We start from the raw sequence: 288,358 nt of genomic DNA on the forward strand, positions 1-288,358 counted from the left end.
GACTTCTTTAGCAAACAAAAATGCTATTATTCAAAATATGCTCTATGTGTGTTTTGTGTTCTGTTTAATTAACTATATAAAAAACGCTACGGAGAAGTCAATTAAAAAATTGTGAATAAAATATTTAAATAAATTCATCCTTTTGGGGGGCACGGGCCTCCTCCCCCCTTAAATCCACTACTGAGTAGAACAGTAGTGAGCTAAATTAATTGTGTCATAAATTATTTGTGGGCAACAGTTTGAACTTATTCATGCAAAGCAGTATCATTTATATTACTAATGTATGTAGTTTTCTTTCTTTCTTTCTTTTTTTTTTTTTACCAACACTTTCTTGTTTCTCATGACGATTTTACATTAAAAAATGCCTTTCATTTAAACCTGATTTTTAAGGATACTACTAGTTCTTAAAAATTAAACGAACTGATAATAAAATGTAACCAGTTTTAATTCAATATTAAAAAAAATAATAATAATTAAAATATTTGATATCAGTAGGAATTCAAATAAAAGAGTGCAGATTACATCTGTGACGAACTGTTATAAATAGTAATAATGAATTTGTAAATTAACAGATACTGGGATAAATCATATATATATATATATATATATATATATATATATATATATATATATATATATATATATATATATATATATATATATATATATATATATATATATATATATATATATATATATATATATATATATATATTAAAAAAGTTTTCACATCAAAATAAAAAAAAATTTTGAAAAAAAAAAAAAATAGAACCGACTTCAAAATTGCTCTAAAAAGTGAAAAATAATTTTATTCTTTAAACACCATCGATAATACTTTTAAACATAATTTTTGAAGTTGGCGCAAAAACGATCGATAAAATCATTCACAGCCATAACTCAACTACAAGTAGAAATTTAACCAGGTCCAGTTTCTTCACTACCACATGCATTACGCATTGATGACAGCATATTTGAGTAACGATATAAATGTTTCGTTCCTAACTTTGGATGATTTTTTGATGAAAATATGAACAAAGCATGGTTACAATGGATTTTACTTTTTGCGCCAACTTCAAAAATTATGTTTAAAAGTATTATCGATGGTGTTTAAAGAATAAAATTATTTTTCACTTTTTAGAGCAATTTTGAAGTCGGTTCTATTTTTTTTTTTTTTTTTTTCAAAATTTTTTTATTTCATTCTTTTTAGTGTAAATGTAGATATTTCAGTAAAAGTAAGAAGTTACCTAGTAAAAAGTTCGGCTCTATATCACTTTATTGCTTTAGAAAAGCCTTTATTCAAAATTATCATTACAATTACTATTAATGTTACTGTTATATGGCACCAAACTTTTATAACAATGAGTTTCATATTGTTGCGTAGATGAAGATAGCGAAGACAATGTGAAAGCCAAATGAAGCGAATACTCGTTAGTCTCAACTCGAGATCTTTATTTAGAACCACGAATGAACGTTACATCTCCTTATATACAACTTGAGAAAGTGCTGGAACTTTCCAGACTTGAAAAGATACAGAAATTAATACAACATTCGAGAAAATACGGGAAACAGTAGGAACGAAATTTTAGTAAAATACACTTTGTCCTAGTCGGGATTTGAACCCGGGTCACTCGTGTGGAAGGCGATAATTCTAGCACTGAGCCACCGTTATCCGCGGATGAAAAGTGCGAACTTCGCTACAATATCATTTAATAGGGAAATTGCATAAAAATTACTGTTTTTTGCCCATAACTTTTTTTCTAAAGAACAAATATGGTCAAACAAAGTAATGGGACCTAAGTTGAGCCATCCCCTATCCATTAAAAAAAGAATCATCAAAATCGGTTCACTAGGTGAGACGCTATGAGTGGACAAACAAAAAAAAAAAAAACATACATACGGTATGAACTGATAACCGCCTCCTTTTTGAAGTCGGTTAAAAAATTAAACGAAAACAAATTTTTTCCGGGCAAAAAAAAAAAAAAAAAAATCTTCACGTAATTATATAACTTGGCTTGAGTTACATGTTACTGTAATCTCAAAGAAGCTTAATTCTTTTAATGAATATTTTCATACTTTTAATATCTTAATTTTTACGCGCAAAATAGATAAATAATTAACTTGGCAACACACTGAAACTCATGGCTATGACACAATTAAAAGCAAAACGATGTGTTCTTAAAATAATTTTGCTACAGTTATTGAGACATTTTGAAACTAACTAAACAATAGAAAATTTACATTAAAAATAAATAAAATAACTAGTATATTTAAATTTTGGCGGTTTTGTTATATTAAACTCAGAAAAATCAGTTTTGAAAACAGGGCAAATATTTTACTACTGCTAGCAATTTCTTAGGTGCCGTTACATAGTTGAGCTTTACAATATTTGAAGGAACTATTTATGATGATTTTAGTGAATGTCCTTATTATCTCATGAAAATTAACAAACCATCAGACAGTTTCATGAAAAGTAAAAAATATTACAATTTTAACAAGAGTTTCATAAAGTATCTGAAATAGCGCAGCAGTATTGATGAAAACATTTAAAATACATAAATAATCTTTCAATCTACTTCGATATAGTAATTTTGAACTGTTACAACATCTTGATGCACTACACCAAGGCATCTTCACATTAAAGATAGCGTTTGATGAAAAATACGAATAGCAAAGAGAAAATATTTAGTATTCCGCACAGTGAAATCACACAGGCAACGACACAAAATGGCGGACTAAACCCACGTGACTTCCCGCCTCCAATCGCAGTCGAAAGCGGCGCGCAGTGCATGGATCAAAGTGTGTCGTCACTTAAGAGACGGATCCAGGGCTTTAGCGAAAATCAGTACCAGTACGGAGTACCCATAGGGAATGTTTCCGCCCTCCCCACCTTGAGCTCGTCTTTCGGGAGCGACATCGCTATTCGGTTCATATTCTTATTAGTTTTGCATGTCGTTCTTATGTTGCGCGATCACAGAAAGAAGATAATAATAGTGAGTCAGTTTGGCATTTAAATATGAATAATATGGAATTGGTTGATCAAAATAAACTTAAGAAATTTAACGTGAGAGAAACGAAAAGAACGAGAGGACGCATTCTTAAGAAATTGCAATCATGAAAAAGAAAATGTGGAGGGAGGGGGCATGGGCGTGCACAGAAATTTTGGGACCTGTCACAATTGACTACGCCACCCCTCCATATTGTTTACCCCTACGTCTGTACATATATTTCGCCCCTCATTTTTATAATTTCGTGCCCACTTCAAATGACTTCGACTTTTAATTAGAAACTTAAATAGATAGATTATTTTTGGTAAGCCTTCAGCTCTATATCAGAATTCCTGCTTTTTATAATAATGAGAAAAAGCTTTTTACAGTGGCTCCCAAAAGTGTTCATACACCTTGAAATTTTGTAGTAAAACCAAAATAACGCAAAACTGAATTCGAATATGAAGTCCATTTTTTTTTTCACACCATTCCTATGCCATTCTTAATAAAACCCAGTAGTTTTTTTTCCAAAATATTGCCAAATTTTATTTTTGAAATTTGTCAAAAAACGATGACACAGAAAAAAAATACGCCACAAAAGTCATCGTAGACTGAAATATTTTCAAATAAATTCATGATTAAAAGTATCATATGTGGTTTTCTTATTATTTTTGCATGGCAATGACACTAAAGTGATTTGCCTTTAATTTTTTGTTTATTTATTCCCTAATATTCTGCTTATTATTTTAAAATGGCGGGTATGCGTAGAAAACAACAAACACGACTCGAAATTTGATTTTTTTCCCCTCACAGTAGCCATAAATTTGTTTGAAATGTCTCTAAATTAGTTAATTTATACAATTCTACATTGAAGTGCTTGATAAAATGCTTTAAAGATAAGAATCGGATCAAAAACAAGGTAAGAAAAGGTCAACTGGCAAAGTTAACAAAGCGTGATCGGAAGGTTTACAGTTAAAAAAGTTATGAAAAATACACATTTGAGCGCTGAAAAAGATTTCGCAGAATTAAATGAAACATTTTACGTTTAATTTTCACCTAAAATTGTTCGCCAAGTTCTCTGATTAGCGGGATTAAATGGGACCTCTTCCCGCAGAAATTTTCTTGTTCGTACGAAAAACAGTAAACTTACGCTTTCCGTCGTAAAATCAATGATAAATAAGCTTAAAACGTTGTAGAACAACGTCTTACTTATAGATGAAAATAAATTCAATATTTTGAGTTAAAATGGTGTATAATTGTCAATAGAAGAAAAAATGAGGAATTTAATCTTAAGAACTTAGCTGGATCAGTTAATCAGGACGGTGAAGGTGTCCGGGTGTGAGGGTGCATATCAGCATCAGGACTTGGAAATTTGGAATTTTTTGATGAAATAATGAATCATGCTGTTCACTTAAATATTTCAAAAACAATTTTAAACTATTAGCCCAAAATTTGGCAATCGGAAACAACTTTGTTTTTTATCAAGATAACGATAAGAAGTACACGTTTGCGTTTGGTGCCTCAAAAATTGTCCTTAAACTTAGAAATATCTCCTCAATCGCCAGATTTAAACTTAATGGAACATATTTCGAGATATCTGGTGGCTAGATTTCGAAAATACACCATTGAAACGAAAAGCGAACTAAAAACATTTAGTTTCGAAGTGCGGCTGAACACTTATTCAGAAATTGCATAAAAAAAGAAAGAAAAAACAATGAAATCTATTCCCAGACGTTTAAAAGCTGTTGTTGATAATGCATGATATTCTACTAATTAATAATTTTGTAAAAAGTTAGATTATTTACTAATTTTTTGACATTTTTTCAAAGTGTACGAAGACTTTTGTGAGATAAAATTTCCGGCACTTTTTGGTTTTTGATTTTTAAAAAATTAAGTTTTAGTGTTTTATTAAAAATTTTCGTGTAGTTTTTTTAAAAATAGATCATAGACCTTATAATTAAATACCTATTCCGAAATATTAATTCTAACCAATGCATAGGGGGCTATTTCATTGAAAGTCGTAGGTGTACGAACACTTTTGGGAGCCACTATATTCAGTACATCAGGGCTACAAGCTACAAGACGACTTTTTCAGAACAAAAGAGTAAGCTTATAATAAGCTTAATTCAATAAAAAAAGTTAAACATTGAAATAATTTTACATGAATGTTCATGGAATGGTTTACAACAATTAAAGTTAGCATTTTTTTTCAGTATTAAATGGGTTTTCACGTGAAGAAGACAGTGATGCAATTTGAAATTATATAAAATAAAACTCCGCTAAAACAAAGAAGTTCTGTCACCGCAAAATACAAAATGGCTCATTGCTCTAAGTTTGGCTGAGAGGTATTATCCGTGAGTATTACTGAGACCATTACTTGAGAATTTTTCGTGATTTTAAGCTTCAAGTTATCCTAGTAATAAAACATACCAGTTACCCATGTGACGTTCTTTCCCTGATATGTGCTGTGTCTGCAAGTCTTTTTTTTTTTTTTTCAAATTTTGTGCTTCGCCAGTAGTGTTTAATCTATTATATTTTTTTTATTACAAATTGCTCAATTTGTTTCAACTATTACTAGGTTTGTGTGTTTTTTCATGTATCTATTTTTTATTAGAATAAAAATTAATAAAATGCTAGATATGAGATGACAGAGTTTGAAAGGGTAAATTCGACAAGTAAAACCAATTTTTTATGCAGGGACTCTCCGAATTTAAATTTTTGGGAAAGGGAAAATTCTGAATTTGCCGAATGGAATTTCTAATTTTGCCGATTGATAAAATACAGCTATGCACCAATACGTACATCTAATGAAAAGGGACATTCGGACATTTTAAAATTGTAATTTTGCAATTATGTGTCGAAATTTTCCAAATCCTCGGACAAAATTTGCTGAAAAATTATTTTTTCTGGAGGTCACAGTGACCTTTCCGTGACCTCTCATCGGGGCGCCCTTGGTTTAATAATTCTTTTTTGCATTATTTTATTATAGTATGCATCTGGAAAACATTTAATAATGCGCTTAATATCAAAACTCTTGTTATTAAAAATTTTTTTACTTTAAAAATTGCTCTTCTTTCCAGGTTATTTGCATTTAATAAAAAACTAGAAAATCGCCCGTCAAGAAATGACGGGTAAAAACTGTTTCTACATTTAAACAAAGCCATTGCCTGTTTCTCATATGTTTTGATAGTTGAAATTTTGACCTTAAGTCCAGTGGATGAACCCTAAACTCCAGTAGATGGAGTTCATAGTCGACGGTTTTTTCGTATCTTCTTTCCCCTGAAATGACAGTTTTACCAGTAAAACAGTTAAGGGGCCGGATCGAGTTCAGCCTTGTCATGATAAAGTTTTTCCCTGCATGTTAAACATTAGCAAAACACATTATCAAATTATCATACCATGGTACGAGTTTCATTGTTGAAGCAGGCGGGTTATTCGATCATCGGCTATTATTTATATGAGGATTACATATCAATTCATTTAATCGTCGCATTGATTACATTGAAAGCCAAGTTTAGAGAAAGTTTATAATAAGCACCTCCTAAAGAGAGGGGGGGGGGGCATTCCGATGATAACCTTTCAGTGAGATGTTGCCCCGTAACGGCGCGTGGAGGTCACATGCGGATCAACCCAAGGTCACAGGCGCAGCAGTCGGTGGGGGGATGGCGAAGTGAGTTGGGAGGCGCAGCGGGGGAGGCGGAGTGAGTTGGGAGGCGGAGTTACCTCCGCACCTCCGCCTCCAGTCGCAGAATTCTCATTTTTCATCTACTACTATCTTATGTACTTTAACATCAAAATGTAAAATGTTCTGCCATGATTGCTATTCAATTGGATTTGGGCCAAAATGCAAAGGTCTAAAAGTCCCATTTTTGACTACGAAAATGATATTTGATGACGGTAAGAAAAAAAATAAAAGTGGTTTTAAACATCATTCATATGCCCCTTTTTGGGATATGAGTTTCAAAAAAATTGAAAATGGTCGAGCGCACTCATCCGTTGAATCTGTATGGAATGACCCATCGTTTTTTGCAGACAATAACTGTACATTGTAATCAGTTGACTTTCACTTGCATGAAAAAAAAATATATGGTAAAATAAAGCATATGGTGCCTTAAATCAGCTAACATTTAAAACTCAAGTAAAACATTTTGACGTTGATAACATACTTAAAGATATCCCCCCAATTGATTACATCGCTACTTTCATTAAATGAATATGAATTTTTTTCTTGATCAATCAGAACCAATTTTAATGAAAAATGTCAATATTGACGAAAAGATAATTCCTATTATATTTGTACACAATATAATAAAAGTGGCACTTTATATAGATATTTAATTTAATACAATCTAAAGAAAGTACCTCAATGAATTCATAAAATTATGAGTATATTTAATACTGAAAATTTCAGCAAGATTATCTTCAGTTCAAAAGGTTTTTCATAATAAAAGTTGAAAAATACAAAAGTGAAAAGTTTTAAGAAACAAATTTCTTCTTCAACTGCATGCTGGTTTACTGGTATTTATCGCTTCTTCCCAATTTTGACCATCGAAGTTCATCTCTTCTACTCCTTCTATAGTCTTAGAGTCAATGCAGAACAACATTACACCTAAATATAAAAAAAATAGTTTTTAGGAATAAAACCTTAAGTTTTTAAACTGTTGAAATGAAGAAATTAGCGATAAAATAGTCTTAGGGAAGAATCTATGTTAATTCAGGCACGAGGTGTTTTATCTTGATAGTCTCGGGTATTAAACATGTACATTACATTCAGAACAAACATGAATTATCAAGAACCAAAAAAATGTCAAAAATGCAAATGTATAAAAAAGTTCCATGTTCAGTCGTTTTTTACGTCGTTAACTTCTTTTAATTTTGAGGGAAAAAATGTATTTGAAATGTATTACTTGTATGATATATATATATATATATATATATATATATATATATATATATATATATATATATATATATATATATATATATATAGATATATATATATAAAAACATTCGCGCTCGACAGCTGAATGAAAGGATAAAGGATGTTCTTCGTTCATTTTATATGCATATCCTTCTGAAATTTTGTGAAATGATTTTATAAACACAGTATTTCTACTAAAAAAAAAAAAATGAAATGGCTACAACTTCCAAGAATGAAATATTCTCAATCAATTGTAAGCAATTAATTCTTAGCTTAAACAAGGCGTGGGAGGAGGATGCTGGCACCTCTAATGGCTAATGAATGTCTCCTCTTACAATAACCGAATGCGTACTCTTCAAGGGAAGAGGGCGATCGCCCGTCCCTTTCCCTTGAGGTACTCTGTATCAGCAATATTTCGGAATTGAAGTCCCAAAAAACGCAATTGTTGGCCACCTCTTATGACGTTAGGTAAAGAATGGAGTTAAGAACTCTCTGCCGAAATTTTTTCGTTATTGAAATTTAAAAAAATTTATTTTAGGCAATCTTTGAAGGGGGTGAGAGGTTCTAAGACCTTTCCTCGGACATTTTTCAAAATTAAAATCGTAAAGACCCGATAGTAGACCATCTCAAGTAATATTAGGTAAACGAATGGGCTAAAGGGACTTTTCTAAGGTACTTTTCGAAACTGAAGTTTCAAAAGCGCAATTATAGATGACCTTGATCATGTTAGGGAAAAATCGGGTTCGAAACATTCTTCTCGGATTTTTTTCGAAGCTCAAGTTCCAAAAATGCAGTTTCAAATTACCTTTGGTAACGTAAAAGTTAGATAATAAGTTCTAGATCTCCTTCCTCCCCACTCCTTGGCTACATCTCCACATTCTGTTCGTTTTTAACAAAAAATGCCGTGGGAACCCCCCACCAATGCGTAGAGTAAAGTAACCATATTTCGTCCCCTTAAGTTTCGCAGGTCTGACACTTGGTGTCGCCTCCGGTAATATTTTTTTTCTGTTGCGGTCGAAAACACAATTTAATTGTAAAGTTTAATGAGTCTAGTTTGCTACGTTGCTGTTTGGAAACACTTATTCTGATTTTTGAAGACTTGAGTTGTCGCAATACTATTTGTAAATGCTCTTCTTGATATTTAGTTGTATTTGACATCTTTGTTTAAGGTAAGATGTACACTGAATTAATGATCTGAGTGTTTTCCTGTGTAAGGTTCATTTCACGTAGAGCAGGAAGGGGAAGCCGCCATATTGTCGAATGTGATGTTCCTATTTTGGTCCCTTACCTCGATCGGAGTAAAAGACGTTGATGCACTGTAGCCTAAGCCTAAGTGACAAAACAGTTTTCGTGAAGATAAGCATGGGAACACTATAGGTACGTTGCCCTCAATGCACCTCGCTGAAAATACAAACTGTTCTCCGAGGCGAGGAACAAAAAAAAAAAAAAAAAAAATGTGACTCTTGTTAGGAGCCTTGAAAAATCAGTCTTACATCTGTTAATTGAATATTTTGTAAGACAAAAATGCACAATTTGTGAGGTATATCTTAAATACAATTCTTAATCCGTATTTATTATTATTGCTTGGTTTTGAACCCAGTATTACATCGTTTAGAAGGTGGGGGACGAAAATAGGACAACAACATAGGCGGATTTAGGCCGAAAATTTTGGGGGTGCAACAATAAAAAGGATCTGAGGGGGGAGGGTATTCTCGGAACAACAAAGCAGTGGCGAAATCAGAAAATATTTTAGGGCGGGACGCACTTTTGTGTCTAAAAAACGCGATGTAAACCATACTTAGTAACATTAATGGATCGGCAATTCTTAATATTTCAAACTGCAGAAAAAATCTTAAACGAAAGTCGATGTCGTTAGAAGCAAAGGGTGAATAAAGCTTCTGGTTTGGAATGGGATTCACACCCCAGAAAAAATTTGCAATAGTAGTTTTGAAAACGCAGTTTTACAGTTTTTGGTGTTATTTTAGGGGAAAGAAAGGTACACGGGGGCTCCAAGGCTATCTTTAGAAATTTAAGGGGGTCGAAAGCCCTTGTTCGAATATTTTCCAAAATTAAATTCTTAAACATATGAGTGTAAGACCATATTTGGTAACGTTAGAGATGCTGCAGTTTTTCAAAACTGAATCTCCAAAAACGCAATTTTAAACGATTTTCGATGTTTTTAGCGATTAGAGGATTTTGGAAATTTGGTGAAAGTGAAGCCGAAAAAAACGAAATTTGAGATACTCTGTAATAACTTTGGCTGGAGAGAGGGCTTCGGAGAAGAAAAATTTTGGGGACTAATAGAAAAATGAAAACAAAAAGGGGGAAAGCGGATATGAAAGAAAGAGGATTGTGCAAGGAGGGGGGGGGGGGAGGCACACAATGCGCCGCCGAAAATCTGAAGCTGTTGAAAAATTTAATCGTCAATATTTCTTTTTGAAAAAAAACTAAGTTTTTTTTTTTTTTTTCAACAATATTTATTTTTTTCTTCTTAAAATAATTGCGTTTTCCCAAAATGAGATCTTTTCTTCCCTTTAATAATAAAGAACTTTTTTTAAAAAAACATCAGCTCGGCATTTTGTGGGGAGAGTCACCAGTATTGTGCCCCCTCCCCCCTGAATGCACCACTGCAGCAAGAAGTCCGGGAGTCCTCCTTCAAAAACTTTTGAAAATTTACTTTAAAAATGTTGGTTTTTAGTTGATTTCGGAGTAGATTTTATTGATAAAGTTTGTTGCAACAGTCATGTTCCTTTTTTTTTTTTTAGACTTGATTAGCCATAGTTGGTTCAAAATAAAAGAAATTGTATTAATATATACGAATAAATACCGAATTACAGAACATACAATTATACTATACAATAACACAGCACTGAACAATAAATTGTTGAGAAATATTTTTATTTGCATGACATTTTTTTCTTATCAAATGTATAAAATTACTTCAATTCTTAATATGAGCACAGCTATATTTTTCTCGCACTATCGATGTGTGGTGATACACAGGATTTGTTTTAAGTAAATTTACTAGTATAGCAGCTATGAAATTTTTTTTTTACCTCTGCGTTTCTGGGTGATACATACTAATTTTTTTTTTTTTTTTCAAAACGCAACCAAAAATTTTGGGAGTGCGGCGCACCCCCTGGCACCCCCGTAAATCCGCCTATGGACAACAATTTTCAATTCTGGTAAAAGTACATTTTTTAAAAACTTTTTCTAACGGAAAACAAATTGTGTTTCACATATTTAAACTCAAATACCATGTGTGAGCTTAGTTGGTGATGTTTTATAAGTTTTTTTTTTTTTTTTTTAGTATATTTGATAGTAACATATGCTGCTTAAAGGTCAAAAATCTTAGGGGGGATGAAATATGGCGCCATTACGTAAAATCAGATACGTAGTATGAAGTAAGTAAAAGAAATAAATTGCCCCCTCCTTTTCTGGTTCCGCCTTTGGTACCTTTCCACATAAATACTTTTCTTTTGCTTTGGTAGTAGGAGAAAAGCAAGAGAATTCTCCCTCTTAGTGCAGAAGAAAACTACGTAAGATAAGCATAACATATCGTCGCCTTAGAGCAAGAGTAAGACATCTAATCCCTGGAATAATAGTAAGATATCCTACTGTTGCTTTCACCCAATTGAGAGAGCGCACTCATCTCGTGGAGACCAAAATTAAATGCGACGCCCAACTCTACGGACGTCAGAGCCGTTAGATATCTGGCTTCTCGTCCCGTCGAAGGGTCCCGTACAATGCGGCTTGCTGTCATGGCAACGCCGCACAGTGGTTCAAAACGAGAAAAAAAGCGAAAAAAAATTCAATAACTTTGAATATTCTCAAAAAAATGCTTTGGAAAATTGTTAAAACTGTTGCATGGTAATATTTATCTTCATGCGTGCTGATCGTATTCACTGCAAAACCCCGATTTTACGTCCCTCGAATCTACGTTTTCCCCACATTTTACGTTTTTTATCATCAGGTCCCAGTTTTTCCATACACTAATAATATTAATTTAACCCGGATGGAATGTTTGTTATTTATGAATTTCCCGCATTTTACGTTTTCCCTTGGCAGTTGAAAAAAGAGAAATTTTTTTTTTTTAAATTAAGAAAAGTGTTTCCCTCTGTGCATTTATAAACATAATCCACTCTGTTGAATGTTAATCCATGAAAACAGAAACGCTTCTGCTCCATCCGTAGCTGACCTTATGGACTTTTCGGCCGCCAATGAAGATGAACAAGAAGAAGAGGAAACACAACTCGTCTCTTCTTTCAATACTGCATTTAAGAGCTTAATTAATAGTGAAAAACTATTTTCTTTATCATTAAAGACCAGGAAAAAACTTTGCAAAGTGTTTCAATCCTGGAAGATGCTGTACTTACTTTGGATTGAATGACTCGTTATTACTGACTATTTTCAACCTAAACGTCCGAATTCGTTACTTAATGTGTTAGAATGATCTAAACTGGTGTGTACAATAATGTTCTTTTCGTAAAATATCGCATTTTTTACATTTTATAAGCGTCATCGTAGCAACCTTTATTACTATTTTTGTTTTCTTATCTGATTTTTGCTTTTTGTACATTTCCCGTATTTTACGTTTTCCCATATTTATGTTTTTGGATTTGAATTGACGTTTTCCCATATTTTATGTATTTTATGTTTGATTCAGGCCTCTGAGAAACGTGAAATCGGTGTTTCTTCGTAGTTCAAATTCATTTCTGTTTTTAGTAAAAAATATAAATTAAATCAGTCGTATGCCACACGCAAGGTTTATTTATTGCAATTGATACCCTTGAACAATATTTTCTGGCAATATTGACAAACTGAGAACAGCTTTATACTAGAATGATTTCGAAAAGGAAATCAGAAATTTCAAACGTTTAATGATTTTCTAATTTAATTGTTTTATGAACAGAATGGTTAGTAAACTTTTTACATAGAATTCTGCATGAGTTTTAAAAATTTCTTTCTCATGTGTATCTTCTTTAAAGCCAAACGGGTCCGAAAATTGTTATTTTCAGGTTACTACTGCATTGCATGTAGAATGATGCTTCGCATTAAGCCATAACAACGTAAATCTGTTTAAAAAAATCTTCTATATTTATTGATGAATGTTTCAAAAGCCCCAACTTTCGGAAACAGTAAACAAAGTTTTTAGGCTCTCTTGCAAAGTAGTGAAACTGTGACATACGTTAGTTTGGAGCATGTCAAATTTGATGACCAATTTCTTTAATGAAAACGCAATTAACCCCCGTCATACTGTTACGAGTTATTTTCTAACTTACTATATTGGTATTCGTAAATAGCGAAGATCAAACAAAAACATCTGACACGACTGCAGTCGCAGGTGGTCGCAGCTAAAATGTTGTTGTTTATTTACAGGAATGATTAAACTATTGATATATGTAAGTTTTAGCCCACCGGAAGCCGCCGATAAAAGTATATTCCACAATACTTTTTATTATATTTTTCAGAAAATAATGTTTTTTTATTTCAGGTAGTTTTCAATTTTGATGAATTTTTAAGTTTTAACTACAATGTAATATGCATCCTATAAGTGTAAAAAACCAATCAGAAATGACTTTTATTAAATTTTAGTCCTTCTTATTGAACGAATGAATTAAAACTGAAGTATAAGGCGTACGTCCGAAAAAAGTAAAAACATAATTGTTCAACAATCTCGGCTTATTTTTGTAAAAACGATTTTTTTTTCCAAAAAACTCTTATAAAATAAGTTACTACAACTCAAGGGCTAAGTAATTACGGCATGAAATATTTTTTATCTTAAAACTAAAAAATGGCTATTTTTTCCGCCCGTGAACCACTGTGCGCCGGCCGAAAACTGGTTTTAGGGAGAAAAGCATACGTCGGTGACGGATGTGCGGACGCAGTGTGAATGTTGCAATACAGAAGTCACATGAAATCTGGAAAATTGTTCCATGCTTGACATAAGCTGAAACCTCAAAACTCTGCCTGTTTTTCGTCAGAATAGATATAATTATTCTTCAATTAAGACTGACTCTGAGGTCTATAACTACTCCCTTGAAATACTAATAGTTACGATAATTTTATAGCGATTTTAACCCATTGACATATATACATGGATTATCAGGGAATCGTCATTCATTTTATACCTCACTATTGATCCTGATGTCATTTTATGTCAAGGAATTAATCTAAAAATAATCTCATATAGAATTGTTCAAAAAATTTTTTTTCGGAAGGATATCTGCTCAAAGTTTACGAGGATTAAAAGTCTAAAATTTCTCAAACTGTTTAGTTTAAGGCACGATAAAACAAAAATTATGAATTTACTTAATGCTTATGTTACTCGTAGTAAAATCAAAATTAGAAAATATAAAGTATGTAAGGAAAAATATATAAATATTTCAATCAAATAATTGATTTCTTACTTATTCCATTTGGATTCGATCGAGGCTTATAAAAACTTTGCACTCCACATGTTTTACAGAAGTAGTGTTTAGCCGCTCCTGTATTAAAAGTGTACAGAGTCAAATTATCCCTTCCACTTAAAATTTTAAATCTTTCATCAGGAACGACAAAGGCTTTGATTTGTTTCTTGACGCAAATGCTGCAGCTGTAAAATAGAAATATTAAATGATAGTAATTTCATGCAAGGGAGGACAGGTCCGCCGGCCCATTGGGCTGTGGGCCAATGCGCCCTCTCGCCTATGCGTCCTCAAGCCTAAACACTTTTTAAAATTTAGTTTTATTTTTTTTAAAATTATTTTAAAATTTCATTTTTGTGCATATTTTCTTATTTATTTTTTAAATTTAAATTAATCTTATATTTTTTTACTTTTTGGCGCAACTTCTTTATTTATTTATTTTTGCGCTCACAAACCTGTGCGACTTCACTTCGCTTTTTTTCCCCTCTCTTTAAACGCGTAAACGTGTGTACGTACCATTGTTTTTTTTTTTTTTCACCTCCTCCTCCCCCTTTAAAAAAAAAATTCTGCATTTTTTTTTTTTTTTTTTGCGCCCTTTGGAGGCCAAGGTTGGCGCACTCTCGCGGGACCCAGTCTGCCTCTGATTTTGTGCAATTTAAGACGAAAATTTAAGAGAACGAAATGATTGAAAACGATATTCTTTAATTTCTACTTCTTGAGACCAGGCGTCAGTACTCCGAGGAAAAGCGAAGACAAGGAAAGAAGTTTTTTAAGAGAAGTTTAAAGGGTCATTCATTTACCCTAGGGTCAGCTTAAGCTTCGCCACCCCCCTCCGAACTAAAAACTCCTTGTTGCTAAAATTTGTCTGATGGTGAAATATACAATCCTCTTCCCTAGATACATCCTATACATTTTGGATATATTGTACACTCTGTACAAATTTCATAATAGAAATCGCCATTTTAAACTCTCCACAGGCTAAATTGGTAAATTTCTATTCCATATCGGCATTTATTTTAGGCAATTGCTATAGAGATTGATTGGAAAAATAAAATTAACGTGAAATCTACATTTGGCTGAGAAGTAATCCATCAAATTTTATGGGACACATATTTTAAACAAGAAAACTTACACGCTAGACGTAACCAAAAATACACTGATAGAATTTGAACGCAGTGAAAACTTGGATTAAGACTGAGTATCTTAAAACTCTAGATTTCAATGGAATGGAAAATGAGCAAAGTGAGCACTCAAAACGTTTGCTGAAAAAAGAATTTACAAAATGCTACTGACTCGAAATACATAGAAGGGAAATGTGGGACAAAGTGAAATAGTTATGATAACTTATTTTTTTCAAACCGAACAAATAGGAGATATGTTCTGAAAATTGCGGTACATAAGGAAAGAACAATGTCTTTTACAATAAAACTTGCATTGAAACGTCTCTCTCTCTTTTTTTTTCTAACGGTAAGTTTTTACCTCCAAAAAAAAAAGGTGGAAAATTTTTGCTTTGTTTTTCATGGGGCAAAGTGAAAAAGGAAGTATTTTTCTAGTGAAATATTTTCTATTTGATGATTAAAGATATTTCTGTTCAAACAAATGAGTACGCAAAACAATTAATGAATAAATTAAAAGAATAAACGAACACATAAAAAAAAAACAAGTAAGTTAATACTATATGACAAAATATAAATGAATATAAATAAAATAGTGAATGAATGAATATATAAGGAAATTAGTAAATGAAGGAATGTAAATGGACTAATTAATAAATTTATACGTTAGTGATTTGATAAAAGACTGAATAAGTAAGTGAAATGAACTATTTCACTTTGCCCCGCATGCACTAGACTAACTGTGCAAAGCATTTAAAATACAAATAAGTTTAATTTAAAAAAAAAAAGTACTGCACCGAATATTAGTGGGTCTTAATTAATATTCGAAATGTTACTAAGAAAAACTTTATCATTTAGTAATACCAAATACATAATTTTTGACTCACAACAAATATTACAATATGAGTATCAATTTTTGAAAAGTGCTTTATCATACACTAATGTAACTACTACATAGTTAAAATATTGCTAGATAGGTTTCACTAAAAGCAGAAAAAATGTTTCACCATTTCGCTTTACCCCACATTCCCCTACCTGTAATATTATACTGCATAATATTGAAAGGTTTTTTTTTGACTTGAAGTAAGTAAATGCATTACTTGCAAACATAGATTTTTAACTTGGAAGCAGCTTGAGCTTCAAAGCGAACTGTTCCACAGTGGCAACCACCTGTGTGAATTACATATTGATCTTGGTTATCCTTTTCCATTTTGTCGCTCTGTAAAAGAGTAATGAAAAACATTGAAATTGATTTAAGAATATATATATATATATATATATATATATATATATATATATATATATATATATATATATATATATATATATATATATGGGCGTGCACAGAAATTTTGGGGCCCGTCGCAAATTTCTTTCCCGGGCTGCCCTCCATATTGTCGGGCTCGGGCCAACAGGTGTCCCTTCTCCCCCCTGTGCACACCACTGTGTGTGTATACATATACATTTATATATATATATATATATATATATATATATATATATATATATATATATATATATATATATATATATATATATATATATATATATATATGTAATATGAAAAATCCTTTGCTAGGCCTTTTCCATATTAAGTTCTGTTCACTTATATGTCAGAGCGTATGAGTCACAGACATTATTTATTACACACTTAAATGCTTCTCATACCATATATGGTAATGTTCTAGGCTCAGATGTGTTTTCCCTTAAAGTACCTACCAGACACTTTTTTTCCCTCCAGACTTAAGTCAGCCTCTGTCTGCGGTGCAAACATAGGCGGATTTAGGCTGTACATTCTGGGGGTGCAAAAAATATAGCAGTGGCGTAGCTAGGGAGGGGCGGAGATGGTGGTCTGCCGGGCGGCGATTTAGCACTTTTGGTGTGAAAAAAAAATCAAATAAGGGAATCATACTTTAAATCTAATTCTGGAGGCAAAGAAAAACACACTTTAAAATGTAAGGATTTGGTATGACTGAACGGTCATTTCAGTGTTCAAAGTTGAAATATTTCCGTAGTGAGCCCTTGAACCTTCCTCATTCAGTTAATGTCCTTAAATTGTAATTCAACACTTAAATTTTATTTTAAAAACTTAAATTTCGGAAAATATTCAAATACGTAATATCAAATATATTTCTGAAATATAACATCTGTTTCTGTATATAAATATCAAATATATTTCTGTAAAAGTTGTTTCTTTGCCAGTGCTGAATTAATGCAGGGAAAACAAATTATTGGAACTTTGTTACGGAATAAAAGCTGACTCTCAATCGTCCTCAAAGGCTAAAACTAACTTCAGGTTTGATAAAAATTTGGTAGAGAACCCCATTCGGCCAAAAGTTGCTTTTAACTGCAATTTTTCCTGTAAATTCAGAATATTTCTTCGAGATAGGCGCCCTGACCAGCCCCCTTTACTTTTGTAGGAAGAATACGGATTAAATTAGTTTCCCTTTGCTACTTTAAAGGAAGTTTTCTATTTTGAACGATGATTTTCAATGCTTTAATGTATTAGATATGTCTCAATGAAAATGTGGCAAATAAAGGGACACATGCGACAGAAACTGTAGCTACGCAATTCCCATACAGGGGATGGGGGAGGGGGATACAGCACTGCAAATGGCAACTAAAGCTGTTGTTTTGACGGCGAAGGCGACTATTTTGATAACAAAGGCGAATATTTTGCAATCAGTTGTAAAATACAGGGACTACTTTAGTAAGTGTAACCAAAATTTGTAAAAAAGCTAGTTTTTTTTTTCCTCCCAGGTGAAAAACTTTGTAAAAAAAAATTAAAAATCGCCTTTAAGTTTACCCTCTAGTTACCACGGGAAAAAAGGAAATGTTTTACCGCGTTTAATTTTTGAAAACAATCGTTTTAAAAAGTGGGAAAATGAAATGTAATAAAACATTCACGACCAGAAAAAATGTGAAATTTATATTTTTGTAGAAAAAAAGTTTCGTAAAGTTTCGTCGCAATCGTAAAAGATCGCAATTTTCGTAACAGTATCGCTTTTGTGAGTGCGATTTTCATAAAGGATTAGTTTTTGCAATCGCAATTTCTGGTTCTTAACTACTTTTTTTTTACTGTTTTTTCATTCCTAATTTCTTTTATTCGTACTATACATTCATTTTTTTTTTTAAATTTTTAACGAGAGGCTAATTTGTTTTCGATCGGAAATATGAATATGGCGCTTCGAGCTCTTTTTATACAGTCAGCCTTTTACTGTTGTCTTTAATTAACAATCAAATAGTGAAAAAAATATACTAGAATGTGTCAGTGCTGGTTTCTCTACGTTTATTCAGGGTTGGGCTAATATTTGGAAAATGTTTTTTTAAGTTTTCCTTTTTAAAAGTTGTTCAGGAGAAAATTTACCCAACGTAGGTCTGCCTTACTTCATTATCATTAAAATGATATGAAAGCAATTTTTTTTAAAATGGGAGACTATTTTAGAAATTATTTTCTGTATCTGGTAACTATTTTGGAGACTATTATTCATATTAAAGGCAACAAAAGCAACTAATTTTAGTAGTGGAACTCACTGATAGCACTGCCCTGCCCCCTTCAGAAAATTTTGAAATTTTACAGTGGAAATGTTAATTTGTACTTGATTTCAGAGTGATTTTATTGTACTGTTTACCGGAATGATGTGTAAGGACTTTATATCGTTTTTGGGGAAATATATCACAATAGCCATATTTTTCGACTTTATTAGCCATGGTTGTTTCAAAGAAAAAGAAAATTGTAAAGTTATACCAATACATACTCAATTACAGAGTATAAAGTTATTACATAATACAGCTCTGAAAAATAATTAAAGGAATGTTTTTATTTGATTTATGTAATTATTTATCATCTTTCTTTTTTAAATGGAAAAATACTTCTTTTTAATTCATGCAGCACAATTTCTCTCGGTCTACCGGTGTGTGGTGACTGGGTCACACAATAAGCAGCCTATTATTGCATTTTTTAGTTTGCTTTCAAGTAAATTAACTTGCATTTAGCTGTAGAAAAATATAAGTTGTTTTACAAAATTCCTGAGGAGAAATATATATTTTCTCCTGATAAAATATATTTCATTTAAATTTTCTTTGAAAATCCAACCAAAATTGTTGGGGGTGCGGTGCACCCCCTGGCACCCCCGTAAATCCGCCTATGGGTGCAAAGCCCAATAATATTTCGTTATTGCAATCTGCTCCTCCTATATAGATCACGTGAGATCACATGATCGAGGGATAATTATCTGTAATCTTTTAATGATATTCCCTATATAAAAATCGTGGCACAACTAAATAGAGCGGAGGCTGGTGTATACCCCCCTCGCTCCCCCGTGGGAATTTTCGACACATACATTTTTGTGTTTGTATTGACATATACGTTAAGGTTTTAGGTTTTTGCCACTTGAAAATTACAGCATATTCCTGAAAAAACACAAAAAAGTCATGAAAACTACTAAAAATGATTTAAAAAAAAAAAACTGTTCGAAAACGGTTCGATTTTAAAAAGGGGTGAGAGTTTGATCAAGAAAAAGAACCACAGCAGTATTTCTGTTTAGTCCGATATTATTTTTTTTTCTAGATCCGATAAGGAAAGGGAGTAAAAAAAAACATAAACACAAACCAACACGAACAATAAACGAATCCAACGAAAAACGAAACAAAGCTAAATAAATATCCCCTCACATTCGTTATCGTGACGTCACAGTCAAAGGATCACGTGACTTTCTGACGTCATATGAATTTATCCAATAGACATGCCAAATGTACTGGCGGAATAATTCGCAACTCCAACGAACTATAGGGGGCACTGCAGTCACTGTTTAATGGCGGAATTAAAAACTAAAACAAACGCATGTGGTAACGAAGAAAATGCTAAAAGTGTTGTGATTTTTGTTGTTATGTATGATTTTTTCGCTTTATTCATTTGAAAAGATTTTTCAAAGTCTTTTGGTTATTCTGACCCATATAGAAAGAGATTAGAAACCAAAAAGTATTACGAAAGTAAACAATTAATGCAGAACACACAGTAAGTTGTTCTGAAGCAGCCATTTTCACGATGTTGAATTCGGAATTCATAAATTTTTGGTTCGCTTCGAACGGCATTTTCATTTTGTACCGTTTTTTCTATACATTAGTACATATTCAGTTCAGTTTCGTGACATTTCCGGCATTTGTTGACATTTTTGTCACATAGTGCACATACGTGGCAGACTGTCAAGAGTAACGTTTAACACTAGATAATTTATTTCTATGACTATATGATTGGATATCCAAAGAAATCATGCATTTAATTCATTCGTCATGGAAATGATTTACCTGATATGTGAAATCTTGTCAAGATACATTATTCTTTCACACAATTTTAAAGCCATAACCCTATAAACAGATTTTTGGCGAACTTTTATTTTTTATTGTTCAAATTCTTAACGTTCTTTCTGGATTTTTCAATCTGTTCTGCGATAAATATTTTCAAGAAAATTTATTTGCATACTGTCTATTTCAGTAGGATACTGTAGTAACAAAGGTTATTTAAATCATTTATGCGGAATTCGCAACTCCAACGAACTATAGGGGGCACTGCAGTCACTGTCTAATGGCGGACTTAAAAACCAAAACAAACGTACATGGTAACGAAGAAAATGCTAAAAGTGTTGTGATTTTTGTTCGTACGTATGATTTTTTCGCTTTATTCTTTTTAAATTAATTTTCAAAGTCTTGTGGACATTCTGGCCCACGTAGAAAGAAATGAGAATTCAAGAAGCATTACTAAACGTCAAAGATTAATGCAAACTACGTAGTTCGTAGTTCTAAGCAGCTATTTCCACGATGTTGAATTCGATATTTATCAATTCTTGATATAACTAAATAATAATTGTGGCCTGACAAGAATAACAATTAATGCTAGAAAATTCAATATGACATTACAAATTGTTATCGAAAGATGATGATACTTTTTTGCCTTGCTTGGCTAGCGCTTATTGTTTTCCATTTGTAGCCGAGTTATTTCTCTCGAATTCCCGAATCGGTTAATTTAAAAATTTTCTGTTTCGATTCTTCTAATTTCGGAGTTACGATTTAATTGTGTCATGTTATGCAAATCATCAACAAAATTCTCACGGATATATGGTGGTAGTTTTCTTTTCAGTTGATTGACCATTATTTCTTTTCACTTATCGAATTCTGTAATCTTACTACCATTTTATTCCACTCATGATAAAAATTAAAAATGGTTTAACTAAAAACGCGAAATCTCGCCAAGGCTACTTTCCTCGCACTATACTAAGACTATAACCCTAAACAAATTTGGCGAAACCTTTCAGCTGAGAATAAAAGGAATAAAGTAAATTCTTTCTCGGTGAAACATTTTTCATTTTGTTCTACGATAATATATTCAAGAAAATATTTTGCATACTGTCCATTCCAACTAAATGCTGCTGTAAAATATGGTAAGTTTCATTAATTTAAGATTAAAAAAAAACCCATATTCTTACAAATTCATACAAAACAATAAAATTTTTTACCTTGTATAACGTTATCCAAGTTTGTTAATCCAGAATTTTCGCTTTCACCAATTATTAAGGAAATAATGAAAACTAACATTATTTTGAGAAGCTCGAGAATACTACGAAGGGATGAATTAATTTCTGTAGCTGAAAGCAAACTAAGACACATCGATTGCGTTAATAAATACTCAGAACAAACTGCCTGTGTTTACGTCAACAGACACACGTGGAACGCAACGTGGCAATGTTTTAGTTTCATTTGCAGTTTTGTAAATCACCGCAAGGTAGCGTATTCGAGCGCTGGAGTTCCGAATTAGGTTAAGGAAAAGTGTCCAGTCAATGTTGTTAAGTTCGTTTTTTTTTCTTCATCGAATTGAAAAACTGATATTTATTCAAATTCACTCAGAACAAAATAAAATAAAATGTGTACTCACAGTTTATATATGGTGGTAGTTTTCTTTTCAGTTGATTGACCATTATTTCTTTTTACTTATCGAATTCTGTAATCTTACTATCATTTTATTCCACTCATGATAAAAATTAAAAATGGTTTAACTAAAAATGCGAAATCTCGCGAAGGCTACTTTGCTCGCACAATTCCAAAACTATAACCCTAAACAAATTTGGCGAAACCTTTCAGCTGAGAATAAAAGGAATAAAGTAAATTCTTTCTCGGTTAAACATTTTTCATTTTGTTCTACGATAATAAATTCAAGAAAATATTTTGCATACTGTCCATTCCAACTAAATGCTGCTGTAAAATATGATTAGTTAAATTAATTTAAGATTAAAAAAAACTCATATTCTTACAAGTTCATACAAAACAATAAAAAATTTTACCTGGTATAACGTTATCCAATTTTGTTAATCCAGAGTTTTCTTGTTTACGCTTCCACCATTTAATACTTTTTTGAAAGAAATAAGGAAAACTAACATTATTTTGAGAAGCTCGAGAATACTACTAAGGGACGAATTAATTTCTGTTGTTGAAGGCGTTCTTAGACATGTTGAATGCGTTACTCAGAACAAACTGACCGCGTTTACGTCAACAGATACACGTAGAGCGCAACGTGGCAATGTTTTAGTTGCATTCGCAGTTTTATAAATCACCGCAAGGTAGCGTATTCGAGCGCTGGAGTTCCGAATAGGATTTAGCCGAAATTTCTGAGCATATGCACGATGGTGCATTACAAGACATGAACGTGCTAAGTATGTAGAGTTAGCACTTGAAAATGCAGGTATGCCTCAGTCATCAGATTACTCTCACCATGACATGCAATCAAATGAAATGAAACGAAGTGACAAAAGTATTTCGAAAATACTTGACGCTTTTGAACAATACGTTAATCCATTTGAAGTTGAAAACCACGATAAGCTGTTCTGTTTATCATCTGGAAGACCTGTCCCCGATTCGGTAGAAGAAAATTTGCTCAACGTTGATAATCTAGGGAAAGCTTCCAACAAAAGTTTTATACATGACAGATTTATTGTAAAGAATAAAAAATTTCATGTACCACTTAAGAGACAAAAGCATCAAACTTTCAAAAGTATTCAAGAAACGATCACTGTTACTACTGCACAAAACAGATTAGTAGAGATAAGAGCAGAAAGGAATATTTTTGCTCGAGTTTTACTTTTGCCACAAGAACGTGAAATTAACCTGGATAAGCTGATGTCATACCCATTAGGTCCAGTACCGTGGGCATTAGCCACTGCTGATGGATGTCCAAGAAAAACTGAAAAGTCCAAACTACTCCACGCTTTGGAGGTCAAGGGTATAGTCGACGAATCTCCTAAGATTGAAGAATGTATATATGTGATAGACACCATGGCTTACTTTCAGGCCCTCACTAATATTCCAGAAACCTTTGGTGAAATTGCAGAGACTGTCTTGAGCCGCTTCTCCAAGTGCAGCAGGATAGATTTTGTAACAGATACTTACCAAGATGTTTCTATTAAAAACATTGAAAGACAAAGAAGGGGTTGTGAAGATACTTTTTTAATAAGAGGACCCAAAACTAAGATTCCACGGGATTGGAAAAAATTCCTTGCTAATGGCAAAAATAAAGAGCAACTGATCAACCTACTTCATAGTGAATGGGTTCAGGACAAACATGCCCACATATTACATGGGAGAAATCTTTATTTATCACATGGTGATAAGTGCACTTGGTTTACTAGCGAAGATGGGTTTACCATCAAATATAGTACACAAGAAGACTTATGCTCTTCACAAGAGGAAGCGGATACCAAAATAATACTACACTGCATCCAAGCTTCACAGTCTTGTCAAGACAACTCACCCATCAGAGTTAGATCCCCGGATACAGATGTTTTTATGCTGTTGGTAAGATATGCCAGCAACATTGAAAACATAGTTTTCTTTGATACAGGAACAGGTAACAAACGAAGGGTTATTAATGTCACCGCCATTTCTCATAACTTAGGTGCAGAAATGAGCCACGCTATGTTGAATGTGCATGCCCTGTCCGGTTGCGACACCACTAGTTCCTCTGTTCGTCACGGAAAGTTGTCTGTGAAATCGAAATTGGAAAAGTTTTCGAAGTTTGTACCTATTCTTACATCAGTAGGAGCATCACCGACAATTACAGACACGTTACTGACAGGGTTGGAGGAATTTGTTTGTTGTTTGTACAGCAGTAAGGAATATACAAATATAAACAAACTGCGGTTTGATTTATTCGCACAAAAGTTTTCTCCGAGAACTGCATTTCCTCTGTCCAACAATCAAGGTGTGGATTTAAGTCTACTGCCTCCATGCAAAACTTCATTAGAAAACCACATAAAACGTGTCAACTACCAATGTTACATATGGAATAACGCACATGTAGCTAAACCCTCCATCCCAACTCCAGTGGGACATGGATGGAAGTTGAAGAATGGTGAACTGAAGTTTGACTGGATTAAAGGAGATCCGTTGCCACCCGAACTGCTTGACGTTCCAGAGGGCTTTGAACCAAACGAATTTGAAGATGAAGATGAAGCAGAAGTACTAAACTTAGACGACATAATATATGAGGATGAAGAAAATACCAGTTAATTACAAATCATACTATAATGTTATAATTATGCTGCTAGTAGATCTAGGTATGTTTTTTTTTTTTTTTTTTTCATTTAAGAGTCATTTATGAGTCATTCTGAATAAATGTACAAAAATATTGTAATTATTGCATCTTTTTATAGTTTAAAATAATTAAATGAACAAAAAATTAAACTTTTTTGACTTTCGTTATTTTTCCCTTCAATTTTCTTTATTTTCCGGAATATGCTGTAATTTAAAAAGGGCAAACAACTGAATTCTTAATCTGGTAGGTAATACCAACAAAAAAAAAAGTATAAGTCATAAATTCCCACCGGGGGGGGGGGGGAATGGTTTCATATTGGTGGCTCATGGTCTAAAACAAGTTGGTTAGTTAAGAGAAGTTCCTGCTGGTATGTTCTATGTAAAAATAAAGATATTCTGAATGTAGCTTTGTCCTCTTCCTACGTGGTAGATTATCACGGTACAACACTGCAACTTGCGAAAATCAAGATTTGTGATAAGAACCGAGCGGCGGTTCTTACATATATATATATATATATATATATATATATATATATATATATATATATATATATATATATATATATATATATATATATATATATACAGGTAGTTATCAGAATAATGGAAACACCTGTGAATAAAAGTGACATTTTTGAATGTGCTTCGTACGTAATATAAAGAATAAAACCAGATATCTGTTTTTTTTTTTTTAAATATAAATAGCAATGTACATATTCTGGTACTATATGGTGGATTAACTGAAGTTCTGGAGGTCTTGAATTTTTTTCAAGCGCGTGAAATATCGTACCTCTCAAATTTTAAAAGAGGCCAAATTTGGAGCACGTCTAGCTGAAGCAAGTGTAACTGAAACATCTCAACTTTTTGGTGTTTCTGGAGGTACAGTATCTAAAGTCATGACAGTATACACGCAACGCGATTAGACAAGCTCGGCAAAGCAAAATAGTGGACTCAAAGAGGAGCTTAGTAAAAGGAACCGACGGTAATGAAGAGGATTGTAATGCCTAAAAAGCGAACACACACACACAATATCAGCAAAAATGACCAGAGAACTCAATCATCATCTGGATTCACCAGTGTGAGTGATTAGAGACATAAGGCACCTTTATCAACAGAACATTTATGGCAGAGTAGCGATTCCAAACACACTTGTCACAGAGTGTTTCCATTATTTTGATAACTACCTGTATATATGACATGACACCTCAAAGTCCCCCGCACCTACCATCTTATACCTGTGCAATGGGAACTCTAGCAACTCCTTAACAACTCTGGTTGTCTACTTCCTCCTTCCTTACTGCAAACTTTTAGACTGCTAAAATGCGAAATATTATGAGTAAAAAAAATCTTCACTGCAAACTGGTACGCAGATACTATGAACTGTATGAAGAGACTAACTGAATGAGACTGAGACTAGCAGAATAAAGAGACTTTATTTCTCTCTCTCTCTCCCCCTCAAAAAAAAAAAAAAAAAGAAAAAAGAAAGAACGCACACCTGCTAATAAACCTGAATAAGTCGTTGGTAAGACTACAGACAATAACTGTGCTGTGTAACTGTGATTGGACACAATTGTTTTTTGTTTGTTAAAATTCTGTAGTAAGTTCTTGTTTCTGGTACTGCCCGTATACCTCAATCTCATCAAAAACAACCCTATTGTAAAAATTTCCCCGCCAAGAAAACCTTTAACTTTTCCGCACAAAAAAAGAAAACCTGCATCCTAAACCCAAAAACCCTCAACCATAAAAAGTTATGATATCTAGTTTGCCCGCCAAGTATCTGCCAAACTATCATCCTCCCTCTTCTCCTTTTTCATCACAGCTACTTCCATTAGAACCTCCTCCCACCTTCAACTCCTCAGAAATATGGATAGATCTTTTAAATTGTTTATCTTGTTTGGCGGGAAGCTTTTTGCTCACCAAACAACCACTTCACTTTGAAATGCAGGGAATATGCAGGCCAAGGAAGAAGCTGTACCTGCTGCGAATCAAGGTGGGTAGAAAGAACTGTGCGCATGCGCAAGTATCAACGAAGGTCCAATTGTGTACTAATTACCTTGACGGCGACAGCATGAAATCAATATCATCTTGACGGCGTCAAGATGTATGCAATGTTGTTATTGTAAGGTAATATCAATATTGATATTTTAAGATGAATGCAATGTTGCATACGTGTTGTTATTGTAATAATGCTTTTTAATCTTTATGCAAGCTTTATGCAGTATGAAACACGTCAATATTGACGCCGTCAGTATAATATCAAGAGCTGTCAAGGTTGATGCAAGAAATTTTGCTAGTAGGTTATATATATATATATAAACAATATTTTTAATTTCCCTAATTGCACAGGAAGATTCACCAATAATTGGTAATTTAATGGAAGTTTCTAGAAGTTCTACTTAATTTCGCAGGAAAAATAATTATAAAGATTCCCCCTTACAACTACTCTCCGTTTCCTTCCAGTCAACCAATTTCTAACCCAAAGTAAAAATTTCCCTCCTATTCCTATATCTGCTAGTTTGTTGAGAAGAGCAACATGCGGTGTCTTATCGAAAGCTTTTTGTAAATCAATATAAACAACATCTACACACCTTTTGGTATCTAAAGCCATAGTAACCTTGTCATAGAAATGCAATAAATTAGTAGCACACAATTTACTTTTCGTAAAATATACTTCAAACTAGTAAACATACTATTAGTCTCTAAGAAAATTAAAATCTTGATTTGATCAAAGTTTCAAAAATGTTACAAACTACTGAAGTCACACTTACCGATCTGATTCCCTGCATTAAATTTAGACCCTTTCTTGAAGAGCGGCGTTATGTTAGCAAGCTTCCAGTCCTCTGGCATTGTCCCTGAGTTGGAAGAAGCATTGAAAATATTTAAAATAGCATCCACTAATTCCTCAGCACATGCAGCTAAAATTTTTAGATAAATATTGTCAAGTCCCGGAGCATTAGTTGCTTTAATATTTTTCAAATGACACGTCCTCCCTGGAAAACACAAAATCTTCAAGCTGTATAATAGCTTGTGTCCTTCTTGCTGCTTATGTCGACTGTTGAGATACGGGTATCGTTAAAAACACTGGGAAAAAAAGTTATTTAGAACGTTAAAGTACCTTTCGTTTTGAGTTAAATTTCCATGCTCGGCGACCAGTGGCCCAATTTGACTATTTCGAGCTTTCTCAAAATTTGCATCAGCGAAAACCTCTTAGGATTCCTGTCAATGTGATCTGCTAGTCTTTGCTCCAATTCCTTTTTCTGAATCCGTACCGAATACTTAAAATTACGCCTTGCCTACAGCACTCCGATGACCAGCTTCTTTAAACAGATGAAAGGCGGCTTGCTTATAATTTAGAGCTTCTTTAATCTCCCCGGAGAACTACATGGGCCAAATTTTAGCATTAAAACCTTTTACCCTCAAATCCCCAACCGTTTTTGCTAGTTTTTCCTTAAATTCCATCCACTGCAGATCTATATCGCTATTTTCAATACCTGACGAAAATACCTCATTCAAGTTCTGCCTAAATGCAACAAAATCAGTATTTCTGAAACTGAGCACAAACCTGAAATTTTCATCTCTGCACATATTAAATTTAATCCAGAACCTAATATTGTTGTGACCGCACTATATCCAATATCATACCCTACACACAATCCCTGAGCATAATTTCCTACGTCTCAGAAAACTAGATCCAAAATTGCATTGAGTTTCCTGAGTTACAACTTGATCTAAAAAACAGTCACCACACAAATACTTTCAAAAATTTCTCTTCCCTACGATTACTGGGGCAAAAATTAGTCCAATCAATGCCAGGTGATGATCCCCCATTATGATGACGGATCCCTTACTGGACAGATCACTAATAATACGATACATCTCTTCATCTTATCCCTAGTGTAAATTAGGTGACCTATAAATGTTTCCCAACCGCAGTGTTTGGCTCACCAACTCCAGCCAAACTATATCAGTATCATTAGGTTATCGTTTGTGACCAATTTATTGCAAATGAAAGTTTCTCTAAAGTGTAATAAAACTCCACCATCGTTTTTACGCGCTGTATCTTGTACGAGGCGTGTTTTTAAAGTAAGTTCCGTTTTTATATAAAAAAGGAACGAGTACAGATAGAGCTAAGTAATTTAGTGCACAAAAATCTACCATCCTTACGCTATTTTTCGACATTGCTCCCGTGATTTTCCAAGCATTTGTCATAGCGTGGTACAGGTTTTTGTATACCCATTCGTACAAAGTTACCGCCCGTTTAGTCAACCATGAGGACTCTTACAGGGCTTTGGCTGGGGCGTTTTCGAACATCCTCTGGTCTGCCCTCACCTCGCTCGCAGCATCTTTCATTTGTTTCGGCATCTAAAGTCTTTCCAAGGTGGTCTGTGGCACAACAGCAATAATGAGCTCAGAGAACATGTTATCCCATGGCTGACTACACAGGCGGCAATTCTCTATGAATAGGTATACAAAAACCTGTACCACGCTATGACAAATGTTTGGAAAATCACGGAAGCAATGTCAAAAAATAGCGTAAGGATGGTAGATTTTTGTGCAATAAATTTCTTTGCTCTATCTGTACTCGTTCTTTTTTTATGTCAAAACGGAACTTACTTTAAAAATACGCCTCGTATAAACAAATTATACCCAGCAATACATAATAAATCTGCATCCAGGGCCGTCGAGAGGGGGGGGGCAAGCCTATGCATTGCACAGGGGCCCGTGAAAGATTGAGGGGCCCGCGAAGCGGGCCTAAGATAAAGATAAATCCCCCCCCCCCTTTAAAAAAACTATTTAGTTTGAAGGAAGTTTTTCTCCTAGAGTTAAGATTAATAGTTAAGATTTACTTTTCAATCGTTGTGAATTCAGTGAAAGTGATCAGGCTCGATCATTTATAAAATCAAGTATTAAAATGTCACTGATTGGAAAGTACAAATGAACTGCTTTGAATAATTTTAATTGTTCTAGAGGCCTTGAAAATAATTTAAAAAGTTTCTGATACTGCTTGAAAAGTGCTTCAATTTTATTTCCCATCAGTTGTATAAAATATGATTTGTCCAAATGGTTAGGCTGTTATTTCCACCATTTCTTTTAAAGCATATTTTAATCTTGATCGTTTTTCAGTTAATTCAGTGTTCCGTTTGTTGGTGAGTTGATAAGAGATGATAGAAAACTAATTATACCGATAGTCGATGTGAGCAAGTGACAATGCGTCATCGTTTCTCCCTCGTCGCTCTTCCTCTCTGTCGATTAATATCAACGATATGTCGAACCACGAGCAGTTTGTGTTTTGTATTGTCTTAGTTTGCAAAAGAGTAACGTTTAAGAAATTTTTTGTTTTCCTTTTTTCTTTCCTCATGTTTTTGTAGTTCCTATTATAGGCCTCAAAATGCAGAAATTTTTAGTGTTTTTTTCAAAAAATTTGCCGGGGGGAGAAACCCCCGGACCCCCTAAAGTTGGAGATATTCCACCCTCAACCCAAAGGAGATCCCTGCATCACTCTCCTGATATCCCTCCTCCTCTAAAAAGGTAAAAAATCGCAAATAAATTTTAAATATGTGAAAACGGTGCCTAAAAATAGGAGGTTAAAAATTTAGTAAAAAGTTAGGGGCCCTGAAGAAAGTTGCATAGGGGCCCATAAATCCTGTTGGCGGCCCTGTCTGCATCATATTCGGTAGCTCATGTCTCGGTAATTCCAATGCATTACATCCAACTTCTCATCTATAATTATGTTTTTCAATTCTTCCATCTTGTTCCTAATACTGCGAGCATTGGTATACCCCAACTAATTTTATGTAATACCCAGAAAATTCTTAAATCACAATTGTTAAAATTAGTACTCTAATTTGACACCCTATTTTTATTTCTAGTAATACTCAAATAATTATCACCCTTTCGATACCTGATCCTTGAATCATGCCCCCCCCCCTTCAAACTTAGTTTTTTGACTCTGAAGCCCCTAAAACCAAACATCTAACCATTTTAACACCTGTAGAGCTCAGATGCAGGCCATTCCTAGCAATTCATAACACTATAAAATATATGAAAGTAACAGCAGGTAATATTCTTCTTGATTTTTGTTCTAATTTCTTAAAAATTCTGGAGTCAAAGGTTAAATGTCAAGCAAATTGGGGGAAGGGGGCACGTGCCCCCCTCCGATGCTACGCTTATGCTTTTTATAACCTTTAAAACATCTACCTGAATATAATTTCTCTACATGAAAGTCAATAGGAAAGTTAAAGCTATAGTTAGCGGGGGAAAAATATCAAAGGTATTACTTACGGTAGAGTTACGTTTTGCAGAAAAATCCTCAAATTCTTATTCAAAACGCATTTTAGCATGAGTCAAACAATTGTTTTAGAGTAGCAAATAGATGCATGTGAATTTCATGAAAACTTCCTTGAGAATCCACCTGTCGAAAACAAACAAAAAGAGAATCCAATAATGTAATCTCAGAAGATAACCCAACGTGTATTAAAGAAACACAACTCCCAGCTATTGAAATAAGCAGACGTGTTCGACAAAAAAAAAAAAAAAAAAAAATCACAACTTTTTTTCTTTGAAAGAAAATTGTGATTTACGGGAAAGCGATCTTACAATTTTTAACTTTGACTTTTTTTATTGAGAAAAATGATCCTCTGAGTAATGAGAATTCATTCTAAATTTTTCAAAAACCCTTTGAAATTCCGGTATATTATTTGCGGCGCAAATTCTTATATGCATTCTCGTGGCAGCATTTTTAGTAATTATGTTAAATTTAATTTCAATAATATTCTGCAACATAACCACACGTGCAATATTAAATACAATAAAAATCTCTTAACTATAAAACGAAAATAAATTGATTGCATTTATATACAGTCGAGTCGTTATTACTCGAGGGATGCGTTCCAAGACCCCTCATGTAAGTCGAAATTTCGCGTTGTGCAAAAATGTATGTGTAAAAACTTTTATAAACATATCCATACAATTAAAGACACTTGTAAACACCACCTCAAACTGTTGAAAAAAAATCTTAACTATACATCACTGTTTCTCACATAAAAAACTGAATTTTTATTTATATTTCAAAATAAATTACTTTTAAATTTAAAAAAAAAAAACCGCCTTCAAAAAATACCCAGGAACCAAAAAGCAAAAAATAACTGATTACACTTACATTCTATTTCCTACCGATACATAGAAGTGAAATTTATTTTACAATTCCAGTACAAAAATCAACTAAACTAAACACCGAATTATAAAATAAACACTGATTTAAATTACTATACGATGAATTATTTTAAATACCTAACTAATTATATACGATCTCTTAATATTTAATAACCTTTTGAAGTCGGGGCCTCCTATAAACAACTACATAACGTAACTGACAACCCACCGAATCCTGAATTAAACACTAATTTAACAATACGCGAAATTAGTCTTTAAAACCAAACCTACTCAGTTAAAAAAGCGCAGATGGTAATGATTTATGCTGCGTGATCAAACCGTTATTCTTATATAATTTTAAATGCGCAATACAGTTGCTTCACCAGTTCTTTCATATCGTTTCCATTCTTCCTGGTTTCTTTAATTCACAATACAGGAGCAGCTTCCATTTTCATAATTTTTGTATTTTGCTTAGAAACTACTCGGTGAACTTTTACGGATTTCCTTTTCTTGCTTTTTAATTGTAGATACGGAAAATTCACTCATACCTAATTGTCGTGCTACCTTTGACGCATTTTATAATTGTTCAAGCGCATAATCTTTAGCTTTTGTTAAATTGTCAGAATCTTTCTCTTTTTCATTCTATCTTCAAACTTTAAATGAAACAGCGCTCTTATATATATAGGTGTCATTATATTTCATCAACTTCCCCATATAGAATGAAAAAAATAAATGCAAAATGAGGAGTAGTAATTTGTATAAGCAATGTTTAGATTAGTATGGTGTGGAACTTCCATTCTCAGTGATGCCAAAGGGATGAATGCTCATTCCCGAAAAATTTTTTTTTTCAGTATCCAATAACTAAGCCGATACTTACACACCGCAATTCCCTTCGGAAAATTTTCGTGTTGCGGGCGGAGAATTCGCGTTAGATCTAAAATTCTTTACCGGGGAAAAAATCGCGTTATAGCCATTTCGCGTTAGTCGGATCGCGTTGTAGCGGGAGACGACTGTACTCTTTTGATTTTAAACACCTTTTCACAAGTACTTCTATCACAAGTCTTAAAGAAGTTCTTATGTGCTACTAGTCGACCCGTGCGGAACTCCGCACTATGCTTCGAATCGCTTCATAAGTCATTTCGCTCTTTAAGAAATACAAAGAAAGAACATTATGAAGAAGGACCGAAATAATCAAACGGAAAAAAGTAAACGCACAAGATAAGGCATTTAATTTGAAGACAGCAATAACAAAACCTCGATAAATACAACGTTGTGATAATTTGATCATCGCTCACCTTTTGGTTGTACGTATTTTCAATGCAAACATAAATATCCTTAAAAGTGTGGCTGAGTGACTCGTGAAAAAGCAGTAATTGTGTATGTGAAAAAACAGGTTGTGGCACATAAAGTAATGCACATGTGAGCATCTGACGGAAAAAAAAAGACATTAAAGAGATATTTATTGGCACGGATTCGAACAGGCGTCATTCTGACTAAAAGCACCACACTCCAACAAACCTAGCAATTGCGCCTTCCTTTTCGAATGCTATTCATTGAAGGAATGCGTAATAAAAAACAGCAAAAAATCTTTTAGCCGAAAAAAAGTAAGATCATGCGTCTATGTTTTATCATTAGTCAGCATGATACGACTTAAAATTGTTCGTAAAACATGGAATTTGAATAAAGAATGAGGAAGATCTCATGTAGCGATTGAAACAAACATTCTAGAGAAGTAATAAATTCGATTGAAAATAAGTGTTTTTATTTTTGAATATTGAACATTTTCCCCTAGCAGGCAGCTTTAACCGTTATAGCTTAAATGCCCGCACATGTTTTTCTTTTAATCGAACACTTAAAATTCAAAACCAAAACCATTCGAACAGAGTCCGTTTTTTAAGTGCATTTTTTCGAACATAGACTTTTTTTTTTTTTTTCAGCCGAAAGCAGAGGAGTAGAAAATGATTTCTTACTAATGAAGTTGATAGTAATTTTAATGTTTTATATCGTATTCGAATAAATAATTAAAGGTTTACTGGATGAAACTCGTAGTTTCAATTTGGCGTAGTATTTTTTCATTTGTACAAAAGGTCTAACACTGCTATTAGAAAAAATCTACATTTCAGCATACAATGAAAATGTTTTTCTGCACAAAAAAGATTCCCTTGAGGTAAATCTAATACTTTTTTATGCTTACATTATGCTTAGTGGTCTGGACGGAGTCAAAGCTTTAAAAAAAGGAAGAACATCCTTCGATTAACAGTCAACTTATCTGAATGATAACTGTAGCCTGCATAAAGGAGTCGAAACACCACCAAGTAGCATTCCCACTGCATTTATTTTATTACGTGTGTTATTTTTTGTATATTATTGGTACATGTAATGCGTAATATTAATGTAAATTTGTTATTATGTCGGACAGCCCGAGCTTGCTCAAAGTTCAGATAGTTTATAGCCGAACGCTCTACCGAAAAAAACTTATAAATTTAACCAAACAACTAAGTCCAGTGCCTTTAAACTTTTAAACTACACACACACACAGGTTAATTCAATTTTTTTTTCTCGCCGAAAGCGACACAAAAAAATGTAAAATTGTATTAGAACTTTGTTTAAAAAAAATGCATAAGAACTATAGGCTGCATCAAGGTTTTGCGACAGGAAGGAGTGTTTCGGAAAACTTGATTTTTAGACCGTAAGTCTATTTTTCGTCATTTGCCGGCCTGATAAGTTTTTAAATGAGGGGTTAATTTCTTCAAGAGATAAGAAAGATCTCGCATACTGACAGAAAAATAATCCACAGAAATAACATATAAGATAAGATAATGAAGAGAAATGATTTTATTTTTGAAAATTTTTACAATTTGTTATCGCAGGCTGCTTGAACCGTTATGGCTTAGATGGCAGCACGTGTTCATTATTTAACAGCCCGGTTAAAATACAAAATAATTTGAACGAAGTTCTTTTTTAAGCGTAGTTTTTCGAATATAGTAAAAATGTGATAAGCTATTTATTTTTTGGCAAAAAGAAGAAATAATACATATTTTACCTTTCAAATTGAGGTAGTAATAATATTAATTATTTGTACAAAGAGTCAAAAATTCATTAGAAGAATCTATATTTCAATATACGATTTATTATTATTATTTTTTTTGAACAAAAAGCAATTCCATTGTAATCTGAAATGTTAAACCTGATACTTATATTTTTGCATACATTATGCTTTAATATTCTGACCGGAGCCAAAGCTTCAAAAAAAAAAAAAAAAAGCCTTTTAGTGTAGAATCAATTTAACTCCATCAAGTTCTCGTAACAGCAAGGAGCGTTTCCGTCTCATTTATTCTATTCCCTCATATATGTTATTCATCGTTATAAAGTGTTCATCTAATGCTCGATATTTCTCTAATTTTTTGATGCAGATTGTCCGGACATGGGCCCGATCACTCATTCTCCTGGTTACCAGTCGAATGCTCTACCGATCAAGCTATTCAGCTCGGTCAGTCATAGTGCGAATTTAAGTTATAAATTTAAATGAATACCTCGTTCTGGTTCTTTAAAACAGGGTTTTTTGACAGAAAAAACAATTTTTAGACCGTGGGTCTATTTTTTGTCAGTAGCCTTCACGATAAGCTCTAAAATAAGGTGTAAATGAAAGAAATCGATCAAGAATTGAGGAAGATCTCGCGTAGAAACAAAAAACAGGCTACAGAAATAATATATAAGGATTTTTACGACTTGAACACGATTCTTGAAGTTGATGAAGCTTTTTGGTCAGATCTAATTTATTTTTTTCCTTTTCAACGACATTTACTACGGAAAACACTGCTTCATACAAATTAACGGAATTCCACAGCGCTCCACTCTTGCTCTTGGATAATTTTACAATTTTCCACAAGTTTTTCTTCAAACTTTTAATAAAGATTCATACAAGCTTACCCCTACCCCCAGGGCGAGGTTGCACCCCCTTCCCAGCTGCAATAGAACACCCCAAAAACCAAACCCTCCTACTAGAGACCAAAATCCTCTGAAACTAACCCCCTAAAAATTTCAATAGCGCAATCTGCGTCACGCGTCGCACCTGTATAGCTAGCTGTTTTATATGCAACTAAATGTATGATACGTATATATCTTTTAAATCACACCACCCTCGCTACAGCAAAAGAATTAATTTCAAATATACATTTCGAAAAATGCTAATGTCCCCCCTAAGAAAATTGAATTGAATTTAAATAAAATGAATCCCTCCCTCCAAAATAAAAGAACTTAATCAAAATACTTTTTACAATTATAGAACAAAACTAAACTCCTCCCTCCACGAAAAAAAAAAAAAAAAGAACTTAATTGAGATACCCAATACAGTAAGAAAAAATATCCTTTCCACTCCGCCCTCCCAGAAGAAAAAAAATAAATTAATTTAAATAGCATTACCATAAAAACAAAACTTAAGACCCGCTAATCCAGCGAGGAAAGGAATTTAATTAAGTGCGCAATGTAATTTGAAAAACGTAAATGTCTCCACCCCTTTCAAGAAATCAGAATTTAATTAAAATACATATACTTAATTACAAAAAAAAAAAAAAAAACACACACACCCGTCCCCTCCCCCCCCCGAATGAAAAAAAAAAAAAAAAAAAAAAAAAAAACGCAATACTATAAGAATTATAACATACTCCAACTTCTCCCTGCGCAGAAAAACAATTTAATTAAAATGCGTAGAATAATTCGAAAAATGTAAAAATCCCAGTCCCCCGAATAAATCAGATTTTTTTTACAGGGTGTTTCAGAACTCTTGTGCAAAACTTTAAGGTGTAATAGTACATATCACAGGACAAACAATATAATAGTAAAAATAAGGGTCCCAAACGTCTTCCGAAGGAGATAGGCGCCATTAAAGTTTAGCGTCCAAAATTTCAAATGATCATAAAAAACGGAAAAACTTGTCGATTCGTTTGCGGTTTTCACTAAAATTATTTTTTTTTATCAGTAGTAGGATAGCTGGTGTCAAAGGGCACTTCAAACGAAACTGTTGAGTTGTAAGGACGCTATTGTGACTAGGACGACTTTTTAGAAGTATACGAACAATTGTTGAACTTTTTAAAGGAACGTACAGTAGGTATCAGAGAAGTAGGTTGGTTGGTATTTGCGTCACCTCTGTTGGAGCCAGGCATGTAACTAGGATTTTGTTAAGGGGGGGGGGGGGGGTCCAAGGTTGCACGAACTTTAAAAATGGAAGCATGCTAAATCAGAAGCATTTACTGTTAGTTGTATAAATTAACACTATTTCAATCAAAACTACAATTAATAAGTATGATAATTAGCTTAATTAATTAATGGTGTAATATAAGTATGATAATTAAAGCTTTACAACATATTTGCTTTCAAAAAAAAAAAAAACGCTCATATTTATTTTAACTACATTATCAACTGTCTAACTCAATAAATGCTCCATAAATCCCCACTCCTGACTGTTTCGAATTGGATTTTGGACTGCATTTAATGCTTCTACGGACGAAAATATCGCTAGGGTTCAATAAAGAGAAGCTCGAAATGTTTCTTAATTCATTTAAATTTTTAGAATTCATTCAGCGATAAGAAATGGAATGATACTTCTAATCTTCATCTTTTTTTTCAGTATTTTCATATAAAAGCTTAGGAAAACATTATTAAAGCTGTTCAAACAACTAAAACACATAGAAAGTGTCATTGCTCGTTAATAAGTTTTATTGTGATGTATTGCTAAAATAGATATCTAAGGATCAGTTATGGTATTTACGATGAATTAAGATAAACAATAAAATTTCTTTGTCAAAATTTTGAAGAAAATTTGAATGATAATTTGTTTATAAATACTATTTTTTAGGCCATCAAAGATACTAAACATTTTTCTTGGACATTTTCTATTTAAGGAGTTTCGCATGCAGTGTCATTTAAGAGTGATAAGAGGAAGTATTACTTTTAGAACTTAGGAAAATGAATGAATGCACTGAAGAACACATTGTATATACATAGTATTTTTTATGTATAGTCTTTACCCCTCTTCAGGAAAACAAATAAACTAAATCAAATCCGTAGTTCTGTTCATTAAGCTGATTCAAAACAACTTCTGTGCAAAATGTTCCATTCTAAATTTAAAATTTCAATGAAAACAACAACTGGGGAAAACTAGGGGAAATGAACGATAGTAACAGTAATGAATCAACTCAACAAAATTTGACACTCTAAACCTAGTTATTTTACTAACAATATGGAAATATAAAAATTTTAAATTTCTACATTTGGCGGTAGTCATCCGATTTCGATCCTTTAGGAGGTAATCTTTGCCCTATTTGTGATAATACGGCAGCACCAAAATTAGATATAGTGTAAAAAGCTAATCATCTTTCGGTGACAAATGTAGAAGGTTTATAGGTAGTTTGAAGACTCAATTAGCAAACATTGCTCTAAGTCATCAGATGTTATAATCTGAAGGTTTAAAAAAAGACAAATCTCTTGTAAAAACTCTAAGAAAAGTTGTAAATTAAAAATCTAGATACGATTTAAATTGATATTTTGAAATTATATAACAACTAGAAAATCGCCCGTCAAGATATGATGAATGAAAATTGATTCCACATTTGAACGAAGAAATTGCCTGTTTGGTGACATTTTGATAGTTGACATTTTAAACCCTAACTCCAGTGGATTAACCCTAAATTTCAGTAGATAACGTTCATTGTTGACCATTTTTTCGTTTCTTTAGTGCCCTGAAATGATACAGTCTCACCAGTAAAACAGTTAAGTTACTGGATCCAGTTCAGCCTTGTTACAATAAAGTCTTTCCCTGCATTTTAAACATTACCAAAACATGTTATCAAATTATCATGGCGTGAAGCGAGTTTCATAGTTAATGAGGTCAAGAGCATTACTCGATCATTGGCTATTATATATATGAGGATAAGAACAACAACTATTATTCTTGCATTCGGAGTCAACTGTGCTTTTTAACCATGAATGTACAGATACTTATTAAATAATTCTTGAATTCAAAAAAAGTCAGTAAATAGCTATTAAAAAATTTGCTAAATGAAGCATATGCACGAATATTATATAGTATTTTATTCGAAAAATGGAACTAGATGATAGAAGAAAATATATATTTTCAGTTAAACTAATTAATAACTTTTCCTTTTCACCTAGTGAACACAATTCAGTTAATATTTTAAAATAATGATTTAAAATAATTTCATTGTGAAATATATATGTATAAATAAACTTATACATCTTTACACATGTGTTAATCATTCCAAACTTAAAACTAAAAAAAACCAAACACATCCATTTTTTTTAAAATTCAATTTCTTTGTTTTTTTAAACTTTGATGTCACTGAAATGAATTTTGTTACATTAGTATTAACCTTTATTTATTCATCTTTTTTTTTACGACCTCCAGATAAATATTTTTTTTCCTTTTTTATAAATCATATATAAAAACGCAAGAAATAAAACATTCGCAAAAATTCTAGTTCTTTTTGGTACATCTTTGCTCAGAAAGAGTGAAAGAAAAAAAAAACTCTGTTATCTTATGATGAAAATGAATTAATATTCAGAACAAATTTCCAGACATTAGTTTCATGGTTGTAGAAAGGCAATCTACAACCATGTTGTAGAAAGGCATTTACAACTTTTCATGGAGTTTTTACAAGAGATTCGTCTTCTTTTAAACCTTTAGATTATAACATCTGATGACTTAGAGAAAAATGTTTGCTAATTGAGGCTTCAAACTACCTATAAATCTTTTATATTTGTCACCGAAAGATGATAAGCTTTTTACAGTATATCTAATTTTGGTGCTGCCGTATTATCACAAATAGGACAGAGATTACCTCCTAAAGGATCGAAATCGAATGACTACTGCCAAGTGTAGAAATTTAAAATTTTTATATTTCCATATTGTTAGTAAAATAACTAAGTTTAGAGTATTAGATGAATGCTAAAAGTTGCGAGCGCTCCGGGAAACAATGATATAAATAATTCATCATTGTTACGAATGAAAATTATAAGTGAAATAAATTGAATTGATTGGTTAAAAAATAAAATGATATTCGATGCTATTTTTGTCTGAACAAAATTTTAAATAAATGAGAAAACAATGCATAAAATTGCTCCTACTGTTAAAAAAAGAAAAAAAAAACATTAAAAAAAAAACTGCAATACAACTTACCCAGTGGGGGTTGGCTAATTTTTTCTTGTGTGTTTGTGGTTTTGCTCCTGATTTTCCCCTTTAACTTTGGAGGAAAACATTCGTGCAACCGACCCATACGAATGGCAGCGATAGAGAAAGTGAATGTGTGACCGTGACCTCTGCACTATCCACGACTCTAGGAGCCTTAGGCACCTTCTAAAAAGACGGCGCTATATTACAAGGGCGACTGATCCCACAAGTGTCGCTTTCCTCTTTGTATGACCTTCCTGCAAAAGCATTCGTACAAATTTCCTGTCTCCGACATTTTCATCATTGATGACTCTCATCAACCTTTCATTGACAATAAATGTTTGTCTACGAGCTGCCGGTGATTTCTTTGCGAGGAGGGGTACTTTCGGATAGCTGCTGGCGATTTTCTTGCGGGGCAGAGGACTTAGGATGATGTCTCCTTTGGGCAGGTCTGTGATGAGTACTACGGGTTGAAGACTTCTGTCACCCCCCCCCCCCACCACTCCCAGAGGTTCTGTTGTTCTGAACTAAACTGAGCGTGAGAAAGTTGTCGATTAATGAAAATATTTAGGACAAAAGAATTTATGTATTTATTTAATTATTTTGGAAAATGGACCTTATTCACGGTTTGGCAACGGTCCCCTGCGAGTATTTTGACCAACCAAAGAGGCTAAAATCCATGAAAGCACAATAATAAAGAGAGTATTTCGTATTAAATGAATGATTCATAATTGTTTTACAACGTTTCTTAGTTAAAAGCTTTAAAAAACCTCTCATTTTTAAATAGAAAAAAAGAGTTTATAAGCCGCATAAATGCTAGTGTTATTATACGTTGTTGCACCGGATTGTCGTCTGCTACAGCTCCCACAATGCACTGCAGTGCCGGTTTTTACTCGCAGTGATGTCACATGAATACTGTCCATTCTGTTTATGTAAGTGCGGGAGGACAGCGACCTATCGGGAAGGGGGGGGGTCCGCCCCCCCCCCCCCCTTGGCTATGTTCCTGTTGGAGCGATATGGTTAGTAGCTTAATGTAGGCGAAAAGAAGTGAATCACTCCATTGCGGTCAGTTAAGTCATTCTAGAAACAGATATGAATGCGAAGATTGCAAATCATAAGCCCGGTCACAACCATATCCACAAGGTCATTAACATTAGTTCCATGCTGCTTAACACCTTACTAGAAACTAATGGTATCAAGAAAAACAATCCGGAGTAGACTAGAAGACGCTAGTATCTTGAATCTGCGGTCCATTGCGATGGATTGGATTTTTTCTACACTTGATTAGCTGGGTTGTGAGATTAGGCTTCTTATCTTCAATGATGAATCCCGATTCAGTCCCAGTGGTCATAAGTAACCTATTTCACTCCATACCACGTCGTGTTTTGTCTTGCATAGCTGCTAGAGGAGGCTACACTACTTCCGGTTTTGTAACCTTTATTGTTTCACAACTTCTTAATAAAACAATCTTTTGTTGTGAATTTGTAATCTTTTTCATATTTTCAGTCTACATGCATTTTAAGTTTCAGGAAGATCGCTCGTTTCCTTCTGGGTGAATGTATTTTTTTTGTGACAGAGTGTATTTCAACTTCTGAACACGTTTCAGTTAGTGCTAACTTAATCACTCTTAATGATTCTGATTTTGAGCTGAAAATTTAAGCTTAAGTCCAAGCATAATGAGATCCAAAAATAGCGGCAAAAATAGTTGTTCGTTGCTCCAAAGTCTAAAGCGCCCTCTATCGGCATTTTTTAAGCTACATCCTCAAAATTTATTTTCAAGAGAATACTGATAAAAAGATTGATTTTAGTGAAAATTGCAAACGAATCGACCAATTTTTTTCGTTTTTTATGTTCATTTGAAATTTTGGAGGCTAAACTTTAATGGCGCTTATCTTCTCCGGAAGACGTTTGGGACCCTTATTTTTACCATTATATTGTTTGTCCTGATATGTAATATCACTCCTTAAAGTTTTGCCCACGAGTTCAGAAACACCCTGTATAGGAGAGACCGTGGATAGTTGATCCCCTTTTTTGTTACAGCTTATATATATATATATATATATATATATATATATATATATATATATATATATATATATATATATATATATAAATATATATATATTTCTTTTTGATTCAATGGAACTAAAAGACCTCACGTAACATATTTAGAATAGCGTTTGGCTCGTCAAAATACTATGACATTTTTAAAATTCATAAATTAAAATTTTAAAGGAAAATCAAAAGTTGATAAAAGGATTAGGAGAGGGGACGGAGTTTCCTTATAAGTGTTTCAAATACAAGACAAACGTTTAGTATTGCGACATTGGAAATAAATTTTTAACATTTATTTAAACGTTAACATTTACTCTTAATGAAGAGCAAAAGTAGTGTTTTACCGTCATGAACTGTAAAAATACACTACTGGCTGCACGAAATGCAACACCAGTTAGGATGAAATAAAATTTTACACATGTAATGGTAACATCGATATTAGAAAGCGATTACAAAATGAAAGCAAAATGGTTATATATTACTGGAAAAATCCCAAATGAATAGAGGTTTAGGTACCGTGTTGAGACTCCTCTAGCATAAATGGACGAGGCGATTCAGTCGAGCATTTTGCATAGCAGTCTCCTACGAAGTCGTACGTCTCGTCATCTCGTACCACAGTTACTGTTAACGCGCCACTAATTCGATGAAACTAAAAGGTTGTCCAATTTATCGGCTCAAGTGATCTCAGATATACTCGATTGGTGACTAATCAGGCCATCATGCAAGCCTTAGAAAGCGATAATGTGGAAGATTAAGTTCCCTGACAACCCTAAACGTGTGTGATCGAGCATTGTCCTGTTAAAAATGGCCCCTGGGACTCCACCATGAGTGTCAACACATGTGACTGCAGCATGACCCTAAGGTACTACTTTGCTCTCATGGTGCTGTGGATCAATATTAGGGTTGACTATGTTTCGTGTATGATAGCTGCCCAGAACATAGCCCCAACTGTAAGCAGGCGCGGATCTAGAGGGGGGCCATGGGGGCCATGGCCCCTCCCAAAGCCATGTGATTGTAGGATTTTTTTTTTTAAGGAGAAAAAAACGAAAATATTATGAAAAAATAACAAAATTTAACACATGTTTTTTACATTAAAAGAAATTTCGGCCTTAATTGGGAGAGAAATGATATCTCTCTCCTCGAAAAAGAACTACTGTTCCTAAATTTTTCTCCTTCGTTTGCATCATATCTTGATTCCAACTTTAGACACTTGGACGTTCTCTAAATGCTGTTGTCCTCAGAGTTACCTCTTGCTCTCGAGACCAAAGAGAGCCTAAATTTGCGTATTTATGGCTTTAATTTCGAAATGTTTCGTTGGGAGAGCTCACGAATCCTCATCGCTTTATTAATACGTGTAAAAATAGTTTAAAATTAGATTTTTAGAGTCTCTAAGGTAAAATATTTCTAGGAAGGGTGGATTCCAAACACGCACACTCAATCTCCCTTTAGAATCATTCATTTTAATAAAGTTTCTCGAGAGTTTGTTCAAAAATTTTGGATGGCCCCTCCCGAAATGATCGGCTAGATCCGCCACTGACTGTAAGTGCGTTGTGTTGCTGAAATATGTGCTTACAGTCAAGTCTCGACTTATCGAGGGATGCGTTCCAAGATCCCTTGCGTAAGCCGAAATTTATGTAAACATACCTAGTTTGGCACTTGTAGACACCTTTCAAACTGTTTTAAACCATTTCTTAACCATATAGTACCATATTTCTTACAAAAAGAAGTGAACTTTCAGAAATGATCAACAACTGTGAAGGACTTCGTTATTAGGCAAAATTCGCACGAAAAAGCATTGGAAAACGTTAAAGCTCTGCTATTGACGTTTTTACATTACTTCACTGCACTTCTTATGATTTATTTATCGAGACCTTTTTAGGGATCATTTATGAAGACGAAAGGAAGATCATTATGGTATTAGATTTGATTTCGTTTCAACTAAAAAAAAAGGTAGAAACTTTGGTTTTTGTTTCGCTTTACTAATCTTGTAGGCTTGTACATTTTGCTAATGGTTTGGTTGATTTTTAGTTTATCAGAAAAGTATAGTTCTTATGGAAATTTCCAATATAAATGCATTAATTTGGCTTCAAGTTGCTTTTTCTGTTCTTTATTTAAGCATTCACTATTAAAACTACAGGTTGTGTTTGGCACCTTTCAGGAGTGAAACGCTTGTTCACCAGCGGCACCCGATAGAGAGCCGAAATTGCACCCTTAGCAAGGGTGAAAAACTGGCTCCCTTCACCCAACGTGCACCGTAGGTGAAAGATGGTACCCTAGGTGAGAAAAATGGCACCTTTATTGCTTCCTATAAAGATCCCTCCCCTCCCTGTGTTGTGTGCGCTTTTGAATACAATTGTGTTTTGTTTATTTTGATTTATATATACGAAGGCATTTGATCACATTTCAATTTTCGAACATAGTTTAGAAGTGTTCATGACTTTAATTTGTCTGTTCCTGCAATAACTTTCTTATATTCACACTTGAATTGCTCAGTAATTAATATGTTGTTGACAACTTTTATTGCATGATCCGTACTGAAAATAAACAGGGAAGGTATTTATCAATCATTTGCCAGAACAACCAGATATATTAGATAACATTAGATTAGAATCATGGGGAAATAAAAGCGTTTCATAAACGTTTAACATTTTAATCAAGCGTAACATATCAATACTTATAAGATTCAATATTCGAGTATCCTTATGCGTACAAGATAAATACTAATTTAAAAGCCCTTCTTTCCAATGTCAAGTTTTCCGTCAGATTAAAAATAAAAATGAGGAGATAACTACATTTGCTTCATGCAATAACGCCTAAGAAAGATACGTTAACCAAAACACGATGTGAAACTCATGAGTTTCACACTGAGTGAGAGAGATTTCTTTTCAGAGAACCCAAGAGAATGTCGATGTAAGATTCGTGGTTATAGAATGGTATGATAAATAAAGCATATTTTTCAAATACATAATTTTCCTGCTTTTTTTTTTTCAAGTAAAACCTGAAGGAAAATCGTCGAATTGGTTTCCGTCCTGCCCTCCATCTAGGAAATTTCATCAAGACGGAAATCCTTCCTGAGACGGAAGGTCTTGCACCCATGATGCAGTGAAATGTAAATTAGTTAGATAAAACGTAATATTTAAATGGTTATAATTAAATTAAAGCACAAATGAATTCCAGAGTTGAAAAAAGACAAATTTTTAGTGCCAATTGCTTAAAGTTTAAAGCGTGTTTATAGTTTTTTTTTTTTACTATGGAACATTTTCATGAAAAAAATAAGGTGAAGTTTCGCGATGGTAACTTCTCTATTTCTGAAATACATTTACACTACAAAGAATGAAATAAAAAAATTGAAAAAAAAAAAAAAAAAAAAAAATAGAATTGACTTCAAAATAGCTCTAAAAAGGGAAAAATAATTTTATTCTTCAAACACCATTGATAATACTTTTAAACATAATTTTTGAAGTTGTCCCAAAAAGGATAGATAAAATCATTCACAGCCATAACTCAACTACAACTATAAATTTAACCAGGCTCAGTTTCTTCACTACCACATACATTATACATTGATGACAGCATATTTGAGTAACAATACCAATGTTTCGTTCCTAACTTTGGATGAATTACTGAAAAAAATATGAACGAAGCATGGTTACACTGTATTTTACTTTTTGTGTTTTAGTTACAACTTCAAAAATTATGTTTAAAAGTATTATTGATGGTGTTTGAAGAATAAAATTATGTTTCACTTTTTAGAGCAATTTTGAAAACAGTTCTATTTTTTTTTCAAATTCTTTTTTATATACTCGTAGTTATTGAAAATTTTGATTTTTAAATTGAATTTCTAACGTTGTATGCATCTTAGGTTTACAATAAAATAGAAAATGAGAAATTCTCATAGAAAGGAATTAATATTTCAATCTCTATTTAGAGATTTTCCTCCCCTTCCCCTGGAGAAAGAGGGGAAGATGATTGAAAAAATACAGTAAAATTTAAAAAAATCCATTGTCAGAGTTTCAAAATCCAGGAGTCGGAGTCAACCATTTTCCTTCCAACTCCGCAGCCCTGGATCTTGATTATAGGAAGAGATTTCAAAGTTAACAATGAATAGCTACAAAAATACTGAAATATCCAGTTAATTTATATTTTTCCTCCTTTGGTGGAATTTCAATAGAAAAGCGGCAAACAGCGAAAAATCGGGACATTCAGACAGAGCGGGGCTGTTCCGCTAAAATACGTCACTTTAAGTATTGTACTGTTCTTAATTAGGCCTCACCTCTACTGATATTAAACAACGACTCCTTAAGTCATCTCAGAAAATAAATGCAGCACAGAACATTTTTTAAAAATCACGAATGATTAATTCAAAAATTGGTAGCATTAAATAAAGTTTTTTGATGACAAAATGTGACATGACAAGTTTAATTAAAAAATAAATCCAGGGTATTCAGGCCAGATGATTTTTAATTATAATAAGTGAGTGATACACTAACGAGCATTAATTTAAAATGAGAATATTAAAGTATAGCGCAGATTAGAATCAGGGGCGGACTGGGTCCCTCGAGAGGGCGCCAACTATGGGGGGGGGGGGGGGAAGGTGCAAGAAAAAAGGAAGGGGAAATTAAAAGATATGGGAAATTCAGCAACTAAAAGGTGTCAGGCTTGAAGCCACAATGGCGCATGGGGTGGGGGGGGGGGGCATTGCCCGCCCGTGGGCCAGTCCGCCCCTGATTAGAATATGTATATATTTTAATTAATAGTGATTTAGTAATTAGTATTGAATGCTGAGTATGTTTTATATAGCAATATAAAAGCCAGAATAAACTTGAGACGATAGTCAAGAATACTTTAATCACTTGAATTATTCTTGACTATCCTCTTAATTTGTTCTGGCTTTTATATTCCTATTTTTCGACAAAAAAAGGTCTTAAAAGTTTATCAACTAAAATTTGTCAACTAAAAAAAATTCATGGCAATAGCAAATTATCTGATTTAAAGAATTTATGCATTTTAGTGAAAGATTCAACTAAATTATTTATTACACCAACTGCATAGGAATGTCAACATTGCTTTTATTAACTCTACGGAAATTATATTTATAAGATAAATTTAATTCAATGAAATTTTCAATTTTAATTTGAACAATTTGGTACCAGAAATGTATTAAAATCATAAAGAAGCAAAATTATCCACATGAGTATTCATCTAATGTACAGTATACAATTTAACAACTGTTTGCACAGAACTTCTAAATAAAGATGCGTCAAAAACTTCCAATGGTATTTGTTGAATTAGAAAGGCAAGATGTAGTTTTTCACTCTAATAATGAATAATAACAAATATGAGTATTACATATTGCTGACTTCGTTTAAAGCAAAATTATTGCATTAATTGCATAGAAGTATCAACACTGCCTGTATACATATATATATTAAAGAGATATATTTATTTCAATGAAAATATACATCACATAATCTGCATTACTTTTCAATAAATAACGATTTTGTACTTGCATGAGGCGTTTAAAAAAATCATACATAACAAACGTAATTTTTGATATAAATCTAGTTTGTACTTTCATGAGGTACTTAAATATATTATAGGGTAGTTTGACCAGTAAATGAATAGTTCATTTTTTTTATACAGGGCTACAAGATTTTTGTTAGATGACTTGGCATTGATAACTTCCTTTGGTTAACTTCTAAAAAAAAAAAAAAAAAAGACTAGAAAGTTTTGGTTAGTCCACCACTGGTTAGACATGTGCATTAACTGGACTGCTGTATATCTTTTCATTTAAATCCCCCCAAAACCATATAAGTCCTCTCAGTATTTATTTTATTTTAATGATCACATATATCAAAAAAAAAAAAAAAAAAAAAATTAAAAAATATCACATACCGAATACTACAATTTTTGAAATGATGTTATAAATTTCAAAAAAAAAAAAAAAAAAGTGCTAAAATGTTCATTTATTGGTCAGACAACCTTACAACAAATACTGTGAAACAAAATCGATAGGGCATTTCCTTTATTTTTAATTATTCAACAAAAATATATGATTTAATAGGGTGAGAAGGAAAAATACATCCAATTCTGTTCAGATCAAATGACATTATTAGGATACAAGTATGTTTCTTTTTTTCTTTTCAAATTCAACTCTGTTCCTATTTTTTGATTCAGTTTGTCTATATCAAATTCAGCTCAAATTCAAGGAAACATTTATTGTTTTGATATGTATAGAATAAATGTAAAGTATTAATTCCACAAATTTTTTTTATAGACAAGCATCATGAAGTAGCAAAAAAAACCCATCGATTTTTTAAAATATCGAACATACTTATTTCACCCTAGTGTAGTCTAAAAGTGTTTTTATGAGGTAGTGAATTCACAGCCTGCATTAATTAATTTATGATTAACACTTTTGACCTGTTTAAGCAAATTCAAATAATAATAACAACAATAATAGGGTAAAAGCACCATAAGTCGGCTTCTTAAGAGTTCAATTGATGATTTTCGTAAAGATATAAATTTCAGCAATTAGTACAACTAAATTATACACTTCCCTGATTGTATTCCTTTTTAATTGTTTTAGAAATACCATTTTGATTCAAAACATCAAGGTATATTTAATACGAGTAAATTCTTTCTGTAAAAAAAAACATTTTTTAACTGAATGCGTAAAGATCCTTTAAAAAACCTGTAATTTTTTATTGCAACTTAAAATATTTCACCAAATAAATGATGTTGCTATCTTATGCAGTCGGACAATTAGGGGTGTGCTGCTTCAAGTGAAGCAGCACACCCAACCAAATCAAAACCAACTGTATTGTAATTTGGCATGAAGTCCGACTTCCACAGTAAACACATTCCATAAGGATACGTTTATAGGGTAGTCAACCATTCACAGCATAACAACATATTCACACAAAGAAAGGAGAAGGATGGGAGAGAGAAAGTACTTCCATGCCCGAGTAAAGATTCAAACCCAAGACCTTCCCATCCGCTGTCAGATTTTTCTGACAACTAGATCAGACTAGTCACTAAATCACAGATAGATCAAAAGTCACTAAATCACATTAACAGCGGCTTTAAAATGTAAAATAATCTGGCAACTGCATTGTTTAAGGCCAAACTTTGCAAGCAACCATGAGACCGTACCCAACTGATTAGAGAGTGAAGCAAACTTGGATAAATTAGTGATCTAATCTTTAAACAAAAACATAAAAACAATAATCCCACTCTCTTGCCTTCCCATGCAGAAAAAGAACATAATTTAAGAACACATATCTCGAGCCAAAGAGAAAATTCCTCTCTCCCCTAGAAAAAATGAGTTGATGTGTGCATCACATGACTTCCTTTTATGCTAATTTAATGATAATAGTGCCTTGAACTTGGAGTAAGCAAAGAAACACTTTCAATATTTTCACCTCAAGTTTGTTGCGAACCCGAAGCAAAAAGAAACCCATTTTATATAGATTAATTTCCCCAATATTGGCAATTTTAATGTGATTCAACAGTTAACTCTCTAAATATCGCCAATAGTGGCCAAGTTGGAAACAGATTTAAAAAAAAAAAAAAAACCCTCCAATTTTGTCGCCCAAAAGTTTGACGATATATTGCCAAGTGTTTGCCGAATCATAACACCACCTGAGTTTGCATTGAAATTAACAATGATTTCCCCCCAAAAAGGTGTAAAAGAACCCTTTTGGAACATCTAAATGCAACCAAAAAGGGAGGGACACAACTAGACCCCACTAGGGAGTCTACATACCAATTTTCTAGGACACATATTCCCAAACTTCAGACCTCCGTTGGCCCCCTTCGAAAAAATTACGAACTTCTCAGACCCCCCCCCCCTTTGGCGCAAAAAAAAAAAAAAAAATTGACACAGTTAAATCTATTTTTTTTAAGTATATTTTTAAGCTTTTTTTCCTTTAAATTTATTTAATCATTGTTCAGAGTTCTTGTCTGGTTTTCATTCCTTACATAATTACTTTGAGTTATAGAAGTAAAATTCTATTTGAAATTCAATTAGGAATAAAAATGTTATCACTAAGTTTCTACAGCAGGTTTACTAATAAAAATCAACTTTTGAAGCTGGTGAACAAAATACTGCTGGCCTAGGTTATGTGTTAATTTTTCATATGAGTTGTATTTTTATGGCATATTAGAATTTAATTATTAACTATGGTTTGGGTAAACCTACCCTGGCAGCATTGTAATGCTGTGTTCAGGATCTGCGTAGCCTTCACAATGCCGCTAACCCAAAGTTTCCCTCAATTATAGGGAGCCACTACCCTCTTTTCGTTATCGGTCACTAGTCCTCAGAAACTACAAGCAGTTTCATTCATCGCAACCAATGCATTATTAATGCTTTAAATGCAATTATAATACTAAAAAAGTATGCTTACCGTTAATATAGAAAAATTCATCCACTAATTCCACTTGCACCAGTGCTACAACATTGATCCCCACTCCTGTTTATCAATTCATCACATACTAACTACATCAACAGAGTCCAGCAGGTGTGGGTTCAATATAGTAAGAAGTATGCTAATAATATCAATATATTCTGAGCACTAAATATTTTAGGCCTTGACCATTTGGTCAGAATGAAAGGATTATTGCCCAAAATTTGGTGACTATAAAAATCTCAAACGTTTACTTTCAAATCAAATGATTTCCTGAATAAGCGCAAGCATATTATGCAACACATTTATAAAACAGTGGTACGCCATAATTATTAAAATCGACTGCAAACTATAGCATTTGATCTATTTCAGCCTTTGCTTGAAATTTTGAATGTTGATGAGTATATTTTAAAAATTTTGGAACAAAATCTGAAGTGTAATTTTTCCAGCTGTAAAAATGTGCCTCAATGTTTGCATTTTACTCAATATAGTTTTGTAGCAATATGAACTTCATCATGTACACAAAATTAATTAATGTGTAGTGCGTTTACTTCGTCGAGTTAGGAGGGAGGGGGGGAGGGAGCTGCTATGTCCTGCATGTACTTAGGCAAGAACTTTTTTATTCCTCATAAATGTGCTTTCTTTTAGATGAATTAAAATATATTGTTACTCGTCTTTCAACCTCAATTATATTTAATGTTTTAGCTGGATAGCACCACACAGATCCCCTGGCATGGACTTCCTAGCCCCCGGGGATCCGTGGACCAGTTTGGGAAACTATGTTCTAGGACATACCATTCTTGAGTTATGCAAGATACATAAGCACATACATACCTACATACGGACGTCATGAGAAAACTCATTGTAATTAACTCGGGGATCATCAAAATGGATATTTTTGGTGTTTATACGTTCTAAGGCATATATCCACGTATGGTCGGGTTGAAAAAAAACTCAATATTCTTTTGGGGGGGGGGGGGGGGGGGGCGAGCAAAATGGAAATTAAGGCAGGTTTTTGAGTGAAATTTCTTTTGCGAATACAATACTTCCTTTACCGTGTAATAGGAAGTAAAAATAGAAAAAGAAAATAATCATATCTTCCATTGAATTGAAATGCGTAATTAGAAAAAAGGGAAATACATTCAGATTTAACCTTTTCGAACATGGCTTGCTGAATCAACTTTCTGTACTTTTTGCTTAATTTAAAAAAATGTGAATCGAGTTTGGTCTTGAATGTTGGCTAAATTACAAGCGCTTACATCAACTGTTTCAATAAATGGAGAGGATTGGAACAAACTTTTTCTTGTGCAGAAAGCAAAGCCCTTCCTAACAACATATAGTGTAAAGGGGGATCCTCCCTCAATTAGATGAAATCAAATGATTTCCAGAAATCTCAGCTCAAAAATCAATTAGAAAAAATAATAAATTCGAAATTTAGAAAAAGGGCTTCCAGGAGCAGTCCCCCCTGTTATGTTAAAATTTCGCACTAAGTTTCAAGGCTGTAGATGCTATGGGTTCTCCTGGCCATTAAGCACAAACAAACAAATCAACACAGAAAGAAGCATCGTCTCCTTTTTCTATATAGATGCAATCTCAAATTAAAAAAGGCATATTACATATTAAAAACTTTTAAGACACATGACAACAGGGCATATTTAGCTAGTTCCTCTAAATATCTTAAAATTTAATTTACTTGCAAGCTAAAGTAAATTGAAAATAGAAATTATTGCATAAAATGCAACCAAAAATCAATTTGAAAGTAGCAATTGAAAAGGTCACGTTTCACAATATTTACCTTTTAATGTTGGATCCACACATCCTAGAAATAACACTATAACAAAACTGAATCCTTTTTTCAATAGAAATTTAGTAAGATATAATATGTTATTTATTTTACTTCCATTTGCTGTCTTATACATTTTAAAACTATAAACATAACTGTTTTTCAGTTTATTCTCGTTCAATTTAAAGATCCAGTTCAGACATTTTCTCTTTAAATCAAGTTGTCCAATCAAAATATAAAGATGTGATTTTATGACATTGTAAACTAAATAACTTTATGGCAAGTCTACTTTTATTGTGAAAATAGGAAAATGAAAGGATGATTATTGTTTAATTTTGATAATGATCTGCATTTGTGGTTTGTAGTTATTCTAGCAAGAGATTTTGAAGGAGTGAGAAAACTGGAAATCATTTTGGTAATTTCACTACAATAAAGTGTTCTTTCATTATAAATATGCAAGGTATAGATTAACAACAAGAAAAATAAATCTTAATTTTCAAAAGAAATTACTTGATCACCATAACGGGAAAAATGTAAAGAATAATTTAAAAAGCTATATGTCATAAACCAAGGGAAATATTTTTTAAAAAAAGTGTATCGTCAGACTTTTTCCAAAATATGCAACTATAACTAAGAGAAAAACAAATGCAACAATAGAATGATCAATCATTATGGGACTTAAGGTAAAATGCAAAATGAACATAAACAGTAAAATAGATTTCTGCATTACACCTGGTTTTCACAAGAGTACTACTCAATATTCAAACGACTTTTAACATACATGGAATTTTTTTTTCTGTAATAAACATAACATTAAAAAAAAACTTTCTAATTGTAAATAAATTCATTGCTTTTGATGACATCACATTGGATATAAGATTATGGTTAAATTTATAGAACACAAATTTTATTTAAACCAGTTCAATTTTTGTATTGTTTGATGAACTTCATGGTTTGTTAAAATAAGAACACAATAAAAATAATTTGATAACTTATCTTTAAATGCTAACTTTTACTTGAATACTACAAAATTTGAATCAATACATTGAAAATGCATTATGGGAATATTACTTTAAAATTTGAGAGCACAGGTTAGAGTATTTTCATGATTGATCATTGCAATTTTTTACCGTCAACTAATAATCAATTAAAATTGATAAAATCGGTGAAATCTATTTCTAAATTTTCTGTTCTTTGAAGTATTTTTTCTTTCATTTCAAGAATCTATTAAGCAAATACAGAATTGGATATAATTTATTCCTTCTACACAGATTTAACAATAAATTAAAAAAAGAAAAAAATATCACAAAACTCCTTAGAGCAGGAATTAGTAAATGGAGGGAGCAAGTCCAGTCACTGGCTTAGCAAAAGCTGACCCAAAGACCCCAAGTCACATGATTAAAACAACAACGAATGGTTGGCGCCTTTTGCATGAAAAAGGCAAAAGAAACTTGATTTCCTCCAATGCTTTGCTTTAAAATCTATCACGTGACTTGGGGTCTTGGCTTCACGAATGAAAGTCTTCACTCCCTTCATTTTATCTCTTCTCAATGCAAAATTCAGCTACACATTTGCAACCAAACTAAACTGAAATCAAATTGATATTTTAAATAATCTTTTGCAACAATATCTAAAGAAAAACAATCTATGAAATATCAAACAAAGTCTTTTTATATCACAAAAAACGTTTTGAATGATTTAAAGTTCAAGTTATTTATTACATAAATATTTAAGACATCTTAAATTAGACCTCATTTTTTGTAATTATTTTCAGGGGATCATAAAATCTAGAATAAAAATTGATTTCATAATGTCATTTCTTCATTTAGTGCTTAAATAACTTAACTTGATGAATTTGCATTTCTAGTTTCGATTCCATCATTTTCAAACTGATCAACAGAGCTTTCAGGTGATAAACCATGTGAAGGATCCGAAAACAAACTGAAAGACCATGTGCTTGATTCAGTTGAGCCTGTGTAATTTTCCTTTATATCATTTGACTGAGGTATCCAAAGAGGATTTGGGGTATGAAATGGGTTGAAATCTCCAATAGCAGTTATCTAAAATGAATACATTAATATATATATCAAATACACATATGGCATGTTATGCATATATACAATTATTATACATATACACAAAGTGTCTACCCTAATTGATGTCAAAAAGCTCATTTCTAAATCGTTATAGATAAGCATATAGTTCCAATTGGAACAAAAAATCTTTAAATTACGTAACAAATCAAAACTTATGAAATTTGTGTCGAAAAATCAAATTTTGTAAAAATTATTTTATTAATTTTTAAATTGATTTTTTGCTAATTTCTTGATTTTTATTTGTACTTACATTACATAACATGTATCAAATATATAAAAGGTGCATTTGTGGCAGAATGCAGAAGAACACAGTTCAGTAACTGCTTTGCTTGAAAAATAAAACTTCTTTATCCAAAAGAATAATTTCATTTAAATTTTACCTTAACTTTTGTTTAACTCTTAAAATGCTTCACTTGTGAAATTAACAATATTATTGCATACAATTTTTAAACCAGTCAAGAAATTGTGATAAAATAAATTATAAGATTAGTGATAAAATTAAATAGTAAGAAGTTTAGATAATAATTTATTCAACAACTAACAACTATGAACTAGTTCTAATGGAAAACATGCAATTTCGATATTAAATCAGTTTTGGGACAAAAAAAAAAAAAAAAAAAGTTATTAACTTCACTGCTACAATTAATGCATTAAATTTTGCAAGGATAAAAGTGGCTAAAATTGTTACACTAGAGAGAGAGAGAGAGAGAGAGAGAGAGAGAATGAAAAATTCATTCATAAATTCATAAAAAACAATGATTCTCCCTTTTCACTCAGAAATGAAAAAAGAAAAGGATAAGGGGGAGAAAAGCAAAAACACAGCGCTTATTTGTTTTTATGACATAGAGAATCAATGAAATGAGAAAGAGAAGTCACGGCTGTTTCACTACTGTGGAATACCTTTATAACGCCAACCAATGTGACGCAATTCTATATAAACCACACAACTTTTCAGAAGTAAACAATAGATTTTGAAGTTAAAAAAAATCCCTCTGTTTTGCTTTGCAAACATAAAAATTGTTAGGCAAATTAAATTTTGAAACAGTTTTCTATCATGATTCAAAGCTTTTAAATGAAAATTATTATTCACAGTAGAGAGAAAACACCAGATGTCTCTTGAAAATGCAGCTGTTATGCAAACCATGAAGCTACCAGAAGTGCAAGACTTTCTTTTGATTGTACACTATATTTATTTGTGAATGACTAATTCTATGATTAGTGCCTTTGCTACTCATTGCAGATAAAACCCCTTCTGAAGTTCCAATATATAGATATATTCTGAACATTATTTTCGAAATTTGTGAAATGACCAAAAAGTGCCAAAACTTGTATAACGGAAAAGCTCTGGTCCCAAGGTCTGCATTATAACGGTCTTCTACTGTATTTGAATCCATTCACAATCATTTTTCTGCCATTGAAACTGTACAGTGGTACCCAGGGCTGGCTCTAGTAGTTTTGCTGCCCCATGCCTTGTTGGCAAGTGCCACCCCTAGTCTAAATAATATATGTATGTATTATATATATATATATATATATATATATATATATATATATATTTTAAATCATTGATCATACTATCACGTATTGCAACAATTTGAGCTGCAAAGGAGAAAAGCTAAGAAACAAATTTGAGTTTTTCATTTTTTTCTTCCTTTTTGGCCTCCTTACATTTAGCCATCATGAAATTTGCTACTTCTAAAATCTGCCGTTCTAGGCGCAGGCCCAACTCTTGGGGTAGGTCCCCCTACCCCAAGAGTTGGGCCTGATGGTACCATTAGGCATAGAAAATTTTTTGAAGAAAGAGCCATTTTGGGGGGGGAAAAAAAACTAATCAATCAACAACTAGTGGCCCTGTACGGTGTTTCTCCTCTCTTGAACCCCCTGTAAATATGGCTTTGAGCCGGTTGTTGTTGACTTAAGGCTGAGTGGTAGAAGAAAAATTTTCTATAAATATTGTTGGTTCCATGACAGTGATCATATTTAGTGCATTGAAATGTGCTGCAAATTGGCTTAAAACTAAATGCTCTGAAAGGGGGGTTCTCCATCCCAGGTTGTACCTCTTGTTAGGACTTGACTATTTCTCACAGTGGAGCATTTTTGTGGGGACTAGCACCCATGGTGAACTTTAAGGATGGCACCCATTCCCCTGCATCATTTTATAGAAATTTGATCAATAACATTATGAAACACAAATAGTGTTTCTTCTTGAACTAAAAACAAGGTATACTTTTCAGTTCTATTAAAAACAATGCTTATTTTATTTTTCAAAAGGTTTAGTAGTTTTGAATTTTTTTCACAAAAACACTAGAAAAATGTGTACAGTAGACAACTGACACTATTTTCACTCTTATTAAAAGAAAAAAAAAACTTTGATAGAAAACGTAATATAAAAATAAAAACACTTCAAAGATTTTTATTATAATTAGAAAATTAAAACAAATGTAAAAAAATAACTTTATTTGGGGTCCTATTCCAGGAGGAGCACTGCCGGAGACACAAAATAATGGGAGGTGTGCATATGGGAGCTTTCAGGCTCCTTATTTTTTAAAAAAAAAAAAAAAAACTTTGATAGAAAACATAATATAAAAATAAAAACATTTCATAGATTTTATTATATTTAGAAAATTAAAACAAATATAAAAAAATAACTTTACTTGGGGTAAGGTATTCCAGGAAGAGCACTGTCGCAGAGATAAAAAAAAAACTGATGGTGTGCATATGGAAGTTTGCAGGATCCTTATTTTTTTCAAATGCATACCTGCCAAATCTACTTGTTTTTTGCGATAGCTTTATCCACTTATTTAGGTTTTCTTCCAATTTCCCATTCACCATTCATGTTTGATTTTTTTTTGCTTTTTAAAATGATTTGGCTAAAACTATTTTTAAAAACTGCAAGAAACTCTTCAAAGATCGAGCACAACAAAAATAATAAACTGAGCAAAATCATGCAAAATCAGAGATTTTTTTCATTATTTTTTAATTTACCAAAAAACTTCAGCGATCATTGCAGTAATCGTTAAGATTTTTCACCGTTTTCAGATTAAAATATAATTTTGAAATTTTTTCATTCAATAAGAAGTTAAATTGCCTGTTTTCATATAGTAAATGCAGTGAAAAATGCAATCTTTGTTGTAAATGATTTTTTTTTCTATTTTAGATATTGAGGTTTGTTGAAAGGATAGAAGATAAAATTTGTGTTTCTTTGCATTAAAACTTTGATTTATAAATGTTTAATCATAACCTAATTGTAAGTAAAACATTCACACAAAAATAGGGGAGGGGGGAGACTCTCCCCCTGAAAATTTTTGGAATTGAAGTGTTAAACATGTAATTTTGTTTATGGTAGTGTTAGATCTTTAGGATTGTGTTCAAATCAGTTGTGATAGTCAAGCTGTCTTAAAGGTCCCAAATAAAGTTGTAATGACATCATACATTGTTTGGAAATGCTATGATATGCTTTGCGATTTTGCAAATGTGAATGAGGTCACTCTCTGTTGGGAACCAGGGCACTCTGGCATTGGAATTGATTAAGGAGCTGATGACCTTGCCAGGAAAGGTTCTGGTACCTTTTTGTTGGTCCTGAACCAGCAATTGGGATTTCAAAAAATCTTATCATGGCTGCAGTTTTTTGATTTTTTTAATCAAAAACAATATTGGGACTGGCATAACTTAGATGGGCAACCTCAGGCTATAATAAAGAGCTTAAATGAGGTGTCCTAGTATTACCGCAAAGGAGCTCTTAAGACTTAGTAGAAATAGTATTAGGAAGGCTATGAACCTTCTCACCAGTCACTACATCTTAAAGCAGCCCCTTGTTATAATGGGTGTCAGTAATGATACAGCTAGCAAAGGTTGCCTTTTCCATTAGAAAACTGTTACTCACATCCTGTATCATTGTGAAGTGTTTTCTGCCTATAGGTTTGATCACCTTGGTTGTCATTTCCATGAATATCATAGAATTCCCAAACAATGTGGGATGTTATTACATCTTTATTCAAGGCCTTTAAGGCAGCTTGACTAACAGAGCAGATGCGGATACACACACCAGTATCTAACATTACTAAAGATTGCATAAAACTGCATCCTTCCAACTTCAATTTCAAAAATGTTCCGTGGGAGAAAATCCTGAGGTGCCCCCTTATTACTGTTTTGTCCCTTTCGGGAGCCACTCACGCCAATCTTTAGAGCATGCCACACAGTGGTGCCAGAGTGGAAAAAATCTGATTTTCGAAAGCGCTTATTTTGATTATCTGGTGTATGATTCTCACACTATATAAAATACAAGATATAGGAAAGGCATGATTTTTTCCGCTGTATCGAGGGTATTCCCATTAATTTAGGCTCAAAGTCAGAATTATGTAAGTTTGACCAAATTCCACCCTACTCAAGATGAGTGATAAAAAAGTGTAAAAGAGTCAGAAAAAAATAATCAATTTTTTCCCCTGTTCTACGATGGTCAATTAAACCTCTCATCAGTCAAACAGTGCAAAAAAATATTACAGCGCTTTACAACGTTATAAGTTAGGAATTTTAAATTGGCATTGAGAACAGCTAAGATAACAAAAAAAGCTCCGGCTTCCTCCGCGATGGGGAAGGTTATTTATCAAACTAGGGGTGCTTAAGTAAACATTAGAACACAAATCACCTGCCTTTATCTGCCTATCCGATCATAACACAGAAAAGAAAGGAAAGGGTTAGAGTACGTATTTGTTTGTTGCACTATTTTGAATAGAATTGGCTCAGACAAAACATTTCCCCACGTCAAAACCTTTTTTTATTTGAGTTCAGTCTAGTTGCTAATGTTGTCTAGTCATAAGCTCTATCAAAATTAAATACCGTGATTTGTGTGAGTGCTTGTGAAGTGGTACAAATTTCGACGTATTCCTTCGACAAAATCACCCTGAATTTGACGAAGGAAACATTTCTTTAATGCTGACAGCTCTTAGCAAGAGTTTCTTGCCTCATTTTAATAAAAAAAAAGATAAAGTAAATCGAGACCGGGAGAGGTTCAAAAAATTGTTCAGCGAGTGGATGGAAAATGAATACGTTTTCAACATACCGGAGCAGGAATCTACAGGATGTGTTGGGAGACCAAGTAAAGACTTTGATGATTCTGGTGAACGAAGCAAAAAGAATAAAATATGTAAACTTCAAGCATCATACCAACAAAGCTTGATTAACGCAGCTGCGACACATGAAAAGCACGATAAACCCAAAGCTTTGTCAGTCGATCAAGCATTAGCAATATTTCTCCAGGCCAATCTGACAAAATATCAGTACGAGGTGATTCGACAAACACTAAAAGACCTTGGATGCCATGTTTTTCCAAGTTATAAAAAATTAATCATCTCAAAGAAGCAATGCTACCCTGATAATATGTTAATTAGCGAAACATCTGCAGCTGTCCCTTTGCAGAATTTGCTTGACCATACAGCTAAACAAATTCTGGAAACAAAACCCCTAGAACTAGAAAAATTAAATGAACATGAATTAATATTGACAACGAAATGGGGATTCGACGGTGCCTCAGGTCAAAGTAAATTTGCCCAAAAATATTCGATAAGCAATAACGAAATAAGTGACTCGAATTTATTCATGACGTCCATAGTTCCTCTGAAGCTCACAATTCCAATTGATGTTGATCAAAATGGATCGATTTGGGAAAACGGCCGACCTTCTTCAACAAAATATTGCAGGCGCTTGAGATACATCTTCCAGAAAGAGACACTTGATTTGGCACGAGTTGAAAAAAAAAAAGGTTGAAGAAGAAATAGAGAAGTTAGAAATTACCCAAGTTGTGATCGGCATTAATGTCATCCGTATTCGACACATGTTGGTGATGACAATGTTGGACGGCAAGGTAGCTCAAGCCATCACAAATACAAAGTCTGCAAGTGGCTGCTACATATGCAATGCTTTACCTTCGAAAATGAACGACTTAGCAAAAATCCAACAGAAACCTCTTAATGTGAATGCTCTCGAATTTGGTATCTCTCCATTACATGCCAGAATCAAGCGTATGAAATACATCCTTCACATTGCATACAACAAAAAATTAGAAAAATGGAGGACTACAAAAGACAACAGAGACATGCACGAAAACGAAAAGAAACTTATTCTACAAGAGTTTCTTGAGAAAGTCGGCATCAAAGTGGACTTTGTTAAGCAGGGTTGCGGATCTTCAAATAATGGCAACACAGCCAGACGTTTTTTCAATGATTGCAAGGTCACAAGTGCAATAACGGGAGTCGACGAAATTCTAATCCACCGGATCGCTACCATTCTGGAAGTCATAAACAGCAATGCAATGATTGACCCAGAGAAATTCTGACTATTCTCAAAAGAAACAGCAGAGCTGGCCATTGAGAAGTATTCATGGTACTACATGCTATCCACAGTTCATAAGATTTTGTTACACGGTGCTGAAATAGTGCAGAAGTCGATTCTCCCAGTCGGAATATTGTCAGAAGAGGCACAAGAAAGTAGGAATAAAGATTACAAGGCATTCAGGATCACCAACTCGCGGAAAATGTCTCGTATATCCACCAACGAAGACGTGTTCCACAAGCTACTGGAGACTTCGGATCCTTTTATTACGAACATGAGACCCGAACCAAAGAAAAAGCATCTGGAAATCAGTGAAGCAGCTAAGGAACTGTTAATCTAATTTCCTTGAATTTGAATCGTATGTATTTTTTCAATTTAACCAACTATTGACTAAGAATCTCAAACTTTATTATTTTTAAAACTCTCCGGGTCTTTAAGCTTCCTTGAAGGAATCATTTTAAGCAATATTTAATTTAAATATAGGCTCAAAATACTTGTTGCAACTTGTTTTTATAAGTTTAACCTGTTTCGGAAATTTAAAAAAAAAATTATATTTCCAATACTCTTTCATTTCCTAATTAGTTATTTAATTAACTTCAAAATGTCAATGAAAACAGTTGAACTTTATGTATTTTTTTGTTCTTTTTTGAATGAGACCGGCCCCAGCTTTCTATGTTAACCCGTTCTTGAGATATTGAATTTTTTCCACTTTTTGGCCATTCGGCCCCACTGTGTGCCACTGATTTCTCATTTGTGTTCCAGTACTGAACAATTTATGAATGCATCTCTTATATTTTGTGACAGAAACATAGTCTTCATTTTTCAGGAGACTAAGAAATATTGTACCTTATTTGATTTTGCAGATTTTTCAGTTTCTAGAGCAATACTTTCTGTTGGGACACTCAAAGAGTCACAAGCATCACAGGGAGAAGACCAGCAAACATCATCAGATCTCCAAACAGAATTGTTACTCCATATAGGAGATATGTTTGACTGCAATTAAGACAAAGAAATAAGTGATGTACGTCATCTCAAAATGACTGTTTATAATTACACATGGTTAATTACACAAATCAGGACTACAATGTATAACTTCAGCAAACAAACAGTTGCAAAAACTTATCTTAAAGCACTTTTGAAGCTTCAAAGTAACACCTACAAATTGTGAAATAAGTTATTTGTTTCAAAATAGCTCTCATCTTAATCGCTATTTATGATCAGAAAATTAAATGTACATGATCAATGAAACTTCTTATTCAAAAAAGTACAACTGCATATTTTTGCTTTTAGAAAGGAAAATTTCAACTTACAACATATTCAGCTTCTTTATTTTCACTCATCCATGAAAAAACAGCAGGATTATAATTTGAATCCCACAGACTATCTTTAACTGATGTTAGATCATAACCGGACCAAAAGGCTAGAAACGGAATAAAACTACATTAAAGCTATACCCTATCAAGATCAGTATACATACATGGCATAGAGGTGAAAGCATAAAATAAAATTAATATCTATAATAAATAAATTACATAAATCAACTATACAAGGATGGACAGGAAGTTGTACCAATTAATAACAGCTTATAAATAATACCAAAATGTATAAAAACTAATGTTTCAGACAGTTAATATTATATGAAACCATGCATACTTATTTACTGTTATAAAAGTTAATGACCAAGAAGTTGAAGGAGTACTATGAAATATTCAATCTAAGTTTGTATTAAACACATTAGGCAAGATCAGTTAAAAGTAGAAGGCACTCGTGTGCATTTTCCATTATCCAGATATAGTCACTCAGAGGTACTTGGTATGAAACAAATGATTCAGATGGATGTTTCATTACCACATTATGACAATATAGCTTCACCAAATCCAACTTCTACATTTTTGTAATTTAAGAGGGGAAGAATCACTTAGATAACCAAGACTGACAATTAATTTGGTGTGATGTCAACTTATTTGACTGTTCAGGCAATACTAATAGGAAGTTTTGGAACATGCGGTCAAGTGTTGGTTTGGCTCAAGTACAATAAAGTGGCTCAGGAAGCTTTTTGGCAACCCATAACCAAGAGGCCCTTTCCCAACAAACATGCAGATGTGACTGTATCAATGTTTAACCTTCTCAAACAAGACTTGCACTGATTGCTGTGTTTATTAATGCCACTAAAAGAGCTGGCTAACAATCACACAACTCCATTGTGAATACTGTCCCAACAGTGACGGTTTAAATTTAAAGTGATATTTAGTTGGTGATTCAATTACCTGGATTGTGACAGAATGAAGATAGGTTTTCATCAGTGGTTTAATATGACACACTTTTGGTTTTCATAAAAAATTTTTCTTTGAAGCCCTATAGCTAATGACTCAATCTTTCCACGGTTTGAAGCCAAATATGCTTGATCTGGTACTGTTATATGCACTTCAGCGTATGCAAGTAAAGAGCAGTAAGAACAAATTAATTTTTTTTTTTCGCATTTTTGTAATTTATTGTACAAGCTTGATTATTTAGTTTCTGCTGAAAAAAAGTGAGAAAAAACAATAAAGAAATTCCAATATTTCCTTATTGTTAGTATTGAATCCCAAACATGTATCTTCAACTATCTTGAACTCATTTCTGTAGATACAGTCTTTTACCTGCTTACGACAGAAAAGTTAACCTTATAAACACTGATCCATGATATTATGTTAGACTAGTTGTATGTACAAGACATACTCTCATTTCAAGAAAAGTCCTTTTAACATTGAACAAGATTGGCTCAAGAACAGGGCTCAAGAAGACACAGTAAGGCTGTCACAGATGAACTTTTTAATTTTGGCACACTTCTGAGACATGACTCAAGTAATCAGTTTTTTTTTCCTCAAAAAGGGCTGCTTTAGAATTTTAGACAACTGCATGCTTAATACAGTAAAACCTGTAAAGTTGACCACCTTTGTAAGTTGACCACCTGTCTATGTTGACCGCTTTTGTCAGGAACGGAATTAGTCCTATCTTGTATAATGAAGGAAAACCTCTGTAACTTGACCACCTTTCTATCTTGACCACCTTTCTATCTTGACCACCTGTCTATCTTGACCACTAATGTACCCCAAATTTGGTTTAGAGTATTGTAAAAAACCCTTTGTAAGTTGACCACTTGGTTTATTTTTTTAAAACTTACTTTAGAAAATTATTTTATTTTATTATTATTTTTTATAGCTTTCCAAGAATATTTTTGATGCCACTTTTATTCTCCAAACTTGTTTTTCTTTTGTTGTCCTATTTGAGATTACCTTTTGTACTCTCTGTTCAATGAAAACATGTGTCAGTAGAAAAGTACAAAGTATTCTTTTCCAGTTGCAATATTTTGTGGTAACACTGGAATTGTGCTAGAGTAAAAGTTACTTGCGTGGCAAGTATTTCTGGTGCAAGGGATTAAGAAATAGGACATTTTCATATTCAACTGCCTTTTAGAACTATGAGAGCCCAGCTTGTTGCTCTTTGTGGTATAGTTTTACATAAAATGGCTTCAAAAAGAAAGTTAGTTGAACTTGAGATTGATAAAAAATATGAAATATTAAAATTAATTGAAAAGGGAGAAATCCAGAGAAAATTAGCTGACACATATGGAATTTCCAAAACTAGTATCTAATAAGTGCACCAAACTTCAATAAGGAGTTATTTTGTTGAAAAGTAGATCATCATGGTTATAAATGTATTAAATGTATATAAGAAAAAAAAAAGCGAAAAATTTGTTTTTTTTTTATTAGCTATGAATTTTTAGGAACTATTAATATCAAATAACTTTTTATAAACAATGTTTTTTTTTTTGGATCAATTTGCTGAAATTTTAAATTTATATGGACACATTCTGAGTAATTCTGAGCCTGGACATCATTCTGAGAAAATAACCTCTAAAAATATTTGAATAACATTTTAAATTATTGTTTCAGAATAATGTTAAACAATGAAAGTGAGTTGAACGGAAAGGTAAGTGTCAATTAGTCAAAAAATGATGGTGCAAGAAATGACAAAAAAAAAAAAAAATCATTACCCCCTTTATAAGTTGACCACCTGTCTAAGTTGACCACCGAAGTACTGCACCGCAAGTGGTCAACTTACACAGGTTTTACTGTATTATCCTTAATATTATATTATGCTTAATATATGCTTAATATTAATATTTTGCTCAGGAAATGTTTGAGTGAGATTCAAATTGTTTTGCTGATGATGTAAAAGTTATGGGGATTGTAGAAAATGATGAACAGGTAAAACAATTTAAGAGGATTTAGATTATATTACTAAGTGGGCAGATAAGTGGGGTATGTCAGTTAATGTAGGGAAATGTCAAGTGCTACACTTAGGTCATGGAAATAAGCATACGAGTTATCGTTTACAGGGTTCAATCATTAGTCAGGCAGACAATATTATTGATCTAGGTATCTTAATAAATCAGGACTACAAGTTTAGTCAACAATGCATCATTGCAAGTAACAAAGCCAACAGAATGCTTGGGCTTATCAATAGATCTATTTCAAACAAATCTAAGAAGGTTCTTCTGCCTTTATATAGGAGTTTATTAAGATGTCATTTGGAGTATGCTGTGCAGTTTTGGTTGCCTTATCTGAGGAAAGATATTTGTGTATTGGAAAGGGTTCAAAGAAGGGTAACTAGACTAGTAAGGGGACTTTCAGATTTAGATTATGATACCAGACTTAATAGGCTTAATATGAATAGCCTGGAGCAAAGGAGGATCAGAGGGGACATGATTCAGTTGCTTAAATTTATCAAAATGATTGATGTTAATGGGTTAAATTTTTGCACCGAAAGCAGGACGAGGGGTCATTGTTTTAAGCTATTCAAATCTCAGGCTAACCTGGAAATAAGGAAAAACTACTTTAGTAGTGTTGTGGGCACTTGGAACAGCTTACCGGAAGAGGTTGTAATGAGCAATGGGGTGGATAGCTTTAAGAAGGCCATTAATCTTCACTGAAGACTAATAAATTGACTAGGACCAACCTAGCTGGGTCAAGAGCCTGTTGCGGTTTGTCGTATTTGTATATTCAAAAGAAAATTAAAAAATAACGGTTGTGCATGTTACAAAAATTAGAAACAAGCAGTTTAAAAACAAGAATGATACCTCAGATTTGCATAAATATATATATAATAATACACTTACTCTATCACTGTCAATAATTAAATCAAATCCCAGAAGTTAGACACTTTTGTATCTTATATTTACAGGATATTTCTCTCAGACCAGGGTTGTCAGAAGCAAAGTTTTGAAAATAGTCCAAACACTACTTAAAATTAGCAAAAAATAGCCAACACGTGTGAGAACTGCACCACTTTTGACTATTTTAAAAGCTTCAATTGCCTTACCACTGCAAAATATTTATAAAACATTCCCCAAATTTTTATCCCCAAAATTTTTAAGGCAACAAAACATAATAGGGTCAATTTACAAAAAACACGCTTTTTAAGGTCCAGGGTGGTTAGTTTCAAAAATATTTATTTTTAAATACTGTTTTATGAGAATTAGAAAAGTATAAGAAATTTTGAAAATGATCAATACAAATTAATAATGTTATAATATTTCTAAAATGTTTTTTTCATTGAACGGAGGGATATTTGTATGTCTCCGTTACATGTCCCAACACACTTCTTCCCAACACACACTTCTTTCCATGTACTTTTTCATTTATTACTCAATACAAAAAAATATAACAGATTAAATAGTGAAATTTGAATCATTTGATGTTTTTTAATAGGTTAAAATAATTATGTTATAAAATAAAAAAATATATAGCATTCATAATCTTTTGAATCACTGTCACAGTATTTCTTGTATCCTCCATTCAGGATTTAATTAAGTAATAGAATTTCCTACAGAGGGCTGAACTGGCAGCTCATTACAGAGGTTTAGAATCACAAGTTAGCCCTTTTCAACTCTTGTTTTTCATAGTGAAGCTAAACAACTTAGTGTGAAAGAATTTCAGCATTATTCTCTTTGACGTCATCTAGTTCCTTAACTTTATGTATCTTCCATTCTTGATTTAAAAAGGAAAGAATGGTTTGTGTACAAAGAAAATTTTTCTAGTTAAAATTGAATCACTTTGTTTTTTTAGTAAATATTAAATAACATGTTGGGTTAACCCTAAATCAACACAATATGTGTAGCAAAACATAAGCATTTGTATCTTTCCTTTCTGTATCCTCCGTTACAGTATAGATGTAATGGAGGGTATATAATCAGAAATGGAGCATACAACGTTTTTTAAAAATCCATTTTAAGAAAGATGTGTACATTTTAATCAGTTCAAATCGTGTTCCTCATACAAGTTGTAAGTTTATTTAAATGAAAAGTTTTAAAATAAAATAACATTTAAAATATATATTTCCTCTCTCTATCCATTACCCTCCGTTCACATCCAAAATTTTAACTACAAAAGAAAGTTACAAAATAACCAATAAAGAATGTGACTAACTATGTGCGAGTAAAAAGGTGCCTAAAAGGAACAATATAAATTAACTTTTAAAAAATTGAAGATTTTTTTTCCATGAATTCTTACTTCAAAAACCTACGTTTTTTGTATAATGACCCAATAATTGTTACTTGGATTACATAAAAATTGTCAACTGTGATTTATAAAAGAAAAGTCAATTTGGCAAATATTTGCCAAATATGGTAACCATTTTTGATACTGATCACATGGTTATGCTTACTTTGATTAGTTATTGTTATTTATTCACTTACGTGACTAACATGAATGCCGCTCTATATTTCATTATCTACGCTCAAGTTTTTTACACTTTCAATTTTTTTCTCCAATTTGCTAGAGTAAGTAGGTGGCCAACTTTAAGAAAACGGGACATTTCTGCATCCTGACCATGCATGTTGGAAATGAACCTGGGTCACCTTACACATGCTCCACCTAATTGTCCATTGTTTGAAAATCTATATAAGAACATGCACATTGAACAATTGGATATGAAATCTGAGAGTTAGTTGAACTAGAATCATGCTTACAAAAACTCTGAGGAATTGTATCATGTATTTGAGATAGAGGCAGCCAAACCAGACATTGCATTTGCAACAAATTCCCCGACAATAAAGGATTTTTACTTCATTTCTTAATTATTTATATATATATAAACTGTAAGTAAATTAAGATTAAGTTTTAACTGAGTCTAATAATTTCTTTTTAGTGCTCTAGACCTTAGTATAAATAGTACATATAAGCAATAAAAGAAAGTAATTTATGATGCTATCCAACTAACATTGTAACTTTCTTCAGAATTTAAGTATAGTAAAGGAGAGAAAATAGGGCAAAAAAAAAGTTCTTAATTTTAAAGAAGCATATTTAAATTTTATAGAATTAAGCTCAAAACTCAGAATATCAAAATAAAAGCCTCAGTAACGTTGTAAGATGATGTATCATATAACTTTGATGTAGCAATTATTCCAATTAAAACAATACACGCATAATGAAATGAACTATAGTCAACAAAATTAGCTACATTTCATCATCAACTGCTTACATTTTTTTTGTTGATAATTTGACGAAATTGGAGTTTTTTAAACTGATAATTACTGTATATATGAAACTGTTGTCATTTGTTCCAGCTGATGTTGTTTTTAAATATACAAAAGCTTGCACCAGTAATCTGCTGATGATTTCTGGCCATTGAAATGCACAAAACAAAAGTTATGTTTAAAATTTACTTCTCGACCTAAAATGTAATATATGAAATGCACACAGGTTGCACCTTCTTTCTGAACAGCAAGCTAAACATTTCATTCTCCTGTTATTACCGTATGCTTGCTAAATGAAAGAAAGTTCTTGTTTTGCAACAAAATGGATTTCTTAAGTATCCAGCAAAGATTCATATAGTTTGGGTATGACGGCAGCATTGAAACAGATTTTCCTCTTTCTGATAAGATACAGCAAAATTTAGGATAATGATTCACATACTAAAATCAAGAGAGAGTCAAAAGGAATATTTAACTTGCTTAAATTTCTTAGAATGAATTAAGAGAGATCAAGAGGAATCAGAAAGAATATGATTCTCATGTTTAAATTTGTTAAAACTGAAGATGTTGTTAAGCAAAATTTTTGGTCATAAGACAGATTCAGAGATCATTTTTTAAGCAAATTAAATCCTAAGATTATTTCATAACTTAGGAAAATCTTCTATTTAATACATTGTCAGTATTTAGAACATTTTTCTGTTGCAGTTATTACTTACAAAGGTGTGAAAAGTTTTTAGAGAGTATTAAGAAGGTCACTCTCTGTTGGGTACCTGGTCGATCTGGAGTCAATAGTAATGAAATCCTTTCTAGGAAAAGCTTTGACTCTCTTTTGGTTAGTCCTGATCCAGTGGTTTGAATTTTACTAGGAATGCAGAATTTTACTAGAACTGCTATTTTTGATATTTTTACGCAAAAACAATATAGTGACTGGCGTAACTTAGATGGGCAACGTTAGGCTAAGGAGCTTAATAGGGTTTGTCCTAGTATTAGGACAAAAGAATTTCAAAGTCTTAATAGAAATAGTATTAGATAGGCCACTGGTATTCTTACTGGTCATTGCACCTTAAAGCGGTACCTTGCTATAATATGTGTCAGTAATGATCCAAAATTGCAGGGGTTGCCTCTTTCATGAGGAAATTTAATCTCATCCTGTGTGATTACAAAGTGTTTTCTGCCTATAGGTTTAAACAACTTGATTGTCATTTGCTTGAACAGTGAGACTTTATGACATTCCTGTTAGCTGTTGCTGAATTTCGCTTCAGCATTTGGTCTATTTTAAGATTTCCGTTTGGGGACCAGAAAGACCTCTGGTTGCAGTGATTGGTTCGGTTGAGCCCCCTTTTTGTTCATTTCATTTTATACACATCATGACTGACATTTGGACATTTAAATATTTTCACATCAATAAATATTTAAATTTATCATTCATTGAATAAATATAAAGTAAAATGTCAGTAATCCAACGTTATTAAGCACAAAACTTGCAAATGATTGCAGACACGTGTTTCGGTGTTGCAAGGAACACCTTTTTCAATGCAAAGAAGTGTGAGCTTTTGGATGAAAAGTCATCCGAGAAAAGCAACACGGTGGAACAGGAGGTAGTATAAATATCAAAAAATAGAAATTAAACAAAACAAAAAAGATAAAATGACACATGGAGACATCATTTTATCTTTTTTGTTTTGTTTAATTTCTATTTTTTGATATTTATACTACCTCCTGTTCCACCGTGTTGCTTTTCTCGGATGACTTTTCATCCAAAAGCTCACACTTCTTTGCATTGAAAAAGGTGTTCCTTGCAACACCGAAACACGTGTCTGCAATCATTTGCAAGTTTTGTGCTTAATAACGTTGGATTACTGACATTTTAATTTTTCAGCACAAAGGTATTTATTCTTTAAATATAAAGTAGTTTAATCTCGGAGGCACTAGCAATGTACAGTGAAATAATTACTACAGTAATCTGAACAATACAAGCCAAACTGGGCTATTTGTTGAATACATTGATGTTGAGAAAAAATTTGATGCTTAACTTTAATTAACTGATTAATTTTTTCACTGCTGAGATATTTATATTGTTTCGTGATTTTGGCTTTAGCTGTCCCAGAGAAGCTGTAGCAATGCCACACTGCAAAGGCCAATTGCTGTCTATGAGCGGACGTAAAATGAAAAGTTTAACAGATAGAAAACGCTGAAAAAATGTTCTAAACCGAAAGTGCACTAACTAAAATAACCGGATACATGTTGGTTATAATGAGCTTACGTTGAGTATCAAGGGCTTGAAAAACTTGCATATTGTTGTTCCATTCAGAATATTTGTTACAAGATGATTCTGGAAAAAAAAATAATAAAAAATCAGTCAATTAAAAAAGGGAAGACACAAAAAGATAACATCATTTACAATACTTAATAGAGTGCATGAAACAACATTTAAAGAAAAATTCAAAGCAGAATTTAAGAATAAATAACAATATTGAAGAATGTAGCTAGAATAATGTAAAAAAGAAAACACTTACAGTATGTGATTTAGTTGTTAGTAAAAGAAGGAAATACTACACTTTTCAAAGTTACAAGCTGTTTACTACTTAAACTACATTCAAGAATACATATTATGTAAACAAAAAACCATTAAAGCGGCAAAAAGCTCTGCAATTGAATTAATGTGTGTTTGAATTTCAATTTAATATTTAATCTCAGCTGTCAACGATCAGCACTGTTAGAAAAGGTAAAAATCACATTAACAATTATCAATTCTTTACAATTAAAAGAGAGTAGTTAATGAAAATATTCCTAAAGCATATGAGACTAACATGTAAAACAACTTCTTTTATATAAAGATAATGATTATATTTCAATAAAAATGAATAAGGAAGTGACAGTCAGAGTTGCTTACTTCACAAAGTGAAAAATAAGATTTTTCACAAAATCAGATTTTTGTGACTTAATTACTAGTTTCCAACCTTTTCCCACAAAAAGCAAGAATGTTGCTAATTTTACAAGCACCAAAATACAGAATATTCAAGTCAAGCACTTTCTCTCATTTGCTACCAATGTTTCGTATACATGACATAACAATTCAACTCTTACAAGCCCATTGTTACTTCCAAGTAAAATGCTGTGGTAAACATATTGGGCCAAGCACCCTGCATATGGTTTACAAAAATGGAACATAAATTCCTAAATGTCAATAGATGGCATTAAATGGTTCTAATTTTCACTACTTTTGAGTTATGGTATTTCACCTTTATGAACCATCATTAGCATCTAGTAGATGATTTCAAATTGGATAGAGGATAGATTTATTAATGTAAAAAAACTCTGAATCACGGTACTCCGCAGAACACTTATAAGGAGACAGCTGTTTATTGCAATGTCTTTCTTTTTTTGTAAAGAATAATGGAAAACTATAGCTAGTTGACTAATAGATGAGAGCCATGTAGCAGATACAGCAGGATGCTGTGATGTGTGCTGCAGATTCCTGAGAAAGTTAGCAGATTACTTCTTTGGGGGGGGGGGGACTTTTGAAGAAAATACTTCAGCGATAGTTTCAGCTAATGAAAATTTGTACTACATTTTCTGGGATATTGCCCAAAGGTTGCATGTACTTGCATTAGCCTCTTACTTTTAAGCATTTTTCGGTGCCGATTCAGATTCTACGATCAATCCGATGTTGATTTGTAGACAACTTTTCAATATTAAATTTGCAGATGGATCATAAACTTCCCATCATAAACATATTATCACTGTTTTTCATCCTGTTTTAAATCTTTTTTGTATGGTGTTTGCAACTTTGTTCTCGTATGCAGATCATTTATTTTTCTGTGCATATTTAAAATATTATTCTTTTGCTAATTTCATTTGTTTGTATCAATGTTAATTTTATCATACATTAATAAGTAGCATATTATTTACTCAAATTTTAAGCTTTTCGTCTCTGCTATTAATTTTTTTTTTGAAGTACAAAAATACATTTGTTCCTGAACGAGCAGACATCAAAATTAAGTTAAAATAGAAGGGATGGGGGAGTTATAAATATTTTCATTATGAACATAATAAAAATCAAATAATTAACTGCTTAAGAGTTGAAAAAATACCTTTGTGCATGAAAAGTACTATAAGAAATAATACTGTTTAATTTCACAAAACTGCAGATTACGGTAGACACGTGTTTTAGGCGTTATAAGGAATACCTTTTTCAATGCAAAAAAGTGAGCTTATGGATGTAAAGACATCTGACAAAAGCTAACCTTTGCTGGATGACTTTTCATCCATAAGCTCACTTTTTTTCCACTAGAAAATTACCCGGACTCAATAACGCACAAACTACATTGTGAAAATGACTTAAAATGCATAACCTGCCATAGTTCAGTATGCTTAATGAAAGTTGCATCAAAGAGTCAAAAAAAAGTGAAGAGCAATTCCACTGCATTAACTTAACAGCCAAGATCTTACAGGCAAAATGCATACTTAAAAATGCCATAGCGTTAGAGCAATCAGAGCTTCTAACCAGGATCATTTGGTTGAAATCTGAATGCTCAAGCGACTGAGTTACCTGGCTCTTTCTTCTGACAATCCAAGCGGAAATATGTAATCCATTTAAGGACGTATCCATTAAAGGACCTCTTCCGAGATGATTTAAAATCTCAAATTTAAGAGAAGTGGCACAATTTTAGACTGTGAGTCTATTTTCCGTCATTAGCAATCATGATAAGCTTTAATATGAGGGGTAAATTATGGAACTTAAGAACAAATAATAATAAAAAAAAAACTTGCAGACTGACAGTCAACTGACTAGTGAAATAATATCTAAGATAAAATAAAAAATCAGAAGATTTTGGTAAAAAATACTAAAAACTTAAGAAAAGCTAACAGTAAAATGAGTGAACGGCAAAGTAGAAAAATTGGCAGTATGTGAATTGATAACTAAATGAAAGAATGAAGTAAATTTAGCAATTTTTTAGTTTGGTTTATGTCAACTTTACAGTAAAGAAAATTATTTCTCACCAAAATTGTTGTAGTTGTTTTGGCATCCTAGGTACATTAGGCTATCTTCCTTAAATGAATTTGATCCTGTTTTTACAGATGAGCAAACCGATGTAGATTGCAACATCCAATGTTTTAATTTTGAACCAGAAAGTTGGTCTTGTGTGTCAGGTGAAGCCAGCTGTGTGAAAGAGTCAGATCCCCAAATATTTGGAGGGAACACTGTAGGATGTTTGTTAGAATTTCTGAGAGAAGAGCAATTTTGAGAGCGTTTGAACCTAGAAGAATCTAAAACAGTTCAAAAAATAATTTAATTAATACTTGCAGATCTAAAAGATTTACATTAATGAATGTGTAGTAAAATCTCATTGCAGTGAATAATAGTACAACAAAATATCCTCAATATTGTCTTGTTTTAACTGCCAGTAGGATAAGATTAGAAATATCAAAACAACGGTTTTTCAAAAACCCTCTACAACAAAATAACATGGAAAGGCATAAACTTTTAGCTGTTTTCTTTTCCACAAGGTTTTTTATTTTCTTTCAACATTTTATTTTAAAAAGAAACAAACTTATTAAAAAAAAAAAACAAAAACCTTACTTTCCTTGTAAACTCTGCTAACAGAGGAGAGAGGTGAGGAAGGCCCCTTTCAGCTTAATTTGGAACTCATAATTGAACCAATAGTCAACTGTTAGAAACACGCAAACATTAACGTGATGTAAATAAAGATTCATTGTCCCAAAAATCTAATAATGAATGTAACAAGGAGCTGACTGTCGAATATTAGAAAGAATGCATTAAGAACTTGGTGAAAGAAAACTTCTGGGGCTCTAAGTGTAAGCTTTAAGGATTTTTAAACTGCAGATGAAAAGGCTATGCAATGACCTATGCAATGTCAAAAGGCAGATGATGACCTTGCTCTGCAATAATGAAAACATATTGTACAGGCTATTGCTGCCCATCCCAGTTTAAAAAACAATGAAAAAAGTTCTAAAGATGAAGAAAACAAGGTCTTTGAAAATTCTTTGAAAGTTACATGTTTCGAAGCCTCAGCAAGTTTTGAAACATTGTGAAATTTTATTTCTTCACTGAGATAACACTTTGTATAATGTTAAATTGTTACTCAACTCTTATAGTATCATTCAAAACTCATTTATACAAAAAACAGTGTTTATTAATTATCTCTTTTTTAGTATGCTCTGAAGATCACTGCATCAGTGGTAAGTCAATTTGTCAGTTCCATAAGAATCTAATGGACTTTGTGTTACTAATTTTTTAGTGTCATACTAATATTTAGTAATATTTTTGACAAATATATTTTGAGGATATCAATTACAGAACTACATACATAGAAATGTGCTGACCAAAATTCGATTTTGGAGTAATCTTGGGAGCAGGAAAATGGAGAATTTGGAGCAATTTCAAGCAGGAAAATGGTGGATTTTTTGCAGCTTGGAACAGTAAAATTATAAATTTGAAGCAGCTTGCAGCAGTAAATTTGTAAATATGAAGTATATTGCAGCAGTAAAAGCTAAAATTTTGCATTAACTTGGAACATATATCCCACACATAGGAACATGTGTGAGACATGATAAAATTTCCCTCTCCACCCCCCCCCCCGCCCTTTTAACTAAAAAATCAACTTTGTGGAATGCAGGAGAGTTTAAAATGTTATTCAAAAAGTAAACACCCTATTCAGAAAGTAAATGAAATAAAAATTAAGTGAAGTATAGTCTAAAAAAGGATTTTAGCCTTGTTTCTCATTAGTGGAACCTAATTAACATCAAGTTATTAATATAACTTATTAAATCTGTAATTTTATTACAAACTAGTGTTAACTTATGAAGTTTTTAACAATTTCTGTTAAGACATTGTCCGCTATGACAACACTTTGCACACAGTCCTAAAGGCATAATAGCAAAATTTGGCTGTACTGAACTACTTGATTAACAGATCAGAAGATCAAAAAAGGGCACCATTAAAACCTTTTATTTTTAATTACTCCATATTTAATCACAATAAAAAAGTAATGAAGACATTACAAAAAAAAAGAACTGATTTTGAGAAATGATGTCATATGAAAAGGAATTTAAAAATACATGTGAAAAAAAATATGAAAAAGCGAGGGGGGGGGGAAGTAAATGAATAAAAATAAAAAACAAATAAAATAAAATAAAATAAAAAAACTTTCATAACAAAAATATCTTTTGAACTTGATAATAAGGGTATATTTAATTATTCAAATAATTGACATGATAGCCAAAATTTTCAGAAGGCTAAAAATATGGAAAAAATGTCTGAACTTGAGAAACTTGGAACTGTCTGCAGATTCATCACCAGAGCAATAGAATTACCTGATTTTTGCCTTCTTTCGCTACCTTAAATGACTCCAACCAAAATTTGAGATCAATTTTATGTGCTAAAACCTTAAGAAACCCAGGATAAAGACTGGAGAGCAATATTAATTTCACAGATGGCACATGCTTAAACCAATTAGGATGTAACTGGATTGAGTTTCAAGTGGACGAAAAAGACGAACTTACAAGTCCTCTCCTACCAAAAATAAAAGATAAGAATGGTTGGAAATAATGGCCAATACAAAATTATAGACTCAAAGGGCCAGAATCACATAGTAAACTAAAACGACCGAGTTTTGTAAAAGCAGATGCTATCAGATTTTGAAGTGCGTAAAAAAATCGGGACTAACCCAAAATATCATAGAAAAACAGCTCTAGATGCATAAACTTTACGCTAATCTGCAAAAGCTGCTAAATATGCTGAAGGGACTGCAATATTCAAAGCAAATTAATACTTTTGGGAGCAAGTTTGTTCCATTTAGACCAAAAAAGTACATTTAGGAGTCTTTTGTAGCAGCTTGACGCAGCTGGCACATCCCTGTATATAGTACACATTTTCAAAAGGCATTTAATTTCTTGTTTCGTGTTTTTTGAATTCTATTATAAAAAAAATTAACGTTACAACAAACAAAACTGGCAATCCCTTGAAATTCATTGTAATGGGATTTCACTGTTCCTGATTGTACTAAAAATAATGTTCTAAAAGAAACATTACTTTGTTTTAAGTGGTAAAATAACATCTAAATAATCTTATCTCCCCCAACTATAAATGTTTTATTAACAATAAACTACATTAAAACATATCGATATCATTTCACTGAACATAAGTCGTACTCCAGCACAGTGGTCTTTATGCTAAGAATTTAAAGAATATGGCGATATTAAAGTAGTACAGAAGATACATAAAACAAAATCACACCCACAAAAAAGTAATGAATTTCTTTAAAAACTGCATTCAGAACAAAATAACTGCTATCCCCCCAAAACAATTTGACTAAAATATGCATTACAATCAGAACAAACTATAGTCCAAGAAAGACCAGAAATTGCAGTAGCTTCATCTTTGCAAAAACAAAACAGTAAAAAAAGGGTTTTGTCACTAAATGTTGCAAAAATTATAATTTAAAGTACTTAGTCACAACTGTAGCAATAGTCTGCAATCTGAACTATTACTATTTTCAGTTAGTAAAATAATTAGTAAGTGACATGGAAAGCAAACCATTCATGCACAAAACTATGAATTAAGTATAAAAACAAACACAAAAATTCTATCTGAAGGCTTTACGAGGAGAAAAATATGACTTGCTAGTAAAAATGAGAATGGTCGGAAAAAAAACTGGGAAAAACGTTTTTTTCCCACCGAAGAAGGAGCTGATTTCCACAAGGAAAAAATTGAAAATGTAGAAATTTCTAGCACAAAATTTAGTACTCAGGAATTTATAATTATTCCTTACAATGCTGTTTTTGTTCAAATATTTTTACATGTTCAGAACTCCACTTGAAAATATTAACTTTGATAATGCAAGTAATAAGACTATTTAATTTCCCTGTACTCTAAAGTACTATTTGCTACTATTCTCATTAACACTAAATATGTCCACAGAACAGATTCATGTATGAATCATATTAATTAGTGGAAATGTTTAAGTAAAATTTTAATATATTTTCATTTAATGTGTTTGTATATATGTACACAATACACATACATGTATAAAGATATAAACGAGGGAAACAAACTTTAAAATTAATTTTAAAAACATTTCTTCAAAACAACTCACACTGCACCAAAAAAGCATTTTTCTGTGAAAACAATTCACAAAAATATCTTACTCGAACTTAATGGTTGATAAATAATTTGTCTAACTTGGACAATTTTTGGTGCTTTGAACAAAAAAAGCTACTGGCCAATGTTTTTAATAGTAAAATTCTTGTGTAGATTTCTTTTGAAAGGAAAAAATAACATAGAATGCATAGATCTTTAAATAATTAACATTTTTTTATTTCCTTAGAAAATATAACTATTAAGTACATTATTTAAAAAAAAAAAAGTTTTTCCCCTTCTTATAGGGAAAAAAAACGAAAGAAAACCTTTTTTTTTTCTACTTCCGGAAATCCCAAAAATTTCGGAAATTTTTCATCTCTACTTACTAGTACTGCAAGAATGTAAACTCTTTTTATCCTTTGTTCTGTCTCGACTTAATGCCGCAGAATAAGATTCATTAGATGGATTAAGTTGAATGTTTTCAGAGGAATTTGGCCATAAACAATTGTAATATCCTTGTTGGCGAGCAAACTTTTGAGTTCTTTCCACCAGATCTCCAAATATTTCATCTAGAAACAGAAGTATATATATATATATATATATATACACAGTCGGACCTCGATATAAGGTCATCAGTCGGGACTTCGAGAATGTGACCTTATAACCGGTTCATGAACTTTTATCAGTAAAACAAATTCTAAAATGTAATGTTTTCAAAACTATATCACTTGATTAAGTAATGATGTTTTAATTAAGTTGAGTCAATTAAAGTTAGAAATTAGGAAATTATTTGTTAAAATTTTAATTCAGAAAGAAATTCTGTACAAATGAAACGTATCCGTCGTAAATGTGCTTACCCCGGACACGTGAACTGTGGGGGACCTGCCTTCAAAATTTGTATACATTGCTAAAAGCCATCTCTATTGATCTTGGCCCTTATCTAAAAGCTGTCACCCTCAATCCGCAAAGCATGAATAGGGGCCAACATAAGCAGCCAGGGGAAACAAAACGTTCTTTTTACCTGCGTTAAGGGGGGTGAATGATCCCTCCTACTTACTAAAGTCGTCTTCTTTCTACAGCATTCCGATGTCTCTACACACCTTTTTCCTAGAACTTGAGCGGATAAAGGGTTTTGTGGAAAAGTTTTCCTTTCATTCGTTGGGCAGATGGCATTTTGTCGATAAAAGATCATGTACTAGTGAAAATTCGTGAACAATGATGCTCTGAAATCACTCAAACAAAGTCAGACAAAAATGATCGTATAAGCGATGGCGGTATTTGAGACCTGACTATATATCCAATAATCCATAAAACAGAATCCCCATTCAATGAGTCAGGACTTTAGGAAAGTGACCTTATATGTGGGCTGACCTTATATCGGGGTCTGATTATATATATATATATATATATATTGGAAGCATATTAAAGAGGATAAAATTAGAACACCATAAACCACAAGCTCAAAGAAGTGCAAAGCAACCAAACAAATAAGCCAGGTAAATATAAATATCAATAAAATAACAAGCAGACAAGGTTACAACATAGATAAATGACAAAGATGAAGCCAGCAAAGTTATCAAATTACTTAATATGCTTGACGTCTTTCATCTGGAAACATTCGATTTCGAAAATCTGTTTATGAACATTCCACTCAATGAACTGCTATTCACAGTTACTGAACTTTTCAAAACAGTCAATACTTCACTCAATATTAATAAGGAATATTCTCTCAAACTTTTTAAATTTCGTATTTTTAACAACTATTTCAAAAATGGCAATTCATGCTTTCAACAAATTAATGGTATTGGTATGGGTGCTAATTTTAGTTCCACCCTAGCAAACCTTTTTCTTTAATTTTATGAAAGAAAATTTTCTATTAATAATCCTGGTAATACACCCTTTTGTTGCAGATATATCGATGATTTATTATGTATCAACTACTCCAACTTTTTTGAACTCAGCAAAAATATTTATCATAACTCCCTTACATTAAAAAAGACTAGGGTAACGGCACCAGTAAGAGACACGCTTAAGACATCTCTCTCAGGTTAACTCAATTTTTTGACCCTAATAATGTATTTAGATTTTTAAAACTATTTCTAGACGAAATTCCCTTTTTCTCATAAAAATTTGCAAACATTCTTTATTTCTAGTACAAAAGCCTTTAAATGCAAATGAACAATAATCGAGTACCTACCCAACTAGAAAACACAAAGAGTAAAATAAAATATAATAAATTAGAATTTAAGATGACAGCAAGGTTTTTACAAACAAAACTTAGATTTAAACTTCCAAATTGAAAAACATTTTACTTGTAATATAAGTAGGAAAGGAACTTGCCTAACAGCCTCTTTTTTTAAACTATGCAAATGTGAAAATAAAAATACGTAGGTAATCAGTCTTCTTCCTGATTCTTCACCTCCTTCTGAACTTGAAGCTGGATGCCACAATTTCATAGTTTCGTCACTGGTTTTTTCTGTTCTCTCCTTTTTTTTCATCTTTTCCTCTGCTTTCTTTTTCTCTGCTTCCTGTTCCTTCTTTTATTGAAGTCTTTCTTCAGCCCATATCTTCTTAGCCTCTTCTTCTTCCTGTTTGTATATCTGTTTTTTCAACACCTCACTTTGCCACTCTTGTGATTTAATAACTGCTACTTGTGTTCTACTGTTGCTGTTAGATTTTATATTTACACTCTTGGCAGGAGCATATGCTGCGAGAGTCCAAACAAGCGCTTTTTTGAAGGGGCCTTTGAGTTTTTTGCCATGGCTGAAATACATTGGTCAGAAATTCAAAATATGTCTTGCTTGTCATCCACCCTGAATCCCACTTTCCTAATCCCCAACCATGGGTATACTAACTTAATGTTATCTGGGATTCTTACGTATTTATGGATCATTGTTGGTGGTAGAAGATGCCCAGCAGCGTTTGCAGTGAATAAAACTGTGACAAATTCTTTTTCACCATTGCTCACAAATTCGTTTTTGTCATCTTTAATTGCAAACACTTGGGATCCCTTTGGGTTGAGAAAAAATAAGGTTTTGTCTCAATTAAAAGTTCGATTTGGATTTTCTAAACTGCCAAGGTGATTGTTGTCTTTTTCTTTTAAAAGTCGTGAACGGTCTTCAACCAGTTGCCTAGAAACTTTTAAAGGGACAATGTGAGGTTTCATTGATTCTATGAGCGACTGAAGGGTTCTGTTTAAGAAAACTATTATATCATGATCTCCCATGTCTTCGATCAGTAAAATAATTATTTCTCCCCAATTCCTTTAAGAGCAGCTGCACACTGTCCAAAAATTCTTCTTTTAATACTGGAAGCCCCGCTTTAGATGATAAGGCTATCCAGAGTACCAGTATTTTCTCCTTGTCCTTTGAAAGCACTGGGTCTGAACCCATCCTGATCATGTTATGATAAACCCCTTTCACTTTGTTTAAAAGTGTAACTTGTAACTTGGGAGACTCCATTTTTCCTTGCTGAAGTGGCAAAACTCATACCAATACTATTTACATCCAATAAGGCTGTTTGCATCTGTTCTTCACTGTAACAGAATTTCCTAGCAAGGGGGGGGGGGGCATCCTGAACTTAAAAAAAGAGGTGTATTCACTATTCTGAGGTACCGAAAAAATATGGCATATATAACAGACACTCTTTTGGACCAGTAACAGACACCCTGTCTGACACTAGTCATGTTGTTTGATTTTCAATATTGAACTTGTAGGCACAATCAAATCAATGAATAACCTCTTCTGGAGTGAAAAAAAAATAGAAAATATGAAAAAGACTTCAAGGGTAACAGACATGGGTGTCTGTTACTAGAAAACAAGTTTTCTGGCAATGAGTAACAGACAGAGATAAAACTCACATTAGAAGTGATTGTACGTGAAAAACGATGTGAAGATCGAAAAGAGCATAGTTCAAACATTAAAAACCTCCAGCATGCACTCATATCAACATTTTACAATAGAAAATGATGGTTGAAAACACTCATCTTCTTAACGTAAACAGCTAGCAGCAGCATGAAACACCAGCTAACCTTGTGGTGGCTATACATAACCTTCCACTACTGCCTCGTAATTACCAACTGACTCATGAAATTCACTCCGATTACACTAGATGGTTGCACCGTATTCATTGGCCACAGCAACATCAGTTTAACCCGCCTAAAATTCTTATTATTTAAATCCAAATTTATGACTGTCTGTTACTGGACCCCTGTCTGTTACTGGTGCCGTCACCCTAGTTCTAATTGTAAAATTTCTTATTTTCTTGACATTAAAATTAATATTGACTTCAACTGTGAAACCACAATTTATGATAAAAGATGCAAATTTCAATTCAAAGTTAACACTGTCTGCAAAGTTTTTCTTCTTGCCTCAGTAAAAAAGTTTTTGTTGGCATCATTCTTTTGCAAGCCATCAGAATCAAAAGAATTTGCAACACTATTACAGAATTCAACCAAGAAATAAATCTACTTAAAAATAAACTACTTGAAAACAATTTCCCAAATAATCTTGTAAATAATATTTTCTTTAGCATAGCCTTTAATCAACTCTTAGCTTCACTGTAATTGTCTAACTGTTCACTATTTTGAATTTTCTGGAGGAAACCATGCATTTGGACTTCAGTTGTTGATGTCTTTTGAAATTTGTTTTTTGGTCATCACAGAATGCTTTTAGGCCCTGACTTTAATGGACGATCTGTTTATTTATTTTTTCTTAATTTGAATGGTTTTGTTTTAATTTTATTTTTATCGACTGGCACGGAAACCGACTAGATCACGGATTTGAATTTGCACCCAAACACATAGGAAAGACTTCTGATTTTTTGCTGGCCGTACGATGGAGGGATATTATTGATAGCCTTGGGTTCTAATATCCGAGATGAAACCCCAATGCTTAGTTTTAGGTCTTTTTTCCAAAAATCTGTATTCATTTTTCACATGTGGTGAGTTTAGCCCAATGTAGTCCTGAATGCTAGCTTTTTCGGAACAGGACATCCTACATTTAATTCTAGTATAATTTTTTGGTCTTTGGACCGTAAGATGAGCTTTCCACTGCTGAAGAGTTCTGGCTTCATCTTTGTCATTTAACTATGTTGTAACATTGTCTGCTTGTTGTTTTATTGATATATATACAGTGAAACCTCAATAAGTAGTTGACCGGTTAAGTGGTCACTCCGTTTAAGTGGTCGTTTTTCTTTGGTCCCGACAAGGTCTCATTCACAGTAATGTAAAATGACCCTCCTTTACTGGTCACCAAATTTAATTTTACCCGCTTTACTAGTCACTCAAAAGTTGTTTTCTAAAATTCCTTTTCCTTATCGGATCTTAGAAAATAGTGTCGGACTCAGTTGAAAGGCTGTTTGATATTCATTTTTCCTTGAAATCTCGATATTTCGGTTCTGGTCATTCAAAGCATACTTCTTGCTGTGACTCTGCCGAGTGCCGAGAATATGAATCTAACTCCTTCCAGCAAGACAGACAAAATCTAATACTTGGAGAAAGTTATTCAGTGTTTAACATCCGTTCAGAAGGAACAACAAACACTAAATTTAAAGCTTGATGTGTTAGAAGAGATAGTTCTTTTCCGTCAGCAACAACTTCATCAGTCAACATTGAAGGATTGTATTGATGTACCGTAACTACATTAAAATAAGTTATTAAGTAATGTATAAGTAAGAGAAAAAAAAACAAAGTAACTATCATTAGTATTTTCTTCCTTTTTAAAATTTCTACTAATTTATAAACATTTATTACATAAGCTATTGTTTTTTCACAGAATTCTACTGCTATTCATGAATATTTGTAAAACTTTTTTTCTCTTATTTCCCACTCCACATAAGTAATCACTCTGCATAAGTGGTCAAAAATTTTTGGTCCCTTGAGTGACGACTTAACGAGGTTTTACATATATATATATATATGTATATATATATATATATATATATATATATATATATATATATATATATATATATACACATATATATATATATATATAAAAAAATATATATATATATATATGTATATGTGTGTATATATATATATATATATATATATATATATATATATATATATATGTATATATATATATATGTATATATATATGTATATATATATACACAGTATATACATATATACAGATTTAACGATGTCCTTGATTTAACTATAACTTTTCCCAGTCCCTTGACAATCGTTAACTCAGGATTATATGGTGTATATATATATACAGGGGCAACTTTAGTAACTTGACATGCCAATAATTCAACATTTACTTTTCTTATGGTTCGCACAATTCGAATTTCAATGGATGAAAACTTCTCTAACTTGACACAGGAACCACTGTAAGTCAACATGTAATAAATATTGTAGTCCACACACAATTTTTGCTACCAACATTCCTTCATATTGACCTTTTCACAGAATTTTATATTGCTGTTTTTTAGTCAATCCTTTTCTGGAAAGCTCTTATAGAGATCTAAATTTTTATCCAGGAGAGTCAGTTACCACACTCTGTGTTGTTAGTGCAATTCCAAAAGACTAGAAAAGGGTAGGATACATGTACCCAGGGGAATGAGTCCTCTAGAGAAAGAAGGCACCATGATATATTTTTCAAGCAAGTATGAGTAGGACTTTTCAACTTTAACAGATCTGATTAACAAGACGTGTTTGTCTTTTTTTTTCAAAAATTATGGATTTTTTTCCTTACAAGGTATTCAAATAGCATTAGTGATTTTTTTCTGTACTTTAACAAAAAAAAAAGAACTTCAATTCCTGAATTTTTATATTGTGAATGTTAAGCACTAGTAAGTAAGTGATACAGAAACTCTTAAGTAATTAAAATTACAGAACCTCAGTAAGTTAACATCTGCTTAGGTTGACATGTTTTCCTGTTCCCTTGGGATGTCAAGATATTGAGGTTCTGCATATGTATACACACATACATATAAGGTAACATAAGACATGGAAAGATCATCCAAAAAAGACATACAGTCGGACCTCCATATATCGAAGTAATAAATTGTCAGAAAAAATTCAATATATAGAAATTTTGATATATAGAAACAATCTTAGTTTATCATAAAAATCTCCTAAAACATTATAATTAAAGCTAATTTTCGTGTGAAACCCAATTTCTAATTTATATCAGCATCGTATTAAATGAAAGCTAATAATCAAAAAATTAAATGCAAAACATTTACTGAGCACTGCATAGCTTTTAAAATCCAACTGCAATGCCGTTTCAGGTTTTTGAGTGAAAGTTTTCTGTAAGTTTCAATAATTTTATTAGGGCTCTCTGATTTTTCCTAATAGGCACTCTGCTTACGGAAATACTAAATTTACCAGAAATGACATTTTTGCGCATTCATACATCTTCATTCTTTGGCAATTCAACTTGATCGGCAAAATTAGGGGATTTTCGTTTTGACAATTGTAATAAAGAGAAAAGTAAAAAATCAATCTACTTAACTTGAATGATTTTCACTGAAGCTCTCAAGACTAGGAATGATAATCAACAGAATATAAGTATTACTTGAAACTGATTTTACTGTATTACTGGTTGCAACTAAGATTTGAAATTAACTTGTCGGAATTTAAGAACTCCAAAATGGAACAACGCTGTCTTCACACCCCTCAACCGCAGATTTCTTATGAGTTTCATAGCAACATATAGTGAACATAATTTTATCCTCCTACCTTCATTTTTCATGACACAAATAGTCTAATGTGGGAAAAAAATCTACAAATGTTCCGAATTTTTTTTCAATATATAGATTTTTTTTCGATATATAGAAACAATTTTTCTACGTAATGGACATGAAAATTTGCTGGGATTTCGATATAAAAAATTTTGATATGTGGAAATTCGATATATGAAGGTTCAACTGTACTTGGTTATAAATTGTAGAACATCAAAAGTTATGAAAATACATTATTGCTACTCAATTTATTGAATATGTAATTCATTGTAAAAAAAAAAAACTGGGAAAACTTTTATAGTAGAAAGGAGTTTTATTCATAAACAAAATTTAAACTAATGTGCATGAGTTTACATGTCCATTAATACTGAAAACTTATGTAAAATTTTGAAAACATGACTATTTCAGACAAAATTGAGGTGTCTTTTTTTTCCTTTTTGACACTGGAATGTAAGCAAAAAATCCAAAATGGAACTATTTACATGTTACCACATAGAGTTTAGGCTCCATGTACCATCTAAATGACCAACATTATACAAATCACAAATATTTATCTTGATCAAAAAATACTGAAATAATATCAGCAACATTTTTTTCAAAATAAATTCAATACTTTAAATTAAGCAATAAGTACAAAATAGTAAGCAAAGGTATACCAGTTTGATGCAAGTTTGAGGATGTAATTGCGGGAAACTATTTTAAAACATTTAAAATTCCAAATAAAAGCTTTTTTGATACTCATATACTCATAAAGAATACACAAAGTTGATTTTAGGACTTTTAAGGTAATTCTAAAATTAAAGTATGCAAAAATGTTTGAAGCATTATTATTAACAAGTTTCAGAATAAATTTTTCCTGAAATTTAGAAATCAGTTAAAGGAAAACACACAAAACAAAGATTAACTATTTCATCATTAAAGATATTTACCTTTTGATTTTAGAGAAGAGCTTAAAGCAGAGGAAAGAGAATCACTGGAACATGATCGATCCAGCAGTTCATCTTTTTCATCTGCTTCATTTGGCTTAGGTTTATAAGGTAGTTCCAAAGAGCTGGAAAATGGAAAACCACGTTGATGTAAGTTAAAAGAACAAACCAAAAATGCATTTTTTGAGCATATTTATCTGTATAACTATCTTTTTCCAAAACATATACCTTGGCTGAAGTATGTCACCACCAAAAACTTTTTTTGAATCAACTTTAATCTTTTTATGTCCACGGCTTTTAGAACTTAATTGGAAACCTTCTCCTTCAATACGATCTAAAGATTTTGATAAAACTCTTGTTTCATTGTCAATACTTCTTTCTCTTGTTTTGTTTTTTGAATATCGGACTTTAGGTGGAGGCTTAGATGTAACACAGACATCAGGCAATCTGTGATCCTAAACATTCAAAAATAAAGAAATATATATATTATATGCACAGTCAAATTTTGTTAACACTTCATCTTTTGAACAGTCTACAAGACAACTTCATAGGTGGAGGGATGTCACAATATTTTCAAAATACATAATCAAACAATTACTAACCAAAAATAGATTTAATAAAGTAATAACTATTTTGAAGTTTTTAAATGAGATTCAATTAGCATAAATTTGAATTACTGATTAACACAAGAGTTAAATGATAAGGAAAAAGAACTTATTTTTTTATTTCACACTAAAAAAACTTCCCAATAAGGTATATGCAATATATCAGACAGCCCGGTTATCACATACTGAGACTGCACTTTCATTCTTATTAGAACTCCTCAGTCATGAATAGTTAAAAACCAAGCTGGAGGCAGATGTCATTTCATTGAAGCTGAGAGTGCCATCAAACTGGTAGATGATGCATGTAGTTCTGTCTTAGCTCTGGCTTAGAGGCGGTAACTTACTGCTAAATTCCCAATACAGGTGTGTTTACTTTAAATAAAAATTTAAACAAACCTCCTTTACACTAAGTTGATTTTTGAGTGAAACATATAAAAACAACAGGTGCTGTACTGTATTGCCTTATCAGCAAAAAACAAACCAATTGACAACTTCCTTACTTTTGAATACAATCTGATTTGATCCTGAGGGCTCATTTCCACCTTTGGAGCATTGAGAATGCTTTTTATTAGTTTTATATTCTATTAGGCATTCTTATCAATCTTATCATATTTAAGATGACTGTGTTTTTTCCAAATGAACAAATCAGAAATTTGTTTTGAAAATTACAGTACATAAAGAAAAAACATTGCATTTTATAATAAAATTTGTGTTGAAACGGATTTTTTTTATTTTTGGCAGTAAATTTGAGTCTTCAAAAATAAGTGTATATTTTTCACTTTTTTTTAAAAATAAGTGAATACTGAAAAATAAAATATTTTTCTAAATGAAATATTTTCTATTCGAGTATAAAAAATATTTTTGATCAAAAGAATTAGTAAATAAAGTTTGAAGGAATAAATGAAAAGATAATGAAGCAATAAACTAATGATCAAATGAATAAATTAATTAATATATCAAGAAAAATAAATGAGGGAGTAAAAGAGAGAGTAAGAAAATAAGTGAACGAATGAATTAATAAGTGAATTACTAAATGAAAGAATGCAAATGAAATAATAAATGAAAAGATAAGTGATTTATATTAAATGTTTGAGTGAGTAAATGAAACTAAGCTATTTCACTTTGCCTCATATGTACTTGAATAATTGTACAATTTATTTAAAATACAAATAAGCTTAATATTATCTAAATTAATACAGCATTGAATATAAGGAGGTCTCAATTAATACTTAAAATGTTAATAACAAGAACTTGATCATTTTATAGTAACAAAAATAATTTTTGACTTACAACAAAATAGTATTACAATATGAGTATTAATTTTTTAAAAATTGTCTGTGTTACCAAATGCTATAATCTTTGTCGGTATTTCTTTCCTGACTGGAATAGACTACATATGGTACTATATAGTTAAAATAATACCAGATAGGTGGAGCTAAAAGCAGAGTATATATTTGACCATTTCACTTTATCACATGTTCCGCTACTTATACAAGTATATAAAAATCACAATGTCATTAGTTACAGTGGAATGAAAATAATTTTGATACAATCAATAAAGATCTACTTTTTTCATGCACAGAAAAAAAAAAAAAAAAAAAGAAAGAAACTGAAAAAAAGCTTCAATACCCAATCTTTGATATATATATTTTTCAAGATGTAAAAAAATTTAAGTTATACATATATACACAGCTTGACAATTGCTAAGGAACAATTACGTTTTTTGGAATAGTTAAGAAGAGATAATGATTAAAGAAACAGAACGAAATATATAGTTAGTAGGGAGGATGTGCCTTTATTATAACTACAAAATAATACAGATATTGCTGCATGAATGAAGTAAAAACTTAAAAATTAAAAAATAATCCTACTTAAATGATTTTCATACAACCACAAAAAAAAAAATGATCTAGATCAGAATGATGGAGACATGAGTACCTTAATATGATGTATGATTATCAGGGATACTGATGCACAATTTACATATGTTTTCTTTACTCCCCACTAATTATTGAGGAGTGCTTGGGGGATGTTTTCCCACTCCTCTCTCAATGCGGATTTGAGTTCTTGTACCGTTCTGGGAGGGATGGTTCTTCCCGCAACACGTCTGCCAAGAGCCTCCCAGGCAAGTTCAATTGAATTTAAGTCGGGAAAGTAAGCAGGCTACTGTATACGGAGAATGTTTTCACTTTGCAGTGTGTCTGACACTTCAATGCTCCGGTCTGGCCATGTATCCTCGTCCGTAAAGAGAAAGTCTGGACCTACAGACCCCCTAAAAAAGACGAACATGATCCAGCATAACATCTCTGCAATACATTTGCGACGTATCGCTTTCTTATTCAAAAATGTGAAGCGGTGTTCTGCCATTGTGTATGATGCCTGCACGCACCATGACGCCTGGGCCGTACCGATCACGTTCACAAACAAATTTTTGTGCATACCGTGTTCCACGCTCTCTCCACAGTAGTTGGTGACCAGAATCACTTGTCACACTGAAACGAGATTCATCAGAGAACATCACTCTAGACCAATTTTGATGATCCAACCAACATGTTCCGTACACCACTGTAATCTCTCTCGACGATGGCGTGTTTGAACTTGGATGCAACGTACGGGCTTCCTTGCATACAAACTGACATTATTTACTCGCCGTGAGATGGTTCTTGCAGAAACATGCGTACCGGTAACGGTTGTTAGATTTGCAGCTATCTGTCCAAGAGTGAAATTTCTGTTCCTTTTTGCCATGAGGGCTACATAGCGATCCTCTGAAGGTGTGGTGCTCCTACCACGATCCCCGACATGCTTTTACAAAACATTTCCACCTTCAGTGACCGTCTTTAATCAGGAGATGGCACTTTTTTATACACCCATTGCAGCAGCCATTGTGGTGACCCATTGAACTGCTTCCAGTCGTCCAACCGCTCGTCCAAGATCGTAGAAACTCAAATGATGTCTTGCTGACAATTTACTCTTAAGTATTTCAAGAATCAAAGAGAATTTCAGAGAAAAACCGTTTTTAACAACCAGCACTATTTATGCTAAAAACCAAACAGCGTAAATTTTGGTACGAATTTTGAGCGTGTATGCACTGTCTTTTATACAGATAACGAGTCTTGGTCTACCACACCATCTGAACTTGAATTTATTTCCATTGGCCAGGTGGTTGAGGTACAAATTTGCATAAATCCTTGTTCCTTAACAATTGTCAAGCAGTATATATATATATATATATATATATATATATATATATATATATATATATATATATATATATATATATAAAATTAAGCAAACAGAATTTCAAATTTGAATTTCTGCTTGCTTAATTTTATATTTACCTGGCTTTTTAGTTTTGCTGCGTTGCGCATCTATGGGCTTTTGGTGTGGTCTTTTCAATATTTTTCACTTTTATTATTATATAAATATATATATATATATATATGTATAGTATATAGTTATACATATAAAAAAATGATATTATTTGCTTGAAGTTAAAAAAAAGAAAGAAAAATCCATCCTTTAATCAGGAAGTAAAAATTTTAAAGATTTTTATTTAAAAAAAAATTTTTTTTTCGAATTTTCCAGGTTTTCCTGCCATAACCTGTAAAAATATCCTGACTTTTCTAGGTTACCTAGGTGAGTAGGCAGTCTTGGAAGGGATATAAGAGAAACTTATCATTCCTCTCTTCCGTCCATAAAAAGCAGGAGGAGTTCAACTAATACCACAGTGCGACTTTGCATTCTTTTTTACTGTCCCTCACATAGACTAATAATAAGAGTAGACCAAGCTTTTTCATTCTTGCTGATGAAGAAAATTGGTTCATAGATGTATCACGTGACTAGTGGAAGGGCTTGGCGAAGACTTTGGCAGCATGGTTGCTAGATGGCAACATTATCTATAGTTTGACACTCGACATGTATTTTAAGACAATGTATTTTCATTAAAAAAAAATTTCCAAGTGCAGAGATTGAACAGTTTTTTTTTTTTTAGTTATGCATTATTTTGACACCAGTAATAGTTTTTGGTCACAGTTTTCAGTAACTTTTATTTCATTCGGAACTACTACGTCAGCGTTGGCGTAAACGTAATGGCGTAAACGTTTTGCGTTAACGCAAAAATGTACTAATCGGTATCTTAAATTGAAATTGTAGGTAAAAATCTTACCGTTTGCCGATTCTTTTTGGGCGCTTGAATATTTAATTGCTTAGAGAGTTATTGAAATTGACTAAAGAAAATGCACAATACTTTCTAAACGAAAAACTCACTATATTAAGAAAATATTTACAACTTAGAATAACAAATTTACAAATCGGACTCCATAAAAGATCATTCTTCCGTGTTCTATCAATTTGTATTTATTTTATTTCGATCGTCTGCTACGATCAACGCCCGCTGTTGCTAGGATATCCACTAGTCACATGGTTTGGTTTACGAGCAGCAAAAGGGTTGCCATAGCTCGGTCTATTCTTATTATTAGTCTATGGTCCCTCATGTCAAGGGCTAAAAGTGAATTCTTCAGGTGGCATTTATGGGCTTTATAATAACACAAGTCTTATCTCTAGTTAAAGACTCCTACTATGAATGTAGCCAAATAAAATTATATTTTGTTTTACTATTTTTACTCATTTTCTGCATAAAACCAGAGTATAGAACTCACTCTTATGAGCCCCATGTCAGAAATTTTTTTACGTTGTGGAAAAAAACAAACATTGGAAGCGTCGCATTTTGCATAGTTGCATTACAAATCTTCAGTAAAGAAACATTCTATATTATTCAACTTTCCTTACCAGATATGAAAAGATAAAATGATTTTAATTATGTTTTTAATAAAGCTTTAATAAATATTTATATTTCTGGAAATGTGCAGTCCCTAATGTTCTTCACTATATCAAGATGCGATAAACAATTGAGCCAGCGTATCCCCCAAAAAATAAATACATACATTATTGCTGCTTTATAAGCATACCTAAGTTTATTTTTAATTATAATTATATCTGGGAATATAAGTTGAATAATTCAGGAAGGTTCTTCCCTGAAGATCTGCAATGTGACTCTGACTATGAAAAATTTAATACTTCCAATATTTAAAAAACTATTTTGTCAACGTGAATTTTTTTAGACAGGAAGTACATTATTTTGATAAAAATCACTAATGCATAGCAACAGAGAACTCATAATAAAAAATGACAACTGTAATAGCAAAAAGTTAGATTCACTAAGGTCAATCAAAATAAAAACACACTATCAATGTTCATAACTGGAACAACCTGTAGCATTATTTTAAGCTTTGTTGCTTTTATGAACATAACCAACACTTGAGATACCCAGAAGAAAACATAAAATGCACCTAACACTCAGATGAGAAAAAATGCATCAAAATTCAACTGTTGTGCCCATAAATAAATATGTAAAAAACTATAAAACAAGTTGCACTTGGCTAGATGAAAAAAATAATTGGAAATTTTTTAGTAATGAGAAGATAACCTTTACCTTTTCACTAATGTCTGACTCTGTAGTTGATGTTTCTGTAGTAGTAGAGGATGTTTCTTCTTCAGGTAAAACATCATTTAATTTTTTAACACAGCTTGTAGATTCAGAATATTTGCTTTCATTTTTATTCTTTGTCTTACATCTAGCATTATTTTCAATATTGATAAAACAATTTATATTTTGATCACCCATAATGTCTAATTCTTTTAAAGATTTAAGAGCATCATCTTCTGCTGAATCTGGAGTAGTCTGTGTGGCAACACTAGGCTTGTTATTTATATTTGAACATGAATGAAAAGAAAATGGTGGTTTTAAAAAACGAGTCCAACTATTCCTAGGTTGTGATTTTTTAATTTCGACTAAATCTGGTTCTAAAGAATAATTTTCAAGCATTTGTTTTAACTTAGAGTTTCTTTTCCTTACATGCCTATTGTTTTCACTAATATGATCATCTATTTCTCTTGAATTAAGTGATTCTTTTCTTTTTGATCCATGTACAGTAGAATTTTTCATAGAATTCAATATTGGGCCATTCTCCACAATTATAGGTTCTGGGGAGCAATCTTTTTTCTTACGATGATCGCTTTGATAACTGTTATGTTTTATGTAACTAAAATATAAACAAATCTAGATTAGAATAAAATAACTAAATTATATATATATATATATATATATATATATATATATATATATATATATATATATATATATATATATATATATATATATATATATACAAGGGCTGTTTAATAAGCAATAAGACTAAATTTATAAAAAATGCAGAACAACTGTAATCATCATAATGTACATGGTTTTTTTAAAGAATTACTTCTGTGGACTAAATGTATTTATTCCAACGTTCTAATTCTGTGATTCCCCTTGATGATAATAGCAGCACTGTTAATCATTGTCTCTGTGATGGACATTGAATGTTGTCTCTCACGTTCAATATCTTCCATATTTTGCCCGTCTTCCTTAAAAGCTTTATGCCTGCAAAAATTACTGCCTCCAAATATTGCTTCATCGTTGAAAACTTCACGTATCACATCAAAGATCTCCAATGCTGATTTTTACCGAAGAAAACAAACTTTAATCGCATAACTTTGTTCTAACAACGCTTCCATTTTGACAACTGGTTGCATTTTGTAGGTGCCCACCAACAGGCTTCAATTCAATCATGTGATACTCAAGAACATGAGTCGGTACTCGCCAACTATCGGTAGCTTTTGTTAACACAAACATTTTTCATGCAACAGAAATTAATATTCCGATGAGTGATTTCACGGCAGTAAAATTAGTCTTATTTCTTGTAGGCGCCTGCCAACATGCTTCAATTCAATCACGTGATATTAAGGAACATTAATCGGTACGCGCCAACTATCAGTAGCTTTTGTTAACATAGACAACAAACATTTTTCATTGCCACAGAAATTAACATTCCAATGAGTGGTTTTGTGGCAGTAAAATTAGTCTTATTACTTATTGAACAGCCTACGTATATATAATGGTAAGTAACAAAGAATTGAAAAAAACATTTAAAAAATGGAGGAGGAATTAAAATTAAAAAAAAATTATAAACAAAGCCAAAGAAAAAAAAAAACAAGAACGGCTGCTTTGAGATTGAAGTCATCAGCATTGGAAATCTCAAAGTATGAAGTACCAGAACAACAAAGCAACACCAAATGGATAGTTAGGCAAATGCATTACAAAATCCAAATAATGCATACTTTGAAGTGGCAGCCAAATTTAGAAAAGATAAAAAATGGGGAATAAATATACAAATGCTTGGTGTGGAAATAATCATTTACTACCTGGCAAAGACAAATTCACAAAAAATATATAAAAAATAAATAAATAAAATAATAATAAAAATAAACAGAAGGCATTGTGTATATTCATTACAAATGAAAAACAATACATTTACGAAAAACAAGCAATACAGAAAGGAAATTACAAAAAGGAAGAACACGAAAACAACACCAAAATGAAAAACGTGAACCAGGGATTGATACTTTATCAAGGAGATCCAAGCCCTTAGTTCACAAGGCTCTGTCTGTTTAGCAAGAGGGATGGACTCAAAAACATGTTACCTTCCCCGAGAACCTTGTAGAACAAATTGAACAAGAAAGCATTAAAGAATAAAAACAGACCTGTAAAAATACGAACAATGTAATTGCAAAGCAAACCTGCAAAAAGAAACAACAACCAGAATGCTGGCCTTTAAGAAGAAAAGGACAAAGCGGTTAAATGAATAGCATGTGTCAGGCAAAACTGCAGTTGGGACACGGCAGCAGCAAAAAATGGAGTTGAAAAACGCTGGAGAGGAAATGAAATCTGGAGAGCAGAAATTACAATAGAAATTTTTGGGATGGATCCCAACAGACCTTCATAGCTTTGGAACGGTAAGCTATTAGGTTCATTGATGACCGTATTGTTTTCAATTATCATACCTTTTTTAATGATTCCAAAAATACATATCCTCCTGAATTAGAACTTATTTACACCAATGATGATATAAAACAATCGATTTCTTTGAGCTAAATATTTCTCTTTCAGACAATTAGGTTCATATTGATCTTTTTGATAAACGACTTTCTTTTAAATTCCATGTCAATTGTTTAATTTTTATGGAATTCAAATACTTCTATTGAAGTTTTGCGTAACACCTTGATTAATGATATTAATAGGATTAAAACTATCTGCAACAAAAATGAATTTATTTCTAGAAATCTTATTTTTTTGAAAAGTACTTTAGACTGCAATAAAGATCCTTGTTCAGAAAAATTGAATCCAACATAAGTTCCTAACTTTGTTGATACAATATTCATAGAAGAGCACAAAGAACACAACTCCACCCTCGTTGCTCTTCAAGATTCTCGTAACAATCCCCCATCTTGTTATTTAAGTTACATTAGAAAAGTAAGGAATCCCCAAGCAGAGTGATGTGTAGCGCAATTATATTATTGCAGAAAGGCCACCTAAGCTATGAAGGTCTCTTTGGATCCATCCCAAAAATTTCTAATGTAATTTCTGCTTTACAGATTTTTTTTTCCTCTCCAGTGTTTTTCACCTCTATTTTTTGCTGCTGCCATGTCCTAACTGCAATTTTGCCTGACACATGCTACTCATTTAACCTCTTTGTCTTTTTTTTTTGAAGGTCAGCATTCTGGTTGTTGTATCTTTTTGCAGGTTCGCTTTGCAATTACATCGTTCGTATTTTTGCAGGTCAGTTTTTATTATTTAATGCTTTCTTGTTCAATTTGTTCTTGAAGGCTCTCGGAGAAGGTTGCATGTTTTTGGGACCTTCCCTCTTGCTAAACAGAAAAGGCATTGTGAACTAAAGGATTGGTCTTCCCCTTAATAAAGTATCAATCCCTGGTTCACGTTTTTCGTTTTGGTGATGTTTCCGTGTTCTTGCTTTTTGTAATTTCATTTTTATATTGCTTGTATTTTCATGAATACGTTTGCACTTTTTTGCTTCCAGCAGCTTTGCGCTGACATTACAGTACAATTTTGTGTTTATTTTTTCAATTCTATTTGAATTTGCATTTCAAATGTATCTCATTTTTAAATGTATATAAATATATATATATATATATATATATATATATATATATATATATATATATATATATATATATTAGTCAAGTGATGAATGTTAACAGGCAAAATATCTTAATTTTTATGAAGGAAATATATATTAATAAATAAAAGAATGGCAAACAAGGAATGATAGAAATATATATTTTTTTTAAATTCAAGTTCAAAAAAATATTGCTATCATGTAGTACATTATCACGAGAGAATAAATTCAATAACTTTTATATACAAAGAAATATGACATGATTTTAAGCAGAAGATAGCGAGAGAAAGTCAGAAAAACTATTGTACTGTTATTAAAAAAGCAAAAAGTACTAAAAATTATTTTTACCACTATTTAATGCAAAATATTGCATTATTAGGCACTTGAGGTTGGGTGGTATTGACTAAATACTGGAAGCATTTTGTTTTGATTTAAAATTATTGTTAGTCTCCAAAGTCAGATTTCTTTGGAATTGATGCCACATAAATTCCTGGCGATTCGTCAGTACCAAAGTTTAAAAATTGTTACAAAAATCATTTTGACCTGTCACATGGGGACAAAAATTGTCCAGGCAAATGGTGTACCATCTCAGCTCAAAAGGTTAACTTAGTGACTATGTAATAAAATTAGCAGCACATTTAGCATCATCTTGTAACAAATGTTGTACTGCAGAAAACTATGTCAAATTAAACAAAATGTATAAATTAAGTACGCTGCTAAAACTATCAAAACAAATGACAGAAAATGCAATTTTGCTTTTGAATCTTTAAGAGTTTTGCATTTAAATTAAGCTCACAGTTGAAGAATGAGACAAGTCAAAAGTATTTGAAACTATTTCTCACACTAAAATAAATTCACCTTTGCACAACAAAGTAATAATAGTAAACAACGTTCATTCTAAAGTTCATACTTCTTTGCATTTATAAAGGGGCTCCTAGAAACCACAAAACACTTGTCTGCAATCAGTTTACTAATTTGTGCATGACATTTATTTCTTATTTATTATTAGTTCGAATTATATAAATAAATCATTTCACTGGAAGGAATGATGTTTGGGAATAAGAATATGATTAACCTCTTTGTTACAGTAATGGTACAACTGTTTGAAACAAAAAAAAAAAAAAAAAAACTTTTTCACTTGTTACCATGAATAAATAGAGAAAGATTATTTTTACCCCAAGAAAGGGAATAATTGAGAGGAATGGAACAGCTGAATTTAATCTAAAATTAAATATGAGAAATTATTTATAGCTAGTTCGATAGATGTAACAGTTTTTGACTCTTGCTTGATTCTATTCTGCTACATCTATTAAGCTAGAAATAGGTTTTAACATTTTACTTTAGCAGAAATGCAACTGCTCCTTTTTTAGCCAGCTCTTGTAATAGCTCTGCTGACAAAGATTTTGATTTAAAAAAAAGCAAAGATCTCTAGATTAACTAAAATACAGTTCCAGAAACATATATCATCATCATGTTAAATTCTTTAGATGCACTTTCTGATGTGAAAAGGTTAAACAGTTCTGGTTCTCCAATGAGTTTTCATCATATGAACTGATTTTTTAGAATATTTTTAACAACTTACTTCTAACGCATCTCATTGTTCAAAATTAAATTCTATTTTGTTGGAAAACATTTAGATCTTTTTAAGGTAACATTTCAAGTTTTGACTATAGATATGCATTGATACATGTTTAAAACATATTTCATATCCTAGGAAGACGGTAGTGGCTCTCTTTAGAGGTCTCACTGGACATGACAATTTACGAGACCATCTCTATAAAATCAGAGTGGTGGATTCCCCAGAATGTTACTAGGTGATTACAAACAACCAATGGTTTTGAACATTTAGAAAGTTGTATTGCATTATCTCAATATGAGGACATTGTCAAAAAATAATGGAAGCTTGTGAACTAATGGCTTAGGTGCCAATGTTCGGCATTTGTAAAATAAAATATATTTCAAAGCTTTCTAAGTGACATTAATGCAGTACAGTTCTTCAAACTTGAACAATTAGAGTATGAAATAAAATGTATGGCCAAGTTGCAGTCAGCCAAACTATTGTCAGAAACTTTTCTTTTGGTACAATAACAATCAATATTAAGTAAAAAAAATCACCATCTAGTATTGACATAAAATAATAGAAGAAGCAGGAAGCAGAAAAGAATTGAAGTGGTGGAAACACATAAAAAGATAAGGATGTAAAGAAAAGTGTTAAAAATAAGAAAAAAAGATGCATACATGAATATAAAAAGGAGGTTTTCTGAAAAATCACCATAAATTAAAAAATTTTCAAGTAAAGAGCAATCACTTTTTAAAGATGCCAAAAATAAACACAGATAGCTACAACTTCCTCATTTATCTTACTACTATTATATATGCGAAAGTTTGTCTGTATGGATGTATGTTACTCTTTCACGCAAAAACTACTGAATGGATTTTGATGAAACTTTACAATAATATAGCTTATGCATCAGAATAACACATAGGGTAGTTTTCGTTCCGTTATGGGGGGCAAAACCCCCTTAGGGGGCAATAAAACACAATTTTCGTATAAATTCTCTAATATGGGGATGAAAAAATACTTGCACATATTAACATTATATGTCCATCGAAAGCTCTGATTTTTCTGCTGAAGATGGCACCTGTTCGAAATTTCTAAGTAAATTAAAAAAAGTTATAAACTTTTTAGTTCCATGTTCGAAGGCTTTCCTCAACTCAATACAATATTTAGTGTATCATCTCAACTCCCTGTCGATAGCGACTATTGTTGTATTGTTGACTATCTTTGCTTTTCGTGACTGTTCAAGGCTTTTCTCAAGTCAAATCTTAAAATAAGACTTTTGCACAAGATTGGCAAATAATACATGGATTTGGCTGATTATTTTCCAATTTAATGCAACTTTGAGGCAATTAATGGGTATTTTTATTTATTTGTGTTGACTGGGTGTTTAATCGATCAGCAGGAATTTAGCTTAACGTTTTTTCTTTGTGGAATCATTTCAATAGCTAGGGCATAAGGCATTTTTTTCAACTGTCGCTGTTTTTGAAGCTAAAAACTATGCAATACTGTTTCTCAATTTTCACCATGTAACCAAATATCGCCATTTCTTTAATATTTCTTTCTTTAAATTTGTTAACCCGTAAAATAATTCACCAACTAAATTAAGCAAATCCATAAACAGCACAAAAACTTCCATTAATTTGTCTTTGTACACAATTTCAAACAATTGCCAAATTTTTACTATTTACTGGAAACATTTCGGGTAGCATCATTTTATAATCACCAGAAGTATCTCTGTATTTGGCGACTATCTCTTCGATGAAAATTAGTAACACACAGTTTTACGAAGTAGGGAGGAGGAGCCTCATTTAAGGTATCCCAAAACGATTAATGCAAATTTAATAACATTTTAAATAGCAATATAGAAAAGGTTTTAGACTATGTTAAAAAAGAAAAAAAAAGATAATTTTTTTTAACCAAGTGAAGTTTAATTTTATATTTTGGAAATTCCTCAAATTTGTATATGTTTAAATATCGTTTTTTCATTTCTAAAAGAGTACTATTTCGTTCTTCATACTTATTGCCATTTTACTTTTATGGGTAAGGAAGAAGTTCTATTTTTCATCACGTCAAAGCGGTGTCTTTTGAGTTATTTCTGTTACAGCAAAGAACGAGTAAAAGTAGCGATTGTTTCTCATAATTATTACAGACCCAGGCAACGCCGGGTATTTTGGCTACGTACAATTATCTGGTGACTAAATAAAGTTATGAAATAGAGTCTGCTTCCTACCCCCAGTTACCGCCGAAGAAATATTTATTTTTCAACAGAAACGGCCGAATACATGCATTTCTATATAGCATCTTCTGTTCGGAATTAAAAATCATATCTTATGAATATAGATTAACCAAACATTTTGCGCAGTTTCATAAACTTGGCAAGTCTCTGCCGAATGTACGGTACTGTGGTCCTTCGGCGATGAATAATGGATTAGGATTTATTATTTTGCATTTTAACGTTGCTTTTATATGCAAGAAATATAAATTGAAACTAAACAAAATGACATTTTAAAATCTTATTTAATAGGCAGAGTTATGATAACGTCTTCGGGACGAGTGTTCAAAAATTTTGGCACTACAGCCATTACAAAAGTTGCATTGTTTTTTATCCTATGAGACCTGTACTGATGAAGATTTTTGGAAATAATCATAACTGAGATCATCAGAGGGAAATGTTATTTGAAAACGCTGATAGAGACCATTCTAATAGATACTTTTGGGGATTTTCTCCTTGCGAAATGAGAAGTTTTTTGTACTATTATCCTCATTTAAATGGGAACTTAAAAGAAAAAAAAAACTGATTTCAATGGTATTTTTACTCTGAACTTTTTCGTATTGTAATCTGGACCGTTTACGTTATTTAAAACAGTTGATTTCCTTCTGGTGAGGATTTTAAAGGTTTGATGTTCTGACTGTAAAGGGACATTATTAGAATCAGGATTTGTAGTGATTGTTGACCAAATTTTGGGACGATTTCTACGGTAAGAATTTATACATATTATACAATAATTTAGATTGCCGGTGTAGCACTGGTTATTATGTATTTGACGGAGATCAGAATTATTAGGAAACTGTTTCACTTTATCTAAGAATAGTTGTCCTCACTCGAATTGGATTTTTTGAGAATTACCCTAACTAACTTCTTTACAACTACTGAACGCTTTCGTGATTTATTTTTTTTTTATTTTGGGGTGTCTTCCCAGTTTTCCCGATATTTCATTTACTCCCCTTCCCCCTGATTTTCAGTTTTAATCATACCTTTTGATACATTTAAGGGGGCAGGTAATTTGAAATGTCGGCGAAACTAGAGACAAAAAAAATTTTGGTAACTATTTGACCTCTGCCTGTAATAACCATTAACTTGAATCAATTGAAAAAAAAAACTACATCAACGTGAGCGAAGCCGCGGGTAAAAGCTAGTTATTAATACTCTTCTTAAGAACATGTAAGGATCTTACAAAGAAAACTTTTGAAGTATTGAAATGACAAAGTTTTACATTTGAAAAAGATGAAAACAGAAAATAACTCACCTGCTTGAATCATTATTGTTCGTACAAAGAGCATTTAAATTAAAATAGTTTTCTTTTTCCATTTTTTCAGAATGAAATCCAACAGTAATAATGGGGAAAAACACACTGTGTAGAATTCTTTTGCTGTCTAAGTAAGCACATATCATTACTGCTATAATCATAATGGTTGATAAAGTAAGAAAAGCAAAATAAAGATATTGCTCCCAAGATGGCCTAGGTAATGCTTCTGAACATAAAGTTAGCAGATGCTTAGGAATTGTAGCAATAAGAGTGTATTGTAAATTTTGACCTTGAGGACCTTGGCTAGTACGTATGTTTAATATTCTCTGTACATTTGTTGAAGAAAAATCTGGAGTATACCTGTAACAGAACAGTATATGAATAAAGAAAAAAAATATTCCTACATATTATACAAGATAAAGTTTGGAAATTAGCTAGAGTGTTGACCAAATACTACTTTGCAGATAAGAAACTATATTAAAATATTTTAGAATCTTTTCCAAAGACTTTTAACTTAACCTATTGGACACTGTATTTTATATTTTGTGCGAAAACAAAATATACTTACGCAATATCAATTTTTCGACTAGCATTTGGTTTAAGCTCAAATCCTTGGCAGTTGAAAACTCTGAAACCATAACCTGTACAAGACTTGCCATTTATATCAAAGCCTTTAATATATATTGGTAAGGCTCCAGTGTTTTTTGCAGTAAAGGTTTTACGAACCGTAAAGTTTGGTGCACCATACTTGGGAGATTTAGTGCCTGCAATTAAAATTTCAGGACATTTTACAAAAAATAAAATATTATAGTCTAAAATGAAAAAAAAAAAAGTACTGAACTTACTATCACAGTCTTTTAGAGAACGATCAGTTAATTCAAATAGTAAAATAGAATCACTTCCAGGAGATATATTTCCAAACTTAATTTGACCATTTCCTCCTTGACCATGAACAATTAAAGCATCCATAACAGTTAAATTATTCCTAAAAGAGAAATTGAAGTTGAAAATAGAAATGCCTTACTTTTTTGTAGTGGTTTTATAAAATTAGTATCAGATTTATAAAAAAATTAAAAAAAAAGAAAAAGAAAAAATTCTTCACTGATTATTTGCTTTGATTTGTTAATTGGTACAGTTAGGAACACAAAACAAGAATGATATTCATTAGAAAATAATAGTGATGCAGACTCAACACTACTTTCTTGTACACCTAATTGAATAATCAATATGTTTTAACCCTTTGTGCACCATGATGGTTTCTGCATTAAAGACATTCAAAACCAGATTTCTTAAATTTACTAATTTGAATTTAGAATGCACGAGAAAAATGTAAATGACCAAAAAGGTTATTATTTCTAAACTCAAAGCAATTATTACACTATAATGATTTTGTTTACAAAGATCATCAGATAACCATACAAAGCTGTAATCACTGTCATCCATTTCGTCAAAATGTGGTATATCGTCCCCTCAGAGCAAGTCAGAGATCTAATCCCAGGAATAACGAGATATCTTACTGTTGCTTCGAGGCGACGATATAGTTGCTATCTGAATCAGATGGTGTTGAAATTTATAAATTTCCATTTTTTAATTTTTTTCTAAAGACACACAGAGGTAGAAAACAAAATTGAGAAGCACATTTCAAGTGCAAACCTCATGTGACTAGCAAGCAAACATAATGCCTTAAGATTTCAATGGACATTTTTGCCATCCATTGGGTGACAGAGACCAGATAAATTAACATATGATAAAGCACACATTACCAATTCCCCATTTTCACACATTGCATAATATAATCAAAGAGCAATTCCAGTGAATCTACTGAACTAGAATTGTGATGTACACAAGTATAGCACAATTTTGAGTCATGATGTATGCATGTACATCAAATTGAGCAAGAAGTTAATAAATGAAAAGAATCGGAGGGTGTATTCATGAATGTGCATTAAAAATAATCATCTAAGTGCATATTTTAGAGACACTCTCTAGCACTAAAAATGTGTCACATATATTGAATGTTGCTTTCAAATTAAAAGTTAGTTAGTGATTTTGTTGGCATCAAAGATCTAAAATTACAAGAAAAAAAACTAAATGGCATGAATAAAAGGAACACAAATACAATGTGTAAGTGCTATTCAGTTATCATTCGCAACATTGTGTTTCCACATTTGCATCATTTGCTTTTCTTTTTATTACCCTTGTATTGACTATTTCTTTCAAAAGAGTATCAAATATATGAGGCAATGAGAATCAAAGGGATTAAGCAGCAAAATTAAAAGTTTGGAGATAACCAGTACAAATGTTAGAACTCTCCTCTAGTTCGGGGTAAGAAATAGTAGGGGGAGATTGTTGTAGGACCTCTTCTAAACCTTTTCGGTTTAAAAAAAAAAAGAATGTGTGATTTTTATGTGGTTTTCAGTTATTAAAACTTAACTGCAAGCCTTTTTGCATAAGTAAAAAAATATTTTGGATTATAAAAAAATATTTTTCTATTTTTGTATATTTTTCAAATTTTATGTAATTTGGTCCATGGTACATGATGCTCGTGTACGTGAGACAGACCTCTTGTACTTGCTTAACTGCATAACTTACGTTATATTCAAGTTTATTGGACCCACTTTCATTCAACTTTCTTAAATGCTTAGTAATGGTTGACCTGCTCACTTTGAATACTTTTTCGGCCTCTCTAAAAGTCTTTTTTTTTTGTCAGGATCATTACTTCTTACTGCTTCAATAACATTTTGCAATGCCTCAACATCTACTGGATCCCTCTTGATTCCAGTTTTACTTCGAGTCATGATGAAATACTACAAAACTATCACTACAACCTATTATACCTTGATCTAGTGGGTCAAGGTGCAAGATGGAGCTTGGTTTCAAGGTACACAAAAGTGCATGTTCATACAAAAGTGGCTACCCTAACCTAATAGCTACGTAAAAAGTAAAGACTATGTTGAATACACTTACCGAAAGATAGGCAATATATATATGGTCAAACAGTTTGGTAACACTAGTCTTTAAGAGTCCAATTTCATTTAAGTAGCACTGCAATTATTTACTTTTGTTTGCACAAAGAACAAAACAATCACTGTCTACATAAAAGCTGGAGTTTCAACCTGCAACTCACTCTGGCAGGTGGAGAGACTGTCATGGCTGACATAGTACTATGATTGCTCACTAGGTAAAAGCACTAGCTGATTAGAGTGCATGGTGCAAGGTACACCATGGTCAAGGTACAACAGTCTCCCCTACTAGTTACCCTGGTAGGTGCTGCTCTACAGCATGATTTAGAAAAAGAAATTAATGAAAGTCTACCTAGGATCTGAACTTTAAACAGGATTTACTCAAAACTTTAAAGAATCCACTTACATCCCATTGCTTCTCACTGCCTCATATGTTGTGTAAGTTTGATAAGCTTTACTTCTTCTGAAGGGCTGTAGTAGTGCTAGTTGAGAGAGGGGGGGGCAGAGGGCTTTAAAATCACTAAAGAAGGTTTACGGAATCGCTATTTGATTTTAACCGTCAAACGTTAATTGGGAAATGTAAATTTCACAGTATTATTGCTAAAAGAATAACACAGGGGAACAGTCATTTTGGTGTCCAAATATTTGTAACTGATTTCTTATGAGTTTGGTACCCTAAGTTCAAATTCTTTTTCTTCTTCTTCAAGGATTAGGCATATAGCCTGTTTCGGCTTCTTGGTCGCCCCACCGCTTCCTGGGCCTACCATGGTCTCGTTGCCCCAAGGTCTGTAATAAAAGGCAACTCTTGGAAGTCTCCCTCGTGCCATACGTTGAACATGGTTTTTCCAATCGTTACAATATTCCATAATTTTTTCATTGAGGCTGAATATCTGTAATTCCTTTCGAATAGATTCATTCCTTATTTTATCTAGGATAGTGCAGTTTTTCAGTGATCGCAAATACTTCATCTCTGCTGCTTGAATTCTACTAGTTTCTTGACTGTTCAAAGTCAATGTTTCAGAGCCATATAGTAAGGTTGGCACTACCTTGGCATAACCTTATAGATATTCAGTTGTGTTTCCTTTAGGGTTCTTGTAAGGGTTCCACATAAGTGTTGAAACCTATGTAGTTTGTTTTGGACATCATTGTCGTGGTTAAAGGTGATGTCACATCCTAGGTAGTTGAAGTGCTTCACCTGTTCAATAATTCTATTGTCAATAACAATTTTACTTGTAATTGGCTCTTTACCCCTAAACGCCATTGTTTTAGTTTTCGGGATTGAGATCTTCATATTATATTCTTGGCATATCTTGTGGAGTATGTAGGTGGATCTTTGAAGATCGCCTTCATTTGATTGGATAATAATCTGGTCATCAGAAAAGAGTAATGTATTAACATAGGTTGACATATTTAGGTTAATACCAGCATTAACTAATGCTTTCCAAGTACACAGGATATCATCAATATAAATATTGAAAAGGGTTGGGGATAAACCGCAGCCTTGACCTACTCCTTGATTAGTTTTGATTTTCTCTGTATCAATCTAAGTTCAAATATGACATCAATTTTTGCCAAGGAGCTGAAATTTCCAAAATATTAATACTGAAATTTTCGTGACACGGGTTTAAGTTACATCCATAGATGAAATAAAAAACAAAACATGGAATTTTTACTCCTATTGCATTACACAGAAAATAAGAGTTTAATTATCAAAGAGACTAATTATGCTGTTGGCCATGGGTCCCCGACTTTTAAGGGCCCCAAAAATACTAGAATTGTAGTAGTCTATTCTTGATAAAAATAAAAGAAAATTAAGGTACTCCTCTTTATTTATTTACCTTTTTTCAGATGTACAAATATGGGATGCTCTGGTTCAAACAATAAATATTTTGAATGAGTGTTTCAACACCTCAACACCCCTGAAATCACCACCCCTGGTTCTCTATTAATGTTTAAGTTCATAAGGTTGGACTGCAGAGGATCCCTAAAAAAATGCTTGTTTAAGGTCCCCAATTATATTAATTGGACCCTGAAAATATTATATACAAAGATTCAACTCTTCACACATCACGTGAAACGAATATATGCAAAGCAAGAATTTAAATGTTGACCTTAATTCGTTGAAGCGTTTTTACTAAACTTGCCAGATATTTACTCCATGTAAAGAATTTTCCCGAACTTAACTGGACAGCAGACTGACAATTTTGGCAAATATGTTGGAAGCAATCCTTGTTTCCGAAGTTTATACTTGATTTAAAGGTGCTCAAAATCACTTTAAAACTGCATGTTTTTGGTAAAACAGCAGCACTTATCTGAAAAAGTACAGCTGTTAGAGAAAAACTAATTTCATATTTTGATTCAGAGCCCCAAACCTAACTAAAATCCGTTCCCAAACTCTAGGCACCAAAAAAAAAAAAATTTTTTTTGTTGTCCTGTGTAATAGATTTGTAACTAGTGTTCAACTACTTGCTTTTCAAACTGCATTACCTTCAAAGACAGAATGTGGAGAAGGAGCGGGGGAGATTCTTTCAATCATTTGCACTTATTTCATCATTAAACAAGTTATGCTATTTTCATGTGTGTTGAAGAATTGTGCGTATAGTTCAATGTCGAATGGTAACAATATCATATTTTTTACGTCTAATATGTTTCATTTTATCATCTCATGTGAAATATATGTTGATGGCTCTAACTGTGCTCAAAGACATATTTTGAAAGCCATACATAAGTTTATATGCATTAATTAGGAAAATAATCAATTTATAAGTAGAGAATCCTATTTCGCAGAAGTTCAAATATTGCGGTAGAATTTGGAACAAATTAACCGTGATTCACTCATTCCTTTTTTTAAAAATAAACTTTAGTATAGGAAACTGAAGCAAGATGGGTAAGGGCGGAAGCATCAAGTTATTTGCCTGGGCTCAAAAACTGGCACTGGGTGAAGGGGAAGCTAAAAACCACCATCTTGTTATACCCTTTGCTTGCCTGTCCCTAATGTGAATCCTGGCTACACTCATGCTACTGAGCACTAATTAAAAAAAGGGGATGATGGGGGTGGGGGTGAGGGGCGTTTGTGTTCACGAAATCATCTGAATTGAAAGATTGTTGGCTTGTTGGCCAGTCTTTTCTCCAAAAATTTACAATGAAGCACTTGAGCAAAAAGGGTTGGAGACCCCTGTTTTATAAGTTAATTATTCAATTTTTTTATATGGTAAATTTAAGTTTAAATAGGCTTTTGAATTTAATTCAAAAAAAAAAAAAATGAAAAAATAGATAAATGAGATGTCGGCAGGAAACTGCATTTTAGGTAAAATAGTTTCAGTTTATAGCAAAAAATAAGGAGAAAATACAGATAAAATTTCCCTTTTCAAGAAAACAGTTGATTAAAAACACATAATAATTTATTGCACATTTTGTGTTTTTCCCAATAGTTTGTACTGAGATAAACATTCAATTCTGTTTTCGAAAACTTAGACAATTAAGTTTCTGCTACTTCCATCTTATCAATGGCCAATCATGGCGACTATGCGAGAAATTTAAGATAATAAATAGATTTATGAATTTGTTGCATAAAAATTATCACAAATGCTTAATAATACATAAAAATCTACAATTTAGACGAAATAGTACGTTTTAGCACATTGGCATCCAAACCAATGAGGATAAAATAATATTCTGAAGAAAATTTTTTTTGCATTTTTCAAGAAAATAATTGAGAGTTATCCGAAAAAAAAAAAAATGCTCATCTTGCACTATTTTAAATAGTTTGCATTGCAACACACATCCACTTCCATTTTCGGAAACTTGGGCACTTTGAGTCTTGTGTACTTCCATGTCGAGAATGACCAAATATGGCGACAATGCCAAAAATTAAGACAGACATTTTTGAATTTGTAACATGAAGGTAATTAAAAAATAAAAATCCTCATAAAATTGCAATTTAGTCGAAAAATTTTTAGCTCATTTGCATCTAAAGCGATGAGGAAAAGATAAAGGTTCAAGAAAAATATTTTTCATTTCTCAGGAACATCATTAAAAATAATCCAAAAAAGAAATAAACAATTTGCAGCGCATTTTTCGTTAGTTTCAATAGTTTGCAGTGAAATAAAACTCCAATTCTGTTATGTCTTTGAAAACTGAGGCACCTAAGCATCTACTCTACTTCCATCTTGGGAGTGACCAAATATGGCAGTTTTATACGTTGCTTGCCGTAGTATTGCCTTTCCAATCAAAAAGCGATGTTCTGCGATCAAACCACCTCCCCAGCGTTTTTCCTCAGTTTTATGCTTCTAAAGCAATAAATTGTCTTTTCCACTGTTCAGTATTTGCATAATTCCTATTTACCCAAGGAATATTTTTCTTGGGGAAGGGGGGAAAAATGGCAACTGAGGAAGTTTTTTCGAGTCACTACTTTTTCAAACTATGTCGCAATTTAGCAAGTGGTGACTTTCAATCTTGACCTTTATTTGAGAAAATAGTGATTTGCATAATGTAAATCCTTTACTTTAATATTTGTTTGGTTCAATTTATGATTGGCATGACCATTATTATAAAACTTTTTGTACTTGTTTTATACAAAATTGATATGGCAAATTGTTTAAACTTTTTTTGTTGGAGGGATTTGAATTTTGTCACTGGAACACTAAATATGAATCTTTTTCAAATCATATAAAACTACCTAAAGAAAATATCAAAGTAATTATAAAAAGTACCAAGTATTCACCTTATTAGAATTAGAGATGATTTTAATGAGTTGTCCTTAGGAGTAAAGCCAACCTGAATCCTTACTCTCATGCCAGGAGTAAGTAACATTGCAATACTTTTTTTATGTGACTGTATACCAAAAAACTCCTCTAAACTTTTTCTGTATGCTGGGATATGATTTTCAGGATTAGGCTAAAAAAATAATAAAACATTACTATTGGAATATAAAACACTAAATAAATAAATATAAGTTCAAAAAACAGTTCATTAGGCTTTCATTCACAGTGGATGGTGAAAATCATAAAAGTAGTACAACAAAAATGCACCAAAAAAGAACTTAAACTTTCATATCAAGAGCAAATAAAGAAACTGTGCAGTCTTTATATAGTCAACTTCAGTGCATACATACCAACCTTACACTTGACTTTCTTTTACATTGTTTCAACACATAATAAAATACTACCATATTTTCTACAAGGTAATATGCATGTAGAGAAAAAATAACAAAAATATGGTTTTATACCGTATTACCCGGCATTAGCCAGCATGTCGGAAAAAAACAAGGTTGAACAATCTGCCGGTAAATTCGAATTTTCCGGCAGGTCGGATAATTTGAGGTTTATTTTGCAACAAAACAAAAGTAAATTTCCCCATTCAGTTCCAAACGGAAAGCAAGCCACTGTAAGGAGGAAAAAAAAAATAAATCCTGATATTTTGAGTCTAAAACAATTTGTTTGTTTGATCAAGAATGGAAATATATTAGCAATATAAAATTTTGTATTGCATATAATATGAGCTTCCTTTTAAGGTAGATCATTATTAATGGATTTAATTATATGCCAATAAAGTAATCAATTCAGAAACAACCATTGTTACTGTGATTCATTCATAATTTTTTTAAATAAATCATTTTAGGTTTCTTTTAGAGAGGTAAACTAAATTTTTATGTATTGAATAATTATGGTAAATTCCTTAGCACTGGTTTAAAGGCAGTAACTTACTGCTTAAATGTTTGCTTAGTTTTAATTTAATTTTCATAAAATTATTCATTATTGAATAATATTTTTCCTGTTAAAATAACAAATGACATTGTTATAAATATTTTTACAAAATTAAACTGTTTATTAATACTAATAGATATGTATGGAACTTATATTATTTTTTTAAGCTTAATTTTATTTTCCTTACCTCCATTTTTCCGGCATGATGGAAAGGACCAATCAAATGTTATATAAAATTTGGTGACCCCCGAATTTTGCCTCTTGCCGGCTAATGCGGGGGTAATATGGTACATGCAAACTTTAGTTCCGATTCATGTGCATATTTTCAAATAGTGATAGTTCAGGCTTTTCAAATCTATGGTTGCAATCGGAATGTATCACAATTTTACATTTCAGACAGAAATTTAACAAAATGACAGTAACAAACTTATTTATTTGTCAAAAATGGAAAGAAAACTAGTTTTTACTGCATTCAAAACATTTTAAAGTTTGCTTCCATCTCAATCTGCAGTTGGTCTTGTATGTAAATTTGTTTCAACAGCATATGGAACCAAAAAGGTGTACTGTATTTTCCTACATATTATCTGCAGCGGTGTATAATCCGCAGGTCTTAAAATTGGCCTGAAGAAAAAAAAATCTTTGTACAATCCACGGCGGCGTAATAATATAATGTTAAAAAAAAATGAAATTTTGATTTAACATACAATTTTTGTAACTAAATTAGAAACGTGAAGAAGTAATAAATTTTAACCTGTAATCAAAATTAATCTAAAAAATAATGATTTCTTCTTGCAATCGCGATTATAGTAATCTAATTACTTTAAAGACAAAGAGTCAAAACAAAGGATCAAGCGGGTTAATCTTGTGCAAATGAAGGCTTCATCCTTAACTGTGTGTTATTTTACACAGCCTGAATCACGTATGATTAACATTCAAGCTATATAAAATAAATGACATACAGGCAGTGAAGGAAAATTCAAGCTATGCAAAATAAACAGCATACAGGCAGCGAAACAGTCTCGAGTGGTGAATCTTACTGTAAATATTGAGGTTGAGAAAAAAAATCACAGATAATCCGGGGCAGTGTATAATTTGTGCACCTCATTAACTTCACACTTTTTAAATATGTAATCCATGGATTATACACAGATCAAAATAAAAAATTTAGAGATTACTATTACAAATATTAGGAGAAATTCACATGTTTTATGGTAAGAAATGATAAGAATCATGCTGCATAGGAAGATACACCTATGCAGCATAATTTTTAAAACTTTTCAATGAAAGTATACACACGGTTTAACTTTACATGTATTTTACTTAAAACTTGAAAAACTCCACTTACATCCTTTTGCCTCTCACCAACTTCTATGTTACTTCTATTTAAAATTTACAAAATTCTATTCTAAAAATGCAAAAAACAACTAATGGCAATATCTTTTCATAACTATATGCACATTAATAATTGAAAGAGATGTTTAAACGCTAATATTTCAAAGGTATATTACTTACATTATTCTCTTCTAGATCTTCTAAAGAAAATATATCTGAATCTTTTATTACATTGTTTGAGCTAAAATCATCCCCATATTTTTCTTTTAAAGCATTGATGATTTGCGTTGGATTTGGATATAATGATAATGGTACAACTTGAACTAATATAGGCAAGCTAGAAGGATTTTCAAGTGTAAAATCTTTAACCTAGGAGAGGAAAAAAAAAAGTTACTTATCAGAATGGAAAATAACATGCATGGAATTAAATTAAAATTTTACAAATAAGTTGCCAGCATTCAAAGAGAGAGAAAAGTACTAAATTTAGCGTCAACGAAAATTTGGACAAACAATTCATCTGTAAAGGAATTAAAATTTATAAATAATTTTTTAAAAAGTTTTAAAAAACCCTTCAAGATAAGATTCAATTTTCATTGAACTTTAGAATTACTGAACTAGTGGAATTTATATGAATGAGGTTAGAAGATTTCAATTATTACAAATAGAAAAAGAATTGATAATACCACTATATTATGTTCAGTTCTAGTGTGGAAATTAAAAAAAAAAAAAAAAAAAAAAAAAAAACCAAAAAAAAAAAAAAAAACTCTTTTATTTGGATACTATTTTATTTGGATTCTTTATTATAAAAGATGTTTTTAAATGAGGTTCTCCATTTTAAGGATCATAAAGCGTAAGAGCATGTGGTATTGATGATGGAATTTGATAGATGTCTGATCAGTATGAACAGTAGTTCGTTCCCCTTTTAAAGGTGTTAAAAAAGGTCAGAACGACCCTATGGATGGTTCTTTTGAAAAGGGTAGCTTTAAAATGGTTCGAGCCAGGCTATGAGACTGAAGAACATGAAAGATAGGTGAAAAACTGAAAAGCAAAAATCTTTGAGTATTATGTAACATATACTTTTGAGATTTAATGATTCTTTAAAAGTAACAAGGATATATTGGGGTTTTTTGAAGTAAGTCGCAGTAATGTTTAGGCATTTCAAACAGATGATTAATTATTGGAAACTGTAGACATACAGTTTTAATTACTACATAAACCACAAATGTAAACAAATGATTCTTTGAAAAATGTTTGTTTCAAGCATCTTTCCTTACAATGAAATCAATAAATTTTTCCCATTTAAAAACCAAGAGCAATGATATTTTTCTGATACATCATGATTCTGAAAAATCAGATATAATGATATATATCAAAGATATTTTTCTCAAGAGGAAAATAAAATTAGAGCTTTTATTCTGAGGATATTGGGAGCTGTAGGGAGCATTCCAAGAAAAGTCATAGTTAAGAAACTTAATGTTTCAATACAAGAGGCATTTTGAGAAAAAAAAAAGAGTTATGAGAAAATAACAAGATTAAAGCAAGTGTCCTTAAACTTTTTCTCTTCTCTTAAAAACTAGAAACAGGTACAAGCTAAAAACTTATAATTAACAGTATTATATTTACACAATATTTCAGAAAGAATGTTGTAAATAGCTGTGGTTGTTTGTTACAAATCTGTGCTATTATAAAAACATTCAGCACTAAGCTCTAATGAAATTGCTAAAAGACAATTTTCTGGAATTATTTGCAGAATGAAACCAATAAAACATCCTTAAAAAAATTTAATATCTAGGACAGTGAATAATATTTAAGAGATTTCCTTAGGGGAGAACCAGTAGGAACAGCACCATGACAGGAATGAGACAGCTGTTTTTATGCAAAGTAAAATGCAAAAAGTTATTTTCAGCTTGTCCAATAGATGTAGCAAATAAAAAGCAAGCAAGAGTCTGGAACTGTTACATCAACTGAACAAGTAATTTTTTTTCATAATTATTTAAGTGCAAATGCAGCTGTCCCATTCCTCCTAGTTATCCCCAACTTGGGTGCAGTTTTCACGCGTATGAGGGTTGTGGAAACACTTTGAGGCTATTCATTAATTATGTAAGGATGTTTTTGGTAATTTTTGACCTCCTCCCCCATGTAAGGGTACATAAGATTTTTCACCCTGCCCCCTTATTCTTACGTAAGATTCCATTTCAGTTTTCAAAAATAATGAATCTTACATCACTGGAATCGTTGATAAATTAAACTTTACCTTTTTGTGTCAAGAAATATTTCCTTGAATCTAGACTGAAATTTTTTTCGACATTTCTTTGTATATGATGCGATACTAATTAAAAATAAAACATGCCATACATAGTGCGATTCTTTTATTATATCTTACACTAATTCATTCTTTGCAAAACCAATAAAAAACAGTTCATCCTAATATGATTTTTATCTTTCAGATGCAAATGAAATATGATCACTGCCAAACCACTTGACAGCGCGATTTTTGATATAAAATATCCACTTGGAAAACATTATGTATGAATGGGTTTGACACCCTCCCCAAAGTGTGGGTATGTAGGGATTTTTTTTCACCCCCCCTCCCTTGGGACCCTTATGTAATTAATGAATGGCCCCTTTTCTTTATTTTACTATCAAGCACAGTATAAAAGTAAAAACAGCTCCTATTGACAGCAAATAATAATAATAAAAAAAAACTATGAAAATTTTTTGACAATTAAACAAACAGTAACTTCAAATTTTCAATGGGGGTCATTTCCAAATTTTTAAAAGTATTTTTTTCTGAAAGAGCATGCTTAAAAACATAGGATCTGACCATTTTTTAAATAATTTGTTCAAGTTTAATATAAAAAAAAAAAACTTTAATCGGTGCGCTTTCATTGTTTATGCTTCTGCCGATGACATCACAAATGATGAAAAGCCATTCACTGTTGCCATTCACAGAGCAAAATGTTAAATTTGCATCTTTACTCACGTGCATTGGCAACAATAGGGTTGATAGCAAGCATACAGCTCAATATTTAATTTGCTTCTTGATTATCGTGACGTTTAAATGCCGCAGACAGAGGCGCCAAAGTTCATCATTTGCGACGTCATAAAGACCACGCTTTCTTTGAAAAATCGGACATTTAAAAAAATTAATTGAAAAATAACTGATGGGAAAAGGAAAGTATTTTCTCTGTCCATGTTATTTTTTTTGCTCATTCTATCAATTTCAGTGACTAAAAGTAGTACTTTTGATTGAAGGAAACAACCCCCATTGTAACCTACCCCCCCCCCCCATCCACAGCCTTTTATGATGCGAAAAAATATGGTGAACTTAATTTAAACTACCGATTTCACTGTTTCTGTCAATTAAAATATTGTATTTGCAAAAAAAAAAAAAAAAAGAAAATGATCATTATTATATTTAAGTACTAAGATCATTATTATATTAAGTACATTACTCTCAGGGTTAAAACTTATAATAAGGATAACAACAATAATAATAATGACAAAAAATAACTTCAAATTTTTAATCGTAACGTCCCCCTCCCCCACATCCTTTTATGATGTGAAAAAAATATGGTCAACTTAATTTAAACTACCAATTTCACTGTTTCTGTTACCTATTTTAATAAACATATAATTGTAATATTTTCTGAAAAACAATTGAAGTTTTCATGGAACATATGATGAAATCTTTCTAGAACTTTGATGAAATACAGTTGAAAAGTGGCAACATGCACAATTTGGAGTGTTTGGATGAAATGCATATATGTTAGGGAGTATATGTTAAATTTTCCTGAGAATGCATAGAACAATTGTAGCTAGCATGTAAACAATTTTACAGCTTTTTACACAAGCAGCATGATTGAAAGATTGTCCCACCTTTAACTTGCTGTTTGACTCATCCATGCACGTCATACAACCAGTTACAGAAAAATAGACCATGTATTCCTCTAGCTACTTGAAAAAGTCTCACAGTGAAAAGTCATATCTAATGACTTTTGGTTGCACTAAACACCTAGACAGCGATAACTTTGTAGGGTAGTCTGGGTGTTGTTTCATAAAAGTTTTACAGCATAAAATAAAAGGATTGAACATTCTTTTCAAAAAATATATTAAAGATTTTGATAAAAAAAGTCAAACTACTTACTGTACGATTTCCAATTTGCGTTACTGGAAATTTTAACCTGTATTTACTAAATAATCGAGGCCATTGTAATGAAGCATGAATTTTTAAAAAGTATCCACGAACTTCTGTTGTATCGATTCGCAAAGTGATATTAGTTCTGAAAAAAAAAAAGTAACAAAAATATTCAGTATTTATATCCTAACTTAAAATTTTTAAAATCATAATAATTATTATCAAGAACAATCTTGTTATTTAATAAATATATAAACAATAATGAATGCAATTACGTTTTTTCTTCTAGATCTATTAAACTGTGCCATCTTTTACACAATGTACGAAACAATTCTTTATCTGTCTCAGCAACATCAGGAGGTAAAGCCATTCCCATTAGCCACTGATGACCCACTGAAAAAACAAGCACTTTAAATTTGACTTAAAGCAACAATTGAAAATAAAGACAGTGAAAAATGATAATTAACCAATTATCATCAAATCTTATTATGTGATTGTTTATAAGTCAAAAAGTGCAAAGCCTGTATTTTCTTATCAGTCAAATTTCCAGCCAGTGATTTTTTCCAAAGTGAAAAATTACAAGGGTCTGAGTCTGTCATTCTCCCTCCGAGTCCTTAACTCTGTCAGGGTTGTGGCATATGCAAAACAAAAAATATGCAAATTTTGCCTTTCAGAAAAAAAAAAAAAAAAAAAAAAAAACCAGCTGATGTGTGCATCACATGACTTTCTTTTACCCCAGTTTGATGATAAAAGTGCCTCGGAGTAAGCAAGGAAGCACTTGAAGTATTTTCACACCAAGTTTGTTGGGAACCAAAGCAAAAAAAAAAAAAAAACGTTTTATACAGATAAATTTTTTCAATATTGGCAATTTGAATGTGATTCAATGGTTAACTCTCTAAATATGGCCAAATTGAAACCAGATTAAAAAAAAAAAAAAACACATTTATCGCCAAGTTGGTGACAAAACTTGGTGACCGAAAGCTTGGCGATACATTGTCAAGTGTTTGCCACATTATGAGACCACTTGAGCTAGCATTAAAATTTTCAATGATTTCCCCAAAAAAAGGTGTAAAAGACCCCCTTAGGAACTTCTGAATGCAACCAAAAGGGGAGGTGCACAACTAGACCCCACTAGGAGTCTACACATCAAATTTCAACTTTCTAGGACATACCGTTTTTGAGTTATGCGAGGGACATACCCACATACATACACGAGTGAAATTTTTTTCCATGAATGCAATACTTCCTTTACTATGTAAAAGGAAGTGAAAAACAGTTGTCTTTATAATTTGGACCACATCATATAGATGTCAAAATCAAAAATATACTCAATAAAAATGAGTTTTCCTCACATTTTCCTAATAAAGAAATGCAAAATTTATGATTGGTTTCTAGCCATTAAATTAGCTTAATTTTTGAGCTAACTGTAGTCATGATTAAGCAATTTTTCCACTTGTCCTTATAATTTTGACAATCAGTAAAACAGTAAAAATTTAAGGGCATTTAATGAAATTAGATAAAGCTCAGGACAATAAAGGATATTTTTTCAGTCTTAAGAAATTTAAGGACAATTTAACCCAGCTTGCCTACAAATGAAACATTTCAGAGGAAGATAGTGTACACACACTTAGTACACACATAAAGTCAGTCTTAATGACAAAGAAGTTAGCCAACCCCTGATATATAACATTGACCATAAAAATTGCAACATAATGTTTCATGGATACACAAAGAAAAAAATTACTTGTTGTAGTAGTAGGTAAGCCGCTGTAGCACTTCTGCTTGCAATATTTTCTATGATCAAAATGAATTTTTCCAACCTAGGTAAGTAACAAATAAAGCAGTTACAAACATTGTAAAATTAAATATGTTGTCAATTGATGAAAGAAAAATTGATGGAATTTTTACTTACCATATTTTTTGAATTAGGATGCAATATAGGTGTTCCATGCTTTAAAGAGTCAAAAACAAATCTTGAATCTTCTGGAACAGTGCTAATTCCAGTTATTGTCATGGAATGTGAAAATGTACTATGAACATATAAGCTTTGAGTTGAAATTTTACCCTGCAAGGACAATTCGTGTTATAAAAAGCAGTATTCTACATTTATTTAAAATTTTAGAATTTTTTTATTAAATAACTAAAGAGTTCATCACAATGAACAGTTATGTTTTTAATCTGAACTTTCAACAAAATGTATTAAAGCTTGAATGTTATTTCTTAAAGCAAGTTGTTACCCAAGGTAATTGGCATAATGCATTTTTTGATCTTTTTTTTCTTTCTTTAGTGATGGAAGTTCTATCCAGGGACTGAGGATACGGTATTATACTGGAGACAGTGATTACAATTCTATTAGGTTCTGGTCTAATTTTGAAGTATATAAAGGCAAAATTTTCAGATTGGTACCTGATTTCAGAAGTGCTGATTTTGTAGTACTTAGACAAAATTTAAAGTAGGTTTTATCTTCAAGCTTAGAAATGATGATGGAGTGGAAACTTCAGTGTGTAAAGTTAAGGGAAATTTAGGAGAAAAAAAAAAACAGCCAGGTACTATGTTTCTTTCAAGAAAAGGGGAGTCTGGGGGGAAATGTGGTTCATGGTTTTTAGAGAGATAAAAGATGCTCGTAATTATAAGCAGGATACTTTTTGTCAGTTTAAAGCCACTATTAGCCTTACGAATAGGATCTTATATTGTAAGGCAAGGCATGATTTCAAGTATTTAGTAAGGGTTAAGAAAAGATAATTAGAATAACGGCTAGCAGATAACATGGACAGGGATCCTAAGCAGTTTTTTGTCTAGGAAAGAATATACACGTAATCCAAAAGAATGGGGATGAACTTTTTTTCAAGTGTTTTTAGCAGAAACTATTTCATCTATATATATAAGAGAGACTGTTTTTATTTGTTTGTACCCAATGGCCAGAAGACCCCATAGCACCAACAGCTCTGAAACTTGGCACAAAAATTGAACGTACCACGGGGTGTGAACTTTGAAGCCAAAATTCAAAATTTCTAATTAGTTTTTCCTTAATTATATGTTTAATTTGATTTTTAACCCTTTTTTATGTTAAATTCATCACAGACCCCCAACCAATTGTGGCAGGAAATTTTTTTTGTACTATAGTGTACGGAATTTAATTTCAAGTATGATGATTGAAAAAATTTTGAAGATTGACCAATTTTTGAATTTTTTATGAAATTTTGAAAAAAAACCCTTTATTTTGCATTTTTCCCCCAGGTTTAACTTTTTTCTAAACCAATTCCCCGTAAAGTAATAGGTATTTCTTTATGAAAATTTAGTATGCAGTAGTCAAAACATGTCTCCCTCTTCAGAAAAAAAAGTTTTCAAAAATATGCGATAGCTTTTTAAAAAAATTTTTTTTTATGAAATTTTGAAAAGACGTTTATTTTTCGCTTCTTCTGGGTTTAATTCTTTCTAAACCCATCCTACAAAATGTATCTTCAGCCGGAATGTATGCAGTCGCTTCAGCCGGACAATTCGCTATATCTATTTTACGTTACATATTTGTGTACTTAATTTAATTAAAATAGTGAGGTGTTTTTTTTTTTTTGCAAACGCTACTTTTTGCAAAATAGGGAGAACAAAGAGGGAGATTTTTTTTTGCACTATTTAATCAAACAGACAAAGTGCAGTATTTTTAATGATCTTTATTTGCAATTTTGGCGTAAAAAGGTGAATAACACAAAACGCAACCTTAAATAGGTATAAAAAATACGAAAAAGATAGATATAGATTAATTAATACCTCTGATTTACTTATGTAAACAGCTGCCATAGGCGGCAACTTGACATAAAACAGGAGGGCACGGGCATCGCCGTATGGGTACTGCTAGTTGATATGAGCAAAACGCAAGTAAATTTACAGCTTGAGTATTTGGTGTTTTCTAGGGAAAGTGTATTACATTAATTGAAATAAATTCAAGCATCTAGGGCTCCTGGATCAGATAATATTTATCCAAATATCTTAGTTGAGTATGCAGACGAATTGTTCTGAGTTTGTAGACATTACCTTTAGAATTTTCAATGCTTTATAATGCGCAGGGATTGCCCAAAAGACTGGAAGCTGGCAAACATCACGTCACTTTATTAATAAGAGTCAAAAGGAGAGGCAGGTAACAATAGACCTGTGAGTCTTACTTTGACAGTTCGTGAAAATTTTGAAACTCTGTTGAAACTAAACATAATGAACTTTCTGAGAAATACTCAGTATGGTTTTAAGAAGAGGAGATCCTGTATAACTAATTTATTGCTTTTGTATGACAAGGTTATCAAGGCTTTAGATAACAAAAAGTGTGTAGATGTTGTTTACATCAACTTTCAAAAAGCTTTCGATAAAGAACGGCACATTGCTCTGCTAAGAAAACTGGCTGGTATTGGAAAAGGAATGAAAACTTAATTTTTTTAAAAATAGAAATAGGCTTACAGGGAGAAAACAAAGAGTAGCTGCTTGGATAATTTTTTTTCAATGGTCTGATGTGATAAGAGGGGTATAAAAGGTTCCGTTTTAGGGCCATTCTTCAATTCAATTCAATTCATTTTATTTCAATCAGGGTAATATTTTTTACAAAAATGCATTTCACAGATAAATAAAAAAAAAAAAAGAAATTACAAAGAGAAACACATTTTACCCTGTCTTTTTGAAAACCCCTGATTAAGCAGGTGGGAATGAAGGCTATAACAATAGCCTTTGTTATTTATTATTTTTAGTAAGGACATTAGTGAAGGGCTTTCTTAGAGCATCAATATTTTTGCTGATGATATCAACGTTATACGGGTTTTGTTGACAGCGAAGAACATGTGAAAAAACTTGGAGAGGATTTAGATCAAATTTCTAAGTGGGCAGTTGAGTGGGATATATTGTTCAATGTTGGAAAATGTTAAGTGCTGCATTTAGATCATGGAAATAATCATGCAAGTAACTATTTACAGGGATCTATCTTAAGCAAAGAAGAAAGAGTTGTCGTTCTGAGCGTATTAATTAGTCAGGACTTTCAGTTTAGTGAGCCATGCAGTGCAGCACGTAACAAAGCCAACAGAATTTTGGGTTTTATCAATAGGTCTATTTCACAAAATTCTAAAGAAGTTCTTTTACCTTTTCACAGAAGTTTAGTAAGACATTTAAAATATGCTGTTCAGTTTTAGACTCCTTATCTTAAGAAAGATATCCATATATTGGAAAGGATTTAAAGAAGGGCTACAAGGGTAGCAAATGGGCATCAATTTTAGATTATGATTCCAGGCTTAGAATACTTTACATGTATAATCTTAAGCAAAAGAGAGTAAGAGGGGACATGATCCAGTTATTTAAGTTTAGTAAAATGCAAGATGTTTTATGGGGCTAAATTTCTGCAAAAATGGCAAAACCAGGGGTCATTGTTTCAAGCTTTTCAAACTAAACTTGAAATCATTAAAAATTACTACTTCAGAAGGGCTGTTGGCATTTGGAGTAGCTTACCAGTAGCAGCTGTTATTTGCAATGGGGTCAATACTTTTAAGAGGGTTCTTAATCTTTATTAGGATTGATAAATTGAATAGGACAAGCCTAGCTGGGCCTAGAGCCTGTTGATGGTCATCACTTTTGCATTTGTATTTTTTATTCTCTTTATTATACTTGAATGTCTGTTCATTCATGTTTCCTTTAAGTAAAATTTCATTATGCCTCAATTGTGTTTCAATGTGCCTCAATTCAAATTTCTTAGAACTGAACTAAACAAAATCAAAGTACGTTTTGTGGAGGGAAAAAAGAGCCCAACTAAAGATTAATGCAATGCTTACTTAAATTGCACAGTAGGAAACGTGCGAAACTAACAATGTTTGAACTAACCAGCAATACACAACTACAGTACTGGTTTTGAAGATTTAAATTCGAAAGAAAGACATTTTCAAAACCTATTTTATGTACCGTCTAACAACTGTAAGGCTTTAGGAGGGGTAATTTTATACAAGCCTATGATAATTGTTTAAACCAACACAAACATATATAATATAACAATAGACAAGAGAAGACAATATCCAACAATAAAAATTTGATCTCCAAATTACTCCCATTAAAAACTTGAGAGATTACTACATTTAAGAAACTAGGAATGCAACATTGCCTACGACTATCAGTGTCACTATCAATTGCTCAGTAACATTTATTAATGTGTGGGGATCTAATGAGCATCATAATATGTTATTTAAAAATTATTTGCTAAAATAAAACTTAATGTTCCGGTTGTAAGAAGCAAATGCTTTCTTTGAAGCACTATTTCATAATCTTATTCTGATATGGTAAAAAATCTAATTTCCGTAATATTGAAGGGTAACCGTCTTTTTATTAAATTTCAGTTTATCGAAAATTAAATAGTTTAATAAATTACTATAATTATCATAGAGACTCAGTGTTGGCCAAACTAGAAAAATGTTTAGTATTTGGTATTAAGTAATGATTAATATGCAGTTAAAATGAATACATAGAACTGTAAAACATTAACTGTAACCTAATGATTTACAATAAATTTATGAAAAGCATTCCGAAACAACAGAACATATTAAACATTGAAATATATATGTATATTTTAAATGTGAAGTGTCAAGTAAAATTGTCAAGTCTAAATCAATTTTTGACTACTAAGAAAAAATATTACAAAGTCTTGTATATTTCTTAAATGAGTTGCAATATGAAAAATAAACTTAAAAACTACATTTACAACTTACTGGAAAAGAATTTTCAAAAAATATTTCCTCGACTTTTAAAGCACCTTTTGCAGTTCTGAGGCTAAATGGCACATTTATTTTCTAAGAAAATAAGAGACAAAAACTTTAAGTGAATCAAAAGCAAACAACTTGAAAAGTAGCATATTTTTATATTTATTGAAATAATTTAGCAAAACCGAAAAATAATATTCAATGAAACTTTCTATTGATTAATGTACCTCATATTGTGTTTCAACAAAAGCTTGCCCTTGAAATATTCCTTCATGTGTCGGTGCTGTAATTCCAATTCTAAATATTGCATAATGTTGTGGTTTAAGAATAAGCTGAATAAAAATATATACCAAATTAGTATTCTACTATCAACATACATACATACATACATATATATATATATATATATATATATATATATAAAGAATTTATGATATCTTTACATTTTTTTCTTATTCATTTCTTGATAAAGAAGGTAATTAATAATGTATGAAAAAAGTTATCAGAGAAGTATTACAGAAAGAATGTCATGCAATAATAATCTATTTAGTAAAATCTAGATAAATACCTTTGTGCAGAAAAATAAAAGAAAATCTAACATTATTAAATTATACAAAATATGCAGATTACTGTATATATATTCTTTCGAAAAATCAAGTCCCTTTTTCAATGCAAAAAATCTGTTAATCTATTTAATGTTTCTCCATCAAAAGAATTTTTCATAAGATAGTGATCAAAAAATGAACTGTGATACAAAAGAAAAAAAAATGACTTGTTGCAGACAAAACAAAGTTTGTAATACTAGTTAAGATTCATAACTATTATGTTTCCTTTTTTTATTCAACTGAGCAATCAGCTAACTGGCAAAATAGGTTGATATAGTAAACAATCAACATAAGATTGAAAAAAATCTCAAAAAGTGTGATTAGGTAACCTCGGTTATCTATAATTAACCTCTTTTACAATCAAGTAATTCATTTCTGAAAATGAGTGCGACAGTTTTCAACCACACTATGATGCAAACAAATCTATATATATATAAATGAATGTTTGTTTGTATGTCATCCATGAACTCAAAAACTACCCAGCAGATTTGGCTGAAACTTTCACCGTTTGTTATTTTTGGTACTGGGAATGTTTATAGACCAGTTCGAAAAAAATCTGATCGATAGTTCCTTTTTTATTCCAATTTAAGTCACAATTCATTGGATAAATATGAATAAAATTATCGGCTGCAGAAATTAATTCGCGTAAAAGATCTCATTGATAAGAAGTTAGTTGTTGCCATTTTTCTTGAGTTTGAACAAATAAATTCTTTCTTTATTGTTTTATGGCTTTTCGTGAAATGGGGGGATTTAAAACTTTTTCTATTTGATATTTTTAGCGATTGATTGATCTTGCAAACTATGTGAGTACAAAATTTGAGTATAGTCACGGCTTCACTTGATACCTGGACCAATTATTATGAAAATTGCTATATATATGTATTTTTCCACGGAGAAGGTGCATAATATGCTCATTGAAGCCACTCGCCTCCAGGTGGCACTGCAGAGTAGCAACTTCAGCCCCGTTCAACCGATTGTCATAAAAATCAGTATAATGATGTATTTTTTTGTTGGCGTAGCAACGCGCGTCAGGTACAGTTAGTGCTTAATAAGTGGCTAAAAAGAAGTTTTTGGTATTGTGCATACTTTTTCTTTTGAAGAAGCATTTAATTTAAGATACAGACTATGGAACAGAGGTTGTATGTTAAATACATTATTCATTAAATTTTCACTTCTTTTAGACACAACACAGTATAAACCTGAAAAAGGGCATTTACAAGGAGCGATCGAGGCGATCGCCTCTCCCTTGAGGGACTCTGCACAGGCAATTTTTCTGAATTAAAGTCTTAAAATGTAAGTGTAAGTCATTTTTGATGATGTTAAGGATAGGATTGGAACTTGAATATCCCTCTTGAAACTTTACAAGGCAATTTCCAGACGATCCTTGGTGATGGAAGAAGGAGAAGTTAGGAGGCCTTCCACTAGGACATTTTGCAAAATTGAAGCCTTAAAGACACAATTGTAGACATCTCAGGTAGTGTGAGAAAGATGAATGAAATCAGCGACTTTCCTCCGGTAATTTCTCAAAACTGATGTCCCAAAAAGCAGTTTTAAATGACCTTCAATGATGATAGAGAGAGGGGAATTTGGAACATTTCCACGAAATTATAACAAAATTGAAGACCCAAAACGAGATTTTAGAATACCCCTTTCAACGTAAAAGGAAAGAAATAGGTTCGAGAACCTCCTTGGATCAATCTCTAAATTTTTGTCATTTTTGATAAAAATGATGTGCAGCCTTCTCCCTCAATGTGCACATCAGATTCATAGTAGTAAGTTAAAAAAACTTAACCCCCCCCTCCTTGGAAAAATTCTAGATCCGTCCTTGGACATCTAATAAACTAATGTAAGGAGATATGTTTCGCAATTAGTTTTAAAATCTATTTCTGTAACAGGGGTTAAATTTTTATTATACCTGACTCAAATAGATATAATCGAAAAGAAATCTGTGTGAAGAACTTTATCATGTCCAAATCAATCTTTTTTCAAATTTCTTTTTTATTTAATGTTTCAAAATTTTCAAATACTATAATGAATCTAATTCTTTTTAGTAGAACATAATTACCATTAATGACACATTATTGTTACTGTAATTATGAAAATGAAATTGAAATAAAAGAAAGCTAATGGTTCAAATGAATTTTTAACAGACATAATGATAATATATATACACTGGTAGACAATTGCTAAGGACGGATTCCAATGGGCTATGTAGTGCGTAAAAAAGTAAGTGTAATTCGATGGCAAGTGAAATAAAGTAATGCCAGAACTCTACAACATGGCAATGACGATAATTTATTGTGCTCTGAAATCCAGTAGGCGCTGAAAACTGTTCAAAGGACGAAGCGGTCCTTTTGGGCCAAATACGTAAAAGTGAATAAATGTAATTACTGCCCCCAGGTGTTCCGGCATAAGATTTCAATATGGGATATGGCTACCATGGAGATCCATGCAAGCTTCCACACATCATGTGATGCTTTACACAACATTATACAGCAGCTGTTGGGGTAATTTATCCTATGATTCAGATATGATTCAGATCTATAGAACATGCTGGACATCCGATGGGTTGAATATTATGAGTGAGCTAGACACTCTTGGACGGCGATTGTTAATGACATGTTAAGTTGCCATCCATGAAAACGAATTTATTGCCCACAGCACCACAGAACATGTGAATATGAAGCAGTAATACAATATTAATGTATCACAAGCTGTCATAGTCTTGTTTGGAAGCACACAAGCGACGTACAGCCATTGATCATAATCCCAACCATACTATGACACAACTTGTAGGATACTAGTCCTTTTCTTTTATGTTTGCCGGCTTGTATGCTGTACCACTCTCTTGCCAGGTTAGTTGATGTGCACAATTAGACGACAGACTGAATCTGCTTTCATCTGTGAATAGTACACAAGCCCAGTCGACTTCTTTCCAAATGCGATGCTGAAGACATCTTTACAAAGGAGCAAAACACTGACTTGTAGACAATGGGATGTACAAAACAAGCTGACCGGTGTATAGTCTTAATGTATTCAAATGTCTAGCTATAGTTTTTCGGGATAGTTGCTTGCTAGTAGCAGCAGGAAACTGCTTTGCTACCTCAGTAGCTGTGTTGCGCTGTTTCTTTTTAGTTGCTAACACTCAGTACCAATCTTCTGCTGAAGTCGTATTGCTTTCACGACCTCCCTCATGACATTTGCTACACATTCCTATTGTTTGAAATGATTTCCTTACTCCAGAAATAACGCTGTGGCTGACGTCGAACTCCTTGGCAACATCTAAATTTTTCTGCCCTTCTTCGATGTTGCCAACTACACGGCCAACAATAAAATCATGTAAGGGATGTGGGGAAGACATACCGAAAAAAGAAATTTCGTCAATTCATTCTTTCCTGTCAAACTTTTTTTTGAACAACAATGGTCATCACGCACCCAATTCTTTATATCACTTATCAGCGCTATCACGTGACCAGCAACGTCATGAGTCTAAACTCTGCATACTCACAACACATCTTACCGTCTCCCGAACTTATTCTAATTTCCATATTTCCTTGCCTTACATTTTGTTGTTGCTAATGCTGCTATTGCCATCGTCCTTAGCAATTGTCCACCAGTGTATATTAGGGTGCCCCAAAAAATGTTAGTTGATTTTTCAAGTTGTACAAATTCTTATAGTTTTCCTTTTATGGCAAAACAAATGTGAAAAAAATTTCATACAGTTTGAACAACAGAAACCTGTGCCAACTTGTGCCTGAAAGTGCAAACCAACACTGTACTAGGCCAAATCGAATATTTTTTCTTTTTCAAAGTTCTTAATAATTTCATGTTAATAAAACCTTGCCCCTATAGCCCCATATGTAATATAAAACTATTTATCCAAATTAAAGAATATTTAGGTGCCGAGCAGAAAAGGCCTATTAACTTATAGATTTCTCCAAAAAATTTATTTTTTCTATTCATTTTTGAAAAAATTACATATAAATTTAAATAAAATATCCAGTTAAAAATGTGTTAGCGAACACATTTTCAAATCAACATTTGCAAATGAATAATGAAAAACTAATATACTTAAAATGAAAAACTGAACTCAATCTTAAAAAAATCCATTTCTTTAAGGTGGGAGACTTTAATATTGTAAGAGAGCGAAAACTTCTATTTATTGCTAATTACCTCCTTTACTGCTTATATTTTTCAGCTTGATAATTACCTAAAATTTACCTTACATTAAAAAAAAATGTGGAAAAAAACATTTTTGAATAAATTTTAGACTTCCTGCTGGATTTCTAAATATTCTTTAAATTAATATAAATATTCTTGTGGTATACATGAGGATATAGGAGCAACATTTTATCAGCAGGAAATTTCAAATTTCCGATTAATCAAAAAAATTTTTATTCAGCCTAGTACACAGTGCTAGTTCACTTTCAGGTGCAAGTCAACACAGACTGCCGTTGTTCAAATTATTGAAACTTTTCTCCCAATTGTTTTGACATTAAAAAAAAATATATATATATATATAAGAGGGTGTGCACTTAAAAAAACCAAATTCTAGTTTTTTCTAGCACCCTGATATATATATACATATATATATATATATATATATATATATATATATATATATATATATATATATATATATATATATATACATACATACATACACACACACATATATATATGTATATATATATATATATATATATATATATATATATATATATATATATATATACATATATAAAGGGTGTCCCAAAATTAACGCAAGATTTGAATTTGCCGCCATTTTTGCAATAAATTGTGGGCAATCTTGAAAAAAAAAAAAACAATTTGGCAGCTGAGGGTCTAGGGTTATTACAAATGGAGCGTTTTCAATTCTATAATGCGTTTTCATTATTGAACAATTATTTGAAAAATAATGAAAGTTTGGGCAGGTCAAGCAGTTTACTGTTATTGGCGCTCGATATCGCAATTAGGAAATGCGCAGGTGGTTGTGGGATTGCTGATATAGACGTTTGACTTCAAATAACCCCATAGGGAGAAGTCTAATGATGTAAAATCACACTTTCTAGGGTACAATTCGTATCACCGAAACGAGAGAGTACACGAACAGGAAATTCCTCATGCAGTGATTGAATTGTTTCGCTGGCTGTATAATAGCATAACACTCCATTTTTACTAACCCTAAACTCCCAGCTGTCAAATTGTTCTTTTTCCGTGGCTGCCAACAATTCACAGCAAAAATTGTGGCAAATTCAAATCTTGCGTTAATTTTGGGACACCCTTTATATATATAAAAAAAATTCCATAAACATATTAAAAGTAGCGAAAATACCAAACCAAAAGCCTACAGATGTGCAAAAGCAGCTAAACTAATAAGCTAACTAAAACGTGCATTAGAGAAACAATAAAGGTGCAAATAGCAAATCAATGTCAACAATACAAATGAAAATTGAAAACTAAAATTTAATTGATGGAGCCAGTCTCATTGGTAGTGGTAAACTCCAACTTATGGTTGAAAAACCAAAATAATTAAAACTGCAGACTAAAAGAGAAATGAATAAGTCCTGAATGTCCAACTTCAAGATTTTTCTTCATGCCTTAGTAAATGAGTTTTTATAGGTATTATTGTCTCTAAAGCTATCAGAATTAAAAGAATTTGTAATACAATCACAGCCTTCAACCAAAAAATTTCCTTGTTTAAAAATAAAAACATTGAAAATAGCTTTCCAATTAATCTCGTTAAAACCATTTTTTCAAGTATAGTCTTCAATAAACATTTTGCTTCTTTGGAACCATTTAACTGTTCATGCTTATGACATAACTGTGAGAAACCACACCATAGAGATTGCAGGCATCAATGCACTGTTTGAATGCTGTTTTTTGATGACATTGAATGGTTTTTGATTAAGATTTTTGTTGGGTATTAATACTTTTTTTAAGGCTGATATATTTACCAGGGATCAGAATCTTTTTTTTTATATTGCAATTTAAGGTAAGATATTTACATTGATATTATATGTGCTGGTCAATACGGTGGAATGTCATTACTGATAGCCATAATAACAGGCTTTTAATAACAGGGATGAAACCCCTAGCTATAATTTTAAGTATAAGTTCCTGCTTATTCGCTTATAGTTTAGCAGTTCGCATGTTTAGCCTAATCCAATTCCGTTAGGTGGATATCCAGGACTTTTACATTTCTCTTTTAGTCTGCAGCTTCAATTTTTCAGTTTTTGAAATATAAAATAGAGTTTCTACTGCTGATAAGGCAGCCCCAATCAATTTAAATTAAAATTTTCAATTTACATTTATAATTTTTATATTAATTTGCTATTTGGACATTTATTGTTTCGCTATCACACTATATACATATAGACACACACAATAATTCCACTTCTTATTACATTTCAAATTTTAACATGCAATATTTTTGCTTAATAAGATGATTTGCTAATTATTTTGCTTTCTTTCTTATTTGCCAAAAATAATGATTTGAAACATTAAACAACCAATGCATTATTTTTTTGCATAAATCGATTAATTAAATTGTGCAAAAAAAAAGAAAGAAAAAACCTCCTTAAAGCTCACAGTGGCACCACATTTTACTCATACTCCCCCCCCCCTTGTTTTCCAAGTATTATATGATTTTGAGAAAATCACTAGCTAGTTAATATTTGAACCGCGATTGATAAGTACATTAATCATGATGAGAAGAGAAATGAAAGGAGAATGAAAAAATTAAAAGTTTTAAACACTTAATTTCCCCAAGAAAGTTTTTTCCCAGTTCAGCATTTACTAATTTTTGCATTCTTACACACCTGTTATTAAATGAAACAGAGTCGTAAAATATAGTTTAAAAGAGAAGATCTTAATGTAACATTAATATCAGATCAAAAGTAGATTTATTGCTTGTAAATTTAATAAGCAAAAAAAAAAAAAAAAATCAGAAAGTACACACAAAATTTGAAAATGTATTACATACTTTACTCTCAAATAGGGGAGAATATAATACTTACACTACGAGCCATAGAAGAAAAATTTTGCCGCCAAGCCAAAGTGCTAGCATTGCCTTTATCAACACCGACAAGTTCAACATATGTTTTGCTAGTATTGGAACCCCAAAATTTCAAATTTACCTAAAATTTATGAAACATAGTAAAAGAAGAGCTTATCACTGTAACAAAATAAAGTAAATCTACAAGATATATCTTACATCAACAGGATTTTCATTTATTACTGCAAAAACAATAGCACGTTTGTCACCCATTCCAAGAGTACCAAAATCAATAAAGCTCTCGTTAATGGCATGAGGTAAAAACTATAAAGAAAAACATGTAAGAAACCAATATAAAATTACATAGCACTCTAAAAACTAAATAGAAAGCTGAAAGAAAAAAAAAAGCTTTATAATACAGCTTTTTAATAAAATTTTTACATTTAAAAAAAACTTGAAACTTTCTAAACCACTATTCTGTTCATACCATTGAACTTTAAGTAAGGTGGAATGACTGCTGAGGGAGAAAACGCGGCCCAAAAGCTCTCTTTCTCCTCTTCACCGTTCGACAGGGCTCTAGATGGCAACACAATCTGGTTAGGGAAATCTGCTTTGCTCAAAATACCGAGGAGTTTATTAATATGGTACAATTCTAGTACAGTAGAATACCTTTATAATGCTGACCTATATAACGCAATTCTCTATAAACCGCACAACTTTTCAGAAGTAAACAATAGGTTTTTAAGTTTAAAAAATCCCTTTGCTTTGCCTTGCTAACATAAAAATTGTTAGAAAAATTAAATTTTGAAACAGTTTTTCATCTTTCCAGCTTAACTCAAAGCTTTTAAATGAAAATTAATATTCACAGTAAAGAGAAAATATTGGATGGCTTTTGAAATGCAGCTGTTATGCAAACTATGAAGCTGGCAGAAGTGCAGGATTATTCACTTTTTTTTAAATTGTAAAGCATATTTATTTGCGAATGATTAGTTGTATAATTAGTGTTTTAATACTCATTGCAGATAGAACTAATTCTGAAGTGCTAATATATATATATATATATATATATATATATATATATATATATATATATATATATATATATATATATATATATATATATATTCTGAATATTAGTTTCAAAATTTGTGAAATGACCTATATAACGCCAAAACCTGTATAACGCAAAAGCTCTGGTCCCAAGGTGTGTGTTATAACGGTCTTCTACTGTATTTAAAATACTATCCCTCTTAGGTTCGCACAAAAATACATCTTGATTTCATAAAACGATTTGTTTAATGAACCCATTTACTCCATTTTTTCCTTTCTAATCATTATTTAAACACCACAAATAAACAATGAAAAAAGAGGAATATCAATAAAGTTTTCATTTTTATGTTTTAAGAAGACATTTAAGTACATAATTACAAAATAGGTTTGTTAAAAAAACGGACTGAAAAATTCAGAACCCTTGAAAGAAAGAATCTACAGAAAATATTATCGAAAGAGTTTTGTAAAACTGATTTAATTATTACAAGGAAAGTTATTTACAGTGTCAAAAAGTTTTCATTCTGTTTGGCTTGATAAATAATCTTAAAAAATAAGTTTGTGTTTTAACTAAAATGAAATATTTTATTTTTTTTACTAAGTCACTTTAAAAATATGTTTCAATATAGTTCAAAATAGCAGTGTTAAATTAGTTTCTACAAAGCACTCCTCATTTTAATCTAAAGGTCCGATCTTTTTCTAAAAATTTTCAATATATTTAAAATGAGTGAATTATGTTTTATGCATTTAATGCACGGTTGTAAAAATTTTAAAAATGTGCAACACACCCTGTAATTTTGATATTGAACTTTTATAATTCAACAATAAGTGAAACAAATAATGAATTGTGGTATTCACAATAGAAATTCTTAAATCTACTATCTCAGTGTATCAGCAAGGATAATATTAGTGATTTTTCTGTTTCCACAAAATTAATTTTCATATACAAGATAGAAATTAAAAAAAAAATTACTCAAAATTCAAAAGATTTCACCGTGTTTAAATTAAATGTTTTCAAAATTAAACTTGACACTGAATCGGGACTCTGTAGAGTGAAGATATATCAGAGAAATCAGGATGGCCATACATTACAGATGCACTGATTAATCAGCCAATTTTCCAACTATTTATAACAGCCAATTAATCAGCAATATTCTTCAAAATATATTCTTCAAAATGAATTTTTCAAGCATACCTGAACAAAAAACTACGACAAAATAATTTGTTAACTAAAATAAATAAATAACTAAATAAAAAATTTAAATAAATGTAATTTTCTGCACAGTATGAAAGCTTACAAAACAAACAATTAACAAAGTTCGTAAAAATGAATGAAATGTTAAATGATCGTGTTCTAAATTTATGTTACGATAGCCTCACCTCAGCTTTTGATGACATAACTTTTTTTTTGTAGTTTTTATTCCTTCTAACTTTACATGATTACATCACAAATTTTACAACTTACTCGTTGAATTATTGATTTTTGATTCAACAAAACATTAATTATTATTAAATATCATTTGATTAAAGATTGTATACATATGTACACAATGATGTACACTGTTGTGCAAAAATTAAGGACGAAGTCGAAAAATTAGCATATCAGCTGAACGAAGAGGCAGAGCGGACAGAAAGACCAATCAGGAGATTAAGTAAGGTGATGTACGGTAGCACATGCGCAGATATGCAGGCAGACGTAATGGGGGAGTGTCTGAGTAGTATAAAGCATGTTGTCAGTGTAAGATCAGTATTTCTGGCAAAGAGATTGCATGCCGTATAGCAGTTAAAATCTCACCGAGTTGCAGCCACAGCGAGAAATGGCGAATAATCAATCTGTTAGACGACATCTGGATGCTTTTACCTGAGGTCGAACTATTGGGAAGTTGGAGGAAGGCCGCAGTGTGACAAGTGTGGCTGCAGAGTTTGGAATTGCTCACAGCATCGTTTCAAGACTTTGGAGACAATTTCAAACTACAGGAACAGCTATCCGGGGGTTCAGTAGTGGTTGTCCACGAGGAACCACACCCGCAGATATGGTATATTGTCTTACAGGCCAGAAGAAACAGGCGGCAGACAGCGGGAGAAATCGCTAGACACACGACACAGGCAACTAGACAACCGATATCGCGTTTTACCGTGGCGAGAAGACTGCACGGTGGTGGTCTGTTTGCACGATGCCCTATACGGTGTGTACCTCTAACGCCTGCCCATAAGAGAAGGCGATCTCTGTGGTGCCGGGAACACCGGAATTGGAGAGACAATGAATGGGGACGAGTACTCTTTACAGATGAGAGCAGATTCAGTCTGAGTAGCGATTCTCATCGCATACTCATGTGGAGAGAGCGGGGAAGCCGCAATCATCCCTCGAACATCATTGAAAAAGACAGGTATGGAGGTCACAGTGTTCTCATTTGAGGAGGCATCATGCTTGGTAGTCGTACAGACCTTCACATCTTTGACGCAAGTTCAGTCAACGGGACCCGTTATGTAACGAGAGTCTTCTTCCATGTGTGCGTCTTTTTAGAGGCGCTATGGGTCCGCAGTTCCTTTTCATGAACGACAATGCACCATGTCATCGCACAGTAGCTGCCAAACAGCTCTTAGAGAGTGAGGATACTGAAAGTATGGATTGGCCGGCACGATCTCTGGATCTCAATCCCATCGAGCATGTATGGGATTTTCTAGGCAGACGCTTGGCAGCTCGTACCTTACCACCAGTAACGATTTGGGAGCTTCGATTGGTGCTGCAAAGACGAATGGGCAGCAATGCCTCAACAACTCATTGACACCCTCATTCTCAGCATGGGCAGACGCTGTGAAACCTGCCTAGCAGTCGGGGGAGATCATATCCCCTACTAAAGACCGGATGTTTCTTGCTGAACACCCATCACAGGGATGTTTCGGCCTTCAGTCGCATTGCACTCCATGCTACTTTTTCAATAAAGCTTCTTTTTATCCCTCTGATTTCTCTTTTAGTAAGTGTTGCTTACATTACACATGTCCTTACGTATTGGGGATCTTACAGTATTAAATGTGTTGATTTGGAAAGCCTTTGTACAAAGTTATATTGAAAAAACCGTCTTGTCCTTAATTTTTGCACACCAGTGTACAATGATGCAACATTTTTCATGTGTATATAATTATCTCCATCTCTCATAGTAAGGGAATGTCGGACGAAGTGAAATAGTTACGATGCCTGAGCTGTTCTCAAAATGAACAGATTGAATATTGGTACTCAAAATTATGGTACATAAAGGAAGAACAATGTATTTCATAATAAAATTTCCAATGAAACTTGATTTTGTTATTTTTGGCAGTAAATTCGTACTGAAAAAAAAAAGCACAATAGAACAAATGTTTTAAAAATCATTCAACTTTTCGAATTTTATCAACGAATCTTTTTTTTCTTTTATCAAAAACAGATTAGGAAAAACTTAACGTGATAACATACGAAACTAGCATCTTAATTACAAACTAATTCATATGAAATCAGCAAACGTTTTGAATGGCTCCTATACGAGAGACGCTATGTTTTGCCGTCTAGACTGCTGTCGCCTCTCTAGTACTCTCCAGAACCAGTTTCAAAATCGGACCACATCTTTAACAAAAGGGGGAATAGGCAGCAGTCATTCCACCTTACTTATAGTTCAATGGTTCATACAACTTAGACTTCAGATTAATGTTGTAACACACATAAAAATCTAGCCCTGTAAGTGGTATAGTTCCTGTTTAAACAGAAACATTATACACACACACACACAAGATCTGGCAGGGAAAGTTGCTGCTTTGAATTGGATGCTAATTAATGAAGCGTGGTCAGGAAGGAGTGGGGAGAGTCTCATTTTAAAGAGGGGGTCCTGAAGTTTTGTTACCTCACAAGTCAGTTGTCGTCATGTGTCGGACAAAGGAACAACGTGTGTTCCCCCTAGAGGCTTACTTTTCTAATAATCATTCGGTGGTCAACGCTCAACGTGCTTTCTAAACTCGATTCAAGCAGCAGGCACCCTGCGACTTTTTTTTATGGGGGTATCTAAATAGATTGTTTACAACAACAAGTCCCGGACCCTGCAACACCTGAAGGAAAACATCCGACTAGCCATCGCAAACATTCCTGTCCATATATGCTCCAAAGACTAGAATAAATCTTCAAATCTAGGGCAGATCAGTGCATCATTAATGAGGGCCACCATTTGCCTTATATAATTTTTAAATCTAATTAAATAAAAATTCAGAATGTGTACAATATTTTAGAAAAAATAAATAAATAGATATATGAAGAACTTTTTCTTTTATTCACTTTTTCAAATCAGCAAGTTTCCCTGCCACACCCTATACATATATATAGATACATACATATATATATATATATATATATATATATATATATATATATATATATATATATATATATATATATATATATATGCAAAGCACATAGTCAAAGCTCAGTTTAGCACTTACTCTGAGGGTCAAACCCATCAAAACACTATATTTTAGTGTTGCAGAATTTACAGCATACAAAATACTATGTGATTCATGCGTTAAACTCCCAGTTTAAAACATTTAAAAATAAAGACTACGATCAAGTATCAAATTTTCAACTTTTAGCATACTCTCCTGTTTGTGAAAATTGCAACACTATAAAGGGAGCATCATAGTTGAATGAAATTTAATACACAGTTGGGTGGTAATGATACAAATAAATGATTACATTTTCAAACCAAACAAACAATAAAAAGAGATGGAAATTAGTATTTTCTATCTATAAAAGCTGCTACACAACTCGGCATGGAGTGAAACAAAGTTTGACTATCTGCCTGCTGAAGAGTATTCCATATTGTTTGTATGCGCAGCCAAAGTTTGTCTGTTGAAGCAACAGGATGAGGATCATGAGCGAGACGCTGCCCAATGAAATCCCACACATCTTCAATCGGTGATATATACAGAGAATATGCAGGCCAAGGAAGAAGCTGTACCTGCTGCGAATCAAGGCAGGATTTGACAGTCATGGCGACTTGTGGACCAGCATTATCCTGCTGGAATACAGCCCCTGGCAATCCTTGCAGGAAAGGAATAGATTGGGGCTGTAAAACTTTGTTTATGTATTAGGTATTGTTCAAATTGCCCAAAATTTGTAGCAATTGTGATCGTCCATGATATGCTATGGCACCCCAGACCATAACTCTGGGTGTTTGTCCACTGTGGTGTTCGATAATGTACTTTGGAATGTGCCGTTCACCGGCATAGCACCTGACACGAATTCGGCCAACATGGTGCCACAAATTGAAGTGGGATTTGTCAGAAAAGACGACCTGCTGCCAATCAGCACGCCAGCTCCTATGCACATTGGCCCATTGTAGCCACAAGCAGCAATGGTTTTGTGTGAGAGGAATCCTGTATAAAGGAATCCTTGAGGGCAGCCCATGTTGCAGCAGATGTCTCTGTTATGATGAAGCACACAATGAAACACCTGTAGCTGTTGATCACTGTGCTGCCAATTGTCTAGAAGAAGCTGTGCGGTCAGTCAGCGCCATACACACCAGGTGTCTGTCATTGTGAGCTGATGTCACATTCAGGGTTCACTCCCGGATTTCCGAGCTGTTCGACCCCTATCTGTCCACTGCTTCCAAACACACATGATTGTGCTGCTGTTACGCTGCACACGAGCGGCTACCGCACGATAAGACAATCCAGCTTCACAAAGGTCGACAATTCTGCTCCGTTCAAACTCCGAAATTTGCTCAAATTTCACTTTCTTTCATCGAAGAGGCATAGTAAAGATTCAGTTAATGTTTGCTCTAGCATATAACCATCGATAATCATACAGGCCTTGCTACAGCCATCTATTTATATTCGGATCAATCCGCCGTTCAGAGGGCGCTGCTAAGCATACGCATGCGCTACTGGTCTGCAATTCTAATCGTTTGCACATCATGCCTTACTTTACATTTCCTGCAATTTTCAGCTCACTCGCGTAAGTCCTTTGTGGTGTTGCAATTTTCACAAACAGGAGTGCATTAAGCTTTTATTTTCCTCCCTCAGCACATTTTAAGCATAGACTACAAGTAAAACTGCATGTGTATATGCATCAAAGGATAAACACATATAAAATAGTACATACCACTTTAAGACGTCCAGTAAAGCACAAAAGTGGAATGTCAAAATGAGATATATTAGTATGAAGACGAAAATGTGAATTGAGCTGTAAATCAGGAATGGAAGGTTTAAAATTTAAAAATGCAACAAATGAAGACTGCCCTGGCTTTAATATGACAGGTTCAGCCATTTTTATCTGAAAAAGAAACAAATCATTACTAATTTTATGCTTAGTTTTTGTAAAAACCTATAATTTATTATTTGAAAGTAAATTATAAATCAATGTTAATACAATAAAATTACTTACTGAAAAATGTAGCTTTGCTTCATCGGCTAATGATACTTTATATATAATTATCACAACATTAAAGTTATTCGTAATATTAAATTCACGAATGCTGTTGTTATTTTGAAGACCAACATAAAATTTTGTGCAGTTTTTATTGTATTCCAAAAACCTGAAAATACAATATAACATATTAGTAAAATATAGATAAAATAAAAATACTTTATAGAATATTTTAAACAGATGAATGCTTAAAAGAAACAACCAGGAGAAAATATCAAATAAAAATTACACAATGAACAAAAACAAAAGCAAACAGCACTTGAACAGTTCTTCATGTATCTGCACAAATCCCAAAGAATGTTTTAAAATAGTGTGAAAGCTACTTTTGTAGATGACTTCAATGAAAATGAGACACTTAAATAAAGAACTAACTATATTTAATGAAATATGAATGGACATATATAAAGTATTAATTGCCAAAGAATTATATATGATTGCCAAGCATTGTTGGACTTTCCCCCCTTGATTCGGATTTTTCTCAATACGACAATAGATATCATCATATAAACTAACTAAGGAAGTTGAAAAGGCTCAGCTTAAACCATTCCAGACAAGCAGAGAGCCCATTCCAGACAAGCAGAGAGCCCATGAAACAGTACTAATGAGATAAATAATATAAGAAAGCCATTATGAAAATCATATTTGCCATTTAGTTTCAGACATGAAATGTTTCAATCAAAAAATTCAGAACCTTAACTGCAAGAAGAAAAGGTATTTGGTGAAAAATTGTTATGTAAATAAAAATCTAAGAGCTAATAAGTAATTTAGTTAGTGAAAAAAAAAAGAAGAGGTACATATCAGGGAACAGATGTGGTATGCAGGCCACTTTTTACGGAAATCCATAAAACTTTGTTAAGAATGTGTATGCACAAACAACATGCTCTTTATAACCAACAATAATATTTCATTAAGGTTATTGGAAATAACATCTAACATAGATTTTCACGTGCCTCCTATTTTACTATAAATTCATAGGAACCAAAACCACATTATGTTGCTGTAATCAAATCCTTTCTACAACCCTAAAGTTATGCATTACGCATTTTTGCATTGATGGTAAAACTTCACTCTAGCCACAAAATAACTGTTTACAGTAATTCTTTGACAACTTGTGCTTACATTTGTTAATCATTCATTTTATTCATATTTAGCCCATAGAAATTTTTAACGCAACGACATTGGTCTATCAAGATCAGTTGTGACAGAATAAGAGCTAAAAGGTGTTAATTTATACACTTAGCATGATATTATAGACTGTAAATTAAAATTAAAACTCCAAACAGAATCCTAGATGCTTGATCAATTACAAATATGGATATTAGTTAAAAGCTACTGACAGTACATCAAAAAAGTAATTAATTAATGCCATTAAGCATAATCTTACCCTCTAAGTAACTGAACTTGATAAGGAATTTGAAGTTTATATTGATTATTTTTAGATTTAATAACAATTTTCCCACAACACTGCTTTGGATGAAGTGCTCTTGAGGCTAAAACAATAAACAAATAAATAAATAAACAAATAAATAGCATATACATGATGATTTTATAAAATTGGAAAAAATTGGTGAGTATTTGCTCAAACAAAATAATTACATGATGAAAAAATATTTAAATTTCAAATACGGTATAAAATTTACCTCACTATTTCAATGTTGATATGCATTCAGAACAAATTAGAAATTATGAAAATTCAATTGAAACAGATTTCTTCTAAACATTCATGAAAATTATTCTAGTCTTCAAAATGTATAAAAATTTTGTAGAAATAAATATAATGAGCAGTAGCAAGAAAGCAATTTCTAGCAAAGCATGAGTTTGATCTATTACAGTTTGATTTTCAATATAGCAATAGCTTACTTATTTTCTCACTGGATGGTTCAAACATAAAGTGAAAATGAAAGAGTTATCAATCAAGAGTAAACTTGTTTTCTGCCCCTGAAAACCTTAAGTCTGGCATTGGGCATTGACAGTAATTCTTGTGAGAAAATAAGAGAAAAGAGCTGGAGAATGTAAATCAAATGCTGCAACTTACTTGAGAAAGAAAAGTAACAATTACAAAATGAAAAAAAAAAAATGTAAGTTTGAACTGGTTTTAAGGGAGAATTTTGGCAGAACCAAAATCTGGGAAAAGCATGATAGAAATTTTGAGAAAATTGCCTTTTTTTGCACAATGGCAAAAGTGGCAGTTATGCCAGTGCTGAGCATTATGGCTCAGCACTGGCATCACTGATCTTGGACTGCTTTGGCCTCCAAGTGTGTGTCTGTGCCCCTTCCTTCAATTACTTTTCAGGGATTAATAAAATTAAAACAGAACAATTTTTGTTCAAAAGATCCAGCCGAAGAAACCTCATTTCCATGTTCTATTTATGATTTGAACATTTCTTTTTATCTGGTATTTCACAGTTCAAAATATTTATCATTTTAATAGGAAAATCTTTTGTTTAAAAAGGCAGTAAAAAATGAATTTTTGAAACCAATTCAAAAGGGAATTTTACACTATAAAAGCAACATTAGTAACATTGTAATTTTGTTTGAAATATCAATTTACTTTGCCTAATTTTTAAATACAACTCTTTAATGTTGATTTTTGTTTACCTACTTATTACACTCTAAACGTTGACATTAAGTCAAACATGGGACTTTGGGGCATCCGGAAGATGAATTTGTGTTGAGAATATTGCAAATAACCATGTGAAAGTGCATGGAAACATGCACCTATTGTCACTAAGTCTCTACATAACAATGGTACTGAATTTATTTTTTCTCCCCACTCCCCACATGCACTTGACAAACACTTAGGAATATAAAAATAATAAAAATGAATTCACTTTTGTTATGATAATGCAAATAAATTCATCTAACAAACTTTCCTGCCTAACTACAATTGCGTTTGAAAAGGGGGGGGGGAGATTAGGAGTGTTAGCACAAAAATTAAGTTTTATATCATGACTTGCCATGTATGTTTACAGGGCTAGTCACAAGAGCTTAGTAGATTGTATGTGGCCCATTGGTTACTAATTGAATATCCTTGTTTTAGAACTTCACAGGTCTCCAAGCAGTGCATGTACACAGTATGACCTGAACATGACCAAACTATTTAGGGATAAAATAAAATAAGCATGCTAATATTTTTAATGTTAATATTTAATCAAAATAGGATCCATTTAATTCAATACAATGTTTTGAACAGTCAACCAATTTATTCAGACGTTTCAATTTGGTTTTGGGAATATTCTTTCGCACCTGTGCCACAGCGACTTGAATGGCTGGAAGATCAATGTAAAAAGCTCTTTTTATTGCAGTTTTCAGTTTTGGGAACCGAAAATAGTCACATGGTGATAGACCAGGTGAATGTGGAAGCTGATCGAGGACGCACATTTATTTTCAGTTCCAGAAACTGAACACTGTAATAAAACGAGCTTTTCAAGATGATGTTCCAGCTATTGCAGCAGTCGTGACACATGTGCTAAAAACATTCTCAAAACCAAACTAAAAAAAAACTATGGCTACATTGGTTGACTATTTAAATTGAGTGAAATTATTATTGAGTGAAAGGAACCCCTTTTCAAATAAATATTATCCCCCTTTGAAACATTCATTTCATCACTAAAAAGCAGGGTTTTGGACTGTCTGAAACTGGTTTAAGACAGGACAGGTGGTTTTTACCATCCAAAGTGTCTAAAACTGTCCGAGAGCGTCTTAAACTGTGCAAAAGTATGCTAAAGCTAAAGAGGTGCAATCTAATCAATTGGTATTTACTGCAATATTTGGGATGCATAAATATAAATATTAATTAGATTTAATTATATATATAATGAGTATTTGATAATATTTTTCTCCGAAATTTTCATTTAAAAAATATGTTATTTCTGTTCAATTTATAACTCAAAGGAATGTTATTAAATGTGTAATATTTAGGTGCAAAAAGAAACTTAATTTTTTAAATGGTTTCTGCATGTAAGTTTACAAGTTGTTTTAACAAAAATTCGTTTTTAAAACCTAGATTAAAGAACAATAAATTGATAATTAAATATATGCACATTTTAAAACTTGTTCAATTTCTTTGTTTAATTCATATTATCGTTATAATACATTCTGTAACTTAAAAAATTGTCATTTATTGCATTTAAGTCAATTATTCTGCTATAATTTTAAATACTTTCTTCTGCACACATGCAGAAATGTAGAAAAATTTGGTTACAACTATGAAAAAAAAACTCATGCCTACAAATTGAAAATTTTTATTGAAGAATTCAACTCTTATGTAATTACATTAGAACCAGCTGTAGAAATGAGTTACATATATATATTTATACTTGAATGTTTATCCCCCCCCCCCCCCTCATTGAATAAATATTCAATATAAAACATAACTTTGACAAATTTTTGTTTGTTTTTCATATTTTCTCACAAAATACAGTTTCTCTAAAAGTGTAGTTTTGGACACTAGTGCACAGTATGGTAAAAATGACGGTACTTAGAGTGGTTTTTACTGTAGTGTCAATAACCTTGCCAACCCTGCTAAAAAGTTTGTTTATTTTTAGATCCCACTGTGTATACTATATTTTTCTACCGGCATCAATTTCAGAAAATCAGTTCCCATCAACCTCTTAGCCTCTGGGGTAAATGAGAAAAACCTAAGGTAAATAAAAACAAGAATTCATTCCCAAACAAAGTGCCCTAAATTCAAATCTTTCATGCACAGTTACTCACAGGGAGTATAGTCATCGCTACAAAGTACAACATTTTATTTCTCAATTCATCCAAGAGACAGGTAAGTGTCTGCAATTAAAACATTGAAATTTTGTTTCCAACTAACCTCACTGACTGCACTGGAAATATCTTCTGATATTTGACAGATAACTGCACATAACATACATACATAGAAAACAGTTAGATAAGATGAAAATTTAAAAAATACATACGATTAAAAGTAATTGTAGCTATTTGCGTACTGAATACAGAATCTGGTGGTACCTTTATAGGCACAAATTTTACATCAACTGCTTCATTAACTGGCGTGGCAATAACATTCTATTTTAAAGAAAGAAAAAAAAACTAAATACATCATGTGAACAGAGAAAAATTAAGTACAAATGCAAAACATATTTTTAAACAAATTAAAATGACGCAATTTCAAGAAATCTAATTTAACATAAAGAAGGTTAGTTGTGAAAGAACACGAACACCATAAAATCTCAAACCCACATACCTCATATATGACCAAGTTTGATATTCAATTTTCGAAATCAGAATTGAGGAAATTTTAAGCACCTTTCAGAAAAAGAAAAGACCCAAACACAAACATGCAAAACAAGCTGTAACTTAGAAATATTACTTAAAAATGTGTAGTCTAGAACAAAATACACTTAAAGTAGTGCTAGTTTGGTTACTTACAGGTAACTTAAAACATGCACACTGATGCCTTAAAAATAGAGGAAAAATGAGGACAGTATAAAGACTTTAAAGGACTGTATCAACTCTGTATAGGTTGTCTGCAATCCCAGGGTTAAAAGGTCATAAGCACAAAAATGTGTTAAAATTTGCAAAAAATGAAACAAAATCTGACTTTTATTTAATTAAATGATTTTTCATTACTTGATGTTACAGTAAAAGTAACCAAATATTACTTATCTTACAGTTGAAAATAATTCAGGTCTCAAGTACAGTAAAACATGAAAGAAAAAACATAATTGCAATAACAATGATAAGCTTTAAATTGATAATATGACAGATGGCAGATAAGATTCACTTCTTGTAGCTTTAGGTAAGATTTCTTAAAAAATAATTACAATGAACAAAATCTTCCCATTTATTTTATTAGAAGAATTAGAACAAAATGTATACAAATTCATTAAACATATATGCATAATTTAAAATATAGTATAATATATAATTTTAGTAGAATAATATAAAGTATTATTCTACTAAATACATACCACAATATGAACATGCTTTTGCCCAGAATTAAGTAATGACAAGGATAATACTTTTGGTTCATCTTGACTTCTTAATACACCAAAATCAAGAACTTCAGTAGGTGAATAAATACCAGCAGCTGGATAAGAAAAAAAGTATTGTACTCAAAAAATATTTCATATTGAAAAACATCATTCTCTAATGAGTATATGACAGGATATCAAAGAAACAAATACAGTAAAACCTGTAAAGTTGATCACCCTTGTAAGTTGACCACCTGTCTAAGTTGACCGCTATCTTCAGGCACAGAATTAGGTCTTATCATATAATTCAACCTCTATAAGTTGACCACCTGTTTAAGTTGACCATTTAAGTAGTGCACCACAAGTGGTCAACTTACATAGGTTTCACTGAACTTTCATACTTAACAGTAAAGATACCAAAATTTGCAACAATTAAAAAACAAATTACATAGGTTACAGGGTTAAAAGAACTTCTTACTCCATGCAAAAGATGTGTGCTTGTGGATGTGAAGACACCTTTACAGTTATAAATTTAATAATAAAATACAACATTATATGCAAAAGACATTAAATTAAAGTCCTACTGTACACATATGTACAGACACATAGTGGCGTAGCTAAAGCCGGGTGGAGAGAGCGGTCCTCCCCAGGCAACAAACTTATAGGGGCTGCGTTTTAACACCTTTGATGAGAAAAAACTCTAAATTTAAGACCCATACTCGAAATCTATTACTAGAGGCAAAAAAAAAAAACTCTTTGAAATGTAAGATTTTGGTGTAACTATACAACTGCGTTTCTCATTGTTCGAAGTTGAAATACTTCCCCCCCCCCCCATAATGAACCTTCGAACCTTCCTCATCCCCTTAACGTCATGTAAGACAGACTTATATTGTATTTTTAAAACTTAAAGCTTGGAAAACATTCTAGAAAAAACTTCCACTTTATAACGTCAACAAAGGCTAAGAGTGACTTCAGTTTTGATGAAGATTTGGAAGAGAACCCTCCCTTTCCTTAAGTGTCAATTTTAACTGCTTTTTTTGTTGTAAATTTAGAGAATTTCTCTGGGAAAGGTGCCATTCCCACCCCTCATTTTTTTGTAGGAAGAAAATAGATTAAATTAGATTCCTTTCCCCCTTAAATAAAGGTTTCAATTTTAAGTTCAATAATTTTCAATGGATTAATGCATTAAATATGTCTTAATGAAAGGGTGGCAAATAGACGCACCGCCTTGGGCGGCAGAAACTGTAGCTACGCCACCACAGACACATAAGGTGTTTATGAGAGATTTAGAAAAATCAAAGAGTGATAATACACATTAAAATAATTAACTGCAGTTTATGCTGATAAATGAAAAGTGGCAAACTATCTCATAGATAATTGGTATTACATTGAGATAATCTACTAGACAATAATTCTAGTGAGTAGATCTTCTAAGAGTCAAGTGTAGGGGAGATTGGGGATACATGATCTCACAGCCAAAAATGTATCAAAATCATCAGGTAGAGATTTGAAACCTGACAATTATATTTAAGTTATACTGGTACACAAAAACTGGCAAGATTTTGTTTTTTTTCAGCCATTTTGTTTTAGTTCAAGAAATGATTGTCTAAATGCGTCAAGGGAAACCATTTTTTAGGAAAGCATTCTGAAGTTTACATTATCCGTTATATACAACATTTAAAAAATACCGAAGTGTAATGTTAAAGTCTTAATGTTACAGTCTACATTGCCATTGATTGTTAATAACAGAACAAGTATGTTTGTAAAAATCACATCTTAGGGATACTTGATCAGTTCATTTACAGAGATACATGATCCAAGGGAGCAAGTATCCCTATGGCAATCTATACTCAATGAAAACAATATAACTGCTGTTTACTTAGTTGACATGAACTTTAAGCATTCAAACCCATGTTAACATAATAAAATTTAGCATAGTATCAGTGATAGATTTAAACAATCACTGCAGTAAGTATGCAAAACAATTAAAATATCAGTTTGCACTTGTAACCCCCATAATAGCTCAAACATATAAAGATAAACTAACTCTACTGATGAATTACTTTCTGATCAGCCAAATGAGCTTGAACAAGTTGAAATAGATGTAAAATCTTTGTTTGAATGAAAAAAAAAATGTTTTGCTATAGTTAGATTTACAACAAAAAAGTGAGTCGCCCATCCATTATGTAGCCCCATTAGTGGATATAATGCAAAGTTGGATTTCTAGAGTTTAAAATAAGTTTTCTAAAGCAACAAAGGTAATATGCTTAAAAAGTCTATTTTTCCTGAAAAATTGACAAAATGTGTTAAGCTGCACACATCCAGTTGGGTTGAGAGGAGCAAGATTTACAACAAATGAATTGTTTGCATTTGACTTTTCAGATTTTGAAAACATATGCTAGACTTTCTTTTCTTTTTTATAGTTTTGTTCCCTTTTTAGCCTACTTTCCCAGTAAAAGTCAGAAAAAGAAGAAAAAAGCATGAAAGAAGGCTTAATGCATCTTAAAAATATCGTGAAAAACAAAAAAAGTCAAAAATAAATAAAATAATTAAATAAATATTGAAAAATTAAAAATTGGAAAGTAGGGTATTGAGATGGGGAAAAATGTCTGTCGGTCTGTCTGTCTGTCTGTCTGTCTGTCTGTCCCCCCCTAATAACTTTTGAATGAATAGTCCGATTCGAACAGACTTTTTTTTGTTCGAAAGATCTCGGCGAGGACACCTCATTCCCATATTTCACTTTTTGATTTGAACTATTTTTTGTTCAATTTTGAACAGTTCAAAAAAACTTAACATTAGCGCCTACGGGGAAATTCAAAGCAATTCCGAACTGTGAGGCGAATTTGCTTCAAACAAACTCTGTAGGAAAAAGCTTTTGATAAAAAACTTGTATATAAGATATCTTTTTGATTTGAACAATTTTCCGTTCAATTTTGAACAGTTCAAATCCCTTAACATTAGCCCTTACGGGGAAACTGAAAGTCAATGTAGATTCCGTACTTGAAGGCGGATTTACTTCAAACAAACTTTGTTGGAAATAGCTCTTGACGACCTACTCCCGACTCCGACTCCGAGAATTTAGGGGGACCTGACACCGACTCTGACTCCTGTTCCTGACAATTAATCGGACTCCGACTCCCCGACTTTGACTCTGACTTCGTAGCTTTGGCAAACATTTATACACGGAGGACAAATGACTGACTCCGATTCTTGGATATTCGACTCCAACTCTTTTATCCCAAAATGAGATTGACTCCGACTCCGACTCCGCTGCTGTGGTTTTAACTGTGAAATAATTATTGTTGATATGATTTGTTTTTATTTTCACGCTAAAGTTTTAATTTAGGTATTTAGTTTTCGGTGAATAAACTCGAAAAATATGCGCAGACGATTTTTTTTTTTTTTTTGACAATGAAAATTATTTCTTTAGTTGACATTTTATTGTTTTTTTTTTATTTTGGTAAGTGCATTAATTCGTTTAAAAAATTATTTTCGGCAACAGGGGAAAAAGAAACGATTTTTTTTTAATATGATGTATTTATTTTAATGAACTTATTATTATTTTTTCGTTTTGAAAGCTGTTAAAAAAATTTTTTAATGGAAAGAAGTGTATTAGCTGCTTTGTTTAAAAGGTGCTGCTATTTTATTTGTTCGTTTTTTTTGAAGAAAAGTAAGGAATATTTTATTCCTAGAAATCAGCTTAAAATATTAAAAAAAAATATGTTTGAAAAAATTTGCGATTTTAGCTATTTTTGAGAATATTGATCAGGTACTAGAAAGTAGTATGGGTATACGGGAAAGTAGGCTCGTCTAGTTCTAGACGGAACTTCTTGTTTTTAAAATTAATTTTGTTAATAATTTAGTAATTTTTGTTAACAATAGTAGTAATTTTGTTAATTGTGCAAACACTGAGCTGTCTTAATGATTAGTGGGAATCTAATATAAAGCTCTCCTAATTAAAGTATGGCTTAGTTAGTAGTTATCCTTTTAGTTCAAATGTGTGTTAAAAATAGTAGTTTGTAAATTTGAGAATATAATGGCAATTTATAATTTTGGTAGAATGCCTATGATTGATGTATTTCCCCTCAGAAATAATGACATTGATAAGGTCTGTCATGGAGGTGAGGAATTTTCCATTAATATAGGTCTAATGGATACATTTTTCAGGGAAATATATTTTTTCTTCATTACATTAATTTACATCCGTGAAATTTAAGTTCACGGAAGTGAGAAATCACAATAACCACACTTAGTTTTTAAAGCAAAATCCACCTTCTTGTTTTTGGACAAAAATCTCACAACTTCTTTATGGCTGAAAGTAAACAAGGGGGTTCCTTTGTATCATGGAAAATAAAATTTAATGTCATAACTGCTACATGTTAATGAGGAATGGCATTTGGTGTTTAGATAACAGAGGTGATAATTTATTGTGTGACATGACTCCTTATCCCTACTAAAACAAACTAAAACACAATATCAAAAAATAAATATACTTAAACAATTAGTATTTGAGAAAGGAACAATTAATAAGTACAGTCGAACCTGTCTATCTCGAAAATTTTCCATTTCCCAGCAATCTCAATTAATTTCTCGAGCTTTTTTTCCCTGCTCTTCTCGAATACTTTATACGAAAAACCTCTATTTCTTGAAGTTCAAAATTTGCTGCTACGGAAATTTGAATTACAATCTAATTTTTTTTTCACTGTTTAGAGAACAAAAGTAGGCAGGAGATTAGCCTAAAATAAGAAATAATGGAGGATAATATCCAGCCTCGGTCGGAGAGAGGGGGAGGGGAAGGACAGAGCGAATGCAAGGTGCAAGCAAGCACTGGCTGGCCCATAATACTGGACATGTAGTGCTATTATTTCTCCTACAAAGTAAAAAAGGGAAAGTGAAAGAGCAGGAGGCTTGTAATAGAAGAAAGAATCAATAGAATTCTTCGTAATCGTTTTCCAGGAAGTTGCTGTATCTCGTGTCTGTTCATGGAAGAAGACCAGTTCTTGAATGTGAAATAAATTATTTAATTAATTAATTTGTTTTATATTTTCTATATTATATTTTCATTCATTTCACTGACTGTGTACGCATTGCTTGAACAACTCATAGTCGCTAGATTTAAATGAAAAAATCAAAACCTCCGTATCTCGAAACCTGTCTTTCTTGAATTTTTTTCTGAACCCTTGACATTCGAGATAGACAGGTTCAACTGCATATACTTTTAATTAAACAAGTTATTAAGCAACATAAGCAGCCACACAAGGTGTGTGACATGCCATGGAGATGAGAATTCACACATGTTGTGAACCAAAAATATAACTAAAATAAAAATTATTTTAAAAAACTGTTGGCAGGTTTAAATATATTTTTGATAAAATTAAAAAGCATTGTTAAATGAATTGTTCTTTTAAGTTTTTTCTGTAAAAAGTAAGTGACAGAAAAGTTACTTTTTGAAGAATGACCCATGACAGCTCATACATTACATGCATATAAAAGAGCCCCTCATAATAACACATTAAGACTTGCATGAAGTCAATTCAGACATTTATTGTGTTAAGTAACATCTAGTAAGTTTTCTAAAATAGATGTTACCTATAAATATAAACATGTGGAAAATCTTAATTTATTTTCAAAGAGACTTGCTCACAAAAAAAAAAAAAAAAAATCATGAGAGGCTTTGACTTTAAGAATCTCTAAGTAATGAACAAGCACAATTTTATGAACAGCCTACCAGTCCCAAACTATCCTTTGTATGCCATTTGATTTCATACACTCACAATTTTATAAACCCTTTTCATGGTCGCAAACTTGGTCACTTTTCATGGTTCTTCCAGTTTTTATATGCGGAGGCTTAGGGCCCAAGCATGGAAAGGAAAAATAGCAAACAGTATTTTTATCTATTATTAGCATTTTTTCTAGTAAACTTCTAATTACTTTTTATGTAATTAAAATCAAGAAACACAAATTTTCATTAGTTATTAAAAGGAGTCGTTATTAAATGGGTCTCATTATTTCTGGAATTAAAAGTAACAGATACAGAGGGTTCGGTATCCAAAAATAAATAAATAAATAAATAAATAAATTTTAATGATTTTTCTTGAAATTTGGGCATTAGTCACAAACATACTAAAAGTTATTTTCCTGAACAGAATGGAGTTGCTGCGGCTTAAAATTAAAATGTTACAGATGACCCGAATGTAGTTTTAAGAAAAGAGTGGATTAAATAAAACTTTTAGCCATATGCTATGTTATTCTTCACTTATACCTGGAGCCATATTGGGAAAAATCAAGTAAAAGCTCTATTTAAATTGACTAAGAGAAAAATAACTTTTATCCAATATATAAAGCTGTTCAAATGAACTGCATATGCTGGTATCATGAAAAAAGAAAGAAAACTAAATGTTAGAGTCCAAAAGGGTGTTTTAATTGGGTATGTGAACTAAACACAAATTTTGCAGTAAGCTAAAATAATGCATATGGAAAAAGGAGTCTAAGGGCACCCTTCATAAAATTTCAATGACCTATTATAGTTAGTAAAACAAATAGTAGTCAATACCTGATGAAACATCAACTTCCACAGGCAGTAATATATATTCTTGTACAGAACAGTTTGTACGTATTCGAATAAATGCAGTGTGATTCTTTTCAATCCTAGCAATGAAATTGGCTTTTATGACAGGTCTTGTTTCATATGGAGGTATTTCCTAGTAAAAAAAATAAGAAAAAAGGTACTGTAGTTGTAGATTGTACATTGTTAAGGAACAAAATTACAGAAAAAGAAAAGAAAGAAAACATGATCTAAACATTATTGTTTCTAAAAATGCTTAGTTTCATCTTTGCACATCAAAAAGTTAAGGCACGAAGCATGTCCTTATGTTCAATAATTTATGGGAGGAGGGGGAAAGTAGAGCATAAATTGGAGAAGTGATGCAAATTATTACTAATTTGTGGCTTTTAATAAGAAAAAACACTGAAAAATTCGCAAACAAAATAAAATCAGATGAAAAATATGCGTGGATAATGAAAATATTGTTACCCAAAGATTTTTAGGAGCTTCACTTTCACCATCAGGTAATTCCAAGTGTAAATCCCCTCCACTGGAATATATTTCTGTTAACTAAAATGTAAATAAAAAATGTATAAGATCTCAATATTACAAGAATATTTTTTTAAATAGTTATACTCGTTAAAATCTAGGGTTTTTGATTTTTTTAATCAAAAAGTCAGATTATTTTAATTTAAACCAGATATTTCTTGTTTAAATCAGATTTTTTTTCTTTAAATCTTCAAAGATTTGTAGATATTAATTACTTTACATTTATAAACGTAATATATTTCATACAACAGATGAAAAAGCAACTTTTTAGTCATTTTCACTTTATGGCAGTAGATATTTTTTAATTATGGGCATAAGTAGACCAGTTTTAAAGCTGCATGATTCAAATTAAATTTCATGCTTAAGACTAAAAAAAGGTTCATAGAATTTTTATTTTGATCTTTAAGTGAAAAATCATGCTGCAGTCCAGCATGATATAGGGAAAATTTACGTTTAAGACTCTCAAATAATTTAAAATGAACACACCTTTTATTCAAAATCTTTCTTTCGTCACTTACTCCTCTTTGCACTTCACTACATAAAATCATTCTAATGTTATTCAGATCATTCAAGCCCACGCAATTATTAATGATACTAAGTTATTTTCAATTTAAAACAAAATGGTTCTAATTTTTTTGCATGCAATGAGCTCAGCTATAAGTCTGAAACAACTTTTCTATCATAAAAATTGGAGGTCTAGATATGTTATAAATGGTCTGAAAATGTACAACTAGAATAGCATTAATATAGAATCTATCAAAGGTTATAGAAGCTCAGAAAAATATCAGGAAATTGTGTAGTTTAACATGTAAGTGCAGTCATATTGTTGGAACAACAAACCTGTAATGTGGAACTGTGAGGGTTATGCATGTAAATAATAGGTGAGAAACTGCTATTTAAAGGCATTCTAACACCAACAAATGGCCTTAATCTGTAAGGATTACGTATTCCAACTGCAGAAACCTACAAAAATAAGAAATAGGTTTAGATTATATAAAGGGCTGATAAGTTGAAACAAATTTGACATGTTCCAAAAAATATATGTGCCTCAAAGCCAGACTACCGTATAGGTCACATTTTCACAACTTTGCAGGAGAGCATAAAAACATTTGTTTACTACATATGATATTTGGGATTTGTGCTCTTAACCCTTTATTTACCACATTATCAATCACATTGAAGAGAGATCCATTTGAAGTATTTCTTTTATTGCTGATTAAGAGCAAATTAAAAGATATAAGCAATAAAAATTCTAATTTTTACTGTATCCTCATAATTAATGACAAATGAAATGGTAGTTTTAAATACTGTCGATGCACAGAGGTTAACAAAATACTAGGACTTTAGAAAATTGAGAAAGGTTGGTGTTAGAAGTTAAGGTGGTATAGAAAATATCTCTATAAGCACCCCAATTCTCGAAATGGTATAGAAATAAATTCTAACACAGGTGATAAGCTCATCCAATCATGTTTCTAAACAGAGACAAGCTGCTAAAAGATGCTACCTAGAGCAAATACAACTTAATGGAACCCCTAGTGCTATCCAGTAGGACGCGACCAATGCATCGGCGGCCAATGCTAACTTGGAGGTAACATTGGCCCTTCAACCTTAAAAAACATCAAAAAACCAATGGAATTGGCCGATGTTTTCGAAAAAAAGGACCTTTACTGTTTTACTTTTCAATACAAAGTAAAGGGATATATAAATTTTTTTAACTTAAATTTCAGTATGAATTTCTATTTCTGTCACCCCTGAAAGAATTTTTAATACTGCATTCAGGTACAAACAAGTTGATTATTGCGGTTTTTTTTAATGACTGGATGTACGTATGTATCTCTCATAAGTCATAACTTAAAAATGGTAAGCTGTAGAAGGTTAAAATTTCGTATGTAGGGTAACTCTAGTTCGTACTTCCGAGCTGTTTAAAACTAACTCCATTCATAAAATCAGAGACTTCCCCCCCCCCCCCAGCTTTATCTGTTGTTTAGGAAAAATTTAGAGCATTAATGTAAGAAATTAATGAAATACGTTTTGGATGGTGACATAATTCGGAAATCAAAGAGACTTTTGAATTTTTTCTTTGGAAGTGCTGAAGTAGATTCAGAAACTCTTCCGAAGCATTGGTGGTAGATGTTCTGTACTGAAAAAAATGAGACTGAAGTTTAATGTTGCGAGTTACTCCAGAATCAGAGGGTGACCGACCCCCCCCCCCTTCCCTTGTCATTTCAAGCATTTCTTAAATATTTAGCAATTATTATTTTGCTCAAGAAATGTCATTATGCGTTGTATTTCTCATGCTTGTTTCACCCATAATATGTAATGCACAATCTTTTCTGCATCATTTTTAGAGATTTATTTTTTTCTATTGTAAGTAACTATATTTATGAATTTTTATAAAATCAATAAATAAAGTAATTTTTGTTTTCATCATATTTCTAATAATAATATATAGAAAAGGTTCAAGGGTTTCTCTCTTCTATTATGTAACTTTTTAAATTTTAGAAAATTATTGTTAAATTGAAAAAGTTAATTTTAACTTGTTTACAGTGCTTAATAAAAGATTAAACCATCACATTATTCAATATTATGTGTGCAAACATCAGACCAAGTATCATATGTATTAAGTTATTATTAACTTGGTATAAATATCAAGTTTGTTTACTGAAGCTGCGTTTTAAGAACTCCACACTTTTCATGGTTTTTTCTTTTTTCAGCAAAAACGTTATGTCACTGTTACAGCTTTTATGAAAAATGCAAACATTTCTATTCATAAATTTTAAAGAAGTATAAAAATATTCCTATTATGATTTCATATTGTAATTTATCTGTTACCCTTTTTGTTTAATTTTATGGCAAAAAAATGTCTACGTGTTATCTTTCTACTTTCATTGTGTAATTTGTTGACGGTTTTATTCTTTTTTTTTAATTCTTAAATTTTTTTGAATGATTAAAAAACATAATTTACTATTTTTTAATTATATATAGTGTACCTAAATCCATACATTATTACATAACTACTGAAGTCTTAGTTATAGGTTCACTTTAAAAAAAATAAATAAATTGGTTGTTAAACAGTGTCTTTGTTTTTCTTCCTTTTATCTTTCTTTCTATTTTTTTTCACTGTTGTTCTTTCTCTTTCATCATACAGCAGTCAAAAAAGGAGAAGCATAACTACAACCTATACAGATTGTATGTAGTACGATCTAAAAGTTTGGGGACAAGCTGCATAAAACCTTACCCAGAATAGTTCACATTACCAAAGCATATCCACCTTCAAAGGGTCACCTTGAGCTACTTTCTACTTCTGCCAATGTTTGTATAACTGTTGGAAACACTCCTGGAAGCCATTTTTCCCAACCTCCAGTGATGCAGCTTTATCTTCATCTGACGAAAGAAAGTGGCGTCCCTGCAAATACTTTTTTGCTGGAAATAGGTAAAAGTCACACGAAGCTAAGTCCGACAAAACATTTTATTTGCTTGTTATATCAGGGTATTGACCAATCAAAAAGCGTGCATCCTCAACATGGAAGTCTCTTTCTTCTCCAAGATGAAGTTAAAGCAGCAGTGCAAGAGGCCTTACAGGAGGTTGCGAAAAATGGCTTCCAGGAGTGCTTCCAAAAGCTATATGAATGTTGGCAGACGTGCATAGTCGCGCAAGGTGACTATTTTGTAGATAGATGTGCTTCGGTAATGTGAACTATTCAGGGTAAGGTTTTATACAGCTTGTCCTCAAACTTTTGGATCATACTACATACGTATGAGTTTTCAATTTACTATTTCATAAAGTTTTTGGGTGATGCAAGTTTACGCGCATGAAGCCATCACAAGAGAACTTGCAATAATTAACTGAGGAGGTGTTCAAAATAGATATTTTGGTCATTGATATGTTCTTAGATACATATGCACATACAGATGTGCTGAAAAAAACTTGTGAACTTTAAATTGGGTGATCGTAAAATAGAAATTTAGGTCAAAATTTGATTTTTTTTTTGTGATTACAATTTTTTATTCCGAAAAAGGAAGTAAAATAAATGAATAAATGACCCTTCAAATCCCTGACAATCTTAGCAATTTATTTCCATTTGATTTTTTTTTCTGCCATCAGTCATCGGCCATCTTTGAACAATAGGCATCGGCCAAACAATGCCATCGGTCAAGTCCTACTATCCATTGAGGATAAAGAACGTTATATAGATTTGGTATATTTTAGTACAGGAAGCATTCTGACCTCGTAATATATTTTACTCATTTTTCAATGTTATGGTATTTTAGAGTACCATTAGTAAATAAAAGAGTGAAACATTGGTAAAAAAAAATGGTTTTTTTTATACAGAATTACATTGTTATCTCTCAATGCGGAATAGGGCTCTACATGCAATGCAGTAATAACTTGAAAATAACAACTTTTCAACACATAGTATGGCTTTAAAGTAGATATATATGAGAGAGAAATGGTTAAACCTTATACAGAATTCTATATGCAAAGTTACATAATCATTCTGTTCAAAAAACCATGAAATTAGAAACTCACTAAATGTTTTAAATGTCTAAGGATTTCCTTTTCAAAATCATACTCAGCATAAAGCTCTTCTCAGCTCGTCAGCATTGCCAGAAAATATTGCTAAAGTGTATCATCGCAATTGCAATAAATAAACCTTATGTGTGATATACAACTAACTTAACTTATTACTTTTGCTAAAAATAATTATTATTTTGAAATATACATGATCAGCAAGCATGAAGATAAATTTTTAATTCATACCAGCATTAGGTGCATTCAACGTTAACAGCTGCATGTATTAATGACTTAAATTCTGAAAAATTTCAGAAAAATATTTAAAAATATACACTAAAAGTAATTTTAGAACTCACGTACAACCACAAACAGAATTTTGCCAATCTATTGTGCTCCACAAAAGCTAATAAAAATGCCAAGAAAGCGCAGACGATATTAAAAAAAATAAATAAAAAACTAAACCCATTATTTTTTAAAAATACATTTAAAAAAATCTTTCATTCATTTTCATCAAATAACTGATTAGAAAACAGACGATACATTTTTAAGAGAGATTACCTTCACTTTTTTTTTCTTTCAGAATTTAATTTTACAATTTCAAAGCAGACTTTGAATTGTTGGTGATGTCAGAGAATTTCTCGATCAGTTTTGGCTATTATATATACAATATCCAGGGGTGGACATATATTTACTATTAAAAAATGAACTCATTGAATGACATATATTTACTATTGAAAATGAAATGAACATTGATACTCTGGTATCAATGGCAATAGGAAAGAAATTTCTCCAAAAGAGGTAAAAATTCAAGATCCTGTGATCAAATCCATGTTATATGTTTACAACGCCTAATCTCTGGCTAAAAGATAAGGTGAGTGTGGAAAATTTTCACTTTTAGAAGCCTTAGAATGTATAAAATTGAATCACAAAAACCTTTCAGGGATAGCTTAAATTTTTAAACTGTGAATAAGAAATATCAAAAACTTTAAAACATTTAAGAAACTTGAGCACTCAACTATTATCACTATTTGATAAAAATAATAATAACCAAGTGTTTTCTCAAACATTTCTAAACATTACATACTTGAAATTTAAAAGAGCCTAATGAAGTATGAATAAATAATGTGTCTTCAACTGGACCCTCCTCTCTGGCTAATAACACAACATCAAAGCTGGTATTTCCCCCAGGAGGAATGACCTAATGAAATTAAATAAAAACAAGCATTAATAAAAAAAAGACAACTTTTTAAACATCATATAAAACAAAGAGATTGTTAAATAATTATGTTATAGGTATAACATCCATTCCCCCCCCCCCCCTTTTCATTGCAAGAAATAAACTAAAATGTACATGCATTACTTACAGAGCAGATTTCTTTAAACTTAATAGGAGTAAATGTGACTCACAATTTAACAGAATGGTCAGTACTTGCTAATCTACTCAATTGCAACTTGAATATAGTAGCTCTTTATGTTATTCACAATTCGTGATTCATGAAAGCTGATTGTTCTCTCTTTGAAAATATACTATGAATGATATAAAATTTAGTATAGTATGAAGTGAAAACTTAGACTTGTAAGTGATGTAAACTATTTTTACAAATATGAGAACAAGTAGAAATAGTTTTTTTTTTAATCAGCGTAAGAAAAACTACTGAAATGCAGAAATAAAATGCTAAATTTGTTTTGCACTAATGAAAACACATTATTTATTAAAATAAAACACTTTTATTTGTATTTTATTATTGTGATACTTTAAATAAAAGACTAAAAAGAAAACAGAATTTGTTGTTTTGTGACAAAAGTTGGAAAAACATCTTTGAGGAACAGAATTTTGAATAAATATAAACTCAAGTTATAGGAGAAAGGGGAGATCTATGTTCTATGCAATGTACACATTGAAGTGCAGTGATCTATTTTTTTTTTTTTTTTTTGACATTAGATAAGTTTACAAATTCTTACAATGAATAACTTCATAATAACAAAAATAAAATAAACAAAATAAAATATTTATTGAATTAAATAATAAGCTAATTTTAATTAGCTCTGGTTTAAATAACTTATAAGTTTCAAAATATTTAGGATTTTTACAAGATGCATAAGATTGTATCTGAAAGCACCGACTCAAATATATCAAGCAACTTTAAAAGCATATTTGCACACTTCTTACTTTAAGTAAAAATCTCCCATGGTGGGAAATGGAGGAAAAAGTATTTGTGAAATAAAATATTATAATTGAATATTTTCCATTTCAGTTATTTTTTTAAATACAAACTTTCAAACATTCTAAATGTTAAAAATCAAATTGTACACACACACACACACACACAAACACACACATCTCCTCATTCCCCACCATCTTCTATTTTAAAATTAAAAAGATTTTAGTTGTTGAAAAAAATTTTGCAGACTCAATGTTACCCCCATTTTTCTGAGGGTATACTCCCAGTAATCCACTATGCCCAATATGTGCATGCGATTATAAGGTGTTCAAAAGGCGTTGATTTAATAAGTGTTAAGAAATATAAAGAAATAAGATCACTTGAGGGGCAAATGTGGTTAATATAAACATATTATTTTTGCTTCAGGAAAATTTTAAAATTCGATGATGGAATTTGAATTATAAATGAAAATTTTTGAAGCTTGAGGGTATAGGCTATAATTCTAAAAAATGTTTGAGAGTATACGATGTGTATAGGGAGCATATCCTATCGGAATACCACTGTGTATTACTATGAGAAGTAAGTTCTCACGACACACTTGCTTAGTTCGTTTTAAACACATTTCCATTGTATTGGTATGTTGTTTATTTTTGCATTCATTTCAACATTGGAAAATCTAAAAAAAACTGTTACATCAAGTTAAGGAAAAAATAATACTAATGCACTTTTCTTGAAAATAAAGCTTAAAATAAATTGAATTTAAGTAGTATAGGTAACTTCCAAAATAATGGAAAATTGCCCCCTAACTATGCACTCGATTTTGGCATGCTACTGAAACATAAGTTTCTGTTATATGACGGAGAAATTAAAAAAAATATCAGTTAAACTATACAAGATCCAAATCAAAAAATTGTGAAAATTATTTTAATCTTTAAGATTTATAAAAAATTTTAAGTCCAAACAATATTAGTAAGGAAATTAATTTCTTGCAATACATGTATCTAATTTATCTAAAATATTGCCCGCTCTCTTCTTTTTTTTTGTTTCTGCCTTTTTCTGGATGGCTTAAAAAGATATTGGGAATGGAAAATTAAAATCTTAAAATAATCAAAAATGTCTTCAATCTGCCAATTTTACAGCGCAAATTAGATATCTCACAATACATTTAATTTGATTAACCGCAACGGCCGGTGACTCGCATTGCATCAATCTGACAACGTACAAGTAAGAAACCTCATTGAACAATCATGAAACGATTAGTTAGGTCGGTAAAAGTTTTACTCTAACATGAATCCTTATTCTGAATCTGCCAATATTTTTAAATTTTTGATATTTTCATCCGTTAAAAAAAAAAAAAAAAAACCCTCAAATATTAATGTTTGCAAATGTGTTTGTGAAATTCATTTCTTATAGTTCTAGGTCCTAAATAACACAATATTAGACTTAATGATAGTTCTAATTAATGAACATAACCTTAGGGATCAATCAAAAACATCTATCTAATTTAAAGTTGCCAGAAAATATTTTAAAACTTCTCTAAAGTATTGTCGAAAATATGTAAAAATGTGTCTTTGAAGTAGTGTTATTAGAGGTTTTTTCTAGTCCTTAAGTATAAATGAATTTGGGCTATTTATTATCTAATGAAGTAGTAGTGATTTATTAGTAACCTACAGACATTCTGCACATAAAATCATACATTTATAACATCTAAATATGGTCTACTCTGACGAGTATAGCTGATTTTAGATTTAGGCTATGTTGAAAAAAAACTATTCTATGAACTTGCAAAGAGACACCTGTCTCTTATTACCCCTACAAAAAATAAAAATGGGGTAATAAGAGACTAGCCCACAACCTGTAAATAAAGGAGACTTTCAAGATTTCAAAAAATAGTACTGGTCAGAAGTTTACACATTAATAACTCACAAACACTTCACCTACAAAATATCGCGAACTTTTAAGGTAAGATCAACGTGAAGGTTTTTTTCATTGCATGAAAAAAAAAATCAAAACATGTTATAAATTTTTAAATAAATGTATTGTAGTAAAGTATACATATGGTTCTTTATACTACATATTTTCAAAGTTATCAAAGAATATTTTTTTTGTGATTTTTTGACTGCGTCTCTTATTAGCCCTGTCTCTTATTACCCCGACCTCCCCTACATTTTGTTTTTTTTTACAATTTTCCTGTCATTAATTAAAAGACTGAACTTGGAGCCAATTTTTCTGTGGGTAAATTGGTTTTTAACCCAAAACTTCCTTCCATACTATGTCGCAATTCACGATTTTATCCTAATCGAGATTTTCATTTGGAATAAGTACTTTTAGTGTAGTTGGTGACTTTACGCCAGAAAATGCTACATACAGCATGCTATCCATAAAAACTGATGATCCACATGCCACTCCAACAAATTATAACAACAATATATAAACAGTCTCTAGACATATGTTTTTCAAAATAAAATTTAGATGCGTGATTTAAAAAAACATATGAAACTATTGGAAGTGAAAAAAAGAGTATAAGTAAATAAAATAAAATAAAACGGTCAAGCAATAGTTTTGCTTAAAAAAAAGAAAAAAAAAAAGCCTTACATCAACTTACATAGTGCTTTTGAATTAGTTTTTATCCAAGTGTGATTGAAATGAGTCAAAGTGGCTAATATCAGCCACGCCTGGCAACCCTAAGCAAGTTAAAAATTTTAAAGTGAGAAGAGACAAATTTTCATTGTTATGGTTGCAAATCGTCTGCCTTATGTGTCAATTCACAATTTTTTTCAAGGCTTAACTCAATTAGACTTTGTATTAAAAAAATTTTTTTTGTAAAAAATCGTGTTTTTTCAGAAAAAACACCGATGTAGATGTGAACTTAGAATGATAAAATACAATTAAATCCTAAATTTCATCCAAATCGTTAGAGCCGTTTTCGAGATACGAAATATATACATACCCACAAGAATTGCTCGTTTAAAGATATAAGATAGTGCCTTGGACTTGGAGTAAGCAAATAAACACGTCAGATATTTTCACCCCAAGTTTGTTGTGAACCAAAGCAAAAAAAAAGTGTTTCATTCAGATTAATTTTCCCAATGTTGGTAATTTTAATGTGATGTGAATTAATGGTTAACTCTCTAAATATCGCCAATAATGGAAAAATTAAAACAATATTTTTAAAAAATTTGTCGCCAAGTTGGCGACAAAAAGCTTAGCGATAAATTGTCAAGTGTTTGCCTAACTGTAACATCAATTGAGATTGCATTGAAATTAACAATGATTTACTCCCAAAACGGAGTAAAAGACCCCCTTCGGAACATCCAAATGCAACCAAAAAGGGAGGTGCACAACTAGATCCCACAAGGAGTCTACGAACTAAATTTCAACTTTTGAGGACATACCGTTCTTGAGTTTTGGGACATACATATGCACGTACGCACATACATACGAGAGCAAATCAAAAAGTCTTTACTCCTTTTTTTAGCAAAAATACGGCTGCGAATACAAAGCAAACAAATACATTCCCAACAGTGACAGTTCCTTGAACTGTAGCAGCCGTATCTGTTTTTTGCTCGGATAAGTGGAGCTGCTATCAGTCATTTAAGATGACGGTTCTTCTTCATATGTCCACAGCTTATGAGCAGAGAAGTGTTATTCGTTTTGTACGGAGCAAGGGATAAAAGCCTATAGCAATTCACAGGGAAATGCACCTACAGTTCAGACCTTGTCCTAGTGATTTTCATTCCATTGAAGAAGTTTCTGGCAGGACAGAGATTCACATGCAAACAGGCAGGACAGAGACTCACAGAGATTCACATGTGATGAAGAAGCCAAGAACGTGGTCCGACGGTGCATAGTTCCACAGGCAGCGGAAGAGTTCTGCCATAGGGGGATCTCTAACTTAGTTTGGTGATGGGACAAATGTCTGAACCAGTGTGGTGACTATGTACCGTCGTACTCAGCCGTGCGGGGGGCCCGCTACGCGGACCCCCCGGACGGTGGAACCTAAGGCTTACAGCTAAGTGGTGGGGTGTGTGCGGAGAAAAGTGTGGTGACTATGTGGAGTAATAGTGTAAGTGACATAGTTTACTATGTATATTTGTAAATACCTGTAGGTATATTTTTTTGGCAAAAAAAAATTGGCACAAAGACTTTTTGATTTGCCCTCGTACATACATACAGATGTCACGAGAAAACTCAATGTACTTAACTCGGGAATCGTCAGAATGGATATTCGCATGTCTATACATTCTTAGGCACTTATTCACGTGTGGTCGAGTCAAAAAGAAACTCAACATTCATTTGGTTGTGAGCAAAATGGAAATTAAGGTCGAATTTTGAGTGAACATTTTTTCCCGGATACAATACTTCCTTTTTTTGTAAAAGGAAGTAATTATAATAATAAATTTCAGTAGCGATTTTCATTAAACATTGAAAAGCAGGAAACTATTAAGCATAATTAAAAACCGGGAGAAATAAACTGAAACGGGAGAGCGGGTGGTTCGCTAAAAAGCAGGAGTCTGTCGCCAACATCAGGAGACGCGGCAACTTAGCTAAATTTACTGAAACAAGAGGATTATCCGTTACGTCATATATAGATTCTTTAAAATTGTTCTTATCCCTTCAGAAGCTATATTAGAATTTATTTGAAGCCTGAGACAACTGACAAAGAGCTAGTTTGTGCTAGAAAATTTATCTTGACATAGGGAGGAAAGTAAGCTTGTTTAGCTCTGAACGAACTTTCCATTACAATAACGAATTTACTAACATTATTGTCACATTATTGTGACAAAAAATGTCACTTCAAGACTCGTTAATTTTTGAAAAACTTACAAATCAATTCTCTAGGCTGCATGCACTAAGGATTACAATAAAACATTCTATAAAACTTCCAAATAAGAACACCGGACTGAAATCTCCATTAAGTAAAAAAAAAAAGTTTTTTAATAGGGGGAAAAAATTGTGAATTGGTAAAAACGCAGTATTTTTCATCACAGTATTTTTTCTTTTTTTTTCCCTTTATCAATCAACCAAACTAAATTTTCAAAAAATATGTCTGCAATCTAGATGATATATAGGCTCTTTTTTATTTGTGGAGAAAAGAATTATTCAAAGAGGTAAATACTTTTAAATTACTCGCTATTTGAAATCGAGTGTTTTGCTGATTTTTTTTTTCAAAATAGCCAATTTTGAGCAGTATTTCAATAGGCTGTAACTAGAGTTTTTTTTTTTTTTTGTCAAATCCTTTTGAGAAATTTCATATGTGTTCCTTAGTGGTAACTACTTTTATTTTTAAAAATCGGTTGACAGGCCTTCCCTGATCCCAAATAGAATGGTTCACATGCTACTTGTGGAATATATCCCTAAACATATGGTCATTAGCTGAAATGTAACTTTTTTCTTCTTAAAGATTTTAAAGTTTTTTTCTCCCTACCATAAAACAGCCTAGATTTTCTCAAGAATCTAAGACACACGACGCAGTGCAGCACTTTCTGCTACTGGGCAAGTGTCTAGTAGGCTCGTTTGCTATTTTAGCAATGCTGCAGTTTACTACAATAGTTTGCACTTAAATCTGTTAGGAGGTTAGTTTATTACTTGGTGAAAATGCTCTAGCTAATGTTCTTTAAACTAATAATTTTAAACAAATGACTAATAATTTTTAAAAAATAACATGAAAGACAAAATAAAATTTGATTTAAAAACAAAATTCATTGCAGTTAGATAATCTAAATATTAAAAATAATAAAATCAGCATTCTGTTTTATAAATGATGTTTTTCTTTGGCTTAGCTTTTAAATACACTAGTTTAAAAAAAAGTCAAGAATCATTAAAAATTTGAGGAAGTCAACAATGAATGCAACTTACAAAATTTGAAAGACCCAATTGCATTTACTTGGGATTTCTGGTTACTCTAGAAACACACATTTAATGCAGATTTTTTTTTTTTTTTTTTAAAGGAAAAGTCACAATGAAAATTTTAGAAGTACAAGATTCCATTGCAGTTATAGTGGGGGAAGGGGGCAAATATAAAGTTATAAGCAAAGATTTTATTTCTATATACATTTTTTGAAAGTCACAGAAATTTGCCATAAATTGAATTCACTAAAAATTGAATTATTCATGAAAGTAAAACTGTGACAAAAGATGACAAAACATACCTTTTCTTGAAAAAATGAACAATGAGTATGTAATGTATTCCCAGATATTGATAACATGTGTATACTAGTATCTGGACTTAAATTTTGTACAATAACACGTTCCATATGAGGCATGCCCACAGGACTGAAAAAAAAAAGGAGTATTAGTCAAGTTAAGCATAACTACTGTTTAGTGTAGTTAAAATTAATATTAATTCTATACTTACTGAAAATGAAAATTTAACATGGGAGGATGAAATGATATTGGACTTGCATATGCATTTAAGTTTTCTTCATTTAAATCAGTGAAACTGTATAGAAGAAAATACATTAATCAGAGAACTTTCAAAATGGCGAGAAAAGAAGAAAAAATACAAAATGACTATACACACATTTGAATAGCGAGAAATTTTATTATTTTCAGGTAAAATATTTATTACAATATGGAATATACAGTCAATCTACAATAACTCAAATATTACTGAAGCTGGGCTGTAAAAGATGACACTTGACCATGACTTGTTTCAGATGCACTTATTTTCCTGAAGCTTTGATAAGCAGAGCAAAATTAAAGACTTGATAGGGAATGTAGCGTAGCAATAAAGGATGCAAACTTTTCATGTTTACTTTTTTTCCCAACTAAATGCAGTTATCACTGCAACAAACACTTCAATTATAAATACCGTATTTTCCGGCATAAAAGCCACGGCGCTTACGAAGAAAAGTTAAGGAACTGCCGATGCGTGGCGGATACAATGGGTGTGGTGGATAGGATTTTTTTTTTTAACGATTTGTAACATTTTATAGAAAATAAACTATTAAAAAAACGATATGTAATGAAGTTGCTTTAAAATATGTCCAGTTTTTGATCATGTTTATGAAAAGGTTTTATTTTTGCAATCCCGAATTTCAAAACAGATTGTTTTCGTGACAGGGTTGCCACAGAAGTTCAAGAATGAAATTCCCTGTCATTTCCAGGTTTCCCAGTCGCTTTTAGAAAAAAATTCCAGGTTAATGAATGCCAACTTGCGTTATTAAGTAATGATATAACGTATTTTTAATGCAAGTAAACCTACTTTATGAACCAAATAATGCTTAAAAAATGATCGATAATTGTAATCTATATTTGGGTTAAATTAAGACAAACTAAAAATTTAATTCCATTGATTACAAAAAGACTGAAATCTCAAACACACTAAGTAAATTTTCGGCAAAGTCACAGTTTCAGTGTTGGTATGTTACCCAAAAAAGTTTTAACCTATAAAAGCAAAAATTTTGAGACTTTAAATTTTTATAAACATCATTCATTTTATGGGGAAAAAAATGCAGAATGAAGGCCCTTAAAATACTAATAAAGCCACAGATCATTACAGAAAATACTCATAATTTCTAGCTAGCATGGCTTGGATTTTTTTTTTTTTTTTTCAAAAGAAGCAAAATAAAATTTTCAGATATAAATCAGACCTTTATGATTTTCGTATAGATATTTCTTTTCTTTTCTTCCTTTCCATGTTTTTTTTTTTTGGTAACCTTATTACATTCAGTCTTCAAAAATGAGCTTGAATTTTCTTTCTCTCGCTAATCAGGAAAATGTACATATCTGGAACGGGACATTTACCCTACTTCAGCAATTTTGCCCAAATGGCGCAGAAGTTTCACCTATCAGATCGAAAATTGGAGAAGGAATTCCCTGACATTTCCAGAAATTTCAATAATTTGATTTTCTTTGACATTTCCCTGACCATTTTAGGTGATTTTCATTTTCATTAACAATTCCAGGTTTTCCAAGTGAGTGGAAACCCTGCACGAATCGTTTTTTTTATGGTAGTTATTGCTTTTTAATTGAATTAAAATCAACAAAATTTATCTTTCGAATTTCTTGTAGCGTTATTTCTATACTTTTTTTTTAGCGAATTAACTTCCATGTGTTTAACTATGTAAAAAATTGATGAATTCAGAAATTTAAGCTACACAATTTCAATTTTTTCCCAAAAATCTCATTGCCAACTTCATAAATGTGTAGTTAATTTCTTTAATAGTATCAAGCTTTCTCAAGCCAGTGCACTAGCACTGGCTACATTTTATCTTTTTTTTTTTCAGTCTTTAATAGAATTTTAAATAAAACTGGATTTTAGTACCATTTATATTTTTCAGAAACTCTTAAATGCATTTTGGGGCTGACCCCCCAGAAGGATGTTATACGGCGCAAATGCCAACCCCTCCATTCGCGCTGTAGTGATACTACTCTGTTTAATAGGTTGAATATAATTTAAGATGTTGGGGGAAATTTTCAGAACTGAAGTATCTATATTTTCCACACTTTTAAATCCAATTTAGTATCGGCGCATCTTCAGAGGGTGTCTTCCAGCGCAAAAGCCCCCCCCCCCCCAGGGGTGATGCAAAAGCGTTTCATAGAGTAACTAGAATTTAAAATATAGGGGTAAATTTTCTGAATTGAATTATTTGAGGAGTTTACTTTCAAAACGGATTATATCCAGTTTTATATTTTTTTTGGCAAAACGAAAAAAAAAGTTTTACACACAAACACTAACTGTTATAATTTTGTATTTCTCACAATGTTTTGGTAGAGAATAAAGGGTAACTGTTGGCATAAGTCTAGGAATTTTTCCTCAATTTTACCAGATTTAAATTGCCAATTTTATTTTGGATATATTCCTTTTTGGTGTAAAATAGTATTATCCCTTTTGCAAAAAAAAAAAAAACACGCATTTTCTTCAGAAATAAGCTTTATTAGATTGAAACAAAATATTCAACATTTTTTAATGTTTTTTTTTTTTTTTCTGCTCTACTTTATGCCATCCTACTTACATTAGTAGGATCCTACTTTCCATACTCCATCCTACTTTCTTTTCATCGAACATTTCAAAAAAAAAAGCAACTTCGACCCAATTAAGTATGAACAATACAATCACCCAAGTCAATTCAAACAACAACTTGTAGGTATTAATAGATCATAATGTTTATCACAATTAATCACAATCACAACTAATCACTATTTAATGATTAATTAATCATAATTTAATAGTAATATTAATTATTTAATATTAATTCAGTAATCACAATTTGAGGTTGCACTTGCCTAGTTTATAACAGACTTGCACAAGGCGCAAGATGCTGCAATCTCTTAACATGGACAGGTATCACGCTTGATTGGAAATGCTCAGCCAGTGCTTCGCTCCGCTATTTTATTTGTGAACTACTTTTGAATTAGAAGTGGCAAATTCAAATTTGGATATGTGCCCTTTTGACATGAAAGTGAATGAGTGGGTACTGGCAAATAAGGGATAAGTTCCAGTTTGTTGTAAAAGACCTGGCGAGACCTGGATACACACCGTTTAGGTCAGTGATTCCTAAACTTTTTAATGGCGCCCCCCCCCTTTTTTGAGCAACTAAATAACCCACGACCCCCTCCATACATACATACATATATATGTGTGTGTGTTGTTTGTGCGCTCGTGCGTTTGAGTAGACATTCTATATATTTTTACATAGTAACTCAAGGAGTTGATTTGTTCGTTACGGATAACACATAATGATTGTAGAAATTAAAAAAAAAAAAACGAGCTGATGTGTGCATCACAAGACTTCCTTTTACTCCAGTTTAATGTCATTTTCTCATTATTGGCAGTTTTAATATAATTCAATAGTTTAGTCTCTAAATATCACCAACAGTGGACAAACTGAAACCAGATTTTTCAAAAAAAAAATCGCCAAATTTGTCGCGAAGTTGGCGACCAAAAGACTGGCGATTAACAATGATTTCCCCCCAAAAAGGGGCAAAAGACCCCCTTTGGAGCATACGAGTGCAACCAAAAAGAAAAGTGCACAACTAGACCCCACTAGGAGTCTACGTACCAAATTTCGACTTTCTAGGATATTCCGTTCTTGAGTTATGCGACATACATACACACATACGCACATACATACGTACATACAGACGTCACAAGAAAACTTGTTGTAATTATCTCTGGGATCGTCAAAATAAACCAGACATGTAACTTTATTTTTTCCTAACAAATTAGCAGTCTCAATGCAGTTCATTTTATTATTGTTCATTTTTACTTCCTTTTACAAAAAAGGAAGTATTGTATTCGCGAACAAATTTTCACCAAAATTCGCTCACACCGGAATGAATGTTAATTTTTTTTTCAACCCGACCACACGTGGATATGTGCCTAGGAACGTACAGACACCCATACTTGCCAACCTTTGAAGAAAAAAAAAACAGGAGATTCCACTAGAGGTATATAGGTGATTCACCAGTGACATATCTTCACAACATAATTACTCATTGCGCTTTTAAATAACATGAAAACTAAATTTAAAGTGAAATGGGGATTTTTTGCAGATGTAAGCTAATTGGTAGCAGCAAGAAAAACATACTGCAAAGGAAAAACCTAATAATAAGTAGTGAACTTGCTTAAAGTTCTGTACATTCCCCAGTTTCTTCCAGAAAAGTAGCTACCAAAATGTAATTCCTAAAATCCGAAAAAAAAAAAAAACAATATATAATGAAAATGATATATATAATAAGTAGGTATAGGGTAGCACATGTTAAAATAACTTCAAACTTTCAAAATAATTGAAATATTTTCAAGATGCAAAAAGATTGAAATCGGCTGCAATTTTCGGCAGAGCACGTGCTTCGTTGAACATGCAATGTGGAAAGCTTCCAAAAAATTAAGTTTCACTAACAAAGGTATTAATTGGAAAAATTCTTATTCCCTGACATTGGTAGACTGGAAAGGGGCGCCATCTATTGAGAAGAGAATGAAACTTTTTGAAGATTGACTGAAAAAACGGGAGAAAATCGTAAAATGGGAAATTGGGAGATGGAAGCAAAAAACGGGAGTCTCCCGTTAAAAACAGTAGAGTTGGCAAGTATGGACACCCGAAATATCCATTTTGACGATCCCCGAGTTAATTACAATGAGTTTTCTTGTGACGTCTGTATGTACGTATGTGTGTATGTATGTCACATAACTCAAGAACGGAATGTCCTAGAAAGTTGAAATTTGGTACATAGACTCCTAGTGGGGTCTAGTTGAGCACCTTCCTTTTTGGTTGCATTTGTATGCTAAAAAGGGGGTCTTTTGCCCCTTTTTGGGGGTAAATCATTGTTAATTTCAATGTAAACTGAAGTGGTGTTATAATTTGGCGGACACTTGCCAATATATCGCCAGTCTTTTGGTCGCCAAGTTTTGTCGCCAACTTGGCCACAAATTTGGCGATAATTTTTTTTTTTTTTGAGCAATCACGATTGCTTATTGCATTCATTTGACTGTTTTGGCGTGCTATCATTTTATTTTCGCACCAGCACCTTCTGCCAGCACCACCGTCGCGTGGACGGGCCTCACGATGCTGCTCCACTTGCGAAAACCGTCTCCAGGTTGCGTCCATGTCCTACATATAAACGCATGCACACACACGCCTACACACATACACACACTCATTCTTGCACACAGACACAAACTCCTACACACACTCATTCCTGCACACAGACACAAACACATATGCCTACATACACACACACACACGAACGCCTACACACACAGCACTGCATACACAACACGCACACACATGCATACATACACACACACACGCACAACCACACACATGCGCCTACACAAACACACACGTGCATTCATACGCACACACGCTCGTGATTGCGAAGAACATAATTTGAATTCGAGATGCCAAAAATTCAAACTAATATAATATTTTTAAAATCTGGTTTCAATTTGGCCACTGTTGGTGATATTTATAGAGCAAACTATTGAATCATATTAAAACTGCCAATAATGAGAAAATGACATTAAATTGGAGTAAAAGGAAGTCATGTGATGCACACATCAGCTCGTTTGTAAAAGGAAGTAAAAAGATAGTCACTACAATGTTAAACATCCATTTCGACACTTCTAAAAGTCTCGTGTCCTAGCAGTGGCAAATGCAGGATTTGGTGTTCGGAGGAGCTAAGGTCATGAAAATCTTTATTCTTGGTGTTTTCAACTTTCATTTGAAGTGAATGAAAGTATTTTCTTTTAACAAGCCCGTCGCAAGGTCAAAAACTCGCGAGGGGAGCCGTTTGAAAGTCACTCAATATTTTTCAAATGTTTACCTACCAAGAGAGTCCAGAATTTTGCTCGGAGGGTTGGGGGATCATCACTAGCATATGAGCAATAAAATTAAGAGAATTGCATTATAAAAGCAGAGAAAGAGAGTTAACAATATAAACATATAGTCGTAAGTGTAACATACGCGAAGGTCCTAACCCCGGAAAATGTTCGAGATTTCAGTTCTAAAATTGCAGTTTACATGAAACATGGTGATAATTAGGAGGAGTAGGAGAGGTTCAGAGATTTTTAAGAACAGTTGAAGCTCGAAGACTCTGCCTCTGAAATTTCTTGAGATTGAATTCCGGAGGATGAAGTTTTAGACAGTTTCTCACCATAGGGGAGGGGGAGGAGAATTCTCTAATTTTTCAAAATTGAAAATGAAATGTCATTAAAAAAAAAGCGCAATTGTAGACCATGTTTGTTGAAGTAAAGGGAGACGTTTGGGCTTATTTTCCCGGATTTTTTTTTAATTTGAGATCCTAAATACGAAATTACAGGCCATCTTTGTAAACATTAGGAAGACAGTTTGAAATTTGAAGCCTCTCTTCCAGAGTTTTCCTGGAATTGAAGTTTCAAAAACAAAATTTTAGAAGAATTTTAATAACATGGAGGGAGAAAGGATTGGGGGTACTCCCGCACAAATTTTTCGAAATTCAAGTCCAAAAAACAGAATAAGATGTTATTTTTAATAACAAAACGAAATATTCGGAGACCCTCACCCAGATTTTTTTCAAAATTTGTTCTAAAAACGAAATTTTATATGATATTTAATGATGTGAAGGGGAACAGTATTCGCTCCCTTGGCATTGCTTTAAAAATGATAAAAACCCATTTCTTGCTTATTTTTGATGAAGTTAGAGGACTGGATGGGACTCGGGACTCTTCCCCGGAATATTTCCTAAAAACGTAACTAATAAGTCCTAAAAACGCAATTACATGACATTTTTCAGAATAAGGGTTGGGGTGAAGGAAATATCTCAAAGAAACTATTCTGAATTTAAGTTCCAAAATCGAAATTTTAGACGATTTTAGATGATGCTAGAGGGAGAAAAATTCGGTACTCTTTCGTGGAAATTTGTAGATATTGAAGTCCCTAAACCAAAATTTTGAGATAATCGTGGCGATCAGTTACTCTAGTATAGGAGGGGGGAGGGGTGCTGCAGCCCCATAGTTCCTCTCCTGGACTCACCACTGAGCTCAAGTATTGATGCTACTTTTTCCCAGTGTATTTTAGTTTTTAAACTACAATTAATTTAGAGATAATGTCACGACTCTCTAAGAAAGGCTTCGCGACCCCCTTGCGGGTCGGGACCCACAGGTTGGGAACCCCTGGTTTAGGTGGTAAAACCAATGTTTACTCATTTTTTAACAGTAGATACAAACCACTTCGAGAAGAAAGAAATTCATGGGTCGCACGCGATAGGGCTTATATTAGAGATTCTGAAAACGAAAAAAAAAAAAAAATCCCACAAGTGTATAGAATTAGTTTTGAAAGTAAACTCCTCATTTATTATTTTTTAAAAACTAGCAATTCCACTTCGGCTGACACCCGGGGTGGACTGCACCCCCACCCTCCCCGTAGCAACGTCATTGTGTATATACAGTCAAACCTCGATTTCACAAACCTCTATTTAACGAATTTCGCGATTTAACGAATTTTTGTTTTCCCCTGACTAAAATGAAGGCAAAACCCCATATTTAACGAATAATGAACCCCGAATTAACGAATTATTTTAACAGCCGAAAAAATTTTTTTTGTTAATTTGATTTAGAAAATATTGGATTATTTTCCAAACGTTATATCCATATTGTCCAAAATAGAAAAAGACTTTTCTTGGAATCAATTAGTAATTTTTAACAGGCGAGGGGGCACCCAAAGAATATTGATTTTGAAGCAGAAAAGCGATAGTGAAACTTACAATAGAAACTGTTACTTTTTCAAATACTTTATATGGCCTGGAAACTAAAAACACATCTCATGCAGCAGGCTGCAAATGACACAGTATTTTCTTCTCTCCATAAAGTCGAAAGAGAACTATTTCGAGTCAAGTATCAAGGAAATTGACCAACATTAAACATTACTTAGTATTAGTAGTTTAAAATTTCAAATTATCTAATGTGTAATAAGTCGTGAAATGCTGAACAAAAAGTTTCTAATTCAGTTTCACTTTCTAATTATGGATATTTTTGCGCAGTTGCTTATTAGGGGTTTTAGATAAGGTAAGTGCAGTTTTTCTAATTTTTTTCCACACCCCGATGTTATGAATAACCCGAATTTAACGTATAAAAGTTTCAGTCCCGATAAATTCGTTAAATCGGGGTCCGATTGTACATAGATAAAATTAACAAGATGTAATAGAATTAAATAAATAACAGTAATTACTTGCCTTATGGCGGATGTGTCTTCTTCTCGCATAAACTAAAAGAGAAAAAGAAAAACATTCAATTAGTATAAATAAATTGTAACGAAACATCACAATTTTTCAAACGCATAACAATTTACAACATTGACAATTTCATACGAAATTCTCATCTGAGGAAATTTTCTGATTCAACAGTTTGAATTTTATTTAAGTGCTCATAACTCAGTTTTCACTTTTTCTCATTACAACAGTAAAGCAGGTCTATGAATTTCATCACATTAGCAGAGAGGGATCAGGAAATAATCTCTTAATTGATAAGGGTGATGTGTGTTTTTATTTATTTTACTTATTGAGTTCCTTAATGCTACTAACTTTTTAACAGGACTTGGGCACAAACTCACTTCTTCTTTCCGAAGCACACAATTAACATATACTCTTAATCAACCAAAATAACGAATAACACGGAATAGTGAATGATCAGAATGAAAAAATAATTTTTTAACTTACATTTTTTTACTGAAATTAATCAAAGAAAATCGGTAAAGAATCGCTTTTACACTGCTCAAACAAGCAGATGGAAACTTTGCATTCATAAAATAAGTAGGTAGTAATCAATACAAAAATTCTTGGTTTGTAATTTTCTTTTCCATGTTATCAAGAAAAGATTTAAAATATATCTGAATTTCATATGTGTTCTGGGGCCTGCAAGTTTCACTTTAGAAGTGGTAATATATGAGGTACGCTCCTCGGGAGAAAAAAAATGTTGGGCACAACCGTCTTAAATGACTAAGAAGACCTTTCGTAATAATTTTTCTGCTTAAGCCTCACATATTGGACTTCTACTTTTCTGATTTTATGTTAAAGCAACTATCAACTTTTTCCATGAAATAACTGAATTCGTTATTTGAATTAGTTTTACAACAATAAAACGTTTTCTTATAATTAATTGGAATTTTCACAATAATAATCCAAAACTCAAAACTCAAAAAAAAAAAAAAAACCTTGTACAGACTCTTGCGTTTGTATGAAGCACCCTTTTCAATTCCAAGCTCGTTTATGCAAATAATTAATTCCACTGATTTGTCTTTTTGAAGTTACCATCTTCATTTATGCACAAGAGATTCGGGGGGGGGGGGGTGCATGATGCAGACTGAACCATTTGGAGGAATTTTAGGTTAAGGGGTTTACAGGGTTTTTCGGGAAGCAGCAAATGAATGATCGAAAGACCTGGGGTAGAATCTTGTTCTGGGGGAAAGGGGGGGATTTGTAGCATTTGAGAGAGTGACAGCATTTTTGGAGGGAAAGGCACCTGCCATATTGATTAGAATGAATACATACATACATATCACCAGGGGTGGACTGGCTGACTTTGGCCCAGTCGGCAAAATAATATTTTGGCTCACCTCTGTAAATCAAAAATATTAAATTAAACAGTACCGAATCTGATTCTTCTGAGTCGAGCAAAGACATACTACAACTATAGTTCGATACAACTATTTTGATGTTCTAAAAAAAGAAAATTGTGAAACGTAAAATAAAGCGATATTTTCGACGTTGATGTCAAAAAAACCGCAATTTCGTAATTTTCGGTAACGTTAGAGGAGTGGGAAAAGAAGGGGTTCCCCCACGATTTTGTTTTCTTAACTTTTTTTTTTTTTCAAAATTGAAGTCTATTTTAGTCTATCTAAGTTTACAATAGAATGTGGGGGGCTCTTCTCAAAAAATCTCCGAAATGGGAATTTTAAAAATGCAATTTTAGGCTACCCATGGTAAAATTAATCGAACAGGGAAGCATTGGAAGCTCTCAACGAAAACGTTTCGAATTTGAACTATTAAAAAATGCAAAACTATCTTTAGTCACATTTGAGAGAGTAGGTGCTCAGTGATCTCATTTGGAAGCATTTAAAAACTGAAGTATACTCGACCCAATTTTAAACTATACATTTGGTTACTACAGGGAATCCGGCGACTCCCCTTCGGAATTTTTCGACACTGAAATTTTAAAAACATAATGGAAACATTGAAAGGAAGGGGGGAAGTTTTCCCAAGTATTTCCCCCAAGATTTTTTAGGAGGGCACTGTGCCCTTCCGCTTTTAAGCTAACCTTTGACCCAACACTTAAACAACTCTCCTTGCCCCTTAAAAGTTTAAACAAAACTTCACAAAAGCGAATTTTTTTTAAAAAGATCACGATTCACACAAGCCACTCCTTGAAACGTCACACCCTCGTTTCAATCACACAAGGATCTTATTAGAATATATCTGAATGTGTTTTGCATTACCTTTAAAACTAAACATCAAAAAACTTTTCAAATTTTAAAAATAATTACGCTCGGAAACACTTGAACTTTGTATGCACCAAAAAGTAAAAGAAGCATCTTTTTTATTTGACAAAACTTCTCTTAAAACTTACTCTTTTATCTGAAAGAGCACTGCCCCTTTTTTGGTCTGAGGCTCTGAGGGAAACACCAGTTCCCTCTGGGCATTTTTTCCTGAAACTGAAATCAATTTTAGGCTATAGTGCAGATAAAAGATCTACAGAGCACTCCCATGGAAATTTCTATAAGTGAAATTTCAAGCTATCTTTAGTGACTTTAAGGGAATGGCGAAGGTTCAAAGACTTTGGCAATTTTTTGATATTTAAATATGAAAAACACAAATGAGGGCCTTGATGCAAACTTGACCAACAAATATTCATCACTGTCCGATAGAAAGGCTAATCTCTTTCCCACATAATTGACTACAAAGCAGAGGTCTAATCTTACATTTGTGTCTCGATGTTGCACTAGTCGGAAAATCTATATTCTCCACACGTAAAAATGAATTTTAAAAAAGGAAAAAGTTAGGGCGTAAGCTGTTTCTTGCATCAAAGTCTCTCAATTGTAGACTGAAGATTATCGCTGGTGACTTTAGGACTACAAAGAGACCTCATACCTGAAATACCTTAGGAGCCCTGTTAAGTCTAAATCTGGCCCTGATTACAACTAATGTTGCTCAAAAAAAAAAAAAAAAAAACCTTACCCCCCGAACTCAGTCCTAATTCCGCCAATGTTCAGGAGCTCTCCCTTCTAAGTCGAAATTTTGTCCTGTTTCAGATTCAGTTTATCATAGTCAGTCGCGGATTTTATGGGGGGGATGCAGGGGGCCCGGACACCCCCCAAAGGAAAAAATAATTTAACTAATCATTTGTTTTTAAAATTGATTTCTCTATACAACATGAAGAAATGTTTTAGTTATTTAAAAAGAACACAAAAGATACAAATCTTATTTGAATAAATGCATTTTTGTTTGCTAAAGAAGTAATACTAGAGTCAGGGACCACAGAGGCAATTTAACTAACTTCGAACTAAAAAAAACGTAATACACCGCGAATCGTCTATAAATTTTCTTTTAATGGAATCAGTAATTGACTTTTAAAAAAAAAAAAATGCGTGAAGATGTGCCTAGAAAAGTCGTTTTAATCAAGGAAGCTATTTGCTATAGACTTGCGAGATAAAAGATTTTTTTTTCAGCTTATAAAAAATGCAAAATAAAATAAATCATACATGATAGTTTCTTGGCAAAACCATAATATTAATTGACACGACATGTAGTGTTTAAATTTTTTAGGACAAATCAGCAATTCTTTGAAATTCTCAAAGAAGTAGCTTCTGAATTCTTCAATAAAACCTATTTATAAAGTTATAATTTTCTTATTTACATAATATTTTACGGTTAAAATATCAATTCATTTAAAAAACTCAAATGATGTATGGGTTTATTTAATAACCTTGTCCATATGTCATAATCATGATGAAAATGTTCCTAATTAAAACCACTCATTTTAAAGCATCTCGGTGAAATTATGTAGCGTTTAGTGTTTAATTGGCTTGAAATGTTAAAGATAATTTACTTCCACATTCAAAACAGAAAAGTTCATAGTATTTATGTACTTAAAAGTACTTTAATTGGTCTTAAAGGATTCTGAAGAAAAAAAAAAATCTGTGCACGCTCCTGATCGTAGTCCAGACTTGCTCTCCCCTACGCGATTCTGAGATGATAATACTTGTACAGCGAAAATTTACAATAGAACAATGAAATATCTTGCCAACTGGCAGCATTTAAATGAATATGTCACAATCAGTAAATACCAGCTGCGTGCACAGACATTTTGGGGCCCATCACAAATGACCTTTACGGCCCCCCCCTCCATCTTGTTTACCCCTACGTCCCTACATTTATTTCACCTCTCATTTAAAAAATCTCAAGCCCCCTTCAGGCTTGGAACCGGGCCAACAGGCGTCCCCCCCCCCCTCCCCTTGCGCATGCCTCTGCTCATTGTATCAACACCCCAAAGCATGGTCCACGCATTGGAAGGGCCGGGCCGCTTTGTTTAATAGTGCAGGCCCTTTTAATTTTTGTTAAAAGATGTGCAAATATAAGTTTTTAACGCTTTTTTTTCATCCCGAGCCCTTTCTCATGCCATGTCGGACCCCATTCTCTCTGGCCTCCTTTCGTTTCCTTAATGTGGGAGTCATGACCCTCAAAGCTCTAAAAACTTGAGAGAAAGTTGATAAGAGGAAAGCTTCTTCTGAACTTCTGCTATTTACTTCGGTCCCTGCTTAGGATGAAAAAAAAATCTGTTTCCAAACGCTATTTTCACATAGAGTAAACAAATTACATGCTTTTTTTATATTATAACATTTTAAAGATTGCTAGGTGTGAATTTAGTTGCATTAAATTCATTAAAAAAATTGCTGGAAGTGGCCCACTCGACGGGGATCCCCGACTAGCCGACCTGGCCAGTCCGCCCCTGCATATCACTCACAGAGTCACAAGCCACAGGCGACAACAGCGACACATCTCATTAAAAATGGAAAAAAAAAAAGAAAAGAAGACAGCATTGGGCAAAATCAAACTTTTACGAAATTCTACTTTTAACAACTGATTTATTCTCAGACAAATGAATGAAGGGCAAAATGAAATGGTGAAATATTTACTCCGTTTTTAAAACCACATATCAAGTAATATTTTAACTATGTGGTAGGGCTGGGCGATGCATCGCCAAAAACCCATGTGTGCATACCACATCGTTAAACCGTTTAAAAAAAATTCTCTAAATCGTTGCATCGATACTGCTCCGATGTTCAGACACTGGTCCAGGGTTGCTGCCGTTTTAATCGCTAATTTGTTCACACTACTGTTGAATTAGCAGTGTGTCAATCTAATCTGGCTTAACAATGAAGGAAAGAAGAGTTAAACCTTCATTTCTTCCAAAGCATGTAAGAAATGCAAATATGTTTTTAGTTATTGGCGAAAGATATATTAATGAACTAGTAAATTAATCATATAGTCCCTTGCCAGAAAAAAGCAAAATTTAAAGAGCAAAATAGCTACAAAAAATGCAGACATGTATTTTGGTGTTACAAGCAGTGGAGCTCGTAGCACAGGTGTGACACTGGTCGGGTAATTCCCCCCCCCCCCTGGGGGAATATACTGGGGAAATAATAAACTGGGAATCCATTTTATGCAACAGATGCCCTAAACGCCATATGTAAACTCCCCCTCCCCATAATATAGTGGACACTCTATTTTTGTTAGATTTGTTATATTAAATATTGAGATATATTGTTGGAAATTTTCAGAATTAAAGTATTTATATTTTTTATACCTAAACTACGAAATCCTCATCGAGTGTCACCGGTGCACCCCCCCCCCCCCCCCGTCCTCTCTACTGATTACAACGAACCTTATTCTAATGAAAGAATATGTGAGTTTTGGAATGGAATGCATAATCTTGCACCCATTCAGACATCTTTTTGCATTGAAAAAACAGGCTCATTGCAATCTCAAAACTTGCCTTCAATGCATCTCACTAACTTGAGATTTTAGCACTGCAATTTTTTTTTCTGGCGCTGGAACCTAGCATGATATATATTTTTTATACCTTGCATATGTTTTGTAAAATTTAAACAAGCAAGTTTAAACTAAGGAAAAAAAAAAAAAGCATCAAAACATCGTTATGCATCGCTACATCGCGATATAAGGTTGGCGATGCATCACGATATAGAAATTCCTACACCGGCCCCAGCCCTACGTATGTAGTAACACATGAAGTCCAATTCGGTCAGGAAAAAGGTACCTCTGAAGATCAAAGTACATAATACAAGCAATTTTTAAAAATTAATACTCATATTATAATATTTTGCTTTAAGTCAAAGCATTTTTTTTTTTTTTTTTTTTTTTTTGTTGTTTTAAAATGATAGTAGCATTTATAATATTTCAGCATGTTATATAATATTAAATTAGCATTTTAAACATTATTTGAGTCCTACTAATATTCAGTGTAGTATTTATTGAATTAATATTAAGCTGATTTTAATTTTTAATGTTTTGTACAATTGAATCGATTATTTCAGAAAGGGTCTAAGTCCTACGGGAATCCATTTGACTTACGCCCTTTCTGGAATAATCGATTCAATTAGGTGCACGCGGGGCAAAATGAAATAGTTCATTTCCTTTACTGTTTCAATCATTTACACGTCTTCACTCATTAATTCATTTGTATTCCTTATTTAATAAATCACTTATTTATTCGTTCATACGCTTATTTTCTTATTTATTCACTCATTTATTTTTTCTCATGGATTAATTTTCACATTTCTTTATTCTTTTCTTTACTCATTCATTTTTTCAAAAATATTTTAATAATCAAATAGAAAATATGTCATTAGAAAAAAAAAATTTTTTTTCACTTTACCCCATGGAAAAAAGTAAATTTTACTTGTTTCGAAGGTACAAATTTGCTGACAAAAAAAAATGTTTAAAAATGTTTCGATGTAAATTTTATCGTAAAATACAGTCGACCTCCATATATCGAAGTAGCAAATTGCCAGAAAAAAATTCGATATATATATAGAAACTTCGATCTATAGAAACGATCTTATTTTATCCTAAAAAATCTCCCAAAACATTAAAATAAAGCTCATCCCTATCACAATTTTCGTGTATGAAACCTAGTTTCTAATTTATACGAGCGTCGGATAAAATGAAAGTTAATAATTAAAAAAAAATAACAAATTACATTTTTGCGCCTTCATACATCTTCATTCTTCGGCAATTCAACTTGATCCACAACAATAGGGGATTTTCGTTTTGACGATGTAATCGCGAGCAGTGTTGCCAGATGGTCAAATCCAGATTTCCCCAATTCCCTACCAACTTTTCCCCAAAAAGCGATGTTTTCTATCAAAATTCTCCAAATTCAAAAATTATTTTTCCACTAATATTTTCATAAAATGAGTCGACTTCCTCTGATATTTTTGTCTCTTGAAAAATTTTTTTTCATCAAATAGCCAAATTTTCTTATAAAATTCCCAACTTTTTTTTCTTCCCATTTTCGCTTTTTTTTTTGTCTTCTTTATCTTTTTTTTTAATTTTTACTAATAATAAAGCTGAAAGTCTCTCTGTTCGGATCTCTCTCTCTCTCTCTGTCAGGATCTCTGTGACGCGTATAGCACCTAGATCGTTCGACCGATTTTCATGAAATTTGGCAAAGAATTAGTTTGTAGCACGGGGGTGTGCACTTTGCGAAAATTCTATTTTGTTCTTTTTCTATTCCAATTTTAAGAACATTTTCCAGAGTAAAATTATCATAAGATGGACGACTAAATTACCAAGTTATCATAATGTGGAACCGTGACGTGGGCAAACCAATTTGCGAGAAATTCATCATGCATTATTTGTAAAATATAGAGGGGAACCAAAATACCTTTTTAATTTTCTACTACGGGCAAAGCCGTGCGGGTACCACTAGTCATAAATACAATCGCCAGACCGAGAGATAAGAAATAACTAAATATTTTTTTTCTACTCGCATTTACTTACTCTGCTTCTGTATGTACATTTAAACTATGATTTTTGTATATATTTAAGAACATTTTTCATCACGCTTATTTTTGCCTGTTTCACGTATCAACTAGTTACTCACGCAGAACTATTGATGCGAATTCCGTAGCATAAAATATTCCACATAATGCGAAATGCGAATTCTATAAAGTTGAGCAAAGCTAAACCAACGCTGTTTGATACAAACAATGTAACTACCAGATATCAAGACGCGAATTTAAATGCGAAAAAAAATATTTTCCCCCAGGTTTTCCCCCCAAGGAAAAAATTTTTCCCCAAAGAATTCCCCTCAAAACCCATTTCCCCAGAGAGCACCAGATTTCCCCAAAATGGGGAAATTTCCCCCAATCTGGCAACACTGATCGCGAGAAAAGTAAAAAACCAATCTGCTTAACTTGAATGATTATTACTGCAGCTAAAGAGAATAGGAATGATAATCAACAGACAAAAGGGCTAACTTGAAACTGATTTTACAATGTTAGTGGTTACAACTAAGATATTTGAAATAAACTTGAGGGAATTTAAGAACTCAAGAACGAAACAACGACCTATCTACACACCCCTCAATCCCAGATTCCTTATGAATTTCGTAGCAACCTTTAGTGAACATAATTTTCTCCCCTAACCTTTATTTTTTATGAGACAAACAATCTAAAGTGCAAAAAAAAATCTATGAATGTCGCAAAAAAATTTCGATATGTAGAGATTTTTTCGACATAGGAACAATTTTTCTATGTAATGAACATAGAAATTTGTTAGGATTTCGATACATAGAAAATTTCGATATATGGAGGTTCGACTGTACATTGTTCTTTCTTTGTGCACTACAATTTTCAAAACATTTCCAATTTGTTCATTTTGAAAAGGTAAACTATCTTAACTATTTCACTTTGCCCCACATTCCCCTACTACAGTATAGGCAAAAGATTTACGATGTTATGTTTACCGTTTGGTTTAATAGTCTAAATTATTAGTGTATAGTTAGGATTGGAATTTTTTTTGTTCTTAAGTTGCTGACATTTTAAAGTTTCGTCACTACTGATTTTTCGTTCGTCCGCCACCACGCGCTTCTTAGCTTCCTTCAACACTGTGGCAAGAAAGAACAATAAATTTAGTTCTTAAATCAATAGCTATTACTTTTTTCCTTGAAATTTTGAGACATGCCACTACTATCTCCGGAGAGTGATAGATAGGATAATATCCCAAATCAAGATGGCCTGACATATATTAATGCATAGATATAAAAAAAAAATCTAGTTTTTGAACTATATATTATTATGTATATTAATGAACATACTCAATTACTTCATCTGAAACATAGACGCAATTCGCTACAAATGACTTGCTTTGTAAATTATTTGTACACTGCTGATGTTTTAATCGTAACACAAAATTAAAGAATTCTCCTTCATATTTTTCTACGAGCACTCTGGGTAGAATTTTTTGATGTAAATGAGTTAACAAATGAAATATTAATCAAAACCTAAATAATCCCCTAGAAAGTACTAGACATAAAAATAAATCTCGTGAGTAAGCCTTCGACTGAGCTAACCCTGGCATGACGTATGGCCGTAATTAATCTACTTTGACCCACATTTCGAACACCCGAGTGGTTCATATCCTTCTGAGGGAGAAAACCAGGTTATTCATACATGGCAGAAAAAGGAATCGCAATGGGTAAAGCAATTATATTATTAGTCGGGGGATGTGCGTAGACTTTTCGACAGGGTCTTCGAGTTAATTTTTTTTCTAAAAAAAAAAAAAACAGAGTGAACAAATCATCCTTTTCGCATTGCAGTGATACATGTTGGGGATATGTTAAGGTTTTTAGAAAGGGCACGCAGGACTGTAATTTAATTTTTTTTCCAGGGGGAGGGGTAGGGGGCAAAGGGTTTTTCTACTCAATGCATATTTTTCAAAAAATAACAAAAAACACTCCCACATTTTTAGAAATACATCGATTTCTCAAAGACAGGAGGGTCACTCCGTCCCTTCCTACCCCCCCCCCCCAAAGGACTAGAGCAAGCAGTTAATTTCGCACAAAAATTAGTTTTTTTACTCGGCAAGCAGGGGGAAATTGCACAAAGGTCTGCAAAACGCAATGCCTCTACGACAGCCCTATTAGAAAGAAAGAAAAAAAAAAGTACTTGATAAGCATTGAAATGCATACAGGGATATTTTAGTTCTTACGAAACTTAAATTTACGAAAACAGATTTCAAAAATTTAGGGCCGTTTCGAACTTATCAAAAAAAAAAAAAAAAAATCGACTGCCGAATTTTAGAAATAATTGATAATATGTAAGACTTTTTTTTTCTTTTTTTTTTTCAAAATTCAGGACGAATAATATTTGTGTGGGTTAGAATGGGAGTGGTGTAAGTCTTCTCTAATTTAGTTTCGAGTAAATGATAGTTTTATAAAAACATCTGCAAAATCTCAAAACAGCGAAATTTTAATTTCAATAGCAGGATTTGTATTTAAAGATAGGTAGTTTTAAATCATTATGAATTAAATCTCATCAAAAGTTATTTACAACTTGTTTTAAAGTAATTTTAAATGATTTACAACACTGTCATTCTACATTTACAATGGGTTTAACGAAAGTAAGTCAAATACAAGCAAGGACTATTATAAATTATAAGTTATAAGATAGCTGAAAATATTTGGCTGCTGGAGCAATGGTGTGAAAACTGATTAATACCACCAATATTTTCACCTGAATAGCAGTTCAAGATTAGTGAACGATTTTTGTACGTTCCATTTTTCGTGCAATTGGTAAACTTAAAAAATGAGCTAAAGAGACACAAATCCACGCCACCCAATACCATTCAAACTATAATACTAGTGACTTACCCCACTATCATTCTAACCTGTCGATTAGTCAAATGCTTGTAACTACTTTTTGAGCATTGTAGAATTTCCTTGGTGTTCGAAGTCTCAGTATTTGATGTCGGGAGAAAAATAAAAAAATAAAATGGATTTTAGGGATACGTTTTTCATTAATTCCAGAGTCAATGTTCCGCATGCGTAGGCGGCTCGTACAGGGCGACAAGGGGAGTAACTGCCCCCTCACTTACAAAAGTAAAGGAGCCTTGCCCCCTCACCTTTCAGAGTTAAAAATTAGCATTTGGATTAAAAATGATTTTTTTTACAGGTAGATTGATCTATTTCACGAAAATAAACATTTCAAATACTAAATGGACTTTTCTCGTGTTATTTCTGAAGAATGGAAATTTTAATTGGAAGGGGGGAATCTACGGCAGTCATCCGCCCCGATTTTCTAAGCCACATTCCACATTTTTTAGAGGTCACTTAATCAGTATTGTGAAAATCCAATAACATATAGCACAGTTTTACGAAAAGAGTTAAAAATCAACTTTCGGGTTGCTTCCCCTTAATCCCCACACTTCTTTTGAGTACTTTTGACCCTCCACTTTCTTGAAGCACCAGCCTCAACGGGTTCCACCCACCAATGCCAAAGTAATAAGCAACTTCGGACGCAACACAGCACAGAACGAAACGCGTTTTCTACGAATATTTTTGTAGGTCTAAATTATGCTTCATTAAAAATGGCGATTTGTTTCATCTAGTTTCCTTCCAGTTCTCAAAGGATTTCTTTTTAGCCGGCTTTCCAGGAATATTTTCTTATCTTTCTTCCACGGTAAAGCATTTCGTTTTGAATAGCCAGCACCTGATTCACTCCCCCCCCCCCTCAAAGGAAAAATTAGACTATAATCATCTTAGCCTTTCTATCGTCGAAGGTAGAAAAAATAAAAAAATCTTCGGACAATTTAGCTAAAGCTTGGTTGTGTTGTAATTTTCAGCCCGATTATGCGCGTTTTTCTTTCAGAGGAAACAATAAGCAATTTTGAAATCTTACATCATTTACAGGAGAATCTCGTTTATCCGGTCCCCTTTTATCGGTATCTCCGGATTATCCAGATCAAATTTGTAGAGTTTAAAAAAATACATTCGCTTAAACTATAATTTTAAACTATGACAGCAAGAACGGAACTATAAATCTACCAAAATTTGCTTTTTCTTTTTTTTTGGATTAAATTTAGAACTCTAATATAGGTAGTTCTACGCAAATTCAAAATAATATATAACCAGAATTTTTTCCACAAAATTTGTTAATGAGTCGTGTAAAATGAACGCATGCAAATTAAAAAGAGTGAAGCATGTTATTTATGAACGGGCAAAACAATTTTCAACAACTTTGCAGACATTATTTAACAATTTAAGGGTCGTTAACACATTGAAAAGTTATGTCAATATTTTATATCGGTCAAAATTAGAGTAATGAATTTATTCAATGTTAATTTGAAAAGCAGAGATAGTATTTGCACACCTGTTAACCGATAAATTGCGACAATATAAAGCTTGGCGCTCGGAATAAACGGAATCTTGGGACGGAGAGGGGGGGGGGGGGAACAAAATCTTATTACCACACTTGTGGGTATGTTTCGAAACTAAACTGCTTGTGAGTGCACTGCTAAAACAACGGGTTGCACTTGGCACCTTTCAGTGATGAAATGCTTGCAGCACCAGCGGCACCCTTAACCCAACGCACCCCGGGAGGGGAAGGTGAAAGGATGGAACCGTAGGAGAGATAAATGGAACCTTTACTGTTTACAGATGCCCCCCCCCCCGCCACGTGTTATAAACGTTTTTGGATACAATTGTGTAGATTTTATTCATGATATGCGAAGTCTTTGACCCATTAATGGATCACGAGTCGATTTTAAGTGGATGATTTAATAGTTTTAATGGATCGAAGTTAATAGTTGAAGAACTATTCTGCCGTGGGCAGGTAAAGGGCAGTAACTGCAAATTTCATTTTTCATTTTTTTTGCATTTTTGTCATCGGTTGTACGTTAGCTTCATTGAACAAGCTTGCTTATTTGGTTTCCGCTGAAAAAAAAAAAGCGCGAAAAAACGCCTGATTCCAACATTTCACAATTGTTAGTATTGAATCCAACACACATTTCTTCAAATATCTCGAAAACTCATTTCTGCAGATACTGCCGTTTACCTGTCCACGGCAGTATTGTACAAATGAACTTCAAAATTGTTTTAAAAAACAATAATTTGAAGCATGGCGAAGTTAAAACTTTGTTTTCTAATTTCAGAAAATTTTGGTTTGATGGTGAAATAAAAACTCTTGAGAACCATTCAACCTTTTTTTAGTTTCCGAAGAAAATACATATTTTATGATAAATATATTCTTTATCCAAACAAATAGTCTTTTCTTTACATAGCACAGTAAAGCAAGCGTGCTTCTTATTCAAACGTTTAGTATATGACGTTAAAATGGGTGACATTAAATAATCACACACGCTCGAAAAAGTTTTTTTTTTTTTGTGACGTCTTTTTATGTTTAGGGAGAAGCACAATGATCACGAAATTTGATAGGTTAATCCACTTCATAAAAACACCACTAATTTGGAAAAAGAAAAAAAAACCCTCCTTTTTTTAGAGCACATTATTTTGGGCAAGAAAAAAAAATTATAGCTTGAAATTTTAATCGAGAAAAAAAGTAATTGTATTGGGTTGTTCGGAAAGTCATTTCGTTTTTTTTTGGGGAACATGAAAGACAGTTTTCGTATAATGAATAAATATTTTATTAAATTATATATTGGCCATTCTGGTCCAACACCTTTTGCCATCTTTCTAGCAGTAACATAATTCTCCTCTCATAAAAGTTTTGGTCCTTGCTGGCAAAAAACTGGTTTAGGTGGTTTTTGACATCTTCATTTGAGGTAAAGGTTTTGCCATCCAAAAAATTTTGCAGGGACCGGAACAAATAGTAGTCGGAAGGCGCCAGATCTGGAGAATATGGTGGTTGTTGCAGTACGTCCCATTCAAGCTGTAAAAGTTTTTGGCGGGTGACCAAACCTGTGTGAGGCTCCGTAAGGACATGGGGCACCCACACATCGAGCTTCGAAGTTAAGCCCATGCCTTTCAAATGGCCATAAACAGTCGAATTCGACAAATTTAATCTCTCACCGATCTCTCGTGTGGTTATTCGCCGATTTGCATCAACTAATGCCTTTATCGCATCTTTGTCAGCTTCGACCGGCCTTCCAGACCGTGGTGCATCTTCGACATCAAAATTGCCGGATCGAAATCTTGCAAACCAGTTCTGGCACCGGCGTACTGTTAACACGCCTTCTCCATACACATCCGTCAATTTTTTTCTCGCTTGGACAGCATTTTTACCTTTTCTGAAGCAAAAAAGTAAAATATGACGAAAATGCTGCTTATTGCTCTCCATATTTAAAAGGGCACCAACCAAAAACTACTGCGTAGAATTAATAGAACTTTTTCACACACAAGCCTTGCAATATCAGCTCTCAAGACATATAATGGTTATGCGGCTTAAGTGTGAAGTTGGTTTCGAAAAAACGTAATTAAGTCCTCTGACGGGAAAAAACGAAATTACTTTCCGAACAACCCAATATTTTTGCAAAATGACTATAGCGTTTGTTCAATTACTACAGCATTTTGAAAAATAGCATACAAATTGAAATATTCTAAAACTTTAATTTATCAGGATATTTTTTAAACGTTACTATTTAAATTCATACATCAAAAAAAAAAATAATAATAATAATTTGCACAACCATTTCCAACAATATTTTGCGTGAATGCTTCGTCTTTTGGGCACTCACATTGAGTTCTTCCGTCAGCTCAATTAGGCAAGAGAGCTCAATTTTCTCTGAGACCATTGAGTTTGGTGGAATATGCTCAGTAGACCCTTTATCTTTGTCTTCTATTTATTTCTCACTTTTTTTTTCTATTATTCTTGAATTGCTCATTTTTACTGAAGATCCCTGCATGCCCAAGGCGGAAACAAGCCAAATTTAACATTTTATTTTATGTTATTATTGTGAATTTATTTTATTTTTTTAATTAAATTTTTTTTTGTAATTATTTGTTTTTATTTATTTTGTTTATTTATTTATATATTTTTATTTTATTTCCTTTATTTATACCTTTTCTGCCACTACAAGCACACATCTGTAAAATAGACAATAGTTGAACATCATTACATGTAAGAAGTGATAAAACACGCAATTTTTGACTTCGCTTATATACAGTATGGTGACAACGGAATTTTATTCTGTCCCGTAACAAAAAAGACATATTGGAACATATTTGTATTTCAGACATATGGATGAGCATACTTGCTTCAAGATATTTAACGATGTCTACATACAACTTACGTTCTGAACATCATGACTTAAATACGAAACAGGAATATTACGCCGAAAGGGCCCAATGAGCTATTCTTTTTTACTTCCTCGAACAAAACCTAGAATTTCAAAAAAAAAAAAAAAAAAAAAATATGGGATGCTTTCTTCAAGTGAGACTAACTAATTATTTTTGGAAACAGAAATGTATCTTTCTTCTTTTCCTTGCTTTTTTACTAGACTTGAACCATCGACTACAAGGAGTTTAACCCTGGAAATCTATCTGGGGTACAGAAGCCCGACATTTTTTTTTTCAGGTAATAGGCCTAATGAACTTGTCTTTTTTGCTCAAAATAATACTTTAAGTTACATCATTGCAGTTCAAGGGCAGATCCAGCTTCTGCTTTTGAAGAGGGTCAATTCCGGGACGGGAGGGGGATCATAAGTGTCATTTTGGGGCATAAATAGGAGATCTGGACAGGGCCGGATTACTGAATAGCCAACTAGGACGTGGCCTAGGGCCCTAGCTTTTTAGGGGCCTCTAAATGGTTAAAATTGTTTTAGCGAATGGCTAAAATTGTAAGGATTGACTACAGAAGAGCGTGAAAAAGCTCTTGGCCTAGTGTACCCCGATATCTTATTCGAGCTCTGGATTTAGAGCGAATTTTTTGAAATACAGTCAAACCTCGATATTAGGTCCCTGTTCCCAAGTCCCAACTCATTGAATAGGTATTCTGTGTTATGGATTATCGGATATATGGTCAGGTTCTTAATACCGCAATCGCTTATACGGTCACTTTTTCCAGACTTCGTTGGGGTGATATCAGTGCTAAACAGATTCAATTCCAAGAGTCTTTCGTGGTACACAATCTTTTATCAACGAAAAGTAATTTCTCCTACTAACGTAAGTAAGCAGTATAAAGTGCCGAAAATACAGTAAAAAGTGAGCGTAACGACCAAATGAAGACGTGAGACAAGAAGAAGCGTTCAGAGCGCAAGTGTCATCAGTCATTTTTGTTGTGAACTTTGATAAAGCAGAATAAATTTCTCAGAAAATAACGAGAAAACATTGTGCTAAATTTCTTTTCAAAAAACGGTACAACTCTGTATTGTAAATAACTTTAAGTAAGGTCGACTATACATCAGTTCTTTGATTGAGCAATTTTCATACAGATTTATTCCTAATCGGAACTATGTTTTTTAATGAATTTATTCAATCTATTAGTATTAAGCGGGTCAACGAAATCAAACATTTATAACTTAATAAACTGATACATGGGTCATTCCATACGAAATGAGCAAAATTCGCAAAAAAGTGGTGGCCGCATGGTAACAGAATTTTATGAAATTTGGTATACAGGTTCCTTTTATGCCTATATAAAAATATCTAAAATATTTTTGCTTAAAATTTTTTATTTGAATAGTTACATGCGATTGAAAATTGGTCAAATTGAACAGCATTCTCATAGTAGCTAAATGTTGCATTTTGAAGGCTAGTATCTTATTAACTATTTAATGAAAACATAAAAGTTATATGTTGTTGCAATCTATGGAGTAGGGTAATTAATCTGATGTCAATAAAATTTTCAAAGTTATTATAGTTAACTTTTAACCGAGTTTCAAAAACTGAAAATATTTCAATTTTCTCATAATTAAACATTTTATTTTTTAATCTCAATCTTTTAGGAATGCATTAGGTTCGATGAAATTAATACCCAATAATGTGCTAAGTATCATAAAAGAAATACCTTACTTTTGAAGTTGTATTTTAACTCCTTTATCTTCAAAATCAGTTTTAAACTTAGTGACATTTTGTAAAATGATGATTTTCCCCTTCACATAGACACAAAAATTCAAATGAGGGAAAATTCAGACAACTTTAAAATTTTACAAGAATATAGAGCTGTGTTTCTACTATTTGCTTGAAGAAACTCGAAATTGGTTTTTGATTTCCAAACGTAAAATAAAACTCAGAAAAATAGCATTTTCTTCGTGTTTTATGGGTCAATCCATACAGGTTTGACGGATGGGTGCGCTCGAACATTTTTAATTTTTTTTTGAAATTCATATCCTTAAAAGATGGATATGAAAGATGTTTAAAACCACTTTTATTTTTTCTCTAAACTGGACCTTTTTTAGAGGTTATCAAAAGTGATTTTCGTAGCCAAAAATGGGACTTTTAGACCTTTGCATTTTGGCCAAAATCTATTTGAATTATTTATGACAGTAAATTTAATGCTTTGATGTTAAAGTGCATGAATTGATAGTCTTACATGCTGAGTTACGTAGCTGTAAGTTAATAATTAAAATAACTGCAACAGGTTAAAGTTCAGGGTAAAATGTAAAAATTTTACTCATTTCAAAGGGGAATAACTCGCGTAGGGGACGGAAACACAAAATGAAATACGGCAAAAATTAATCACTGGAACCATGCTTAAAAAGAATATGTAACTGTTGTTGTGTGTTTTTGCACCCTTTATTATTACAGCCCCTCAAAAATCGGAAAAATGACAAAAATGACATTTTTAGACCCCTGTAAACGAAAAGGGGATGGAATTAAAAATAAAATTTCTTGGCCAATTGAATATTCCATTCAAGTACTATACATGTTATACATATTGCTTTTTGTATTTGATTTGTAAAAAAGATACAGGTCTTTGAAATTGAGCAGTTTTGCTAGTCAATTCACACACTAAAACAGAAATAAAAAGTGTGAAAACTTCATTGCACCTTCTTAAATTACGTATATTGTGCCCTATATAATACATTATACTGAAAAAACATATTGTAATTTTCAAAATAATTATTTTAATTTTATAACTTAGAAATATTTGAACATGAACGATCTGTATGGAACCTGTATGGATTGATCCTTATGTGAAATTACGAGAGTTCAAAAAACTAGATAAACGACTCAATGATGCAAAAGCAAGTATATCTAACATTTATTTCGATTTTTAAAAAATGTACATTTTAGCAAGTACTTCATAAACATGCTTTGGAGAAAATGAAACACGAAAGAAATGGTTTGTTTTGCTAAACTTACAATAAAAAGAACTAACTAATGAAATTTTGCCTTAGTTCAAGTTACTCTAGTAACAAAAATACGCTGATACCAATGATTAAAATTTAGAAGCATCTAAAAGACACTTCAATATGTTACGTAAAAAAACTTGCGTAAATTTAGAGCATTCCCTCATCTTCAAAAAAACATCTGAAATAGAGGAAAAAATGAAATTTTCAATTTTTTAAAGTACGATTTCGTCATCAAGAAATTCATAAACAATTACTAAATTAGAGCAGATAGTTAGTTATAGATAGTTTTTAATCTGAATCATTTTTACTGTTATTTTTTTCATTAAAAGAGGTAGAAGAGTGATTTGAAATCTGAAGTAAATTGGCAAAACTTCAATATTTGTTAATATCTCAGATTCAAAACAAGATCCGAATAAATTTTACTTCACTCTTTCCCAATAGAGATTTGTTTATAGAATGCGGAAATATTTATTTTTTAAGGGTACGTTTATAACTTATGGAGTTATTGAGTCACAAACTGGCAGCAATGAACTCTGAAAATTTAGGCTTAGCGTAAGCATCAACTTCTAATTTCAATAACAAAGCAATAAACAGTTTTTAAACTTCCATACTTTGCATTCCCTCATAGATATGCATGGTTTACCTGAATAAAAATTTTCATTTAAATCTGTGACATGTCAGCCACAGCTGATTTGCTCATTTCGCATGGAATGACCCACATCTGAAGACATTGAATTTTACAAAGTATTATACTGCTTATATGAATGCTTTTTTTTAAAAATTGACAAACCCATATGATTAGGACCTAAAGTCACCGCACTTATGAGGTCAGTTTCTAGAAGGCCCGAGGGTTAACCTCATATCGAGAGGTATGTCATCAAAACGCAGCATTTTAGGCTATCTTTGGTCACGGAAAGCGGGACGATCTCATCACCCCTCTCTGGTCCCGCGCTAATTGCAGTCAAGACATAGTCATAAATTTGCGGGGGTGGGGGGGGGGGCGTTTATTTCTTTCTCACACAGGTTTTTTATTTTAAGGTACAGCAGTACCTCGTTGTAGCATTCACATTTTTTTTCTAATTGTGATAGAATTAAGGGGTAAATCAGACTGAAATTAATCTGAACTAAATTTCAGTCCCAAGGCTCTAGTCGATTAAGCACTTAGTTAATGAATGCCAAACACAGCATGACACTGATAGATGTTAATTTTTCGGCCTCGTATTTTATACGACACGGAGATAAATCCCGAAAACTAGGTAATAACTAATTTACAAATCAGAACTAACTTACAAATCGGAAACACCAAATTTGAAGCATATTGCACCCCAATTTTCATTGTCTGTACATAAACTTTGATTTCCTCGAGGATTATGAATAAGAGTGACCTTGTGGAATTTTTGATGACATGTTTTCCACCAAAGCGGACACTCATTGTTTCTTTTATGAACCTGGCACGACTGTAAAAGGTGTTTTTATGAGACTTATGCAACATAAATCAATTGTTGGTATAGAAGTGGAAACTTATCAAAACCTATTAATGAAATTGTACGTCTTTTCCAAATTATTACGATTGTTATATTAAGATGTTTACGTAAAATTCGCATAAAGAGTAAACACATAGTAAAAAGATGAATCTCGTTAAAACGTCTACACTTAACGTTACTGCAAGCAGGTGCAAAAATGAGCTCGCGTTGACGTCATGAAGATAAATTCGCTGTGGCGGAGAAGGCAGAGTAAAAACTAAATTTTTCTTAGTTGTGATGTTTATCCATTTTATGAGTTAAACGAAGAAAAACAAAATGTACTAACATGCATTCACATTCTTGCGTAAAAAACATAATAAAATAAAAATAAATAAAATAATGCCTTGGTAAAGGGCAAAATTCAGAAACGAATTTAGCCTCCATTGGCTGATAGTACCAATTTCAATAGCGGTCACATTTTTGAAGGAGTCGCCACTTTTTTCTTTTTCTTTCTATAGTAGAAGTCATAAACGATGCAAATTTGTTAATTTATTTTTCCTTGTTGAACTTAACAAATTTTTTATGAGCTTTTGTAGGATGATGTCTTTTCAATCCATAAGGTTTTGCATTGAAAAAAGGGTTCCTTGTAATCCCGAAACATGTACGCAGTTCTCTGCAAAGGCCAATAGCCGGGTTTATATGCCACATTTGCCCTTGCGGCTTTTGCAACTCGCACTTGGGGAATAATTTTGGTGTAGCATAAAAAAAATTTAAAAAAAAAAAAAATCAGCTTTTTATCTCGAACGACCTTCGAGTTTTTCAAAAAAAAAAAGAAAAACTTGTTTTTTCGAATTAAATTTTTTTTCCATAGTAAAATTCATAATTAATGAATGGTGATTTTTTCCTTTTTTTAGGTATAAAATACATGAAAAATTATTATAGTCATTATTTTTAAACGAAAAGTCGATCTTTGGCGACGGAAATAAAATGTAATTTTTTTTTCAATGCTTTTCTGAAAAGTGTCACTCACCAAATTTTGTCGGAAAATGTCTTTTATACTACTCTACATTCAGATTTTTTTTTTTTTTTTTTTCGAATTTTTTGGAGTTGTGGAACAATACAAAAATTTTATAAAAAAAGTTTTTTTTCTTTTCAAAATTTTGCATTGAAACAAATTTGAATCTTTTTTATTGGTAAAAAATACATAAAAGATAAACATATTTCACGAAAATATAACCTTACCAGAGAAAAAACAAAGAAAATCATCAAAATCTAAGCAGATCCTGCACAAAGTTATTACTATTGTGGCCTCAGAAAAATCATTTAAACCATCTGAATGCAGTAGCACGAGATGGATATTCATTAGCAAAAGCTGATTGCATCCGATGATCTCATTCGTTTCGATTAAATCCTAATAACTTTATGCAGGATATGTCTTAGTTCTTTATGGTTTCCCTTATGTTTTTTTTTTTTTTGGTAAGATCATATTTTCGTTTAAAAAATGTTTTGTATTAATTTTTTAGCAATAAAAGCGATTCAAATTGGTTAAAAGCAAATTTATGGAAAATAAATTAAAACTTTTATTTTTTTCGTATCGTTCCACCAATTCAAAAAAATTCGAAACCCCCCCCCCCCCTAAATGTAGAGGAGTATACAAGACATTTTCTGACAAAATTTGGTGAGTGACATTTTCCAGAAAAGCATTGGGAAAAAAAAAAAACATTTAAATTTTATTTCCGTCGCAAAAATCGATTTTTCGTTTAAAAATTACGACCATTATATTTTTTCATGTATTTTACTCCTAAGAATAAAGGAAAAAATCACCAATCATTAATTTTGAATTTTACTACGGAAAAAAAAATAAAATCGAAAAAACAGATTTTTTTTTTTTTTTTTTTTTTGACAAACTCGAAGTTTTTTTTGAGATAAAGAGCTGAAAATTTGGCCTTTTTTTCTATTCGACAGGAAAATGATCCCCCAAGTGCGAGTCAAAAAAGCCGCAAAGGCAGATACGACATGATTACAAACCCAGCTATTGCATTTGTGCGAGTTAACATTATAAAGGGTGTCCCAAAATTAATGCAAGATTTGAATTTGCCGCCATTTTTGCAATAAATGGTTGGCAACCCTGACAAAAGAAAAATTTGACAGTTGAGAGTTTAGGGTAATCAAAAATGGAGCGTTATACGATACAATAACCCGCTTTCATTATTGAACAATTGTTTCAAAAATAATGAAAGTTGAGGCTGGTCAAGCAGTTACTGTTATTGGCGCTCGGTATCGCTACACGGTAATGCACGGGTGGTTGTGGGCTTGTTGACATAGACCTTTGAATTCAAATAACCTCATAAGAAGAAATTTAAAAATGTTAAATCACACGATCTAGGGTGCCAATTCTGATCACCGAAATGAGAGAGTACGCGACTAGGAAATGCCTTATATGTTTCACTCTCTCTAGCTGTATGGTACAATAACACCACATTTTTACTAACTCTAAACTTTCAACTGTCAAATTGTTCTTTTTTCATGGCTGCCAACAATTTATGGAAAAAATGGTGGCAAATTCAAATCTTGCGTTAATTTTGGGACACCCTTTATTAACCTTTTTCTTTTCTAAATCTAAATTTAGGAAACATTAAAGCTAGTTTCGTTCTTCACATTAATGTAATACCAAGCGTTTCGACTGGAACATTCAATTCATATTTGTTACAAGAATTTTCAAATTAAGTAGAGGAAAACTGGGTACGAGTTAAATACAACACTTTCCTGATTTCTTGTTTTACAACTACAACATTAATGTTTAGTTTGCAAATATTTAATAAGCCTTTTAGAACTTTTCTCTAAAGCGTAAAACAAACCCACCTGCTTTAATGGCAACCTTTATACCTAAAACCTTATTACCTAATATTTTTTATATTCCCGAATAAAAAGTAAAGCTTAAATATTCGTGCATATTTTTTTGAAAAAAAATTTTAAATTGTCCACAAGAATATTTAAAGCAATAGCATTTTTTAAAAAATAAATTCAATTAAAATAAACTAAATGTTTTTAAAACATTTATGCTGTGATTTTGCTTGTTAAATAGATGGTGAATAAGTGCAAAAAATTTCAAAAAAAAAAAAAAAAACAAGTTCATGGTAACAATGGTTTTCTTGTCATCGCCAGGAAGAAGTGGTATAGATTAAACCCATTTTCCCCCAGCCCCCCAATTAAAGAGAAGTTTCAACTTTTGTACTGATATACAAATCTCTCTCTCTCTCTCTTTTCGCAACATCCAATTTATTTTGATTAAAATGACTTCCAAAATTTTAAATACTTTACAAATACAATAAGAATGTAATCTCAAACACAGTACTAAACTTCCAGCAAATTTATGCGTTAAAAGTTGGAATATTTTCAAAAACATATTTTCACAGTATGCAATAAAAATCATTAAAATTTAGGCTGCATAATTATAAATTTTGACCCAATAACGAAATAAGGAAAAGAAGAAATTTTTAGAAATATGTCATTTTTTATTCTTTTCAACCACCCCTTCGCCAAGATTTTTCACCTTCTTTCTTTTAATCCCCCCCCCCCGTACAAGCACCCTATGTGACAATGACAATGTAAACAAAAACCTCTGTCTCAAATTATTAATTAGTGGCGAAAATGATTAAAGTGCCCTTATCATCCAAATTCCATCATCTAATTGGGGGTGCATTTGCTCCGGGTTATACCCTTCTGGGGGCTGACACCGAAAAGGATTTATAAGTTAATGAAAAATAGAAACATTTCAATTACGTTTTTTTTTTTTCTTGGTTACAGAATTCAAAATCATATAATGCATGAAACATAACAGCATCCAGAGCTGCGGAGTCCGAAGAAAAATGGCCGGCTACGACTGCTGGATTTTGAAACCTCCGACTCCGGCTTATTTATTTATTTATTATTACTATATTTTTTTTTTTTTTTTTCAAATCCCAACACCCTAAACAGATATTGGAATATTAATTCCTTTTTGTGACATTTTCGCGTTGTATTTTATAGTAAATCTTTGATGCATACAAGTTAGAAATTCAATTTGAAAATCAAATTATCCAATAGCTACGATTTTAAAAGTGAGATTACTTAAAAATCCCATTTTTTAAGTGAAAAAGGATTAATTTGCTCCCCTTAAATGTTTAACAAATAGATGTTGATCTAATCCTGTGCTTTCAATTTTTTTTAAGCCGTTACTAGAGAGAGAAAAATTTTTTTTGCTAAATCAAAAAACTTTTCTTGAGAGGGGGAACTTTTCTCTTTCCTCCCATCCCGTGTGACATCCATCTGTAGTACAGTAAAAATAAAGGTCGGACCCAAACATCCAAAAAAAAAAAAAGCTGAATCTGGTGCAAATAGTTTATTACCCTCCCAATAAGAACAGGTAAAAAGTCCCACCCTATTGTGCGTCGGGTTTCGGAATGGAGGGCATCTAAAAATTGCTGTTTTGGGTATTTTTCCAGAATTTTTAGAGTAAATTTAAAGTGAAAATATTATGTTTTATACTAAATTTAAAAGCATAAAATTAAAGGTGTTTGCCCCTCTAGAGGGATGACATAATCCCCTAATTCTACACAGACCCCTATCCCCGTAAAACGAAGCAGTACCCCCGAACCTCCCTCCATACATTTCATATGGAAATATTATTTTATGCAAAGTTAAAGTTACAAATCAATTGTGTCCATCCTTCAAGTGCGATGGTGCACTTCCTCCCAAAGCTACAGCACCCCTCCCCCTCCTCCAAATAAAATAATACCTCAATCCCCCCCCCCTTCCATTTCAAGTAGAAGTATTATTTCATGCAAATCTAAAATGCATTAAATCAGGACTGTCCACTCCATAAGAACAGTAGCTCACCTCCCAAAACGAAATTATATACTAAAAGATTCCCCCCACCCACCTCTGATGGCGCACATTTGATTGAATGGTCAAAAAAATTACACTGAACTGTTTTTTTTGCTTTCAAATGATTTCTCCTAAGCGTGTAACAAAAAGTCTTCGTTATCAAGATCTCTTTTGGAATCTAGATCCTCAGCAAAATTGTTATTGTTGCAGCTATGTCTAACACAGTTTGTGCATATAATTGAGCACTTTCAGTCCACTTTCAGACTTTTCAAACATTCACTATGTCCAACGAACCCCTCAGAGGAAGCACAAGATTTGAGGCGCAGAAAGTCTTCTAGAGCAGAAGTCTTGTCTGTTGTAATAGGACGCAGATTGTATTTCTGTGGTGCTTTCTATGTACCCATCAAAAATGACACTAGCTTTTCCATACTTACAAGTGACCTATACACTGCATTGCTGGCATATTTCCTTGAAGCTTGCAGATCATTACCAAAAAATATGATCGAGCAGGTATCTTCTATCTGTTACATATTAGGCAGTGAGAAGCAAAGGGATGTATGTGGCAAAATTAAAAATTTGGAAATAACTAGTACAAATGGCAGGTGAACCTCTCCTCTGTCTTGGGGCAAGAGATGGTACTAGTAGCCATGTTCGTTGCTGATTTACGGCATGATAAAAAAAAAAAAAAATCAATGAAAGCCTACCTAGGATGTTATCTTTAAACGCGTTTTACTCAAAACTTGAAAATGTCCACTTACATTCCTTTGCTTCTGACTGCCTTTTATACGACATCAGCTGTTCGTTCTGTGATGGTGGATGAATCTTTTGCTTCAGATAATAGCACTTTAACGATACAGGATTTCTTTCCTTCGGAAACCAGATTCATCGAATACTGATGGAGGATTAGCGCATAACTAGAAGTTTTTAGCAATTTGTTATTCCATCTTTACTGTTCATATCATTCGGTGTAAAAGATGATCTGGACTTACACATCTTTACAGATAGTAACTACTCTCCTAACAGAAGCTAAAGACATAACTGCTTACCTCCTTTACAAAGAAATGCCACCAAATTGTTTGCCTTCAATATCCTATAATGTTACTACCCCAACATTAAAGGCCTCGTTACAATTCATCTTATCATCAGCGACTGACCAGTATCAGCGAGCAATACCACTACCAACTTGAGTCAATACACGTAGAGAAGGAAGAAAATTCCGGTGGCTTTAGAAACGGATTGTGATCTTCAAACTGGGAGACAAAAAATTTTGAAAAAAAAAAAAAAAAATAGAACCGACTTCAAAATTGCTCTAAAAAGTGAAAAATAATTTTATTCTTTAAACACCATCGATAATGCTTTTAAACATAATTTTTGAAGTTGGCGCAAAAACAAAGCGTAAAATCCAGTGTAACCATGCTTTGTTCATATTTTTTTCAGAAAAGCATCCAAAGTTACGAACGAAACATTTATATCGTTATTCAAATATGTTGTCATCAATACATAATTTATGTGATAGTGAAGAAACGGGGCCTGGTTAAATTTATAGTTGTAGTTGAGTTATGACTGTGAATGATTTTATCTATCGTTTTTGCGCCAACTTCAAAAATTATGTTTAAAAGCATTATCGATGGTGTTTAAAGAATAAAATTATTTTTCACTTTTTAGAGCAATTTTGAAGTCGGTTCTATTTTTTTTTTTTTTTTTCAAAATTTTTTTATTTCATTCTTGTTAGTGTAAATGTAGATATTTCAGTAAAAGTAAGAAGTTACCTAGTAAGAAGTTCGGCTCTATATCACTGTATTGCTTTAGAAAAGCCTTTAAACAAAATTATCATTACAATTACTATTATATGGCACCAAACTTTTATAACAATGAGTTTCATATTGTCGCGTAGATGAAGATAGCGAAGACAATGTGAAAGCCAAATGAAGCGAATACTCGTTAGTCTCAACTCGAGATCTTTATTCAGAACCACGAATGCACGTTACATCTCCTTATATACAACTTGAGAAAGTGCTGGAACTTTCCAGACTTGGAAAGATACAGAAATTAATAGAACATTCGAGAAAATACGGGAAACAGTAGAAACGAAATTTTAGTAAAATTCACTTTGTCCTAGTCGGGATTTGAACCCGAGTCGCTCGTGTGGGAGGCGAGAATTCTACCACTGAGCCACCGTTATCCACGGATGAAAAGTGCGTACTTCGCTATAATATCATTTTAATCATTTAATAGGGAAATTGCATAAAATGTACTGTTTTTTGCCAGTAACTTTTTTTTCTAAAGAACAAATATGGTCAAACAAAGTAATGGGACCTAAGTTGAGCCATCCCCTATCCATTAAAAAAAGAATCATCAAAATCGGTTCACTAGGTGAGACGCTATGAGTGGACAAACAAAAAAAAAAAACATACATACGGTATGAACTGATAACCGCCTCCTTTTTGAAGTCGGTTAAAAAGGAGTAAATATTTAGCATTCTACTGTTGTATTACTCATTGCTCTCATCAAGACTTGTTCTATCGTTGAATCACTACAGGTTCTGGACCACCTGAATTTGTCACTTCGTTAGATCGTTGGATAACTGATGTGATCATTTTTTTTTTTAATTTTTTTTTATCGCATAATGTACTCTAAAGTTTCAGATAGTGTTGCAAGTACATGTGCGCATATTTAGCACAACTCACATAACCTGCTGCGTAAAAAAGAGGCAGCTTTGTGTTTGCAAATGAGAACCTCCACCGACTTAGAGGGTGCAGAATTGCAGCATTGCCCGTCTCACTATTGGCAAGTTCGGTTTGTCCCCCCTTTCGGTGATGGCAAAAGAATGTAGAAAAGTTGAAGTAAATTAATTAAGAAGTAAAGAAACTTAAGTCAATTTGGACTTTTTTTATGCTGCAAAGGAATTTGGTTTTCCAGCGCTCTAAACAGTTTAATAACTCTAGTCACAAATAATTTGGTTACTGAGCTCGCTTAGATCTTTAAGAATTATCCTTCTGACATTACTATATCATTGTGTGGCATTTTGTACTTCGGAAAAGTTGAAATCAGGGAAATTTTTTCGTAAACTTAACTGCAATCGTTGATTTTGGAATGCAAATTCAATGTGCCCCCCCCCCCAAAAAAAAAGCAATGGCGCTCCCCTTAAGTGTGACGGAGTACCAATCCAGAATAAAAGCCCTCAAAAAATAAAGAAATACCCCTTGAAAAAATTGCCTTAAAAATTCCAATGACGCAAATTTGCTACATGGACCCCCCCCCTCCCTCCACGCCTGTGCACCCCTGTTAATTAGAATTTTTTTCTGTGAGAGTTTATTATTTTACTATTATACAGTGGTTTCTGCGAAGCTAGAGAATTTTTTTTAAGTAATAGAAATTATTTTTATTTAAGTAGAGGATTATTTCGTCCCCCCCTTCCCCCCAAAACCCGACGCGCAAATTGCTGGGACTTTTTTACCCCTTCTTACTGGAAGGGTAAGAAGTAATTTGCAACAGGTTTCACCTTTTTTTTTTTGGGATGTTTGAGTTTTGCCAATTTTTAGCCTAATTTTACTGTACTACTGGTGGGTGACACCTCAGTTAGTTTCCGAGTTGATAAAAATATAAACACTTGAATTCTAAAAAAATCCCGAACAATAAAATTTTATCTCCAAAATTTCAACGAAAATATTGCACTATATTGCGGGTAGAGATCGGGCACATATACATATGGAGAAATTTTACAAAAAATGCGGCTGCATACAGCTTTGTGCGAATAACTTTTACTACGTAAACTTACATTTCTTGGCTCAATTTTTATTTTAGTTTTATTAGCAGCTTTAGAATTAATCTTAAAATATAAAGATTTTAAGATTAACTACAATTATTGAATGTTTTAACAAATTAATTTTATACTGATTTTATTTTGTATTTTTTAGTGACAACTAATCTTATAGACATAGTCTTTAGATTAAAAAAAAACATTTATAGTTTATCGGATCTTTTGGATTCGCGCTTTCGTACCAACACTTATTTGAATTTACCAAGCACCCTCAGAAGTTTCCCGACTTGCTCAAGCGATACATATATTCCTTTTACTATTTTATAATTGAGATCGAGGTAAAAAAAAAAAACACATTTTTTTTTTGAAAGTGATTACTTAGAAAATGTTAGGCAACAAAACTGTTTGCTGACAGTACCTATCCAGCTAAATAAAGTTGAAAAACAAGCAAACTTGGGGACAGCAAAAGTAGCTGTTGCAGAAAGTTCGATAAACAATCAAGCCAGCTGGTTGCTACAATGACAGTTACTTTCTTATTAGTAGTCCTTTATACATGTAATCAAACTAATTGGTAGTCAGTTTTTTTTTTTTAAATGCAAGGAGAGTCAGTGAAAATTAAAGAAAAAAAATAAGCCCGGCGTCGGAGCCAGAATGTTTTCGAACGACTCCGACTCTACCCCAAAATCAGTCCGACTCCACAGCCTCGAGAGCATCACGACGGGAGAAATATTGCGCCGGGTGACACCTTACTTTTGATGACACAACAATGGATATAAGGGTTCATAAAATTTTTCAATCCTCAGTTCTGAAACCGTTCCCGGTATTTTTAATTACTGTATAACCTCAATTTAACGACTGTCAATGAACAAGAAAAAGTCATCGTTAAATCGAGGATATTCAATACAGTCAAACCCGGACCAGTGAAATGTATCCTTAACTTGAGGAAATCGTTAAATCGAAGTTATACTGTATATTTACTATCAAATGCTGAAGCATCACAACGGGCGAGGGGGGAGGGCGTTTGTCAGAAGAGGGGCAGTTGTCTAAAAGCAAAGGTTTCATAGCTACTTAATGCGCTCATTATTTTTAGAGCGTTTTGGAACATTTAGAATTCTAAAATGCGAAAGAAAAAGACGGCGGAGATTTCAACATTTACATTTACAGAAAACCAGAGCAAAATCTAAAAAGAGAAAAATGCAAAGCTTATTTCATAACAGCTTATCGTTAAATATTGTTGATTTGAACGCTTCCCCTTTCCCCCAAATGCTCTTCTTTGAAAACGCCGATTCCCTTTTCTTTAATATAAATTTTCACATTTTCTATCACGACAAGATTTAAACACACACACACACAAATTTGAAAGAAAATGGTGGAAAGAAAGATACCCCCTTTTTTTTTCTTTCGTACGCAACAGTAATGATAGGGTAAAGAGAGACTTCGAAAACAATTTCGTCTTTTCGGATACCAAAGAGCAAATTATAGGGGAAATCGTACTTTTTCTTTTGCTCATTTTTCGAAGAAATGTCTCCGGCCTTGGTCAATGCAGCTTCCCCTGTGCGGGCAGAATAGCCTATTAAGGCTTTTTCGCCAACAAACAATAATGTGCGGTTATTTGGACTTAGTAGCTTCCTTTTTTTTTTAATGCTGTTCAGAAATGCGTAATGTATGAAGAAATAAAATAAAAAAATAAAAGAACCAAAAAACTTGCCTTCCAATCAAATCCCGTGTACAAATTTCCAGACTGAAAAAGGGTGGGCCTTTGATTCTTAAGCTTTTTCATCTAGACTTCTGCCAGACTCGGTCGGACCGGCAAACTGCGAGGATACCACCAGGATCTTACCAGTAGAAGACAGCTAGCTGTCCACTATCATTTCCAGTTTCAATCAGGTACAGAAATGTTGATTTTGTTTTTATTGGTAAAATGTGTTTTGTGTTTAGTTGTATTTTCCAGAATTTTTATAATGCTTTATAGTCTGGCTCTGATAAGCTAACCTCCTATGGTCTGAATCTTAAAACGATTCCATTTGTTGAAATAGGGGTGAGATAAGCAGGGGCACGCGCAGAGATTTTGGGGCCCGTCACAAATGACTTTTACGGGCCCTCCTCCATGGTTCACCCTAGGTCCCAAAAGTACCCCCGTCGGGCCCCCTTCATGCTCGGGCCCGGGCCAACAGGTCTCCCTTCTCCCCTCCCCCCTGTAAACGCCTTCGAGGCAAGCCGAGGCCTTCGGCAAGCCGGCTTTCGCTGCGGATAGCTTCTATTCGCGGTGTGCCAATCCTACAAGTGTCTCTCTTCTTTCAACACTAACATAAATGAATTCGTCAAAGGCCAAACATATTTTTTATCCGAGTTTCACACTTTCATGCTCTTATTGTTTAACTCTCAATTTTCACTAAATTTGTTCTCTTGCCATGGATAAAATGACTTTTCGAGGTTTTAAAGGGTGTTTATTTTAGATATAGTATTTCAATTTCTATAATTGCTAAACTCTTTGATTTTTACTTATTAAGTCAAATCTCGATAACTTGAAGCTTATAACTCGAATATTACTTTATCTCAAAGTTTTCATCGAGCCCAAACTCTTGAGACTGTTGTGGAAACTTCCCACAACTCGAACTACCAATAATGCGAACGTTTTACAGGTTCTTTGAGACTTCGAGTTATCGAGAATTGACTCTAGTTTATACATTTTATTAACTTTTTACTTTCTGCGGCATGTTTATCAATAATGCTCAGCGTCTGATTACTGCACAGGCTTATTAGGCCAGGGTCCAATCCTCTAAGGGGTCCTAATTTCTTTGAGGAATTATGCATAGCATTAAAACTTAAGAAAAACTCACCATACATGTAATTTTTCGCAAAATAATGAGTTATTAATTGGAAAAAAAATTCTTAAAAAGGGAATTTTTATAAATTCTGCCAGTAGCAGATTTACCATGTCGCCATAGCTAGGGGTCCCCATAATCAAAGGGGCCCCGAAAGGGATTCACAAATGCACATGATACTTCCATGATAAATAATTAACATAGTTCTATGATAGACAAAGGAGAGTCGAAACATTTTTTTTCGATAGGCCCCCTCACTGCATTCTGCCATTATCATCAGAGGGCATCTAAATTATTGTGGGCCTTGGGCCTCACTTTGAGTTAGTCGGGCCCTGATAATGCTTTGAGCATTCTTATCAGCCCTATAAGATTAATAAACTATTTTCAATATGTAAAGTTAATCCTTCGTTTTCGCATTCATAAATAGTTAAGTACAATATTGTTTGTTGATAAAAACCTAATACAGTTGGCTCTCTCTGTTTAACGACTTTCTCTATTTAAAGACGACTTTTCACGGTCCCAGACGCTCCACTGTAGTTTTAGAAGCATTCTCTTTAAGGACGCATTCTACTTAAAGACGATTTTTTGTGTCGTTAAATAGAAAGCCAACTCTGTAATGTAGTGCATATTAACATGTACCGTTATCAGTGGCACCACGAGTGGGGCGGGGGGGGGGGGTACCTCCCAGAGCCATTGGTTTCAACATTATTGTCAATCTTAATACAGTAGTTTATACACATGTAAGGACTGTTTTGATGAAAAAAAAACACGTCAAAATGTAATTCTAGCTGCGCTAGTGACCGCTATTTATACTTCTTTTAGTTTGTGAAATTTTTATGTATTTATCTTTATTGATTTGCTTTTTTAAAAGATAACGAGATAATAGGGTACCTAACTTTAGATATTTTTAACAAGCACTTTAACACATTGAAAACCGAAAACGAACCAAAAATTTAGTCGAGCGTACTTTTAAGCTTTGTATCTTAAAAAAAATTTAGCATTATGGAAAATGGGACAAAAAAGTAATTTGAATTTTTAAAATGTCCCCCCCCCCCCTTTTTTTCTTTTATATTCAAAATGTCAAAACATACTCAGGTAGAAAAAACGAAATAGTACACATCTTTTCTCTCCCTTCCATTCCTATCTCATCCGTAGAAAGTTTTTTTTTTTAATCGATCATTATTATGGTCTTGATTGCTTTTGTACATTTCAGTTTTTCAAAATAAACTTGACTCCACAAAAAATGTCAAGAAGTATTTTCAAGCCTTGAAAAACATCCTAGCAATATCTTTGCTCAGGTATTGCAAGGGCGCGATTATGAAATTATTCTACTTACTTCGAAAAATGACAAATACACGTTCGCAAAAAATGAAATCGATGCTAGAATGCCAACATGGCTTAATGTTTATATAATACGCAACAACGAACTCTTTATTCCAATTATTTATTTAAATATTTTTTAAACGATAAATGTCATTCCCCAGTGTGCACCTATATCACTTAAAAAGAAGAAGAAAAAAAAGAACTAAAAAGAAGGCGACTAGAACTTAATTTTTTTACTAGCAATTTTCTATAAAATAGTCGCCCGTTGGCGATTGGCGACCGCTATTATAGAGCTTTAACCACTGGACATGTATGAAGGGACGATAATTATAAATCTCTAATTACGATTTGTCACTCTTCCGGTCGACCGTTTCTTAGCTTGCTTTCGATCCGATTTTGGCCTTTAAAGTATTTTATTGCATACTGTACAGTAGAGTGGTATGAATTAAAAGAGATGCTCCGGACCGATTTACCACAGTTATAAAAGACAATCGCAAATCGCACCTCAAAATGTTTTTTTTTTTTAATAATACGAGCCATTTTAAACCAATAAGTAGAAATTTACGAAGTAAACAAAGAAAAAATTAAAGCCAATTGATTTATAAGCGTCAACAAAATGAAGTAATAATAATTAAAAAGACAGATAATTTTAATCCTGATTTTATCTGAAAATAATTCAATGTGCGATGACTTTTGTCACGAGTTATTTCTCGATCTCTTTGCTTTCTTGACACATTTCAAAAAGAAAATCAACCTTTTTTTTTTAATTTTTTATATTGCTGGGTTTTATTTAGAACTACACTCAAACATGGTTTTGTGCGGGGGGGGGGTTTTTGCGATCCCCCCCCCCTTTTTGTTCAGTTTATGAAAATTTCAATCAGAGTGGGACTCATTTGACGAAATAATTTATAAAACGAGTGCGACGTAGTATCCTCGAATGAGGATAGGAGTTCCTTGATGGGAGGTCACTGTGACCTCCCAAAAATGTTCCTTATTCGGCAAATTATGTCTGGTGATTCGGAAAAATTACCATCATTTGGAGTTCCATTCCGCAAAACTAATATTCGGCAAAATTTGGAGTTTCATCGGCAAACTGAGACATATGCGAACAAAATATTTAAAAATGTTCGTATGTGTATTTTATAAACCAGATAACACAAAAAAAAATTTTGAAAAAAAAAAAAAAGTAGAACCGACTTCAAAATTGCTCTAAAAAGTGAAAAATAATTTTATTCTTTAAACACCATCGATAATGCTTTTAAACAAAATTTTTGAAGTTGGCGCAAAAAGAAAACGTAAAATCCAGTGTAACAATACTTCGTTCATATTTTTTTTCAGAAAAGTATCCAAAGTTACGAACGAAACATTTATATCGCTATTCAAATATGCTGTTATCAATGCATAATGTATGTGATAGTGAAGAAACTGGGCCTGGTTAAATTTATAGTTGTATTTGAGTTATGGCTGTGAATGCTATCGTTTTGCGCCAACTTCAAAAATTATGTTTAAAAGCATTGTCGATGGTGTTTAAAGAATAAAATTATTTTTCACTTTTTAGAGCAATTTTGAAATCGGTTCTATTTTTTTTTTTTTTCTTTTTTTCAAAATTTTTTTATTTCATTCTTTTTAGTGTAAATGTAGGTATTTCAGAAATAGTAAGAAGTTACCATCACGAAACTTCACATTTTTTTCTTAAAAATGCTCCATACTAAAAAAAAAAAAAAACTATTGACACGCGTTAAACTTTAAGCGATTGGCACTAAAAACTTATCTTTGTTCCTCTCTGGAAATCATGCGTAGTTAATTTAATTATAACCATTTAAGTATTGCGTTTTTCCTAACTAATTTACATTCCACAGCATCTAAGTTGCTCATGATGCAATCCTGTATTTTCTTACTTAGCCCCGATCATCTGTTATCGGCATAGATGATAACGATAAAAATACTACAGAGTAGTTGAGGCAAACCTAATGGTAGCATTGTGAAGGCTAAGCAGATCCTAATCACTGCATCACCTCGCTTCCAGGTTAGGTTTACCCCTACTGTGGAGCAATAGCACTGAAGAAAGGAAGATTTTGTAATTCACATAGAGTTACTATAAATCAGCAGGGTTACTAAAATAAAATTATTTACGCCAAAAATGAGACGACAGCGCCAGATTCCCCATTATCGAAATAGCACTTGAAGAAATTTGATGCTTGCTTCAGAGAAGCCTTCATTCAAAATTATCATTACAATTACTATTAATGTTACTGTTATATGGCACCAAACTTTTATAACAATGAGTTTCATATTGTCGCGTAGATGAAGATAGCGAAGACAAAGTGAAAGCCAAATGAAGCGAATACTCGATAGTCTCAACTCGAGATCTTGATTCAGAACCACGAATGAACGTTACATCTCCTTATATACAACTTGAGAAAGTGCTGGAACTTTCCAGACTTGGAAAGATACAGAAATTAATACAACATTCGAGAAAATAAGGGAAACAGTAGAAACGAAAATTTAGTAAAATTCACTTTGTCCGAGTCGGGATTTGAACCCGGGTCGCTCGTGTGGGAGGCGAGAATTCTACCACTGAGCCACCGTTATCCACGGATGAAAAGTGCGAACTTTGCTACAATATCACTTTAATCATTTAACAGGGAAATTGCATAGAATTTACTGTTTTTTGCCCATAACTTTTTTCTAAAGAACAAAAATGGTCAAACAAAGTAATGGGACCTAAGTTGAGCCATCCCCTATCCATTAAAAAAAGAATCATCAAAATCGGTTCACTAGGTGAGACGCTATGAGTGGACAAACAAACAAACAAAAAAAAAAAAACATACATACGGTATGAACTGATAACCGCCTCCTTTTTGAAGTCGGTTAAAAAGGTGTGGCGAGATTCCAAGTAGCTGCAGTGCTTTAAATTCGTTAAAAGAAGCAATTCTAGTTATTTCGTGATTTTGGGTTATTCTCTACGTGAGACGTTTTTTATGCGGCCCCTTATCTACCGCATGAAAAATAAATAAATAAATAAATAAATAACTGTGTTGCGAAAACTATTTTTTATAGCTACTTGTGGAGTTTTGAACGATTTTTTTTATGCAACACCTATCCAGCGCATAAAAACAGATTTCAGTGTACCTGCATTGCCCAGTGTTGCACGGTCTATCTCTAACATAAAAGTAGCGTCAAAAGTGACGCCTGTTCAACAATCACGCGTAATTACCGTCAAAGCGTAGAAAAGAGCTATTTTAAGACTAAAATGTAAATTTCGACATTTTTGGATTTTTTTTTTACATTTCGAAAATTCGGTCAGTTTTAAATAGGCGTAAACAGTTCGTGAAATGGATTTTCTGCTGACAACAAACCCTAGGAGATAACCACCACAAGGGTTTTGCCTAAACCCCCATAAGGGGAGTGGAGAACCCTACGTGAATTCCTGAGCATCAAAGAACCTCTGAGCCAAATTTGGCAAAGATTCGACGTAGGCTGGATTTCAACAAAGAAACCCCCTTTTGACAATTTTCTGTATATCTAAGAAGTTCTGTGCCAAATTTCACAAAGATCTGACGCAAGATGTGCATTTTCTTACTAAAATTTTTTTGTTTTTTCACCTTCCATAAAAGGACAATCTCCCCCCCCCCCCTAATCACCACCCTATGTGAATACCTGATCATCAAAGGCCAAATTTGGCAAATTTCCGACGTAAAAACTGGATTTGTTTTCGGAACATACACTTAAACACAAATAAACGTCCATTTTTATGTAATGACAAAGATGAATGTGAAAAAATATTGGAGTTTATTTTAGAATTCAGTTCCAGGGGACTTGGGTTTTACTACAAATTTTTAAACAGCACGAACACTTTTGGAGAAACTGTATATCCTTTTCTTTGAAAAGAGGAAGCAAACACCTCTTGTACGAAAAGCATAAAGGTCCATAAATGTCACACCTTTTATCAAAAAATTTGATCCCTATGCATAAAACTCACACACTTCGTCTTACCCCCCCCCCCCCCCCACCCACATGTCACGCTGTTTTTCATATCCATATTCTCATAAAATAATGCATGCTGTCATACTTCTTGCTATCTCTTTGAAACTTGATATTACTCATAAACTCAAAATTTCACAACCCCCCCCCCCTCCACCTCAAAGCCTGGCATCAACTGTCGACGGCCCCTAAGCAAAGCTTTGAATGAAAAAGAAATCAATGTTAAATAAGAATTCGAGAAAACTTTTTCCGTAAAAAGCCCCATTTTTTTCAAGTCTGCATTTGATTTTTATTTATAATTTTATCAAATACTGGATGATTAATCTTAACTCAAATTTGGGTATCTTTATTACGAAGAAAACCTCTGCAGAAAAGAAAAAGCCCGATATCTTATCAATGATACCATCCTTTATCAAAATACTTCCATTTAACAACTTTTTTTCTTCTTGTAGTTGATTTTATTGTTTATTTATATATTTAGATATTCGACCCCAAACATCTCAAAATCTTCTTTCTTGATTTTCCTTTTATTTTTGACACGTTCAAGTTATATTTTAATAATTAAAATCCTTTATCAAAATACTTCAATTTAACAAAAATTTGTCAAAATAAATATGCGTAAACGTGCCCCGTGTTCGGGGCAAGTTTACACAACCAAATTGGACTCAAAAATAATTTTTTCAATGGTTAAAAACACAAACTGAGCAACAACTGAATATACCAATTATGACTCCATTAACTGCTTCATAAAACCGCAATGTCTAAAATTTCCTAAGTTAAAACATAAAATTTAGATAATTCATTAAAAAAAAATCCGCGTAAACGTGCCCCGGCCTACCCTACTCATTTTATCCAGCTTCAAATTTCCATTCCCACAGGTGACCTTCGTTATTTGATATTATGAATATTTTCAAGTTATGTGGCTAAATAGACCAACTAATTAAAACTTTATAACTCATTTTGATCAACTCTTTATTTTATTAACTGCCCCTTAATCTAACCGACCCCTCCCCATTAAAAAAATACGCGACTGCCACTAAAAGAGACGAAGAGACCTTTTAAAATATTTTCTCTGAATATTTCAATGGCATAGTTTACCTCATCCCCCCCCCCAACTATGGGCAAGCCTTCTATAGCTATTATTATTAAAATAAATTGCTGAAATATTTATTCGCCGAGATGGCCGATGATTTTTTCGCTACAGCAGATATTAGAATGCAAAAACTTTAGTTAGTTTCCCCCTCCAAAGGCGAGCCCCCCCCCCCCCCATTTCACCGACCACCATCACCCGCGAACTCCTAAGAAAGACTAAAATTCTTGTTAAACTAAATTTCTCTAAAATTTCCAATGGTACAGTCCGTCAGGCTCTCTCTCCCCCTTACACATGAACTGTCCTGTTTAAGGTATTATTATCAGAATAAATAGCTGGAATTTTTATTTATCGAAATGGCCGATGGCAGTTCTCTATTGAAGATCTTAGAATGTAGAAACTTAAAATATAGTCTCCCATTCCCACAGAGCGGTGCTCCTCCCCTCAACATCCCCCCCAGCCAAGCATCCCCCCCCCCCAAAAAAAAACAACTGCGGTCTCCAAATAAAATAACTGAAATCAGGTTCGCACTGGAAACAAGACGCGTAAGTTCACGGGCGCACAGAAATAAAAAAGAAGTCGCACAGGGTTTGTGGAAGTAAAATAACGAATGCGCATGGGTACAAAACGCAAAAAAAAAAAAAACGAAGGCGCAGATTTCAAAAGTGCAAATAAGTAAATCTGTACAAATAAAACTAAGAATATACGTGCATATATGTATGATCCCTACAAATTCACAGTTTACGGCGGATCTCGCCCAAATTTGACAGCCAGGTACTTGGACACGCGAGAAAGAACGTGGGGGGGGGGGGGGGGGCTTTCAAACGCCAAAAAAGTACCGAACCGTTCGAATTTTAATTTTAGGGCCCGAAAAAATGGTATTAAACCGCTCTTTCTACCCGAAATAATTACTCTTTCTTGATTCAGGTCCCATTCGAAAGACCGCGAAAAATACCCCGGAAATTGTTTTTCTTCTTCCGAATTTCAAAAAAAAAAAAAAAAAGCTTCAAAATCACTGGGCTTAGGCTTTAAAGCATTTTTAAGCCTAATATGGAACAGCATTTTCATATCGGAAAATTATCGTTTGCGCGACCTCATTTTAAATTAGTATGAACGAAACCATTTATAATGTTGCCACTTTTTCTTTCTCGACAGTGACTAAAATTTTGTTTTTGTTTTGAGGTAAAAATTTTCTTTTTTGATTATTATTTTGCGATTTATCTTCTTCCTTCCTTTCTTTCTTTCTTTTTTTTTTTTTTTTTTTTTTGTTCTGCCAGCAGAAGTTAATTAGGAAAGTTGCGTTTAATTTGTTCGGAAATTTTTGATTTGCCGTTTTCATTCCTTAAGAATGATCATTTTCACGGGACATTTCACAGTATTTTTTTTCTCTCTAATTGAAGCTTGATTCTTGAACATGCGTCACTTGACAAAACTTTTGTTTTCGAGGTAGACCGTGCAAAGCTGTGGTTCGAGGGCGAAAAAAAAAAAAAAAGAAAGAAAGAAATCGAAGTCGCACAGGTTCGAGGACGTGAAGCTTTCCCGTATACCAATATCGACTTTCTAGTGTTTGATCAATGTTCTCAAAATTAGCTAAAATACCAAATTATTTCAAACATAATTTTTTAATATTTTAAACTGATTTCTAAAAATAAAGTATGCCCCGCTCATCTAAAGAATTAGATGCAAAAAAATAAAAAAACGAGCAAATAAAGTAGCAGAACCTTTTAAACAAAGCAGCTAATACATTTTTTTCCCATTAAAAAAAAATCTTGAACCGCTTTCAAAAAGGAAAAAAACGTTAAAAGCTCATTAAAATAAATACATCATATAAAAAAATCGTTTGTTTTTCCCCTGTTGACAAAAAATAATTTTGAAAATGAATTAATGTACTTTCAAAAATAAATAAAAGAAAATAATATAAAATGTCAACTTAAAGAAATAATTTTCATTGTCGAAAAAAAATCGTCTGCACATATCTTTATGTAGAAACAAAGTACTCCGAATTTGTCTGCCAATTAAAAATTTAAGAGTGAATATAAAAACAAATGATATTAAAAATCATTATTTCACAGTAAAAACCATGGCTCAGGAGTCAAAGTCAATCTGATTTTGGGACAAAAGAGTCAGATTCAAATGATGAAAGTTTTTAATTCAAAGACTCCGAGTTGGAATCGGTCATTTCCCCTTAAAGTCTGCAACTCTGCCAATGTTTGCGGAGTCGGACTTATTTTTTGATTCAGGAGTCAGAGTCGAATTTCCAAGAGTCGGAGTCAGTCATTTTTCCTCTGTGTATGAATTTTTGCCAACGTTACGAAGTCGAAGTCGGGGTGTCAGAGTACGACTAATTTTCGGGCACAGGAGTCGGAGTCAAGTGTCCCAAAATTCTCGGAGTCGAAGTCGGGAGTAGGTCCTCAAGAGCTATTTCCAACAAAATTTGTTTGAAGTAAACACGCCTTTAATTTCGGAATCTATACTGACTTTCAGTTTCCCCATAGGCACTGATGTTAAGAGATTTGAATTGTTCAAATTTGAAGAGAAAATTGTTCAAATTAAAAAGACATTTCCAATACATGTTCTTCATCAAAAGCTTTTTCTTGTAAAGTGCTTTGAAGCACATTTGCATCTAAGTTTGGGACTGCCTTGAATTGCTCTGTAAGTGGGGACAGACAGACCGACAAAGACATTTTTCCCCACCTCAATACCCTACTTTCCAATTTTTAGATATTTATTTAATTATTTTGTTTATTTTTGACATTTGTTTTGTTTTTTGCGATATTTTTAAGATGCATTAAGCCTTCTTTCATGCTTTTTTATTTTTTCTCTGGCTTTTGCTAGAAAAGTAGGCTAAAAACAGAAGGTGCACAAATTCGAGGGTGCAAGGGTAGCACAGGCGGGAGGCCGCACCGGTCCATTAAGTTGATGGGCCAGTAGGGCAGTCCGCCCCTGACTGAAATCCTTTTAAAATTACTTTTCAAAAATTTTCAATGGTATAGTCTGTGGCATACTCTCCGTGCCCATGTGGGGGCTTTAGCTATTATTATTAGAACAATTAGGCTAAAAATACGCAGTTAGATATAGTATAGTGATTTGTAGTTGCTCATTGCCGTAAAGCTAAATCCTGTGATAAAAAGGATACTGAAATATAAGTTTTTATTGCTAATCTAAACACGCTTTTCAATTTTACTTTTTTAAAAACTAAATAAAAGTAGCATCGATCCTTGGTAACAAAAGTTATATTTTTATATTTTTTGTTTAAGTACTTTTTATTTTATTTTTTAAAGTTTACCAAAAACTAAATTTAGATTAAGTTCCTGATTGCACACTTCTTTCTATGCCAATTTGGGCAAGTAGCGTTGTTTACTGCCAAACCACTGAGTTAGAGTAATTCTGCTTACATGACAATGAACAGCTGCAATTCGGTTCACATAGCTTTCCCTGTACTGACAAGTTAAGAGTGAAACACACTGGAGGGTTCATCCTGCTGCAAGGGGGTTGTTGGATGTCTTTTAATCATAAGTAATGTCAGATTTACCCATAAGCTAAACATGCAGTAGTTTAGGGGCCCCTAATTCCCGAAATTGCATGATTCATTCCTAAAAAATGAAAAGTACTTCAAAAAAAAAAATATTTTTTCAAGTGTTTGAAAACCTTGAAAATTTGGAGAAGTGTGGCTTGAATTTTAAGATTTTTAACGAAGGAGGAGTAAAGGGAGAAGAGGAGGAATGCCAAAATATGTCAAATTCAGCTCCTTGCTACATTCTGCATCATAAAACATAAAAATCATGTTTTTCACGTTTCTGTAACCATATTACTTGAGAAATTTATATATGACTCGCATCTTTCATATCTAGTTATTTATTTAATCTTGAGTGAAATATCTGGGAAATTATTTTGTATTGCTTGCTTTTATCTTACTTTACGGCATATTGTCAATCTGTTTAGCACAACAAATATATATATTACCCCTATGCCTTTCCATTTTCTACACTACTTGTAATTGAAAAAATGTTGTTGTAATGAGAAATCTATTGTTTAGTTTCTTCTTTTAAACTTAAAATAGCTGCTTCTTACAAAGTTATAGCACTACTACAAAACGATTCAATCAAGTACTAAAATCTCAGAGACTGGAAACTGCAAATGAAGTGCTTTAAATAACTTAATTGTTCTAGAGTCCTTGAAAATAATTAAATAAGTCATTAAAACGCCTAATGTGCTTCAATTTTATTTCTTATAAAAAATGTGTATAAATTGTGAATTGTTCAAGTTGGCAATATCAGGGCTGCGATGTCGGAAGGAAAATGGCCGACTCCAACATTTTGAGAAACTCCTGACACCGGCCTTTTTATTTATTTATTTTAATTTTCTCCCCTCATGGAAAAACCCCTAAACAACGATTGAAATATTAATTCTTTCCATGAAATTTTCGCGTTGTATTTTATTGAAAACCTAAGATGCATACAACGTTAGAGATTCATTTTCAAAGTCAAATTTTCCAACAGTTGCTACTTTGAAAAGGAGATTTACTTAAAAATTTTCTTTTTTCTGAAAAGGATTAATTTGCTCCCCTTTTGATGTTTAACAAATAGATGTTGATCAAATCGTGTGCTTTCAATTTTTGAAGGTTTTTTTGCTAAGTCAAAAAATCTTTATTGAGAGGGGGTGTTCCACACCAGATGACACCCATCTGGTGGGTGACACCCAAGTTAATGTCAGAGTTTAAATAAAAATATAAATACTTCAAATTCGAAAAAATTTCCAAAATAAATTTTTAATTATATTTCAGCTATAAAATTTCAACAAAAATAGGGCACTATATTGCGGGGAGAGGCCGGTACATGTACGTTTGTTTTTCGCTCGAGTCTACTTACTTAAGGGATACATTCCTTTTACTATTTTATAAATGAGATTGAAGTAAAAAATATACTATAATGCTTATTTGAAAGTGATTGCTTCGAAATGTTAGTCAACAAAACTTTTTGCTGACAGTTGCTATTAGTTAATTAAAGAAAGTTGAAAAACAAGCAAACTAGGGGACGGCATAGGTAGCTATTACAGAAAGTTCAACAAGCAATCAAGCCAGCTGGTTGCGAATGGCAAATACATTCTTATTAGTCGATCTTTATACACACACACACATGTAATGGAAACAATTATGTAGTCAGTTCTTTAAAAAATGCAAGAAGAGTCAGGGAAAATTAAAGAAAAAAAGAAGCCCGGGGACAGAGTCAGAATGTTTTCTATCGACTCCAACTCCTTTACCCCAAAATCATTCCGACTCCGACTCCACAGCTCTGGGCAGTATGTTACTCTCTTGTTACCTATTTTCTAAATCCGTACACCATTTCTTTTAAAGCGTTTTTTAATATTGATCATTTTATATTTCACTCATTGTTGAATTTGTCGATGGGTTGAGGGGACGATCAAAAATTAATTGTACCGAAATCTGATGTGAGCAAATAACAATGCATTATCTTTTCTCCTCACTCGCTCTTTCTCTCTGTCGACTGCTGTCATTGATTTATCAACCCTAAAACAATTTTTAGTGTGTATTACCTTAATTTGCAAAAATGTATAACATAACTATTAAAAACTTTTGTTTGCCTACTTTTCCCCGTGATATTTTTGTAGCTCCAACTACCCCTTATAAGGCTTCAAAATCGAGAATTTTAAATCTATTTTTTTCTTTTTTTAAATTTCCTCTGAGGGAAAACCCCCCAAACTCCCTACAATTCAGAATGTTCTAATACATAAATTAAAGGCCCTGTATCACTCTCTTGATACCATTCCCCCTACTGAGGTCAATCCAAAATGGACAGCAGACAACACATTAAAAAAGTTTACAAAAATGCAAAATGTGGCAGCATGTATCACTCACAGGAAAAAGACAAAAAGTTAGTAAAGGAGGAAAGGAAAAGGATTTTTTTTTTTTAAATGACCTCTTTCCCCACTGACAGAAAATTGGCCCAGACTACAAAGGGAATACCTGAAATAGCTTACAGCTCCGTTAAGTCTTAAATCCGGCCCTGCCCATAAGCTCAACTCTTTTGTGGTAAAAAAGGGTTCCTTGTAACCAAGAAAAAAGTGTATGTAGTTCATTGCAAATTTGTACAGTTTAACGTAGTAATAGCTTTTATTTTTTTGTGAAGAAGTATCTTTTTAATTCTCCTGGCGGCAAGCCCGAGTACACTCAAGCTGATTTGTGGAGTTTTAACAATGAAAGGGCATGGTCCTGCTGCTAGGAGGGTTAGTGTAATTAATAAAAATTATTATAACTATTTTTCTATTAAAAAATTTAAAACTGATAATATTCTTTTTAATTTATTTCTTTTTCAAAAGCTTTGCCAGCACCCCTGAACATTATTGTACAGGGTGACAAGAAATAACTTAGACACACATAATGCATCACAACTTTAATGCTAATGAAAATATTACAACCAAACTTCAAAATAAATAAGAATACATTATTTCGCCAAATATAATTTTCACAATGGCTACCTATACTGGGGTCTGGCCAGAGGATATTTGGGTCCGTTAACGGACCCTTCACAAAAATCCGATCAATCAAAACGGACCTTTCACAAAATTCCGATCAAACAAAACGGACCTTTCACAAAATCCCGATCAAACAAAACAGACCCTTCACAAAATCCCGATCAAACAAGATCGGATCTGTCAAATTGTTTATTGAAAGAGCAAATCTGAAAGCAAAATAACGCATATTTCTGTGTATAAACCGATAATTTTTGGAACCTTTTTTTAAGTCAAATTAGAGGGATCAGCTTATACAAAATCGGCTAATTTTGAAAAAAAAAATCGGCACTCTTGGAATGCTCCTGCAAGCGATAAATAATGGTTACTGCCAAATAAATATAATGGTTGTTTGTTTTATCACAGCTAATTAGCAGCGGTGTTTTTGTAAACTTTTCTGAAAAGGCATTGGTAAGCACTTTTCTCCGCTCATGATTTAATAAACAATAATAATATATGTCTGCGAAATGAACTTAGAACTGCAAAGGGATAGTAAGGGTGAGGAAAAAATATGATCCCTTCAGATAGTGTTACCAACTTCAAAATTATCACCCCTTAGCGTCTGGCTTTGAACCTTTATAATGACTTGATTAGAAAATATTCTCATCATTTTGCCAGCTTGTCAATATTTGCGTTTTTACGGTGGTGCGGTGAGATGTTTAATTGTTATTTTGGGAGAAAATTATATGGGTTTTGATTTTTCGATGCTAACAAGGATGATTAACTTTAAATAAACTCCTTTAATTACCGTTTTTTTTTTTCTTTAGATGTCTACATTTTGAAAAATGCAATCTTTTAACATCCGATATGAGAATCACATTTTGTTCTTTTTTCAAGCTAACTTCGCTTTACTAGGATTCAAATAAATGAAAAGTCTCTTTATTTCTGTTAGAACTCTCATTTCAAGTTTTTAAAGCAAAATTCCATTTTCTGTTATGAGTCAAAACTTAAAATGCTAAATAGATGGTTTATTTTATTTTATTTTTTGGGTCAACTGTGTCCACAGATATTAATGATATGTTTATTATAGGACTCTAAAATGCAATTTTAAAATAATTTTATCAAAAATATTTCTTTTACAAGCTGTTTTTATACTTTTGATGCCTTCACTTTGAGAATTGCGATCTCTTTGCATCCGCTATGGGAATCCGATTTTTCGAATTTTTAATGATTATTACGCTTTGTTAAGAGGTAAACAATTGAAATATCTTTTTATTTTTGTTAAAATCACGGAATTTAGAAGTTTTAAACCAAATTCTGTGCTTTTTAAGAGTGTCTTGGGTCAAAAAGTTGAATGCTGAACACTATTCTGAATTTTATTTTATTCATTTATATTTTTGTTACAATTATTTTAAGTGCTGTACAGAAATGTATCTAGTATAATTTAACATAATGTAGAATGGTAGATAAATATTGATACTTGAAAGAGCGATGCTTCCCCCCCCCCCCCCGCCAAATATCAGAAAAAAAATCCAGAATGATTTTCTCGACGTAGAAGAGGAAAACACTCAACTTTAAGTTTAATTGATGCTGTTTGTGCCATCTCTAAATTCTAAAATTTGTTTTAACAAAAAAAAAAAATTTTTTTTTTGCGAAATTTTTTGATTTTTCACAAAATTAATTCATTTTTCACAAAATTATTTGATTTTTCACAAAAAACGGACCCTGTGAAAAATCCTGGACAGACCCCTGCTATAGGATTAATACAGAGCTTTAAACATATCACAAAATTTTCGTCCCTGCGCCACAACTCAATTAATGATATTTTATCCCAACACTTGCATAAGAATTTCTTTCGGGATGCCGAAGTTTTACGAAGTTTATCACAGAACCTTGTCTCCAGGACCTTCTTGCACTGTTAAACGGCGTCAACAAACCCAATCTAATGGTTTGGGGTGTCATATGTGCTAGAGGGGAAATAACACTTGTTTTTGTTGACCAGGGGATAAAATTAGTCAAGAAACATATCCCAAAGGCATTTTGGAAGATGTTGTCTTACCTTGGTCACAAAAGTTCTTTGGAAACAAAAGATGGACCTTCCAACAGGATTTCACGCCTGCACACAGGGGCGTAGCTAAGGGGGGGGGGGTTTGGGGACAAACCCCCCCCCCCGAAAAGTTAGTCTCAAAAAAAAGAGAAAAAAGAAGAGAGAAGTGAAAGAAAAAAAAAAGAAGAAAAGGAAAAAATTCCAAGCGATTATACATATACATATATATATATATATATATTATATATATATATATATATATATATATATATTATATATATATATATATATATATATATATATATTATATATATATATATATATATATATATATATATATATATATATATATATATATATATATATATATATATATATATATATATATATATATATATATATATATATATATATATTATATATATATATATATATATATAAAAGAAGTAACCCCCCCCCCCCCCCGAAAGTCGGGTCTAGCTACGCCACTGCCTGCACACAGAGCTAAAGGCGCTCAAGATTGGTGCAAGACACATTTTCCGGACTTCATTGGAGCTCAAGAATGGCCACCGTATTCCCTAGATTTGAACCCAATGGATTATTCAGTTTGATCTATCGTAGAGACAAAGGTGTGTACTTAAACCTCATAAAACTTTGGCATCCCAAAAGAAATCCTTATGCAAGTGATTGGATAAACTATCAGTAAGTGAGTTGCGGCTCAGAGTCGAAAATTTTGTGACATGTTTAAAGCTCTGTATTAATCCTAAAAGTCGCCACTTTGAAAATTTGTAAATATATTAGACCAAATAATGTGTAAATTTATTTTGAAGTTTAGTCGGAATATTTTCATTAGCATTAAAGTTATGCTGCATTATGTGTGTCCAAGTTATTTCTTGTCACCCTGTCATGGGTGGATTTAAGGGGGGGGGGTGAAGTCCTGGAAGGACTATACATAGTAACAACCCCCAAATCCTCCCAAAATCTTAGAAGGAAGAATCATGATTTTTTTTCTTTTTTTGTTCAGAAATGAAAATGAAAAGAATAGCAAATGTAATTTTCTGATGGGGAGGGGGGTGACAACATACACTTTATTACGAGTGGTAAAGCTGTCGCTGGGTTGCTAAAAATGTGCTAAAAATGACTATTTTAAACTGAAAACGATTAGGGCAAGTATATAACTGAAAATATCGACTGATCGAGCTAAGCGTTCAGCTGTATTACTTAAAAAGAATTGACGGTTACTTCAACAAATTAGAAGCTAAAACAGAGATATAAAAAAACTGGATTTACCTATAAACTAAACAAGCTTAGGGCACCCACTATGTTAAAGGCCCTCAACTCCCAAAAATTTTATGATTTGCTTCAAAAAAAAAGAAAAAAAAGAAAAGTTCTTGAAAAAAATAATTTTATTTTAAGTGCTTGAGAATCTTGAAAATGAGGACAAGTGTGAATACAAATCATAAGTTTTCTAATTTATAACAAATGGGAGGGGGTTGGGGGAGAAATGTCGAAATGTGTCAAATTCAGCTACTTGAGATATCCTGCAGCAAAAAAGTAAAAACCAGGGTTCTCACGTTTCTGTAACATATTACTTGAGATAATTTTTTGTGACTCACATGTTTCATATCTTGCTGCTTATTTAATCCTGAACGCTGTATTTTGGAAATTCTTTTGTTTTGCTTGTTTTTATCTTATTTCTTCTGCATATTGTTAATATGTTTAGCCCCCCCCCCCCCCCAAAAAAAAAAAACACTGCTTTCCTTTTCGTTTTTTGCACTACTTGTAATTGAAAAAAAGATTGGTGTATTGGGAAATGTATAGTTTTTTTTTTTCTTTTAGATTTAAAACAGTTGCTCTAACAAAGTTAGAACAATACTGTAAAACTGTACAATCTAGAACTAAATTTCAGAGACTGGAAAGGGCAAATGAAGTTCCTTAAATAATCCTAATTGTTCTCGGGTCCTTGAAAAGAAATAGATCAGTCTTTGAAATTCCTAAGCAAAGTGTACTTCAATTTTATTTATTATCAAGAGCATAAATTATGAATTGTCCAAATGGGCAGTATGTTACTCTCTTTTTACCTATTTTCGAAATCTGTACACCATTTCTTTTAAAGCATTTTTTACTATTGATCATTTAGTGTTGAATTCATTGTTATATTTGTGGGTGAGTTGGAGGCGTGATCAAAAACTAATTGAATTTAACCGACAGCCGATGTAAACAAATAACAATGCATAATCATCTGCTTTCCCTTGCTTTTTCTCTCTGAGTACTGCTGTCATTGATTTGTTGACTCAAAAACAATTTTTACTGGTTATTATCATAATTTGCAAAAGAGTATATTTGCGCCCCCCCCCCCGAGATTTTTGTAAGTTCCAATTACCCCTAATAAGGCTTCAAAATGCAGAATTTTAAATCCATTTTACAACAATTCCTCCAGGGGAGAACCCCTGGACCCCCTACAACTAGAGATATTCTATACTCCACTTTAAAAGGGATACCATTTTCTCTCTTAAGTTCAATTCAAAAGGACAGCAAGCAACACAAACGCAAAAAAAGTAAAGCATGACATAATATATCACAGGAAAAGAAAACAACAACATAGAGGGGGAACGGAGGGCTTTATATAATGGCCTTCTTCGCCATTATATAAAGGGCTTTATATAATGGCCTTTTTCGCTTCCAACAGAAAAGGTGTCTGGACTACAAAAGAGACCAAAAACCTGAAATAGCTTTGAGCCATGTTACTTCTAAATCAAGTCTTGATTAGAACTAATGTTGCTCAAAAAAAAAAAAAAAAATCCTACCTCCCAACCCCCTCCCTCTCAGGAACTCAGTCCTACATCCAAACAAATCAATTGCCTGTTTGGTGATATTTTGATAGTTGAAATTTTAACCCTAACTCTAGTGGATTAACCCTAAATTCCAGTAGATAGAGTTCATTCTTTTAAAATGAGTCTTACAAGTAAAAAAGTAAAGTTACCAGATCCAGTTCAGCTTTGTCAAAATAAAGAATTTCCCTGCATGTCAAACATTAGCAAAAAATATTCTTGAATTATCATGCCATGGCACGAGTTTCATTGTTGATGATTTGAGCGTTACTCGATCAGTGAATATATATCTCGTCGCTATTATATATGTTGTTACAAATTCTGTAAATAGTAGTTATTCTGATGATTAATTTGTTGTAATCTAGCTAAATTTGGCGTTTATTCCATTATGTTTTTTATAAAATTATCTTAGTAACCTAACCTGTAAATAGTTTCTTGTAATGTACATACAAACCCCTAACATTCGACTGAAGTATATGGTCCCTGGATAACATTTGTAAATGCAACAAAAAGAAAATACGACAAGCATTTTGAATTTACTTCGAATTTTGTCGAAACTTCTCTAGGATTTATAAATAGCCTCCGCGCGTGATAAAGTTTCAGTTTTGCTTTTTTTAAATGTCTGAGCCGTTAGCTATGTGATTGTGCCTTCGCACTGTGTTTTCGCGTATTTGGATGCAAATACGTGTGTAACTGTTGAGTTTACAGTGTTAACTGATATTTGCCTAATTCCTATGGTTGATTTAGCAGTTGCAACTACATTTCCTGTACATAGCTGTAAATAAATCTTCTGTGCTTTTCTCAAGAACTGTGTCATCATTTCAAGAAAGTTTCAAGTTCTATCACGAACTCTTAACAATTGGCGCCTGAACAGGGACTTCTTCAGGATTTTCTTGAAGTAAGTGTGTCCTTGGACATTTTTTCATAAAGACTTTGATTTTGGACTGGATTTTTATGGTGATTACTCGCGCAATGGACGATCAATTAAAACAACTTCTTGACGCAATCAACTCTGTAAAAAGTAATTTGACTGCAAGTTTTACTGCAAATCAAGAACAATTCAAAAATGAATTAGTGACTAACCAAGAACAGTTAAATAGTGATTTAACTGCTAAAATTACTACAAGTCAAGATGAAATGAAAAGTGACCTAACGTCGATGAAAACCATGATGGCGAATCAACTAACCGCCATGGGAGATAAAAGTCGATGCTCCTGGAAGAGAAATTTGATACTGTAAAAAAAAAAGCACATTGTCAATGTGGAAAAAAGGTTGGAAGAAGAAGACAAGAAATTTACTTCATTTAAGGAAGAAATAATTAAGGATATGGAAAGGAGATTGGCAACCGCGGAAAGCAGCTCTGTACAGTTTGGTGCTCCCACATTGGTTGCTCGACCGTCCATTAAACTGGCCACATTTGAAGGGAAAACCTCATGGCAGGTTTACAAAACCCAGTTCGTGATAGTGGCGAAAGCGAACGGATGGGACTCTGCTACCAAGGCCTGCCATCTTGCGGCATCGTTGCGGGGTGATGCTGCAGACATTCTGCAGACTCTTCCAGACAACCAGCGCCTGGATTTAACTGCGCTCACATCCGCGTTGGAGTTTCACTTCGGGGAGAAGTGCCAGAAATTTTTCAGTTGACTCCAGTTGAAATCCCGTTTCCAGAAAACAGGAGAATCCCTGCAAGAGCTAGCGGTGGATGTCGAGAGATTGTCTCATCTGGCTTTTTGCGACTGTCCTGCAGATGCTCGAGACAACCTGGCACTTAACTACTACATCGACGAGGTTCGAGATGAAGAAATCCAGAAGGCTCTATGGATGGCGGATGTCAAAGACCTGAATTCTACTATTGTGTATGCAATGAAGTTGGAGGCTGCCCAGCAAGCAACACGCAAGGATCGCCATTCAATCCGTGGAGTGAAAACTTATGAGCCTGATCCTGTGTCGTCACGGTTTGCTGAGCTTGAGAAGCAAATCACAGAAATTGCAGGAACCCTCAAAAGGATTTCGGCTCCCAAGGACCAAAATCGACAACCACTTAAGTGCTGGAAATGTGGCGGCGAGGGTCACTTACGAAGGAACCCGCCAAGAAACCAGAGGGAAGAGTACCTCTCTCTCTCAGGTCCAGGAAAACTAAGCCATCGCAATCTCGCGGGGCGGAGGTCGCCAAATTGGAATGAGCCCAATCTTAAAGTTTTCTAGATTTCATCAACGAGTGGCGGCAGTAATGGACTGTTCATTTACACATATGTAAGCGGGTTTCCCTGCGAGCTGATTATCGACACTGGAGCAAATGCTACCATCATTAGAACAGATGTGGCTCGTCAATTTGGACTCGACATTCTATGGAGGTCGCCCTGTGTTACCCTCCAAACTGTGACAAGTGACAAGTTAGAGATTGAAGGTAAAGTGAACTCAGAAATTGTGTTTGGAAATGCCACTTACCATCATATGGCATTCGTTGCTGCTATCACGGACCCCTTCATTCTTGGATTGGACATTTTAAAGAAATATGACTTCAACCTCAACTTTAAGACTAATGAGCTGCACTCGATGAGAAAAGACTTAGCTGTTTTCCATGCAGAAAGTGATGTAAAATCCGCTCATCAAATAATAGCCCGAACAGATTTATTGATTCTCTCAAGATCAGAATCATTAATACCTGGCTCCATTGAAGAAAGCAATAGTTTTCGATTTGGCCTCATCGAATACCCTAACCTATCCAATAACGAAAAAGGAGTGCTGGTAGCATCTACGCTTGTGGACATTTCTAAGGATGTAATTCCTGTGAGAGTCACCAACGTGAATGAAAGGCCAAGGAATATCCGGAAAGGTGAAGTGTTAGCAACCTGTGCTCCAGTAAACTGCATCATTAGAAGAATCAATTCCCCCGAGACTGTGTCTTCTGAGTCCTTGAAATCGAAGTTAATTGGGAGTGCGCCATTATCGAAAGATCAAAGAACTGCTGCGGAACAATTGGTGGATGACTTCAAGCATCTGTTTTCATCTACATCAGAGGATGATGGCCGTATGAATTTAACGCAGCATAGGATCTACACTGGAGAACACCCCCCTATTAAGCAGCATCCAAGACGACTACCATTCTCCAAGAAGGAGGAGGTTGAGACCCTCCTGAAAGAGATGCAGGAGAATGACGTCATCGAACCCTGGTCCAGTCCTTGTGCCTCTCCCATCGTGTTGGTCCAAAAGAAAGATGGCTCCACCAGATTTTGTGTTGATTACCGACGGCTGAATGAAATCACCAAGAAAGAGAGTTACCCACTTCCACGGATAGACGACACCTTGGACACTCTTTTCGGACACAAGTGGTTTTCGACCCTGGACTTGAAGAGCGGCTACTGGCAGGTTGAGATACATTCTGATGACTGAGAGAAGACGGCATTTACAACTGGACAAGGCTTTTAAACTCTCTGAGCCGTTAGCTCTGTGATTGTGCCTTCCACTGTGTTTTCGCGTATTTGGATGTAAATACATGTGTAACCGTTGAGTTTACGGTGTTAATTGATATTTGCCTACTTGCTATGGTTGATTTAGCAGTTGCAACTACATTTCCTGTACATAGCTGTAAATAAATCTCCTGTGCTTTTCTCAAGAACTGTGTCGTCATTTCAAGAAAGTTTGAAGTTGTATCACGAACTCTTAACAATATCGTTATGTCAGAGCAACAGTAAGACATCTAATCCTAGAAAGAACAATGAGATATCCTACTGTTGTTTTGAGGCGATGATATGAGGATAATCTCACATTTTTTACTGTACTGGTTAGTACATGGCACAAAATTGAGATACCATATGAATTAAATTAGAATCTGATTGAAATTCCTTTTAAAAATAAAATAAAAGAAAGTCTTCCCCCCCCCCCCCAAAAAAAAGTTTTGGCTCAAGCTAGTTGTTTGTGAATCTATAATAAGTAAAAATTGTAAAATTACATATACAGTAAAACCTCTCCTAACGGACACCCCTCAAATGCAAACACCTCTCTTACGTGGAAAATTTTTAATTTCCCTGATTCCGAGGCAAATAACATTATTAAACTCCTGTGTTGCGGACACTCCTCTATTGTGGACAAAAAAATTGCCCCGTTAGTGTCCGTATTAGAGGGATTTTACTGTACATATGTAATTTGATTCATTTCACACATACATATTAAAAAACAAATAACTGTTTAACAAGTTTATTAGTTTTCATGATGCAATTAAATATACGTACCTCTTCCATATCCATGGATACACCATCCATGAGATACCTCAGGTCACCATCCACATGCACAAATGCTATGAAAAGAAAGAAAGAAATATTTAAACCCAACAGAATGTTTGGGTTTATCAATAGATCTATTTCAAACAAATCGAAGAAGGTTCTTTTGCTGTTATATAGGAGTTTAGTAAGACCTCGTTTGGAGTATGCTGTTCAGTTTCGGTCTCCTTACTTCAGGAAAGATATTTCTGTGTTCGAAAAGGTTCAAAGAAGGGTTACCAGACTAGTAGGAGGACTTTCAGATTTAGACTATGATAACAGACTTAATAAATAGACTCAATATGTATAGCATGGAGCAAAGGAGAGTCAGAGGGGACATGATTCAATTGTTAAAATTTATCAAAATGAAAGATGTTAGCGGGTTAAATTTTTGCACAGAAAGCAGGATGATGGTTCACTGTTTTAAGCTATTCAAAAGTCAGGCTAACCTGGAAATTAGGAAAAATTACTTCTTGAGTAGGGTTGTGGGCACTTAGAACAGCTTACTAGAAGAGATGGTAATGAGCAAGGGGATGGATAGCTTTAAGAGGGTCATTGATCTTCATTGGGGACTTATAAACCGACAAGAACCAGCCTAGCTGGACATCGAGTCTGTAGCTGGTCGTCACATTTTCATCTGTGCTTTAATTGAGATACAATATATGAACATCAATCTTTTGATCGTTAAATTTTTGTTTCCCCCCTTCAAATTCTTAGAACTGATACAACTTTTATCGAGATATTTTAAAACTTTGAGGATTTTTCATGCTTCCCGTACATATCTTTATTTATAAAATTTGTTTGAACATCACAGTTTGGCGACTCCTTGTATATTACTTCTAGTAACTTAGATTCGGTGACGTTCTTTGGTAATGTGTGTTGAATTTGTTTTAGAAGTGTTTTTAAAAAATTAAAAATATTTTCAACTTTTAAAATACAAGTTCAGTTTTTTATTTTCTTTTTTGAAAGATTCATTGGTTTCTTGGACCATGGGCCTCTCAGTCGTGTGCAGATGGAAATTACATTTGACTGCTGCATTTTGACAAATTACATTTACATTGACAAATTACATTTGACTGTTATCAAACATAATTACTATCTTTCTTCATAGCAAATAAGTTCTTTTCTTTTTGTGAAAAACCAAATTCATTACAAACTCCTCAAAATAAACAATATTAACACAGTTGATGCTTTGTATTGCAAGATCATTCATTGGATTTTCTTCCACTTTTTTCAGAAAAGGTGTTTTCAGCCAGAAGAGTTTGTATCCACTATAATATTAAAATCTGTTCGCGTCCGTCTGTCTGAAGATCGATCTTCTCGAGAACCGCTGCGAATCGAGAGCCAAACGACATACCGATCAATTCGAAATTTTCCAAAGAAAACAATAGGACCAATAACGTAATTGTGTAACTTTAATTAGAGGAGATATTGATTAAAACATTAATTAACATAACGCTATTCAGGAATTTTTATTTCTTTCCTGTTGCCATTTTGCATGTGGGTGAGCAAGTAAAATTCTAATAATTGTTTTAAAAGACAGTTTTTTTTTTGGCTGCTGTCCAAATCTTAAAACAACGTTTCTATCTAGAATTTCATTTTAAATTAATTTAAAATTGGTTGCTCTATTCGGACATAGCCTTTATTTTATCGTCTGTCTTTTTTTTTATTTTTTACATTCAACGTTCTTAACTCTTTTCAGCATATAAAAGTTGTTTCTTTAGATATGTTTATTGATTGTAGTGTAAGTTTATCATTCACCGGCCTCATATTTTGGTACATTTAGGATGTGCGACTAATTATGTTTATTTTGTTGGACTTTTTCCCGTCACATGGGTGAGTTTTCGAATTGTAACAACTCTCTTTTTCCTTCCTGTTTCTATTTTTGAAATACAGTTTGTATTGTTAAAAGAACATGTCAAATTAAGATCGTTTGGATTTCTTTAAGTGAAACAGATTTGAACAAAAAATATTGTTTTTCAGGATTTTAACTAAAGCTAACTTGGAATCTGATGACTTGGTATTAAATTAATGCTTATTGGTATTTGTTTAGTCTTGGTGCTTTAGTTTCACGTAATCAATCAAAAAGTGTGTGTCATTTTTTGTAAAGAGCCGATTATAATTGTACATAAATATTTCAAATACAGTCTATCATATATAATTCATTTTAACGTGAGCACAGATTATAGTCGATAATGCATATATTTTCATCTTTTGTGCTAATTGAAAATACTCATAACTTGTATCATTGATAACTATGATTAACGTTAAAGTAACATTAAAGAGATTTTTGTCAAAAATATGCTCTACTGGTGTTTTGCAAACCTTGCATTTCGCGTATTTATTTACTCCTTAGCGCTTTAGAAACTGATGTCAGAGTAATACAAAAACATCAATTTGAGATCTTTTTCATTTTTTAAGTAGCCCGTGCAACGCCGGGAATGCAGCTAGTTTGTTTTATACTGTTTGAAGTTGTTGCAATAGTAAATTCAGAATTGTTTTAAATTTAAGCGCTGTACAAAAACTTAACCATTGAAGTCAATTTCAGTAAATTGTACTTTCTTTATTTTGCTTTTTATGGTGTTTCCTCGATGGGAGGAGTTTAACCCCTAAAACCCTCCTTTTGGACACAGCCTCAGTACCAACTGTAAATAAGGCTTCTGCATACAAGGGAATAAAATCTTACGTGTAAGATATTGGGTATGTTTTCCTCACAGAAAGCAAAATATTTTGTATTTCTCGCCCTTTGCTTCAAGTTCCGAACATAGAGGGCCACAAAATGACAAACTACCCCAGGAGTTACAAATTGTAGCTAGGTTACTAGGATGGCTCTAATATTCTTATAATACTCATTAAATTAAATTTACACTCGATTTCTTTAAAATCAAGTTTTAAACAACTACACGGAACTTGAATGTTACCATAAGGCAGGCATTTAACTATCAGTTTTATGATATGGTTTTTCAGACTGAGTGTGCTGTAAGATTCCATCGCTAAAACATTAATTAAAGAAGAAGAAGAAAAAAGAAGTGCAGTGATTAGGTATTTGAAAAATTAAGAGTATACACTAACATACCAGTCTAATTTGATTTATCTTATGTCTTGTTGTTTTGAAAATTAAATCTTTGTAAATAAAAGGTATATCTGATATCCTACTAATCGTAAAATAAATAGTAAACTACCTACTATATGGGTTTCGATTTTAAGATAAAATTGAGCGAATGTTATTAGATAAAAATGAGATATCAAAAAGAAAACGAAAATTAGAAACACTATTCGGGTTTATTACTAATTTGGGGCACTTGAATTATTTCTCAACATTCAAACGTCAGTTGAGAAACAAGTAAACATTACAGTTCACTCACATCTTCCACCGAAATGTACATCAAAATTTATTCAATCATTCTGGAAACGGAGTTATTTATGCATGAAAAATCTATGAAATGGAACATGTGAAGATTTTGTTTCACATACGTTAACGTAAAAATCAAACGAAAACCATTAAAATTTAAACATTTAATACCAAGCATGAATGAATAACAGAAAGTTAACAAGAAATGTATATGATATAAACATCCTCCTTACCATGCGTGCGACCATCAGCTGTTTGTCCGATACGATAAAAAGTCTCTAAGACCTTATACAGTAACAAAAATCGTATTACTCTATGGTTTTTCATCATTCCTAGCTGTGAATTAGATGACATACACATCCGCGCCATTCCGTTCTGCTAGTATACAATTCATCTCCTTTCTCTATTGCCATTCAATATCACTATATATGAATTACAGTAGATGTTTTTCTTTAGTAGGAGCATTAAGTATGTAGTATGAGATGTTGAAATTGGCCTCTCCTTTTTGTGTGTAGTTAAGAAATACATTGAAGCACCGTTTATACGTTTCTCTTTTATACGTTTTTATCATTCATACGTTTTTTTAAATTGGTCCCTGCAGAGTCCCATGCATATTAACGTATACATATTATACGTTTTTTCATTTATACACTTTTTTCATACAGTCCCTACAAAAAGGTATAAACTGCGCTTTACTGTAAAGCCTTTAAGCGAAAAAAAACACTCCGCTGCGGAATATGAAAATATCTATATTTGATCTTAATTTTCTAATTATAAAGCTGAAAGTCTCTCTGTCTGGATCTCTGTGACGGGCATAGCGCCTAGACCGTTCGGCCCAATTTTCATGAAATTTGGCACAAAAAGTTTTTAGCATGGGGGTGGGCATCTCGAATCGATTTTTCAAAAATTCGATTTTGTTCTTTTTCTATGATTTTATTTTTACCACCATTGGTGGATTTAATTCCTCTGCACCGAGCGAACCATAACATGCATGAGCAAATTACCATAACATGGACTAGCAAATTAGCACAGCATTTAGCGAGAAACTCATCATCCATTATTTGTAAATGTACAGGCAAGTCAAATGACCTTTTAATTTTCTACTACGGGCGAAGCCGTACGGGTAACGCGCTAGTTAAACATAAAGTAAGTTGTTGCTGACTATCCGCCTGATCAAGAATAATGATTGGGGGGGGGGGGGGGGATCTGGGAAGAAAAGGTGAGAGAATGCTTGTCAATGTAAAACTATTCAAGACTGATTGGAATTTAAAGTATATTGACTGTATCAAAAAGGCGGAAGGGTGAGTTACAATAATAAAGTGGAAGGACACGACGTGTCCCCAGGCAATCGCGCCATCTACTTGCTGGCTTATTTTATCGAGGTTATATATTAAATATGTTAAATTGAAAATGTTTAAATAAAATAATTGTTTTTGTTTTGTTTATGTAGCTAGTGGATTTAATGTTATTTATTTGTGTCGTTTAGAATTTTATCTAGCATAATCTTTCACTGAGGAAAATTTAACGTTCGGCGATGATAGGGCGACGGTAAACTGGTCTCACCTGGTACGTGTAGAGTTCATTGACAGGCCAGAATCGTTCTAAAAGAGTCACCGGTTATCCAGTTGTTCATGAGAATGTTCTATGGACACAAAAACCATTGAAGAAATCAACTGCTGGGTTAAACCTTCACCTCCTACATAGAAAGCCCTATCACTACTATGATTTCGTCGCGTGACCGAAAAAGGCTGATTCAGAGGAAATTTCCCGAAGAAAATCGCTTTAATTTATGTCTCTTAACATACTAAGGCTATTATTTTGAGAACAGCAGTTCACCAAACTTATTAACATTGATCAAAGAAGAAATCAAAAGTTTATATTTTTTAAGTTATCGCACTTTTTTTCTTAAAATGGAGCTAATATATAAGAAAGAACGTAGGGAATAACAAGGTTACAGTAACCAAAATTTTCACGGTCTAGGAAAATTGGGCGCCGTTCATTTTGGTTGCCGGGAACATTGGGCGCTGAGCACTTTGGGCACCGAGAACTTTGGGCGCCGAGTATTTTGAGCGCCGGAAACATTGGGCCCCGAGTACATTGGCCCAATGTTCCGGGAACATTGTTCCCGGCGCCCAAAATGCTCGGTGCCCAATGTTCCCGGCGCCCGAAGTTCCTGGCGCCCAATCTTCCCATTTCGTATAACAAATGACACAAAACGAGATTTTGCTTCAAGGTCATTCGCTTTCTTTTCACAGAGTATGTCTGCTGGAAGTGCCTCCGTAGACGGCAGTCTGCCATTCTCTCCTATTCCGCGTATCTTCCAAGATAAAAGCAATATTTCTTCGATGATTCGCCTGGCAGAAATAACGGCAGGAATATTGCTCACTCTAGTTCCTAAAGAAGTTCCTTCTTTTAAATCTTATTACACGAGCGTTGGAGAGCTGCACATTTCACATCATTTCATAATTTAGTGGAGTGCGTCTACTCTAAAACTAGAAAAAATTTCTGACCACGCCTTGGTGTTGCATTTTCAACGTCGAAAAGTGTATACCAGGGGTGCAGCTCATCTGGGGGGGGGAGGTCATGTTTTGACGAGTATTTTTCTCATTGGGGGGGGGGGCTTCGCGATAATTAGGGGGATGTGACCCAGCTCTTAGGGCGCACTCCTGCGTACTAAACACGATCGACAAACACGCAATATTTATTTATTTATTTCTTTATTTATTTATTTGGTTGGTTGGTTCGTTAGTTAGTTTGTTAGTTAATTTGTTAGTTTGTTCGTTTGTTTGTTAGTTCGATAGTTAGTTTGTTTGTTAGCTTGTTAGTTAGTTTGATAGTTATTTTGTTAGTTAGTTGTTAGTTAGTTTTTTAGTTTGTTAGTTAGTTTGTTAGTTAGTTTGTTCGTTTGTTAGTTAGTTTGTTAGCTAGTTAGTTTGTTAGTTAGTTAGTTAGTTTGTTGGTTTGTTAGTTAGTTTGTTACTAGTTTGTTAGTTTGTTTGTTAGTTAGTAAGTCTGTTAGTCTGCTACTCGGTTTGGTGATTTGTTAGTTAATTAGTTCATTAGTTAGTTTGTTTGTTAGTTTGTTCGTTAGTTTGTTAGTTAAATAGTTTGTTAGTTAGTTAGGTAGTTAGTTATTTAGTTAGTTTGTTAGTCTGTTGGTTTGTTAATTTGTTAGTTTAATAGTTTGTTAGTTAACTCGTTAGTTAGTTTGTTAGATAGTTAGTTTGTTTAGTTGTTAGTTAGTTTGTTTAGTTGTTAGTTAGTTTGTCAGTTAGTTTGTTAGTTAGTCAGTCAGTCAGTCAGTTATTTAGGTATTTATTACTTATTTATTTATTTATTTATTTATGGGAGAGCACATAGGGGGTCGCAGGTTGTTTTTTTGGTGAAACAGGGGTCGCGACGTGAAAAAGATCGGAAACCACTGGTCTAGAACAAATTTAAAACAAAATATGGCGGTATATACAACTTTGTACGAATAGCTTTTACTAAACCTATGTTTTTTTCTTCGCTGTATCTTTGACTTATTTTGTAATTTTCTCTTTATTTGATGTTTTTCTAAAAATCTCAAAAATTTAAGTCTCTTGCCAAAACAGAAGACATTTGCTCAGAGTCAGTTAGTTAGTTAGTTTGTTAGTTAGTTTGTTAGCTAGTTAGTTAGTTAGTTTGTTGGTTTGTTAGTTAGTTTGTTAGTTAGTTTGTAAGTTTGTTTGTTAGTTTGTTTGATAGTTAGTTTGTTTGTTAGTTCGTTAGTTAGTTCGTTAGTTGTTAGTTAGTTTGATAGTTAGTTTGTTAGTTTTTTAGTAAGTTTATTAGTGTGTTAGTTAGTTTGCTTGTTAGTCAGTCAGTCAGTCAGTCAGTCCGTCACTCAGTCAGTAAGTTATTCAGTTAGTCAGTCAGTCGTTTGTTTGTTTGTTAGTTGGTTAGTTAGTTAGTTAGTTAGTAAGTTAGTTAGTTAGTCAGTTAGTCTGTTAGTTGGTTAGTTTGTTAGTTCATTAGTTAGTTTGTTAGTTTGTTAAGTTGTTAGTTAGTTTGTTAAGTTGTTAGTTAGTTTGTCAGTCAGTCAGTCAGTCAGTCAGTTATTTATTTATTTATTTCTTTATTTACTTCTGGGAGAGCATATAGGGGGTCGCAGGTTGTTTTGTTGGTGAAACAGGGGTCGGGAAGTGAAAAAGATCGTGAACCACTGGTCTAGAGCAAATTTAAAACAAATTGCGGCGGTATATACAACTTTGTACGAATAGCTTTTACTAAACCTATATTTTTTTTCTTCGCTGAATCTTTGACTTATTTTGTAATTTTCTCTTTTTATTTGATGTTTTTCTAAAAATCTCAAAAATTTAAGTCTCTCGCCAAAGCAGAAGACATTAGCTCAGAGACAGTTAGTTAGTTAGTTAGTTAGTTTGTTAGTATGTTAGTCTGTTAGTTGGTTTGTTAGTTAATTAGTTAGTTTGTTAGTTAGTTAGTTAATTAGTTAGTTTGTTAGTTAGTTTGTTAATCTGTTAGTTAGTTTGTTTGTTAGTTTGTTAGTTAACTAGTTAGTTAGTCTGTTAGTCTCTTAGTTTTTTAGTTTGTTAGTTGATTTGTTTGTTAGTTAGTTTGTTAGTTAGTCTGTTAGTCTCTTAGTGTTTTAGTTTGTTAGTTGGTCAGTTGGTTTGTTTGTTAGTTTTTTAGTTAGTTTGTTAGTTACTTTAATAGATAGGTTGTTAGTTTGTTAGTTACTTTGTTAGTTAGTTTTTTAGTTAGTTAGTTAGTTTGTTAGTTTGTTTGTTAGTTGGTTAGTTTGTCAGTTGGTTAGTTGGTTAGTTAGTTTGTTTGTTAGTTAGTTTGTTAGTTAGCTTGTTAGTTTTTTAGTTAGTTTTTTAGTTATTTTGTTTGTTAATTTGTTAGTTGGTTTGTTTGTTAGTTAGTTTGTTAGCTTGTTAGTTACTTTGTTAGTTAGGTTGTTAGTTAGTTAGTTTGTTAGTTAGTTGGTTAGTTTGTCAGTTGGTTTGTTAGTTTGTTTGTTAATTTGTTTGTTAGTTTGTTAGTTAGTCTGTTAGTTAGTTTGTTAGTTAATTTGTTAATTAGCTTGTTAGTTTTTTAGTTTGTTGGTTAGTTTGTTAATTTGCTAGTTGGTTTGTTTGTTAGTTAGTTTGTTAGTTAGTTACTTAGCTTGTTAGTTTGTTAATTTGCTAGTTTGTTAGTTCGTTCGTTAGTTAGTTAGTCTGTTAGTTTGTTAGTTGGTTAGTTAGTAAGTTTGTTAGTTAGTTTGTTAGTTTTTTAAATGGTTAGTTGATTTGTTTGTTATTTAGTTTGTTAGTTACTTTGTTAGGTTGTTTAGTTGGTTTGTTAGGTTTTTTGTTAGTTAGTTTGTTAATTTGATTGTTAGTTTGTTAGTTAGATAGTTAGTGTGTTAGTTTGTTTGTTAGTTGGTTTGTTTGTTAGTTAGTTAGTTTGTTTGTTAGTTGGTTTGTTTGTTAGTTAGTTTGTTAGTTATTTTGTTAGTTAGCTTGTTAGTTACTTTGTTAGTTTGTTAATTTGTTAGATTGTTAGTTTTTTAATTTGTTAATTTGTTTGTTTGTTAGTTCATTCGTTAGTTCGTTCGTTAGTTAGTTTGTTAGTTAGTTTGTTTAGTTGTTAGTTTTTTTGTCAGTTAGTCGGTCAGTAAGTCAGTCAGTCCGTCAGTCAGTCTCTCCGTCAGTCAGTCAGTTAGTTAGTAAGTTAGTCAGTCCGTCAGTCAGTCAGTAAGTTAGTCAGTTAGTAAGTCAGTCATTTAGTTATTTATTTAGTTACTTATTTATTTATTTATTTATTTATGGGAGAGCACATAGGAGTTCGCAGGTTGTTTTGTTGGTGAAATAGGGGTCGCGACGTGAAAAAGATCGGGAGCCACTGGTCTAGAGCAAATTGAAAACAAAATGCGGCGGCATATACAACTTTGTACGAATAGCTTTTAAAACCTATATTTTTTTTCTTCGCTGAATCTTTGACTTATTTTGTAATTTTCTCTTTATTTGATGTTTTTCTAAAAATCTCAAAAATTTAAGTCTTTTGCCAAAACAGAAGACATTAGCTCAGAGTCAGTTAGTTAGGTTCTTTGTTTCTTTGTTAGTTAATTTGCTAGTTTGTTAGTTAGTTTGCTATTATATTAGTTAGTTTGGTAAATTGTCAGATAGTTTGTTTGTTAGTTTGTTATTATATTAGTTAGTTTGTTAGTTTGTTAGTTTGTTTGTTAGTTTGTTAGTTAGTTAGTTTGTTAGTTAGTTTGTTAGTTAGTTTGTTAGTTTTTTAGTTAGTTTGTATGTTAGTTTGTTAGTTAGTTTGTTAGTTTTATAGTTAGTTTGTTAATTAGTTTGTTAGTCTGTTAGTTAGTTTGTTAGTTAGTTTCTTAGTTAGTTTGTTAGTTTGTTTGTTAGTAAGTTTTTTAGTTTGTTAGTTAGTTTCTTAGTTAATTTGTTAGTTAGTTTCTTAGTTTGTTAGTTGGTTTGTTAGTTTGTTACTTAGTTTGTTAATTTGATTGTTAGTTTGTTAGTTAGTTTTTTAGTTTGTTAGTAAGTTTGTTAGTTAGTTTGTTAGTTGGTTTGTTTGTTAGTTAGTTTGTTAGTTGGTTTGTTAGCTTGTTAGTTTGTTCGTTAGATTGTTAGTTTGTTTGTTAGTTAGTTAGTTTGTTAGTTAGTTATTTTGTTTGTTACTTTGTTAGTTGGTTAGTTGGTTTGTTAGTTAGTTAGTTAGTTGGTTTGTTTGTTAGTTTGTTAGTTAGCTTGTTAGTTTGTTTGTTAGTTAGGTTTTTAGTTTGTTAATTTGTTAGTTTGTTAGTTCGTTCGTTAGTTAGTTCGTTAGTTAGTCCTGGATTTTAAAATGTCCGACTCCAACTCCGTTTATTATTTCGATTTTTTTTCATTTATTTATTTTTTTTCCAAATCCAACAGAGATTGAAATATTAATTCCTTTTTATGAAATTTTCGCGTTGTATTTTGTTGTTAACCTAAGATGTATACAACGTCAGAAATTCAATTTGAAAATTAAATTTTCCAATAGTTCCTGGATCCCATAATGAAAATTTTCGAACAGCCAAGTAACTTTTTCATAATTTAGACACCGTATAACATAATTTTGTTAAATAACTGACATTAGACACAATAATTAGTAATAATTTATGATGATTTTTTAATTAAGGTCAGTCTTCGTCACTGTCTTCATTTACACACTGACCTTTTCATCAATGAACAGATAACTCAATATTTGGGCAAGCTTTTCTAATTTTGCCAAATATCGAGCATGAGAAAGAAAATATATGATCGCAGCAATAAGTCAGCAACACTAGACAATGCTCCTACCATTAGCACAGTCACAACAATATCAAGTAATCCCAGTGATGTCATTCTTATCCGACTGATAATCAAGAAAGTGACGATATGTTTTTGACTTATTATGTCGCGATTTCACTACATGTTTTATAATTTTTGGTGTGATTTTGACATAGTGGAGTTTAATCGTTCCATCTTCATTCATCATCACAACTAAATATGATACAGCGTGAGGCATTTGATTTTGACATATATTTTCTGTCTCAAGCTCGATATTTGGCAAAAATAGCAAAGCTTGCCCAAATATTGAGTCGTCTGTTGATTGATGAAAAAGTCAATGTCGTTGAAAATGAGGACAGTGACAAAGACTAAGTTAACTTAAAATAATCATCATAAATTGGTTGAAATTATTTCATAAAACGTGATTTATTTAAAATAATTATGTTAAACGGTGTCTAAATTATAATAAAGTTACTTAAAAATTCGAAATTTTTGTCCTCATAGGATCAAGACTGAAAAGTTATTCCCAATAGCATGGACATATTATGCATTCGTCTTTACGTACAATTTAGCATCGAATAATATTTATTTAAAAACTCTTTAATCATTTTTTTACATTCCTAATAACTTCATGAAGGATGTGTCTTAGTTTCTTAAGGTTTTAAAAAAGGTGTTTTCTCTGGTAAGATAGTACTTTCGAAATATATATATTTTTTAATTTTCATTTTTACTTAGCAGACGATTTTTACTGACTTAGTTCAAAAGATTTTTTGGCAATAAAAGATATTTAAATTTCTTAAACGCAAAATTACGAGAAAAAAATCACTTTTTAATTTTTTTTTTTTTTTTTTTTTGAATTGTTCCACCACTTCAAAAAATTTGAAAAAATTCCTGAGTGTAGAGGATTATAAAAGACATTTTCTGACAAAATTTGGTGAGTGACACTTTTCAGAAAAGCATTGAAAAAAAAAATTTAAATTTTTTTTCCGTCGCCAAAGATCGACTTTTCGTTTAAAAATTATGACTAGAATAATTTTTCATGTATTTTATTGCTAAAAAAAGGAAAAAAATAAGCATTCGTTAATTTTGAATTTTACTATGAAAAATAAATTTAAATCGAAAAAACAGGTTTTTTCGAAAAACTCGAAGGTCGTTTGAGATAGAGCTGAAAATTTGGCTCTACTTACTATAGCTACATTTCTTTGCTCAATTTTTGATTTTAGTTTTATTGGCAGCTTTAGAATTAACCCTAACAAGAAGATTGTAGGATTAACTACAGTTATTGAGTGTTGTAACCATGAAATCATGTACTGATTTTATTTTGAACTTTTTAGTGATAACCAAGCTTTCTTAGATAAAGGCTTTAGATTAAAAAAAAAAAAAAAATATTTTATCGGATCTTTAGGATTTGCGCTTTCGGGCAAAACCAACACTTATTTGAATTTACTAAGCACCCTCAGAAGTTTCCCGACTTGCTCAAGCGATTCATACATTCCTGTTACTATTTTCTAACTGAGAGCTATTACAGAAAGCTCGATAAACAATCAAGCCAGCTGGTTGCCACAATGACAAGCATTTTATTATTAGTAGCATGTAATCAAATTAATAGGTAGTCAGTTTTTTAAAAAATGTTAGGGGAGTCTGAAAATTAAAGAAATAAAAAAACCCGGAGTCGGCCGGTTTTCGAATGACTCCGACTCCTTTACTTCAAAATCAGTCCGACTCCAAATCTCCGTGACACACAGCCTCCGTGGCTCTGGGGTAGAAGCTGTTTTTTCTAAGGTGGAGGTCGCGAGTTCGATTCCCGACGGTGCCCTGGGTATTATTTCCTGCTCTTGTGTTGTAAATTTGATGCCTGGCTTTATTTTGTGAAAAAGGTTGCGATTCAGGTATGGGATAACTCGATGACAGAGTAAACATGGGATAATCAGTCAAATGAGTAATGAGAGAAAAAAATCCCCTGTCATTATTATTAATATTTTGAAAAAAAAATGAATATGCGTGTCTAAGACATAATATTTGATTTGAATAATTTTTTTAAAAAATATTTTCATTTACTTAATGACAATGATATTCGCGAATGGAAATTAGGATTTCTTAAAATAAAAAATAAAAAACTTTGATAAAAAATAAATAAATACATAAATAATTCTAATGACAAATAGACCTTTGAGATTACAAATAGCACTTGCAAAGTCTTTTGAACCATTAATAATGCCTCCTGATAATAAGAACCAAAATAAAATTTTACCTATCAACGGACTTTGTCAATTCGCATAGATGCCTTAAGCGCCTTCTCGCTGATGTCAGAAATTTTTGAAAATCGTGATTTTTCAAAACTTCATAACTCGGTCAATTTTGGCCACAGAAGAGTAATTTTTTGTTTAGTTTTAAACGTTAGTGTGTCAGAAATGTTTTACTAAATATAATTGCTAGGATAGGGGGAAGAAGTTAAATTTTACAAAAATTGATTTTTCGACAAAAATTTCATGAAATTCGATTCCTTCCGCAATTTAAAGATTTTTTCCAATTGGAACTACGCGCTTATTTCTAACGGTATAGAAATGAGCTATTGGTCCACGATTAGGGTGGACACTAGGGTGGACCGAAAAAATCAAATTTCTGCAGAGCACCTAGCCTTAGTGGCGGAAGCGGAATATATATATATATATATATATATATATATATATATATATATATATATATATATATATATATATATATATATATATATATATATATATATATATATATACAGGGTGATTATAATTAAAGTTCCATTTTCAAAACGCTGTAAAAATAAAACCACTGGTCAGAATGACGTCAAACTTCAACGGAATATTATCGAAGAAGGGGGGAACTTAATGGCAGAAGAAAATAAATGGTTAAAATTTTTAGCAACAGATGGCGCTGTAAGCATCATAATTTAATAGTGGTTCGACTATATATGACAAATGAATCATAAAATATTACCTAACTGTTAATCATAAAACTATTGTGCAAGAAAATAAAGCTCGTCTTTGCAAATAATAATGCCTACACTAATAATAAATATATGACAACACTTAGCATAATCACACCAAAGATGATTTCCCATTCAATCTTGAATATAAACAAGCTTGAATTTAAGTCTTGTGCCAAAACGGTAAGTTAAATTTGAAGCTTTTCGTTATCCCTCATGAAATGTAACTTTAAAAATTAGAAATCAAAACTGATGTTGCAAATTGAAAGTATAACAAAGCATAAAAATCGCATTAAAATAAATCCCCAAAATTTTTGACTAGCGTTCAAAAATTCACCTATTATAAAATTGCTCAAAAATCTTTATAACTCAAGCAAACACCATGAACGATTTCAATGTTAATGAATGTTTTTAACAAAATCACATAATAGTTATTTTAAAACTAATCATAATAGTTCTGATGACATGCTACAAAATATGTTTTTGTGCACTATTTTGAAAAATAAATAAAGAAGTAACAACGAAACAAGAATCATTTTACCCCTATCAGTAATCTCTTAACACGTTTACTTGAAACGGAGACAGCGTTTTGCAAATGGTAACACATTCGAAAGCAAGCTATTTGAATATCATAAACTAAATTCCATATTATAAACTAAAATGAAAAAAAGGAAGAAAAAAAGTGAACCCATTGTATCTTCTGGACTTCTGTTCTTTCACACTCAAAACAGATGCACAGTAACGCAAATACTAAACACTGGACTGAATACGTGGCAAGCTAAGTTCCGTTGCCAATGCATAAAATAAATTTCAAAGTTTGTCCAGCAGTTGAATTAAAATTTTTTCAAAAAAGAATTTCGTACTTAAATTTCTTAAAATCGAATACTCATTCTGTGAACTCCTGCCCATCTTTTTTTGCTAACCAAATTTTAATATTTCACGTTATAAGAATAACGATCAAGACTAGAGTCCCTGTATAAAAACGTAGTTTTCGGAGTTGCGACTACGGCTACGCTCGGAAAGCGCAACCGGTTACAGGGGAAGATAGGGTTGCCGCCGAGCTGCAAGATTGGCTCCTTGTTCGCTTTCGAGTTTCCTTCAAAAAAAAAAAAAAAAAAATAGTCCTAAGCGGGTGCGGGAAGAGTGGCTGAAACGGGTTCTGAAGGATGTAAGCACGCGAATTCGAAAATGCATGCTGTCAATAAATGAAACGCTCGATTTTGATTCAAACGCTAAAAAAAGACAAAATGGCCCTGTGTTAGCAGAATTAAAAGCAGATTTTTTCTTAAACCTTATTCTCTTTAATGCGATTAATTTTAAATTAATCAAAAGATTCCGAGACAACGAAAATTATATTACAGGAATGAAAATAGAAAGAAGATAATGAAAATTAAAATAAATAAATAAGCAACAAATAACGAACATAAAATTGCTTGTTTTTGCTACATTAAATTAAGCTTTATAAAGATTTTTAAACATAGAAATATTTCTTGTATTGAGATCAAAAGCATTACTTATTTATTTTTTTTTTCTATAAAAGGAAAAAATACAATTTTCTGATTTAAATGGAACAAAGTCTAGCATTAGCTTAAAAACTCCGAAAGGAAATATATGCCTGGCATGTCCACCTATGGGGGGGGGGGGGCTGTTAGGGGTGAGGCACCCATGTATATGTAAAGGAAAGTTTTAAAGAGTAATACTAGAAATATGTAGAAGCTTAAAACAAGATATCCTGTCCAGGCCCAGATCTATACATTTTGGCCCTTCCTGCAACAAAATCTGTATAGCCCCTCCCCAGAGACCATCAGCGTATATTTGTAACGTTAAATAAGTCTTAGTGCTAGGTTTTTTTCAATTTTTTTCTGCAATTTCATCGGCCGTTGGACCCTTTAAGACGTGGGGCACCCCACACTGCGGGGATCCTCTCTCGCTCCCCCCCCCCCACTGCAAAAAAGAGGTTAAGGAACTCTGAATATTTCAATGGTTTAGTGGGCACACCTAGTTAATAGATCAATTTGTATAAAGTTGAAAACTAAAATTATATTAATCAGAGGTCATTTTTATTTGAAACTAGCGGCCTTCGGCGACCAGCTGGTCCGCCTTTTTACGCCAGGGTTGCCGCCTTCGGCGGCTGCATAGACAATTTAGCGACGGTATTAATCAATGTTTTTCTCTATATATCAATATTATCATCTGCCTTTTTACGCCAATGTTGCCGCCTTCGGCGGCTGCTTAAATAAGTTTCGTGGCGGTATCAATCGATCTATATCTATATCATTATTAATTTAAATAAAATATTTTCTAGATATATCTCCAGTTCCGTCGTTTGGAATATTTTTAAATGAGGGGGAGGGGAGACACAAACTGCTTGCACTTCATGCAAATTTTGTTGAAAAATAAAAAAAAAACACTTCCACTTTTACTTGAAAGCATTGTTTTTTCAAAGTCATGGTGTGTGTGGGGGGGGGCATTGACACCCCGTTGAAGTTCCTTAAATAACGGGCATGTCTCTTTCTTGCTCTCCATCTACTATATCGACCTCTGCATTTGTCTATCTATCTATCTATCTATCTATACGATCTATGCGTATCTACCTCTGACAGTAATTAACAATGTTTTCAAATCGTAGCGGCGCCCCCCCCCCCCAACCCCCGTTGTTTTTCTTTAAATAACGGGGTCTGTCTATCTCTCACTGTACATCGACCTGTAGATTTATCTTTCTCTAGATCCATGGAAATTTACCTCTGATAGTAATTAACAATATTTTTTCAAAGAAAAAAAGTATTAATTCGAGAACAAAATTAAAAAAAAAACATTTTTTGTACACTCAATGTATATCTATCTACCTATTCGATCCATCTCTAAATTTTCTCATCTATCTCTATTTATTTTGATCTAACCTCCAATCTTATTCCCTAACAAAAAGAAAATCATGCAAAAAAAAAAAAAAGCGCGCTTACTTATTTTTTAAAATGCACAAAAAATTGATGTCTTTGTGGTACCCGGAGTTTGCCAAAGTATAAAAATCATTGTTTTTATTGAAATTAAAAAAAAAAAAAGTGACTGGGACCAAAACGATCCGATGTGGTCCGTCTGATTAACCGAAATCGAATGTTTAGCAAAACATCCGGGGGTGGGGGGGGGGAGAAACAAATGAAATACCTGGAAAGAAAAAAAAAGCGAATAAACCTTCGAAAGGAAGAAAAGAAAAAAAGCAAGTTACGCACTTCAGTTAGATCACGTGGTTGCGTTACGTCATATTCGCAGCGGACAGCAGATCTTCGGTGAAGCGATAGCTCATATCTTCGTTCTGCCTTTAAAAAATTGTAAAAAAAAACTTTTGAATATTTTTGAAAACTTTTTTTTTTCTGTAGAGGGCGAAATGTTCTGGCTACTACATAGTAAAATTGTAGAAAAGCGGTTATTATATTTTTCACGGGATGCGTTTAGAAAAAAATTAAACCCAGAAAAAAATGCAGAATAAAGGTTTTTTCAAAAATTCATAAAAAATACAAAAATTGGTCGATCTCCAAATTTTTTGGTTCATCATATTTAAAATTAAATTTCGGACACTATAGTGCAAAAAATATTTGTCTGGCGCGATTGGTTCGGGGTCTGTAAGGTTAAAAGTACTAAAAAGTGCTAAAAATCACATAAAACATTAAATAACTCTTTTTCTAATTAAAATATCAAAAATCGAAGCCCTAGGTCACAACTTCAGCAAAAACTACACCTGTATACCAAATTTCATCTTTCTAGGCCTTACCGTTTTCCCGGGATGCGCGCCACAAACACACACACACACAAACAAACATCTTATTTTATTACTAGCCGCCTACGGCGACCAGCTGGTCCTTTTTTTTGCGCCAGAGTTGCCGCCTTCGGCGGCTGCTTAGACAATTTAGCGACGGTATTAATAATGTTTTTCTCTATATATTAATATTATGATTCGCCTTTTTACACCAATGTTGCTGCTTTCGGCGGCTGCTGAAAAAAATTTCGTCGCGGTATCAATCAATCTCTATCTATCTATATCATTAGTAGTTTGAATAAAATATCTTCTAGATCTATCTCCAGTTACTTCGTTTCGAATATTTTCAAAGGAGGGGGAGGGGAGACACAAACGGTGTATTCTTCATGCAAAATTTGTCGAAAAATAACAAAAAGCACTTCCACTTTTTTGTGAAAGCATTGTTTTTTCAAAGTCATGGTGTGTGGGGGGGGGGGGGCATTGACAGTAATTAACACCTCTGACCAGTAATTAACAATCTTTTTTTATTTATATAAGTATTAATTCGAAAAAGACATTTTTTGTCCTCTCAATCTCTATCTATCTCTGCATCTACCTAACCTAACCGCCAATCCGTAACGGAAACAAAGATCGTGCCAAAAACCGTGGACTTTATTTATTTATTTAAAATTGCCCGCAAAAAAAAAGGCTCTATGTTCCCCCATAGTATGCAAAAAGTAGCGCTTGCAAAAAGATTAAAAAAACTTTTAAAAAAAAAGATGAAGAGAAGGCAAACGATTTGAGTTGGATCACGTGATGCGGTAAGTTCGGAACTCAGCCGGCAAGCGAAGAGCTCGCGTTGCGTTCTGCATTAAAAAATTGTAAAAAAAAAAAAAAAACTATTGCGTATTTTTGAAAACTTTTTTCTTTTGAGGGGGGGGGAGTGAAATGTTTTTACTATTACCAACTAAAAATTTAGAATTGAGGGTTCAATAATTTCTGCAGGATGGGTTTCAAAAAAACTAAACCCAGAAAAAAATGCAAAATAAAGGTTTTTTCAAAAATTTATAAAAAATACAAAAATTGCTCTATCTCCAAAATTTTTTCATTCATCATATTTAAAATTAAATTTCCTACACTAAAGTACAAAAAATATTTGTGTGGTACGATTGGTTCGGGGTCTGTGAGGTAAAAAGTACTAAAAAGTGCAAAAAGCACATAAAACATTAAATAATTTTTTTTTCTAATTACAATATCAAAAATCGAAGCCCGAAGTGCACATCTTCGGCAAAAACTGCACCCGTGTACCAAATTTTATCTTTCTAGGCCTTACCGTTTTCCCGGGATACGCGCCACAAACACACACACACACACACACACACACAAACATCTTGTTTTATTATATGTATAGATATGTATCGACTAGATGCAGATAGAAATATCCAGAAATAAATTGGGAAGTTAAAGGGGGGGGGGGCGTGTATTTTGGCACATTATATTTTTTTAACATTCGTATATGCATAAGAAACATATGTCTCCATTGTTTTATATTTATTTCTTGGAAGTACACTATCTATTATTTAAAATTTTCAACATTTTTATACCAAAACAATACTAGAATGAAAGGAGTTAGGTAGTAGACATTTTTTAATGAAACAAAATTAAAACATTTCAGAGGACCAAAAAAGGACTTGTACGTATTTTGAATTTTTATGGGAAAGCAAAAACTAAAAATTAAAAACAATTTAGCATGAGGAAAACTCATTTATTTCATGCTAAGTTTTCAGGTCAATAGCATGATATTATTGTTGTAATCTTGTTGTTGTTGTAAACAACATAGATCTCTGTTGTTCAATTTATTTTTTGGTGTTATTGTATCTATAAACTATATTTAAAACACAAAATTTCCAGCATTTTCATCCGAAAAAGAAAACATTAGTTTAATTAAAAACTTCAGTCACTAATGGGCTAATCTTCAAAAAGTGCAACTTTGTTGTCACATGCCTTTTACAGTTAAAATTAAGGAATAATTTATTATTTTTTTAATTTCAGCAAAAATATATCCATTTAAATCTGCCAACAGTTTTTTTTTTTTTTTGGTAACAATTTTTATTATTTTTTTTTTGGTTCGCAGCATGTGAATTCTCACCTCCATGTATTAGAATTTAATTGATTCAAAATAAATGAAGAGATAAAAAGGTAAGAAATTGAAAATAAATAAATGAACGACAGATAATGCAAGTTAGAAATCGCTTGTTTTTGTTTCGGAAAGGCAAGCGTTATAAAGAGTTTTAAATCTAAAAATATTTCCTGTAATCATCTAAAAAGCAATATTACTAATTAAAATGGTTTGCGATTAAAAATATTGCATGTTTAAGTTTACCCTGTACAATTTTCTGATTTAAATGTGATTAAGTTAAACATTAAATTAAAAATTTGAAAGATAAATATGCAAAGGAAATTTTGAAAGCTTAATACTAGAAATAGGTAGATGGTTAAAACGAGGTAACCTCCCCCCCCCCCCAAAAAAAAGAGAAAGAAAAGATACCAAGAACCTCTAAATATTTTAGTGGTTCAGTAGGCACTCCTGGTTAAAATATTAATTTGAATAAAGTTGAAAATTATTACTTTAATTTGATGTAGATAGAAATATTCAGAAATAAATTGAGGAGTTGAGGAAGTGTAGTTTGAAACATTACTTATTTTAAACTCATATGAATGACAAGCAAATGTATCTATTGTTATTTATGTATTCCTCTGCATCACACATCTATTACTTGAATTTTGAACAATAGTTTCACATCAAAACAATATTATAAAGAAAAAATAATAAGGAGATAAATTTTTAAAAATTTTTTACTCCAAAGTATCATTTCTTAAAACTAATAACTATATGGACAAAACATAAGTTCAATCAAAAATTTCAGTCACTTATAAGCATAAAGAAAATAAATTTTGTTATAGGCTTTACTCCCATCTACTCAATCACGGAGTTTCGATTAGACAGGGCAAAATATACTGATGCTTGTAATTTATTTTCTTTTATACTATTTGTGAAGTGAATTTTTGTGAAAAAAAAAACTTGAATGAAATAAATTGAATTTTTTGTTCAGATTTCTTCATATAGATTGTAATTCCATTCATTACCCTGTATCATGGATGAATGAACACAACCTATATTCCAACATCCTGAAAAATACTTCAAGAACTCAGTCAGAAACAGAACGGTGCATTGACAGTCGGAAGTGAACTAAGATAACAGTTGCTACCTATCCTTTCCAAAATTGGAGTTATTTGCAGTTATTCAAATCCTGTCCTGTAATTTAAGTGGGGAGAAAAATCTCCTCTTGAGTGGGGGGGGGGGGATTTCTGGATAACTACAGGAAGAAAATAAGCATCAATGAACTGTTCGTTTAATCATGAAATAAACAAACCTAAACACATCTTTCATAATTTTATGTATACATAAATTTTTTAGCCTTGCATTGAATTCCAAAAAAATTATTAAAAATCTAAATTGAAAACAATATTTTTACATGACAAACTAGCATAAACCTTAAGAAAGCATTTGTTTTACAAAACAAATTCAAAACTCTAAATTTAGAAAATCAAAACAGAATTCCAGCTATTTCTCAATTTCTGTTGCAAAATTATTGTTTGTTTTACCTCTTTACATTTCAATATTATTATACAAATGAATGATAATAAATTTGATAATAAGCGTGACAAATCAGAAATACAGCATTGTTTGTATGAAAAAGATCAAAATTTCATTTAATTACACTATTTCGCATTTAAACGCAAAATTTTCGCCGGTTTGTATGTCGTTGTTGAAGGTCCAAAGACCATTTAGGCAACAAATTTCCTGAAGTCATCAGCATAATGTGAACAATTACAAACATGAATGGCATATTATGTATGGAAGTATATTATTTTTTTTAAACAACTTCATTAAAATTAGTTTTGATAAAGCTGGGAGGGGGGGGGGGGGGGAGAGTCATGAAAAGTAGGTTTGTGCTTGTTTACTGAGGATTTTTGATATGCATAGATTGCTATTGCTCTTATTGTCATTTCTAAGTTACGTAGTTGTGTACGTTGCTTATTTTCAGACACTTTTTCAACGCGAGACTTGTCCCATTTTTAGAACAGTTTTCAAAACATTTCTAATAGGCCAGTGGTTGGGGAGTGAAAAAAGGTCGAATACGGAAGTAATTGGTGGAAAGCTGGAAATTGTTTTAATTTATGCCGTATGGGTCTGTAATGACCATACTAAGTTTTCCCCCTTCTACTAAGTGAGCTTTCGCCACAGCGTCCAAATTAGTGCCAAAAAACACCTGTTTTTTCATTAGTGTTAAAATATCTCAAAAATGGCTCTTAAAACGACCAAAAATACATGCAGGTTTCTTGTAGAGCACAAAATACTGAACAAAATGAGTACCTACAACCTGCATTTTTGTTAAATATTAAGCTCACAACTCTATTTCAAAAATTGGCTTAAATTACTAATTAAGCGCTTAAAGCCAGAACGCACCTCGTTCCTACGCTCCCTAAGGTAAAAAAATGGCAGGAAAACTTTATTATGTTCATTATTGTAATAGAAATATATCGTAGGTGGAATAAAGGTACGAATGAGAAGGAAGGAAGTTGAAAGTAAGGAGGGAGGGGGGGAAACGCGTATCCAGGTTAATTATGCTAACCCCTTCCCACTCCCACCGGCTCTCCCTTTCTCCACTGAAATACCTTCGTTCCCTCCCTTCCGTCCACTCACCCCTTTCTTAGAGGCCGAATAAACCTTTTTATGCTGATATTTCTCCCATTTGCTAAAAATTCCGGAGGGTGGTTTCTTAAAATCGAAGTTTTAATGCATTTACAATGGGAAACTATTATACAATATATTTAAAAAAACAGCTTTTATGGCTAAGAAGTTGTTTAATTATATCACCCTCTCAATAATTAACGATTCGTTTTGACACAATAACCATTTAAAAAAAACTAAAAAAGCGGGGGACGACATATTTACCGTTAAGTTTGTTATAATCTTTTATAAATTCTTCGTGGATTTTCCTCGAAATCATTTAAAACCTATCATTCAGATACTGTAATGTTCTTTTTTTTTTTTTTTAATGTACATAATAGCCAGAATATTTAACTCAGAATATTTAACTGTTCTTGCGAAATAATTCAGCAAGAAGGAATTCAAAATTCTTAATATTGAAAATGAAAGTTCATTGTTGCCTGCTTACATGCTATATCATTTTGAAAAATCCCCATAAGTTTGCTGTGTGATACAATAACTGAAATAAATTTAATCAAATTTCATGCATCTGAAATCAAAAACTGAAGATACGATCTAGTTTATTCTTAAAACGATGTTTGCAATGTGCAATTATGAAATAAAACTCTAGTAAACTTTCCAGCTGCAATATGCAATCGAAAATCTTATCCTGAATAATTGGTAACAGATCCTAAATTATCGACGAACTTGACTGCAAGCGTTGAGATAACAGAAAATTTGGTGTGCCAGGCTTGTAGAGTGAATTAAGATTTTTTCTTAGAAATGGTAACATTGAGGGGAATTAGCGACTTCCGGTTATACATTTATTTTTTAGCTTGAGGCAAGGACGAAACATCTCATATAGAACACAGGCTTATACACAGGTAGGAATTGCTTTTTAATAACTCATAGAGTGTTCATCTGCAGTTCATCAAGAATCACAAAACAGATATAACACCTGGTTTCCCTAAAAATGATTTTTGCAGCGTTGGAAGTGCTTAGTGACCATAATGTCCTTTGCGTTTTGTACAGACCATTCTTGCTCTCTTATGGCAGTAATGGTGTGTGTCAGAAGCTGTTCTGTTGAAATCTATCCCATTCGAACAAAATTAAATACCGTTACTTAAAATTTATTTAAAAAAAATGAATGTGTCGAAGTTCTGGGGAGGAATTTAACCCAGGACCCCCTCCCCCCCTCCCCTCCTCCGTGGATATGCCACTGAGTTGCTGTATTGATTTCGAAGTCAAGTTAACTCTGTGCTTGCGTGAGTGAACTTTTTGAGAGGAACATGGCTGACTTGTGCGTGATTTGCGATAAATCATACACTGAAGGTGATGTGATTGAAGTCAAAGAACGTGGTATTCAAAAATTTGTTGAAAGCAGCCATAGAAGAAATTGAAATAAGTCTGACTGTTTATTTATCGTCAATAGTTAGATAAAAAGAAGATTACTTTTTATGAGTGATATATGAATACTGTTTCGAGTATAATTTCATCATACATACTCTGAGAAGCGAATTTTGCATTTCTGAACTTATTTTCTTTTATACTATTTTTAATTTCTTAGAAGAATTACTTTTAAGAATTACTTAGATATAAAAGCTGTGTTGTTAAATATATTGTATAATAGTTTCCCATTGGAAATGCATTAAAATTTCGATTGTAAGAAACCACCCTCCGGAATTTTTAGCGAATGGGAGAAATTTCAGCATAAAAAGGTTTATTCGGCCTCTAAGAAAGGGGTGAGTGGACGGAAGGGAGGGAACGAAGGTATTTCAGTGGAGAAAGGGAGAGCCGGTGGGAGTGGGAAGGGGTTAGCATAATTAACCTGGATACGCGTTTCCCCCCCTCCCTCCTTACTTTCAACTTCCTTCCTTCTCATTCATACTTTTATTCCACCTACGATATATTTCTATTACAATAATGAACATAATAAAGTTTTCCTGCCATTTTTTTACGTTAGGGAGCGTAGGAACGAGGTGCGTTCTGGCTTTAAGCGCTTAATTAGTAATTTAAGCCAATTTTTGAAATAGAGTTGTGAGCTTAATATTTAACAAAAATGCAGGTTGTAGGTACTCATTTTGTTCAGTATTTTGTGCTCTACAAGAAACCTGCATGTATTTTTGGTCGTTTTAAGAGCCATTTTTGAGATATTTTAACACTAATGAAAAAACAGGTGTTTTTTGGCACTAATTTGGACGCTGTGGCGAAAGCTCACTTAGTAGAAGGGGGAAAACTTAGTATGGTCATTACAGACCCATACGGCATAAATTAAAACAATTTCCAGCTTTCCACCAATTACTTCCGTATTCAACTACCCAACCACTGGGCTATAAGAACACTTTTTAGAGCAATTATTGGTTGAGCCCTTTTTTAACTTTTTGGGACAATTTTTGCAAGGGTGCCTGCCTACCTGGAGGGGGAGAGGGAGGGGTCATGGCGGAGACTGCGCCACTGAAATTTTAAATGGGGTTGCTTCGAGGGGTAATTTTCTCTTTTTGGGGGAGGTCTTGCTTTTAAGGGGTTCTTCGCGATATTTAGGGGGATGAGCCCTTGTTCTTAGGGGGGGGGGACACCCTTGCTTTTTGAGCACTGACACATGTCCCTTCTTCTTGAACATTTTGTAACAAACGCTTTGGGATCCTTTTTATAGCACTTCTGGTGTATTCTTTGATTATGCCAGTAGTTTTTGCTGTTAGTTTTGCTGAAATCTCGCACGGCATTTCTCAACCTCCGCCATGCAATGGACGGTCTTCCATCAGGAAATGCGATGCTTTTCGTAGGGTTACTAATTTAGAGGGGTGGGGGGTCATGACGCAGATTGCGTAATTGAAATTTTTAGGGGGATTGTTTTAAAGGGTATTTTTTTATTTTTTTGGAGGGGGATCGCAATATTTAGGGGGTGCGCCCTTGCCCTTAAGGGGGGTGGGCACCCCTGCGTTTTAACAGTATTCCGACCCCCAACCGACAGCGATTCATTGCAACAAAATTTCTGGTGGTATCATATTGCTATTTTATTGGCTGGTAGTTAAAAAGAGCTGTTGGAAATTATATTCGCTCCAAAGATGATATCGCAAGTGTGACAAATGTGTTCTCAAACGTGCCCTCGCAATCCGTTCTCAAAATGCGTTCCCAAGTATAAATATAACAAATATTCTGAGCGGAACACGTTCGAAGTTTATTTTAGTAGTGAACTTTCTTTTTAACGGATAACTTTCTGATCACAGTCCATTCAGCCAACTGGAACACTTCATCTGAATTATTAAAGTTTTTCAAACGTGTTTTCAACTTCAACTGGGAATTTGCAGTGTATCATGTAAAAATTTACGATTAAAATAACCTTTCTTTTTGTTATTTCGGTTAGCACAAAAACAGCCCTTTGTTAAGCATAAAATAGAATAATAATGATATATGTAATCCTTATTGAACGTTTTGAAAACTCTCAAAAAGTGTTTTCGAAATTTTATGTTTCTAAAAGTTAACAGTACGAAAGAATGCACGAAGTACGAAATTATCAGTACGTGAAAAAATCGTAAATTAGTTAAATGCGCATGGTTATTATTAGCGGAGCTATGACTTTGAAAAGTTGTAACTTCAACAGATCTTACTTTAAATCTAGAACTGACTCTAACGTTTAGATAGCAATCTTCGCTCTCAAAAAATCAGCTGTTGTTGATGTTGTTGCCTTGTGCCAGCTAGGCTGGCAATTTGGGGTCCGCTGGTTCACTTTTCCTACTGTACCGTAATTTGGTGTGAATTTCTTCTTCCACAGTACACACATGCCATAAGGACCCGTTTATAGGATAAGCAACCATTCGCAACATATCGACACATTCACACAAAGAAAGAACAGGAGAGAGAGAATGTACATCCATGCCCGACCTGGGATTCGAACCCAGGATCTCCCCATCCCAGTCAGACTTCTCTGACACTAGACAAGGTGATCGGCAATAAAATCAGTTATTTGACATTGAAGAAAGCGAATTACTAATGTATGAAAATAACTCACTTCAGGATTGCAATGATTATGCATGCATACAGGTAGAAAGTAAACCAATGTTATTCCTTGGATCGGGTAACATTTCAGAAAAATTTACTCTGCCGAATTTTTACTTAATCATTTTTGTACTTGCAATGGTCCAGCAGAAGCCCAAGCATGTCTTTATTTCAACTAAACCTCTACAACCGTTTTAGTTGGTTGTAAAAATGGGAAACTACCGGAGAAAACGTTCTGTACACACAAGTATTAAAATCCGTAAGAGTAGTGCGTTTTACTAAGTGCACGTTTACAAATGTTGATTTGAAAAATAACTGCTGACGATATTTCTCACAGTAGGTGTCACAACAGAATTGGAAGCAGTATAGAACACTTAGTTATGAAAAGTTTCTTAAGAAATATATCATCGCCTAAGATTTTTTTTATTTTCTTTTCATTTCTTTTTCTTTTTTCAGACATTGTTTTTCCCGTGCTTAAATCGGATTATTTTTAAGACTTATAATGTATCGATACGATTACTTCCTATGCTATCAATCTGTTACGTTAAGTTGAACATACAGGAAGGAGAAAGGTCTAAAAAATGCATAAATAGCGAGGTCACAACCCTGCGCGAAAACCCTCGTAAGAGCCTCAGCTCCCGAAAAATGCTTATTTCCTGCCAATGGCTAGTATATTTTATTGTACGTGGAAAAAAAAAAAAAAAAAGAGCACTTTTTTAAAACAAAGTTGTGAAAGCGCATATTCTCGATTCATTAAAATCAGCAGGGGATATATTGACGGATAGAGATACAGGAGAGGAAATCAAAGTGTGAAGCAGTAAAATAACGAGAGCGTGATAAAGAATATGCTTAGGTTCTGTTTGGAACAGGCCGGACGAGAGGCCATGTCAGCCTAGTCGGAAACTAGGGGCCCGGTCCTTGGGGGGGGGGGTGCGGAGAAACTGACGCAAAAAGAAAGAAAAGAAAGAAAAAAAGAAAGAGAAAAAAGAGGAAAAAAGAAAGAGAGGACAAAAAAAAAATCTCCGAATAATAATAGAAAACGTAAAGATTAAGTAAAATTTACTCTTTTGGTATTTACTGTTGTGGCACTTAAAATAGAGTTAATTGTTATCTAGTAAGCAGTTTTGATTTTTTTCTCCCCACCCCCTTTTTCCCTCTTCCCCCTTTTTTCCTTCTTTTCCCCCTTTTCTCTTCTTTTCTCCCTTTTTTCTTCTTCCCCCCCTTTTATTTTAATTTTTCTTCTTCTTTATTTCTTTTTTTAGGGGGCGGGAGGGACCCAGCGACATAACTGACAAGGGGCCCACTTCGGCTCTCTGCGGCCCTGGTTTGAAAAACGAAGAAAACATAAAAAGGGTTGGGTGATTATTTTAGTTAAAAGTATAATAAATTTGTCTTATTTTTGAGGTGAACGTAAATTATTTGCTCTTGAAGTAAAAAACTACTAGACAGATTTCGCTGAAATTTTTACAGCAGATGTTGGTTAGGACTAGGAAGGTGTGTAGACGGGCTGGAAAAAAAATCAATGAATAGTTCTTTTTCATTCAAAATTTAATTTTAGGACCCAAAAATGGCTCTTTCTACTCGAAATAATTATAGTATAGTTTTGATTTTATAGTGGGGAATTTTACTTTGTTCTGAATGTCTTTTTTGGAACTATTTTCCCTGTTCAAAGAGATATTTTTAACGCGATGGTTGACCGTTATTAAAAAAACTATTATCCTTTTTCTACTAGGGGTTTGTGGAAGTTGATTTCCTTGTTCGAATGCGGACTTCAGGCCAGTTTTTTTTTTCTTTTTCTAAAGGAAGATTTTGGGGACTGTTGTCCCCATTCTAATTGGATTTTTCAGGAACTGTTGTCCTTATTCTGACGAAAGTTTTTAACGGAACCGTTAATTTTATTTATGAATCTTTGTCCTCAATCGGATAGTAATCGGATAGTAGGGATTGTTGTTCTGATGCTATTGGGGATCATTTTCCTCCTTCAGATTGAGTTCAGTTTAGAAATCAGAATTTTTATGTGTTCCCCTAATTGGTAAATGCAGTCCTTCTTTTCAATGAAGATTCATAGGTTCTGTGGACGATATTTCAGGTCTGCTGTCTTCATTTTAATGTCACAATTTCGGCAATATTTCTCTTTATTTGTTCAGGAGAAAATTTTAGGTATGCGTCACGCGACCTTCAGTTCCTTTCTCCGTCAAAGAACGGTTTAAAAATTGAGGTAACCCATGCAGAGCATTACGATAGGGATTGGGATTTTTTGAGAGAGCACTGACTTTATTTTAGAACTATTGTCCGCTGCAATACGTACCGCAAGACCTCGAGAAAGAAAAATCTGAGCCCCAACTGCACGGGAGCCTGGAAAAGGACACGGAAGAAAAGGACTGCCTTTTTGGATAGGATCTGGAGGGAAGAACCCAGATGACAGCAGGGGTGCCCATCACCCAAAGGTCAATGGCGCAAATCCCCCCCCCCCCCCCAAATTTGTTTTTCAACCCTCTTTCCTTTTTTAATTATCTGGATTTCCTTTTTTTTTTGATAAATTAATTTTTTTTTAATATTTTTTATTCATTCATTCATTTATTTATTTTTAATTATTATTATTATTAAGTTATGTGCTATACCAATGACATACACACACACTCAGGCACACAAACTAAATAAATGAATGAAATAAAATATAAATAAAATAAAATAAAATAAAGTAAATAATGTAAATTGAAAATAAATCCCGTGCACGTTTACGCATGAGACGCGTTTATGCAGTGCCCTTTTTTCAAAACGAATTATAACTGGTGAGCCAACAGTCATAACATATTGATGCTGCTCCCTAGCAAATATCCTCACAAGTTTTTGAGCATCAGTCGAGCTTCAGTCTAGCATGTAGAAAGAAGAATCTGTTTTCTACCAAATCGAGTAAATTTTGAGTTGAACGTTTTGAAGCTTATTATGAATAAATAATATTAATACTTAGTTAAGAAAGAACAAATATACAAAAATTAGCAGAATTGTCCCCCCCCCCCCCACGTTTTTGCTATAGAAACAGCACTAGAAATAGTTTCAATTTGTATCACTGTACCTGTACCCAAAACTCAAATCAACTCATATTTTAAAATCTTTTCATCAAACTGCGTCTCCTGCTTGTTTTGAGTTTCGAACGGTAAAAATGCAACCGCTTATTTAAAAGTCTTTTTTTTTTTGCCCCTTGTCCATTTCAGTAAAGTTCTTTTTATCTTTCAAAAAGAAGCGATTTCTTTTTGCTTTGAATTCACGCAAAAAATAAATAGATAAATAAATAAAAATAATAATAATAATTCTTTTTGGTTAATGGCGTCGATAGGGGGACTCACTTCAAACATGATCACTTTCACTGAACTCACTTCGATTCGCAACTCCAATGAACTATAGGGGGCGTTTTAGCCACTGTCTAATGGTGGATGAAAAAGGTAAAACAAACGCATGCCGTAACTTATAACTTGCATTGACGCTTTGTGAATGACAGCAATTTTTCATCGTGTTTGTGGGAAGCTTTCTTTTCTATTCTTCTGAAATTACATTACACCACAAACTGTCTAAAGCTTGTAATCTACCCCCCCCCAAAAAAAAACACGTGGAATGGAATGTTTTACCTTTTTCGGTAGTATTGTTAATCACCGTAAGGTAGCGTATTCAAGCTTGGAGTCGCAAATTCAAAACTTTTAATCTTAACTCTAGGAGAATGACTTCCTTCAAACTAAAAAGTTTTCCAAAAAAAGGGGGCAGGGGAGATTTATCTTTTTCTTAGCGGACCCCCTAGTCTCTTACGGGCCCCTGTGCAATGCATAGGCTTGCCCCCCCCCTCTCGACGGCCCTGACGTTGTTATGTAAAGTATTGGCTTTGTTAAGTTGATTCTCGGCCTTTGACGAGACAATTTACGTTTAGGTTGAATGAGGAGAATTTCATAGATTGACAAAACGTCAATATTCGATGTCGCTGCGTAAACTTGCTTTTCTCACCCTTATTTTAATATATATTCTGCTTTAAAAAAGATCCTTTTTTTTTTTGGCTTGGTTGATGATGCCAAACATTAGACCAGGGTTGAAATTTTTTAATTTTCGCTACCCAGAAATTGTGATTGCGTGATGCGTTTTTATTTTATTTTATTTATTTATTTATTTTTTTTTTTTTATGAGAACAAAAATCTTTCGCAGAAAACTAAATAAAAATAATGAGGACAATAATAATAATTCGATTGATATTTTTTCATTTAATGCTCGTTTAATTTTGATTCATTCTTTTGATACTTCTTCTTCATCAGCACTAAAGCCCTCGATCCGTCTCTTAAGTGACGACACGCTCCAGCGTCCGCCATTTTGTGTCGTTCCGCAACTTTCTCCCTATCTCAACAGTATAAAAATGCAGAGTTTCGCTCATTGAAAAGTATCTTTTTATCAACGAATGTTTGCAGATTTTTGATCGTAGCTTATGTAACTGATAATATACATACAAAAATGTTGAATTTTACCTTAGTAAAATATTTTTTTTATTATTAAACCGAATATTAGTAAAAAGTTGTTTTGAAGAAATTTTCGACTATTTTTAAGAGTAATTTCTTTTTCCCCCATATAGACCTTCTGAGTTACAAATTACTTGAAGTGTTTTAAATATGCGTTTTATTATTAGAAAGTTGGTGTAGTAGAACCAGGGGCGGATACAGAAAAATCTCTCGGAGGGGACCCGGGAAATTGAATAGCACCTCCTCCTTCCCCCTGCCACATACGGTGTTTCATAACAAAGTTTTTATTACTTTATTTTAAAATGTCTTTTTTTAAATTTTTAGGATCCCTTAAGCTAATGATCCAATTCTAAGAACATACATATTATGTACCAATATACTTTGAATGTGGACGTAAAACATCTTTAACGTTTCAAGCCAATTAAATACTAAACCATAATAATGTTACCGAAATGCTATACAATTAGCGGTTTTAATTTTAGGAACAATGTGGTAATGTAACAGGAAATATCCAACTTTGTTTAGCACAAATAAACAGATTTCAGAATACACGTGTTTCGAGGTTTCAATTAACCCCTTTTTCAATTCAAAGGTGTGAGCTTCTAGATGTACATCCAGACGCTTTTACTGGGTGTCTTTACATCTAGAAGCTCACACCTTTGAATTAAAAAAGGGGTTCCTTGAAACCTCGAAACATGTGTATTCTGAAATCTGTTTATTTGTGCTAAACAACGTTGGATATTTCCTGTTATTTCTCGGCACAAAGGTATTTATTTATTGCTTAATGTCGTAATGATTATAACACGAGGGTAAGGTTATTCAATAAAAAAATATACCCATACCTCATTTGGGGTTTTAATATTATTTTATAGTATTTTAACTATAACATATTATTTAATTAAGAAAATCATAGCTATTAAACATATAAGTTTTACTGAAAAATTCAGGACAATTTCTGTGTGGATTTCGAAGCAGTTGCTGACTGTTCTTGAAGCCATGATACAGTTGAGATAACATATTCACATTATATACCGCCTCCATTAATATCATGGTTTTTCTCAAGAAACTACGATATGATTTCTTTCATTTTGCATTTTTTATAAGCTGAAAAAGAAAAAGCTATTATTTCGCAAATAGCTTCCTGGATCAAAATAATTCTTTTAGGCGCGCCTGCACATTTTTTGAAGAATGTTAGTTATTGATTCCATCAAAGAAAAATTAAAGGACGAATCGCGATATTACGTTCCTTGAATTCAAAACCAGCGAGTTAAATATATAAATGTATTCTGCCACTCTAGGACTCCAGTATGACTTTTTTAGCAAATAAAAATGCTATTATTCAAAATATGCTCTATGTGTGTTTTGTGTTCTGTTTAATTAACTATATAAAAAAACGCTATGGAGAAGTCAATTAAAAAATTGTGAATAAAATATTTAAATAAATTCATCCTTTTGGACACGGGCCTCCCCCCCCCCTTAAATCCACTACTGAGTAGAACAGTAGTGAGCTAAATTAATTATGTCATAAATTATTTGTGGGCAACAGTTTGAACTTATTCATGCAAAGCAGTATCATTTATATTACTAATGTGTGTAGTTTTCTTTCTTTCTTTTTTTTTTTTTTACCATCACTTTATTGTTTCTCACATTGATTCATGACGATTTTACATTAAAAAATGCCTTTCATTTAAACCTGATTTTTAAGGATACTACTAGTTCTTAAAAATTCAACGAACTGATAATAAAATGCAACCAGTTTTAAATCAATATTAAAAAAATAACAATAACTGAAATATTTGATACCAATAGGAATTCAAATAAAAGAGTGGAGATTACATCTTTGACGAACTGTTATAAATAGTAATAATGAATTTGTAAATTACCAGATACCGGGATAAATCATATATATATATATATATATATATATATATATATATATATATATATATATATATATATAAAATCTTTACGTAATTATATAACTTGGCTTGAGTTACATGTTACTGTAATCTCAAAGAAGCTTAATTTTTTTAATGAATAATTTCATACTTTTAATATCTTAATTTTTACGCGCAAAATAGGTAAATGGCAACACACTGAAACTCATGGCTATGACACAATTAAAAGCAAAACGACGTGTTCTTAAAATAATTTTGCTACAGTTATTGAGACATTTTGAAACTAACTAAACAGTAGAAAATTTACATTAAAAATAAATAAAATAACTAGTATATTTAAATTTTGGCGGTTTTGTTATCTTAAACTCAGAAAAATCAGTTTTGAAAACAGGGCAAATATTTTACTACTGCTAGTAATTTATTAGGTGCCAGTACATAGTTGAGCTTTACAATATTTGAAGGAACTATTTATGATGATTTTAGTGAATGTCCTTATTATCCCATGAAAATTAACAAACCGTCAAACAGCTTCATGAAAAGTAAAAAATATTACATTTTCAACAAGAGTTTCATAAAGTATCTGAAATTGCGCAGCAGTATAGATGAAAACATTTAAAATACATAAATACTCTTTCAATATACTTCGATATAGTAATTTTGTGGGGCTGGTAATTATAGTAATTAATCCAGGGCTTTAATCAGCACAACAGCCTGGTGCAGGCCAAGGCTTTCTCCGTCTGCTTCCTCCAGGCGAGACTAAATGAAGCCCTGGATCCGTCTCTTAAGTGGCGACACACTTTGATCCATGCACTGCGCGCCGCTTTCGACTGCGATTGGAGGCGGGCAGTCACGTGGGTTCAGTCCGCCATTTTGTGTCGTTGCCTGTGTGACTTCACTGTGAGGAATACTAGATATTTTCTATTTGCTATTCGTATTTTTCATCAAACGCTATCTTTAGTGTGAAGATGTCTTGGTGTAGCGCATTAAGATGTTCTAACAGTTCAAAATTACTATATCGAAATACATTGAAATATTATTTATGTATTTTTTAAATGTTTTCATCACTACTGCTGTGCAATTTCAGATACTTTTTGAAACTCTGGTTGAAATTGTAATATTTTTTACTTTTCATGAAACTGTCTGATGGTTTGTTAATTTTCATGGGATAATAAGGACATTCACTAAAATCATCATAAATAGTTCCTTCAAATATTGTAAAACTCAAATATGTAGCGGCACTTAATAAATTGCTAGCAGTAGTAAAATATTTGCCCTGTTTTTAAAACTGATTTTTCTGAGTTTAAGATAACAAAGCCGTCAAAATTTAAATATGCTTATTATTTTATTTTTAATGTAAATTTTCTATTGTTTAGTTAGTTTCAAAATGTCTCAATAACTGCGGCAAAATTATTTTAAGAACATGTCGTTTTGCTTTTAATTGTGTCATAGCCATGAGTTTCAGTGCGTTGCCAAGTTAATTATTTATCTAGTTTGCGCATAAAAATTAAGATATTAAAAGTATGAAATTATTCATTAAAAAAATTAAGCTTCTTTGAGATTATAGTAACATGTAACTCAAGCCACGTTATATAATTACGTGAAAGTTTTTTTTTTTTTTTTTTTTGCCCGGAAAAAATCTGTTTTCGTTTAATTTTTATTTTGATGTGAAAATCTTTTAAATAAAAACATATATATATATGATTTATCCTAGTATCTGTTAATTTATAAATTCATTATTACTATTTATAACTGTTCGTCACAGATGTAATCTGCACTCTTTTATTTGAATTCCTATTGGTATCAAATAATTCAATTATTATTATTATTTCAATATTGATTTAAAATTGGTTACATTTAATTATCAGTTCGTTGAATTTTCAAGAACTAGTAGCATCCTTTAAAACCAGGTTTTAATGAAAGGCATTTTGAAATGTAAAATCGTCATGAGAAACAAGAACGTGTTGGTAAAATGTTAAAAAAAAAAAAAAAAAAAAAAAAAACATGGAAGAGTCCTGCTAAAAATAAAATCTTATTAGTTAAACCTTATTAGTTTTGCTATTTTTTAGAAGTGAATAATTTTCCATAAGAAAACTACACACATTAGTAATATAAATGATACTGCTTTGCATGAATAAGTTCAAACTGTTGCCCACAAATAATTTATGACATAATTAATTTAGCTCACTACTGTTCTACTCAGTAGTTGATTTAAGGGGCAGGGGCAGGAGGCCCATGCCCCCCCCCCCCGCCAAAAGGTTGAATTTATTTAACTATTTTATTCACTATTATTGACTTCTTCATAGCATTCTTTTTATATAGTTAATTAAATAGAACACAAAACACACATAGAGCATATTTTGAATGATAGCATTTTTGTTTGCTAAAGATGTCGTACTGGAGTCCTAGAGTGGCAGAATACATTTATACATTTAACTCGCTGGTTTTGAATTAAAGGGAACGTAATATCGCGATTCGTCCATTAATTTTTCTTTGATGGAATCAATAACTAACATTCTTCAAAAAATGTGCAGGCGTGCCTAAAAGAATTGTTTTGATCCAGGAAGCTATTTGCGAAATAATAGCTTTTTCTTTTTCAGCTTATAAAAAATGCAAAATGAAAGAAATCATATCGTAGTTTCTTGACAAAACCATGATATTAATGGAGGCGGCATGTAACATGAATATGTTATTTCAACTGTATCATGGCTTTAAGAACAATCAGCAACTGCTTTGAAATCCACACAGAAATTGTCCTGAATTTTTCAGTAAAACTTACATGTTTAATAGCTATGATTTTCTTAATTAAATAATATTTTATAGTTAAAATACTATAAAATAATATTAAAATCTCAAATGAGGTACGGGTATATTTTTTTATTGAATAACCTTGCCCTCGTGTTATAATTATTACCACATTGTTCCTAAAATTAAAACCGCTAATTGTATAGCATTTCGGTAACATTATTATGGTTTAGTATTTAATTGGCTTGAAACGTTAAAGATGTTTTACGTTCACATTCAAAGTATATTGGTACATAATATGTACTGTTTGACTACGTATTGTATGTAATTCGGCAATCTGCCGAGTAAAGACGATTCCATCTGAATGAATCTAGCAGGGGAGAAGGGAAAATAACGATGGGGTTTTGATGCACGCGTTTCATAATGTCACTAGTGCCTTATTCATGTATTGCATTCTCTAAAATAAAATAATGGGAAACAAAAATAGTTTCCATGGAAACAACAAAAAGAAAATAAAATATTTTCATTTCGTCCAGGAACGTAAAAGCAAAATGGTAAGCTCAAAATTTTGTTGTAAATAAATAAATCAATTAGTTTTTGCCGTGAGAATATAGATCGAATATACTTTAGATTTAAAAAATGTTGCTGTGAGAAAATTTTCATTTTTACAAAACTAAGGCTAAATAATAGAGAGGCAAAAGTGCACATCTGAAACAAACAAACCAGTTAACATCCCTATAAACTAATAGATGTGTCCATTTCCGCCTATAAACCGGACATTAGACTTTCCATGTAATCGATGGTCAAACAGTATGTACTTAGAAGTGGATCATTAGTTTAAGGGATCCTAAAAAAATTAAAAAAAAATACATTTTAAAATAAAGTAATGAAAACTTTTTTATGAAACATCGTATGTGGCAGCTGGAAGGAGGAGGTGCTATTCAATTTCCCGGGTCCCCTCCGAAAGATTTTTCTGTATCCGCCCCTGGTTCTACTACGCCAACTTTCTAATAATAAAACGCATATTTAAAACACTTCAAGTAATTTGTAACTCAGAAAGTCTATATGGGGGAAAAAAAAGAAATTACTCTTAAAAATGGTCGAAAATTTCTTCAAAACACCTTTTTACTAATATTCGGTTTAATAATAAAAAAAATATTTTACTAAGGTGAAATTCAACATTTTTGTATGCATATATCAGCTACATAAGTTACGATTGAAAATCTGTAAACATTCGTTGAATAAAATATACTTTTCAATGAGCGAAACTCTGTATTTTTCTACTGTTGAGATAGGGAGAAAGTTGCGGAACGACACAAAATGGCGAACCCTGGAGCGTGTCGCCACTTAAGAGACGGATCGAGGGCTTTAGGCGGTACAACACGTTGCCAGGTTTCTCCACCTGTTCACTCCCAAAATTTTAAGGTCCTTCTCAACACTATCCAGCCACCTTGTTGCTGGTCTTCCCCTTCTCCTTGTACCCTCAATCCTTGAAAAAGTTAGCTTTTTAACCGGGTCCAGATCTGCACGCCTAAATACATGCCCCAGCCATCTGATTCTATTGGCTTGAATTACTCTTAAGATGTTGGGTTGTCGGTATTTACGGTATACTTCAAAGTTATATAAACTTCTCCAAGTGTCATTTTCTTTTACTGCTTCAAAAATTGCCCGAAGGATCTTTCTTTTAAAAATGAGAAGTCTATTTTCCTCTGTTTTATTAATTGCCCATGTCTCACTACCGTATAAAATGATCGGTCTTATGAGGGTTTTGTATAGGTTTATTTTTGTACTCCCTATGCTAATTTTTACTGCTGCTTTAGCAGATATTTTTAATTTCACTGAAGAGGATGTCGAGAGACATAAACATGATTTTCACGAAGAAAAGGAAAACACTGATTACATCAAATTTAGAGTGAGATTAACCACAGGATGATTAATTCATCCAACTTTCTTCAGGTGATGCTTTGAAAACGTGTCTCTCCAGGGCTTAATAGGCTTATATTTGCTTATAGGAACTCACGAGAGCTGAGCTCCTGTGAGCAGGTGCTTAATCCCTGAGTCTTTCTGTGAGAGTTCCAAAAAAAAAAAAAAAAAATGGTTTGAAAGCAAAACATTCCAGACTGAATTGCTACGTCATGCATGTATCAATAATCATATAGATACTATCTTTCAGTTAAAATCTGGGCATTAGATAGTGCTTGATAACGAATTTCCGTGGAACTTCCTATAAACCTACCTGAATGCACAACGTCAAAACGCCAAAGATAACAACAAGGAAGTTGCTCAATGTATTTTATGCTGGAATGTGGTTGTGGAAACATATTTTTAGATTATTAAACTTAATAAGATTCCCAGGTTGGACATTTTACTCTAGCCAAAGTGCCAAGGCATTATACCAAGTCCCGTAATTTCAAAGTTTTCCAGGGGGGGGGGAACAAAGGGTTTATATTCAAAACATTTTGGGCAAAAAAACATGCAAAATGCATAAATGAGTCATTTTCCAAAAAAGTGTAACTTTTCAGTCACACGCCTCTTTTACAGTAAAATTTTTTAAGAACAATTCATTTAACAATGCTTTTTAATTTCATCAAAAATATATCTATTTAAACCTGCCAACAATTTTTTAATAAGGATTTTTATTTTAGTATATTTTTGGTTTACAACATGTGAATTCTCACCTCCGTGGCGTGTCACACACCTTGTGTGACTGTTTACGTTGCTTAATAACTTGTTTAATTAAAAGTAGATACTTATTCATTTATTATTCCTTTTATAAGTGTCTCAAATACTAACTGTTTAAGTATATTTAATTTTTTAATATTATGTTTTAGTTCGTTTTAGTAGGATAAGGAGTCATGTCACACAATAAATTCTCACCTCCGTTACCTAAACACAAAATGCCATTCCTCATTAACACGCGGCAGTAATGACATCCAATTTTATTTGCAGTGATACAAGGGAGCCCCCTTGTTTATTTTCAGCCATAAAGAAGTTGTAAGATTTTTGTCGAAAAACAAGAAGATAGATTTTGCTTTAAAACTTGGTGTGGTTATTCTGACTTCTCACCTCTGTGAACTTAAATTTTAGGGGTGTAAATTAATGGGAAAAAAATTGAATAAAAACAAAAAACACGACTTCGTAAAAACCAAAAAAAACTAAAAAGAAAAATGTATAAGTCCAGTAGTTTAGAATATTATTAAGTACTACTGAATAACTACACCGTTGAAACAGTTTTATAACCGTAACACAGATAAGACAAATCATAAATTCAAAAGCAAGATAGAAGGATCAACAGTCGGGGCCCATTCCTTTCTGATTCAAGGAACCCTGTAAAATTTGAATGAGCCTTGACTGTTGATCCTTCTATCTTGCTTTTGAATTTATGATTTGTCTTATCTGTGTTACGGTTATAAAACTATTTCAACGGTGTAGTTATTCAGTAGTACTTAATAACATTCTAAACTACTGGACTTATACATTTTTCTTTTTAGTTTTTTTGGTTTTTACGCAGTCGGGTTTTTTGTTTTTATTCAATAATTTTTTATTTGACACTTTTTAGTTAATTTTCATTGACTTAGTTATTATGATTATGATACGGTACATTTCGCAATCTTGTCATTTCATTGAGAGAGTTTGTTTGTATCGTGAGGTCTATTAAGTAACTTGCGGTGGTCTAAACTACTGATAATTAGTCTCTCTAGGGACCTAACTCCGCTTAAAGCTACATGTGCTTGACCTTCGGCAAAAATACGCGAACTTAAGTTAATAACAGCACAGCTATATGAACAGCCTGTATAACTCATGATGACGCGAAATCGGAAACGTCCCGTCAGTCAAATCTTTCTCGCAAAACTAAACGAGCTGATGTGTGCATCACATGACTTCCTTTTACTTCAATTTAATGTCATTTGCTCATTAGTGGCAATTTTAATGTGATTCAATAGTCTACTCTCTAAATATCACCAACAGTGGCCAAATTGAAACAGATTAAAAAAAAAAAAAAAAAAAAAAAATTCGCCAAGTTGGCGACAAAACTTTGCGACCAAAAGACTGGCGATATATCGCCAAGTGTCCGCCAAATTTTAACCCCACTTGAGTTTACATCAAAATTAACAATGATTTCCCCGTAAAAAAGGGGCAAAATACACCTTTAAAAGCACTCGAATGCAGCCAAAAGGGGAGGTGCACAACTAGAACCCACTAGGAGTCTACGTACCAAATTTCAACTTTCTAGGACATTCCGTTCTTGAGTTATGTATGTATACATACGCACATACGCACATACATACATACGTACATACAGACGTTACGAGAAAATTCCTTGTAATTAACTCGGGAATCGTCATTCTGGATATTTCGCGCGGAAATTAAAGTCGATTTTTTTGTTAAATTTTTTTCGCGAATACAATACTTCCTTTTTTGTAAAAGGAAGTAAAAAGCCTGTCGAGAAAGTACACGTCGCGAAACTCAGTCCCTTGAATCAAGGAAAAAACAAATGCAACATGTTAGAGATGAAAATCGAATCAGTAGACTTTCTTTCTTTTGGTGCTTATTGCATAGATTTAAGGACTACAATCTGAGTGTCTTGCCTTCGTTACGCATAATATACTTTTTATTACAGTACAGAATACAAATAAAGAACACATGAAAGAATTTACATCAGAAAGAGGGGAAAGTAGATCCGGAGCGAGGGTATTTTGATCCACTGCCTCAAATGGGAGAAGCAATCGCTTAGACCACTCGGCCACTGAGATCCCAATTAGTAGACTTAGTAAACAAAAAAATTCAGGCCGCGAAAAACTACCTGTATTTGTCGCACGCAGGTAGCGTGCGACACAGACTGCAACACCAAACGTTTGCCGATCCCGAATTGACAAAATATGGCAACTGGTTGTTGATATGATGAATTTTGATTACTGTCATGTATTTAGTGACACTCCCAAGGTTAAGACAAATCGATTGATATAAGAATTACCAAAATTGACCAAGGCGTTTAGCCCTAGAACGCCACATAGGAACAGACATACATACATAGACTCATAAACACATTACCCTCTTTTGCGTCGCGCACGAGCAGTCGGGTAAAAAAAGAAGTGAACATTAAGGCGGGCCAAAAACACTCATTTTTTTATTTCGAAGTTGTAATAGCGCGGAAAAGTTGCGAATTATAAAGACAAACAAAGGCAGATAAGAATTATGGAAATCGATTGACATCTTCCGTTCGCGCATGGGACCTAAAGTTTGACAAAATATGAAAAAAACGTCCTTTTTGAGATTTTTTAATTAGATGTTTTCTTAATGTAATAGTTTGTAACGTCTCTAAACAGAGCCTCAAAACATTGTGTTTAAATTTGGTTTCGATCAGCTAATATCTTTCGGTCGCACATGGGCCCCAAAATTTTCCAAAATGATGAAAAAGTTACATTTTTATGGGTTTTCTGTATTTAATGAATAATTAGTATTTAAATATAATAGAGAAAGCATTTTTTAAGTCGAACTGAAAATGCGATAGAAAAAAAAAACTATCACGTTCAGTCAATGTTTTCCGGTAGCGCAAAGCCTTAGAAATTCTCCTGCACAGACATCGGACAGCAATCCGGACAACGTCACTCGCCTGGCTGGGGCTATCCACTCCACGCCATCCCTGCGATCCTAGAACCACGTTAGCTGTATCCCAACATTGTTTTTCCATTCTACATCTTTCAGTAGTGATCTCAGTAAACTATTATTTAGTTCGTTTTAGCTGTTTTAGTTCTGCAACTCTTGTAGTTTTTTGTCATGATGTATGTCTATGCGATTGAACAGTTTGTCTCTTCCATTTCAATGAGTTGCCATTCCACCACATGTTTGAGCTCTTGGATGGCAAGACAACGGGGTCTAGTACCATAAAGGGTCAATTGGGGAAAAGTTAGTTCATTGCCAGAATCTTCCAGTAGTTAACTTTCAGAGTATTGATTGCCTAGTCCCAGAGATGGACCAAAACGTGTTCAGCAAAGATCAGCATCATTAATTTGATATTTCAAAGGCAATTGAATCAGGAACCTGTAAAGAAGATTTTGCTGCACAAAATCGCCGGCACTTATCACATTCGAGGTGGTTGACAAAGACAAATAGAACTCTCAGACTGTATATATAAGTGAAGAAAGTCTCACATCTGAACTTCAGAATTAGTATAGTTTACATTGAAATCATTCATGCCAATGTGGTTTTCTATCAAACCATTTCAAGACGACCCAAAACTTGTTTACCAAGCAATACAATATATCAGGAACTTGCTAAAACATTTGCTTATGTTGTCAACCCTGCGATCGAACGGAATGGTTTTTTTCGCTCACCCAGAAAACTTACTGTTTAGCCATGACTCAAGATGACAATAAATACATAAATGTTCGGGGCTCGAAGAATTTTGAAGTCAAGAAAGATAGATCCAAGAAGAAAAACAGAACATTCACGCAAAAATCAACTTCTATGTGCAAGAATACTCAGAAATGGTCAACTTTCTGGATGTACTGTAAATTATCTTCCTCCCATTGTTGGTACAAATCAGTGACGACGACGCCATCCAAACACACATCGATAATGACTCAATCCCTGACTTTGAAGACCTATTTGCTGGTGAAGCTAGGCATGGATGATCTGGACAGTAGGGTGGTTCTTATAAATCCGTCTCGAGATTCAGTTCCACAAACTTTTCCGGAGACTATCGTGACAAGTTTTACGCAGCGTTCAATAGTCTGCGTGTGCACTGGGAATTGCTTGAAAATAATGTTCCAGACAGTCAACAAACTTTTCACCAAGACCAATTGGCCCTTTAGAGGCACTGGGCTCCGTTGTCTTGCCATCCAAGAGCTTAAACTTGTGACGAAATGGTAACTCATTGAAATGGAGGAGACAAACTGCCCATTGCACAGGCATATACCATGACAGAAAACTACAAGAGATGCAGAATGAAAACAGTTAGATCGAACTAAATAATAGTTTACTGTGATCACTACTGACAGATGCAGACTGAAAAAACAATGTTGGGAGACAGCTAACGTGGTTCTAGGAAGGCGGGGATGGCGTGGAGGAGAGCGTTCCCAGCCAGGCGAGTGACGTTGTCTGGATTGCTGTCCGACGTCTGCGCACGAGAGTTTCTAATGCTTTGCGCTACCGGAAAACATTGACTGAACCTGAGAGTTGTTTTTTTTTCTATCTCATTTTCAGTTCGACTGAAAAAATACTTCGTCTATTATATTTAAATACTGATTATTCATCATATACAGAAAAACCATAAAAATGTAATTTTTTCATTATTTTGGAAAATTTTGGGGCCCATGCGCGACCGAAAGATTCTAGCTGATCTAAACCAAATTTAAACACAAGGTTTTGAGGCTCTGTTTAAACTTCTGCTACAAACTATTACATTAAGAAAACATCTAATTAATAAATTAAAGAAAGAAAAACTCAAAAAGGATGTTTTTTTTCATACACTCCTGTTTGTGAAAATTGCAACACCATGAAGGGGAGCATCATAGTTGAATGAAATTTAACACACAGTTGAGTGGTAATGGTACAAAGAAATGATTACATTTTCAAACCAAACAAGCAATAAAAATAAATAGAAATTAGTATTTTGTGTGTCCACCACGCGCCGCAAAAAGAGCTGCTATACGACTCGGCATGGAGTGAAACAAAGTTTGAATATCTGCCTGCGGAGGAGTATTCCATATTGTTTGTATGCGCAACCAAAGTTCGTCTGTCGAAGCAACAGGACGAGGATCACGAGCAAGACGCAGCCCAACGAAATCCCACACATGTTCAATTGGTGACATATCCGGGGAATATGCAGGCCAAGGAAGAAGCTGTACTTGCTGCGAATCAAGGTAGTATTTTACAGTCCTGGCGACATGTGGACGGGCATTATCCTGCTGGAATAGAGCTCCTGGCAATCCTTGCAGGAAAGGAATAGCTTGGAGCTGTAAAACTTCGTTTATGTATCGGGTACTGTTCAAATTGCCCACAATTCGTAGCAATTGTGATCGCTCATGATATGCTATGGCACCCCAGACCATAACTCCGGGTGTTCGTCCACTGTGGCGTTTGATAATGCACTCCGGAATGTGCCGTTCACCGGCAGAGCGCCTGACACGAATTCGGCCATTATGGTGCCACAAATTGAAGCGGGATTTGTCAGAAAGACGACCTGCTGCCAATCAGAACGTCAGCTCCTATGCACATCGGCCCATTGTAGCCGCAGGCGGCGATGGTTTTGCGTGAGAAGAATCCTGTATAAAGGAATCCTTGCGCGCAGCCCGCGCTGCAGCAGATGTCTCTGAATTGGTGAAGCATACAATGAAACACCTGTAACGGTTGATTACTGTGCTGCCAATTGTCTAGAAGAAGCTGTGCGGTCCTTCAGAGCCATACGCACCAGGTGTCTGTCATCGCGAGCTGACGTCACATTTCGGGGTCCACTCTCGGATTTCCGAGCTGTCCGATCCTCGTCCGTCCACTGCTTCCAAACACACATGATTTTGCTGCTGTTACGCAGCACACGAGCGGCTACTGCACGATAAGACAATCCAGCTTCACGAAGGCCGACGATTTCGTCCTGTTCAAACTCCGAAATTTGCTCAATTTTCGTTTTCTTTCGTCGAAGAGGCATAGTAAGGATTCAGTTAACGTTTACTCTTGCATATAACCACAGATAATCATACACGCCTCGCTACAGCCTTCTATGCATATTCGGTTCGATCCGCCGTTCAGAGGGCGCTGCTCAGCATACGCATGCGTTACCGGTCTGCAATTCTAATCATTTGCATATCATGCCCTATTTTACATTTCCTGCAATTTTCAGCTCACTCGCGTAAGTCCTTCGTGGTGTTGCAATTTTCACAAACAGTAGTGTATTTTGTCAAACTTTAGGCCCCACGCGCGAACGGAAGATGTTAATCGATTTCTATAATTCTTTTTTCCTTTGTTTGTCTTTATAATTCGCAACTTTTCCGCGCTATTACAACTTCGAAATAAAAAAATGAGTGTTTTCGGCCCACCCTAGTAAACATGTTTTCATACGCTTAATATGTGCAGATTGTAGCAACGAAGAAAAAAAATATTTCCCTGAAAAATGTATCCATTACAATATATTAATGGAAAATTCCTCACCTCCGTGAATCTCTCTTATCAATCTCATTTTTTCTTACCAGGAAACATCACGAGTTCAGTAATCATGAAAAAAGTTAAAAATGGTCGCATTCGAAAGAGTATCTTTAGAAAAAAATTTGACCCAAATATTGTGTGCCCTCGTCCTTTTGTTTTTGAGATATGGGGGGTCAAAGTCTATCAAAATCTTACGAAAATTCGCCAAATTTAAAGACTTGGCAAGAAATGGAAAATACCACGTGATTTCATCGCCTGCGTCTAGCAAGACTCTCATTTCCATTTCTGGTCATCTGCAAAGCGCGTAAACGATGTTTCGAATTAACGCTTTACTTGTGTGGGTAAAATTAAAAAGTAACTATGAAGCCTGTGAAATGGAAACTAGAGAGCTTTATCCAGAGGAGCTACAACTTTATAACGAAATTGAACGTAGGATTAACTTTGTAATCGTGATAATAATGCATTTCAGAATTTAAGTGCATTTCAAATGTGTTTTACTTAACTAATTTAAGTTTGTACTCTTGTAATGAAATGTGTTGTAAGTAATTAATAATTATGTACGAGAATTAATATGAATAAGTAAAAAAAACATGCTTATTAAAGCTTATATATTGAAAATAAAATGGATAGTTTTTGATGTTGAAAGAACATGATCATGGATTGTAGTATCAAAGCTCTTATTTATTTTTTCAAAAGTTATTATCATTCATGAAGTTTTATTGTCTGACCACTGCTAGCGAAAATGTTTAATTTAAAATCGAAAAAAAAAAAAAATTAAAAAAAGAAAACAATGGATAGTAAATGTCAAAAATTTGCACAGCAAAACTAACGATGTCGGAAATTACTTCATAACAGATTCTTATCAAAAATTTTATAGTCGACGTTCATTACAACAACCCCTGTAGTTCGAAAAAGTCTGTCACTGCTACTGGAAGTCACTATAACGTAAATGCACATCATATTGCATGTTATTTAGTCATTTTTAAAAATACTGAAGTCACTTTTACCAATTATGTTTCACGTTAAAAGGGAATTCAAATACGAGCAAAATAAAAATTAATACAGTTTTTTTTTTTATTTGACTTGTTAAAGGGTTTACACATAACTTCAAAACGATACACATAACGAAAAACACACTGGAAATAACTGACAGAAATCGTTTTTTTTTAAATTTGAGAACATGGTTTGAAATCTTTAAAAATGTCGTTTTCTTCGTATTTAGATACTGTTGAAGACTTCAGATTTACGACTTTTCAAAAAAAAAAAAAAAAGACTTTAAAATGCGTTTACCGTTTCTCTACGGTTATCATATTTTTTTTTTCAAAACAGTTTCATCATCGAATAAACTCTTTCAGTGGAAATACTTCACCCGCAGAAGCATAAAAGTTTTAAACATCAGTTTTTTAACAGACAGTCTTAAGAATAACAAAAAATTCCATTGTTTCTACAATAAAATAAAACAAATATTTCGGGCTGTGGCGTTTTCCCCTATACAGTTGCACGTTAATATCCCGGAACACAAGCCCCTAAAAATTTCAATGTCGCAGTCTGTGCCACGACACCCCGCGCCATGGTAGTCACCCCGAGTAAAGAATTAATGCGATATTTCTCACGCGCTTTGGTGGTGACCAAATATGGAAGTGAAATGTCTTGTCAGATGCAGATGTTGAATTCGCGCCGTACCTTCCATTGCTGAACAAAACTCGCTAAATTTGGCGACTTTACTAAAAATTTCGGCAATTTTTAAGACATCATATTTCGATAACGTGGTCACGAGGGCACGTAGTTTCAGTGCCATAAACATGTTTTCCAATGCTCTTTCGAATGCCACCAATTTGGATTTTTTTTTTAAATTTCCTTGATCGTGATGTTTCCTGGTTAGGTGAAAATAATTGATGGAGAGGAAATACATCAATGTTAGGTATTCTATCAAAATTATAAAATGTCAGTATGTTCTCAAATTTAATAAATACTATTTTTTAAAACACATTTGAACTAAAAGGATAACTACTAATTATGCCCTACTTTAACTAAGAGAGCTTGATATTAGATTCCCACTAATCATTAAAATAGCTCATGTTTTGCACAATTAACAAAATTACTACTTTGATACTAAATTGGCCTCAATTTTAAAATATTAAAAGTTTTTTAATTTTTTTTCTGTGAATAAGGAATTTTCTATTATTTTTATTTATGAGTGAAATAATTGAAACTTGGCTGGGCCATTGTTCATGGTTACTTCTAGCAGGTAACACTTTCATATAAGAATGAAAAAAAGAAAACAAAAGGTTTCGAAATTAAAAATTATTTCCACTCAAAAGTTACGTTTTATGGAGAATGAACCAAATACATTATATTTTTAAATCCCAGGAGAGGAGGTGGTCGATTGACCCCCACTGATCGCCCATGTGGCGCACCTGATTTTACCTTGGTTCAAAGTTCGAATCAGGGGCGCGTGGAAATGTTTTAATGCATCAGAAAGAGGCAAGGGGTAAAAAAAAGGAAAGAGGGAAAAACAGAATTGAGCAATCGCAAGATTATAATAATAAAAATCTTTTATCATCAGCTCTAATTGATATTATTTTCGTAATAACATTATGTAATTACCATCTATTATCATTACCTACAAGTGAAAATATAAATAGGTTAGGAAAAGATAAATAGAAGGAAAACATTTAAAAAAAAAACGTTCAGCTTTATTTTTACTGAGCAATCAAGATTGCTTATTGCTGTTACTTTGTCGTGCCTCGAAGTTTTTCAATATATAGTCCTTACGATTGATAGGTTACAAGTCACTTCAGATCCAGTGTTAGCTTTGTGACTGGTGGTAGCAATGTTGTATTTGATGTGGTGAGCAGGGCTATCTCCTGACTTGAAATACGTGCTATAGATGAATCGAATTTTTCAGAAAGGGCATACGTCCCCTTAAAAAAAAAAAAAAAAAAAAAAAAAAAAAAAAATGAGTTTTGTGTGGTTTTACCATATTTGTATGTAGAGAAATCGACTAGTGTAGCAGGGAAGTCAATTTTTGTACAACAAAGCACTTTATTTAGTGGCCGCATTTTTCGTTTAGTGCAGAAAGGGCATAAATCTTTTCTGCACTAAACGCTAATGAAGGAGTAGTAAGACGCAATGTGAATATATGGCAAGATCACAGAAGAACTAGATTTTTTGGCGTAATGAAATAAAAACAAATAGCTCCTTTGATCTAGCATTATTACGGTAATGATAGGTTCGTCAGTTAGAGGGGCTAGGAGGGATTCGAAATCACCACCTAAGTAGAGGTAAGGCAGAAAAGTATCGGAATGAAATTCGCTAATTTCTCAGGGCATTTATTAACATCACTCTAGCAATTGCAAAAATAACACTGAAGATGTTTAACAAGATTGCTGATGACTTTCCTCTAAAAGGACATTTGTTTATCCTTTGTGACCGTGATTTTGGGACAGTAAAACGAATGTTAAACATTTGAAAGATTATTACCATGTGAAATCTAATCTCTTATAAATGAAATTCTGAAATTATATCAAGATTCACCGTCAAATCTGTTGAAAACAATGAAATCTGTAACAGTTAAAACAGGTGCCCTTTATTTTTTAAGAGGACTTAGCTTCCAAATTGAAATTTTGGAAAAAAGATTCTACTGAGTGACAAATTTTTCCAAATCTCAACATTCATGATGTTTAAACATTCGATAGAACACCAAATGAACGCTTTCAGACTAGATATTTTATAGACGGTTTTTAAGAGCATACCATATTGTGAAGTAACGCTTGTCGACTGAACTACCTTTGCCAATATTGAGTACAAAGGAAAAATTTTCAAAATTGTAGGAAGTAATAACAGATATTAAGATGATTATTCAGTGAGATTTTGAACATAATCATACTAATATATACATCGAAATTGATACACAAGACTAGACAAGAGAAGAATAGAAAAATAAGATTTTTCCATAGAGGATGTATTTGATAAACAAGAATATAGCTTTATATACACATGTGAAACTTTTGTTTTTTTCTCAATTTGTTAGTTTTTACTTTTTTTAAATTTTTTTGCACCATATTTAATTATTTCACAAAAACAAGACAAGAGAGAGAGAGAGAGGAAAATACAAGATTTTTTTTCTTAAGATAATGAATTTATGCATACGGACTTCACTGATTATTTTTGTCAGTATGTTATATTATTTTTTATTATCATAAATCAATTTGAAACAAACCTGTTACATTTGATTTGCAATTTCATCACTCTTAACTAGCCTTTCAGAATATTTATTGTAGAAAGAGTATAAGTCCAAATTAAAAAAAAAATAATTGCATGATGAAATGAAACGTAATTAAAGGTGAGGTAATGATCCTGCTTATGGTTAAATTAGTTATAAAATTTTTTGTAGAATTTAGTTCATTTATGAATGAAATAATCACTTTTTATTGATTCCTGAAAAGTTGTATTTGTGGGACTTATGCTCTTTCTGCAATAATCTATTCAGTAGCGTCACTATGGGAAAGTGGGCGAAGAGGGTAGTCCACCCCTTTAGGGAATGACTCCTTAAACCATCTATTACACCTTATATACTTTATCTTTAATGATACTTTCATCACACATCTGCTCAGAAAACAATTTTCCCGCCTTCTTTTTGTTAAATTTATTATTCTTTCAGACAGAAAAGCATGCCTTTCGATGCAGTCAGAATGTCGAAAGGGTTGCATGATTACTTTATTTATTTTTAAATATTTTTAGAGTCTATTGAAACATTCAGAACTCTGAAGTATGTTTATAAATAGTCAATGTATGCATGTGCTGCAACTCTTTTCTCTTTCATTTAAGATGGGAAAAGGGATATGCAACAGGGAGTGTAGCAAATTTGTTTCAAAGTAAACATTTACTTTTAAATTCAATCTAAACTGCAGGTTGTACTTTGAGGAAAGTTCGAAATGATTATTTAGTTACTGTAATCCACTGTAATATTTGTATGTGCTTTGATAAATAGAAAAAATAGCAGACACTTTTTGTTTTTAATGTTTACCTACTGTTTAATCTCTGCAGAACGCTTTTTTCTTTATTATTTCCCGGATGACACCTGTGCTGGGAACGCTACAGGCGTTAAGTATGAATGATGAATCTTTAAGTAGTCCATGGCGCAATTTACGCCATGGAATGCTTAAAGATGTAAAAAATAATATAATAAAAAAGAAGTACTAATAGTAAAGGATAAGATAAGATAAGATAAGATTTATTAACAAAACAAAATACACATACATAACAGTAAGCAAAATAAAATAAAGTTAAAAAACTTACAAATTATAAAACAAATTACAAACGTCATAACAAAACATGAAGAAAATCTTGACTATAGTTCAACATGAGTTAGTAGTAAATTAAACACTAAAGAGCGCCAAAGGCACTGTCCGCAGTGTTTTTTTAATTAGTTTAGTATGGAGTACAAACACAAATATGTAAGTAATAAAAATTTTACACAGAACAATTATTGGACTGTTTGACTCCAGAAAAAAAAAACACAATAACTCGCATTGAAACATTCAATAGTATAAAAAATACAATACAAATCCCCCCCCCCCCGGTTGGCAAGTCAGTATATTTTATCAGCTAAAAGTTAATTATTGATAGAATGTCGTTATTTTGTATATATTCATTGCCCCCTTGTTTATATTTTTTGAAGTTCTTCTCATTCCTAACATCTTCCGTTAGTTCATTAAACAGCTGCGGTGCCAAATAAAAGAATTGCTTTTTAATAATCGTTTTATTTGGTTTTATGACTTTATATTGTTTACCTGAAATTCGAGTATTATATTGTTTTTCATTAATTTCAAACCAGTTATTGTTGCTATGCAAAAAATGCAATATTCTCTGTGCATATATTTCTCTGATGTTATAGATTTTCTCTGACTTTTGTAAAATAGTATCGTTTTTATTAAGTTTTTGTTTAGCTCCATAAATTATTTTCAAAATTTTTGCATAAGTTCTGTTTAAATTGGTAAGATTTGTTTCATAATCACCTTCCCATACACAAATACCATACGTAATTATTGAGTTTATCCAAGCATATAAGCAAAATAAGCATCTAAGAAACTTTTCCCAACTAAGGAGGTAATAATAATAAAGGAGATCCATGGCGCAGCCTGCGTCATGGGGGGGGGGAGCGTTACCCACCTCCCTCGTGGGTAATCCCCATATTTTGCAAGCTGTTATAAAAATGAACTAGTAAATACAGGGTCCGACAGATTAACCCCAATTTTTTTAACAGGACGCTATGTGGACAGTGGTGGGGATACGGTGGTGGAAGTAGTGTCTGATGATAACCAATAATAGATAGGGTGAGTAAAGGATGAGTAATGGACAAAAGTCCTTTTTTCTCTTCAAATTATGCAGAAGCTCTTTATTTATAGAACTAAAGCCGAATTAAATTCACATGAACATCAAACACCTACATACCTCGGGGTGATATTCAAATTATGTAAGCTAACTTTCTCATTAAATTACATTATTTTCACTAGACATGAAAATTCAAATATTTAATTAGTGGTAGTGGTCAGCAAACACTTACTTTAGAAGCTACTTTTTTATTATTATTAGTGGCCATTTAATATAGAACTTTTATATTCTTTGTGAAAACTATCAGGCGATCTTAAAGAGCTGCTGATGAAGGTAGTGTGAGGAAATTATGGATGTATGAATCAATCCTTTATCGAACCTTAAACCTTTTCCTTACGTCTAGTTTAGCATGCAATAATGAAATTCTTTATCCATCAGAATTCTTTATTCCATCTTGAAACTAGATCTTTTGAGTTCCTGTGTCATTTATATTTAAGAAAATCAAACTTTGTATCTTCTCTATGTTTTTTGATTCTGTATATATTTTCTCTTTCCAGATTTTCGAACCACTAAAATGTCTTCTCTGCCATACTTCCAACTCATTTTAAAACGCTTGCTACAGCGTTTACTCGACAACTGTGCTGACAACCCTGACCTAAAGCACGATGAAGACTTCCAGAAGGAGGTGGAGACTAGTATCAAGTTGTGCTGCATCATCCGTTTCAGGAACAGCGAGCAACTGGTGAAAGTGCTGGAAACATGTTTCGTGGATTTAATATCCACCATGCGCTTTTTCGAAAAACTATACACCGATGAAATAATCAACAAGTCCATGATTTTCAATGGGACTCTGTCAAGTATTCTAAATTACATAATCAGTGCTTGCGTAGAGCAGAAATCATCTTTATATACACTGATGGCCAAAGGAGTCGATATTCAAGAAACGAACAACTACAGGCCAGCTATCCTGTTGCTGTTCCACGCGCTGCATCGGGGTTCTTTCCAAGACGTACTGTTCTTACTTCGACATGGGATTGTTCCTTCTGGCTTCTACAAACCTGATGATACTGTGTTAAAGTAAGATTTTTTCTTTTTAGCCATATTCCATGTCCCGGTTTCAAGATTTCTTTTGACTTTACCATGCAAATCACTGCATCAGAAATCTTTCCAGGATCTGTTACTGGCTAGTGGATTATTTTTTATGTCTTTTGCAAACAACGGCATATCCAGCATCTGGTTTTGATAGGGGAAATGGCCTAAATGGCATTATTTATCATAAGAGATTCGGACGCAAATAGTTTGGTACAAAAATTTCAAAATATAAATCTCTAAGCTCTTTGGGGAATCTTTCGTCATTTAAAGGGGCGCCATGACACTTTCTTTAGATCCGCGCTATTACAAACCTAATGACAGTTACATTCAATGAACATTTTCTCTTCTGTTATTTCCTTGCGTTTTTCGCGATTTATTTTTTGTAACTTGACCGTTCGCTGCACTTTATTAGGAAGCTCACCAGGAACTATTGCTACTTCGGCACGAGATTATTTGCTATGACTTCTTCCTCAAGCCTGATGATAGTGATATTCAATTCAGCAAATATTCATTGTTTAGTTATTCCCATGAATTGTTTCGGATTTGGGTTTGAGACATCACATTATCACAGATGTCAAAACTTCCTACATTATCTTCTCTTAGCAAAGGTGGCTCAACCAGGATCTTCTTCGGGGAATGCACGGGTAAATAACTGTCTTTATGCATATCGGGTCGCTCAAAAAGTAATGCGCGTGATTTTATTTTGATGCGACAATCCGTGGCAGCGCTAGTGAAACTGTCGAGGTAATGAGGTCCTTCCTTCCAACACAGCCGACCGCCTGTTTGTTTGAGCTCTTTGAGCGTTAAGACGTGCTTTCACGCTATTTGTGTTTTTGTAGTTCGCAAAACAGCGCTATGAACCGTTCACTTAAACAGCGATATGCCATGAAATTTTAGAGAAAATTTAGGAAAGAATGCAATCGAAACATTTTAGATGTTTCAAAAGCACTTCAAGGACGATTGCACTTCAAGGTCACAGGTCAAGTGGTGGCACAAGGCGTTCAAGTGGGACGAGAGGAAGTCAAAGACGAACATCGTTCTGGTAGCCCAACAACGTCCAGAACCGATGAATAGGTGAATCGTGTGTGCAAAGTTGTGCTATCCAATCGTCAACTGAGCATTCGGAAAATTTATGCCACACTAAAAATATACATGGCTAAGGTACTTGAGATAGTGGCCCAGGATCTGCAAATGCGAAATGTCTTCGTGAAGCTTGTGCCAACAAACGTTGGCAGACCTGTCATTTAAGAGGGTCTGGAGGGGGACATTGAGCCCCCCAGCTTTAAGAAAATTAATGTATTTTCATATAAGTGGGCGTGGTTTAGGCTCTTTTTCGGTATAATTTGTATTGAATATACACCCTATACACAGAGAGAAAATCAGAGAAATTCGAATGTTGCGCTGTCAAGAATTGTAGCCGGAGACGAATTCTGGATGTTTGAGTTGGTCAATAAACTATATTTTTTCTCAGAAATTGCACGTTGCTTTTTGTACGGACCAGTATGTATATGTATCTAAAAACATATAACTGGAGATCAAGGTTCCCGGCAAACGGTGCTGAAGAGTCAGTCCTTTTCCCCTTCTCATTGCGCTTGAGCGTTTCTTGACGAAAATTAAGTCCCTACGATAGCTTGTGATAGTTGAGTTCAGTCGACTAAGGCGGGAACTAATAAAAAATATTTACAAAATCAAATTTTTTTAACTTGGAAAATCTCCGAAATTCTAGGGACACTTCAGCTCTTCCCTGGAGTGCAGTTTCCCTCTTTGTAACCCCTGGCTGGTAAATGGTACCATCTACAAATATTTCGCTCTTTGCTTTTTTTTTCTTTTTTCATTTTTTCCATCCATCAAATTTTATTTTCACAGTACACACCAGTGACGGATGTACAGGTTTGGGGCCTCGTCGCAATACATATTTGGAAGCCCCTTAGAGATAAACAGAAGTGCGAAAAATTTTTCATGTGCCACATCAGGTCCACTTCAGGGCTTCTTTGTCGTAAGAGCCCCTCGCAATTATGACATTTGTAACACGGTAAATTCGCCACTGGTACAGTGGTGATCAGAATTATAAGGACAGCAGAAAAATTGCACAGAAAAAAAAATATTTCTGAAATAATTCAGTGAAATTTATGCACAAAATGCCTTTTTATGCTAAAAATCATTGTGGAATGTAGAACATTTGAAAATATGAAATCTAAATGTTTTGCCGTGATTAATTTTAAAAATGTCATTGTTAAAACTGGACAAAATTAGAAGGGCAACTAGAGTTTTGCCCTGAAAAATCCTATAGCAAATAATAATTTCCCCCTTTTTTTTCAGTTACTTATATCAGTCTTGATGTTATGAAAGTTAAAAAACGTTCTTGGAAATTTTTACTCTGGCTTTTTCGGTGGAGAAAATGGGTTATTGCTTGTTTCGATATTGAATACCATTTTTTTATACTTTGGGTGTCATAATGACTCACTAAGTTTTCATTAATTTTAGATCGTGACTTTTGTCCGACCAATGCAGTAATTTCATGAAATAAGCGTCAAGCAATGATTTTGAGGGTTGAGATGTAATTAGGCATTATTCTGTTGCAACAAATAGTTTAAACTCGTAACTAACGGTGATTTTGGTTTTAAAAATATTGCTCAGTACATTGACATTACTCTCAGAATTCATTTTTTCTTGCAGAAAAAAATATTTGTATAGTTTCCGTCGGTTGCGAAACTTCCTCAGACAATTGCTGAGCCTCCTCCAAATGTACGCTTTGAGATTTTATTTCTCTTCACTGAGATCGTATCAAAAGTAGCAAAAACCATGCAGTCCATCCGAATTGAACTTTTTCTCATCGGAATACATTACACTATCGCACTTTTTACCCATAACAACGAATTTTTGGCACGCTCTACCCTTGGTCTGTTATGAACTTTTTCAAGAGTCCATCATGACATTAGTTTCACACCCTGAAACTTTTTCTCTTTTTGTATTGGGTTGTTCGGAAAGTCATTTCGTTTTTTTTGGGGAACATGAAAGACAGTTTTCGTATAATGAATAAATATTTTATTAAATTATATATTGGCCATTCTGGTCCAACACCTTTTGCCATCTTTCTGGCAGTAACATAATTCCCCTCTCATAAAAGTTTTGGTCCTTGCTGGCAAAAAACTGGTTCAGGTGGTTTTTGACATCTTCATTTGAGGTAAAGGTTTTGCCATCCAAAAAATTTTGCAGGGACCGGAACAAATAGTAGTCAGAAGGCGCCAGATCTGGAGAATATGGTGGATGTTGCAGTACGTCCCATTCAAGCTGTAAAAGTTTTTGGCGAGTGACCAAACTTGTGTGAGGTCTCGCATTATCCTGGTGGAACACTACACCCTTCCTGTTGATTAATTCGGGCCTCTTCTCTTTAAGTGAATCATTCAATTTGTCCAGCTGATGACAATAGACTTCTGAATTAATCGTTGTATTGTCCGGCAAAAGCTCAAAAAAAAAAAAACGATTCCTTTGACATCCCACCAAACGGAGAGCATCACCTTTTTTTGGTGAATGTTGGCTTTTGACACGCTTTGAGCCGGTTCATCTTTTCTGCTCCATGACCTCTTGCGTTTAACATTGTTGTATACAACCCTTTTTTTGTCCCCAGTAATAATCCGCTTCAAAAATGGATCATTTTCTTGACGTTTCAGGAGCAAATCACACGCGTCAACGCGACGACACAAATTTCGCTCCGTAAGGACATGGGGCACCCACACATCGAGCTTCGAGGTTAAGCCCATGCCATTCAAATGGCCATAAACAGTCGAATTCGACAAATTTAATCTCTCACCGATCTCTCGTGTGGTTATTCACCGATTTGCATCAACTAATGCCTTTATCGCATCTTTGTCAGCTTCGACCGGCCTTCCAGACCGTGGTGCATCTTCGACATCAAAATTGCCGGATCGAAATTTTGCAAACCAGTTCTGGCACTGGCGTACTGTTAACACACCTTCTCCATACACATCCGTCATTTTTTTTCTCGCTTGGACAGAATTTTTACCTTTTCTGAAGTAAAAAAGTAAAATATGACGAAAATGCTGCTTATTGCTCTCCATATTTAAAAGGGCACCAACCAAAAACTACTGCGTAGAATTAATAGAACTTTTTCACACACAAGCCTTGCAATATCAGCTCTCAAGACATATAATGGTTATGCGGCTTAAGTGTGAAGTTGGTTTCGAAAAAACGTAATTAAGTCCTCTGACGGGAAAAAACGAAATTACTTTCCGAACAACCCAATAAAACGAGCTGAATAGTTCGAGAACTGCATCGTAACTTGAATTCCCATCCACTATATCTTGATGTTTGTTTTTTGGAGCAAGCTCGTCTTATTATGTGTTTCACACGTACAGAAACAGAAGATTTCCTACCTGTGTCATTGTGGTACTTATTTGCCTGGATTTTTGAGAAAGCTCTTAATGACCGATCTCTATCTATTGTGATTTCTTGCTATTTGATGTCCCGTAAGTCGTGAAGTTTTTCAAGCAACTACTTTCCTTTTCTGAAATTATTTTAAGTTTAGGCCCCTATACCATTTATAGGGGTTCTAAATGGCATGGCTGAAAGAATAGAATGTGACGTCTGAAATCGCTTGCTAAACATTCCACGAAAAGTGCTATTGACACATTAATTTTTTTTCACATTATATAGAAACAAACCTTTTTTTTCGAAAGAAATATGTGCTCTTTTCAATTCCAGCATCAATTTTGAGTTTAAAATATTTTTATATCAGATTTTAGCCTTATTTGATAACATTTAGACGAAGTCAAAAAAAAAAAAAAAAGCATTGTTTAGTTTTAGTGAAATAAATGTAAGAACCTTTTTTTTTGGGGGGGGGGGGGGAACTATCAAATATCATGAATACGCATTACTATAATTATGTTTTAAAATTTTTTAGTAAAGATTTTTGATAAGTTTTTAATCCCCCAAAATAGGCAGGTCACTTTTTAATTGGTCACACACGTAACGCAAAAGGAACAAAAGTTTTCCTCCAAGGTCAAATTGGTGGACTAGAAGAAAAATATCTTATACCATAAATTAACTTGGTACATAATACCTGTAACCTGACTGAGAAAATTTTTAACGAGGCTTTTTGAAAGATGTCAGACACGTAATGCTCTTGAATGATTTTCATTACGAGTTGGGTCTTTGCATTTTAATGTAAGGGGAAAAAAATACTTTACATAATTCATCTAAAAATATTGTGTGCTGGCACTGAATCCGAGACTCAATGAGTGTTTGAAAAAATAATTATAAATAGTAATAAATAAATAAAAAGAACAAATTTAGAATTGTTGTTTTCACATCCTAAAAGCAATTTAAACTAAGTATTCACAATCTGCGTACTTTACGATCAAAAGTATGTACAATGTTGTAATTACCTTGAATTGCATTTATATTTTTTGATGATTTTTGGTTTTTGAGAAAAAGTGAATACATTCATGATTTAAAACATTCCAAATCTTTTAAACCACATAAGTATAGGTTAGAAGTTCGTGATAGTTTATAAGCTTGACATTTACTATTTAATTAGTATACAAGTAAAAATTAATTTCATCTTCATTCTTTATTTTGTGAAATTATTCTTTCAATTTAAGTATTTACTAGCTGCGTTTCCTGGCGTTGCACTTTCTACCTCGAAAATAAAAGTTGTGTCAAGTGGTGCATTTTCGACAATTAGGCTTAAAAATAAGTAAATTAAAAAAATAGCATTAGGTTTCCAGTCAATGTGTAGGAAAGAGCAATTTTCTGCCTCAAAATTCAAATTTAGACGTCTTTGGATTTTTTTTTAATTAAAAAAATGTTATCATTGTTACTAATAGGCCTAACTATCTCGTTTTAACGATTTTCTGGAAAACCCCACTAAGGGGGATGAAAGTAACCCTATGTGAAGTCTTGAGCATCAAAGGACTTAAATTTGGCAAAGATCCGATGTAAACTGAATTTGAATAAGGACCCCCCCCCCCTCCCCTCAGGGAGACAAAAGTCCCCATGTGAGTTCCTGAGCACCAAAAAACCTCTGAGCGCAATTTGGCAAAGATCGGACGTAAACTGTGGATTTTTATTAGGAAATTCCCCTCAACTGCTGTACGTCGTCACACACGTAACACTCTAAATGTCACACACGTAACGCTAATCAAATACTTTTTATTGCTATTGTACGAGATTTAGAAAAAACATTGTTTGTGGAATACTTACTTAGTATACTTAGACACATGCACAAAACATACTGTTCATTTACCTTTTAAAACTTCACAGCAAAATTACAAAATAATAAAAATAATATGGGGCATAGCTTGTTTTCAGATTTTCTTAGTCGCACACGTAACGCTGCATTTAAAATTTTATAAAAAAATTTAGAATTGCTCTACATGGAAAAAATACTGCCACCTAAAAACTTTTGCATGCTGTTAATCTATAAAAAATATTAAGAAATATTTTTAAAATATCATATTGATTTTTATTGTTGTTTGCAACAGAATTGTGTCAAAAAGGCACACACGTAACGCTGGAATGGTCCTATAGCGTTATGTAGTGCCTAACAAATATGTGCGGAACAAAAAAACAAGCAAATTTTGATTTTTAGAACACACAAATCTACTTGTCCTTATACTTTTGTCCATATGGATGTCTGAACTCAAACTACATTCCATGAATACGAAATTCCAATGCATTTCCAATGAAAGTAATAATAATAATAATAATAAACTAATTTGAGTTCTGAAATTTTGAATTCAAATTATGTTTCTCGAAATCACGAGTTTCGTCAGGGCCCTACTCATTGGAGTTATTGTTTCTAGAAACGGTTTCTGTCCCCTCAAGTATGCCTCTCCTCCTGGGCGGTTACGTGTGTATAGTTGTGTGTGTGTGTGTGTGTGTGTGTGTGTGTGTGGGCGTGCGTGCATGTGTAGGCTTGGCTTGTGTATGTGCGTAGACCTGCGTGTATGCACGTAGGCGTGAGTGTATGTGTGTAAAGGCGGGTGTGTGTGTGTGTGTGTCAGTGTGTATGTGTGTAAAGGCATGCGCGTGTGAGTGTATATGAGCCCGCGTGTGTGTAGGACATGCACGCCACCGGATTCTGGGGGACAGTAGTAGTGGTCATCACCAAAGGAGGCGCGCCTGCAAAGGCCGACGGGCGTTGGCGCCGCAGAGGCCCCTGAAGCTGAAAAAGGAACAACAACATTTATTTTTGCGAAGTCTGATGAAACGGAAGCTTTTGTGCACAATTCTTTTCAAAAATAAACAACTTTTTAGCGATTAACTATTGATACAAATCCTTTGAGAGTTCAGTATTAATTGTTCTGAAAAGTTTTTGGAATTTTTTTAAGCTTAAAAGGGACTTAAAGTAAAAGAAAACTTGTATTTTCTGCGAAACAAACTTTATTTTTTTATTTCAAAACAACAAAAAACACCCTTATACTTTTTTTCTACATAGCAAGAGTGATTTAAATATGCTACAAAAATAAATAAATAAATAAATAAATAAAAATAAATAAAAAATATGATGCAGATCGTAGTAGGTACTCCGGAGATATAACTAATTTTATTTCCCAATTGAAAAAACATAAAAACTGACTTTAGATAAAGAGTGGCAACACCCAACTGTTCATAGAATACTTTCTGTCGTTCACACTGAAAGAGAAAAATATTTGCTTGAAATTGATACCAAATTCAGCTTAATTGGTTGAAAAATCAAGAAATTAGAGAGATTTTCTGAATTCATGCCAAAACGGTGACTCCAAAAAAATGATCAAAAATCGAATTTTTGAAAAAATTCTCCAAAGCGTAATTTTCATTCAAAAAATCTAAAAATAATTTGGGCTTTTCTCATAGATATATTCGTAAAAAAATAATGGAAAAAATCGGAGACATGACAGCACGGCCGACTATTTAATTTTGGCGATTTGACGTGGAATGGTCCATATTTATATATATATATATATATATTTATTTATTTTATTTATTTATTTATTTTTTTCAGTGTCTTCGAACGTACTCCAGAAGCATGTTTAGTTGAAGTCTTGCACCCGCTCGTAGATTTGAGGAAAGGCAGCGAGCCAGAAATTCGAAAAATGGTGGCTATTTTCTTCGAAGCCGTGCCTTGCCCCATAGTCAGTGCACAGTACTTGAAGACAAGAGGAATCTCAGATGATATCATCGACATGATCTACACCCCTCTGTTCCCTGATTGGGCAGTCAGTCCAACCGGACCGAGAACCCTGAAGCACCTCGCTAGGTGTGCAGTTCGTGATCGTCTGCGGGATTGCTTCCAACTTCCTAAAGGCATAAACTCACTGCCTGTCCCACAGAGGCTGAGGGACTACATTGATTTGTCTTACAATGAAAACATTTCTTTTCACTGTGACTGTGAAGAATGCGAGTCACAGTGAATCAATAATGATTTCATCTAATGATGATCAATAATGGTCATCTAATGATTTATGATTCTGATAATGACTATCGAACTGGGAACAATTTTTTGCTATTTCCTTCATTTGTGTTGGAAGTCTTTCAAATGTGTGTCCAGGTTACATAGCTTCTGTATAAATAAAATAAAATAAATGTCAATACTTACATTTCATGATACTTGTAGTACGTATATCTCTATTTGCTGAATGTAGCATCATTTACGCAGCAAACACGATAATTACATGAAAATAATACTTAACATGAAAATAATACTGAAACAGGTGTCTAAAATAGGTAGTGTCTTAAAATATTACTAAAAAACCAAATACGTTTTCAGAAACAAAAAATGCAATTATTTTGTATTTTACTTACAAATAAATTCTATTTTTCGTAAACGCACAATAAAATAGTCAACAACGGAATCAAAAAACATATTCCTCTCTTTGAAATCTTCAGAGAATTTAAAACAGTTCACATTCAGTAGAAATCAGTCCAAGTTTCAAAAGTACCTGTATTTTGTCTTCGTTCCAAGCTCCGAACTGCCTGCTTGGTTTCGTGCCTAAAACGCGCTTCTTCGCCTGTTTGTTTTCAGTTCTTACTGGATAGAAACTATGGTGACATGGGTTGTCATGGGAACAACCCTTCATTCCTCTTTCTGCTTGGATTGGGTTTGTTAAAATTTCGTAGTTGGTTGTTAGCCGGATGATATCCATCGTGCTACTCTTTGCAGGTTTTACAACTCATTTAGAAGAACATGAAATACACATGAATTCATTTTACGTGTCTTTTATGAGCAGAAAAATAATTAATCATTATTATTATTTTAAATTTCTTTGTAGAAGTGCCCATGCGCTGCTTGGTTTGCTTGGGTGGACCCCACGTCACGGGTATCTAATTATGGTTAGAAAAGCTTCTGCACTATTTGTGTTTGATGCACTTCTCTTAAAATTTGGAAGTTCACAATCAAACGTCAATATTACTCATACTAAGAGAAAATAAATGTTTAGTCTTGTAGCTTCTGAAGTAAGGATGGAAGCACAATAAACTATGTGAAGATAAAACACATTTTACTAATACATTATGACTGAAGAAATACACGTGAACTTAACTAAACGCTTTTAAATGAGAACAGACAATTCTACAAATATCAAACATAAAAACAAGCAGTGTAAAACACCAAGAAGGTTTATTTTCAATCATTACAAGTTGAATAATGGTACAAAGCATTCAGAACTTAAGAAGAAGAAATATTCAGTTATTTTTAGATTGGGGATTCCCTTAAAAATGACCTACAAAGAAAACATAAAGAGAAAAAATACGTGCATAAGTGTTTTAAATATATGTTAAATATGTTTTTTATTAACACATAGTTAAAGCAGTGCAGGGTTTGCACTAAACAATGACAATCAAAATAAAGCATTTTAAAATGCCCTATTTTTCTCCATCCCATGCTACAGTATCACGACCTGGGTTTCTTTCCTTGGTTCTTGGGAATCATAAGATTTTCCTACTGAATGCTATTCCCAGAATTTATACTCAATTGCTGGAAATCCCAGGAATAAAAAGACGATTCTATAAAATATAAACTACAATAAAAGTTAGTGAAAAAAACAAGACTGGATCAAAAATGCAAATTAGCTGCTAAAATATGAATTTTGGGCCTAATGCATAAAAGCTGGTTAACTTGGAATTATTTTTAAAAATGTTTAATCAAACAAAAAATAAAGAAAAGCAACTTTCCTGGTAGCAATTAAAAATACATGGTCTGTTTCGAAAATGAAATAAAATTATCTTGAGAAGAGTGACAGTTTAAGTATATTTAATGAATATCTATTTTGAAAAGAAAACAAATCAATTGAAAAAGAAAACCATGGTGATCATTAAGAAATATAATTAAATATTAAGTACTTTAGAGTTCTTTAAAGAACTCATAGGTACCTCGCTGCTGTAATACAAGCATAAGGGGAAATTTCAGACCAAAAACAATTTAGCATCGAGTGCCAATGCTTGTATTGTTCCTGATGGGCATCCACATTCTGATTGACACAATTACTGAAAATAACCAAACTGTTTTATTTTATTCAACCCACTATGAAATTCTGATTTTTAATCCTCGCTCTCCAAGCTTTTTGACCCCATGCACAATTGCACATACACAGTAGCAGATTTTTCTAGCTAAGGTACATAGTAGGGTGGTTCAAAAAAAACGCTTTTTCAGCTAGAGTCCAGGACACCCTCAATTTTTTTTACACATACTAGTTGTTCTCTGCTGTAAAAGTTTTAGCTTCTTACTCGAATTTTAAGAGGGTGCTCAATGACCCCTTAATTTAACATTAGCCGTAGCACAGAAAATGCCATACATTTAGAAACATATAATTTCCCCAGCTGTTTTTTTTTTTTTTTTGTAAATAATTATTTTATTGCAATGTATATGCATATTACTAGTGTATATTATAATATGTAGCATTGTTTTTTCAGTTCAATGTATTTTTTAACCCCCCTCCCCATACTTATGAAGCTTGGGGGAGTCTAAAGATAATGAGGAGTGTCCTGCTATCTAGGAGATTTTTTTTTTTTTTTGAGCAATCACGATTGCTTATTGTTCTCATTTGACTGTTTTTGACGTTACGCTGATTTTATTTTCCCGCCAGCACCACCGTCGCGTCGACCGGCCTCAGGATGCTGCTCCTCTTGCGAAAACCGTGTCTAGGTTGTCACCCATATCCTACACTCACACGCATACATACACACACACCTACACACACTCCTATACACACACACATACACACACTCATGCCTGCACACAGACAAACATGCCTACATACACTGTAAAAAAAATCCGGAAACGTTTCTGAGTATATCGTGCAGCTGCGGTTCATGAAATTTTCAAAAACGTTTCTGAGTATTTCGGAATTATCTTTCTATAATGTCCAGAAACGTGTCTGAGTATTTCGGAATCCTCTTTCAATGTTTCTGAGTATTTTGGAATACTCTTTCTGTAATTTTCAGAAACGTTTCTGAGTATTTCGGAATCCTCTTTCCGTAATTTCCAGAAATGTTTCTGAGTATTCTGTGCAGCTGTGGTTCATGAAAGTTTCGAAAACGTTTCCGAGTATTTCAGAACTCTCCAAACAATTTTCAAAAACGTTTCCGAGAATTTCAGAATCCTTTTTCCGTGATTTTTTCTAAAATATAATTCTTTACTATAGTATTGCATACCATATCAGTTTCAGTTCTTTCATATCTAACAGCAATGAAACAAGCAATTTTAGAATCATTCGTGGATTTTTTTTTTTTTTTTTTTGAATTTCTAATGACAAGTAGCATGGTTAACAGCATAACATATGCACATTTATAATTTTTTGAAAATTGATGAAATAATATAGTAGTTTCATTCCTAATCACAAAATCGTCAGGGGAGGGGGGGGGGGGTACTTTCTCAAAAGTGGGATTGTTTGTTAAACAATCTTAAACTTCAGTTTTTCTCTCAATATTTTCAAGACAAAATTATCAACATATTGTATTTTTAATGCAAAACTTAAAAACATATCTTGTATCAAACTTGATAGCTTTTATTTTCGGATAATATTTGACAGAACTTACCTTCCCTTCGCGTCAAGTCTATTTCTCTGAAGAACAAAGTGAACCGAAAAGTGCAACAGAGAAATTGGTGAATTTAAATATGACACCAAGTCCTCCTGTTGGAACCATTCGGGTTGATTCTTCTGTTCTTACCCTTTTCCAGTTCATCACAAATATAAATACTTAATCAAAATAGGTTA

The 288,358-nt window shown here is 32.8% G+C and overlaps 2 protein-coding genes across 2 annotated transcripts; both read right to left on the reverse strand.

The window, feature by feature from the left end:
- Positions 1-7,382: 7,382 nt before the first annotated feature.
- Positions 7,383-40,464, reverse strand: LOC129231755 (centromere protein V-like). Its single transcript, XM_054866120.1, has 6 exons — positions 40,353-40,464; positions 31,289-31,418; positions 27,775-27,858; positions 16,528-16,646; positions 14,316-14,500; positions 7,383-7,593 (listed from the first exon to the last, which is right to left on the reverse strand). Exons 3-6 carry the CDS (start codon positions 27,790-27,792, stop codon positions 7,481-7,483), a joined length of 435 nt encoding a protein of 144 aa, XP_054722095.1. The 5' UTR covers positions 27,793-27,858; positions 31,289-31,418; positions 40,353-40,464; the 3' UTR covers positions 7,383-7,480.
- A 13,966-nt stretch (positions 40,465-54,430) lies between these two features.
- On the reverse strand, positions 54,431-228,062 carry LOC129231070 (transmembrane protein 131-like). Its single transcript, XM_054865318.1, has 33 exons — positions 227,927-228,062; positions 224,315-224,379; positions 171,333-171,364; positions 163,036-163,119; positions 162,830-162,953; positions 155,600-155,713; positions 150,840-150,962; positions 149,940-150,020; positions 149,460-149,607; positions 142,904-143,022; positions 141,890-141,998; positions 138,346-138,451; positions 136,920-137,070; positions 136,638-136,808; positions 129,689-129,793; positions 129,492-129,611; positions 122,095-122,199; positions 121,877-121,957; positions 117,070-117,222; positions 116,902-116,977; positions 115,433-115,550; positions 115,167-115,302; positions 111,200-111,388; positions 108,706-108,878; positions 101,865-102,004; positions 101,588-101,783; positions 101,020-101,379; positions 92,349-92,958; positions 86,481-86,707; positions 86,256-86,377; positions 73,609-73,799; positions 61,859-62,005; positions 54,431-54,649 (listed from the first exon to the last, which is right to left on the reverse strand). The coding sequence occupies exons 1-33, from the start codon at positions 228,060-228,062 to the stop codon at positions 54,431-54,433; spliced, it is 5,031 nt and encodes a 1,676-aa protein (XP_054721293.1).
- Positions 228,063-288,358: the final 60,296 nt, after the last annotated feature.

This window comes from Uloborus diversus, chromosome 10 (assembly GCF_026930045.1).
Source record: "Uloborus diversus isolate 005 chromosome 10, Udiv.v.3.1, whole genome shotgun sequence".
Lineage (NCBI taxonomy): Eukaryota > Metazoa > Arthropoda > Arachnida > Araneae > Uloboridae > Uloborus > Uloborus diversus.

Coding starts and splice junctions, on each gene's coding strand:
- LOC129231070 (XM_054865318.1), bottom strand. CDS start 228,062: ATGGCGCGGATGTGTATGTCATCTAATTCACAGCTAGGAATGATGAAA. Junction 162,954..163,035: donor ATGTTAAATTTTCATTTTCA/GTAAGTATAGAA, acceptor TTTTTTTTTCAG/TCCTGTGGGCATGCCTCATA. Junction 150,021..150,839: donor CTCACAGTTCCACATTACAG/GTTTGTTGTTCC, acceptor TTTACATTTTAG/TTAACAGAAATATATTCCAG.
- LOC129231755 (XM_054866120.1), bottom strand. Junction 14,501..16,527: donor TTAAAAATCTATGTTTGCAA/GTAATGCATTTA, acceptor TCTATTTTACAG/CTGCAGCATTTGCGTCAAGA. Junction 7,594..14,315: donor ATCGAATCCAAATGGAATAA/GTAAGAAATCAA, acceptor TTTTATATTTAG/GTGTAATGTTGTTCTGCATT.